Genomic DNA, 288,358 nt, shown 5'->3' on the forward strand with positions numbered 1-288,358 from the left:
TAGTTCAGAGCCAGGACGCCGGCAAAAGCTGTGCAGGAGACTACAAGCACCTGAGAGTGGAGACAGAAGAGTTCGAAGACATTAATGTCTGTTTGGTTTGAGAGAGAAATCTCACATAAAAACATCCAGGTATTGGTTTCATCAGCAGGAATTATGCCAGGTCCTAAGCTAAGTTATTTGTAACTAAAGTTCAACCTGAGGACCAAGCATAAATCTTATGCCCGGTCAGGAGAAGACAGAGTCAAACATAGTCTGATTAATACAGACAGACACACAGCATCTTGTCACAGATACCTTCTACTCTGTGCTTTGAACTCAAACATCAAAGAGATGTTACTAATCAGAAATGTGTGGAAAATTTAATTAATTAATTAATTGAATCAATTAGGGACCAACATGTTGGGACAAAGGGACACATTTTTTTCTACAAATAAATAAATAATGTAGTAATTTAACATTTTGACAAATTTAAAATAACATCAAAATAAGTAAGTGCGAAATACTGTCTATGAAAAACATAGACAGTATTTCGCAAATTGTATGAAGTTTCTCCTCACACAACTCTGAAAACAGCACAACTTCTTAAGGCAGCCTGGAGATACTGTGGTCACTAGTTCAATGGTAAAATGAGTTCAAAACAGACGGTGTGCTCGCTAACATCTGTCCATCGATTTTATCTCAACAATCATTTATGGCCTCTGTTATTTCTCTCCAAGTCGACAGCTTTTTCTTATTAATTCTTTTTTCCCCATCATTATTATTAGTATTATTATTATTGTTTACCTCAATGTGAGATGACGTTTTCATTTTTGCTGCAAATCAGCATGACAGAGGAAGATTATTAAAAATGTATCCTAGCAATGCATGTTGCTAGGCAACATCCATAGTCTCGTAGGCACTGAAATGAACACTCATCGCTTAGACAGGCGTAGTTAAGACAAAGCTAAAGTGTGGCTGCTGCAACTGAAAAAAACATTCTAAAGACTGGTCTTAACAAACTGAGTTAGCAGTTAGGACCAGGCTTAGTAAAGACCAGCTGGTGCAAGCTACTCCAGAATATGTCTCTGATTGATACCTTTCCCAAGAAGAGGACAAAGTCGCCCACAGTGTTGATGGCGGCCACGCGGAGGGCGTTCTCCACCAGGATGACGAACGCGTCACGGGCAGAGGTGCAGAAATTGGTGCTGTTGATGGCTGTTGCAATGTAAGCATTCTGAAATCACGGGACATGGACATGAACACTGTAAATACTTGGGATCTTGCTTCCACTGTGCAGTGTTCTAGATTTTCGTCCTTCACCAACCTGAAATGACTTACTTGATTTAAATATGCGAGACACTTCTCCAGACACCACAAACAGCAGACACAAGCTTTCAGCATGCAGCGAGCGAAGGCATTTTCCTACAAGAAATGAAGAAAATTCACAGGTTCACAAACTTAATTAAAACGTATGTATTAAAAAGCACTGATAATTGACATGTGTAGTGAGGTCTTAATGGAGTTTTTGAGTTTGTAGCATTTTAATATCAACTTTCACAGCTTACTTTTCCTTTGAGCTTGCTGTGGATATACATTAGGATGAGACGAGGGATCTTAACAAGCGTGATGATGAAGGAGCCTTTGGCCAGAGTACCCAGATGGTAGCGGACAGTGCGTGCCATCGAGGAAAGGATGGGAGTAGCTGGCATCTGGGACTTATTCCTTAAGGTGCAGGGAGAAAGACAAAATTGAAATGATACAGCCTTTAAACTAAATTATCAAATAAACGTGACAGCAAAGACATCAAAAATACAGATTTTTCCTCTTGCCCAAAGTACTATTTATCCATCCAGATAGTTTTGGTGTGAACTGCAGAATTTTGGAGATATCAGCCATAGAGTCTGCCTTCTCTCTGATATAATGGAACTAAATGACACTTAGCTTGTGGTGCTCAAAGTACCAAAGAAGCATATTTGAATGACTTAACAACAGTGTCTCTTTTCAGAAATCATGAGCCGGTTACTCAAAATAATCCACAGACCTGTTTGTGAGAAGTTTCATTTAGGAACTACTTCTTTTCTACACTCCCCAACAACTGCGTTAGAGAAGGCAGACATGTCTGTCACCAATACCTCTAAAACTGACACCAAAACATGATGATGAAAAATAAGTATTTTTGATTTTGTCCTTAAGCCTTCCATGTGATAAAATATGAATTGTTTTCTGTTACTAACCTTGTGAAGTAGTAAGTGACGACAGCTCCAGCAATGGTCATCTGCTGGAAGGCAAGAATGAACTCACTGATCCAGATGAGACCCACAGCGTGGTACCACACCAGGTACTGAAGAGGTCCCTGCATTTCATATTCAACCAAACCTGTAGAGTTGTTCTTTATCGGTGTCCCTGTGAGGGAATACGAGCGGGAGTTTGGGTCATATTATGTTACGGATCAGTCATTGCCATTTTTAGGGCTACACTTTGAAAGTCAATGAGTGGAATCATTAGTTGTAGATTCCTCAGCAGATTTCAAGTCAAGCAGACTTTGCTTGCACATTACAAGAACGGGATATAAGAGGACAGAACATGTACTGGTGCATGTGATGAGAGAAGGTGAAGCCTGTGGTGGAGTGGCTGGGAAACAAATTTAGGTTCTTGTTTTTTTTTGCTGCATCCTTGTACACAGAGCAATGCAACAGCACAGCAGGCTGCAAACTTTACAAACAAACCACAAAACTGTGAGGGAAGTCTAACATCAGACAGCAGGTGACAGCACTGTCAGCAGACCAGCAGGAGAGACGCTCAGTGTTTTGTTTTTTACATCAGGACGAGGGCAGTTTTATTTTCTGTACAGGTCACAGATTTTTTATAAAATTTACCACTGAACTATGAGCACTGAACTACTTTTACTTTCTATGGCTGTGTGGAAATCTCATGTTTTCACATCAGAGATGGTGAAGAAAGGCATTAAAAGTCTAACAGGTAAAATATATTCATGTAGGCTGATATAGGAGTTCAGTGAGGTGCTATTATATTGAACACTCAAATCTGATTCTATTGAAAAAAAAAACTCTAAATGGGGTGCTGGCCTAGTAAATTAGTAAATTTACATCAATTATGTTTGCATTTAATGTACATCCCTCTAAATTTCCCTGATTATTATGAGCATCCTACAAAAACAAGATAGATACACTGTGCCTATCTGATTTTCACTTGTAATTAATGTATTACTGCAACAAGTAACTGTTACTGCTGGTCTTCATGAACTCAAAATCTTCTATCATTTAGTTGTTTGTAGTGAAGTTCAATACGATTCCCATTTAACTTTACCAACTGTCTGAGATGCAAAGATATAGCATATTTTATTAATTCACCAATTGTAAATAATAATTACAAATATAATAATTAATAGGGAAGGGAAGAAGGTCAAACAAGAGATTTCAAGAATTTCATTTCACTAATCTAACCAAAAGAAATGCTTTAGGATATCTACTGCAGCTGCTATCATGAATATTATTACCCACATATTTGCCATATTTAATTTCCATATTTACCACAATACACCCACAAACATGTTTTGACTTTTTTGAGCTGGCCCTTTTGTTTTAAGTATTACTTTGCTGGAATTAAAACTCAGCTGTAGAAAAGAGAAGTGGGAGCCGAAGAGAGAAGTTGTTCTTTGACTCCATCCTCCCACATCACGAGACCAGCACAAGATTCCAAATGTAGGAGTTTAGTCATGCCACCAAACTGAGACAAAATGTCACAAGTAACAAACTTAATATTCTGCTTGTTTGAGAATGGTACCACTGATACATCTGATGCTAGCAACTACTCCGTGTCCTGTGCTGACGATAAAAAAATATTCTGATGCACGTACACGCAAACAAATCCATGAATCAAGAAATCTGACCAACATCCACACAAATGAACTACCAGTACTGGATCCTTTGTCCTCACCTGAAGTCCCGAGGAAGAGGAGCACAGCAATCCAGTAGACCCAGAAGAGCATGAGACAGAGGAAGGTCCAGAGAGGCTGCAGAACCAGCAGAGGAAGGTGGATGAACACTTTTCCAGCCACGTGGAACAGGGAGATGGTGAGAGCCACACGCTTCCTCATACAGAACATCACTATCAGGAGAATGACCTGCAGGGTTACACAGACAAGTGAGGCAATAAAATTATTGAAATAAGCTTAGATGGAAGAAAATTACCATACTAAAGATACCATCAGTCACATTTTAAAGTATGTAAAAATATGATGAATATTTTGTTTTGGTCAACATGATTTTCCCACATAAAAAGTAAAACTAATATTTTAAAAAAACTCTGAAAAGGGACACACGGCCCATCCACCACTGCTGCTTGCATTACATTGACCAGTGAAAGAGCAGTGCACAGACACAGAGCAGAGGAAACATCACATAAACTCATCCAAACATGTTGAGCCTCAGTCAGACCCAGACTCAGACGAGGAGTCTGTTGTGCAAGAGAATTGGCACCTAGCAGACATATCACAATGGTAAGCATAGTCAGCATCCTTTGTTTATGTTGTTTTTTAGCTTGGTAGCCTGTAACTTGCTGTGGCCTACACAGCTAATGCAAAATCTTGCTCTCCGTACTGACAAATCCGCTCTGCGCTGGATGCTTCATGTTTCTTTGCCTGCATTACAGCGACTGGCTTTGTACTTGTGCTAAATCCAGCTTGAAACTAAATGTTTGAGTCTGAGGTTTTAGGGAAGTGCACGGTCACACACTTTAGGAGACATAAACATGTGGAAGTGTTCGAGTGGAAGGGATCTTTAACTACTACACTGTGCAATAAAAATTCAACAGTGCAATACATTGTTTACACTGGAATCAATATTACATTTATTCATTTATACTCTGCATTTCAGCCAACCTTTAGTCATATTTTTAACACTCTTGCATAAACCGCATCTCCAGCATCGTTTGTTTACACTGTTGATGTGTGCCCATTGTATATGTTGCATATATTGTAAACACTTTTCTTTATGCATTTCTTATTTTCATTTTTTCTGTATAATGTTGTATACTGTAACATAATGCACATATTTCCCTGTACTTATTTCTATTTTTTCCTCATTTCTATACGCCGATAAACTTCTGTTCTTGAATGGGAGCAACTGTAACACAACCTTTTTCCTCCCAGGGATCAAGTAAGTACATCTGATTCTGATGTAATTTAGATATAAGATATAATCTATCATCAAATGCATACACACATACAGTGGCTGTGCACGCAGACATACCGTGAAAATTGTGGCTCCTATTGAATACACAAGCAGGGCCTTCACATTGTCTGCAGCCACTTCTTTCCCAAATACTGATAAGGTGTTATTATTTAGGGCTTTCCTGTGGTCCACGTACAGCCACCAGAGGACGCCTGTCCCACCTGCAGAAGATCAGAGCAGAAGGAGTTCAAACAAAATCTGAAAGCGTAAACATCCTGTGCTGTTGTCTTGTGTCAGCATAAACACAACACAAGCACATTTTAAAATGTAAATATTAATTAAGTGAGTAGGTTTAAGAGCGCTGGGACATGTGTGTTGCTTGAAAGATACCTATGGAGCCGATGATCACCAGAATTGTTAGAATCCACACCAGCACTCTGGAGATGTAACGAATGACTACCATCATGATCAGGGACAGAACTGAGAGAAAAAACAGAGTACGAGTTTATAAAACATTGCTAACATGGAAAAAGCTGCAGAAAAGTGCAGATTCTACGGTATCTTTTCACTGTGAGGTTTGAACAAATACTGTTTTATTTTAAAAATAAATAAAATACACCGAACTATTTAAAGCAATAAAGCCATCTGCTTGTGTTATAAGTGAAAGATAAAAGCCCTGACGTCCCATGTAGGGAAACTCTGTCCTTAATTTGCCCAAACCAGACAGATCAAATAATTGAGATAAAAGATGTCTAAATCTTTTGTGCTGTACCAACGGGAGAAGTTAGACCTTAAAATTCATGTCTGTGGGCTGAACTTCAGTGGATACAATGGCTGTAACCACTCAGACATTTCCTGTTATTTTAATGACAAAAATAGCTTCCCCTTCCGAAAGTTGCTTTCCTACTGAATCCTCATGAGCAATTATGGCTGGTCTAGTGGGAGCAGCAGAAAGTAGAAAAACATGCCAGAACCACACTCTTTGTCACTGGATAAAAACGATTCATCACTCACTGAAAGTATCCACATGCATGATTGTAATCAAGGTGTAACCATGTGTTATACCTAAAGCCAGCAAACAAAGTCCCATGATGATCTCCTTGCTGGCCATAACCCCTGCAATGACCCGGCGAAGCACCGTGTTGTCACTGACAAATGTGACGAATGCCTGCGCGAATTCAGCGTAGCAGTTGATGTCCACAGGAATACAGCGGTGGAACACTGGGACAGACTTACTGCAAACACACAAAAAGATCATGGGTTTATACATATATATATATATAAAGGTGAGAGGTAGACTTTCTGTGCTCATGATGTGGATTGAACAAACCGGACCTGTAATGTTATCTCTCCACTTCCGAAATAGGGCTGCAACTAACTAACTGCAACTTTAATTTTCAATTAATCTCACTGTTATTTTTACAATTCAGATAGCTTCTTTTGTCCAACCAACAGTTCAACTGTTGGTTGGACAAAAGACACTTCTTTTACTATCATTAATGACAAAGAAAAGCAACGACTCATTAAATTCAAGAAGCTGGAACGAGCAAATGTTTTACATTTATGCTTACAAATGATTAACCGATTATCAAAATAGTTGACAATTAATTTTCTTTCTATCAACTAGACTGGGCTCTGTGTGGCCATTTGCCTTTATTTTTTGTTACTTTCATTACTTTTGCATATTGTTATTTGTGATAATAACAGTGAACATACTTATTCTATTATTATTATTATTATTATTATTATTATTATTATTATTATTATTATTATTATCCTCTTGCATTTGTTTACTACTTGTGTTCTGAATTTCCTCTGTGTGCACTGTGTAAAGCACTTTGGATCAACTGTGTTGTGTGTAAAGTGCTATATAAATAAAGTTGAGTTGCGTTGAGTTGAGTAGACATTAGATGGTTGCAGCTCTATTCCAAAATTGTAAAAAGAAAAAAGAAATAAAAAGAAAACGGATAGTAAAAGTAAAAAGACATCATGTTATGTCATTTTCTGTCGTGCTTTAAGGGGCAGGTCTATTATTTTTTAAGGTGTTTATATCTTTCCGTAGCCGCCCAGTAGTGTTCCTTCTGTATTCAAATTGGCACATTCACATTTTCCTTATGTGCATATGTTTTACCATCAAAATGCTTTTTTCCAAAGTCCTTCTAAAAATATTTCTCTACATGACCTAATGTAGATTTCTGCATGATGATGCTTCTATATATAAACCTGAAAAAGAGGAACCTACGTCACTGCTTTTTGGTTAAGAGGGAGTTTCCATTTGAAAACCCTGGAAAAGAACACAGAGTCGCCCTTTAAACATACTGTACCCACATTAGCTTCACTAAACCCTTGACTGACTGCCCCCTTTTCCAAAAAACAAAAACAAAAAAAACAACAATAATGGTGTTAGTAACAGAGGAAAACTGGTGCTTTAATTTAATCAAAGCCTAAGGGATATGATTGATTACCTTGGTGGAACAGGCAGTTTAGGACATTTTGTGAATCTTTCTGAATGACCTGGGTATCTTGTTGGAGAAATATCATAGGAGCAGAGTTCAGATCCTTTTAACAAAAGAAAACAATAATTAAATTACAAGTTCAGTTTAATTAAAATATCTACAACCTGTGAGCAAGAAATTGTAAGTAATTATAACCCTTTTCATGCCAAACATTTATCACAAAGAAATTAAGATGAGGCTATATGGACAAAATCAAATTTTACAGTATTTTGACAAATACATAAAGATATCTGCACAATGTTGTAGGGATGATTATCGGTGTTTTCACAAAATATTGACACAATGAGATTTTTGATAAACAATCATCAATAATGTGGATTTAATGACTAAGTGGGTAAACGCAAACAATAGAAGAGCGAGATCAGCACTTGACTATAATGCAGACTTTAAAACCATAACAATTTCCAAATTGTGAGACAACATCTAGTCTAGTCTAGTCTCACAATATCAATTAATTATTGCTACATTTCCCAGCCGTAAAACTAATGCATGTAAATATTTGAACATTAATAAACTGGAACTCTCAGTTGATATTCTCAATCTTGTCTCTAACACATTTTGACTCGTGCTGTTTTCTCACCATTATTCAGAGCAAACCGCTTTAAATCATCGTATGTCTTCAGTTCAGCAGCAGGACATTTTGAGACACACAGGGCGATGGACTTGATCCTCCTGTTAATTAAGTCAAGGTTGCAAGGGTCTAGAAAGAAAACATACCTGATGGGAAGAGAAAAAAAATGGAATTTCAGATTAGCTCTTCAATAATATAAAGCGTTGCCACAACTTTCCCTCCAAAATACTAAACTATTTTACCCTTGAACAAAATATCAGTATATTTTTGGTTATTACTATGCCAGCTGGGACTGTTCTGCCTGGGCAGAAAATGAAAGATGGTGACATTTGCTACTGTGGCGCACAGATCCTTCTTTGTAGCAGAAACGCCTTTTATTCAAAGCCTCCATGGGCAATCAGCCCATCAATAAAGCATGACCCATTGTTTCAGTAAAACTGAGCCTACAGGCTGCATGCTGATGGAGAGCTGCAGCCCAAAAGGAGAAATATCGTCAAAGACTTCTCACATAAATTACGTCGAGAGGAGAATTCGGGACAACTCTGTCTGGCCGACAAAAATATGCAACTTAAGATTTTATAGTGAGAAATTAGGAAAATATATGCTCTTCAACTGTGCTTTTCAGACTCTGAGCAGCAGAAAACAGTGCAACCATGAGTCAGAGCAGATCTAAGTTGCTGATATTAATCTACATTAACCCTCTGACTGATGACAATTCATGCAAATTCATGCAAATGTATCAAAGCTACTTGAACAGATCAAGCATCAGACCGTCCTGGACAGAGAAAACGCTGAAAATATTTGTTAACATGTTACAATAGACACTGCACCTGGACCTGGACAGCTCTGCCTTATCAACTCTGTAAGCCACGACAGGAGGTAAATTAACGTGTTTACACATGTAGCTACTTGTTGTTTGTGGCAAATTAGATTAGGATTACATGATGCAATCCCTGCATGTACACAAGTAATGCTGGACGCTGTCCTTCTGTGCCCCCACACTCAACTACAGAGGGCAAAAAAGGTCTCAAAAAGTCTACTGTAATGTACTGAGTCTATGTATCTATGTATAATTAAACTAACTAAATCATGAAAATGGCAAATACTTTGCAGGGATTTGATGCAACATATTTAGTAAAAGAAAAGCATGAATGAGATGTAAATGAACCCGTAAGTCACGTTAGGTCATTTGTAACAAATTAGACTCACTTTTTGTCTTTCATGTCCCGGCCACTGAGCTTTACGCCCTCGATCTTGGTGTTATTCTGACCACAGGTGTTGCCATAACTGTCATATCCTGAGATGAGCCTGGAAGCAGCCCCCGTGGCGATGGGATAGCCACAAATACACAGCTGCAAGGTGACACAGATCAGAGTAGAGGGAGTTAAAAAATCTGCAGGATAACATGAACGACAAAGATTTAATATTTGAATATTAATGTAGCACCATGCACTCATCGTTAACAACTTGTTTTTAAACAAAATCTAGAATCAAAACATGATTTTTAATTTGCCACAATAAAAAATAAAAGATTTTTTGTAATGTGCACTTTGGTTCCAGTTTCATATTAAACCTACAGTGACTAAAATGAATTAAATATAATCCAACAGTCCATGATTATAAACTTGGGTTTTTGTTAAGGCTGTTTTAGAGAGGTGTTAATTGAGCTTTATAGCAATTCTGTATGATGCTCTTTGTTTTCCAGTTGAACTTATTTGTGTTACACTTTTCTCTCAAACTATTTGTCCACCTCATTTATATCAGTGATATATATCACCTCATTTATAAAGTTTAGTCAACACCTCTCTGAATCAGTTTCAACCAAACCTGAATTTATTGCATGGCAGTTATGTACAGGTTACCAACTTTATTTCTATGCTTCATTGATTATTGAGTATAGAGTGAAGCATATAATAGACTATGTCTGGGCAAAATATGATTTATATTATATTGATATAATATTAAGCTGGACAATATATTGATATTATATCAATATTGTGACAGGAGACTAGAAATCATCTTAGATTTTGGACATCATTATATCATGATATGGCATGACTTTTGTCTTTTCCTGGGTTTAAAGGCTGCATTGCAGTAAAAAAAAATTAACTCATCAGACTGTTCCAGCTGTATTTGCCTTTATTCACTTGGTTATTTAAATCCACCTTACTGATGACTATTTATTAAAAAATATCATTGTGTTCATATTTTGAGAAAGCACCAACAGGTTCGGTCAAAAATATAATATTTGATTTTGTCCATATCGCCCAGCCATACAATAAACAGACATGCCAATACTCAAAACTGTCCATTTCTAACATGCAACTCAGTAAAAGTAGAAGTAATGCAATTTAATATAACAGCCTTAAAAATAATGTTCATCCCTCATTAAAGTTATGGTCATGTTTTTGTTGAGAATGAGATTCTGATCATACTGGGAGCATTAGACTGTGATATTGAACTGTATTGCAATACAATATTATCCTAACTCACGGGTTCCCAAACTTTTTTATGTCAAGGACCTCCACAACAGATACACATAAGAACCCCAGTTTAAGAGGATTTTGTCTTAAAGACATCCCCTGAGGATTTTTTATTTATTTATTTTAAGTCTGAAGAAAATAAAGTCTTCATAGTCAATCGATGATTAAACTGGGATCACTATAAATTACAATCCATCAAAATGACCAACACTATTTCTGCCTTTATAGGCTGCCTTAAAAATGTGCTAAAATATTCTGCTCCCTTTACCATGTATTGTACAGGGACAATCAGGGGTCATGTAATTGATAAAAATGGGTTGCAAAAAAAATCAGAAATACCTCTTAACCTTTATAATGCAATACAACAGCTACACAAACCATGAAGCTGAATCGACACCTATCTAAAAAAAAAGTTTCAAAAGATAAAAATAAATCAATATTTTTGCCCTGGTAAATGTAAAACTCATTGCATTTGACTGCAGTGATTTAACTAGACGGACCTGAGAAAATGGCAACACACTGAACTGAAAACTTACCATCCCAATACAAAACAAGGAGAATATGATGAGCCATGGGATGTCGGTGCAGCTGCGATCCTCCAGCGGTTTCCAGTCACGTTTGCCCTTCCAAGGCATAAATAATAAATGAATTAAAAGATAATAACAGATGACACAGATAACTTAATTTGTTTCTGGGACTGCTGCGGGCGGTGCAGTAGCCTCCCCGCTGCTCCAAAACTCAACAGACAGACAAATCACTGTGTTGTTGTTTGTTGTTGTTGCTGTAAAACTGCTTCTGAACAAGAAGTGACGCTGTTGCTTCTCGCGCTGCCCGAAACTCCTCTGGGAATCACTGGTGCAAGTTTTAAAGTAGCCATTACAGCCGTCATGTTTGAGCTAACTTACCTCCGTGCTGCCACAACATCCCATCGTGAACGAGGACTCGACAACTTCAGCAAACTTAACCGAAAACAAAACTTTACGTGCTTTTTCTTTAGTTAAACTTTCCAGCTCATTTCCCTTCTTCTTTCCCTTTCTACCTATGAACCATACAAAAAACACGAATTAACAGCTTTGTTTACGCCTTGTTCATTTCAGTAACGTTAACATACACCCATTTGTGAAACTCCCCTCGTTCAGAGCTTCAGGTAAACGCGGAAGAAGTCAAATTTCTTATGCTGCTTTTAGGGGCTGTCGGAAATATCCAATTTTGTTTAAGACAGACCAGATATCCAGTTGTTATTGTCAGGCTTTAATTTGCATTCTCATTTTCATTTAATTGTTTTGTTTTTACCTGCGTGAAAAATGGCAATGATGCCACAGAAGAAAGCGAGGCTTTGTTGAAAGAACATCTCAGTAAATGGGACTTGGGTCGACAGGAACCCATAACACCTCTTTGGTTGCCTCATAAATGTACAATTAATTCAGTTAATCGCAGTCAACTACAGACAGTCATGTGATTAATCATGATTAAATATTTTAATCGATTAACAGCACCAATGCATATATATAACTTTGTTACTTACTACTACTGTTTTGCTACCCACTTACTGCAAATTTTACCATTGTGGGACTATTAAAAAATTGGTGTATAGTAAAAATCAAAACAGCAAATGCTGTTACAATCAAAGTCAGCACAGTAAGCAACAGGAGTACCAACCACAAGCCAGCCACTCAATAGATAACCTTTGTTATTTCATTAATTAATTAATTAATTTATTTATTTTCTGGTCAAACCACAAGCCACTTGCAACATTCACAAACTACATGGTCGATGGACAAAGACGTTAATTTTGCATCCTGTCATTAAGGCTTACAAAAAATTATTGTGCATATAAAATATAATAAAATGTCAAATTAAACACTGAACAGCCAAAACAGCATTATCTGTGTTACCGTGATTGTTTCCCATGAAAAGTGAGGTCCACTCAGGATATAGAAAGTTATGAGGGTACCCTGAAAGCAGCATCCCGGTTGGCAGACTTGAGCACACACGTGTAGCATTTGGCGCCGTTTACTGGACTATTGAAGTAATGAAACAACTATCAACATAAAACTCATAGTGTGGCCAGGCTTATCTCTCTCTCGTACTGGCAGAAAATTACGTTATAAAGCCAAATATTGACAAAAAGTTTCCAGCGGAAGAGCGGGATGCCAGTTTGCTGTACCACCTTGCGGCTGCCATTTTACCCACAAAGGTGAGTAATGATGAGCTTCAGGTTCACAGACTTTTAAAAAGATTTTTGAAATGGTTAAATGCAAGCTGTTCTTATTTATGAATATACGAACAGTCAGTTTTTCTCTTTGTGAAATCCACACTTTGAGACGGTGTCCCCCCTTGGCCGTTTTTAGCCGTTAAATTAACGTTAGGTTCACACTGACTGGAGTGACTGGACAGTGAGTCTGAGTGGCGCTAACATGAACCACAATTTTTGGATGTTTTATTTCAAGTAAGCTGAAAATGTGCTCAAAATAAGCTAGTTACATAAAGGTAATTTTATATTACCACATGGTCACTTATCTTCATGTTCAACAGCTTTCCACATTGATAAATATGATGTTTTGTCGCCCCCAGCAGTGTGTGTCTTGTCATTACAACACAGTTTTCCATCAAAATGATAATTTATTGATTGATTACAGACACTGTCAGGTAGCCCTGCTGTTGTGGGACTGCAGACACGACTTCATCTTGCTCAGAGACACCTGACTGTGGATGCCTGCTGACAAAGAGATTGTTGCAGCCCCTCCAGCTGAAGGGTCTCCTCACACGCTGTGCAACCTAACCACATGTGGTAGCATGCACATATTTACAAGTCCAAACAAAGACAAAGGTTAGTGATGTGTGACTTTTTTTTTGTTTACAATAAAACAAAGGCACACAATAGGCATAAAGAAACAAGTACCCTTACACAAAACAGTTAAAAGGAAGACAGGGGATCCTTAGGGATGCACCAAAATCTGAATATGTTATTTGGGAAAGCACAAATGATGCAATGGAAACAGATATTTCTTCCATTCAGCATTGCTCAATATTATTTGGAAAAAAGTCAGCTCCATGGTTACCTCAGCATAGTTAAAAAAAAAGGTTTCATCTGCCTTGATCAGTGACTGATTTCCTGCACCATGATTATTCCCTTCAACTGAATGATACTTGAATATTAAATAATTTTGATGCTTTGTAGGCACAACAATTATATTGCCAGTGAAAAAATGGCAGATTTAACAAGACCTCTGCTGTAAACAATACCCACTTCTTGTCTTCTATCAGAATACAGATACAGAGACAGATAATTTTGTTGGTTGAACAGATTTGATGTCTCTTTGCACCTCTACAGAACTCTAAAGAACAGTCCAAAAATGTTTTATTATACTGAGAACAGTGACAATTTTGGTCACTATAATCATGATATGAAATTTTCATACCTAGTTTCAGCTCCAGGATATACTTTTTTTTTTTTTTTAAATGTTGCCATTGGTGACTTCTGACAAGAGTCGTGTTTCAAGTAGGATCTTTTTCAAGCAGTCATCCCTGCTGTTTTTGCAAGAGGTTTCTTTTCCTCGTAGCGAGTAGTTTAGTTTTCTTGACCTGTATGTGTTGTGTTCTGAGTGGGCTGGAATGCCAAAACAGTTTCCTTAAGAAGCTGTGCCTTATGTCTTATTTTCCTTTTGCTCTTATTGCACTATAAATGTTTCTACGGCACTGTGTAGGACACCGGAAGGGAAGGTAAATATTTAACTGTGGCAATCTTATCACTTGCGTTCCTTACTGCTGCAAAATTCCTGCGGCCTTAGAGCTTATACAGTTGGAATCACTGTATTCCAGATGCACATACACGTTTTCCTCATTCCTGATAAAAGCTCTTCTTGTGTCCATATTAAAAGTGAAAATAAGAGTACGGACACAGAGATCTTGCAGGACAGGAAAATATAGTGAAGACCGTACACTGGAATTTCTATGTGACTGTGTGTGAGAGAACAAGGACAGATGTTGGGAGGTTACATTTGGAACCAAAATGCAAAGTAACATGGAGCGGAAACAGAACTGTTCAGACGTCTCTCGCATCAAATGATGAAACATCTCCTGGCCCCTCATCCCCTGACTCTTGGTCTCAAGTATTTCCTGCTGATGCTGCTGTGGCAACGGTGTCCAAGGACAACACATTTTCCTGGATCTCCACTGGAAGAGTCGATGCCAGCGCAGCATATGTTCAGCAGAATTCTGGGTGGGGGGAGGCAGTACGTCACTTCTCTGGCCCTTGCAGGGACTGGTCTGTGCTCAAAAATCATTGCTCATAAACAACAAGACAAGGATAAATATTATGTGTCTCTGGCCTCAGATGCTTTAAAGATTCAAGCTGTTAGAAAATGGCAAGGTTTGGAGGATATGATGCATTCCAAAAGGCAAATAATTTGGAGTGTCGACATTGCACATACTTTTTTTTTTTTTCAAAAATGGATAAGAGGGGTGGTGACAAATGACTCACTTTTCAGTTTCACAATAGTTTCTTTGTGAATCACTGACAGTTGCTCTTTCATTCATGCACAGTATCTCAAGAAAAGCATTGTAGCTTTATAACCACAAATCTGAAATTGAGTTTTGATTTAAAAAGGTCAAAATCAAGGGCAACATCTGCTTGGAAAACTGATTTAAGTAGACAGGATAGTTGCATGTTTGTAGTATCAGCCTGTCAAGCATTTACCATATTTAATGCTTATGTGTATCTGTTGGTATGGTCGTTTGCTTTCCTTCACAACATTTAAGGCGGCAAGGTGGCTAAAGGGTTATGGGGCATTTGCTTGACTCGGATAAGATCCAGCTTTTGTTTCTACTTTGCTCTGCCTTGATCCATATGGAACTGTCTCTTTGAGATGCAGGTAGATCGCCTGAGCAAGACAGCAGACTACAGCTTAACCGACTGCATGGTGAAAAGTAACAGACGTAAACATGTATGTCATGTTTATGTTCTAAATTAGGCCACTTCTTGACTTTTGGTCAGAATGTCTGAGTGTGAGTAGTTGCAGATGGATACAATCCAACCAGCACCCCATGGATTGAAAGCTTAGATGCATCAGTTATCTTTTTATGATTTCATCATAGCCCTCAGAATCTGAATCAGTTTGGACTGTGACGTGCTAAGAGACTGCCACCTCTGCTTATTCAGATGTCAAGCCATTTGTGAATGCTGTGGAAACTGGCAGGACCCAGGGTCACACAACCGCCTCTCTACCATGAAGGCCTGAAAATGGACTACAGGTCACATTCAAGACACAAGACTCAAGGTTACTGTTTACATGAAAAGAGAGAGACGAGATGGGAGTTTCCTGCAGGATTGAAGATCCAGGATGTCTAGAATCAGGCACTGACAGCCAGAGGAGGAAGAAGGAGGAAAGAGTTCCCTTTAAAATTGTGATTGCTTTGCAGTGAGTTTCAATCTCTGCTTGTCCAGGGTGAGGTAACAAGAGATAAGAAGAAAATGAAAAGATACACTGTTTTTCAGAGGTGGGATTTTTTTTTTTGGTCATTTAAGTCTTGTCTTTGTCTTGTTTCTTGTCATGTTTTTGTCTTGTTTTTCAGTGTTGTGAAGATCTTGTTTGTAATTGGCTGTTTATATAAGTATTCTATTTTCTAATAAGCCTGTATGTAGTAGGTATATTGATATCAAGAGTCCTAAACACAGGACAAGGGCTTTTCCAAATACTTCCATCCATCCATTTTCTGTAACTGCGGGGGGGGCTGGAGCCTATCCCAGCTGACATACTTATAAATGGTATATCATATTTACAAGCAGCGGCACAAAAAATGACATTCCAAGTGGTCTTAAAGGAGCAATATGTAAGAATTTTATTTTGAAACATTCACGAATTAACAAATCAAAAGAATATGAAGAACTACAGTTTTGTCATCATGTTAACGATGTGTATGTATTGGGTTGCAGTGATACCTATTGATATTAGCACATTAGCATGCTAACCAGATAGCTTTGGCCTGTTCAGTCTCATAACACCAGTTTTTACTCCAAGAGGCAATAGTGTGTCACTGTAGTGTCTAGTCTGCCGTTAGTACAACAACAACAAGGTGGTTTTCTTGCCAGCCTTGGCTCCTGTCACCCCATGATTGACCCCACCGTAATGCAAGCTCAGGTTTCTGGAGGTGGGTGCTAACTGATGGCCAACCTCCCTCTCACTCCTCTCTTGTTTCACACCTCTCCTGATACTGATGTGTCTTTGTTGACCCCAGAGTTGTCTCCTGGTTGGCTCTGCTATATAAGTCACTTTGATACTGTATTCCCTGTTGTCAAACTAGCTTCCGTTGGTCTTGGAGACTATGTTTATTCCTGGTTTGGCCGTGGTCACTGTGAGGTTGCTGAGCCCAGTTATATGTCCCACACACTCCACCCTGGTTCAGGTGCCCATTCCAGCGCCGCTCCCCACCAGCATTCACTCCTGGGTCCACCTGCCACAGGCCTCACAGTCATCTCCTCTTGGCGGTCCAAAACTCCTGTGTTAGCGGTGTAAAGACCAACAATCCCTCAGAACACGGGTCAGCTAGCAACAGCTAGCTGCATGGCTAACTGAGCTAATGGCAGCTACAGTTAGCAGCGGTTAACAGTTACTCTGGTCCCTTTTTGATTGGTGTATGAATTCAACAGGTGACTAATTCATACATATTGCACCTTTAACAGATAACGATGTTTCTCTCCAGTGGGTGGTACCTTGATTTTGTATTTACAGTATTGTAAGTGCCTATGTGCACTACTGTCATCCCTAATAGGTTTGGTCAAATGCTTTTCAACACAAATAGATCGACTGATGCAGGATGTTTGCTTTCTGGTAAGAACAGTGACATCGAAAATGGTAATGTCCCCTCCGCTGTGACACTGCTGATCTTCAAGGCCTTTTAACCCTGCCTGAGTTCTAATATAAAAACAAAGAACAGATGGTGCAAAGTGAACACCAGTGGCACTTAGTGTTAAAGTCAGTATTTTCCATTTTCATCATAAAAATATAAGGCCCAGATGACAATTTGACTGATTTTACACACCAAGCAACATGTTAAAGTAAACAGACATACATAAACACAACCACCCACACACATACAGTATATAACATGCTCTCCTTTCTCATATGCACACACACACACACACACACACACACACACACACACACACACACACACACACACACACACACACACACACACACACACACACAGATCCTCTCTCAAGAAGATTAGATTATTTTAGCCTGGAGATTGTTATGGTCTGTATCCTCAATAACTTGTACTTCCTGTTCCCACGGTTAACAGTCAGACTAAAACCCATGATCAGCAGCCAAGGCCCCCTTGGTTTCTCCCACGATGACTGCTTCCTACATTTAGACCCACACAAGCAAAGTGAGTTAAAATCCACAGATGATTAAAGATTTTTTTCTTAATTAAGACAACAGTGTCCTCAACTGGCTTTCCAAATGCTCTTCAGTTGCATCATCTACACTGGGATGTCTCATTCAACAATATTGCGAATGCTCAAGTTCCCACCCAGACCTCAAGTGCTGTTATTTAAACCGCCATGACTGTAGGCTTTTGAAAAGGAGTTGTTAACCACAGGGCACAGCAAGTGACAGGAAAGGATTGCAAGGATCTTGGTGTGGTTTGTTGATGTTATTTTTAGATCTTCAGATGAGATTCTGGCATTTTGTTTAGTTTTCTTTTTAGTGTAAATGAAGCCAAGATCCGCTTTTACAACTCCACATAACTGCCAGGCAAGTACAGTAGAAAATGGTTATTTAAAGAAGCCTTTAAAAGGGTGCAAGAAAATCTTTCTCAAAGCAGTCTTTGTGTATGCAAGGACTCAAAATGACTCAGTTATAGGAGAGACAGGATTTCTTTTCTCCACAAGCGTCACCTACATTTTCCTACATGGGCAAACACTGTGTGTTCCTCAATACCCATGATTTAGACTGCCTTATTTTTCCAATAATAAACTATATCAGTGAGGAATGTGATTCTGTTTCCTTTGGGCCCTCACTGCTCCACTTAAGAAGTCGAGAGGTTGAACAGTGGGGGATTATAGGGTGAATCATGAATAGGTCTTTCTTAACCATGTATGTGACCGCTCTAGACATGTGACCCATGATGCTGCATGCCTGTGAGAATGTTCATGCTCATCTGCTGTGATGTGGGACTCAGACAGAGAGTCTGGCCTGTAGTGATGACTCCTAAAGGCAAACAAATACTCACAAACTTGTATACAGGACATAAGTCATTTACACAGATTCCAAAATAGACTGCTTACACATCCACATAAATTACCACAAAAATCCCCCCAGGAATAATATTTCAGTTCATATCTCAGACTGGTTTATGAAGTCAGTCAAAAGTGTGAAGTTTTATACAATAAGTCAATTAATTTTTAGCTATGCTGTAACTTGAGGGAAGGCAATGATGGTCTGTCTGTTGGTCGGTTTGTTGGTTAGTCCACCAGTTTGTGTCAGACTGAAATATCTCAACCACTTTTGGATATTTTCCATTAAATTCTCCCCAGACATTCACAGACTATTGACTTTTCATCTAGCACCACCAGCAGCTCAAAGTTTGCACTTTTTTACACCTTGAAAATATCTCTACACGTACCTGTTGGATTGACACAAAATTTGGTACGGACATTTATGGTTCCTAACTGATGTGTCCTAATAATGACTTTGATGACTTTTGAGTGAATTGTCTCAACGATTGGATGGATATTTGGTTCAGGCAATCATACACCGCTCAGGATGAAATATTACTTTAGTGATCCTTCTAGCTTTCCTCAAGCGCCACCATCAATACCGTATTATTATTATTATTATTATTTTTTTTTTTCAAATATGGTGATTCATAGCCAAATATCTGCCCAGTAGTAATGTAAAATATAATTTATTCAATGACTTAATGGCTTTACCAGCAGCCTTACCTGTACTTATCTGTTGAGTGCTAATTAGCAAACATTAGCAAGCTAACAAGCTGAACTTAGATGGTGAAAATAGTAAACATTGTGCCCGATGAACAGCAACATCTTAGTCAGGGTTTAACATTCTTCTATCTTTTAGTTCAACATTCTCCAAAAATAGCGAACAGTATTTGTTGCCGGTACACAGTACTTGTTGTCAGCTACTAACATGTCAGACCTACTGAAGTATGGGAGTGAATGGAAGCAGGAGTTTAAGTGGCTGGAACATAACACATCTCGGGGCATAATTAACTGGAGTGTGTGCCTGTAATTTCCTTAACAACAACAAAGCAAGACTCTGTTAAATTGCATTAAATTGCCTTTTCTGTTTTGTTTTTATGCAAGTTTAGATTTGGGCCACCAAATTTAGTAGCCTTGTGGCCCATGGGGGTCAGTGCTTACAAATACTATCGTCTATCCGTGTTAGCATTGGCAGTGTGAACATATTATCGTGCTTACATTTACATCAAAGCACTGCTGTGTCTCAGAGAACTAATAGACTCTCAGACTTTTTCAAGCTACATTTTGTTTTAATTCTCCAGTTTTAATGCTTCAGTACACTTGCAGCTGACACAAACGCATATTCAGAGATGTTGCCTAGGGGCATCTGGTCTCACACATGTTGTTGATTGAACATGTGTTTGCACACTGTCACTGATGGAGCAGATTGTGACGTAGACCAGTTGCCCTGTGGCTGTGCCGGCTGGTTGGATTGGCAGAGGGGAGGCTTTGCCTTTTAAATTATAGGGCCTGTGTTGGATGTCCACAGGAGGTAATGAGTGGATAGCCTGAGTCATGCTCTGTGTCGGCCTCTGCACTTCAATCACCAGCCGTATCCACATGGAAGCTACTGTGACCGAGAAGATCTGCATTTTGTTACACTGCACTCGGCATAACCGCAGAGCGCATCATGTGACATGCTGCAGAGGAGTCTTGTTGAACTTGGATCCTTACCCTTGAGTACGAACATCTGTGTCCCCAGAGAGCCAACTTTGATGGCAGTGCACAGTTTCCCACCGAGGCCCCTAAGAAAAGACTCATCCAGAGCCTCACCTCACATCTGGATGACCCTGAGGTTAGAGGCCAGGGTTGCAGGGATAGTTGGAGGGGGCTTCATTCCAGTTCTCTCTTGTGCTTTCATTGTCCCTGTTGCTTTTGTGCATTGCTCTTCTTGTGCAACTGATCCTACTGAAAAAATAGTCTCGATAAATGTGATCGCAGCTTGAATTTGTAAAATTAGGTGACTGTATGGTGCGCTTTGATTGAGGCACTACTGTTAGAATGCTATAAATTTACAGTGTAAATAATGCATTTTTGTGCTAATGGTAAATCAGGAGGTTTTGGGACCCTTCAGGTTTTTTTTTTTTACTGTAGGTAGCTTCTGCAAATGGAAGCCTGTGGAATGTTTTGTTTTCCAACCCCTTTCTGAATCGAACATTAAAGACAAAATTGGCTGATTATCATTTGTCTGAAATGGTCTCAATGACATTAAGTGTAAAATATCCCTGGCTTTGCCTTTTCTTTCTGCTGAGTGCCTCTGACAAATGACTATATTAGGAAATGAATTGCTGGCATATGGGTGTATTAATGTTTTTTCTTCCATTAAGTCTGCTATAAAACAAAGATATCAGGTTGACAGCACTTTTAACAATGTCCCCACTGCCATACAATGTTTTAAAAGTGATTTATATTTTCCAGATATTCTTAAATATTACTATTTTGAACAATGCATTCTCAAAGCATGTGTCTGTAATGATATCATGCTTTGCTTTTTTCATGATTGCCAGTGTGTTTGGTTAAGAATGCTTGTATAGTTACAAGATGACAAATTTTCAAAAAAAAAGCATGCCTCAGAAATAACTGCCAAAACATTAGAGCAATCTCTCTTGGCCCACAGCCAGAGGTCTTACGAGGCAGCCTGTCTGTTACTAATCAAAACCAACTGGTGGGAGCCTTGCCCAGCTTAGCGAAACAGCGAGCGAAAGCAGAATGAAGGAAAAGTCCACTGAGAAGAGGAGAGAGGCAGGTTTTGCGCAAAGAAGCAGGGAGGTAGTTTCTAAAACAGTTGAGGAGAGAAAGTACATTAGAGGAGGCTGGAGTGAATAAATGCGTACAGTGTGTTTGGTGAGTTGTGAGACGGGGGATGGGGCTCCTAGGATGTGACTCAGACTCCCTGTCAAAACCAGCGGGGAGGGGACCTGATGAGAAAAGGGATAGAACGGAGGAGAGCAGGGGTGGAGTGGGGGAAAGAAAACCCAGCCCCTCTTACACCACCCCGACTCTTCAGCATTCAGCGTCAGCAAAAACCTTAATGTGATCAAGATGGAAGTTGTCTTTGGACTTTTCACTGCTCCCCGGCTTTCTGCCTGCCTTTGGGGGCTTCACTGCCTTTCCGACAGTTTTACAGCGGAGGTACTGACCGGAGTCCAGAAAATGGCTTGCAGAGACCTAGACTAGGGACTGCTTACAAAACAAAACATATGTCAAGTCACTTGGAAAGAGATGGATTCATATTTCCCAAGCGCGGACGCAGTGCTTTCGGTGGATGAATGAGAAGGCAACTTGCGGAACATCTGGATAACTGCACTCCAAGCAAATACTGGATCTATAACCTGTTTGTTGGATTGTCACCTGGTGTTTAATTCCTGTATTTGGATTATATTGTGGAAAAACTGTCATCACTGGAGGATTTGCAGAAAGAAAACATTTTAACTCCATCTTAAAATATCTTAAATGTACTGAGGTGTCAGTTCTGCTGTTGGTTTGAGGACAAGCAGAAGGATCAACTGCTTTTGGACACTTTTGCAGCCTCTTGTACTTAACTATTAACCAGGTGCAGGTTCATGCCAGAGGGTGCAGATGGCGGTTCGTACCATCCAGCTCTTCTCCTGAGGAAACAAAAAGGTGAAAAAGTGGAGACAAAAACACCTGTCTCAAATTCTAATATTACTTTTACTGCATAAAAAACTGTTAGACGTGTTAGGTAAGAAGCAACTCTGTCACATAATATGCAAAACGCTCATTTGATTTTAGAACTTTTTTGAAAGATTAGCTCTTGTTACATATGAAAAATGATAAAGAAATTGTATTCAAATTATATTGCAAGTCTCACACAAGCCACTGTATCTCTTTATTCCTAATCTTTTGTCATGATGTTTTCTTAAATACCGGTATAGCAGTTGTGCAGCTTGAATTGAGTAGGCTACATCCTGCTTGTTGAATCCCCAGTTCCTTTACTTCTGTACATTCTGACCTAGAACAACTGGAAAAAAAATAGTAGAGCTTGGTTTGATACATGTGATATGACCCACAGTATGTACAATATTATAATAATGTTTGCTTGTGGCAGTTACAGAATGACAGCCTGAATTTTTTCAGACCAGTTTTGCACAGTTAATGTGTATTGAGAGTTTGCTGTGTAAATTTGACAAGCTGGTTCAGTTACAGTTCACAGTGTAAAGATGTTTAAGAGTAAACAAGGGACATTTATGTTTACCTTTGTGATTATCTTGATGTTTTGGAACCCAGGCAGCTTTGTTGGCTTTATTCCTGCAGGCTTTTTAACACTTGTAGCAAAGACAACTGTTCCAGATCAAATACAATACATTCAATGTATTTGGCATGTTATGTGAAATTTGGCACAGCTATACTTGAAAAGATATCAGTTTTCCATGGTAGATTAACACAACTCAGAATCCTGTCATCTTATACCGATCCAGCTGAGTTTATACTCTCCAGGGAATTGTGAATGCTGTATAATTACGACCCTCTTGAACTTCCACTCAGTGCTCCCTAGCTGTTTACTTTGAAAGTGAAACATTATTTACTACATTGTCATCTGCACATTCAGTTCTTGTAAACACATAACTTGTGAACACTGGCTGTTTCTTATCCCCATTTCTCTTCTTGATTGCAACAGATCTGGTTCTCCATTTTAGCCTGGCATCAAAAGCAACTATATGGGATAGCGCTGGCTGTCCACCATGCCAGTAGCCATACGGAAAAGAAGCTGGGAGGAGCACGTGACTCATGCCTCAGGATTACAGTACAGCTATGACGATCTGGATCTGGTCTGCTGTCATGGAGTGGACAGCGAGGGGCCTTGGATGGGAGCAGGGGCTTCCAAACAAGGTCGACGAACAAGGTGTGCCTCCATGCCAGAGGGCTGCCACCAACTGCCCACAGAGGACCTCGATCAGACACTTGAGGTGGCGGCTTCTGCTGTGAATGATGATACTGAATCAGAAGAGTTGAAGGTAGCGGAAACCAATGTAAAAGATCAGTTGGATTTGCAGGAGGAGTCAGTTCATGGCCCTGTGGGGGTGGATGTTGACATTCCCCAAAGGGCCTCTGAATCAGAACATCTCCAAACCACAGATATTAGGTTTTCTGGAGAATTTCATTGTAACTCAGAGAGCGGACTGTCTATTGCAAATATTTCTTGTGCAACTGACAGCAGCAGTCACAGTGAGAAAACTATCAATGGTGAAGATGAACTTGGCACAGAGAGTAGCCAGAGTCACGACATCTGCAGTGACGATAACGTCTTTAAAAGTCCACATATCTCTCGTGAAGAGCAACAATGCATCTCTATCTCTTCAAACAATGGGCCTCCACTGTCTGAATCTGCTGGTGAACAGCCTGGCAAACTTCCAAATCATCAGGAAACAAAGGAGAGCCATACAGAGGGTTACAGCAGACCTCCTGAAATCTCTGAGGCCACACTGAGCCAGTCCTCTGTGGCTGAACTGGAACCTCAAACCGACCTCCCAGATGTAGAGGAAGAGAAGATTTCCACTTCTGGCCATACTGATGCAAGCATAACCTTACCTGTTGATGTGCTGCACAGTTCAGTTAATATGATGGAGGGTGGTGATGTGGTGTCACAGGCTAACAAAGCTGTGGAAACAGTTGTGACTTTAGTGGTGGAGGAAGTATGTGACAAAGGAGTAACTGAAAGCTGGAGAACAGATTCTACTGACAAGCTGGATGGATTAAATGGCCCAGAAACTTTAAATGAAAATACAGGACTTAAACATCACTCAAGAGGCATTCAAGGAGGAGAGCACGACCATCATGACTGCACTGGGGTATTGGATCAGGCTCGTGGTTGTGAAATATCCTACCAGACAGAGTTGGAACAGCATAATGTTGAAATGACAGCGATGAACGGGCCTCAGGGAGAGGAAAGTGCACAAGCAGAATGTGGCGAGAGGGCAGCAGGAGTCAGGTATGGGCCAATCACATCGTCCGATATTTGTTTCAAAGGTCACTGTTGCTCTTTGACAGAAAAACTGGATGCAGGATATTCAGAAGGAAACCCCATGCAGACAAACACTACTCAGTGTGCAGACCAGCATGTGGAAACGACGACCCTCGTAAGTCAACCAACGGAAAACACAGATGAAAGCTCAGTATCCAATGAGTTGGCTTCTTGTGAAGATCAAACCATAGCTCAGCAGTTGGAAAATAGCTCTTCAAAGCTGGATACTATCCCAGAAGTTAGCCACGTCGAGCCAGATGACACCCCTGCATTGGATCCTCAAAAGAACTCCGATTTCACCCAAAATCCAGATGTTCAGCGCTCCCACATGGGCGATAACCATATAGCTACTGAACAGCACAGAGAAAACCTGCCACCATGCTCTGCAGAGGTCAACAGTGAGCTCTCACCAGAGGGACACCATGGCAACCAAGAGGCCTCTGGTTGTTACTTCAGTGAGTCACCTGCCTGTGAGGTGGCAGATGGTCAGAGGGAACACCACAGACCAGTAGCAGCCTCAGTCTCTAGTATGGCAGAGACAGATGAGGCTGCAAACACGGTTATTGACAGTGACGCACAACTTGCCAGTCCAGTTTTAAATGGAACAAATGAAGCTGGAGATCAGAAAGAGGACAACGTGGTCAAAGTGCGCATGAGAAAGGTAAGGCTATGTTTAATGTAGATGTGGAAGGGATACAGCAGATTATAATTAAACTTTTTGTCTTCACCACCTTGAAATTAAGTTGTTTTTCAAAAATTAACCGACACTTACTGGGCATATACAGCCTCCAAATAATTTTTGTCCCACACTCTGGCAAGCGCCTCGGAAAACAATGACTTCACTCTCACATGCTTACAGATCTGTGAGTGGGGGGATCTGTGAAATGTTTTACTCTTTCTCAACCGCTGATTGCAAAACAAGGTCCTATAAGGGCATGGAGAACATGAACACAGAGGGGGTTGAAAGCTCAAGTAATCTCTGAGGTGAAGGGCTTACACTGCTTTCTCAAGCCAGTACTGTACGTTGTACTATTTACACTCTGTTAGCCAGCATGCTTGTTAGGGACAGTAAAGTGCCAAAAGTGCTGGGCTTGTTGGAACAAAGCAATGTCCTGAGAACTGACACAGTATTTATTCACTATTAGTAGTTGCAGTGTTGGCCTTTTCGGAATGACAACAAGAAATCCATTATTTACAGCACAGGGTGCATTAAGCAGGCACGTTGTTTAGACAAGTACCATATTGTGGAAAGTTAAATTCTTGTGATTCGTTCTTGTTGAAGATGATCACCTGCTTGTAAACAGTGACTCTTACAGAGTTTAATATGAAAATCTTGTGCTGAAGTTGTTTTCAGTGTTGTATCTTTGTACAGTTTTACTATACTGGTTATAAAAATTAGGGTGCATTTGTAAGTGCTGTATAAATGTTTATTGAATAGTTTATAATGTACTATAATGTAGTTGTAAGCAGATATAAGAACATTTTAAGGGTTTATTACTGTACTGTATGTAAACAATTGTAATTCTGTTATGAAAACATAATACTGTTTTTGCAGTTATAGTGGTTGACAATTACATTAATAAATATCTAGTTATAAGTACATTATAGTATGTAATAAACTATTTAACATTTATGTTGCTTATAAATGCTAAAATGGTAAGGGTTTCAAGTGAAGTGTTACAAATTATTTGTTTGCTGACAAGTGCTGTGCATTAGAGATTTTACAGTTGGGTAGAGAGGTCAAAAGGAAGACAGAAATTTGCATTCCTAAGTAAAAAAAATATAATTGCCTCAAAAATGCTTGGCTGTAAATGCAGTAATTTTAGTTCTGTTAATCATTAACCACTGTGATGTTTTTATATTGTATATTAGCTGAAAATAAACAAGATAATCAGTTATTCTTTGAGGTTCTTTGTCCCTTGTGATATGTTATCAGTCAGTGGAAGCATCCAAAGTGGGGTTTAATAGTGGCCTGTTGATCTACATGTGGGATATTTTGTTGACTCATATAATGTGACAGTATGTTGCACTGTTGATGACTTTTGATATTGTTTGGTCATGTTCTGTTGTTGACTGTGTTTTTAACTTTCCACTTTCCAGTTTATTAGGTCAGTGGTTCTCAGATCAGGGTCTGGGGACCAACAGTCAGAGTTGTTTGTAAGGGCTGCCCTGCAGAAGGACGATATATGAAAATATTTTAAGTTTTAATTACTTTTTTGAAAGTTGGCACAACATGGGAAGAAAAAGGGTTGGTTATGTTGATTGACTGTAATTTATAGTGATCCTATTTTGACCACTGATTATTAACATTTTATTATCTTCAAAACTAAAAATTCATAGGATTCCTGAGTCCTCTCAATTAGAGAATCCTTCGTCTAATGTGTACCTACCATTTGGTCCTTGACATGAAAACGTTTTGATACCCATGTATTAGGTATGTCAGCTACAATTAATACAGTCCAATACAACAGTCCTGCAATAAATCCAACCTTCATGAGGGTCATAATGTTTTAGAGAAGTTTTGATTCAACATAACTTTTGAGAATTCAGTTTGTGGGGCTGTTAAATTGGATTGCATTGTCCTGACAGGTGTCTCCATTACTTTGGGTAGGCTAAATAACAGAAATGCCTTCCTGTAAAATGCAACATAAAAACTGAACATTATAATATTAATAGAGGTAGGATGTATTGCAGGGCTGTTTTAGCTTTAACTAGGTGTACCTATTAAACTGGCAACTGAATGTATGTTCGATATAGTAGCTCTGTACATATAATGTGTGATGTCAAGTTGATGCTAGTACAGACCACCAAATCCCACTATGAAAAGCACAATAAAACAGGTCTTTTGTTGAATGTGAAGCCTAAAACCAGTAATGTGCTTGCTTGACACATCATACACTGACACTCTGGTTGTATCCGTGTTCTTTAAAATCCTCTGAGTTGTGTAATCTCAGCGATTGTCATGCATTATCACGGCCTTATTTCAATATTATTCCATGCTTGCATAGAAACTTTGGCGGTCCTCTTAGTCATGACCAGTGTTGACGCCACCCCCTCAGCTGCCAAAAATGAGAGCTCATAGTCCAGTGTAGGGACACGAAAAACCAGTGCTGCATTTATTACCACTGGCTCCAGTTTCAATCTTAGGATGACTTTAAACCTTTGGATTAAATATCCTAAAAATGGCCCCTGGAACTCGAAAAGAGGAGTTTAGCCATAAAAGTGGAAGGCGCCAAAGGCAATCCATCCACCATATGGTGACGGCTTGCCTCCTCTTTGACTGCACCACAGGGTTTTCACCATGGGGTGTATTTACATGCTGTATGAAGCCAGTTTACTGAGAAAATGTGCTTCAGGGAAAGTCATGAAGACAGAAAGGAAATTAGGCAGTAAAAATTAACATTATCATCCCCAAGGGAGGTCACATACTGTATTTAACATGAAGAAAAAGGGAGAAGAGGCTCTTGAATCTCATAAATACAATTACTGCACTGATGTTATTATCTCTGAGTGGACAACAGCAACCTGGAATTATCTCTGACAAGATATTGTACTGACTAATGATTATGTCCCCAGTGAACCATGTTGTTATTGTAGATTCAGTCTGTAAAATGAACCCATCTGGTTTGCATAATGGCTTCAGATTAACCTGATATTGGGCTTTGTTACTGTGTTTATTTGTTTTAGCAACAGGGCTTTATCCTGACCCCAGGGCCAAACTGGCTCAACTGTCGTTTATCTGACAGCAGACGACTTGGCAGCATCATCATCTCAGTCTTCTCTTTGTCTCTTTTTCTGCCTTTCTCTCTTCTTTTTAATTAATCAAATGCTTATATTTTGTCCAGTTTATGAACAAGTATCCACATTTAAGGAGAAATCTGTGATATATTTACTGTAACAAATCATAAAATGACCATGATATATGATCAGAGATTAAGGAACATGCTAAATTGAGATACTCCTTCTCTCTTTCTCCTTCTGTGACAACCCTACTAAAGCCTTGGTGTCCTCTTTTGAAAGTTATATTCTGGCCTGTAATTTGTGTTTCTGTTTGCCTGTTTCACCTAATTAGTGATCAAATTAATGCATTATGTTCACTGAATGAGAAAGTGTCTATTTAAGGGGTTAAGAAGGCATTAATAGTCTTTTAGAAGGACAAGATGTTTATAACGGTTAAGTTGAACAATATGTTAATGGAGTCTGGCAGGCTTTAAGACAGGCAGTCACTAAACTCAACTCAGACTTGAGAGTGTGTATTTTCGGAGTAGTAAGCTTTTGTTTTCAGGATAACAGGTTATCTTTATTTGACAGACAAATGACAGTTGATCAACTTACAGTGTAGGACTCATTGTCACTTGTTGTCAAATTATAAAGTTGCACTCATCTTGCATTTCTGCAGTGTTTCTGCAATCTGCCTAAGTTTCCTTGAGTCTGTGGAGGAGAAGGCAAGGGGCAACAACTCACTTAAATGTATATTTAATATGATTTCAACCTATTTAATATACAGACTGTGGTTCCAACTTGCTGTTTGGACTGCAGTACTCATTTTCGGGTACACAGTTGTTGCATATTGCTCCTTTAAATAGTGAGTGCACTAAGATTGTCAAAAGTATTGATACTTTTTCAGTACCAGGTGTTTAAAATGACACAATATCTGTTAATTTTAGTATAAGAAATATGTATCTATATAAAATAAACCTTACCAGTTTTTCTTGTCTGAAATTTGGCTTGCAGCATAGCAAAAAGCAGATAGTGTTCTGTGACTCTTTCTGTAACAACACTGAATGCAGGTAAAAAAAAAAAGAAGAAAAATATCCTATTTTTTATATCCTATTTTTGTCTAGGACTTTTTTTTTGCTGTCATATTGAAAGAGGTATTGAGTATCCTTTCTTTTTCTACTAGTATTGTAGCAAGGTTTCAAATTTTGTTATCATGACAACTCTAGCATGCACATAAAATAATAATTTGCATAAAAACACAGATTAATAGACAGGTCTGAGAAATGGGTTGCAGACCACGGGGTGCAAGAGGGGGTTTGAAAAAGAGAGCAAGGAAAAGGGAAGGAGGGGTCTAAAGAGTTCAAACAGTGTGGGAACTGTCTCCCATCTCAAAAAACAGGAAGTGGAGAGGAATGTAACAGAAACCTCAAAAGATGGGAAAGAGAGAAAAGAAACCTTCCGAGAACACCCAAACCACCAGAATGCCCCCTAAAAAAGTTTGCCTCTCTGAGGCGCCTGACATTGCGTTGCACTTGTTTTTTACTCTGCCGTTTTGTGGTTGTTATTGCCATCTCGAGCCAGATGCTTTTGTTCATTCAGTGAGGCCTCGTAAAGATGTCATTGTTTTACCACGATACAATGTGTCATTGTGATACTTTGCCAAGGAGAAAGAACGTGGCGATGTGTGCTGCCACGAGCTAGGAATGCCAATGAATGCATCAATGCGAGACACTTTTCCATGAGACACATGGCCCTCGATGTCTTACTTGCTCTCTCAGCAAACCCAATAGGAACTGCTTTTGACAGGCTAATGGGGCACTAACTGGAAAATAAATGTAAGCACGAGTCATAAGACGTTATTAGGGATGGAGGCCAGGCGCAGGGCTAGAGCTGTAGCTTGCTTATCATGATACAGATTCTATCTAGAATCCATAAGCCTGTGGACCTCACACACACATTAGCATTAGTCACAAGTCAACAGCTCATATGAGTCCTGTCATCACAACACACCCATTTTAAACTTAACTAAAACAAGACTGAGCCATGCTAACCACTTCACAGGACGTTTATGATTCATATAAAGTACTTACTTAATCCTACATAACCCAGTAAGATTACTTTCTGATGTGTCACACAAGAACAGACGCAGCGCATGAAAACCAGCCTCACTTTCAACATGTTAACATGCCTCTGTACCTTTGCACAAACATACAATCACAGTGGCTGTGTGTCCCATGAGCTCACCCTCATAAAGCCTTTACCGGGGTCTGTTAGCGGAGATTGTAACAAGGTTTGTTTGGGACTAATGAGCCTGTCGTGTGATGTAATTTCTCTGGGTTCTTCTCGGCAGAGAAGCTCAGACAGAGAGAGCCACACCCGGAGCCAGGATAAAAGACAGAGGCAGAGAGAAATGAAAACATATATGGCATTAAGAACTCCAAAAAGGGATTTTGCATGTTTTTGAACTGCAGACGAGGGCTTATGTCGCATCAAACAAAACAGGATTGAGGGATATCAACCAAGGACAGAGTGGTAGGTGGAGTATGTAGGCTAGATTGTATGTCATTTAGCTTGTCTTACTGGAGACACACCACCTGAGGTCAGTGTGAGACCTGTTATCACAGTGCTAGACTGGATAATTGAACACTAGATTAGAGGACTGAGGGGTAAATACTTTTAAGTCTTGAAGTTTTATGATTAGAAATGGACCAGAGATGATACAAAAGTTTTAAACATTAAATGTTGAGGGTGCAGTAGGAACAACCAGGACTACTTCAGCTGCAGAAAGGAGAAGGATGTAGAGGGACAGAGGGAGAAGGTGTCAGGATATGCATTATCAGCAGCAGTTAAAAGGGAAGAGGAAAGAGAGGTAAGGAGCAGGGAAAGAAGGATGAGTTTGCAAAATGCCAGAATTCTTTTGGCATGAAGGGCTAAGAGCCACTGTGTCAATGGAAGTGGAACACAGCTAAATCAGTTTGACATTCATTGTTTGGAGATGTCACAAATAAGTATTACTTGTCAGTTTTGATATCATTGACGGTTGTGCAAAAATATTTTTATTGGTGTTTTTAATATGGTTACGATATATTATGGATTACGATCACTTGGGTGGCCTTGATGTGGAAGAAAGTAAAGCCAAGAACTATTGGGTGGCTTGAGATGAGCTCATTCTAGTTCCTTCCAAGCCAACTTGTTAGTTAGCACGGTCCAACCATAATGTTCAGCAAGCAAACAACAAGCCGATGAATCTATAAAATGTATGACTTGCCAGTTCTTTTCATTATTACTATGACTTAATATTGGTACTCGATACATTTTAGGTATCAACCAAAATAATCCAGTACCAAGCAATACTGAAACGTCTCCAGTCTCCAAAACATCTCCAAAAATATCTGCATTCAGTCCTTTTTGTACCCAGATCTAGAAAAAAATAACTATTTGTATGGCTTAAAATGCATAAAATGTGGAGGAATAATTTCAGGCATACTTACATTCACATGATGAATGAAAGAGAAAAAAAATAAGTACTCAATTGATATCTATATCACTTGTACTCGTATTGGAACCAGTATTGTAATTTTTCTTTCTATTACTAATTAAATGATACCTATACTAGGAGGAAAAGGTGGTTGCCTTCCTGAAATTGTAGAAGTGAGAAATATAGTAAAGATACCTACAACATAATATGATTTATCTGCTTTATGGGCCATTGGATAACTGCACCATTCAACAGAATAAATAAAGAAATCAGTGAATGAACTTTGAATGCCTTTTGTTCAAATAAATTATCTGAAGTATGTTCAGTTAAGTGAACACTTTAGTCTGCAGGAAAACAATGTTATCATGTTCATGTCAAAAGCATCTCATATCATCTCTATATGTTCCAACCTTACAGTATATTACCACTGTCATTTCCAGTGATCTCCATCTGTTTATCTTCCTCATCCTCATATACCTGAGGAGGGAGAGTAATGGTAAATGGACTGCATTTAATGTGGTGTTTTTTACCCTTTACAATGTGCGTCTCATTTACCTCCTCACACACAGATGTGGACAGAGCTGTCAAGCAAGGCAGCGGGGTTCAGTGTCTTGCACACATAGCGACAGAAGTCATAGTTTCCAGTGAGGGGTCATAAATAATATGCTGTAATAGTTTTTAAGACTACATTTACATGCTATGGTAATATTTTTTTCTCTGATTTGTCTCTGTTCAGCGTGAGCATGCTCGTCTGGACTCAATGGTGTTGCTACTGATGAAACTGGACCAGCTGGACCAGGAAATTGAGAATGCCCTCAGTGCCACCTCTTCTATGGACAGCACCCCGACCCTCCATCGACGACAACTCCTGGTAAACACCTGCATGTTATCTTGCTTGATTTGGCTGCATTTTCCACTGTAATTAAAACAAATATTTATTTAAAAGTGCTGTTGATAACAGGTTTATTTATTTAGTTATTTTTTAATGTGACATACCCAGTGGATTCATTCATTCATTCATTCTTTCTTGCCATCCCTCAACTATAGTAATCTTATCTGTCCCCTAGTGGTCATATGAGGCATAGCAGTGTCTATAGACACTGCTGATGAACTGTGTTGTCTTGATCACCTTTGAAGAAATGCTGGAGGAAAGTGTTGCTCTTTGCACATCAGTGTAATACCTAAATTCAACTTCATCTTTTACCTGTGCAGGAGTTTGATTTGGGATCTGTACCAACAGCAACACAAAATCCTTCACACCAACATGCTCCTGCTGCCTCCTCCTCAGGACCTACACCAGCCCTTGGAGCAAAACCTAAGAGTGGGGTAAGTCAGGAGCACTGTATCATACATCAATACATCAAAATCATAACCAACAGGTCATGATGTGACATGTCTGGAAAGAAACAACTTTTCAGACTGAACAACATAATTGGTTAGAGACCAATTAAGACACCCCACACACACTATCTACCACTATCATGCCTCAAAATCCTGCACTTTTCATTTTTGCACTTTATCAAAACTGAAATTAGTGCATTTATGTGTCTCTGTTTTGAAAGTATGACTGTTATTCTTACAATACTTTCAGTTTTTTGAACTTTCCAGAGGATTTAAAGGAATTATAAACTTCAATGATCTCAAAACATCAATTGTACATAGTTATGGCTGTTTTATCGGTTTCTAATTTTTCTCATGTGCCCACAATTAAACATTTCAAATGATTAGCATTTTTGTTTATTAGTTCTGCTGAACACTTTTTATGTCTCTAATAAAGCGTACTGTTTTTTCTCTAGGGATGTAGTTGTACAAACGTTTAAATAAAAACATCCAAAATAGAGGACACACATACACACTCTTGTAGTGAATCTCCCAATTGTAGGAATGTCCCCCAGCACTTAGGGCTTAGTCAGGCAGACGTTAAAACTCTATAATTAGCTGTTTCCAAAGATCCAGACCGCTTCTCCCCAACAAAGGGGTCAGAAGGGGGGTCTGGGGGTGAAAAGCCAGGGCAAAGGGGAACAAGGGGGGGACACGCTTCAAGTGAGACGTGCGTCTTCAAACCTCTTGCTTGCTCACTTAATGGTTTTGTCAGCCTTGCTTTGGTGTTGCCTTCAGAACGAGGTCAAAGTGAACAAGGCAGGTAACCAGCAGACTGATCCCTCAAGCAAGTTTTTATAGGTAAATAAACTGAAACATAAATAAAGAAGATTTTAACTGCTTTGAAACGCTTTATTGCATGATGTGATGCATAATGGGATAACTCTAAATGCTGAACAGGATGTTTCCTTTGCAAAATGGCCTCTTATCTAGCTAGAACAAAACACTGCTGCAACCTGTGGAAACGTCAGAACTCTGTGACGAAAAGGACGTCTCACAGTCCTGATTTATCTCTTGCAGTGCCTTGTTGATATTGCTTTGTCCTGTTGCACAACATCGCAACTCATTTTGCTTTATTTCACTCACGTGTGACGGTTGATTTAAGGGACATGAAGCAACATAGTCTACTATACGTGATGCATTATGTCTGTGACCAACTGTTTCCACAATCTCCATTCCTGCAGTAACCCAAGGTAACTCACTAAGCTTGGGTAAACAGAGCTTTCACTGTGCCTAATAGGAGGCTTTTTTACAGTGGAGGCCCTGTGGGGTGATTGATTGGGGCCAAAGAGATGATGACTTCATGAAGGGGATTCTCAGTGGTTAATAGTAGTAGGGGTCTATTGAGTCCTTTCAGGCTTAAAGTGTTGTGACGCCCACTTAATCTTTTTAGCCTGACAATACAGATCCTATAAATGATGTAAACACAAGGCAGATGTGAGGAAAAACCAGAGTTGAGGTTAAAGCTTTAATTTAAGCAGACATCATACTTGTGTTTTACAAGATGACAACATACATTATATGATCACACAATAAAACAAGCACAGAATAATTACTGTAATTTGTTATTATATAAAAACACTATTTAGTTCTAAATAACAGGGAAGGTAGTATGTAGAGTCGAAAGCAAATGTCTAACCTTTGTTTATCTTTCATGCAAGTGTAATCTTGTGTTGTAATGGGAAATAATCTCATACTTTATCCTAGTGTTAAAGGTGAAACCTGTAACCTGGAATCTGTAATTTATCATAAAATGACCATGATATGATATAAATCAAACTACAGAGTGTGTATTTTTTAGCAGCAGGCCTTTGTATTCAGAATAACAGGCTTAGCTTTACATTCACCACCACTGACAGTTATAAACAACAGATCAACTTGCAGTGTAGGGCTCATAGTTGTTTGTTATTGCAAAGTTACTTACTCTAACAATTAATCAATTATCAAAATAGTTTAACAGTTTAAATCTTTTTACCACTTGTGCGGCTGGACATATGAGTTGCCAGATTTACATGCCTGACATGGAATTTTACTTGCCCTAGGCTAGCAGGTAATCCTTATTGTTGAGCCTTGTAACATGATAAAAATACTATATAAATTAAAAAAAGGCCAGATAATAAATCATTGACTCTGTGCTACGTAGGTCATTTGCATAGGGTTGTCTTGAACATGTCTTGACATTAAACCCAACAAGAAGCTATTTGCAAGTTTACACAGGAGAGCAAACAACATAAATCTTTTACATACACCAGTGGTGAGTGCAACACAGTTTAAAGGTAACATAACAACACAGAAATTGCTATTGTACACACTCAATGAGATAATGAGGTCAGTGTGTTTTAGGTGAGAGTATTCGTTCTGCGTTGGTTAAAGAGTAACTTAAGAATGAGTCCACTTTTTTGAGGATGTGAATTATGTGTACAAGCACCTTATTACACTTAATTCATCTGCAGTTTTAATTGAGTCTTCCCTTTTCCAATGAAAATCCAGTAATTCTGTCCTTTAGACCAGCAGACACAAACACTAACCAATAGTAACAACATTTTGTAACATAAAATAGGAAACTTAACCAACTACTCCAGCAAGTCCAGCAAGCATGATGGGAAATGAGGGCAGTATTTTAGACTCAAGCCAATCAAATCATGACCTTAAAATCAAAAGACATATTGAATGGTGGATTTGTTGAATTGTGACCCTATTCTAGTCCGACAGCAGCACCGTGACTTATAGGTATTTTTGCGGTGTTTGCAAACACCAGCCTGATTATTCAAGGGGGTTGCCTCTCAAAAAGGTTGAGAACCACTACTTTAAATCCCCAAGTATCAATAAAAAAAGTCTGCAAAAAAGATCTGTTGTAATTTGCAAAGACATAGAGAGATCGAGTGTGTGCAGGTTTTACTGGTATTTGTCTGCTGAAGCCTCACCAAGCCAAACTATCAGTTTAAATGTTTTTGTCCCACCATCTTGTCCATCAGTGAATGTGTGGACTTGCGGGAAATTAAGTCTTTTTTTTTTTTAAAAAAAACACACTCACTGTTTGTGAAAGTGAACCATGAGGAACACAACTGTTATTGGCTGATGTAGATGACTAAATGAGAATTACATATGAGATACATATTACATAATGTATCTACAGTTCTATGACCTGTATCTGGACATTAAAACTGATCGACACATGTCGGTGCAGAAAGTCACAGGGAGAGAAATGTGACTGTCGCACCTTGTGTCTTGTGTCTGGATGATTGCAGAGGAGCGTCTGGTGTGTTTGTGCATGTGTGAGTGTTTTGATACAGGATATGTTTGTGAAGGTTCTGTGAATCGTGAAGGGTTTATCATTGTGCATTTGCATTCCTTCCATCACAGGCTTGATTATGCAAGGGGTAACTGTTCATGTTTTTACTGCCACACCTCTGGGCAATCAGTGTATCACTTTGGTGTGATTGTATTGAGCACATAGCTCGCACTGTTCTGTCTTTTACGTAACAATGATAAATGTGAAGTGGTGGTATGTGGCTGTGTACTCTGTGATGAGTGGGCATTCGCTTTTTGGCATGTACTGTATCGCTCACTCACTGTTGAGGATAAGGCATTGGGTTCAAGTGAATGGCTACTTGCTAGCTTAGCTGGTGGCTATTGTTAGCCTTCAGCAGGTGGCTGTTATTCTTGCATCGAATGTGGGGCTAACATCTAGCGGATGTCGGGCCACAGCAGGTGTTTTTTTTTTTCTCATGATGGAGCTGCTATTCTTTGCCCAGCGTGTTTTTGTTGGCAGGTTTCTATTACTTGCTTAGGGTAGCAGGTGTCTTGCAGTGTTATTTGGCCTACATTGTTGTGTTGCAACAGGTGGGTTTTATTTCCTTTATACATGAAGTATCTATTGATTTGATTGTTTATTATAGTAAGTCTGTGAGTAGTCATTATTTTATTATTGATTAACCTGCTGATTATTATCTTGATTGATATTTTGATCTATGAAATGTCCAAAAATAGAGAAACATTTCTGTCGTAGTTGACTGAAGCTCCTGAGGTACAAAATGTTTACGCTTAGGAATCTGAAGCCTGAATTTTTGCAAGAAAATTAATGAAGTGATGTACTGATTATCGAAATACATGGACATTTTTTCAGCTGGATTATATTCTCCAGCTGAAAGATTTTGTTTTTTTTAAAATTAATTTTACTGTTATTTTTTTCACTATGTAAAAATCATAACAAAGGACAAAAAACAGGGAAAATAGATCTGAGAAGATGTGAGTTAAATGCACAATGTGTAAATTCTCCTGCTGAAAGGATGGCAGAGGTGACTCAGGCAGAAATCATGTTCCTGGAAGAGGTAAAAGTTTTATTAGGTAAAGAGGTAAAGTTTTATTCATGTTACATGTAATCGCATTCACGGACTTCCTTCCTCACTCTCTGACGTATGCAGTGTATTCATGGGTTTTCCCAGAAGCTATAGCAACTACCTAGCAGCAGTTAACAGAAAATGCAAAATGTTACCTTACATAGATTACAGATTTCTCTGCATTTAAAAATTATTGGAAACATTTGGGATAATCTAAGTACACAATTCTGGCTGTGATTGTGTTATTGCAGAAGGCCAAACCCTGTTAAAAGATGCTTCCCACTGCACCTGAAAACTTTGCTCAGGGAAACCCTTAGAGAGAGTCTCTTTGAAGGGAGTAAATATTTCCTTTTTTGGTGCAATTATCTCCAATCCTGCCCAGTACCAGTTTTGGCTGTTTTGTTATTATTTTTTAAAGAATATGTATAGTTGCTTGTCATAACAATATTATCTGCCATTAATTTGTCTTTGTAAGTGTAATCTGTTGTGACAAACTTAAGTTATGCGTGGTGTGAGAGCCATTTGTTACGTGACTCTATTTTTAGAGCTCTGTGGCTGCAGAGGATGTGCCAAGCCACAGAGGCGGGTGGAGGCTGCTGACCCCTGACCACCTTCCTCTGAATGTTACAGTCGGAAACAACATATCAGTCACCCTCAGCGCAGAGTGTTCCCACCAGCGAGAGATACTCAGAATCCCCCAAAGACCTCACCTGCTAAACAAGGCACAGACCATGGCTGTGTGTTAAATTTGGCACAGGAGTGAGTGTTTTACATGCCATACATATGGTGACAGGTAAAGCCCTGCACTATACCAGCTCTCATCCTCTCCATCTTCTTTGGTAAACATTCCATAACAAGGCGACCTTCGACCCTTTGTTTGGATCTGTATTCTGTCTCCACGGCAACAGAGCTACAAACACAACTTCTGACATCTCCTTTGGTGGTTTGGCTGCTATTTTGACAGCGAATTCTGAAAGCAGTAGTGGAGATTCAGGGGATTTTTACTGGCAGATAATTGATTGAGAGATATTTGTATTTTAGAATGACGGAAATACTTTATTCCTTGTCAGTAGGTTATGTATGTACATAGCTCTTTATCTGTCTGTGCTCTGGTGGACAATAGCAGCGCTGTGATTTGCGTGCTAAGGTCACTAGCAGATCTCTGCTCTGTCCTTCCTCCGTGTTCCGCTTTGGCAGCCTCGCTGTCCCCAAACATCCTTTATCCAAACCACACCTTCTCAGTGTCCCTCTCAGATAAAAGACTCAATATTTTGCTACTTTCACTGCCTTTTATTTATCTGTGCACTCACTCCCACTCTCTCCCGTTCCCGTCCTTGGTCAATAGTCAACACCATGTGCAGCAGGCATCATTATGTTTGCCTACATTCCACCCACATATTTGGCTTAAAGACTGTAGTAGGCCATAATGAGTCAGTGAAACCAACCACCATTCAGTCTGACAAGGGGTGCCAGTAGTGGCTCCGGTCATGGCCACGCTCGCCGCTTTGTGTGGTGTCATTGTCCCCAAGGTCACTCCTCTGCTGAGCACAGCTGTAACAAGGAGACAAACACAGACCTGCTGTGGTTAAGAAAAAAAGTTGGGTAAGAAAAAAGAAAAGGCTTGTGTTTGGAACAGGATGTGGAAAATGAACTTCTCCTCAACCCCCAAAAGGAAATCTTGTTTTTCCTGTCGATTCAAGGCTATAGCCATTGCATAAAGCACTCCAAGAACAGAAGAGAGAAGGATATACTGAATAAATTGATTTCTTTTTTTTTGTGTGGTTGGAATAGTATCTTAAGAAAACAAAACCCAAAACAAAGCAGAACAGAAAGCCAAAAACATGCCATCATGACATTTATCAAAATCCTCAACATGTATCAGCCTGACTCGGTGTGCATACTGAACATTTTGTAAAAATGGATTCCAGCTATGCTGTGCTTAATTGTTTCATAGAATGAGTTTTCTGTTTTGGTATCTTCGTGGAAGTCAATCACATAAATCACATAAATCATAATAAAGTGAATGTGTTTACATACCTGGGCTCAATAGCAACTTATGACACCCAAATCACATCTACTTAATCACCAATTTACTTTACAGGGTCCATATGGTTTTGGTATTTTTTTTAAAACTTCAGTGAATCATACTGTTTTCATCCAATTTGAAAACATCCCTCCACTGTGTTTGTTCCTAACAAGAACTAGTTGGTAGTGATACAGGCACGCACAGAGTCAATGAAGCGAGATGCACATCTATTACGTAAAGGAGACAGTAAAAAGAGCAGCGAATAGTTGCAGGATGATGGTACTTGTTGACAGTAAATCTTGAGGATGACTGGAAAATGCAGGCATCTGGAAACACCCCTGCAGCCCGCTGATAATGAAGCGCCATAAATCACAGAATGAACAAACAAACTGAATGCACTCACACACACACACACACACACACACACAGATGCTGAAACATGTACATAGGAATTCATTGTAAAACCAGGTGCAATTTAGGTAACACTTATTTGGGCTTGTGGTCTAGGGCTTTAATTGGGGCATTTGGCTTTGAGCATGTGTTCGCATTTTTGTTGTGATTGTGTTTTCATTCATGTTTGCCTTGAAGTTACATTACCTCAGCCGATATTGAGCAAGTGTCTCCCTCAATTAATCATCTTTACTCTCAGTTTTAATGACTAAAGGCAAACCAGGTCTGTATTTTTCATCCAAAATTGCCACCTGTTTAAAAATAAATACAACCTAGCGCTGTGTCCATCACATATACACACCTACTCTGAAACTGTCATCCATCAGTAAAGTTTCCAGATTGGGTTTTTCTTATCTGGTGAATGATGCTGACTGTAGGAGGATAATAAAATAGAGGGCGAGACAGTGCAACAACAGTGTCAGGCCTTACAGGAGCTGCAGGCAGATGAGGTGTCCACCACCACCTTTCTCCTTTCATCTAAATAATGCAGTCCAGTGGTGCTTCTACAGACGCCAGAGGCACTAGAATTGAAAAGTACGAAGTAAAGGGTTAGCAAAAAAATAGACAAGGAAAACCTCCTGTAAATGATGAGTGTCAACATGTTTCAAAATGAGTACTATTTTACAAACTCCCACTCCACAGCAGAATCTGAGGGAGGTGGATTGTCCAGCTCTGATTAGAGAGCTTTAACATCCTTTTTTGAAATATAAATTTTCATGAAATAGATTAGTACCAAATGGTAAACTCTATGTCACCTTTGGCCTTGCATTGAACCATTTTCAACCCATTAAATCACAATTTTTATAAATGTATCAGTTGATGTCAATTTTAACACCTGTACTGACGTGTTTCATCAAAGTACAGTCATATCATTTAGTTTACAGCTCAAGAAACATGTCTTAGTGTGCAGTACCTTTTTAAAGATGTTTGTCTGTTTTTTTATTTAGAGCTATATATGTTATTTTGGCACATGAAACTACCTTTACACAAAGTGTTTCCAGTTACCCACTAGTCAATTTTCCGCTGTCCAGCTGAATGCAGTGCCCTCTAAAGGAATCAGTGCATTCTTTAGTAAATGTTGCAAAACTGTGACTAGCAAGGTCTCACCCACTGGTCCTTCTGGTAAGTCAGTTAGCCGTGTGTCTGTCTGCCACAGGACTGCTGTGGGGCCACCACCGTCTTCTACAGAGGACAGTCTAATCCCTCTGTGTTGTTAACCCACTCTCCACTCTCTCCCAAAAATGTCAGCGGCTAATCCACAGGCTAGCATTGTTGGTGCAGTTGGGATCATGAGGCTTATCCCTATTAACTCTGGTCTCTAAGCCACAAATTCAACCTGGTGGTGAGCAGGAACAGGTGACACATTTTGTCTGTTAATCAGTGTTAATAATACACGGCTGGAATAATGTGAATAAAACTGTAAACCTCTTGTAAGAATGACCTATAATGCGCAATTGATTTTTAAGTTAATCCTGCGTGTGATATTGTGTTCCTCAATGTGGATTAAACTACGCTGTGTAGAGAGAACAAAAACAGGAGGGAAGGAGTGACATCAATGCCTGTGGTGGAGTAAGACTTTTAGACTCCCTTTTATTCTTTATTAATCTATCCCGAAACAAAGACATTTCAAATAGCGGATGTAGCATTTTTGTGCAACAGCAATAATCCTTGTCTGGTGTGATTTTTTGTAATTGGTCATTCACCATGCAGGTAAAACAGGCACTCAAAATACAAATAAATGTCCAGTGTGTAAGATATATGGGAATCTGTTGGAAGAATATATGGAGGAAATGGGATATAATATTTATTGGTATATTTTCATTAGTGAATAATATTCTGAAAATAAAAATCTAGATGCCACTAAATCCTACATGGTGGTCCTTTAAATCAGGATAAACTATGTTGCTTATATTGTCTCTAATATCATAAAAAAAAGAACTATGCTTGCTTTATTGTCAAGCAGTAAAAATTTTTCTAAAGTGTAATATAGCAAGCATATTTTACCATACATCACATGCATTGGTGTTTAACTATGCAGAAATGATATATTATTCATCATTATTCTGTATTATATGGACCTATGTAGAAGTATATTACTTAAAAGGTAGAATCTGCTACATAGTTTGTAAATGCATGCTTCAATGCTGGCCTCTCAATGAATGAGAGAAAACGCGAGGGGCATAGACTATGAATTAGGAGAGCGAGCATTGGTAGCAAGAACAAAGTGGTGAATCAGAGAATTGAAACGTTATTTTCTGATTGTTTCACAGCTTACCTTCTAAAGCATAAATAAACACATCCACATCCGTCTACACACCACTGTCAAACAGGCCGAAGCTCAGAAATGTCCAGACTAAAGCAAACTATGAGAACATAAAGAAATGCAGGCATCAGGCAGGTTCTCTGCACATACAGACACCGCCACAAACTTCTAGTGGGTCATAAGTGATGTATACACTGTTTTCAGGAAATGCTAGTGATTATGCTTGTAAACCCGAACGTTCGTTTCTAACTGAATCATTAAGTGGTTTGTTTTCTTTACAACAGATTAAACATTTTGCATGATTGAATCCCAACAATGTTTTATTTAGTGTATTGCTAAAGCCATAGAGTCTCATTGATGATTTTGTCTGGGAAAAAGTCTGATGGTATGCATGCATAAATGCAGATACATGTCATGTTTAGTGAAGCTATACCTGGAGGTAGACATTGTTAAGATGAATCGTTTCCATTTAAGCACACCTGAAAGAATGATCTAATGAGTGAAGTTTGGTGATGACCAGTTTGCCTTTTGGGAGGAAGTTAAGAGTTATTGTCTTGTCCAGATTCCAAGGGCCAGTCAACATTTCACAGTTTATTCTCTGGGGGCTCTGCACTAAATCCCACCAGACATTGCCTGAAACTAGAAGCCAGTTGCTTTGGCTGTCGCTTCTGTGTGTGTGTGTGTGTGTGTGTGTGTGTGTGTGTGTGTGTGTGTATATCGGCTTTTTCTCACTGCCTTTCAGTCAACATCACCCCAAACAGAACATATCTCTTGGCTCAAGGTTGAGTGAGAGAACGCTGCCTCAGCTGGCAGTCTGTGTGTGTGTGTGTGTATGTGTGTGTGAGGGAGAGTGTACAGTGGGTCTGGTAAAATCATTAACCTCCTAACACAGCTAAAGACTGAAAGTGCCTCCATTAATGCTCTAGATTTCACCTCAGCTTTTAGCATTGTAGAGGATGTTGATAAATGTTCTTGAGGCGTTTTCAAGTGTCACCAGATTTCATTGGGGGTTGTTTTCTTTTCAAATAGCTGTTAAATCCAACATCTGGGCACTAATATACGTCTTGTGCAGGAAATGTTCCAACGCATCATTACACCGAGCCATCGCATCACTTCCTGTTGACACACTCCAAGTGTGACATATGGAAACTATTAAAATGTGGAAAGGGGATGCAGAGGAGAAAGTATGAAGGTTGTGGTGGGGAGGGGGCTGTCAGACTTTTCCTCTAGGAGAAGCCTAAATGAAATTGTTTCCCACGTTTCCCTGCACACGTGCACTCAGGGGTCGACAGAGCATGCAGAATAAATTCTTGTCTAAGTGCAGGGCAGAAAGAGCACATTCATGCCAGTCAAAAAGCAGAAATGAGCACCAGATAACATCTCAAAAGGCCTTGGATAGGCGTGCGCATGCACTCTCACACACATAATGTCTCTCCTCCCCGCCATCACAGTTACCTTATACGTCTAGTGCCGGAGCCACAAGCTTACCTGACCATAAGCCATGTGCACCAATTTAGCCATTTGCGTTAAGTGGTGGAGAAAAAGGTTTGGGTTAGCCTGAGCCCCCTAATCCTTGGCCAGCACAGACCATGGGTGGTCACACACACACACACACACACTGCAGCTGCAGTGCAGGAGGGGGGCTGGGGATGAGAGGGTGATGGTGGGGTTGAGAGAGGCAGTGTGGACTGCTCGGATTTGTTGTGCAAGAGCCACAAGCTAGTGGCTTGCTTAACGTCTTTGACCAACTCACACAAAAAAGCATGTGCATACAATTTAGGGTCCATTACTGAAAATCAAATAAAATAAGTAAATAAATGAAAATTGTTACCAGGGCTGGATATTAAATCCTGCTTTTTTTTTGGTACCAACTGAAGTGTGTCCGTAGCATTGGGCATTGTACCAAAAGCTGACACCAAATATTTGGTGAGTTCTTTAATTACTCTTTGCTCATTCATGATTTAAAACTCCTCCAACAGTGAATCACTGATGTTTAATTCAAACCCTCAGAACATTAGTTATAGTAAGAGGATAAACATGCTTCAGCTGACTCACAAGGAGCTTCCGGTGCTCTTATGGGCAAGATAATCTTGTCACAGGGGAAACTTGGAAAATAGTTCAAAGTATAACGGAGCACATCGACTCTTTTGACTCTGATGAACAAACATTTGGTGTTGAAATGTGTCTCAGAACATTATTTGAGATGCTAGTGGAGATCATGTTGTGCTGAATTTGGAGAAGATTTCTCTAAAACGAAGAGCAAACAATAAAATGGACAGGTGCTGGATCAGAGCAAAAGTAGGATGAGGGAAAATTGTCAACTTCAGGACTCCATTAAGAGAACAGAGCCATCAGTTTGATCTTGGCTCTTTACAGCATATCTGTGACTTGTTACTGATAGCCAGCATTAACTGAAAACATTTTAAGGGCTATACTCCCTGTGTGACAGTGTTAATACTAAATTATTCTCTTGCAGTAACCATATTAACTGTGTTTTCACCATAATACAGGCCGAGCTAGCTTGGCTAGCTGGTTAGCTTAACAAAAGGCTAATTACTTAAAAAGTCCTTACCAACATTACAGCAGTACAATAAACACACTTAGCATCGACAAGACAGAGCAGCAGCAATGCCGGCAGAAATACAGCAGAGAATGAGCAGAAACACAAGGAAACAGAAATTAATGCAGAATTTCAAAATAAAGGTCTGAACATAAACATCTGAATGTGAAGAATTCTCAGCCTAAAATTATTATGTTGTTCCTTTTGGGGCGGGGTTGTGGGGGATCCCTTTGGTATGGCAACAATGGTAGGGGAAATACTGAATATCAGGCTTGAAGTCTGAGAAAGCCTTGTGCTGGAAAAGTCATTGACAATAAAAATCTGTTTTTTAAGGGAGCTATTTGGTGTGTGGATATATTTGTTTCAACTCTAAAATGATGAGTAAAACATGTGAACATTTCTATTTGATGGAACAGTGAATCCTTAGACAGCATGGAGTCTCAGTGTAAACATCATACACCTTCAGTGGAGACCTGGAACAACATGATAAACAATATACTTGATGCTCCCAAGTGATTGCAACAAGCTTAATTAAAAAATTGGAAAACTGGACATTAAGGGTTTTAAATAAAATGTTTCCAATTTGGAAGTATTGTTTTTATGCAGTTATTGTGCAGCTGTTTGTGTTTAGACCTTGTTAAACATTGAGAAGTTTGACTTTTAAAAAAAAAATGGATTGAAACGGGTTTGTGGAAAAACACTGAACACAAAACCGTCTTAAAAGTAAGTATCAGAAAATCTATTGCACGCTCATTCCTGCTGGTATCAAAACTCTTTCATTGTATGGGTGCAAATAGATGGTTCAATAGCAAACATGTTAGTTTCAACACTTAAAAAAACATCAAACATTGTATTTTCACCCCCCAAAAAAGTTTTTGTAGCGTTTTTGTTGTAAAAGCTACTTTCTTGCTGCAGTAATGACAATAATGACCCCACAGCGGTTAATCATGCAGGAACATATGCTTGCAGGCCACTACACACACTAAAGCAAACACATACCACACCCCCCTGTGCCCCCCACACATCCCACTTCCAGTAAATTAGTGGCAGTAAATGAGGCAGCTGACGCTTGTGTGCTCCGCAGCCTACAGCTCCCCAGTGGACACCTGACACGGCCTGCGCAACCCCACACTGGGACAACCTGTGCTGCAGCATGCTAGGGGGAGCGCAGGCAAACATCGGGAAAATATGTGACCGTGGTGCTATGAAAACACTGGTACTTACTGGCACTCATTCATTCGCATTCTTCTTAGGCTCTGTGGTCTCGCACTGACTTTTATTCAGCTGTAATTGCTATTATGAGGGAAAACATGGCATTGTGTGAGGGTGAGATTTACACTGTGTGCGAGTGACTTCATGGGTCATTGACAGGAACCCGTGGTGTGGTGTTTACACAATAGGAAGGGCGCACACCGGTGAACTGAAATGTCTTGTTAGTGCTAAGCACAGATGCCACACAGACCTCCCATATTGATTCCACTACTCAAGGCCATGCTTGCTGAGAGTCGTTGAGTTATAGCCAGTTAATAACAACAGAGAAAGTAATTGATTTTTCTTCTTTGCACTGTGCCACAAAATATGATAAGAAATCTGTGGCACAAATCTGCACATTATATGATGATACGTGATATATGATGTGTGAAATATTGCAGTGTTTCACGGCAGAATTAAAGGATAAAGCTGGCCTCAACAAATCCTACAAAAAGATTTAACTCCACAATGTGTTTATCTCTCTGTACTGAAAGACTTTGAATTTCCCACTCTGTCTGTGACACTTGTCTGTGACTCAGGGTTCACTCACTCGATGATGGAAGTAGATGAGGAGTGAGCCATCCTGATTCTTTCTCATCTTAGTTGAGAGTGTGTGCAGTGCCCATTGAGAACTAGCCAGAAACTGGTGTTGGGTAAAGGCAAAGTTTATGAGCTGAAGCACAAACAATCATTTTAACTATCCTGAAAGGAGTTTAGTTGGGTGGTGTTGGAGGACATGGTCAAAACTCCAATGGCAGGTGAATGTACAAATTTTACCAGCCACATGCACATTCTGCCAGCATTTGGCTGTTTTCTGGTGCTAATTCTGTGCTCTGCCACAACACATCATGTTTCAAGAAAAATATTTACCATGTGCTTAAGTGCATTTGCTCTTCAACAGAAGAAGTATTGACCTGGGTATACAGTTACATTGGCATGGCTTGTTGAAGGCGTTACTTGATAATTTGATACTAATAAAAAAAAAAAAAAAATGTGTCGTTTCAAGTAAAAAAATTACTTTGGGCATGTACCACCCACTGGAAAAAAACATAAACATTAAATCCTGTTACTTAAAATGTAAATCATTAAAAACAGGTCTAAAGTATATAGTTTTATCTTTTGAAAAGGTTAAATAATCCCCTAAAACAGCTGGACACTAGTTATCAGCAAAAGTTACACAAATACTTGTGCATTTGTCAAGTACTATTTTTTACTGTGGATGAATACACATTTAGTGAGCTAATTAATATTTACAGCAGCAGTACAGTATATGTGGGATTGAGTCAAAAACACCCAGTTGACAGTGTTTTTAATTGCTTTTTGGAATAAATAAATAAATAGACTATATCTTTTTCTACAAAGGCAATATAGTAGGAACAAGTCATTGTTGCTTTGGCCTTTTCATATGATTTGTTGACAAAGAAAAATACTTCCAACATTATAATACTAACTATAAAGCAATTACAGTGAGCTTTCAAATTAAACTACTTATAAAGGTGAAAGTGGACAAAATACACAGTACGCTGGCCAACAGAAACAATTTATATAGAACTGATGAACAAGCAAAAACAAATCAGGTAGTTAGTGTCATCTTGCCTGAATCTCACACAGTTCACAGTGTTTAGCACACAGGGGGATGCAGCAAGGACACTGTTGTGTCTGAAAGAGTGGAGCTAATATTACTGGAGTTCAACAGCTGAAACAGCACTGAGTATAAATCTATCTCTGATTTCACCTCACTGTTGTTATTCTGTTTGTGCTTGTGATTTAGTGACAGAGGAGTGAGTAGGAGTCTTTGGCTGTGGCTTCTCCCTGGTGTCTTTTTCGGTCATTAATCAGAAATAAATTATAAAAACTAATTTGTCCAGAGGGGGAATTTTACCCACTTTGTGTCTGCAACGTGACCCATGGAGTGATTAAATGCTGTTTTTGCCCACACATTGTGCACAAATGCATGTTCACATGCTTATATACACAGACAAAACATACCGGCACACACATAAATAGTGACAGACTTGGAGTGTGTGGATTTCAGATAAAAAAAAATGTATGCACAGACAGCTCACCCACTGGCTTCTCAAACATCTGAGTGAGACAGATTGGGACCAAGACAACACTTTATCCAGCGTTAATCAGCCAACACGTTTGCAAAAACAAACTCATGTATGAGAGCAGGCATTGTATTCGCTCTCACCAGACTGTGTCACGCTTGTGGTGGTTCTTCATAAAATATAAGAGCCCCCTTGATATTTGAGAGCAAAGGGTCTGTGGTCACATTTTTGTTTTTGATGATTCACTCTGTTTGTTTCTCATATCAGAACATGCTAATGTGAACATGTGAATGCTGTAAAAGTCAAAATGATTAATAATGAAACTCTGAAAGAAGTGAAAGTGAAAGACTCTTATATAGAAATTTCCATGAGCTACAGAACTTCATGTTTATCAGACAGTTTAGAGGAGTGGAGTCACAATGGACTGATTTGGGGAAATAAAGGAAAGTCCACAGCAATATATTTACGATAACTGTGAGGGTTTTTACCTTGTTGTCAAAACCATCCTTTTCATAAGATATGTAGAATAGACTTACTGTTAGACACAATGGGGAGAAATGATCGTAGTCATAATGCTCATTAACAGGGGCACACCTTCACCTCAACAAATTAGCTTATGTTTTAACCAAGAAGTTCTGTGAGGCAGTATAATATACCTTGGCAAAGGAGCATGTTTCCCACGCCCATGCTAAGGTGTGATACAGAAAGGATAAGGGAGAAGTTCGGAGACAAGCAGATCTTGTCAGAAAGAAGATATGAGGGGAAGAGAAGTTGGACATATTGTGCAGGGAAAAAGTGAATTATTAAGTTTTCTTAAGCCGATGATCTCCGTCCTCTCTGCATCCCTTTGTTGCACTCCATGGTACAGTGTGCAAGTCAAAAATGTCCACCATGGGGCTTATTGTTGTTGTGTTTTTTAGAGGCTGTGTTACTCCTTGGGCATGTGTGTGACAGCTCTGATGTCAAACACACTGCACCGTGGAATGACAAGAGACTGACTTTCCAAAAAAAAAAAACAGTTGACTGTAATGAGCTCAACCCCACAGTAGGCATCCCATCACAACAAATCGCTTTAATTAGACCTGAGGGTAAAAATTTAAGTTGTAAAATATTTTATATTAATTGGAATATCAGGAGGAGAAGTGGGTATTTCTAAGTTTTGCACACCAAAGACACTGTGGACAGAGTGGATGAATTGTATTGAGAATGTACCTTGTCCTCCTTGTCCGGTCTGATCTGTTCCAGGGGAGCGTGGATTAAAACAGGTCAGGGTGTGGAGGTCAGCCAAGGAACCTGAGGTCAAAAGTCAGAGGCAAGAAAGACCTCTGCATTCCAACTGACTGCTGCCCTACACACACACACACACACACACACACACACACACACATATGCACGCACACCTTTTACCAATGAGTAATTAGTGCTCTATTTTTACCAGAAGCCCTGTGTTGATGCAGTTTTAGTTCCTACCCACCACAAAGCCATAGAAGGAAAAATTACATGTGCAGAATGATGAGAATCTACTATGGCTACAAAACGTGTTGAGATTTTATCTGTAATGTCTATGTGAGGGTTGGATCAACACTGACTGAGAGGAGAGTGTGCTGTGTGCTCTGACTTTAAATGATGTGATATTTGTTCTGAAGTCTCTGGTGGGTTGGTTATCTGTTGTGAACATATATTACGACGTTTGCACATCAGAAAACTATGCAAATGGTGTTTTAGAAACCAGGCTATTGGTATGTCTGTGTATGGCCAATTTGCGTTTCTATGATTGTCTTAAGCCACATTTCCACTCAAAGTACTTTGAACTTTTAGTCCCAGGAATGTCTCTAAAAGGTTCCTTCAGGGTTTCCAACACAGTCTAAAAACCCACAAAGATTTGGCAAATTAGTCTGTCGATGTATGAAAAACAGACATCTGTTTTAGCATATTGTTTTTGCTTGTGACCATGCAACAACAATGTTAGGTGAAAGACAGACATTACAGTACTTGTGTGGCACTGCAACAACAGTAAGCATGGAGGAAATTCAAGTCGGGCTGCTGTTGATCATGATTTACTGCTTTTCAAATGGGGGTCATTGAGTCAGTGCTGAAATAAAGATGAGCAGTAGTAGCAAAGCTGAAGCCGAGTCGAAATGCTAAACTTTGTCTGTAACTCAATGTTGATGTGTCAATAAACAGAAAACAAACTGCAGATTTTTAAAAAAAAATGGTGGCTGAAATAAAATGCTGCTAGTACTAGAAATGCTCAGCGCTGCAAGTTGGGAAATACTACCCCTTGAGCAGGAACTTTTTCCTCCAAAGGTTCCTACTCCTTGGGGAAAGGCAGCTTTATTAATGTGTATGCTTGTAGGTGGGTTATTTGGTATTTTACATCAAGTTTTTCCAGTACTTTTCACACACTGTGAAATGCTTATTTTAAAGGGTACCGCAGAGAATTCTGAATCATAGAAATGTATGTAACCTAAATTATAATAACTATAATCCTTTTTCTCTTCTCTTTCCCAGAGTACCTCTGCCATTCCTGAGAAAGAAAAAGCTGGTGAGTCCTTGCTGTTTATTGATTTGCATGTCTTGAGATTACTCACAGATCATGACACTCAAAATAACATTAGATTGCTTTTTTAGATTTGTTTTCCAGTATTTTGTCATGCGTGTGGAAAAAGTGCTGTCTGCAATTGATCTGGTCTGTGTCTGGTCTGGTGTCATGCGAGATTCTTTGGTACGATGATGGGGAAGGAGGAAGGGTGGGGTTGAGCGGAGGAGGACAGGCTCTGCTTCTATGAGACACTGGATGCGAGTGTAGATAAGATCCTAGACTCATCTACAAAACCATCAAGCCAGTCGCCTTTCAAAGATAAGAGCCAGACTGGATGTCGTGTCTGATGCCCGAAACTTTTGACCTGTATTTATTTACCTTTTTCCCCCATTTCTTTCTTACCTTCCAAGAATAAACAGGCAAATTCCTCAAATATATGAATCCATGGAATTTTGTGACTGGATCTGCGTAGAATTTGTTCAGCCATAGGCCTAAATGTTATGTCATCACTTTGCAATGCTTGCCCTCATCTACTTTGCACACTTTATCATGAATTGATCTTAAGAAGAAACCCAATCTGTAGTGACTGCCCCCTCCATTCTGGCTCCGACCTCTCCGTCAGCAGTCTGCCGGTAATGCACAGGGTCATCAGGAAACTATGGATGGACAGACCTACTTTCAGACAGCCGGCGGGGGAGCAGTGTTCATTAAACACCCCCCTGTGTCGTCAGTCCGCTAGTAAACAATACCAGAGAGGTGGTTCAACGCAGGGATGAGGATTTCATATTACCTCCTGCTGTCTCAGACCCTGCTGGGAGTCCTCACTCACTCTCGCTCTGTCTCTCCCTCTAATTACCGCCACTTGCTGAAAACCTTTCATGGGAAATGTGCAGAAAGCTGTCAGTATGTTTGCTCTTGTGTGTGTGTGTGCGTGTGTGCATACATCAGCACGACTACTTTTTTGGCTGAAGGCCCACTCCAAATATTTTTTACAAGGAGGCTAAAGCTTGCAAAAATGCACAGTGGCAACTTCAAAGGGGTCAAATGTTCTTGGTCATTTTTCTTCATTTAAATCATCCTGGCTTCCTGTAAGCAAGTTATGTAACGTCCATCTCTGGGTTTTTGTGATGGAACCCAGGACTCTGGAGGGGGGTTGGGGGTATGATGGGAGTTGGCGGAGTTTTGGGGGGGACTTGATGGAGCACAAAGCCCAGTGTTCATTGTGACACTTCAAAGCCCCCTCTGTATCTCCACTATTTAAGCCCTGGGAATGACACATTTGTGACAGTGTTACATCACACACCATGCCCTAAAGGCTCCTGCCGCACCACCATGAAAGACAGCTCATTCATGGTTAATTTTACTATCTCTGTGACAACGGAAGCACACCAGTGATCAACAAGAAGTTTCCACAGCCCATGTTCTGTAACGGCGCAGTTGATGACCTTCCTGTGGCGCCCGTCTGTATCTTTAGTGAGTGGCCAGTGTCACGGCTTTCCTGTGCACAAAGAGGATGTGTCCACATGCAGCAGTTACAACTGACAATCTGTTGTTGGGAATTGTTATTTATAGGGCTCCTGTGATACTGCATAGCCTAGTATGAGCTTCATGGGGCCTGCAGAGTGCCAGTGCACTGGAACGATATATAATAGATGATAAGGACAGTCATTCATCAAATTTGCATGACTATCCTTATCATCTGTTGGCCATGATCCAGGAAATGATGCATGCAATGTGATGAGAGATACGATGTGTATGTTATGTTATTGAAATCAAACTCAAAGAACTCTAAATGTGACATAAAAAACCCCCCAAAAGAAATCAGTTTCATGCTGTCTGCACATTTACCTTATATATTACTTTACTCATTATAGCCTGGTAAACAGATGAATATGCATGCTCATTGCTTTGGCAGATACATCTGGCCACTCTCTTATTCAGAGAGATTTCCATCATCCCTGGATCTTATCCAGTATGGGGTGGGTTTGATAGGATGACTGATTCTTCAGTTTGGTGTCTCTTCAGTTGGCCCAGGTACTATAAAATTATGTTGCTAAGCTCTGTCACCTCAGATCCTCTTAGCCAGGTTTACCTTGTGTGAGTGAAGGACAGTTTAAGATGACTAAGGTAAGGCAAGAATTAATATTATAACAAAATATTCTTCTCTCTGGTAGATAAAATACAGGGTTGACTCGTATATGACCCTCAAATATTTTTCATCTGTTTAACCTTGGTTGAGTTACTTTAGTACTAATTTGTGCACTTGTGTTCATGTGTGCTCATTTCATTATCATTTTGTTTGACAGTCACCCTACATATTGTGTGATGGAAAAAGGTTACCTAGTGGTTCCCCTCTACTTGTCTGACTGAGAAGGCAAATGATAGGGTGGTTGATTGATGGTGGCGTTCAGTATTTAGTACGTCTGGATGAATGGGACGAAAGCTGCCACTTTGAAGAGTCACCTTTATAACATAGATGTTTACTATCTTCTTTCTATCTGGGAGTAATCAGCTGTTTCTGGCTTGTAAATATCTTTGAGATTAACATCCAAGTCATAATTCAGGATCCAACGATTTTCTGCTTTGCCACCGGCCGACTCAGACAACTGGATGATTGCATTTACTGGCCCAATATAACTTTTTACTTGCCCCAGGTCATCAGGGCAATCCTTATCGTGGGACCCTGCAAACTACCACCAAGGAAAAAGGTTTCTGAAAGCATCTATATGTATGAACAAAGCAGTTTTTATTTATTCAACTAATGAAAGGACATTTTTAACAGATGTGGTGCCATTTTGGCCAAGCACAGTATTTCTTTAACCTTTACGCAACCAACTTTACAATCATAAATCTGTCTTGAGTTGTCCAATGACATGAATGCTGTCCAGCTAGACAGGGAGTAATTGATATCAGCACATCAACTTTTCACTAGTTCATACTACAGGACTGTACAGGATCCTGATTTTCCAATTGCTGAGTTTTTGGATATCGCTGATGAAAGCACAAAGCAAATCAGCGTTCACTCTGCACTTGCAGAACAATGCTTGATCATAATGTGTGAATTAGTGTGACAGAATAGACAGAACAACACTGGAGCAGCAACCAGTAAAGTCCAAATATAGAGGAAAAAAATGGGCAAAAATAATTATAATGTAGTTGTAGTAGTTATAAAATTATAAAGTAGTTCAAACTGGCTCCGCCTCCAGAAGCTACAGCAGTAATATGCTGCCCACTGATGCTTCAGTCTTAATAACTAATGTCACATGTTTTTCGATGACACAATGTAGATGGAGACCAGACAGACATTCCTCCTCGTAAAAGATCCTGTAATGTGTGAGTCCCTGTTGCTGTTCAGTCATGTAGTATGCAAACCACAATGACTACAAAATTCCTGATTCCAAGACAGAAAGATGTGTTGTGTGAACAATACAGTGATCCGATGATGAAAGACATGTAGTGTGACCAGGGCATTATGTATGCAACAGAAGAATGTGGACCAGCTCTCTCTCTCTCTCTCTCTCCCACCAGTGTTAGAGCTTGTCAACACCACACTTTAGAGATTCCTGGTTCTAAGAATGGTCTATATTTTGTTTCCTTGATTGTAGCTGAGTTTAGAGGCACCATGCTGCGCTTCCTGATCTAAATATAAACCAGTGGCAATATATAAACAGAGCACAATGATGGGCATCCAACCAACAGCAGGGTTAAAGCCTGACCTTTTACCTGGACTCATAGCCTCATAGTTCACAGTGCTTGTTGTAGGTGGAGGAAAGAGGAAGTGGTTTAGCACCCTCAGTGGACTCCTGTATGGGAGGAGCACTCTGACATGGGGGAGTTGGGGGGTTCCTGTGAATAACTTGTCTCATCATTTCTGTCTGTCTGGCTTTTTTTTTGTTCCTTTCTCTCTGCTATCCCCCATTTCCTTTCTAGTCACCGTTCTTCCTTTCTTGGAACTCCAGTGTCAGTCATATTACTGGTATTTCAAGCTGATGTTACTGATAAAAACAGTTGTGTTTTAATTGTTCTTTTATCTCTTCTTCCCTAAGTGTTCATCTCTGGGGATCCCAGTATTTGTCATCACATTATTACACAATTAGAAAAATTCCCTATGTTGGTGCATATCTTCAAAAACAAGTTTAATCTGTAAAGAAATAAGTTTGTTTTAAAGTCACATCTTGAGTTTTGTGCTTAAATCAACACCTTTTGGGTATTTATTTGTTAGCTGAAAGTGAGAGATAAATGAGAAGATCGACATCACTCTCATGTCTGTTTGATAAATATAGAGGTAGAGCCAGCATGTGATCAGCTTAGCATAGCATAGAGACTGGAAGTAAGAAGAAAAAGCCATTCTACCTCCTTACCATTCAGTCTCTGTCATCTTTCATCAAAATGTAACATTAGCCTTTTAAATAAATATTTTTGGACCGGTGGTTTTTCACCATGGCAGCAAATATTAATTTTTGCTTCCATTCCTCATATCTCCCTTAGTTTTTTTCCCCCAGAAGCTCAGACAAGTTTTTTTTTTTTGGTATCGATTTAGATATCAAGAATCATGAAATTTCACAGATACTGGTATTGATTACTGAATTTCTTGTATTATGACATCCCTACAACCAGCACCTCTATATTTTACTAATTAACAGTGTATTAATTTAATCTTAAGCTTAAGCTTTTCCCCCTTGCTTCCTTTATTCTAAGCTCCATAGTTAGAAGACAGACATCAGAGTGGTTTCAATCTTTTCATCTAACTCTGCCAAAAAAGACAAATAAGAGCATTTCCCCAAAGGTAAAATGATTCCTTTAATAAAAGTCGAAATAGAGTTGTAATTGTGTTGTAAGCAATATCTGCTATACAGTGTGCGACTTCATTACTAGGGTAAACAACTAACAAAGTCCTTTCAGCACAGATGGTGTGTGAGAATCCCTGTTCATCCACAGATCTTGTGATTGGGCTTTTTGCCTCCAACAGACCACATTTCCAGCCTGTAAAACGGGCAAATTTCCACACCAGTTCCCACTTAATTCAGAGAACGTCACAGTGAAATCGGTTAGCATTCACGTCTTATACTCTTTATACCCTGCAGCAAGTTGCCCTTTGAAGACATTGCTCTCATCAGAGAAGGTGGTTTGACAGATGTTAATAAAGCTCCCTTAGCCTCGAGCCGAGTCAATAAGAGCTCATGACTGATGTTTCTGTTTCTGTTGCTTGTTCCTGCTCTTTGATTGAGTCTGCTTTATCCCACTTTTTTTTTTGGTGACCCCTCCATACACTAGTACAGGAGTTGCTGTGTTTGTGCAAGGTCACATTCCTGGCCTACCCCCGTCAGTCTACGCCAGCCTCAACACCTCCCCCCCAAACACCTCCCCTCCCATTTGACACACTCTCTCCCTGGCTTCCTGTGTGGAGACTGGTACTGTAACATGTTGAGTTCATTCCATTTATATTTCACACTTCCCACTCAGCTGTGAATACATTTATAGGTGCAGTCTGTTCCCTTTGAAAGCAAAATATTCCAACTTTCTCCTGCTTGATGTCATACATAGATATACTTGATATTCTGTCATTTGAAAAAATATTTAAAAGTTAGTAGCTTTACACGTTGTCATGTTGAATGACAGTAAGTGTCCCTCTATTTCCAAAAATATATTTTCCTAATTTAGAAAACAAACAAACTTATTAATCATCCCCATTGTATCACTGATTTACTTGAGTCAAAGCTCAGAAACCTCTGTCTTCGGGAATCTGTCTCCCTGAACAGGAAACCACTGCATGAAGGGGAATTTATAACAGGAAGTCAGCTCACTGAGCTCCCAGAGTTACAACAACAAAAGTCTCCCCTATACCAAAAAAAGGAACCTTTACAGAGGTTGTGTCATTATTTTTGCTTTATTTTTCAGCAGATTGGTATGTGTTTCGTCACCTGCTGCGCATGAAAATCAGGCGTTACTTTTTATAGAAAATAGGCCATCATGCTTTTTGTTTGCATATGGAACCCGGTCAATGAGTAACTGTATGGGTGGTGAGAAACTAGGTGTATTTAAGTATTTTATGGCAGCAATATATTTTAGACAATTATTTACATATTATGAAAAACTTGTGGATTCTTACATGAATTCAATTTTAATTTTCATCTGCAAGAATTATGATCAGTTCCTTCTATCTGTTTGTTGTGAGCAGGGTACAGATTTAGTGCATAGTAAGATAATGGCCCATGCAGTGGGTGATTCAGTTATTTGGTACAGATCCAGATCCAGGTGCACATCTGGAAATTTTTTTTACAAGGACTTCTGAACATTTGCTCTTTTCTCATGAGCAACTGAAGTGCTTCACTTTTATTGCCACATTAAAGATTAGGGAAAGATAATGGTTGTGGTCAGAGATGAGCACAAATGCATCAAAAAGTATCTTGTTACAAATTACAAGTACTTGCTAATCAAATGTATCAAAATAAAATACAAAGTATAGGCATTTAGTAGCCTTATGGGTCTGACCTTAATCTCTGTACACTAATGGATGGATGTATAAGATGAGCTGGAGCAGGGCTCCATTCATTCTTATTAATAAATTCTTTAGCTAATTGTAGTTTTAACTTGGGGGTAAAAACTATTCTTATTTGGGAATAAAATGACATATTAAATTATGTATGTTGAGTATTTCAAATACACTTACAAGCTCTGAAAGTAATTTGTTACAAATTACATCTTATATTTTCTTCACCACAAAATACAAATGACAAAATCCTCAAAAGTAATTAAACACGTATTTTAAATATGCTTAATTGAGATACTGTCTAATCTCTGGATATGGTGAATTTGCTATGGTTAAGATGGTTTGGCAACAAAAACACAAGGTTAAGGTCCAGAAAAGATTCTGATAATGGGCTTTCCATCCAGCACACAGACTGCTTTACCCTTATTTTCTGCCTCGCCATATGAAGGACACATTATTTATTACAGCAGCACTGACACTGGCACTGAACATAAATCGTGAGATGCAGAATTGTATTATATTATATGGATATAATTGCAAGTGATATGAGGCTGGAGAGCTTTGTAGTCAAACAGTGTTATACAAGGAAACTACTAATGCACCCTGTATATATCCTTCAAAATAAGCACTCCCATCACAAGGGTATTATTTTTCTGTATTTTGTCACAAATACCTTTTATCTGAGAAAATAACACTATCCAAACAAAAAAGAAGAATGTGGTGAGCAAACAAGCCGTGTTTTTCTGTAGAGTTCCCTCCTTACTCTCGTAATTATCACTTCATCTCAGGTTTATTACTGACCTGAACCCATGCTTCATCTTAAATGATCCAGCAGGAACTTTCATCCATAACCGGGGGATTGTAAATCTTCGAGTGTTGATGGGGTGAGATGCCCACACTGTCCCCAGGCTAATGAATCAGTCCTGGCTCAGCAGGCTCTGTCACACCGTGGTCGGGTCATTCCTCTCGTCTGAGTGTCAGCGGGGGAGACCGTCTAGAGACACAGATTGTTTGGATAAACTAAATATGGGATATTTTGTGTTTTGATATGTTGTTGAGGTGTCTGGTTGCCTGATATCTTGCTGTATTTTTAGTTCTTGAATTTACTGGCGCCCACGTACAGGGGTGACAGTATCAGGTGATCAGAATTGAGTTGTGTTAAAGTAGGGCACACAGTAAGGGTGAAGGAGTGTATGTTTGATAGCAGGGTAAGACCTCAAGCAGATGGTCACATCAAAGGGACTTGCACACAATTACAGTCACGTTTAGGGCACGCCCACACGCACATGCTTCAACATACCGACACATTTTTGGCCCATGCTGTAAAGAATAGAGTATGGTGCATTGTTTTTCACAGACGCTGTGATGATAGACTCTCACACACTGTTTATATACACTGTTTGAAGTCTGACCAGAAACACCCCCCGCCCTCATTTTTCACCTCCTCTGTCTCCATTTCTAGGTCAGTATGTTGGCAGGTAACCCTCTCCTCATTCTGTTCAGTGGAGTTTAGATGTAGGTACACACTCCTGGCACGCAGTACACTTGTCTGATAGAGGGGGCATTTGGCAGGACTTTCCTTCCTGAGGTATGAGAACTCCATTGTTTGCACCCCCTCTCCGCTGCTCCTCAGGGCATTTTCCGTCATATCCAGGTTACAGTCTGTCTATTGCCTCCTTATCGCAGGTAGAGAGTCAGAGAGAGGGAAAGTACACTGATATGTTGTTGTGATACGAAGACTGACCCAGATGGCTTGCATTTGTGCACAAACACTCACACGCATGCATGAAGACCATGGTTCAATTCAGATCAGGTCATTTGAGTGGAACAGGTGTGTGTGAGGGAGGATAGTAAAAACGTGATACTTTTATAGGATGTTTGTTTTCCTGTATCCCATCCTAATCCTCATTTACAACATTGTTAAAGAGGTCATTTGGCAATTGCAGAAACTCAGACTGAAGAGTCGTGAAAAAGCAAAAGACGCGGGAACCCAGCCTTATCAGTCTCAGCAAACCTCGGGAGACCATAAAGTCAATTGGCCGTGATGAGCAGAATGCTATCAGCAGGCTGCAATAAGCCAACGCTGGGTACATTACCTTCACTCGCTGGAGCAATCAGCACGATTGGCTGATTTTCTCAAGTGTGAACTTAAGTTGGAATTTAATGGGGGGCAATCTGGAGCAGCACATACTGCTCACTGCTACGCACGCATATCAACTTATACTTTAAGGTAATGAGTCATTTAGCTATTTTTGGCATAGTGGGAGAGTCCAATCCCCCATCTTCCTGAATACAGCCCCTACAGTAAAGTCAAACCTATGTACTATGTGTATTTTTTTTATGTCTTTTTAACCCATCACAATGCCATTAGCCCTGGGTTTCTTTTTCAGTCATTTTTCAAGCAAAAATGTCAAACATTTGCTGTTCCCAGCCTCTAAATGTAAGGATGTGTTGCTTTTCTTTGTCATTTATGACAGTAAATGAATTGCCTTTGGTTTTGGAACTGTTGGACAGAATTAACATATCACTGTACAAAGCTGACATGGTTATATATTTACTCATTCAGCAGACAAAGAGCAACATTAGCATTCATCATGTTTCTGGCTGCCTAATAAATCAAATCTATACTTTTAGCTCTGATGTGGTCCCCACCTACTCCTAAGAAGCATATCTGGCTCTTTAGGTGTCAGATGCTGACTAGCTAGTCCATCATTGGTTTGGTGCTGTGCAGGTAGTGTACAGTGGGTTTCGTCAGAGCTTTTTTGCGTGAGACGGCTTCCTGTCGTGGCTGGAAGTGACAATAATGAGAGCAGTGAGACTGAACTAAACGAGTTAAGTTGCAGGCTGTAAAACCAAAACAATGAGATGAAAGATCCTCAAAAAAAAGCTCTGCAGCACTCAGAGGAACTGCAGAGGTGGTGATCATTATCTGTGGATTTGTTCATGAGTGCCCTTTTCACATTGTTGGAATGTCCATGTGTTCCTGTGTATTTGACTTTATTTTGTAATTCATGCATAAACACATTATGTTCAGTTAGAGTTGGGAGATATGATGTGCGACAGTGGAAATATATCCACTGATAGATATTTGGCAATACCGTTTCCATCATGGCAATTATTTCTCAGTGTCTCTGCTATATATTCAGGACAAGTTATGTAGCAAATTGAGGCTGAACTCTCACATGGTCTCGCAAATCCAGCTGTGGCAAGGTAACACTGGTAATATACCTCAAAACGTTTGAGGTGTTTAAAATGAACTCAAGTGTTGTCTCATGTGAGGCAGTTGTTTTTGTTTGTGTGGAAGCTCCAAATAAAAGAAGAAATTAATTGAAAAAAGGAAAATAATCAAATGTGCAGAAGTATGGTGTAGAACTGTATGGTTATTTTAAACCACATCTTAATTCAATTTGAAAAATTACTGTATTGTGATATGTGCTGTTACTGTGATATAAAATTACATATACCATGAAGATTTTGACCATATTGCCCACACCTTATATTAAATTATATTAAACGTAATAATAATCTTTAACCTAGATGCATTGCAGATTTTAGATTTCAAAGATCATCAGCTATCGATACAAGTATTACACTGTTACTACAGGTACCTTGCTGTTTTTAATTTTTCACCCAGAAAGTACTTGATGACTATGCTTCTTTACACACCCCAGAGAATTTTGCTTGCTTAATAGAAGCTAAGTCAGCATTATCCGATCAGTAGAGTCTAAGTAATGGATTCCATTGTGTCCAACTCAGTAGCTTAAGTTTTGTTACATAAGTTTTACAGTACATGCCAATTTCACAATATATATCAGCATTCACTTGTATTTGTGTATGTTTGTGTGTGTGCACACTGGATACTGTATTCCTACAATAATGAATTTACAGTAAAGTCATGTCATGCGTTGGACCATTTCATATGGCTGAATGGATGAGGAATGTGATTACTGGCTGTGTGGAATAACTGAGAGGTTTCTGTGGTGCAGGACGAAGAAGAAACGGCACATTTTAAAACCCCAGCATTTTTTCACTCAAAACATCTCAACGTGCTTTTGTGAAATCCCTCAAAATGTTTCGTATTGTCCACCGTTTCTGGGAAGCGTTCAGTTGTCCTCCTTCTTCTGAGTGACTCAAACTTTACCCTGGAGCCCTTCACCATCTCACTTCCCGTCCTGATAGTTTTAGCTGTTGTTGGACAAGGACAGGTGGATGTTCATGACAAGCAGGCTGCTTGGCTAATGGGTTACATAACCTGCACTGATGCTCTGCGTCTAGACAGGGTAGGGCAGGTGAGAACAGAGCAGATGAGAGGAGGAAGGTGACAGAGAAGAGAGGAGGAAAAAAGATGTGAGAGATGCTAGTCGTGACTCTAAAGCACTCAGATATTCAGCAAGAGTGCTGGAGCTTGTGTCAGAAAGCACTTACTCACGCTTACACACATATTCGCACATGCACACACACTCACACACACGCACACACACCTCACTGGCAGAATAGAATATGAGAGCATTGCAGCACTGGCTGGATGTGTCCCAGCAGTTACTGCACTAATGCTTGCTGCAGCAGATGGGAGTGTGCAGTCCAGACAGGAACAGAACAGAGTGACAAAGACAGGGAGGCAGACAGCAGACCAGTACAGAGAATAGAACAGAGAAACGAGTCAGATTATGATTGACTACTTAGAGATAGATAACATGCAAACTAAAAAATAGGAGCAGTGGGAAGAGAAGGGATTGACAAGCACAAGAATCGACTCCGTCAGGAGCTGGAACAGGTGTAGGGACAAGGTAGGAGCCGAAGTAGATAGGTTTCGGTGGATGCTAACTGGCATGTCACGCTCCATGAGGCTGCTGCTGCTGCAGAGGTCCTTCAGTGACCACATCAGGTCCTCCACCTCTAAAGCCCTTGACATGCTCAGCAAGACGGCTCGAGAGGGTCGACTAGCAGGTGAGTGACGAAAGCAGGGACTGACACAGCAGGTTTGTTCGTGCATGTATTTGTGCCATTTATAGACATATCTGTTTGCCTGTATTTTTGTGTGTGATCATGTGCAGTGCATATGTTTTCTTCCAGAACATACAGTTGTAATGTATTCAAAGCACATGAAGTTTCAGATTGTATCACAAGGCACAGAGCAGGATGGGAGAACTGCATTGTCATTGTCTCAGAGAGTAGACATGATACGCTGCAGGGCTTCTGTACAGTAAACTGTTTTTCTGACAAACAGATCAATAGACAGCATTTAATTGATGTTCTGCAGATGCTGCAGCAGGGAAACAGGCACTGACTAGACAGATGTTACTTGGCCCTTTTTTAAGATGATCATTGCCAAGTTAGTGTCACATTTGGGTCTGTTTGTGTTAGTATATGTGCATGATTTTGAGATAGCAGTGTTGGCATTTTCCCTCTTATCTGCAAAAGCCACAGTAGCTTGAAACCTGGGTTTTGCCCATGTATAACTAATGAGCTGGTTGTACGTGCACAGGACTGAGTGCATCAGAATAGACTTCCAGCTCCCTGGCTAGCTTGCTTTTAAATAATACAGCCCACCCTCAATCTTGTAAGAACGGCAGCAAAGAAAATGGATTCAGAGAGCTGCTCTTGAGAAATGTTGGCCAATATCATCTGCAGGTTCAGGCTACTTCAAAGTGGTTTTAAGACAGGCACAATCCTCCTTAGGGGTCATGATTGACATGCAGTTTGGGTGCATCGTGTTTGAAACTGCGACACCTTCCAAGTCAGTACAGGTGCTGGTGTGCGTCTTTTCAAAGGAGGTAACACAGTTTTCCCACTGAATCCAGAGGTCAGTGCCCTGTGGCCTAACCTCTCCATTGAAGTCGAGAGCACCGAGTAATAAATATCTACCGACAAACACTGTCCAGGATGTTTCAGGCTGTTGAAACATAGCTCACTGTCTCACATGAAAGAGAGAAGAGTTAAAAAGTGGGTCAGAGAATTATGACAGGATCTGATTACAGCTCTCTTGACATGTCACAAATTTCTCTTCTTTTCATTTTCTCTTATCCTTCAAGATGTAGGCACAATGTTGTGGCTTGAACAGGAAATGCATGTGTAGGGAACCCATTATGAGTGTGTTTGAATTCATGCGTGTGTGTCCCTGGTCATAAAGTGCAGGAACACATTGTACTGTACGAAGAGACTTGTATGTGTTCTCTGTCTGAATGTTTGTATTCTCATACCATTAACTTAATGCAACCTAATCATACAAATCTTTCAGTGTGGAAGTTACCTTAAATTATAAATCATAGCCACATTGTCCTCACTTCATAATAGGGTTGTAACTGTACCCTGAAGTTATGCTTCAGTTCAGCTAGGAAAAAAAACACATGCATAAGAATACATTTCTTTTCATTTATTTTGAACAACCCTCTTGCTGATGACTGAGGTGACATTTTGCCCACTGGCAACTTTGGTATACTATTTTCATTCTAAAACATTTCAAACATTTTTGTTTCTGTACTACACTGTACCAACACAAGAAACACTTTCCCAAAATAAAATGAGTTACATCAGACTATAAACCCAAAAAGCTTTGAATGAAAAGAACAAAGAAGAACAAAACATAAAACTTGCATCAGGAGTTAGTTTAATTAGTTAAACATTCAAAGAAACAAAAAATGTATGTATTGCATAGGGATATTTTCATTAATCTGCAAATTAAATTCACAGTTAATTGCTTAAACTATAAAATGACAAAATAAAAATAAAAATGCTCTTCGCAATTTCCCAGAGCCCAAAGATACTACCTCTTTCGTCCAACCAACAGTCCAAACTCCAAAACTCTTAATTTACTATCGCTAATGACAAAGAAAAGCAGTAAATAGTTGACTGAATTTTCTTTAGGTCAACTTGATAAATCAATTAATTGAACAATCACTGAAGCTTTAGCATTGCAAATCGACTAGAATTTGTTGATGTTTATTTACTATAACACTTAAAGATGAGGGTAGTGTGGTATGTGATCCTAGATGATGCATGTCCATTTGATAATAACAACACATCTGACTGCATGTCAGTTCTGTGCAACATCGCACATTCTGAAATCCAATAGCCTTGTTGACATTTCCCATCCTTGTTGTCTCTGTGATCACGTCACATATTTAAGCATGTTTACAGCTGAAGGGTAAAACATGCTCCTGAGAACACCAAGTTTATCCACTGAAAAACCCTAGCTGTCACTCACGGTCTTTGTGCATGCTGTCTATCGGAGACGTCATCAAAAAGATCACGGCTTTGTCAAACTATTGTCCTCGGGTGCCCCCTTAAATCAACCCCCTTTCAAGACAGAGCTTCTTTAGGGCAGCACAGGTTTATGAATGGAACTTTCAAGGGACTAAGGCTTCGAGCAGACATCTTTTTCTGATCCCTCCCTTCAGGCTAAAGGTATGGAATTCCAACAAGACAGTAACAGATACTGTAGCATTGAGGCTGCACACAAGCATGGCCTTCAGCTCAAGATTAATAGTTCTGAGAAAACGTCTCTCCCACTGTAGTAAACAGCAAAGTCTTTAGACATGTGAGTCATGTAATGCTGCTAGATTCAGTGCTTCACAGCCTTGATGTGTTGATTTGTAGGAGGTGGGTTTAATACAGACACTTTGACTCAGAGGAAGAGAGCAGAGTGGAATGAGTGGCATGCCTCCTGCTCTGTTTTAAAGGATTTTTTTAAAGCTTATGACAGGCCAAAGGGCATCTGGAATCAGTGCAGTTAGCAAAAAAGAAAGAGGGCAATGGAGTAATCTGTGATCGTACCTGCCTCCAAAATATCCCCTTTAGTCCATTCAATTTACGACTTAAGCCAAATCATAAAGTTACTGTCATACAGGTTTAAGGCATTTGAGCTGAGCTATTGGTTTTATTTGTGCAGAAGAAGGCATTAGGTAACTTATGTTTTTAATATTTATTCATGGTAAATCTATTAATGTAGTACATTACTAAATGAATGAAATGAAACATTGCTAAACATGAACAGTATATCATACATGTACAATAACTTACTTATAATATGGAAACTACAACTCCTCATCCCAATTTATTTGGAGGACTTTTTACCCATACTTTAATTAAAACATGGCTTCAAGTTTCATGTATGTCAGGACATAATATTTTATCAAATTATAATAAAGCATTAAATACACTTCTCTATTCATTCCTGTCCGGGTTGTAACTGGCAATAATATTGATATTGACTGATATTTTCTGAGACATTGTACTGTGAAAATCTCATACCATTGCAACCCTATACTCTTTAAGTAATTACTCAGTTCCACGACATATGATGTTTAGGTTTATGCAGAGTTGTGGACAATATTAAACACAGTCGATGCATTAATAGAAAAAGACCAATACAGTTGTACGCTCTGAGCACAGAGTGTACAGTAACTGCTCTCTGAATTATGTCAACACCACTCAGCACAGGAATTATTTTTCTCTTCCATGTCTTTTATGCTGACATGTTCTCTTTTTTTCCCAGCTGACACTTATGTATGTGCTTGCCATCCTGCCCTTGCACTAAAGCACGTTTTCACATGGCCTTTTTATTGTGCAAGTCCCTCAAAATGTCAAGTTTATAGAAAAACCATTTTGTGTCGTTCTCATTTATTATGTAGCGCCACTTCTGTAGGATTATGTTGTGTGATGTAACCATGGGTTGCATTGAGGTGAAGGTTATTTCTGCTCTCCTTTTACACCACTTTTGGCTCGCTGCCTGAGGCCTAATTAGTTTTTTTTATGCCTATCATAATGCTACTGGGCTAATACTGTTGCATAAAAAACAGAAATTTGTCAATCAATCCACTCTCCAAAGTCATGTGAAGGGAGCTAATAGGCCTATTAGATTGGTTAATTTAATCTTGGCTTAGCAAGTTTCAACAAATGTCTCAATATCATGATTTTGGTAACATGTCTAAAGGCTTTTCCACTGCATGGTACGGCTGGGCTCAGCTTTTCCATGGTGCAAAGTACCTTGTACCTGGTACTTTTTTAGGTTCCATGCGAGCTGAGCCAATTGTCGCATTTAGCTTTAGTTACAGAAAATACATTGCACTATACGTTGTCATGCTTATTTGCTTTGGCTTAGATCTAAGGAATGTCAAATGAGTGTGAACATGCAGACAGCCGCCGCATTTATGTAATGCTACACCAATATTCACATTTAGCAAGTTACTGAGTTTGCACTTTTTCTTTAACAGATTTTCATCCTCCAAAAGTAAGAAAAACAACTGTTCGTGCTGTTTGTATTTTTGAAGTATGTATTTTTTTCTTTCTTACCCTTTGAAAACAGTTCACTCTCTGTTCTGTAGTGACCTGTAAGTTCTGTTGGCTTCTTCCAAGAGGAAGCTGATGTTGTTCTGTGGAAGCTGGGGACTTTGAGGTGCAGTGATGCATTGTCTGCCTTCTTTGTTTGTGAAGTTCAGTTTCAGTAATGTTCCTGGTTAGTTTTTCAACTGCACATGTGAAGTTTTCCTTCACTCTCAAAGCTTTCTCAAAGTTTGCTGCTGCCCAAGTAAATCTGATACTAACTACATTCACACACTACAAGTGCAAGTTGATTAAATTCACAGTGACTTTGGATGCACTGGAGATGGATGCACTAATGGCTCCTCAGGACGTCAGCTGCTGAACTGAACTGCTACACTCCTAATTACTTTCACTGTATAAACAAGGAATCTGTGCACACAAGCCTACAGATATGGTGTTTGTGTGTGTGTGTGTGTAGATATTTAGTTAATGTGCAAGCTTCCTGGTGGCGCAGTGGTTTAACATACTTGCCAGGCAGGTGCAGCGTCTCTGCTAGAGCTGCAGCAATTAATCGATTAGTCAATCAAAAGAAAATCAATTGCCAGCTATTTTGATAACCGATTGATTGTTTTAGTCATTTCTCAGCAAAAATGTCAAACATTTACTAGTTTCAGCTTCTTCATGATAATAAATTAAGAGTCTTTTGATTTTGATCTGTTAGTTGGACAAAACAAGCATTTATAAAACTTCACTTTGGGCTTTTTTAACCTTTTATAGAATAAAACTTAATCAATCAATCATGAAAATAATTGACAGATTAATTGATAATGAAAATAATTGTGAGTTGCAGCCCTTGTCTCCACTTCCAGTTTTGCAAAGTACTGCACAAAAAGACACACTGCTTGAGCAATTTGTACAAATGTCAAAGAGGTCAACTGTCATGTAACTTCATAGAGGTCTGTGTGTGTGTGCCTTCACCACCTTAAGCAAAACAAAGAGCACATACTGACTGTGTTTGTGCTAAGTCTTAGTGGAGTCACAATTTAATGCCAAAATGAATACCAAAATTGCACTGCACTACCAAATCTGATTTACCACATCCCTAGCTGCACCGCTCCATTCATCTTGGCAAGCACAGGTGTCCCTTTCAAACCACCAAATGACTACACGAGCACAGGCAGACAAAAACCTGCCTTGTACCAGATGATACTGGCAGTCTGTCAGTGTGTAACCAACTGAATCAAAGTGGTTTGGACAAAAATAACCCACCAACCCAAAAAACACTTAACATTGCCATCCACAGAGCCTTGCGTATCCCCAATACATTGAAAATATAAGTCCGTGCGCTGGTTTGGCCAGGGTTTTCTGACAAATGCCGAAAACATCACTATCAAAACTACACTGCAGCTGAGACAGACATGATGGTCATAATATATTCACTTGAGTACAATAAATAAAGGGTCTCTGTGTGGATTTGTGAAAATATATTTGAGCTACTTGTGCCAGAGTTTAAGTGTGAGTGTGTATTTGTGTCTTTGTGCACCTACTTGTGCATGAATGTGTTATTGTGAAGTGGCAACAGGACCTTTGTATGCGGCTTAAGGGTGGGTCAGTGGGAGGTCCATAGACATGTTCCGGTCTACTCAAGACCTGCCTACTGTTAAACCACACAGATGTCCTGGGTCTATTGTAGCCCTACAGGGCTCTACAGGGACCCAGCAGGGCCATTTCACGCCTCAAGAGCGCCTAAAGAGGAAGTCAGAAAGGGCGCACCACTGTGACTTAAGCAGAAATGTCTTTGAATGAAAACGCAGCAGGCAACCATGTAACAAATTAGCTTCAACAAGATACTTTTACCCCAAAAATTGACTACAGCTATTAAAGTTTAATCAGGGATTTAAATTGAAAACATGATAAACACATATATGAACTGTGTATGTGTTGTCTACATATTTGCAAGACAACAACTACCATCAAACATAGTATAAGACTTGGCTCTCTTTAAACACCCATGGCGGCCTTGCTTTGCTGTTGAGCTTTAGCTCATTATCTTCAGCTGTTGGTTGAGTTGTGGCCTATGCATTTGCAACAATTAAAGTGTTTGTGGTTTTGCTCCAAACATGTGCTTAAAGTCTGGTTAGATCTTGTATGTTCTCATGGCACATTTTGGTCCCTTAAAAAGGGACGTTTCTTTCATCTACATCTCAATTGAGCAAATCCCCATTTATACTGGACAAAAAACCCACTAACAGCCACTAACATCTGGCTTTTGTCTTCAGTGGGAAAGGGAACAATCGACATTTACATTCAGATCAAATGACTCTGCAGTAGTCATGCGTATTTATTCGCTCCAACTCCAGTTAGCAGTAATGGAAACATGACACCAGGGTGGATGCGCTAATTTTCCTTCCCCTTCGGTGGAGGCCATGATGGCTTTTCGCGTCTGATGGTAACTGCTATGGCTCTTTTGCTCAGCAGAGTTTGCACCTGCTTGAAAGTCCCCTGTTATTTTATTATCAAAAAGCTTTTATCATGAAGTAGCAGAATCAGGAAATGTTGGGTTTTCATCGGCAGTAATTTAAGTACAAACAGTGATGCAGGAGACAAACTAAACTTAAAAACACAGAGATTCAGTTAGAAGCTAGAAAAGTACTGAGAGCTGAACACACTTTATATCAACACTTTATAAAATGCCTTTCTCTCTGCTTTTAAGCACACACATGAGTGAGGCTCGGCTCTTCAGAGCAAATCAGAAAAAAACAAACGCAAATTTGTCTACCGGTAATGTAAAAAGGGTGATTCGCCTTTAGTGGGTATAGCCATGATTTAAAAAAAACTCTGTATTTTGGTCCAAAAAGGTACCTCTGAGACCACAACACCCCCAGTAATTGTTAAATGTTTCCTTGATATCTATCAGTTGTTCACAACAGATCTGTTTATGATGTTTTATCATGTGGACATTCCAGTGGCCTAATTTGAGCACCTGAAGTCACTCACTGAGTAGAGCAGTTTGTGATATTCCTTGTAGCAGGCACCAGTTCCCTTGTTGGCACGTCACGTTTCAGTATGCCTTCACATTTAGGTCAAGCTGCTCAATTTGTGTCTATAAATAGCACCCTCCTTATTATTTTATCAAGGCAGATGAACCGCTCCACTGTCTACTTCTGTGCTTCTGTGTGTCCCATCCTGGTCATGAGGATATGAAAAACTAGGCCAAGAACAGTGTTTCCTGTCATCTCTGTTTGTGCCAGATATTTTATGAAAGTCCATGTGTTTCTCATGAGTGAAGCGTGCCACATTTGAACTACTGAAAGAGTCATAAAAACAGGGTTGTGTGTGTGTGTGTGTGTGTGTGTGTGTGTGTGTGTGTGTGTGTGTGTGTGTGTGTGTGTGTGTGTGTGTGTGTGTGTGTGTGTGTGTGTGTGTGTGTGTGGATGGGTGTGTAAATGAGTGTGAATGATTCAGAGCATACCTAAAAGCATGCACAGACTCTTTTACCGTGTTAGCATGCGTATGTGTGCCCTATAAGATTACTGCCAAGCTCGACTAGACATGACTATGGGATATGTGCCAGGGACATACTGTTTTCTATCTCTCTCATCACCTCATCTGTCGTTTCTTATCTCTTTATGTTTTTCTATTTGTTTTGCTTTTTTTTTTTTTTTTTATAATCCAGCACTTGACTTCAAAAACATGTCCGTCAAAACTAAGTTTGTCTTGTGGTTCCCTTAGGATGGAAGATGTTGAAATTATGTTTGCAAATAAAATATAGACTTTATATTAGAAATTAAAAGGCAATATGTGTAACCATCATATCTGTAAATCACTGACATTCATTTTTTGCTCTTGGGAATTGTATTTAGACTAGACAGCACACACTTAAGTGGAGTGGATCTGTGGATCTGTTGACATGCAAGCTGAAATGAAATGATTTCAGCCATAGTGGTTACAGGTCAGTATAATGGAAACCTTTCTTCTTGTCTATGTTGGCTTAAAGTGAATGTTATTTCTTGACCTTGGGAATAGTAGTTAGACATAGTCTCAACTCAAGGTACATTTTTTTTGAGTTTGTATCTTTTGTACATTATAGTCAAAATGTGGTATACTATCTATCTAATATACAGTTTAAATGTTTCAGTTTTTACTTTCGAGTTCCCACCATACAGAATCTGTGCTATATTCTTATTAAGTTGACTAATGATAACACAGGAGGGTCGCAATAGATGTCAAGAAGTCACTTTATTTACAGAAGACAAGACAGTGTCACAATCATGCAGATGTCTCTTAAATAACAATCATAGGGGATCCACTTTAAAGGAAAAATTCATGTGGATGTTCAGTCAATATTGATGCTATATGTAATTAATTAAAGCAAGTAATTCCTCAGTAGGTGCAGTATTGACCTTTATTGAGAAATATACCTATATTGAGTTCTTCTGCTGCAATATCTGTTGTTCTACTTCAGGCAGTTTCATCTTGGATATCTAGTCTCCACATCTCGGTAGTCAGGGACATGCTCGATGAGCATTTTTGCTACCCAGCGGCATGTTTTGGCCAGTGAAGTAATAGCTATATGCTAGGATGTTGGCAACATGGGCGTGGAAGTCAGAAGCTTACTCACAATTCATCCTGATACATGCAGGTACTGCTGCACAGCTCCATAAACAGGAAAACTGCTTTCATTGATCACTATAGAATGTGCTGAAGAATTTATTGCTTCAATTGACTACATTTTCCACCAACACTGATTGGCTAACCTAATGAAAAGTGCAGAATTTTCACTTTAAGGTAATTGGCATGTTACCTGGCTAAGCAATCAGCTACATAAAAACAAATGAGCATCCATCTAAGGAAATGTGAGCTCTGTTTTGCATGTCAAATATGCACTCTAATCAGAAGTTGACACAACATACAGTCAAACAATTATGGCAGTCTACATCATAATAAAGCCTAAATTAAGTGAGTACAACATTTATAAAAGAGATTCTGTGGGATCAAACTGTAGACTGTAGATGTTAGACAAGGAGCTGTTTATTAAAGAGTGATTATCTTAGTCCAAATACAAAAATTACTGTAATACCATTGGATTGTATTCTTCACTCAGGCCATTGGTGTGTTAAGTTTTACACACACTTATGAAGAAGCGTTTTTGTTTCACCCTCAAACCTGCCTGTGCTTCAGCAAACATTTTCAACCCAACTGCTATGCTATGTTTTGTTTCACTTTGTTGCACCAAAATGTAAAGAGTCAAACAGCTATTAACTTAATTTCTGCGACTGCAGTTTGACTCAAACAGTGTCCGTGAGATGATGTATTGATGGCTCAAGTCTGTTTCATCCTTCACAAAGATGTAATTAAATGTGATTTCTCCATTAACCACAGCCTTTATCAACATAATGAACAAGCCTATATGACTCTTTGATGAATGCAAGGTTTTGAAGGTCTTCAAATTTCTTCAGTGCAATAAATTATAACCTCATTATTTTTGTGCCTGTGTATTTTCATTTAGAAACCGCAGTAAGGATATAGACTGTATATCATTTCTGCTCCAGTGGGTTCATGTTAGTGGACTATATTGTCCTCTCCCAGTTTATTAGCTTTGGCCAGGTCATTCTGACTGATTGTCCTGCTGTTGTATAGGTGAGTGAGAGTAGTTTGACTCGACATGTCGGTGTGTGAGGCTGAACACTTTTGAGATATTTATGATTGAATTAGAGTCCTTCAACGCTGTTCCTGTTCAGTGATTTAAAGCCCCCTTGTTTCTGCCCCTGTACACTCACAAGGCCGCTTGTTTCGAAGACTCTGGAATGTTTTGCTAAACCCAGTGACTCCAGCAAGCTCACGCCAAACTTGTTTACTTTGCTTGTTCTACCGCGCTGACTCTCCTCCAGTCTTTTCTCACTTTCTCCTTTTAACACATGAACTCACTCAATGCCTCTTTTGACTTTCTCATTATAAAGCCCCTGCCTGTTTTATTGATCCAGCAATCTGTGATTTGCTATGTCGTAAGTGAAAGTCTGAACCTTGAAGAGATGTTTGATCGAGGGAGCAGCTCTGGAGCTTGCAGCCGTGTTAACCATCTTTCAGCATGAGATTCTTGCCTCGTTGCGAATAATGATCTTTTCTTTTGATTAATAATTATTTTGATGTTGTTTTTACTTTATTGGCCACAGAGGTAACAATGTTGAGACCCATAAAAGACAGAGAAAAAGAAAGTAGCACACAGCATATGTCCAGCCTCAGTCTGCTGATTCGTGAGCAGAATCCTAATCAGCCTATTCTTTGATTTCTGTTTCTTTTCGCCCTAATCATCACTCAAGTAGGACGTCTAGCACTTCTCAGTAAGACCACAAGTAGACCACTTGATGCTCGCTCTTGACTTCTCATTGTCCTGTTCACTGCCCATGCTTTATTCCTTCAGCTGGAAGGTGATGTGATTGTTCAGCATAAATCTTTGGGAAACACTCATCTACCTCACAGACTCAAACTTCCAGATATAACTGAGCTGAAACAACGAGCCCGCTATTTCAAGTGTCCATTGACATTGTGCAGAGATGAGGAGCAGATCCTTGTAGAGCCGCCACTCACAGAGCTCCTGATTTGGAAAAGCTTGGGATTCCCAAAGTGGTGTGGACAAATATTTGCACACATTGTGGAATTCACTCCTACCTTGGCACTCGAGAATGTCTGATTTCACACCACAGACTTTCAGGCCGATCCACTCCCACACCTCTCCTCCCTCCATCAGCAGAAATGGTGTGAGTGCTGTGTGAGCAGTGATGCTTTGTTGGCAGAGACAGAGCTTTATTTATTACCTTGAGTCACTATGTGCAATGCACTTTTCCAGCTTTAATCAATACTACTGGGCTGATTGGTGCTACTGTTTTAGAAGACAATCATGTACTGTCAATGAGAGAGACAAGGATGGGAATAGCTGATGATGGGGTGGAGTGCAGACAGAATGAGAATGTGTCAAGAGGTTCAATTGACCCTGCTTGATTTAGAAACGTCTGCACACAATAAAGCCCATTCCACAATAAAAGGATATACAAGCACAATTGTGTCTTTAATCCATAAAGGACAGGAATTTCATCATCAGCACATTGTCAGTGGTGCCAGCAAAGACAAATGATGACTTGATGGTGTGTAACTATTTGTGGTTTGACGATTGCATGGGACTAAATTAACTATAGTTGCTATACTATAAAGGGAGGGAGGCCACCCCTGAAAAAAGCACATTGCAATTACACTGGGCAGATAACGGGTGTGCATTCATGTTTATCAGAACCTTACATGAAAATGCTCCAAACAAAAACCTGTGTGATGAATATACACTTGGAATTTCAGGATGATGATTCACTTCCTATGAGTATGTCTGTGCATCTGTTGGCACCTCCTCCAGGCACATCCATCCATCCTCACCTGTGTGGTATGAGAGAAGATGGGATGTTGAGGTCAGATTATGACATATGAATAACAATGAACAGATGTAAATATCCATATGGACTACACAGAAGCTGCATAGAAAGATATTTCTACATATCATATGCATAAGCTAGCAGATTCTAGTAGCTGGTCGGTGGCTTTGGCCGTGTTTACACCTGGCATTACCATGCATCGTGTGTGATCCAGTCACAAATGAAAGAATCCATCAAGGACACACTGAGATCCGATCACTCAGACTTAGTGTTATATTGATATATCGATAAATATCGACTCTGAATATTTGAAATCTTTTTTCACAGTATCAGTACTCTGGTACGAGGGAACCAGCTGCACTGAACTTACTGTCTCTTCTTACGGACAGCACGTTGACACACACCACTGCAGTGTCCACATCATCCCACCTCTTCTAGCTTTCTGACGGCCCTGTGTTCTTGTCACTTGTCTGACTTGCTAAGTGTTGTCATGTCTTCTTATATTTAGCTTTTAATAAAAATCTTAAATTATATCTTCAATGTTTAGTCAATTTTTTCCAGTGGTATCAAAAATGATATTGACTATCAGTATTTTTCGAGGTATTGCATCAAAATTAGACGTTCCAGTATGTGACAGTACTATTCAGACCACATTCGGACATGGTCTGGGCTAAACTGAAGGATCACTTACACAACTAAAATGATCTAAATAAGTGGAAGAATACTGTATAGGCTACTCATTCACACAGCAGCAGCGTTATTAAGTGCAAAACAACAAGGAGAAGCCACATCGAAGGAGTAAAGTGAAATCTAATGAATGGAGTACACATCAGCTTCAACTCTGGATGGTGTAAGGTTTCCTGGTAGATTGACTTTAGTCATGCTTTTGTAGAATAATTGGCCCAGCCCTCAGAAACACTCTGTTCTGGCAGCGTCTGTCATTTTTCCACCTTAAATTCTTGTTTCATTTGTGGTCTGATACACATTTTGTCTTTGGAAATGGATATGATTTACATATTTATAGAGCAGGGAGAAGTGAGATCCCATCCTAAATGGCTACCACGCTTGTAAAGGTGCATTCAAATGCCAGACATGAACTGCTCTCCACTAATGATCAGAGCATCCAAGACCCATGTTAAAGTCAGGTGTAAAGAGGCTCTTCAAAACCCCAGACTTTTAGTACCAGTCGGGCTCATGATGCAGACTCTAACTAAGACTTGTGATGTGAGACAAGAGGAAGATGATGGCATGACGACTCGTCACTGGTCATTAGCTGTAAAACAGCCACATTCCACAAGAATCTGTTCCAGATGGGTACTTACAACAAGTTTTAGTGCCCCATTAAAACGGTCTCATCTCTGGTGACTTAACTACCTCTTGGGGTGCCTGATCTCATGGTATGTTGTTTGTTTACTCTCCAGCGGGCCTTCATTTCCTGTGAGTCTGCTGCTTTTTGCAGCTCTAGCAGGTCTCAGTGGGTTAGCCATATTTAATTTACTCAGTGAAGCCACAGGGGATTTTGAGCTAATCCTGATGCTCTTGTTGGTATTTTTGACCCTTCAAATTCCATTGATTGGCGCTATAATTTTGGAGCAGTGAATCACATTGGAGTCATCTGATTTGGCTATTTATCAGAAATAGACTGATAATTGATGGGAATACAACAAGCTCATTTGTCAAAATATGAGAATCACAGGAATAAAAGAAGGATGGCTAATGATATTGGCAGAACAGTGTGTTCCTTGCAGTGAAATTAAATTACTTAGAAATTATATTAGGTCAGGATGTTGTCCCAGTGTCTTCAGCAACACACTGACCCATTTTCTCACGTGTCACGGCACGAGACACCCTGTGATCATCATCATCCAACAAAACTTTAAGCATCCAACTGCCCTTTCTGCTAAATTTAAGTGAGATTGTATCATTTAATGGGACCATGTGCACACATAAGTTTCCCCCAAGCACAGACACGTGAAATGCCAGACAGCAGTCTTTACTTTATGGATAATCAACCATTTGCACAGCTGATTCCAAATATTTATGGAGATTTTTATCTTATCTTCAGAATAGATGTTTTTCTTTCCGAAGGAGGTCAGAAGACTGCACGAGTCACAGATGCTATGGAAAAATAAATCTTACGTAGACATTTTGGCATTGTTGTCTGCATTAATTGAAGGATCACATTTTCTAATAAAGAGAGGTTAAAAAGTAAAGGCATATGTAGCACAATATCTTAAAACTCTTAACAAAAACAAATGAACACAATTGAGATAAAGGAAAGGAATAGGAATCAATACTGCTGGGAATCCTGACAATGTCCTCACACTAATCCTTAGCCAGCGAATACACAAGTTGCCACATCAGTGAAATGCTTCTATGTATTTGTGCAGTCAAGCACATAGTTGCATGCCTAGACCTCTCCTCACATATTGTTCCCTGCACTGTACTAGTACTTTAGTTTGAATTTTTAGTGTGCTTCCCAGTAACAAGACTAATTCTACTTTACACTAAAATTAGCATGTCTAAGCATGTTTCTAAACACGGGTAAACTCACTAAACATATGAGATTTACTCCTTTACAATTGCCAGTAGACAAGTTTGCCTTTCTGGTTTTGTTTCATTTTCTGATTTGTTCAAATGGACTGGGAAACAGGGTTAGTAGTAGTAGTAGTAGGGTTTAACTTGGATCAACTTGAATAAATCATGAATTTCTCTGCATTTGAACTTTGAAACATTTGGCATAATGTAAGAACTCAACTCAACAAAATACACATATTATCTTAACGCTGTGATCATTAGGAACATAAATAGAATTTGTGTCTGAGAAGACAAAGAGTCGCAGTAGTTACTGAATGGTGGTGCTTTTAATTGCCTCTGCAAAAAAGGGGGCAAAAATAAGCATGTTCACTCATGTGTCTGGGTTCAATTACTGATGATCAGAACTAGAGCTGATAAATACTCATGACAACTACAGAGAGTTATTTCAGAATTGACTTGTTATGTAACCCGGATGTAAATGCTGATTGTACCTTTTTTCCACTGAAGACAAAAGCCAGATGTTAGTGGATGTAAGTGGGGCCTGCAGCATGCCAATGGCTCAGTGAGGCTGTACTTAAACACAGTAGTGCTTTGAGCTAGATGCCAATATCATGATACTATGTAGGTATACTGATGTTCTCTGTCTTTACTTTTATGGCTGTAGCACTAAACAAAAACCTTGAGCAAAGGCAGATGGGAATGTCATTAGTTTTACACTTATTTGGTCATAAATATAAGACACTACGCGAAATTCTGATCTGATGGTGTCACTAGAAGAAAAGTCAGGGGGTCCACAAAGTTAGTGAAGTTCACCCTCTGGTTACCGTGACTATACATACCAAATTTTATGGCGACCCATCTAATTGTAGTTGTTAACTCTGGACTGACCAACCGACTGGCAAACCATGCCACCATCCTAGCTAAAAATGTCATGATAAAAATTGTCTCTGCAAATGGATATGGAGCTGAGGGTAGAGCGAGATATGAGGAGTGAGTGAATGTGCCAAAGAATTTGTGAAGAGAATTGATTACAGATGGATTTCTAGAATCCAGAATGGCAATCGGCAATCAGACCCCCTCCATCTCATATCTGACCTGGTTCTTGACTCTGTATTTTCTCTGCATTGGAAAGTGACTGGTATTTTATTTATGAGGAGGTTGACAGCCGCTCTGGGTCCTCGGGCAAAGACATTTTCCTTTTTCCATCTCCTCATTCTTTCCGTTCTGCATTTGTCATTGTGTTAGGGAGGACTTCAGGATTCCTGACAGTTGAGACCTTATTAGAGTCAAAAAAAAAAAAAAAAAAAAAAATCTGCGCCTACGAGGACCATTTCCAAAGTGACCTCTTTAACCTCGACTGCCCTACAGGCATTTGGTAGATCTGATAGAGACTGTTGTAAATGTTACGGCTTCTGATTGTTTTCTCAAAATTCAGTCGTGGTACCTGGAAACAACCAATGCTGGCAATTAGGTGAGGCTGTTACCGAAATGTCATTCTGAGAATGGTCTGATCGTCACTAAGTGAGAATTTGGTCAGAGGTCTGGAGCACCCACAAAAATGCATTAACTGTTCTTGCAAGCTTCTGAGGAAGAAGTTATGGATGCCTTCGGGCACCTGCTGGTCCTTTTAGAAGCCTTTTCTAAGAATCTCAAAGGAAAAGTTTGTGTCAGGGCAACATTGTGATTCATCACACGTTGTATTGTGGACTATTCAAGTTAATCCAATTCCGTATGCACACAGATCTATTACAAATCTATTTCTGTAGCAACTTTTGAGGTACTTAAGATGTTTATTTCCTACTTGAGTCATGAGATGAGTTGCTGTTCCCTGCTCATCCCAACAGAGACCTCCAAGGAGTTCCAGCATAATCTCTCTTTAGACCAAGATGCCCACTTAATGTCCATTTCTTCCTCTGATCAAGAAGTGTTGTAGGTGACCTTTCACCTTGTAGTCACGCAGGGATCGTAACCTCTTTGCCACCATGAATGGGTGAACACAAGGCTACTGGCTGAGTGTTGTCACCCTGTGTGTCCAGGCCAACCTCCACTTTAACTCCTTACAGCTGGTAATAATACAAGCACTGGGGCGCTGAGCATTAGCATGTTAGGTGACACTTTGACAACTTAATGTCTTTTGTGTGTGTGTGTGTGGTTCAGGTCAGGGTCAGTGTGCATAACGTCCGTCCACCAATTCTTGGACTAAATGCCCTGGCCGGTCACAAAACTGCCATCTACTCCCTCGAACACAATATTTGTAATTCGCTGGTTGTCAAACAAAGCAGCAGGTCCGTAATCTTCTGAACTAGGCATTCTGGGAATGTTATAAAAATGAGGGTTTGTTTGATTTTGCCTGAGGTGACGGCAGACCTTCAGCCTTTTATTTAACAGATATTCCTGTGTGTGCGTCAGTCCCTTTCTCACATAGCTTTCATTTGAAGCATAATGAATGGTAAACATGTTAGGGGGGGGGGTTCTCTTTGCCTGTCTTTCTGCAGGGTCAATATAGCTGTCATGTGAACCACTTGAGTGGCTCTTACTGATATGCACGCACTGAAACGTGAGCTAGAAAAGCCTGGCTGTCTAAAGCCTCATGAGCATGACAGTTTTGAGGATCGAGTTCACAACCTGCGGGTGAATAAAGCCAGAACACAGTAACCCAGCAGCCCTTTTTTCTTTATTTGCTTGTCCTGTGCTTGTCTCATTACCTTAAAGCCATTAACACTTGAAAGTGTGGAGGCCAAGGGGGATTTTGTCTTGTTTTTTATGGTTTTAAGACCTGAAACATTTTTTGTTCAGACAGTGATGTGTTTTGATCTCTCTGTGGCCATAACATCATGGCACAAGTATTGGAGGGACTCTGTCGTCTGACAACACAGGGATCGTTGTTTGTAAAAAATTATAGTTGTTTGTGACTTGCTCATGTGCGTCATGTGATTTGACCTTGAATGTGAACGCTAACATTTTTGCTATTTAAATGAAGGCGTGATGGCTTTTTTTCCTTTCAGCCTTCACAGAATTAGCTACTTTTACTTCAGGTTCAAAATTTTTTGACAACTAAGGAAAGCTGAATTCTAATCCAGAATCTTGAGTGGCTTGAGTGTATCCCATCATGTACTGGACATGCTAAAAAGCTACTTTTGACTTCTAAAAAGTTCTAAAATTTAAACCAATTTTTAGCCAAGTCAGTTGTTGGGTCAGTAGGTCATTTGTTTGGTTAGTGGGTTGGTCCACCACTTTTGTCCAGACTGAAATATGTCAACAACAATTGGATGGATTGCCATTAAATTTTGTTTTTAAGTCATGATCCCCTCATTTTTATAGCATTACCATGACTTTTACATTTTTGCTTTTTCCTAAAATGCCTTGACAGCTTTTGGATGGAGCTGGTACAGAAATTCATGGTTTCCAGATGATTAATCCTGATGACTTGACTAATGACTTGATCTCTTGACTTGAACACTGTGATGAGGTTGATATTTCATGGTTTTGATTGAAAACTTGACTTCTGGATGCATTGTCATTAAATTTGGTACAGACAGGATAAGTTCTGTGATCTTGGTGTGATTTTCACTCATCGTCAAATACTCGTCCACCTCAGTAGAGCTGCAACGATTAGTCAATTACATGATTAGTTAATTGAAAGAAAATTTTCATAATTGATTAATCATTTCTGTTATTTTATCAATCAAAAATGTCAAACATTTCTTGGTTCTAGCTTGTTAAATGTAAGGATTTACTGCTCATCTTTGTCATTCATGATAGTAAATGAAGAGTCTTGGGGTTTGGACTGTTGGCTGGACAAAAGAATTAATTTGAAGACATGACTTTGGACTCTGGGAAATAAAATGTGATCAGTATTTTATAGCAAAAGTTGTAGCATCCATCTTTTAAGTTTCCTGTCCATTCTTATTTCTTCAGAAAGATGGGGGGGGGGGTGACTGGGTAAACAGAGAGGGGTCAGAATGAGAGCTAAAGCCCAATCTGTTGGGCATATGGAGGTCCTGTTGCTGCTGCCAACCTCCAGCTGGACAGTATTAGTCCCCCTCGTTACTCAGAAGTTGAGCTATCATCCCCCGGGGACTGATGAGGAGCAGAGGGACGAGGGGGGAGTCACAGGTCTCACTGCAGCTCCTGTTCATCACCCAGAGTTCCCACCCTCAAACACATCAGTGCTGTCCATTAGCTCCTAAAGTAAATAAACTAACTGTCTCTATGTGTAGGACAGAGGGTGAAAGAGTGGGTGAATGAGGGTTCAGGGCATCAGGGCTAATCACATAAAGTTTTAAAGGGTATGAAAGTGACCAGCGAGAATGATATTAAGCATTTAATAAGGACATATTATGTTATTATTGATTAATTATTGATGATTAAGAAGGAAACACAAATCTGAAGGTCCTGTATCAAAAAACAGAATCGATTCACAAGACTATGATAAATAGGTAGTTGGTCATTTTATTTGGCCTCTGAAGTGCTTGACCCTGAGTGTCCCAGTTATCATATTTGCAGAAGAAATGTGTCACAATCCATTCATAACAAGCTTCTGTCCACAGCATACCTACAGGGGTGCTGCCTTCTCCTTACACAGCTAAATACATACACTAACTTCCTTCTGTTTATTTGTATTTGGCTTAATACACCAGATTCCTCAGATTCCTGTGCAGTGGATTTGGGTCAGCTATGCATAAAGACAAATATTTAGATTTTACAACTGAAATAAGTCCCTTCATAATCATATCAAAAACCTTCCTTGTTGGCCACTGCTTACAGAAGACTACCTTTAAAAATATGTCAAGCATGTAAATAAACTCATGTACATACGTAGGTTTGCTCAGGCACATGCACAAAAGACTATTTCAAGCCTTTATTAATTCCGGCATGTGCGAGGCATTTCTCTCACAAGTCTCTTGTCCATCTCTAGTTTAGTAGGTCAAGGTTGTCACATGAGGAATTATCCACTGACTGATGGCTGCCTTCCTGCTGTAATTTGTCAGCCCAGAGCTAAAGGGAAGAAAATTACATGCACACAAACCAACATGAAAGACGAAAAAATACTTTAGTCTCAAGTGTTTTGTACCTGGAGAAGGAGAAACCAGTAATCATTGAAGTACACTAGTATTTGATATTTTTGTCTGTTTGCAAATTTCAGTGACATTAGTATTTCTCTTATTTTGTGGCGCTTATAACATAGTCAAGTGTGTCTTAGGCCAACACACATGCAGTAAATGCTGACTGTGAGATTAGTTTGGACGCAAGAGACACACCTACAGTATCTTTGTCAAATAAATGGAGTAGTCATTAGTAAAGACGTCAACATAAGCCACAGTTATCACATGTATCCTGTTTGGTTCAGCAACGGTTTCCTTGTCCAGATAAAGAAAACATAGGCTTTATGTTTTCACGGACAGGTTTTAAAGCAAAATCCTGTAACTATTCTACTTTAAAATAACAGCTTCCGAATAATTTTTGATGCTTCAGTGACTTGTAATACGATGAATGGTGCGTTGGTCATTCCCACTTCTTGTATGCCTGTTCTTGCATTGTGTTTTGTGGTTAGCCCTCTGATGTCCTCCGGCTGCTCTGCCTCAACTCTCTGTGAGTTCTCTGATGGACAGTGAAGTAACTGCAAACTGTTCCTAAATGTAGCTGCTGTTAGCTGGGTATTTTGTATAGCTGTACTGCTAGGACTTGGGGCTCATAATACCGGTTCTGTCGGTGTTTACACTGCTAGTACAGGAGCTTTTGACCATCAAGAGGAGGTTTTCAGACACAAAGCAGGGGAGAACGTTACTGTGCCAGAATTGGAGCCACGTGAGCCGGCAACGTGACCGGACTCAGCAGTGTAAGGACAACACGGCAGTGGCAAAGAGAACCAGGCAGACGTTAACAGAGGAAGCTAAGAAGAAAAAGAGAGACGCCCCTGGACAAAGTAATGAGCAATGTGATCACAATTAGGGTTCCCCCCTTGCCAACCCTATGTGTGGTGAGTTTAATGTGGTGCTGAACTGAAAAAAGGAATGAATAGTCAACTCATTGTATTAAACAGCCAAAAAATGTAGAGTTGGTTAAAGCTTTATTCATAACAAATGTACACGTGCAGCTGTTCATACTTATGACAGCAGTGTGTAGCTGAACTGCACTCACAAAATCATGAAAAAACATTTACATAAGGTTGTAAAGTGACAAGATTGATCTTGACTCATGTAGTGTCAAAACATGACAAAAGTTACAGTCATCAGTTTTGTCAAGTTTTTCTTCAATGAAGACAAGATGGGAAATTGATTTTAGGCACTCCTCATATTTTTGGTTTAGGTATAGGATTTGTCACGGTCTGTCCTTTATCTTTCTGTCTTTATCCTCTCTTTGATCCGCAGTGGCACTCTCTCTCTCATCTTATCTTCTGAAAAATGACAGTTGGGAACTGGAAGAAATCACTGAAATTCAAACCTGCTCAGTGCACTTTTGCAAAGGAGTGTCTGGATCAGCGATAATCTTCCAGCTGAACCTGGTTTGTGTTTGTCATGACAGCCTAGATGCCTGTGCGGTTTGTCACGTGGCTCGCCAGAGGTCGGGGTTCAAAGAGGGTCACGGGTCAGGGCACGGAAGACTAAAGCATGAACTTCCTGCGTTACTCACTGGCTGATTCTGCATGGAGAGAGAGAATAGACATATGGTACTTTGGAATTTGGTCTTCGCTCCACTTGTCCAGGACTCCATGACAAAAGTCAAAAACAGGAAAGAAAATAGAGGAGGGAAGAGAGTTCTGCACTTTCTATTGTCAAAGGTGTTATTGGACACCTCAATGTGGACGTGCACATGCAGGGCACACAGGCATATATTTAAAAGATAATAACATACCACTCACAAAAAACAGGAATGCAGCCCTGAACACACTCACATATGCACTAATTTAATTCACCCTGATCGTTAGCACATCCAACATCCATCCACTCCCACCTTGTCCCTCATTCATGTACACTTAACCCCTCCACAATATCGCTGCAGGGCTCATCATCTCAATACAACTTAAATCTTACACCCAAGGCCCCATGATTCATTGCTGCTGAAAGGTAGCTGACATACGTTTGGCATCCGTGCCCACTCCTCCAGCTGTATGCCAACTCCGCCTTCACCCAGAACAATTCATCATGATGAACACACTTTACATTCTTATGGGCTGCTGTCATTACATTTTTTTTTCCAAGAATAACTATTTTAAACCCGTCATCGCTCTAATAAAGGCAGAATGGCACACTACAGCCCATTCGGATACACATGTGGTAGCCGTCAAAGTAGGGAAGATGTCGTTGACAAAGCAATCTTCATTAGGCAAGGTTCATTTAGAAGCTGTTCTGAAGCCTTCATCAGCAGAGTTGTCATTTTTTCTCAGCACTTTGAGGATTTCTTATCCATACTTGTTTAGAAAAGGGGGAAAGATGTCTTGTGGATTTAGTTGCATTTAGTGATGAGGTTGTAGATTTCTAGCAACTGAATACCGCTCATCTCACCCTCCCCTTCCTTAGGGCTTTTCACAATGCAACTTTTTAGCCCAGGGCTGTCTAAGAGTTGAGCCTGGGATAAACTTCACCACTTTCTCCAATGAAGAGGACCAGTGCTCTCTGTAGATATAAATGGCTCATTGTAAGGTAATGTAAACACAACAATTCTTATTTTCAGGTGATTATACTCAAATAAAAATGTACTTATCAATACTATATTCGATTCCTGCTATATATCTTAGTCTTACACACTAGACTTTTAAATTAGACCACTTGCTATTTGAGCAATTGCAAAAGTTCATTTTGACTCTCCAAGGCAAGAGGGAGCCCTAATAAGGAACATAAAAGCTTAGGGCATGAAGGTTTGGCAAGCAGAACAACTAAAACCGTTTTTTTTTTTTTTTTTTTTTTTTTTAAACAAGAAGCAGTACTTTGGTCAAACACGATGAATAAAACATGATCTTAATTTTTTATGTAGTTGATGAAGCAACTTGTTCAGTTTGGAAAACCAGGCACTTTGGATAACACAAGTATTACAGACAGTAATTATTATACCTCACTTGGTTTGGAATAGGAATTTCCAGGCATTACAGAGGCGCAGCTCAAAACGTTGTGTGTTCGTTTCACAGCCATATGGTTGGCATCATTAACCACTCCCCAAGTATTCACATGGTTTCCCAAGCAGACCTCCACCTCTTGTAATTCTCAGAAAATGTGGTCACACACACAGTAACTCTTTATGTGTCGAAATGCGATTTCTCCAGTGTTTGAGCCTGTAGAAGTAAATCAAAGCAGCCTATTTCATTCACTTTCGGCCAGTAACATCTGCATATTACCATTAAATGTTGTTTTTAGAGTTGCAGCAGTGAGATTGATGGCAATAATCAACCAGCGTTTGCAGAAAAACCACAGCAGTTTTAAGGCGTTTTAAGTTGGAATAGAGGTTTCCACTTTCCTGGCATGTTACCTGTAAGACTGAATGATAAATGTCAGTTTCTATTGTTTGTTTTGTGTCCTCTTGATTTTTGCTTTCTCCTATTTTTCTCTGCAATCTCATCTCATCAACTTTATTGGACTTGTCACTCTCACACTTGCAACCTATTTTACTAAGGTTTTTTCTTTTTCTTCTTCTTTTTATCCCCTGAATGTAACTTTAATGACATTTTTTCTCTTAATACCTCTTGTGTCTTTCATCACAACCTTGCCCTCTGGTTCTGCTCTTCCTCTGCCATCCCTCTCACAGCCTAAAGCAAACCGTCACTAATCTGCTTTCCCCATGCATGACTAATAAGAAAAATATGAGCAATAATCTGGGGTCTGTGTGTCTGTGTGCGCATGTGTTTGTGCTCTTTTCTGGGATTCTTTATCTTGATCACGACATTAAAGACAGCTGCTCATCAGTGGATTTCCTTTGTGAAAAAATTTCTTCATGATACTGGTGGCTTTGCTTCATAATACCTGTGACAAATTTACTGAACTTAGAACATAAAGAACAAACAGAACAGCAAATTTAATATACAGAATTAATATGATAAACTACAGTATGTCTGCCGCCAGAAATTTGATGTACACAGATGGTGGCAAGAGAGTTCTCGAGTTACTGTTTGATTATTGATGTTAAAATGTTGAACAATGGTTTCTGTATGCAATGTCCCTGTTGTGAAATTAAGACCACTAAAATACCACCAAGTGTCTAAAAGTCCTTGCACACATGTGTATTTACCCCTGTGTGTGTTTTTGTGTTTAAGTGTGTGTGTGTGTGTGTGTGTGTGTGTGTGTGTGTGTGTCAACTTACACAATGTTTGCTTTAGCATTTACACATTAGTGTTGGCCAATAATTCTCTCTGCTATTGTCCGAAATCCAAGGTTGAGAGCAGAAGCCACATATGGTAGTGCTTTACAGGGAAACTCCTCTAAGATGTGAGACGTGCTCAAAGATTTACAGTGAACGGTGTAAAATAAATGTACCTTTTACAACAGATACTTGCCACTAGTAGTTCTACTGACTCCCATTGTTAGAGTTTATAAAAGTATGGCAATAGTTTGCATTTAAATGTGAACACAACAGAAGAGCTCAGAGTTGAAATGTAACTGGAGCAGAGTTTTTAGGGTGTTATTTAAAATGCATCCATTGAAAACTTTGGCTGAATCAGATCTGTAAGGAACCTGAGGACGGTCAAACCTGATCTGAGTAGAGATCAGTCTTACACCAAGCTCACACTGATGCCTCGATAGATAGCAACAACTTGGCAGACTGATCCCCAGTAGATGTCAGGGTAATTGAGCACAATCCAAAGTGAATTCAACCCTAACAGACACAAGTAGTACACTGGCAGCAGCATGGCATGCCACCAATTAATGGGCAGTCACAGTCAGAAAGAACACGTGTAATTTTTTCTTCACAGTTCACACATTCTGTCTCACCTCAAAAAACACATTTTCTATTTTAAATATGATGACACACCACATGATCAGAGCTGATAGCGAGTCCCCTTGGCTCCCTTCCGTGTTAGACATATTTGGGCCTTTTGGCTGCACTGCAGCACACCGTACCACACCGAATTGCATTTCCATTATCGCTTTCAGTACGCCTAGCTGGACTGGAAATATTTCCTTATTTCCTGTTCGTGCTGCTTTGCAATAAAAGAATTTAAATAACGAAACAACAGGGGACTTTCATTGTGAAGAATTTAAGGAAACCGTGTGTTTATCCCAGAGAAGCACACGAATGGTTTTTCCAACACTTTACGGCCGCTCAACTTGAGCCGCCTCAAGCTCGTCTTCAGCTAAAACACTCACCTTCAAGTGCATAGACCTGTTGTAATGGAAATGCAAGCGCCTACTGTGCTGGGTTGACAGGCCGAGTCAAACTGAGTCAAACCAGGCCAGCTGTGTGTATGGAAAAGGGCTAATTGACACACAGACCCAAGACCTGCTACAATGGAGTAGCACCCAAAGTGATTAGACTGAATATTGTTTGGGCTTGTTCTGACTCAGGTCCTGGTTTGCTACGTGTTGAAAAATTTCTGTAATAAATATCATTGTATCCACTCAGTCTACATCTGCACGAGTCTTTCTGTGATTTTTTTATTTGTACTACACGGACTTAAATGCAATGTAATTTCTGCCATTGCTGTATCTTGGTTCTCTTGGCCATTATCCAGGATACCCTAAAACTTGATCCAGTTTATTTTGTTTAAAATCACGACGTCCTGTTCAGACCTTTTTATCCAGCCTTATGTGTGCATGTGTTTGCATGTGAGTGAACATACTGTACAGTACATACAAAACCACACACAAGACTCTAATCACTTAAAAGCTCATTATTCCTGCACGATACAAATCTGCAGCAACCCTACTTTAATGGTTTATTTTTCCTGCTTTAGTTGTTTTTGCACATGTGCCATAATCTAAATTACTGCTGTGGTGGACAAGTACAACCTCAGTGATAAATGGATGATCCAACCTAAAATGTTTTGTTTTTTCGAACCCCACCACCTGGTTGAAAAGTACATGGTAGTACAACACTGATCCATTGTTTGTATAAGTGTGTGTGTCAGCCTCCTGCCTCTATTGTGATCGTGGTCAGTCCATCAAAGCCCGGAGAGGGTGTCGGCGAGGCATTTGGTTCGCTTGTCTGCTTCACACTTCCTTTGTTTGTGTGTGTGTTTGTGTGTGTGCTGGTCCAAGCCTCTGTCTCCCTCCACTTCCTCCTCACCATTGTGTGTATGGAAGCATATGCTCTCTTTCTTTCTGTCTCTCTCTCTCTAATCAGTGTCTTATTGGGCTGATCCCCTCGACCATGGATGAGCTATTTCTGGAGATTCCTGTTATGAAAAGATTATTCCCCTCCCTCGTCTGTCTCACTCACCCTCTCTGTCTCTCTCTCTCTCTCACACACACACACACACACACACACACACACACACACACACACACACACACACACACACACACACACATGCAGCAGTTAAACTCATTATCTCAAACTGCATCAGTAAAAGGCAGAGGGCACACAGTTATCATTGGAGGCATTCAGATTCAGGTTTCAAGGACAGTGGCAGTACCTTGCTTCTAAATAAAACCAGGCATGACACGATTCTCCAAATCCACGATTCAATTTGACTTTCAATTTTAAGGTCCTGTTTGACTTTCCCATTTAAACATATCTTTCTAGTAGTGATGAATATACCAGTGTTGTAAAGATCAATTGATAATTGGTTTTATGCCCTCATTTACATTTTAAATTCCTCTTTAAAAAGTTGAGATGTAGATGTACCAGTCAGTACATTTATATCTCCGTGCCACCAACAGCCAAGTCCGCCTTAAGGGAATTTCCTCAATCTTGGCACAAACATCCAATTGGACTCAAGGATGAGCTGATTAGAATTTTGGGGTCAAAGGTCAAGGTCGCTTTGACCTCACAAAATGTTTTTTGGCCATAAGTCAGGATCTACTCCAGCTAATTATGCCCAAATTACACATACATTTCTAAAAGGATAAAATGATGAGATGATGACATTTTATATCCAAAAGGTCAAAGGTCAACTTTAGTGTGACATCATAATATTCAGCTCTCTGTCAGTCCTCTGCACTCCTCTGTAAAAAGAGGCTCTAAGTGAAGGCAGCATGTTTATTACTTATTATTCTGGAACCATACATGTATTGTAACACCTTTCATTTTTTCCAAAAATGACCTGTAATACCTTTTATTAAACTCCTTCAAAGTCTTCATTACATACATTATATGAGTCTTGAGAGACATGGATATAAACTGCAACTTGACTGGCTGGCAGAAGCAAACAACCACAAGGTAGTAAGTCCAGTTTTCACCACAAGGCGGGAGAGGAGAGACCAAAAAATAACAATAACACTACAAGAATCGCAGATTTTACCTTTGATTACACTTACTGAAACTGAAAGTTCATTTTCATCCTTTTTTTTTGATGAAACAGCCTTAATTTAGCGTCAGCATAAGCAAACAACACCATCTGTGAGAAGATTGGTTGTTTCTGTACAGTTATTCTTAATGTCTGGCATTGGGATTAATCCTCCCTGAAATCAGATGAAATGGGCCTGTATTGTGTCATTTTCCAAGGCAAACTTGTGAGTTGTACGTTAGCCAATTAAAAGGAAGAATAAGGAGATTTTTATTTAGATTTGTTTTTTAACGTTATATTTTGTGGTTGTTGCAGACGAAACGCTACCAGCTCGGTCCACACGGGCTTCCAAAATCAACACAACATGAAAGTTCTTTGTAGTAGCTATAATATAGCAACTCTAAATAAAATAGTGAACTGATGAAGGAACTCCATAATAAATACATACATTTCCCTTTCTTGCCTCTTTTTGATTACTTTATGACCTACTCACTGGTTGAATAGCTTATCTGAAATTATCAACCAGAATAAAAAAAAAAATCAGTTAAGACACTTCACCTAACATGTTCATCTCTATTTAAGGATGGCTGCTATGACCTCTACAGACCCATAATTTAGTTATCTCTTCTGTGAGTCTTTGTTGACACGGCCTTGGGTGTTTGTGTGTGTGTGTGTGTGTTGGACTGACACATCCGTCCGCTGACCCTCACCTGGCCCCAATGTTTGGGGTTAGGAATGGCATAAGAAGGGAGTGTAAACCCCAAGGCAAACCCAGAGGAGGGCTCTTTTTATCTTTTTTTTCTTTTTCTCACTTTTGTTTTGTTATTCTGTCTTTTTTTTGTCTCTTTATTTCTATCTATCTCTGTTTCATTAGTCTTTTTTTAAAATCTTTTATTCTTTTTCATGCACACATTTTCTATTATTTTCCTCTCCCAGCCCCTCCCTTTGAGTCTCAGGGTCAGAGGTGACACTGTAAACTTTACAACCTACAACAGTAGCTTCACCCAACAACCCAGAAGCAACAGGTTGATCAGGCAGGCACGGCCATTTTTATGCAAATCAAATATCTGTGGTTTATTTAGTTTTTTACACCTGGACTTTTTTGTTTCAGACTGGATGTGATAATGTCGAGCAACTACAGACATGAGTAAAATTTACTGTGACTCACAAGATAATCCTCTGTGACTTCCCTCATGATATGCCTTCAAGGTAAAAGTGTTTATTTGCATTCCCTTTCTAAGGAAAAGTTGCATTTAATGCCGGCTTAATCCCGCGTGTCTGCCTGCTGTAAAACTGCTGCATCTCCTCATTTCCTCTCTTTTGTCCAAAGCTCTCATTATACTGCTGTGTATTTGATCTGTATCTGAATCATAAGCCAAACAAGCGCCTGACTCTGACGAGCTTTGATGAATGAAAATTGTAGACGCTCTAAAGAGACACACTCATTTGCCCCAGAGCGACTGGCAGCAGCGGCCGTCTGCCTGTCTGATCTCTCACACTTTACCACACACATTCATCAACAATCGCTGGCGTTTTTGTGTTTTTATCGCTACAAAACAACTTGAGAGGACATACCCCCACAGGCTCCGCACGGGGCTGTTGACCCGTCTCAGCCGAGGGTAGCTTTGAGTTGGGGTTTTGGGTGCAGCCTCTGGGTGGTCGGGGGTTTTGTGGATCGGGGATTTGGCCTTGTTTGGTAATCTCTCTTCATCTCTCCTTCCTCTCTCTGCTTTCTCTCCTTTTCTCCCTCTTTCTCACACACTCACTAACAGACCATAATTATCTTTCTCCCTCCCTTCAGGTTACAGATTTGGGATAAAAATCACAAGAGGTTTTGCTCGGTTTATGAGCTCATAAGATCATTGACGTATTATTTGATATTTATGCACTCACATTTGCGCTGATCAGCTGACATAATGCTTACGCTGTAGCAGGATATGCTCATGGGGAGAAAATTACTTTGTGACTACTGGCCAAAACATATCAGTGGCATCAAGCTGAGTGTGTCATGAGATTCAAAGTATTTTCTGGAATATTTCTTGATCTAAATCAGAAAATTTTAAGGAGCTGCATGAGGTTTATGTATAGGTGCCTATGTTAACTGTTGGGTTTTGTTGACATTGGTGTTACTTCTGTTTGGTTTCCCACAGACTCAAAATGCTGTATGTGTAGACATAATAACAATTGCAAAATCAGACATTTTCTTCTCTTCAAATATGGAACAGACATAATACAGAAATTACCATATAACGTTGTTGTTAGGGGTGTAACGATCCATTGATCTAGATCGATATAGTGAGAACACTTATCCATATCATCTTTAAGAAACGCCTTTATTTTGAAATTCCTATGAAACCTCTATGACTGTGAACCTTGACAGTTACTACTGAGCTTAATTGTGTGCTTTTGTTTAATGTTCTTATTGTTACTGAAGTTTGGAGTCAATTAAACAACAAAGAGCTGTATGAACATGGGTTTACACCAGTCTTGTTTAGTCCGGTTGCTAAATGAACTCTAGTGCAGTTCATTTCTGGTGCAAACGCCATTTTAACCCATCACAGAAGCCTACTATTTTATGTGTCGTTTCATTGACCAAAAAGCATTTTCTCCTCCTGTTCTGGTGACTGGTGATCTAATAATGCATTTGCTACCAAAATGTGGACTGGCCCCCTGCCAGTCCACATTTTGGTAGCAAAACCTTGACTCAAGACACGTTGAAAAATGTCTGCATTATTAAGTTATTTATTACCGGCTTATTTGCTGATATGCACTCCAGTGCAACAATATCCAGGTGGAACTTTTCTTTATACCTGGTGACTGTATGACCAATATTTGAAGGACATTTCCACCACATTACTTTTGCCTACCATTTCTGGACCGTTGGTTTGATTAGGGAATGGGACATTTTGGTGTGAATCCGCCCTAACTAGCTGTCAAACTTTTGGAATAAACTGTTATTTAACTCCTATGACAGAAATCCAAATTAGGGAGGTGTATTGGTGTATTAAGTACTGTCAACACCAATTACAGTTGTAAAGCATCTGAAAATCCATTGTTTTTTACCAGGTTTTACAGTAATGAGTTATTTTCTGTGGCAGACTTCTGACTCATGTCATCAGTTCAAAATCATGTTTACAACCTATCATCATGAGATTAGGATAAGTCACAAAGTATCAAGATGACAAAACAATGTTACGTATGTTTTTTGTTTTTAAAAATGCCCCAGGGCTTTCCAGGACCTTTACACAGAACATAAAACACTGATGCATTATGCAGCTTTACTTGAAAAAAGGGTTTTTGTAGGATAACATGTTTATATTTAAGGCTTAGGTATTTTAAAAAGTAGCACTTTGTATACGGAAAATGTCAGTTGATTCCCACCCTGTCTCATGAGTTCCTATGATGTATAAACTCAAGCTTTTGCTCACTTTATGAGCTGGCAGCATCTCTTTTTGGTAAATCACTTGTGACTCCTCCGTCAGCTGGGACCAGTGTGGCAGCCAACAGCAGACTGCTCAGTTAGCCAGGATTTTCTGCATCATCCTTTCCCCCCTGGCGGTCCAAGCTTTGGATTACATGTATTTCCGTGCCACATGGTGACTCGTCTGGCTTTCCCTTTTTGTACCATCTCAGCGCCTGCGTGTCACCATGGCAATAACACAGAGCTGACTGGTGCCAAATGCTGACGTCGTCGAGGAGTTCTTGGAAAACTGTGGAAGAAAAGTCCCGGAGGATGTGAGGAGAGGGAAAAAGGTGGACAGGTTGTTTTGAAATAATTATAAATGAGTAATGTGTGACATTTCCCTACACTGGCACACAAATTATTGTGAATCTGAGAACTATCAGCAAAGCACCAACAATTTTGGAAATTATACAGTTGCCAAAAGCACTACTTTAGGTAGACACAGAAATCACATTGTTATGTAAATTAGTCCAGTGAGCATTTTTCCATTGAAAAGATGCTTAAAAAACGACTATGGTCACTTGTGAAAAGAGATTCAGAATAGCTTCAGAAGTGAACTTCCTTATCAATGACTATTTGAAGAGACTGATTGAACATTGACATTTAAACCATATTTCACCAATATTTACAACAGTGATTTTTTTTATTCGGTTATTATTTGCACCTTGTAGAGGTGCAAATAATAACCTCCTGTAACTTTGGAGCTTCATCTACATCCAGATTTCTCAGTTGAAAGGCAAAAAAAATTGCACCACAGGACTAGTAACATCAGTCTTTTGGATAAAATTGCTGTGTTTAACCCACTCATCCACTACATCTCTCTGTTTAAGAAACCAACTTTGACACTCTATAATACACCCTGGTCCAAACTACGCCTACATACTTTTGCATGTGCACTAGGCTTGGCAAGATCCACCATTTTGTTATTTTACATTCAAGACTTGTAACCCAGTGAGCATTGTTTAGCTGAAAAGTCACTTAAAAAGCGACTGTGTTCACCAGCGAAATTATGTTAAGACCATGTTTCACCTACCAGTGAAATATGACTTTGGAGAAATGCCTTCAAACTAATCAACATTCTTCTCTATCAACCTAAACTGAACAAATTATCAGAATGATTTTTAAAACTGTTTTGTGCCACATTGATATAACCACATTTTTACTACGTGAAAAAATAGGAAAAGACATTTTTGTTGCTCACTGGGAGCCTTGCATCCTGTCAAGTATCAAGAAATCCACATTTAGATCATATTGTTACAATAATTAGCTACTAATTATAGTACTTATACTGACTTTGTTTAGATGTTTTTAAAGTCTGTTCAATGTAGTGCTATCGGGGTATTTACATCATTAAGACTTCCTCAAATCTGCCCTTTATTTATCACTAAATGTCTTGTTATTGTAGAGTCAAGTACGTGCGCCATGGACAGGGGCAGGACCGAATGGGCATTACCATACCTGCAACAGCTCTCTTTTCACTGAGCTTTTCAGACTAATCTCCCGTCACAAAAGAGCGTCGCTCAGTTGTCTGCGGTATTTTCTAATGATATGCAAACTGGGTACCAACCTTTGGTGTATTAGAGGAGGTGGTAGAGGCTCAGACGAGGCAGGATCCGAAATGAATACAGGGGAATCCTGGGGAGCTCAGTTAATCACTTTCGATTTCGTATGGGTAGCATTTGAACAGCACATTTTTAAGTATAAGTTCGTTACTTAAATTTATAATTAATAAATAAAGGATAATAAAGAATTTAGTGGATGAGAAGGCAATAAATGATTTTTTTGAAAGGAGCCACTTTGGTGTCATAATTGATGCGCTACTATTGAGACAGATCTAACCGTTATAAACTTCTCTCCACATTATGATCTGCCGGGGTTGTTCCCAGTGGATCTGTGCGTCTCCAGCTCCTTATCAGGTGGGGAGCAGCAGAGTGGAGCGGGGTGGGTGGGGGTGGAGCCACGGCAGAGTTGCCCATTCCTAAAGCTTGAATCACTCCTCACTCCATTCACATTCCTGCTGGGGACCGCAGCTTCATTCAGGGACTCACGGCGTTTGGAAAAGGATTTAAAGATTGTGGGATTCTGATTAATCGCAGCCAAATCAAATTATAACCATGGATTTACTGTCCTGCGCGACCGTCAGAGGACATTTGCAGCCGACTGTGTAGTTTTGAGTTGTGTACGCTGGATTTATCATGCGGGCTTCGTCTTAACAGTGGAGTCGACCTGACTGGACAGTCGTAGCCTGCCGCCGGGGCGCAGCCTGGAGTTTGGTTTTATGCTGAGGCTGGTCGCGAACGAGACATTAAAACATGATATTAACACGTAAGTCAGTTTAATGATCATTATATTACGTCTTTTTTTTTTTTTTTTTTTTTTTTTTTTTTTACTATTACTTGAGTTATATTCAAATGTGTCCACACATTCAAGCGGTTTAATGTTTATCCAGGGGACATATAGCTTGAGTGTAAGTATAATTAGTAGTTTATAATGTGCTTATTTTTTAAGTATTATTAGTATTGAAGACCCTAAATGTTTGGTTGAAGTTTATCAGCAAGTAAAACAGGCTTGAAGTCGTATTTAAGGCGCAACGCTGCGGGCTGTCAGATAAGAAATCTCTCCGCTTTGCGCATAATTCCGTGTCTCCAGTGTCCTCACTCCTGGTTAAAACTCACTGGTTTGGCTCATCTACAAGTTTTAGCAAATTATATATGACAATGTTGAGTCTTATTCTCTAACTCGATACAAATCTTTGCTCAAAACCTCCTCTTTTACGCACACAGTGAAGGCAAGCCACATGAATAGCACACACTCTGTTTGAATTGGATGAAAGTTTGATCCGTGTTGTGGAAACAGGGTCGTGAACTGGAATGTTGAGCCTATAAGTCGCATTTAGTGTCCTTTAAGATTATCACAAGGTATAGTACCAGTCTGCGACATTTCTGCCATCCCAGTACCTCCAGTTTGTTTAAGTGCCTGCGCCTTTTGCCTGACTGCCGACCTTTTGCCAACGAGGGGGGATCTGAGGGGATGTGTTGTTGTGGCTGTATAAAATCCCATGTTCAGTTCTGTGCTGGCAGGCTCGATTTGATTTGTAGGCTCTGTCCCTTTGTCTCTGTTTTAACGGTTTGTTCCAGCACATGGCTCCTTATCAGCTGCCTCTGGTCTGGAACAGATATGAGCACAGCGAAGTGCAGTTGAGCCATATAACCATTAAGAACGTGCTTAGAGACTCTCACAGACATCATGATGCAAGCTGGATGAACATTACCTACACTAACTACCAATATGGAGACAGTATGACATTTCCACACACGTGACAACAGAGAAGTAGTTAAATGACAGAAATACTAGGAACTACATTTTTTGTTTCCACTCTTTGTTCTTCAGCATGTTTCTTCAGTTTTTCTGTCAGGACATGGTTTAGCAATTGGTTGTTGTGTTGGGTGAAGAGCAAATAAAGGAAACACACTTCATCTGCACTCTTTGTCAAACAGGAAGTGAGCTGGGGCCTTATCTGAAAGATTTACATCCAGTTGGCACTCTGGTTCTTCATGTCCTGTAAGGATACGCATATGTTCATTTTTTGCTCTTACCTTCCCTCTGCTGCAGCTACTCTGGCTAAATAAATATTATTAGGAGGAGGTCCAGGCAGGTAGACTGTCATCTGGCTGTGGAAAGCTTATGTGCCTGGTCACCTGATCCACGGCTAGGGCTGTCCATGTGAGCATAAATCTTTCATCAGGGAGCACAGGGGCCTTTGGGGTTAGCTCTGTGATGATCCATGTGGGCCAGCTGTGGGTTTTCCTGCTTATGTGTCAATGCATTCGTGCCTGCACCGGCTGGTGGTAGATAACTGGAATGGACCGTGGTAGTAACCTCATTATTCTTTCGTGTGTGTGTCAACAGGGCATAGCTTGAAGCCGGCCAGATGGTAATATTCCTGGCATCATCTCACTTAGCTAACAGCCAGACCCTCTCAGGGAAACACCAGCTGTCTCGACCGTGGAATTGCAAAACCTAATAGCCATCAGGAAGAAAATCTGTTATCGCCCATCTTTGCATTCCAGTACTGGAGGGATTTTGCATTAGTCACGTCAAAAAAAGCTGTTGTCTCCAGTTGTCCTGATACTATCATACTGATTCAAGCTGTTAAGGACATTGGGATCATTTGTGAAATTGTTGAACAAAGTGTTGGATCATCAATCAGTTAAGTGTTACATTTAACAAGGTTCCGCTAGGGTTCGTGTGACGTAAATTTCATCATCACACGTTACGGTACAATTACTTAAAATGAAAAACAATGATCCCAATCTCTGCTTTTAGCGTAGTGTTTTTCATGCATTCCTCTACAACGGGTAATGTTCAAAAGACAAACACTAGTATTATTAGATCTTGGTACAAGCATGTTGCATGCTTATGTTCTCAATGATAAGAGATTTAATCTTTCAGTATCAAATTTGGTATTGAATAACTGGGCATTTTTCAGTACACAATAATGTAGAAGCAATTTGGTCAGTGCCATGCAAAATGTTGAAGTTATATACCCAGCCCTGTCAGAGGGTGTGGGTGTAGACTCTGTGCTGACATCAGTGTATCCCCAATTTGTTTTCACCACACAGACGTATAGAAGATAGAAGATACATGATACATGATCTGTGCATGTGTGAAATGCATTCTTCAGAAAGTATCATAAGCTCTGTAGTGTAAGCAGCTCAGAAATCCTCAGAAACACGTTCTTCAAGTTCATGAACAAATCAGGACTTTGTCTTTGTCACCATTAAGGTGAAGGACAAACATCAGCAGCATCCATGCTCCTGGCTTTGCTTGCTGTAGATTACTGCTGAGCCACGGAGTCTGGCGTGGTTTATCACACCTGTCTAGACCCACTTTGCAGCTCCTTCAGAGTGACCCACTCAGACCTGGACTTGATAAGAACCCTTTGCACTGCCTTTTGGGTTGTTTTACAGTCGGCACTTTGAGACCCGGCGATGATCGGGGTAAGCCAGATAAGCCACCTCAATTCACAACAGTTGTTAGTCAAGCATTCTTCACTATCTTGCCAACTTCAAAGAGCCAGCCCCAGTGATAACTGTATTCAGACTCTTGACCTCCAGTTTGCCATGTATGTAGCAGAGCCTTTGAGGTGGGGAGCAGCATCCTTTGTTTGCTAGCTGCTGACAAACTCCCACTGGAGCTGGAGCATTCAGACTCAGCCAACCCAGATCCCGCTGCCTCCTGCGATGGAGGGAAACTTTGGTCGGCAATTGTGAGAATTTCCTGCCACAGGAAAGGAGAGAAGAGAAGGGCCGAGCAGAGTTGAAGTAAGCAAAGAGCAGAGGAGATGAGGGTGAGAGCAGGGAGAAGGAAAGCAAAGAAAAGACTATGGTGGATAATTTTAGAATTCGATGCTGCTGGGCAGTGAGTGGGTGAAGCTTAACCCTGACTGGCTGCTCACCAGTCCACCTTTGGCCAGTTCCCAAAGGAAAAGCCTCTCGTGATCCATATGAAATCTCTATTAGCATCGGCTTTGCTCTTATTAGTCATGTTATCTTCTGATAATCGCTCTCATCTCTCTTTCCCACTGAGAGGGAGTATGTCTCACTGTGATGTGTGGCTATCGTTTTCATTCCAGCTGAGAAAATTTGTCTGCATTTCTCTCCACAAAGTGATACATTCAGTTTAAAATTAGTCTAAATTATCAAAGAACACACAATTTAGCCTATGTAACCCAAATAACCATCTGTCTCTCTGTCCTGCCTGACGGACATGTTTCAGACATCCTGTGTGGGCCCCTCAGCAACACCAGAAGTTCTGGTCTGGTTTGTACACAGATTCTCATATTAACCTTTCCAGATGTTTGTTTGTCTATTTGTCCATCTGTCAGTGACAGCAATAAGATTACAAAACAGGAGATGGATGTGGTTTAGCAGGTTACCTTTTGCAGTCAGCGGCATGCTGTTGATACCTTATGTTGCTCTTATAGCTTGTAGCCTCCAGTCTCTGGGGTCAAAATAACAAAAGGCTGACACAGTTCTTGTGGACTATTATGTGTTTTACAGTAATTACAATTACTGGCACTAAGTTATTACATTAAATAAAAATGTACATCTGAACATGAAATGGTTCATGAATGTGCTGCTCCAGAAACTGCACTGTGCATACAAGAATGTGTGGTCAACTATAGCGTAATTAGTTTGTCACAACATGGAATATTTTCTAGAGCTGCAATGATTAGTTCATTATTCAACCAGTCTATTCCGATTGTTCAATTTGACTTGTTTTTTCAGAAAAAAAAATAATAATTCTCTGACCTCAGCTTCCCAAATGTGATTTTTTTCTGGTTTGTTTAATTCTCTATGATAATAGATTGAATATCTTTGGGTCGTGGACAAAGACAAATGACATTTGAGGACATCACCTCTCACACTTGGAAACACTGATCAACATTTTTCACAATTTTCTGGAATAAATGACTAATTGATTAATCAAGAAAATTATCAACAGATTACTCGATAATGAAAATAATCGCAAGTTGCAGCTTTAGTATTGTCACTACTATAGTTGGTATTGAATCTTTGGGGGTGGCCTAACTCCTTTCACAGTTGTAATTCCTTGTTCTTCAGCCAACTTGGCTCATGTAGACCAGATATCATCGTCATTATCAAGATAGTTTTTTATCTGATAAACTTGGTGATTGAAGATATTGAAGTGCTAAGTGCTCGCTGTAAGACATATTTGTCCAGTGTGGCTCTTTAACCATGAGGACCTTCGGTAAGTACACACAATCACCGGAGCCAGTGTTTGTCTTGGCTGCCTCTCCGCCTATTATCTGGCCAGGAACAAACGAAGGCAGGGCCTTACAGCCGGGTGGTCGGTGGCCACTGCAGCGCCGCTTGGCTCTCTTCCTGTGAGGGAAGCAGGAAGAGGAAGTGAGGTAGTTCCCTGGCGAGGCTAAGGAATTGGGGTGGACAGTGAGGGAAGAGAAAAACTAAAATACACCCATGGATCTCGACAGAAATGTAAAGGATTGGGTGGGGTGTTACACAATGACATTTTTATGACCAGAGATATTCTTATAGACCTCTTTTATGGCTTTGTTGATCGAGATTTTTTTTAAAGTTCTAGATTCATAAGAACCTATGTGTGCATGGCTCTATTGTTAGGTTGTTTGTGCCAGATGCCCCATGCCCCTGTCCACTTCCTGCGGCCAAACAAAAGATAGAAAAATATTCTTGCTTCACCCTATGAATGAATGGAGACACAATGTGCTGTACTGACAAATATTATTCAGTTGTACCCATCTGCCTCGTGAATGCTGTCATTATTTTGTTTCCTAGGCACAGCAAGCCCACATTATATCACTGTAAAGTAGATTTGACACACATTCTAGTCCAGTGGGGTGTGTCACTGGATAGCTCCCCTCCAAAGGCACTTAATGGATCCCATAGCCTTCTTTTTTGGGGTTTGGGGGTGGAAAGCTAACCATGTGTTTGTATGTCTAATTTGCATCTCAATAGCTTTACTGTCTTTTGAGTGGTTTGTCTTTAAACATGAGGTTGGTCTTTGCAAACACACAAGCTTGCATGTGCACACACTGACACACACATAGATACACAAGCAAACACAAGAATCTCTAACCCTACGCAGTGCTTGCTCTCAAGAATGTTGGTATAATTATTCTCTGGTTTCTACGTTCCTCTTGGTTCACTACGCTCCAAAAATACTATGCTCAACACACCCTCCGGAGCACATCGTTTCTGAGGCATTCCATCTCACATCTGTAGGGAAAAACAGAGCTCATAATAGAGTTTAAACATCGTTGTTAATGCGTTATTTGACACTTGGGTGCATGCTGGTGTCACAGCGGTTTGCTTTAGGAGGGCTGGCCCCTGCAGTGGCAGAGGGGAGACCCTGTCTTGGTCGTGTCACACCTTGTTGTTAGTGGGTTTGTCTGCCGTCTTGGCTTGTTGTTGGTATGTAAATGCTCGTATATGGTTGAGCCCAGACCCTTTGGAGCAGCAGTCTTCTTCTGACCTCAGTGTCTGTCTGACAGTACTTTATGGTTACCTTTCTTTTGTCCTTGTCGAGTCAATTCCCAGCTGTTAATGTCTCACTTGTTTAACATTATTTATTGCACATTTATTTCTTTATTAACTCCATAAGTCTCCACTAAAGTACTGAAAAGTCTTTAGTCTCTTTTCAGGCGCAGTCTGTTCTCCTTTTATGCTCCTGCTCTTGAGCTTCTGTTAAAAACAGAACAGTTACTTGGTGTAATGTAGCCTTGAAATGAGGTGGAACTGCCAGACTGGTGTTTCAAAGATAAAATAAACTACTCTGAATCTCTTCACTGGTGGTTACTATTAGCTCAGTCACGCTCAGCCAAACATAGCACCCCTATTAAAAGCATAAAGGGCATTACTACGTCTTAATGCAAGGATTGTAGAATTTGAAATATAAACTTTTAATCCTCCTGCCTGAATTTTAGACTTGATGCACAGGTTTTGCATTGGTAACAGGATTGGAAAGTATTTCAGTTGAATGTTTCCCATCTGCTGTGTATGTTGTCACTTTCATCCATGGTTTACCAATGACTTTTCCTGCCTTTGTTCTACAGGTTTTTCTTTACAAGTCTTTCTCAAGGTTGTGCTACGTTTGTACTTGCTGTCACTCCACTAAAGAGGACATTGTAAACTTAGCTCCTCAAGGCCTGGAGACATGTCTCTGTCTGTCTTCTTCCTACAAATTGCTCACTGTGGGGGTGATGGAGCAGTCGAGGAGGCTGGGGTGTTTGTAGCCATTTGGCACGTCAACTAAGGGACTTTCGCAGATAATTGGGAGACGTCACCACGGCTCCTCTGACACAGTGGACCTCAACATCCAGTCAGTAGTTAGCATATCAAGCCCAAATGTCACACCTTGTGTTTAAATGGTCTTATGGACGGGTTTCTCTGGCAGTGTTGGAGAAGCATTGAACATATTCAACTGTAGCACTGGCATTAATGAACATTTGAGAAACATATCTGATATGTATGTAAAACATTCTCTTTTACATGAATATATATATATTGTTTTACAATATTAAAAATGTTATAAAATGTCATATTTATATCTAGGGGCACAGTCATCAAACTGGAAAAGGCTCCATGCTGGCGTTTTCTGTCTGAGATATCTCTGTGAACTATGAAAACTACTGCCTTACCTGGATAAGGAGCTTAAGTGGTGCACACTTTGGGTGTGAGGGCCGTTCATGCAGTGTGAGCGTGAGATAGCTAACAAGGTCAAGGGGTTTGCATCTGATCAGCTGCTGGTATGTTAAAGTGCTCAAAGTCAGAGTTTTTTGTCTGGCTGTGATAATTTAACAGAATTTCCCTTTTTCAAATTCTGTTTCATTTACACTTGACCACAAAGACCGTGTGCTTGTTGTATTCTCAAGGATGTTTTTAGTAAATCACCCATGTTATCACAGGCTATTTGGAGTGATTCTCTATGTGTGCTTAGATTACATTTTCTGTTTAGGTGGTTTAAGTGTCCCCCCACAACACCTAACGTGCCTTTGTATTCTTCCACTTTATCTCTGCAGAGATTGAAGCCAAAGAGGCCTGTACCTGGCTCCGAGCAGCAGGGTTCCCGCAGTATGCCCAGCTTTACGAAGGTAAGGACACCTGTGAGACACCGCCCATACTCCCACCCCAAGTGGCAATAATGGAGATAGGAAGGACAAAAAGACTGTATTGTCATTGCTGTTGACAGGGTGTCCTGGGGTCAAATTATTACATTTTACGCTTTAAAATGTCATAGGATTTTGACAGGTCTGACAGGTTGACAAGTTGCAGTTTTCAGTCTCACTTTTAAATGTGGAATGTATATTGATCATGCTGTAACAACTATAAAATTGAACCCAGAACCAATAATCACTAGTGCAACCTGTGCAGCCCGGTCAGAACAGCATTTGGATCTACACCCACACTAAAGCAGAGGTGCTCTGGACGTTACAGCAGCTAAACATCAGTCATATACAATCATGTCTTAAACTGTGTTTCTAATGGTCTTAAAAGGTCTTCTGCCTTAAACTTGCAGAAACCCTGCATAAGAAAACCTCAGGTATTGTGGGAATCATGGCAAAATCAGATGGATTTTCCAATTTACATTTGTACTTCACTTATTTGAACATCTGCAGACTAAAAAAAAGCTAAACTAAAAATTAGTCTAGCTGATCTATGAATGTTAGTGAGCTAATGAAACACTTTTTCTTGGATTTGGATTAAACTGAGCTCAAACATTATCATAAATCATGTAAATAAAATAGTAGAAGTCATTCTACCAAACTGTGAGCATGCACCCACTCATGATGTTTAACTCATATAGAAGACCAATGTATAAATTGTAAAGCACACAAAACACCAACATGCCCTTTTGCATGCGTACACACCACACACAGCATAACATTACTGAGGCGTGTGCTTCTTCTCAGTAGCAGTACTTTGCTGTGCTTTTGCAATTAAATCCACACAAACCAAACTGCTATATTCCAAACATTAACCATATAGTAACTTATATAATCATTCATTGAGGACCAAAGGTCTTTCTAACCTTGTTAATATAAACACAAAACATGTTTTCTGGACCCTCCAAAGTTATTCATACAATGACAAATGGTTGAGAAAGACTGCTTTGCCTGACTCTTGAGTTTTAAATACACACTCCCAAAAATACATCAAACATTCTTTAAGCTCCATGTAGTTACTCCAGCTATACTATGGCATGCCGTGGGTCCTCCAGTTGGCCTTATGTAACTACAGGACGATGACAGCAGGACCAAGCTACCGTTGTCAACAGGTCATTGCTTGTTGCCACTTAACCGTGAAAAGGTTTCCTATTTGAATGGAAAGCTCATTGTGTTGCTGCACAGGTGATGAGGCTGTTTTTATACATACATGAACAGAAACACAAAATCAATCAGTGTGCAGGTTTAACATCCTCACTGGTTTGTCACTCACAGCCGCCTCCACACGAGTAGGAATTTGTGCCGATGCATGACACATTTTTCCTTCCCTTGTGTCTGTTGGACAATCTCTATTGTCTGTGCTGTCAAGACTATTGCCCCACTAAAGATAAGCAGGGTGATAGGCCTGTCGTAGTACAGTGGGCTAAAGGTGCCTTGAATAGCATTTTCTTATCATCAGAGCCCCCTAGGGGTTAAGAGGCAAGATTCCCATTTTGGGTTGGGTCAACACATTCCAGATCTTCAAATCTACCCATCCATCCCCATACCAGACTACATATTCTGTATGATTTAAGGCACACTTTATCTGCGACTCGGTCGATAAGTGATCCTGTTAATGAGGTAGAAAGAACGAGAAGGAGAAAAGGAAGTGGGACCTCTGAGCAGCAGTGGAGTACCTATTGTCATTCTTCAATCAATCCCCTGTTTTCTCCCTCTGTGCTCCACATCCCCCCTGCCTGCCAGCTCTGAAAGCTGCAGCTGTGTTTGTTTGGTCGGCTAAGACGCTGCTTCCTCTTTTAGCTTTTCATCGGGGCTGTATGGGGGGGAGAAGGTGGGACGGAAGGCCCTGGTGGGTGTTTCAGTGGGTGGGTGGGTGTTTTTTAAGGCTAGGGGTTGTATCTTTAGTTTTGATCCGATCTGCAGCACCAAGATACCCACACTAATCTGACTTTCTGTTTTTAGATGCCCAGTTTCCCATTGACATCTCCTCAGTCACCAGAGACCATGACTTCCTTGATCGGGACGCTATTGAAGCTCTCTGCAGGTGAGATTACAAGTCTTACCAAACATTTTCTGCTTTCTTTCTTTTGAAGTTATGCATCATTATTCTCATTCTTCTGTTCTGTACTATCTCTTGTCCCCCGTCCTCAAATGAAACCATGAGGGCATGACTTCAAACGAAGATATGCTTTGGAAAGTTGCCGATGAGATGAAAGAATGACACGATAAGCACCTTGGAGCCATGCACTATACCTTTCCCTTCTCTCCATTTAGTTTACTATGCCCATACCAACTCCCCTCATTATTTTCTTCTTCCTCTGGGGCTGATCGTGTTTACCTCAGTCATTAGAGACTTTTGTATTGTCCTGGCAAGCACATACCTCACTGCAGCATTGCTACAGTCACGCAACGCTCTTTACATTCAGTTGCTCTTTTCATGTGGTAAGAGACATAGGATGCTCTGCCTCATTTGCTACCCACAACTGGGGGGAATTAATGGTCTTAAAGCTTCAATAAGTTTCAGAAATCTTAGCTTTAGGGCTGCAATTATTTTCATTTTCTGATTATTTTAATGTTTTGATCAATTAATCATTTAGTCTGAGAGGTTTTCAAGGGGGACTCTATAACTTATTACATTACCTATTACCTATAGGTTTTTCATTTACAATCACAAACATCAAGACTCTAAAAAATAGCAATTTCTTACATTTAAGAAGCTGGAACCAGCAATTTTCTGAAATTCTTGCTTGGAAAAATGACTGAAACCTTTTATCAATTACCAAAGTTGCTGCTGATTAAATTTCTTTTGATCGACTCATCGTTGTTTGTGTATATAAAAAAGGGCTAGGGGCCATTAAGTATCATTGGAGAGGATTTGGTTTGCATGCTAGTTCTTGTCCCCACCATATTAATTAACATATGAGGAGGAGGTTAATGGCTCTTTAATGGAGTCGACTCCTTCATCGAATTCTGACTCTAAGTAATAAACCACAGCAGGTGTCCGTCCATACATCTGGAAGCTATCATCTCAATGTCTCCTCTCCTGGCAGCCTTTCACCCCCCTCCCCTCCCTACAGCCGCCCCAACTATCCCTCAGTTCCCATCCCTTCATCTCTCCATTGTTACATGATCTGCTCTAAGAGCTCTCCAGAGGGTGGACCCCACCACCACCACCACCCTCGCTCCCCTTCTCCAGGTGGCTGGGGGGATAAGCTTTCTGCCCCCCCCCCCTCCCCAAGTTGTCGTCGCCACTCCAGCAGATTTCATTCTCCTCGCTCTCTCCTTTTCTGTCTCCTGCTCTCATTCTCTTCCCGCTCATATGGGGATTATCCTTCAGCAGCTCATTAGCCAGCCTGGGTGCACTCAGAGTTCCTCCTCTGTCTGTCTCCTCTTCTTCATCTGTTTGTCATCCTGTTTCATCCTTTCTTCCATCATACATCCTGTAAACCCATTTTTACATCAAAATTAGCATATATATACAGTTTTTTTTAAACATGCCATTGTTAGTAGATGCCTTTTTGTTTTGGTTTTCTGATGTGCAGGAAAACTGAGTCTCAGCTCAAATCTGTGCAGGAGAGAAGAGAGAAAGATATTTTAAAAAGTACTTTTTTTTAGCTTCTAACTGAATCTCTGTGGCTTGAAGTTTAGTTTCTCTCCTGAATTGCTATTTGTACTCTCTGCTTTATTTTACTATTTCATGTTCGCTTTCAGCTGGATAGGAGTTGTTTTAAGTTACTGTTGATGAAAAGAAATAAAATGTTTATTCACCATGCAGATTCTCAACTAAAGACAAGAATTTTTAAGTTAAACGCACTCCTTCAAGCAGGTGCAAACTTGGTTGGCTGGCACACCGAGTCAAGTCATATAGCACATGTGATGAAAAAGGGGCAAAAGAGTCTCAGAAGTAACCGACAGAAGTGACAAACGTTTACTGCCTCCACCGAGAGAAAGTTCAAAAATTAGCACATCCACCCTGGTGTCATGTTTCCATCACTGCGGATCAGAGCTACAGCCAATAAACTGAATGATTGAATGTCAATTGTACCCTTTCCCATTGAAAACAAAATCCAGATGTTAGTGGGTGTTAGCAGCGTTTTTTTGTACATTGTAAAAGTGGGCTTAGTGATGAGAGATTTGTGTTTTAGGGAATATCGGGAGAATAGAATGTAACCAATTTTGCATGTGTGTTTGTTCACAGGAGACTGAACACCCTCAACAAGTGTGCTCTAATGAGACTGGAGATATCACCACAAAGAAAGAGAGTAAGTACACAAGCACACACACATTAACTCCACTCCTGACTGCAAAAAGCCCCTTTGCACGTCTCCTGCAACCACAATTGCGTTTGCTCGCCTCAACCATCAGTTCAGTGGTGGCCACAGGGCGCGCAGAGCTGTGTTTTCTCTCATCTTGTTTAATGAGAAGGCACCTGTTGGGTTTATTTCTATATCAAGTGGGCTGTGAGGACCCTAAGGGGAAGGAGGATAGCCTTAATGTCTAAATGAAGGGGTTGCATTCAGCAGGACTGCCCCCTACTCAAGGCGTGTTCCCCTCCTTTTTCTCAAATACTTCCTCATACTTCTGGCTCTCCAAAAAAAGTATGCTGTTTTTGTGGCATTCTTAGATTTTAAGAGAAATGTAACTCACTCCAACACCACAGTCTTAGATTTCACTTTCAAGGAAACAGACCTCGTGGAAAGTATTTTTCCACTTCCAAGAAAGGAAGGATAATTCTGTGAATATCCCAGTTTCAGACCCGGTGTGTTTCATGTAACTACAAAGTTCAGACTAACATTCTTGTTGACAAAAATGCTTCTTTTCTCACAAATTAACCTTAATTCCATAATGGCCTTAAGTGCTACATAGTAACATCCTTGTTCTGTGTGGTGGTATTCATTAGGTTGACCCTTTCTGTGGCACCTTTCATTTCAGGAGTCAACAGAGAAGAGAAGAGTCAAAGAGGTTATTTGCCATCGTTGTTGGACGACAACCCCCCTTTAGACAGCTTAGGAATGCATTGATCTCCTCGTGTCTTAACATTCCCTCTCATTTAAATCTCCACCTACCAGTTTCTCCTTCTTTCTGGTTTGTTCTATCTGTTTAATTGTAATTTATAAATAGTTTTCATTCTGCAGACTCCTTGTGATGTTCAGAGCAGAGTCACTGTTGCAGCGCATGCTTTGGTGGCTTGATGGTTTGACGATAAGATATGAATGTTGATAAATGGTCTGTGAACACTGTCGTTATCTTACAGTCCAATCAACTTAACTTGAGAAAAACTCCACGATGGAATTTAAAAATGTCACGAAAATCTCTATTGTCCTTTTCAAATCACTGACTTAAATAAAAGCCATGTACGTTGCGGGGATAGCTCACACTCTTTGTTCATTTCTGTTTGACATTACATCATGTTTCCACTGCAGAACATATGATTAATGATGCCTGTATGTGGAGCCCATGCGAGCAGTGAAACAGGAACACTGGCACTCAACTAGTGGAACATGGATTATTGGATTTGATCTTTTTTCTACTGGAACTTTTTATTCAAAATGCTAATTTCCTGGCAACTTTGTGAAGGTTGCTCTAATTGTCGCTTAAAAAAATCTCAAATCAACTGCTGTCTAAACTTCAAACAAGGCTAAACAACACATCAGTTGTATCATATGGTAATTTAAGAGCTGAGAGATGGGACACACAAAATAGAAACAACGTTAGACAATTATATTGTTGCTTTCTACACTTTTTATTTTGACAGATACAAGAAAGTGTTTGTGTTTTGGTGAGTTCAGATTATAGATACAGCTTTAGAAAAATAAAGAGAGGGAGGTTTTAAATTGTGGCATGTGGTTTGGTTTTTTGAGCTTTGGTCCCCCACTTTGATTAGAAATTGTAAAGAATTCTCCTTTGAAATCTTCTAGTTTAGCATGTGTGCGTGTTTGTGTGTGTTAGTGTTTGAAATAGGGCTGATATCTCTGTCAGAGGTAAAGAATATAGATTGTGACAGTAGCAGTGTATCTAAGAGTGACTGTCTCTGTACAGACAGAGAGGGACAAAGACTGTAGGGGGGGAATGACCCCAGTCTGGCCGGCTGCACTGGGAGCTATGGGGGTCATAATGGAATTTCCTGCACTCCTTCCAGGCCCTGAGATAGATTAACCAAACTGGGGGAGGTGTGTGCATTTTGTAAAGGTGCATAATGCTATATGTGACTCAGTAAATTGCTGACTGTAAATATCTTTGTTTCATCTTGAGTCATAAGCTTCTGCACAAGACCTCAGTTTAAGATAACGTTAGGTAAAACAGATGTCTTGTCAGGTGATATCGGCATGTGAAACATCTTCTTGGAGAAATCCTCATTCAGTGTTCTTATGTAAAGGTTCTTGTGATATGAAACATTTGACAGCCATTGTATATCAGTATATTTCATGTGCTTACTTATATACGTTATTAATTAGTTATCTTTAGTATGTTAAGGAATTTTTTTCTGTGAGTGGTGCCACTGGAAACTTTCAAGACATGTAGCTACATACTCAAAATGTTTGATTTCACATATTTATCATGCTTGAATTGGTGGACAGAGTCGATTTTCTTTGAAAAACGTACAAAAAATAACAATGAATAAGTTGAACATTCATTTGACATGCTAAGTATTAGTTTTTACACCGCAAGGAAGTTTAAGCATCCAGTAGCTTACTGAGTACAGACAATACAAACCAGTGCAAACCAAACAGATGAAGTAGTTACAACAAAGGCAATAAGAAGACGATGATAAGTAGCAACAATCAGATAATATGACGTGGTACGCTAATGACAAGCAGACGAAAAGATAACCACTGTAACAACTTAATGAGAACTAGACATGAAGAAGGCAATGTGCAAGTGCAACAATTATAAAGTAAATTCCATAACTCCAGAAAGTTTCCTGGACCAAGGTGAGGAATGTTGGAGAAGAAATGGAAAACGTAGCAGTGCATAATGTCTAACTGTCCCTTCTCTCTTTTTTCCTCCTCTTTTTGCTCTTTCCTCCTCCCTCTCCCTTATCCCCTCCTTACCCCCATCCAGAGCGAAGACTCCGATGAGGACGAGCCTTGTGCCATCAGTGGCCGCTGGACCTTCCAGAGGGACAGCAAGCGCTGGTCCCGTATGGACGAGCTGGAGGTTTTTTCTTCACTGTCCACAGATGCTGCTCTGCCACAGTTCCAAAAGGATCAAGTATCCCAGAAAGGCAAACTCGCTCTGCGTGAGGGCAACAGTTCGGAGAGTGTGCTGACCGACCTTAGTGAACAGCCTGAAGTGGGCTCCATCCACAGCAGCGGGAGTGGAGGAAGAGGAGAAGAGAAGAACCACAGCGCCACCCTGACAAGCGAAGCTGTGCCTGCTGGTGCCACTCGTGCCAGCTCTGTAGCTAGCATGTGTTCGTCTTCAGGCACAGGCGGGTCAGGATGCGCCAATGAGGACTCCCTGTCTGATGGGATGCCTCCATCGCCCCTGGAGACGCTTGGACAGTTCACCTTTGATTTGAAAACGGGGATGGGAGGACTGGGAGGAAGTCTGGACAGAAGCGGAGGCAGTGGTAAAAGCACACGCTCGAGAGCAAAGAGTTTCCTCAAGAGGATGGAGAGTCTGCGGCTGCGCAGTGGCACCACCTCCAAAAGAAAGAAGAAGGGGAGCACCAGCGGTGGGAAGATAGAGATCAGCGGCCCCGTCATCAAGGAAGGTCTGGATGATGACAAGCTGCGGAGGCTCAACTGTGTGGACATCTCCAGCATTAACCTCAACCAGAATCTCAACCACCTCCGCAATCCCACTCAGACTATGACACTTAACAGGAACCGCTCTGTGTCCTACTCCACTCAGACCAGCAATGGCAGCACTGGGAGCACTGGGAGTAGCCAGTCCGAAGCCAGCAGTGGAAGTGCAGTGAGCACACCGAGCCCAGTGACTCGGGCTCGCAGCCACAGCACGGCAGCAGGCTCCAGTAAGAGAGGAGGGATGTACCTGGAGGGGTTTGATCCGTTCAGCATCCCCCAACAGGCTTCAGACCGACAGCCGACGCCCCCGCCCAAATCTGCCCCACCCATCCCCTGCCCAGCCAGCAACGGGATGACAGTCGACGAGCAGAACCGCAGAAACAACTTCAGCGTTCAAGACAACAGCAGACGAGCAGCAGAAGAAGAAGAAGAAGAGGAGGAAGAGGACGGCATGATCTTCTTCTACTTACCAGAGGGTCACAAGCCTGGAACTTTCCCCAAAGCCCTGCAGGACGGGAGTTCACGCAATAACAACGGGAATGATAACGGGAACTCAGTGATCCTAAGGGGGCGCCAGAGCAGACGCCAGCGCCGCGGCTCCTCAGGCTCTGTGGACAGCCGGCTGAGTTTTTATGACAACGTCCCCTACACCGAGAGGGAGGAGGAGGAAGAGGGGGATGAACGCAAACTGGAGCAAGTGCTTCAACACGTCAGCGGCCTGCAGCGCTTTGTTAATGCCTGGTCAGAGGCTGTGGCTGGAGAAGAGGAGGAGGAAGAAGAGGATGAAGAGGAGGAAGGAGACTCAGACTCAGCACTGGACTCTGCCTCGCCGTGCCCATCATCTCCCCTGCAGAACCGGCTGGAGGAGACAGAGAATGGGAGTGACCAAGACAGCACGGGAAACCCTCTGGGCGAAGGAGAAGACGGGATGAGAGAGAGGAGGGATTCTGGTGTTGGAGCATCTCTGACCAGAACCAGCAGGTCAGTAAGAAACATTTAAATGATCTAAATGTCGTCTTACTAATGCAGTATAATCATAAAGGGTTGGGTCGCCAAATTAAAAAAAAACAAAAAAAACTCTCACCTATGTTTCATGGTATCTAGCCGTTAGCTGTTAATTTTGGCATTATATTTTGATTTAGTTTTAGTCATAGTCTTTTTATTAAAATACCATTTAGTTTTAGTCATATTTTAGTCATCCAAATTATTTTAGTCTAGTTTTAGTTAATTAAATATCACATGATAAGATTGTAGCCTAAAACCACCACCACAACTATACCACGGCTATAGTGTGAAATGCATATGTGTAATATTAAGTTAACTCTGGGTTCAACTGTCCTGTACTTCTCTAATTAGTACAAGACAGCGGGTGTTTCCTTCAGCTTATTTTGTATTACAAGTGTAGCAAAAACACACCAGCTGGGGTTAGGCCGGCTATTTTTTGTGATGCTGTGTCAAAACGAATTTCTCGGCGCCCCTGTAGCTCAGTTGGTAGGATGTGCACACCATGTGTTGAGGCTATCAATCCTCTGCAGCGGTTGCTGGTTCGATTCCCGCCTGCGGCACATTTGATGCATGTCATCCTTTCTCTCTCTCCCCCTTTCCTGTTATATCTTCAGCTGTCCTATCTAAAAAAAAAAAGGCAAAAAAAAGTCTGCTTAATGTTACTTTGCATGAATTTCGGGGTCTGCAATTTTTGCTTCATGTTTGTTATGTTTTTACTGGTGATTGTCGCTCCACACAATTTACAGAGGGTCTTGTTTTCCTTAACATCAAATGTAAAATATACCCTCATGATTTTTTACAAGACGTATACTACTTGACTTGCTGGTTACATCAATACTGACCATCTGGGTGCGTCTGACCTCCTTACCACACAAGAAGATTGGTTCAGATTGGATCACCTATCCCGCCATAACACTTTCATCTCATTTGTATTTGTTTACAAGTGTTAAAAGATTTTGTCATATTTTTTGTCATCATAGATGAGTTTTTTTTATGTTGGTATCATCTCATTTTTGTTAGTGAAAAAATGTTACCGAAGAAAAATATGACAAAAACTATTAGTCAGTGAAAATAAACGCTGGTGCTGACAGAGAAAGAAAACTGTAATTCAACTTGCTGCTCCCAAACCTGCTTTTAGTCTTCTGTTAAACTCCTGCCAAACATTACCTTAGTGCATGAAAAAGCTCAAGGACAACAAAACAATAGAAAGACAAACACTGAGGTAGCAACAAAAAAGAAAGTGACAGCAGAGGATAAACAGGGGGACACGCTGAGACTTCTCTCCTTACGTAATGTTGTTGAATACACTGACAGGAATGCTGCTTGGTCTCCATGGGGACTGTTGCCTTTCCTTCAGGAATCCACGGGCAGAATTACATTTGGGGGGTGTGGGGTTTTTAAGTCTATTAGACAGCCTCTTGATTGATGTGTACATAAATCCCAGTAATCCTAAACTGATCACTTGGTACATAAAGCTACAGATACTGTGTGTGTGTGTCTGTGTTAAGTTAATGTGTACACAAAAGCATTACTCAAATCCCAAGACTGTAACTGCTGCTTTTTAATCAAAATTCTTCTTCTCACATCTCAATTTGTGCTCCCTCCCTTCTTCTGTTTCCCTGTTGTACTCCAGGCCGCAGAAACTCCGCTGGCCGAGCTTCCAGAACTCCCATCGGCCCAGCTTGGCCTCGGCCCAGCTCCAGATTAGCTGCCAGTCTGTGCTACAGATGAATCTGCTCCAGAAGCTCTCGCTGCTGCAGCTCACCGCTCTGCTGGAGAAACACACCCCAACAAACAAACATGGCTTCAGCTGGTGAGTGCGGTGGAGGAGTATATGTAGCTTGTTTTTATGTGAAATGCTTTCTGCATCTGGCTAATTGTTCCTCGTAAGCAGTGCCCCTGAATTTATCCATTCAGCCGTCCAACTTCTGCCCGTCTCCCAATCCCCTCCATCTGCAGGTTGTTGTATAGCCTGGTGACGGCTGTCCAGAGAGGTTGGGTTTCACATTCTTTTCCCAGGCCCGTAATTGCTGGGAAGGGGCGTACATTGTCTTTTTCTCAACAGGGCAATCATGGCGGTTCACACGCATGGTGTTACAAGAGCTGCAGGCTGGAAAGATAGGTCCTCAACAATTATCCCTCCAACACACTACCTTCTCCACCACTTCTAGACTTGTGTGCTGCTCATGATTATCCAAAGGCAACTAATATCCTCCTTGTCCTCCTTTACCAATTTTTGCCCGTCTTCTTTTTTCAGGGCTGTTAGCATTTAAGGAAACTGATGAAGAAAAATTTAAATCTTGGCTCTCACGCATATGTTTAATTAAAGTAGAACACGATCTTCAACATTGTAGTGTTGAGGGCAGAACATTGAGTGAGACCAAAGACTTGTGACTACAGACAGAAGTTGTTGAATCTGAGCCATATTAGTGCATTTTTAAATTAATTTATCTTATCAACAATTGGATTTTAAGAATCTTTTTCTATTTTGTAGCATCTGATGTGGAAAACAAATTAAAAGTGAGAAATCACATAATTTTCTTGTGTTTTTCCACTTCTGAGTCTCCTTTATCCGTGGCCTTCCTTGGACAGGAATAGAAAGCGTTATGACCCTGGCTTGTCTTATGACAGGCTGAAAGACAGAGGCCACTTGTTGGCCGCTGGAGGCCCACACATATTCAGAATTCCGGGCCAGGATCATAATATGCTCCTTTTCCATTTTTCCCAAACTGCGGTTCGGAGAAGCGCTCCGAGTCTTGTGAACGCCTGCTCGTACAAAGACACGCTTGTCCTGAGTCACGCACAGTGTCTCTCCGCTAAACACACTCACACCCATGCAGATAGACACACAGCCATAAATCTGTGGGCGCATTCTTGTGAAACGGTCGGAGTTGCATGTTTCAACTCCGGGGTTTGTGGTTATAGACTCACTTGCTCCCAAGTGCGTGCGCGCGCGCACACACACACACACACACACACACACACACACACACACACACACAGTAAAAAATAGTGAGACAGACGCTTGTGCGGATGTATAAAGCAGTCGGATCCTCCCCTTTGGACACCCCGGCATACACCCCCCACCACCACCCCCACCCAATACGCTGTTTATCCTCCCCTCTCATAAACCTGGAGACAGGCTTCTGCAGCCGCTTGGTTCCCTCCTTTCACACACATAAAACACACACACACACACACACACACACACACACACGCACACACACTTTGGTGACCAAGCTGATTTTTTACCAATTAGAAAACCAATTGAAACCATGGAATCCATTTTGTGAGTCAGAATTTTGAATAAGTTGGTGTTTTTTTTCTTTTTCTTCCTCTTATTGCAACCTGCGTTGTTGATGATTATAGTCCTACTAAGAATGAAGACTTGACATTGTTGATCTTTTACAAATAAAATGCAGAATTAATATCAAAATCCATGTCAGTATGTTTTAGATATTGATGAGTTTTCTTCTCTTTTGTGTGTGTGTGTTGCAGGGCTGTGCCAAAGTTTATGAAACGGATCAAGGTGCGCGACTACAAAGACAGGAATGTGTTCGGTGTGCCACTACAGGTCATCGTCCAGCGGACAGGCCAGCCCCTCCCTCAAGGGATTCAGCAGGCCATGCGCTATTTACGCAACCAGTGCCTCGACCAGGTAACATAAAGTACACAAACAAACACTTATATATGGATAAATGTGTACATAAGCCTGTGCATTTACTGTAATTGCAGTGTACATATAATCCCAACATTCTTGCCTGTGTGTAATTTAGTTCTCAGTGCTGCTTAAAGTTTCCACAGCAAAGAGAAAAACCTTCTTTAAGGTGCTGAAGTTACATAATATCGTAACTTTAGGACATCTGCAATCAGTCAAGTATTCATCCCTGATTTTTTTCTCTTGATGTTACATAAGATGGAGCAGTGAATCGGAAAAACCCTGATACCCACTTTCACTGTGTGTGTGTGTGTGTTCGTGTGTGTGTTCGTGTGTGTGTATACAGTTTCTGTCTGTCCCCCTTTTTTCTCCCCTCTGTTACACATTCTCTGAAGCGGGGAGGCCTGCAGAGAGTCAAAGTGTGCAGCTGTTAGGTCACCTGTGTCCGTCTGTTTAATCCAGAGACATTATGAAAGATTTATCTCAGAGTGTGTGTGTACATTCACAAAGGAGAGAAAGAGGGAGAAAATGGCTATTAATGGAGGACAAAGCAGAAAACAGAGTGATGGTGTTCTTCTGAAGCAGGACAAGGCGCCTCTGTTTGGAAGTGGCGAAAGCTCATGGAAAATATTCAGAGTGGACAAGCGAGCAGCCTTTTTCTTTTCCTCCCCAACATCACCATTTCATACGGCCATAAAAGGCCACTGATGAGGTCCTACACAACATTCAGTACAAGAATGCCCACTGGGTGTCACGCAGCTTTTTGTAAATACAGTCAACAGGGTCTGTTGTGATGTAACCATATTGACTATAAGCTCTGGATTTACAAGAATATTATTTTCTATGATAACAGCCTGCAGCTTTAAAAGACTTTTTTTTTCTACGTGCTTTAGGGACTTTAATCACTTTTGATACGCCTTAATGATAGGATCAAACATTGCAGTCATGGTAATGCTGAGACTAATAAGGGAATTACAGTTCAAAGCTGACTTATCAGCTTTCCATGTATTTACGCATGATGTAACCCTTTCTCTCTTTTTCCTTCACTCTTGTTACCAGGTGGGTCTTTTCAGGAAATCGGGAGTTAAATCTCGTATCCAAGCTCTCCGTCAGATGAACGAGGCGAGCGGCGCAGACGGGGGAGGAGTCAACTACGAGGGCCAGTCGGCGTATGACGTGGCAGACATGCTGAAGCAGTACTTCAGAGATTTGCCAGAACCGCTGCTCACCAGCAAACTCTCTGAGACCTTTCTCCAGATTTATCAGTGTAAGAGTACACACATGAATACTCAACAGAAATATAAATGCAACACCTTTGCTTTGCTCTCATTTATCACGATTTGAAATGAAAGATTTAAGATTTCTTTCATGCACACAAAAGGTTTACTTCTCTCAACTTTTGTTCATAAATTTGTTAAAGTCTATGTTAGTGAGCACTTCTCCTTTACCAAAAATGTGATATATGTATGTATGAGCGTAATAAATGTATTTTTTTCAAGTTAAAACTAAGATTTGTGAACAAAATGAAAGAAATAAACCTATTGTTTGCATAGAAATAGTTTTTTTTACTTCACCTCATAAAAAAAAAATGAAAACAAGTCTATATCAGTGAAAAACAAGTATTTCATTGATATTTTCATTGAGTCAATGTAAGCAAAACCTGTTGAGACATCTGCGCGCAATCACACATGCCTTTATTCCACATACACAGCCACACATCTGTAAGAGGATTGCATCAGGCAGTATTGTTTTAGAGCTGTAGATGCTTGCCTGACATGGAGCAAGAAATTGTGAAACCATAAAAAAGAAAACAAACAAGACAAGCGCAGGAAATACCCGCGGAGTGACGTGATATATGATACAGTGTTGGTTCATTCTTCTCTGAGCTCAAGTTCTGCTCATGTATGATTGTAATAGCTGCATTAGGAACTGTTTATACAAGGTGAAACAGAACCAGTCCTGTGAATGAAGTATGAAGCATGAAGCATGTAGTATACACACGCTTATATAACACACTTAGCTCAATGCAGATCCCACCATAGCTCATTCCTGGCAGCCAAAAGGAATCTATCCGGCAGACACAAAAAAAGATGACATAACACAGACTAACAGTGGTTATTAGTTGTCTTTTTCTGCCTGTGATATTAAATACAAGCCCTGGCATCCTCCCTTCTCTCCAGACATGCCTAAAGAGCTCCGTCTACAGGCGGTGCGCGCCGCTGTGCTGCTGCTGCCTGACGAGAACCGCGAAGCACTGCGGACGCTGCTGTGTCTGCTGAGCGACGTGACGGCCAGCGTGTCCGAGAACCAGATGACTCCCACCAACCTGGCGGTTTGTCTGGCCCCATCCCTCTTCCACCTCAACACTCTGCGGCGTAAGGAGAGCTCCTCGCCAAGGTGAGCGCCCGCCGTGAAATGATCGGCTTTATTTTGATCACAGTGACTGACACAGTTTTGTATTAGTGGCTTATGTAACATCAACGTGCTGTACATTCTGAAAACAGGAAAGGGTCGCTCTATAGGAACAAAAGAGCAGGATACTGTAGCTGGAGGAGGAGAAAAAGGAAGAGAGCAAAGCTTGAGACAGGAGGAAGGGAGAGAGACAGAGGAAATAGAAAGGTTACATAAACATATTTATCTACTGTAATTAGAAACACAGATTTGGCAGAAGAGGGTTCATCAGGTGCACACAGGTCATTCTTTCTTTCACTTCCTCTTCCCTCTGTCTGGATGATGGATGCAGGAGAACAGAGACCCTGCAAAGTCTGAAAATATCTTAAATTCACATTTACTAATAAAAGGTCTTAAGGCTGTCAGTTCTGGTTGGAGAGGTCCTAAATATTTATTTATTTAATGCTGCAAGCATAGTCTAAAATTTTCGGGCTGCAACTAATGACTGCTGTCATCATCAGTCCATCTGTTGATTGTCTTGTTTTGCTACAATCCAAAGGTATTCAATTTGCTGTCATAGATGAACAAAGAAACCAAAAAATATTCACATCTGAGACACTGAAATCAGAGAATTTAAATTTTTTTCTAAAAAATGACTCAAAATCATTGGTCGATTATCAAAATAACTGATAAAATTAATACATTTGGATAAATATTCTTTAACTCAACTAGTTAATATAATGTTTCCTCTCATAATTTTGAACTGACAATATATGTATTTTCATAGATGAGTACATCTGTTTTCACACTGACTGTTTAGTTTTATTGCAAAATTGGACTAAAAAGTTTGGATCAGTAAGATTTGTCTCAGCTGTTCATGAATGCACCAAAAAGATGGTATATTGTTGTGCCTTAAAAACAAGGATGTCAAATACCAGAGTTTGGGTTGGTAAAGCGTCCTGAGCACAGATACAGCCATCACTCTACGTTTCTAGTGGGTCATAAACAATGATTGAAAGGGATTATGTTTAAATGAGTCTACACATTGTTTGAATTTCAGTTTCAAAAACGGCTGTATAAAAAAGTCTTGCATTTAACTTGCTGATGCATACAGACACCCTGCGGATATTGTTTCAAATCCTGTGTCCTCTTGTCTTTCCCCTCTTCATCGGTCACAGGGTGATAAACAGGAAGCAAACGCTGGGGAAGCCGGACCAGAGAGACCTGAATGAGAACCTGGCTGCCACTCACGGCCTGGCACACATGATCCAGGAGTGCAGGAAACTCTTCCGGGTCAGTAGTTAAAGCACACTGGAGCTGAATGTGGACCCCTCACTTTTAAAGTTAAAAGTTGGCTTAAGAGGTCACAGTTGTTTACTGATTGACATCTGTGATGGAATCTGCCTGATAAAGTTGAGTTTGCCGACAGAAAGAATGTCACCCTGGCTCACTGTACCATGTCAAACATTTTGTGTCTCTGTCTTTGTCCTGTAAACAAACATAGTCGTAGTTACATAACTCGTTGATCCACGTCATGCTGTCATTGACTTAAGAAATGTTATGATTACATAAAGTAAATGTGTCAAACGTTGAACTTAACTTCAAGTCTTTGTACGTTTAAACTCAAACATTTATGAAAGAAGTTGAAAAACAGTTTATTCCCACAAAACCCATTAATCCACCTCATCTGGTGTGGTTCTGTGTGTCCACTCAAATGGATAAACAGGAAATAATCAGCAAACTACACTGTTACTAATCCAATTTCAATCCCATTCAGCTTCAAACGTTGCTGTACCCAGCCTCTGACATGCTACAGTAAATGCTAAAAGGCTGCACACTGTGGGTCATTACTGTCCAAAGTTTAATTAGATTGTGGGAGCGCTTCCTGGCTTCCTGTCATGTTCACATCACACAACAAGCAAACTCAATTACCGCCCAAATTATTTTCTTTTAATTAGATCTCTGTTTTCTCGTGGAGGCTCATAAAAGGAATATGACCCATGAAATAACCAACTGTGATTTGACTCCATTTCAAAGAGCCTCTGATTATCTAATGAAAATCTTATTTTAGACAGTGATGTTGTTAATCTTTAATTAAATCTGAAAGATAGCAGGAGGTGAAAATAGGATGAGGTATGTTTCCATTAATAATTGTTTTGTGTCCTTACATAAGGTATGCTTAATAGAGTTTCCATTAATTAAGGGGATTAATGTAGTCGGAGTGGAAATGCCTGATAAAAACGCACCATTAAGGAGACACTCAGTGTCGCTCGCTCTTATCAGAGGACATTTAAAACTAAAAGATCTGCTCCAGACATATGAAGAAACTTAAAACTTGTTCTTTGGTATGGTTTATTTTCTAACAAGCTCAGTTAACTGGATGAAAACCAGTCAACTAACAACTTAGAAATTCTTAGAATTACATATATTTCTCCAACATTGGAAAATCCAGAATATAGGAATTTGCAAAATGTATTTTTGAGTGGAGGGAGACTTTTTCAGTTTACTCTCTCAGTAGGGTTTTTTCATAAAATTGGAACCAAAACCAAATCTAATTTGTCAAATCAAACATATTTAACTATTGTAAACCCTTAGCTCATAATAATAATGATAATGATGATTATGTAATAATGATACATTTATTTACATAGCACCTTTCATACATAAAGTACAGTTTAAAGTGCTTTGCAAAAAATAAAAAAATAAAATATTGGTCTTATGGCCTGCAGCAACGCAACAGAAACGTAAGGGTGGAGCCTAATTGTCCTCCCTCTGTCATTCGCCACAGATCCCAGAGGAAATGAATCGCTGCAGGAACTCATATGTGGAGCAAGCGATGCTGCCACGACGCTTGGAGGACCTCGCAGGTGAAGAGGCCGGGCAGGGAGGCTACAGGGTTTACCTACAGGACAGCCTGGACGCCCTCCTCAAAGAGGCCAAAGACAAGTTCAAAGGTTATGACAGCTGTTCCACACCCGAGCACGCCGAGCTGGCCTGTAGGAAGGTAAGAGCACTTGTTTATTTGTCGTTTTTTCCTCACATCATCTGTTCGGTCCATATGGCTGCTGCTTTCAGAGTGGTTGTGGCAGAGGGTGAATACAGTGATAAATATGCCTCAGAGTGAAAGTAATGAAATTTGTGAAATGTTAATTAATGAGAGAAACAGCAGATCATCAGTCAATCTGTCTTCAGGGTGTAAACAAGCCATCATTTATGAAGCACACGCTGTCATTTCAACTATCTGTGTCTTCTCCTTTCCCTCTTCATGTCGCCTCTCCAAACTCTCTCCTGCTTCTCTAAATATGTCATGGAAAACCAGCACTTAGGGTTTCCTGTATAGAAACACATCCGTGTGAAACTGGCCTGGCCCTTGGCTTCTCGTTCCCATCCCAGTACTGGACCGTGTCCCAGAATGACATCAGCTTGACATAGACACATACACAACCTCACCATTATCCCAGGCCTACATTTCCTGTGTCTCGTGTGCGAGGGCGCCTGCATGAGGTTATCTTTTCTGCAGTTTGAGAGTCACAAGGCGCATTGAGCGTGTTCTTTATCATCTGATGGCAGAAAGAAGCAGCTGACATGGCTAAGGGGCAGTGGGAGGTTTTGAAACACAGCCTGACTGTTAGTGCGTTAAATTATCACTGGATTACAACTAATTTCTGTAAATATAAGATTAGATATCCCAAAGGAAGCATCCAAACACTTGCATAAGACACTTGAAAGTTTATATATCACCATATTTAACCCTTATTACCCACTTAAGAAGATTTATATCAAGGACTAAACAAAATATGTATCGTGTCGTATCAACATCTCAATATTTGTCATCCACTTGAGCCAAGAGAACTGAGAGAATTTGTCATTATGCACTTATACAGAGAGACATACTAAAACTTAACTATGAACTATCCCATCCAGCCAAGGATATTTATTGCAGGTCATTCCCAATTTCTCTCTGCCCTCATTTCCTGTCTTTTCTCTGCTTTTTCGTATCAAATGAAGACATAAAATGCGCCAAAATATGAATAATTTATGAGACAGGTGTGTAAGGTAATCGGTAAGGACAATACCAGAAACTCAAGACACAATAATAAAATGATAAATTCCACAGTATGATAAAATTTGTTTTCCCTTTTAACTCATGTTTCCTTCTTTAATAAAGTAACATAATAGAAGCCAGCCATGACCTAAACGTGCAAAAAAAATGAATGCTTGCATTGTGTATGTATGGCAAAATGTAGACAAAAAAATAATAATAAAATAATTAACCATGGTAGATATTGTCACAGTCTGATATGGTTTCAAGACATCACAGTATTGGGATTTGATATATCGTAACAACCTTGGTAACTGGGTCTTTCTCCACCTGTTTCTCCAGATGCATGATGGTTTTCCACTGCGGCTGTGGAAGGTGACTGTGGAGGTGCCGGCAAGTCCCGAGGAGGTCCTGATGCGAGTGCTGCGGGAGCAGGGCCACTGGGACGAGGACCTCCTCGAGAGCCGCATGGTGGAGACCCTGGACGAGAGGACGGAGGTCTACCAGTATGTCCGGAACACCATGGCTCCGCATCCCACCAGAGACCACCTGGTGCTCAGGTAAACATGCCCATTCTCCTCCTCTTCCTCTCCGTCTGTCTCAACTCTCTTTGTCATCATCTTATTTTATGTTCAGCTGTGATTTAATTGTTTTTGTTGTGATTGTCAAGCAGAATAGCAATAACAATAGAGAGCAGGATGGTTGGGCAGACACAGGACAAAACCAGAGAAAAAGTCTAGTGTAGGTCTATAAATTCAAGTGACAAATACAAAGTCCATAAACAAGCAAAACAGTCCAGTCCAAACAGGGAAAATATTCAAGATAGGTCTAGGATGGTTGGCACAGGGATGAAGACAAACTGGCAATAAACGGAGTGAAACACACGGACCTAATAATCTAATAAATTAATAAAATTCAGGTGACAGAGAAAACAGGTGGGGAAAAAGGACAAAGACCGACAGTTAAGTCAACAAAGACACAGGAGGGAATAAAACAGGGAATAACTAAACCGAACTCTTCCATCTCTCTACCAGAACATGGGTAACAGACCTGCCAAAGGGAGCGTGTGCACTGGTGTGTACGTCTGTGGAGCATGAAAGCGCACCGGTTGTAGGCGTCCGGGCCAACGTCCTCACCTCACGTTATTACATCGAGCCCTGCGGATCCAACAAGTCCAGACTCACACATATTTCTAGGATCGACTGCAGGTGAGTGAATGCCTGACAGGAGCAAAGACAAACTTTGTGGTCATTCATTGTCTTTTATTTGATGGCACAACGAGCTAACACCAAATCTCTTTCGTTCTGTTTTCTTCAGGGGTCGTTTCCCAGAGTGGTACAATAAACAGTACGGACACTTGTGCGCTGCGGAGGTGGCGCGGATACGTGACTCATTCACAGTGCCCATGGACAAATGAGAAAGCAGTGTGCAATTTGGGCGACTCAACAGCTCCAGACTTTTGGACCATAATTTGGATCTTTCAGAGAACCCAAAATGACTCATTCCACCCATTCCAGCAGAGAGGTAGATGGGGTCCAAGCCGCTTTATACTCACGTTTAAAGGAAAAATCCTGGATTGAAGGACTTTTTTTTCTGACTTTTGTCACAACAGACTGATGCTATCATGTATAACTGTTCTGTTGGGACTCTCGGTGTGCTGCCAAGAGGACTCATGTCAACATTTATCTGGGCCAAAGGACATGACGTAACTTTATCCAAAGGGTGCTATTGCTTCTGAGAAGCAAAGGGGGTGTATGTGTGTGTGTGTGTGTTCGCATGAGTGTACAAAGCAACAAAACGGTTAATTAATACATAATATTCCTTGCACTGGTTTCCAGTGGCAGCATAATGTGTACATACAGTATTCTGTTCACAGTAATGGTTTGTGTCTGTCTTGTGTTACCTCTTTCAATTTTTTTTCTGTTACAGCAAAGCACAGGAGGAATAGTATAATATAATAGACAATATTATGGTCAGTTGATTGATGAATCCATGGGTGAAGAAAGATGTGAATGTGTTGCTAATATGCAGACTGAGTAGAGACAATAAACAGGATATGGTGAGATGACAGGTGGTTGATAGAACAGAAGGTTTTAGTGTTTGTTAGTAGAGGAAAGCAGATACAGACGAGAATCGGTGGCTGGTTCACCAAAAAGAAACGGAACGATCGAAGAAAGGGCCTCATTCACTGACATACAAATAGATGTCTTCTCATTCCCTAAAGAAGTAAAATTCAGTGAGCCTCGACTACCGTGAACTTGATTGAAGTCTGGAAGATAGACAGGCAAATTAGTCATTCTGCTGGCATAATTCAGCCTTCTTAAGTCCTGCCCTGTTTTGCTCTTTGCTCCAATGACAGTTGAGCAAGCTTGATACCGTACGCAGTACTCATGATGTCCACCCTTCTTTGGTCATTCTTACCCTGACCCTACCCCACACTCCTCAAGCCTAATACTGTCCATAACCTACCCAACCCAAATGATCCAAACTTTAAAGGTAATGAATACTAGTGACTCAGAATCAGAGTAGGATGGGTCATATGTTGGGTCAAATGCTATGTGCCAGCCTCATCTATGTTGAAAAGACAACCAAATTTTGAAAATGCTTAAAAGATGTTGCTGTGGGACCTGTAAAAGCAACATATATCATTTATAGTCACATCTTGAGTTGGCTAGTGTTAGCAAAATTGCTAATAGCAGCTATCAGATGTAACTAGCTACCTGATGATAGTTGTAGATTAGAAAGCCATTTTGCTCACGGCTTTCTTAAAGCAGCTATCAGATGTAACTAGCTGGCTAACAATTTCTTTAGATTAACTAGCTAGCTTTAGTTTAGCTAGGTAGTTAGAACTGAGCAAAGAGCAAAAAGAGGTAGGACTCAGAAAGGATCAACAACTTTGAGGAACAGTACTCGCTTATTAAGGAGCAGTTTTTGACTGAGGCTCAGTGTTAGAGACCACACCAACAAAACTAAAAGTTAAGACCAACAGATCTACTGTATTGGACCAAATCTGGAAAAAGCTAAAAGAAGTCGCCTCCCCACATTGATTTTTTCCTCACTATTAAAAAAGTTAGAAGTAATGTTGTTAAGAGCACAGTCAGTTCACTTTTTTTTTTTAATTTGTAGGCCGGATATCACTTGTATACATAAAGAAATAAGAAAATATTGATTTTACATGATTTTGATGTACATGAGAAACAGAAAAAAAACCTCTTGCTAGTCCTATAAAAGATGAGAAGTAACAGAAAAAAGGTCCTTTTATAAAGGTGGAGATTTTACAGGTTTTACTGTAAAGAAGAGGGCAGATTGAATGTTTGTGTGATTTCAAAAGGAAGGAAAACTATCTTTGTGTAAGCTTCTTTCTCTGTGCTGTTGTGTGTGTCGGTGTTTTTTAAAAAAAAAAAGATGCAAGAGATTTAGGTTCTCATAACAAAGTTGACCTTCATCATTACGTAACACTCACGCTTCAATCTGAGGACTCGTGTTTGTCATGTTGAGTTGTAGGATTAATTCACTAAGCCATTGTTCATATCATAAATGTTTGTTCCTTTAACTGTGTCTCTGCCAAATAACGCATGACAATGACAGTTAATTTAAAACAAATATATTTATACCTCAGATATATGTTTGTTTTGTATCATACCATTTTATTTTATTTTATTGTAAATGTTAAGCTTTGTGTTACAGAAATGAAAAAAATGTTTTATCTTTTTTATTAATATTATTTCTGTACAGGTTAATCAAAGTGCACTATTAAATGTATTAAAATAAAACGATGTGTCTTGAGAGTTATGTAATAGCGAGTACACAGGGAGACTTTTCAGGCCAAAAAATTTGTGGCTTTGTTCGTTAAATCCCTCATAATCTGCTCAGTCGTTTGTTTACACTACAGTTTATTACACCTTCTCAGATCCAGACTGGATTTCCCTCCTCACATCCACCTCTCTGTGCCTCCATTCCACACCAGTAAACCCACGACTGTGCCAGAGAGGCGTGAGCTGTGTGCTGCGAGGGGTATCAACAGGCTTGGTAGATGATGATCTCACTCATTGTCTTGTTTCTTACATAATACTTTCATTAAGCAGAAGACAATGGAGTCCGTTGTACCACAGCTGGCCTGGTCTAAACCCCGCAGACTCAAGGAGGGGGTGGGGGAGGGGGCAGTCAGGCGTCAAAGATATGGGGCGTCCAAGGGTCAGACCAGGGGCTAATGTACCCCTTTATGTTTTTAATTGCCTGACAAAAGTATCCGTCTGTAGGAGAAAAAAACGTCTTTCCGTGATGTCATGGTCTGTTCTTGTTTTGCTCACACTTATCCAAACATCGGAGTTATGATGATCTATAGAGTTGGACTGTGTATTTATAAAGCTCCAGAGCAGGTACTTTCCACATGTGTGAGTGTGACAGCAGAAACAAGTGTTAACTTGAAAGCCTGTGGCCAAGATAAGGCATTTACATTTTGTGCTGCTGGCAAACTCGCTTCCTCAAGTGCAGCACTGCTGCTAGAGATTAACCAGACTCACTCATGTAAGCATGGATGTGTGCATGTTCTTGCCTCTGAATTTGTTCTTTACATTCAACAGTCTTGTATTGAATCACTTACAGGACTCATACAAGTTGTTCTTAAGGTTAGGAATGTGTTTGAATTTAAATATACTCCTTGAAAAAGGCTTGATTGAACAATCCCGTCTTCATATTTGTCATTCATAGTTGGATAAGTCCCCTGTTGATCCCCTCTGGATCAAAACATACAGTCAGTCATACAGACTGAACAGCTGGTAAGATAAACACAGTGACAATATGCATTGACTTCTGTGGGCATAGAGGAATTTGCAGTTGTATTTATAGTAACAAAATAGATGTGATTAGAAATGCTTTTAGAGTCCAGAAATATTAGGTTTGTATACCTTGAAAGTGCTTGAAAAACCCCTGCAGGCAAATTGTCTCTCTCTTTCTCTATTTCTCTTTTCCTGTTTGCGTGTGTGCGGTCTAAATGCTGGTATGTTTTGCATGTACATGTATACCTTTTTTTTTGTTCTGGGAACCCAAACACCTCTGTGAGATTATGCAGGGCCAGATAAGGCTGACCCAGAGTCAGCAGCAGGGCTGCATTCCTGCCCCGTTGTTTGAGAATCAGGCACAGAACGTTTCCCACATTGATAAAAGAATACAAACGTGCGAGTGCATGCTTGCACGTGTGCATTTCTTCCTCCAGTTTGTCAGACATTTATCAAAAATCCTGTTCTCTAAGCTACAGAGAAGTTGATATACTACATTTTCAATGTTATACAATACATTAATGCCCCTTCATCTGAGGTTTACAAGCATGCATGGGAGGATGAGTTGGGTCAACAATTCTCCAGTGATATCTGGGATGAAAGCTTACAATATATTCATTCCCGCTCTACAGGCCTCATGTGCTGCACAGGTTACACTATTCAAAATCTAAATGGAATAAAGTATTCCCTCATGTTTCCCTTCTCTGCAACAAATCTGTGTTTCAAGAAGCCACTTGAACTTTGTCCCTCAAATAGAAAGTCTTTGAAATGAAATATTCAGAACCTTCTCCAATATACTGAAAGTATCTCTGAACCCAGATTCAACAGCGATAATACTGGAATATCTGAGGCATTTAGTAAATTGACTGCTTCTCAAGAGCACTTTGTCTCCTAACTGCAGCAAAATATAAAAATAAAAATGAAAAATCCTTAGACTTTAATTCTGGAATAAAGCCGAAGGTCTTCCAGTGAAGCTGTAGATCACAGAACTAAATTAAACATAACACCGAGAGAATTAGGTTTATCAAATTGATCTAATTAGGAAGTATCTTAAACGACAAACTCCCGTAATATTTTCTTTTTTTTCTTGATCTTTTCTTGAAGAGCACACATTAAACATATAAAAATATGGTTAGACAGGTATACCCCCCCTTTTTTGTTTTTCCTTTCTCTTTACATCATGTTTGTGAAATAGTCTAAAGATTAAAGTAGTTTATTGCTGTGTATAAATGTCAAGATTTTCTCACAAACACTTCCAGTAAAAATATTTGAAACAACTGTTTCAGTTTGCAGCAGAACAGCATGAAGGGTTCTGCTGGATACAAACAAGATCTGGTTTTTGAATTCTTTAATCTGTTTTGTCTTTAGAACCGGGGTCTGCCTCCTGAACCACAGAATATTGGCATCACTCGTCTGATGACAGCAGGGCTCGACCGACTGTAAGGCTGAAGGACAATCATTTAATGAATTTATACAAGGAATCAGTTTATCCGCACCAGACTGCTGGCACCAGCAGCGGTATTCTGCTTACTGCAGAGTGCATCATATCGTGCAGCTGAAACCGTTTGCTGGGGTCACATATTTCCATGTGCACAGGATTGCTCTGATGGATTACTCATGGTACTGTTGTGGCAACAGAGATGGTATGTCATCATGATAACACTGTGTTTGAAGAGTCAACATGGAAAAGAAGGACAGAACATTTAGTCAGATAGTCGCAGTGTTTCTGCAGTTGACCTCATATTATTCTTCATCATATCTCCATATTCCACAAATTCCAAAGACTGGAAGTAAAGTTTTTAAACGGAGGAAAACAGATCTATCTCTCCAAAAAGTTAGACTGATGTAGCCTACTTAAGAATCTACAGAATGTGACTGCAAAAATACACCTACACACACTGTCCCATACACACAGTCTAGTTGTTTTAATTACCTAATCACTGGTGTCGCAGATGTAGTGAGGTCAAATCCAAATCCACATTATTTGTGTTCATGTTTGTCTGCAATCATCGGTCAGCATGAGCAGTTTTAGTGAACCAGGTAACATGGCAGTAAAATGGCTCACAGACAAAAGAACTGGAAATTCTCTCAAATGAACAAATTCATTTTTTGAGGTAATGCGTGTATTTTTTTTTTTTCCCCAAATGATGGCAGATTAACACTGTGACCGTCCCTCTCTGCCTTTTGTTCAAGATGTTTATCAACTGTCCTTCAGATATTTTGTTCTTGAACTCATGTTTAACTCAAGAAATGAAAACCATAGAAAACATACAGCTGATGCTTTGTTGAAATGTTTGTGGGCAAACATAAAGGGTTACTCACAACTAATGTCTGTTTTACAACTCGACACTGCCCTCTAGTGGTTGTTCAGGACTGGCACGCTCACCTACAGTGTAGATTTCTCTGCAGAAAGTTAATGGAACTTGGGATCTTAGTGTCATTTTGTATCTATACAGCACATCGGGTGTGTGCTTTTGGCTCATGGACCAACAGCGAGTTTCAGTTTTGGCTCTTGAAGGGAAAAAGTCTGTCCAGGCCTGGTTTAGATATTTCAAACAGTTCATGTTCAGCAGTGAGCACAAGTTAAACCTGCCTGTTGGACGTCCTTGAGCAGCTCTAATCCTCCATCTTACAATCCAGAACAGGGTAAATATGAATATTGTAAAATAAAAATAAAACTGTGTAAGTCAATTTGAATTAAATCAGTTTAAAACAGTGTTTAAGTTTAGATCTAGTTATGGGCCTCTTAATGTTTACTTATTTTTTCTGGTAAATATTTTATCAAGTCGCCCAACCATATTGTGCACTGTGCAGACTGGAGTTGTTCTTAAAGTAAATTTCACCTCACCTCGTCTCAACCGTGGCTTCTCTGTACCAGTGGGATAAACAAACACACAAAGGAGAGGACAGAGAAGCTACGTGGCAAAACATGGTAGAGGACTGTTTATATAATTTTGGTCATTTTATTTTGCTGTGTAAATCATGGAACACCTTTTAACACTTCGGTGTTATAAGGTTAATGGAGAAGCAGCACCATGAAGAGCCTGTCAGTGCTGCAGGCTAAATTACTATGACTGAGCCTTATTACCGGACATTTTGACTGACAAGTCTTTACTTCATCCTTTTTAAATACATTTTACCAGATAAAACCAGAAATTACCAGCTGTCGGAAATCCCACAATCTTTCATTTATTACACTACAGACCCAAAGCTGCTTGCTAAAAATATCTTCACAAAAAGCCTCTGGTTTTCTTTAGTTTTATTTCTACAATGATCTGAAAACTGAAAAGACTGTAGCTAACTCACCCAACTTCGCAAACTTTATTCTTACCTTGAACTCCGTCAGTCTGCACCGTCCTCTGTCGAGGAGTTTGATTAATGTCCAATAGTCGCTCCATAAAATGGCGGCTCTTGCAGTGAGTGACGGGCACCTCACATTTGAAAGAGGCCATGTGACTCCACTCACTTTGCAGAGTAAATTCAACCATAAAATGTTTGTTGTTTGGTTGTATGACAGAAGATCAGCTGGGATTACATAAATACATGTTGTTAAGGAAAAAAAATGCAGTTTCTTGTATTTTAAACAAATGCCAATTTGTGTTACATTTACATCCTCCCATAATCATTTTTTTTCAGTGTGTTAGGTGTTTGTCACTTTCTACTTGTAGCCTACTCCACCACATTTCATGGGAAAATTTTATTTTTAAGTAGGTCTAAATGTAGGCAATAGTGTTATTTACAAATTAAAAATCTTGTATGCACAACACTGTAAGAACTTATAAATGATCATGTTTCATCATAAACTAAACTAAGTGCAGCTAAAATGATCAGTTCATTATTTAATCAGAAAGTTTTGGATCTGCTTTTGCCCTTTTATTTCACAGCCTAATAATAGAAAGTGATTGTGAATATCTTTTTTCTTTTTCTAAGGCATTATAATACCAATGTTTTACACACGAATGGTCTGTCTTGTTCATTAGTTTTCTTTGGCTTGTTTCTAAATGTTTTCAGTGGACATCTTTTAGCAAAGAGAACGGTGAAGGATCTGCTTCCTCTGTGTGGCACTGCTTTTTTCAACATTCAGACATGTGCAGATCACTCCAACTCTGCATTGGATCTGATGATAAACTGGGTGGGGGGTTGGGGAGTTAGTCTAAGTATCGTGGACTTAAAATAAACAAGTTATTTTTACTTTAAAAATTGCAACTTATTATTATTTTTTTTTTTTTTGAGGAAATGAGTTTACCCAACTTATTAGATTTTACAGTGCAGAAGCTTGCAAGAGATGGTATCTAACCCAGAGTCTCAACCCCACCTAATTCCAACCTGTCCTGTGGCCACCAGCTGATTGCGTCATACCCATCCTTCAGTTCAGTACCTCAAACCCTACATCCACTCTCCCTTTTCCTACCCTCCTGTACATCTCTCATCCTACACCCCCCATCCCTCTCTTTTCATCCCACGTCCCTTCACTCTCATCCCACATCTCCATCCCTCAAACCTTAACCCCTTTCTTCCTTCTCTCCATCCTGCATCCCCCCACTACATCTTTAATAATAAATAAATTGTTCAAATGCATATCTTTGTTGGTGTGGTCTTTGTTAGTGAAAGTGGCAATTGTGGTAAAAAATATTCAGAAATGTTCATTTATGGACAAAACTCTTTATACAAAGTGGGTCCCCAGAAAAAAGAAGTTTGGGAAACAGATATAAATGGATGAATAGCGCTCCAGGCAAGGGAAAAAAAATATGTATTTTTGATTTGGGGGTGAACTGTCCCTTTAAAACTAATTTAAACACATTTCAATCAAAAAGCCACATGCCATGAACTCGCCACAAATGAAGGTTCTCAAGCTAAAAAACCACAATCTAATCATAAGAACATACAAGTGACAAAGACCCAGAAAATATGCTGGCAATTTATGTGACCTCTGAGTGCTCTCCCACTTTTTTCAGTTCCAACTTTTCTGCTTTTGGTAAAGAATTGGTCTCAGAGATGTTTGCATTGTTTGTTTTTCTATTTATAACACATAGATTCACAGCTGTATTATCACTAAACACACCCATTTTAATGCTTACATTTTTCACAGTTCTGTCTACTTCTGTAAATTATGTAATGGACTTCTACAAGAAGCATTTTGTAAATTATTACTTTTTCCAGCAGCACTTCTGTTTCTTATTGGAGTAAAGAAACACTCTGACCAGCAGAGGGCAGCGTCCCTCCACAACAAAGCTGCATTAGGTTCACGCCCCACTTGGCCTCATACGACCTCAACTACCTTATACAACATCTGTCCAAGGTTGTCCAAACAATTACAGCACCACACGCATGAATAAAGAGATGAATGAGAATTTAGGGGCGAAATGGGGGTAAATTCAGTTTAGCCACCCCTTTGAAATGAGGCTGAGAGTTTATTTATCTATTCCCAGATCAACTATAAATCAATAAGCGTTTGCCACTACGCCCCTGAGCATCAGCACTGACAGAAACACGTTGAACATTACAACAAATAAAACTAAGCGATAATCCAGAGAGGGGAAAGGTCTTTGCTTATGTCCAGACATCTGCATTTTTCTTCAGATGGTTTGGCAGTGCTTGGAGTTGAATATATTTTGGGTCTCAGAAATTTGATAATTCTGATAATTGTGATATTATTGAGAGAGCCACCCCTCACTCACGTTGTCTGTTATTATTTAATGACTATTCCTCTGTGGAACAAACTACACATGATGTCTTGGTAGCTGCTCTCACAGCTGCTAAAAGTAGCTTTTCGCTGGAAACCACCACATGCACTGTTGGCGAAGGAGTGGCTCTCTTCTTACCAAGAACTCTCTGCCAAAGCACAACATTTGCTGGTCAAAGCCACACTAGAAAACTAGTGTTTGGAGGAAATTAGAATAATTATTTAATCCTTTTGTGTCTGAATGGTATTTTGGTTTATGATGGACAGGGGATTAATGGGTAGGGGTGCAGCTGGGATGAATGAGTTGGTTGTAGTGGTAATTTTGGTAATGTTTGCTGTTTGTGTGTCTGTTTTGGTATTTTGATCCATGAACAGTGGTTCATCATGTCAGTGGTTAGAGGGTGGGGATGGAGCTTGTTGATGGGAGAAAATCCAGGGAAAAGAAACTGCTATGTTACATTTAGCCTAATTATGACTTAACAAGACTATAACAAGATTATAACAAAGCAAATAAATTCTACCTCTAAAGGCTCTAACCAAATGTCCATGAATAGTCATCAGATCGATGGAACGTTTTCAGAAGAAAGTTTGATTCTGGACGACTTTTATTTTTTTTTTTCTGCTGGCCGATGTTTGTGTCACTAGAATGCCACAACAGCACAGGTTACACATTTACTAATACTGTGTGAAATTATATTTTTTATTCTGTATTTATCACTCTCTCCCTTTTCTACCTGTACCACTTTGAGCTGCTGTAATGTGAATTTACCCAATATGAGATCAATTATCTTGGGGACAGGAAGGCTAACCTGTTTGATAGTTAGGCTGTTTAGACAAGTGCTAAATCTGTTTTCTTTTTGTTTGTGTAGTGAATGAATGTTTAATTCAACTCACATTTAGCTTAAATAAATAATACTTCTTCATAAAGGGAAATAAAATGTACCCTGAACCTGTTGGTGGATCATGTTTCCAACAGCTTCAGGACACCATTGTGTTCTTATGAGGTCATTTGCTTTAGCAATTTAATTTTTTTCATATGACATGTTGCTAATTTTAGCTCCTGCGTTGTAAAAAGCTGTGCAGTGGTTACAGGTCATCAGTAGTCCAGACTGCATGAGATGACAGGTGATGACAGGCTGCAACAGACAAAGCAACATGTCACAGCAGCAGATCTGCAGGAAGCATCTCTAGTGTCTAAGATATACTGGTTTTTACAGGTGGACTGAGTCTACGGATTGTGGAAAACGAATGAAGATAATGTTAAAGATAAGTTAGACTGATAGTTTGCTGTTTTTTTATTGTTTTGTGTTTATTTGTGTGTTTTTCTTTTCTTTTCTATGTTTAATAGGTTCATCACATCAGGATAAGGGGGTGCAGTTGGAGTGGTTGGAGTATTGTTGAGTCTGTGTTGGTTGGAGAAAAACAAAGTAAATGGAGGACAAATAAATTGTCTTGCTTGCTTCTCCTTGTTGCATCTCTTTCTTTATAGAAACAATAAAGCAACTGGTCACAAAAAAGTGGTGTCTACTAAGTAAAACCCAGAATAGGTCTTTTTATATTTGTGCATGTTTGAATGTTATTCATATGGACAAAGTGGATTTACATCATATAGTGTTAATAATTGACTAATTGACAGTTTGGATCCTGTGTGAGTATGCAAATTTATATACAGGTAAACAGTGAAAATAGCTTTCGGACAGTGAGGGATCGACCTCAATTTCTCTATGTGTAATGCAGGGTTTAGGTCTCTTATCAGGGCAAATAAAATATGAAAGTTAATGTACTGTTAGACATGTGATATAAAGTGACAATAAAATAGGTTAGACACAGCCAGGGAGGACAGAAGAAATTACATAAAATTGAAACTAGAAAGTGTTACAAAATCTTATTACACAACCAGTTACGAAGGAGTTTTATTGATTAAGTTTGCTGACATCTTTCAAAAAGCCCAACTTTCTGATTAAACAAAGCGTTATATCATAGTCTATGTAACTGGTACATTTTATTGTTGACAATGGGAGCCTTGGGGAGTCAAAAACCAGCAGTTCAAATGAGCGCAGTAATCTGGCACACTCACCAACTTCACTACGTCTCTTCCGTAGTTATGAAACTTTCGAACGCACGTTTTGTAACCGAGACGTTCTGACCAATCACGACACGAGTTCGCTAACACGTGACGGTGTTTTTTTATGTAACAAACGGGTGTCTATGTGAAAGTCTGTTGACTATATTGTGTAGGACCGCGGCAGCTATAGAAATGTATAGACACGTTAACAGACGAAAACCTAAATCCACATAACATTTTCTTGTTTTTTGACGCTACAATGGCGCTCCAGCAGCAACTGGAGGACGCGGCGAACGAGAGAGGCGTCTTCTTCATTGGTGCTGACTCGGATAATGTCTCAGAAGAAGAGGAGGACCACCATCAACTTATACTACAGAAAGCTAACGCTTTAGCTTCGGAAAACTGCCTCAAAGAAGCCATCGACTGGATTTCAGTGGCTATGCGCTACGGCCCTGTACGCCCTGAGCAATTAAGCACTTTCGTGGACTGTATCCTCCGTAACTTTAAGAGGAAAGCAGCTGGAGCACCGGACACACGGAGCCAGGGCGCAGGGGACAGCTCTGGCAGCGATATATTCGACTGTCCCAACTGCCATTGCTTTTTAGGTGAACCTGTGACCATAGGCTGTGGACATTCGTATTGCAAAAGGTGTTTACAACGACGGCTGCTCTCCAAGTGTAAGCTGTGCAGTGAAGTCGTCACCGCTGGGGCGAAAGCGAATGTAATTTTGTGCGGACTCTTAGACAAATGGTTCCCCGAGGAGATGAAAAAGTCAAAAACGCTATGTGAAGTAGACGACCTGTGTAGAAGAAAACGCTACCAAGAAGCCGTGTCGCTAGCTACGGATGTTATTCAGCGTGGTAAGTGGTGCCAAGAGTCGTGTCTAGAAGGGAACCGTTGATTTGCAGAACTCTCGCGAGATTTGAACGCAATATTAATATAAAGTATACTTTGTATAAATTATCAATGTTTTTTAATGTGATAGCACAATGGTTAAAATGTGGTTTGGTTTAGGGACAGAAATAACCATGTACAGAAAGAGCGAAATCATGATTTAGGGTTAGATGATAAGTCTCGCGAGATCTTTCGCCGGTCTGGGGTTCCCTTTTAGACATGAACATTTATAATTTAACCTTACATCCATGGACAGAGGAGGGTGTGCGCACGCTCATTGAGGATGACAGAAATATTATTTGCTATTGAGCCGTTATTAAACGAACCCCATGCAAAAATGATATACTATCATTGTGTCCTATTAGTGTTTGTTGTCAGTGGATCCCCCGGGGCTTAAGTAGTGTAAGTTCTACTGACCAACATTTTCAAAAACCGTTACTAGTAACCCCATGTGTTGTACTGCTGCCGATCTCCTCCCATTGCCTGCTGTATCCTGCTTACGAAATTGTACAATCTGCGCATGCGCGCTTTTTTGCAAGTTGCATAAGGCAGGTCATGACACATATTGGGGCAGGTTTTGTAACTTATAGGGGAGGGCATTTATATTTTGTAAGTGTTATGGCTGGTCCGGAGCCACGGTTTCATAAATGTGTTAAACTGGAATGAAGGTCAAATTTGTGGGTCAATTTAGGAAGCAACTAGGGGCAGGCTGGTGGTCCAGATAAACACTCAGACAGTGAGTTAGCTTTTGTAACAAATTATAAAGTTATGCAATGAGAGAAACTAGGCTATGTCTGTGGCAGATGATTTATAGATAACAAACCAGTGAGTGTGCTGGTTTGTGGCTGCTGGTGCTGCCACAAACCAGCATAATCACTTGTAAAAGCTTGCATAAGTGAAGTGAATGAGACTTTGACCAGTAACATAATTCTGTTGTGCCCTGGAGTAAAGAACTAAGCTCCAAACTGTTCTCCTGAAGATGATCATGAGCAAGAAACTGCCTGCAAGTTCCATTAGCAGTTCTTGGATAAAAATGGGTGTGAATTGTTGTGGTTATCATGGCCTGTCTGCTGGTGGGATTTCATGGAATTAATTACCAAAAAATTTAGACATAAAGATATGATGCTTTGAGGGTATGGAACAGCCTTGCAAGAGAAATAGTAAGGTTATTCATCCTAAATTACCTCGAAATTTTCAGGTGACTTTGCTACTTTAATGCCATTGCAGTTAGGGAGTTATAACCTTTAAATTCCTTATTCATTCATGGTTGTTATACTGCAGAGATTGGGATAACCTATGTGCAGCCGTTTAAATTGACATCTGATCTCCCACACCCTTACAAATGGCCTGGTGATCTGACATTAGGGTTATAAAATTCTCGCAGCATTCTCCTGGCTTATGGGGCCTTACGAAAACATCCATGGTATTTGGGCCAAATGATAAAAAACCCATGTAATCTTGCTGTAAGACTATATACCCTGAACTCTGTTATGCAAACATTGCCTGTATGACATCTAGGGACTGACTAAACCTAAACTACAGCATTGTAAGTGCTGAGGGGTATTGAAACCGATGGAATGCATCACCGCACTTGGAGTTATTCGTCTTCATATTTATATTTTTTGATATATTTATATATCTATTTTTTCTTTTGCTACTTGAACATTTGGTGAAGTACAGATTGGCTGCTGAAAGGCTGTTAAGGGCTATAAAAGGCTGTAAAACAAAACATCCCTTTGCAAAACATGGATGCACAACCTGCTGTGTTCCTGCATTGTGTAACTTTGATAAAAAGATGATGAAAAAGACATGCACATCCCTATAGTGCCCGAGTAGAGACAGAGAGGTCTGCACACCTATCAGCTCCCATTTAAAGGATATTTATTTGCACAAAGTGTTAAGCTCCATCCCTCTCAGACTGTTTCTGATACATACAGGGAGTCACCTTCTTAAATACCTGTAATTCATCATATATCAACCACCCAGCATAACCAATAAGGTGGAGCAAACCCTCCAGAATTCTTTGTACATATTACACATAGGCACCAAACACTTAAAAAATAAAGCACTTTTCAAAAATATAGATATGTAAATTGATTACAGATTGACACTAAATTACATTACAGTCACTGTCAAGTGTCCTTTAAAGGTGAAAATGCCCCCCAAATAATCTAAATGGGGAGAAGCAGCAATCAATGTAAAGGCGAAATGAGGATAACTGGTGTGATACCTTCTGACAAGATTGTCACTTGACACTGAGTCAAGGACGCAGACTGGTTTCAATGGGACAGGCCACCTGCCTTTGACAGTGCTGGCCCTCAGTGCTGCAGACCACGTGAGAGACAGGACAGAAACTCCCTGATACTCAGATGTTATGATGTCTAGACAAACTACCCAGGGTCTTGTTCCCATTAGCATCTGCCGTACATCAGAAAAATGAACAAAATCTCACGTGAGAGGTAGTACATGACTTGGATTGATAGTGTGCCAAGTGCTGAAAAATCGCTTCACCGTCAGTGAAGAAAATTAAGCTTAGTGAACTTTTGATGGAATGCAGATACTCACAGAATCCATTAGTCAGTAATGCATGCAGGACAAACTGTTTTCAGAAGGTTGAGACTCTCAACAAAATGGAGTAATTAGATGAATGTGTAAAACCTGATTTTAACACATACCACATCAACAGCAATAAAATATCCAAATAATTCAGCCACACCTAAAACATTTAGAGTACATGCCAGGGTTTGTATCTCTTGTATTCCCTTTACCAACTTACTTTTGGGAAGAGAATAACAAATCCATCTATCTTTTGCAGGCTTTTATAACTTAATTTTCTTTTGCATTGTTTGCAGAGAATTCAGTGACACAATTAGTATATATCCTAGGTTTGTTGTGTTCATGTAATACATTACTTGCAGGAAATTACAGATTTTAAAACTTTCTGCTGAGGTAAATACTACCTACTCATGCTTGTAGGAAAGGCCATAAGTTGTCCATTAAATATATAAACAAATTGATGTCATCTGTATGATAAGATTGCTGTTACTTGTGCTGTGTTTCATGACAGTAAGATAATCCACATGTGAATGATATCTGTAAAAAACAAAAATGCTATGTTTTCCAGCATAGCAAAGATAATGACTTTTCTTTCTGTTTCCTTATGTCTCCCGCAGATCCAGAGAGGACAGCAGTGGTGCGACTGTCTCGAGCAGAGGCATACACTGCTCTCAAACAATATCATCTGGCTCTAGAGGACACAGAATTTTGTCAGGGGTCCAAGTGTTCAGCTGAAGTAGGTCATTCACTCATACTACAGTAGTTTGTCATCCTGTGCTACAGAAACTAAAGTTTGTCTTGAAAATCTCCTCTGTTTAGCAACAAGATCACTATTATTATGACTTCATGATGAGAGGATAATCAATGTGAGCTATGATTACACCAGATTTAATGTCAGGCACTTTGTAGGTGCTGTAAGGATGATGGTATTGCCAGGTTGTGTGTGCATGCTCACACGCCTGCCTTTACTCTCTAGAGTCTGGCACTTGTTCAGTTGGGTATATTGGTCAGCTGGCCATTACTAAGAAAAAGTATATTTTAAGACTGCCAGACAGGGAGCACCTCATTAGTTTAATCTTTGGAATAGTCCACAGTTAACTGTAGGTTTGTTTACAGATGCCACATATATCATGTTTATTCAATCATTTGTGTTGTCATAGAAGAAGATTGTTTTAAACTTAATTTCTTGGCAGCTGAATTAACTGAATCATAGCCAATGAATAGTTTCTTTGATGTGACTGTGTGTTTGTTTACATGACATATTTTTTAATACCCTCCTGCTATTTTCAATATTGTATGAAAGGCCTTTTCTTTGGTTGAATAAGTTATAAAAGTGTATCATGACTGAGGAAGGTTTCTAGACCACATTTGAGAATGCAGTGATTAAGGTCAAAGTCATTAATGACTGTTACATCAGTAACAGGAGTCCAAATGTCTGGGTTGAAGCCAAAGATATTCGTTATTTGTGGTGCAAAGAATATCATGGGGAAGCATGTGCATAACCGGTAATATTACATTTATTTATTGAATAACATAGAAATAATGTATCGTAATTAGAAAAAAGCAGATTCTCTCATTTGTCTTTAGAAGTGTGTGTTCTGTCTGGATATTTTAAAACAATTCAGCATGATTTCGAATCTTTTTTTTTTTTTCTTAAGATGCATGTACAATTACAGACATGCTTGTACAGAAATGTGATTTCGTTCTTTCTGCCCTTTCAGGCTCTGTTTAGGAAAGCTGTTGTGCTGCATGAAATGGGCCAAGTTGATGAGTCTCTGCAAGTCTTCCTCCAATGCCTGGCTGTGGACGAGGACTTTCCTTGTGCTAAGAGACAAGTGGAAAAGGTGAGAGAATTTAAGAGAAAGCGGTTATGATTAGTCTGCTGGCAGTGTAGGAACACAAGAAGACAAAACATCAGACTCTGTTGTCATCCTGAAGTCTGGCAGTCAGCTGAGTTTAGGTCAGTAGGTGGTTATGTAAGTTTGTTGGAGGAGCGAGCGAACTGATGCTTCAAAGAGTCTAGGTACATGAGTGTCCCAAGTCTTTGACTGGATGGCCGTGAATGCTTTGATCTTCATTGCACAGAGGCATTTGTTCTGTTTTTACAGCTTGCATCTGCTGTTATACCACATTAACTTAATGGAACCTGCTTCTTTTCATGGCATGTATCTTAAAGCCACTTAAGCTTTATGACTAAATAAACATTTTAACTGGAGACAAGGTGGAGTTGCTGAGTTTAATGGGCATCCTCATGACAGTACCACTTGTACTGCTGCGTTCAAAATAGGATTTACATCATGCGTTGTCCTCTCTGCATAGAAAATGTGTCTGTATGTGCTGACAGAGATTACTTACAGTGGAGACTGTTTTACAGGCAGTGGATGCAAAATGCATTGTTTCATTTTCGGATAACCTCTCAAGAGCATTTGTCACTAAGTAAAATATGTGGTAACATGTTGTAAAGAAAAAAAAAAATTTTTTTACCACTTTCTCATCCACAAAGATGGCCCGTTCTCTGTATTAGGGTCATGTGTCACGGAATTACATAACTTGTTAGGGAGTCAGGTCTTGTGACTCTTGTCTGTAATGACATTAGTACCACTTAATAGACAGATCACAGCGTTGAAGTTACATAAGATGCACAGAGTTACTTCATGTATATAGTACTACATACGTTTTCACAATAACATGAAAGTTTATTGTTATTTTGCATTGAAACAGTGTTACTCTCAGCTGCTGATAGTGCTCAAGTTTGTGTAATCATTGCTGAATCATCATTGTATGAGGAAGGATACATAATCACATTAGTCATTTCTAGTTTCCACTTGGTATAAAGTGTGTGAAATTGATTGGACTTGTTTTGTAGGGTTGCTGGTCATATTGACATCATGTCGGAATTCTTAATCTTTCTGATCCTGAGAGGGACGTGACTCAGACTAGATATCAATCTGCCACAGAAGCCGGACGGCATGCATCAATAGATTGTCAAATTAAGTTTGTGCAACCTGTATTCACACTTACAGTCTCAAAGGCTGTTCCAATACCCATATAATGAAAATGAATGCAACTGAAAATGACAGCCTCCAACCTTCTTGCCCTCACTGAGAGATGAAAAGTCTGCAACACTGAAAAGCTCTACAAAAATGATAAAAAACCTGTATCTGTCTAGGGCATCAGCAATAACTATACTACTCTTACATGAGATTTCTGTTAGCAGGATTCTGGGAAATAATGCTGATCTGTACATCAGAGACCAAAGTTCAATCCCACCAGCTTAAACTTAACTGGGAAGATGGGATGTTCTCTGCTACTCGGTCGCCGAGTTCAAAATTAGGTCATTCTGATGTCTGTTCTGAAAATACCACAAGGCAGGTGTCTGAAAGTTTGCTCTTTTCCCCTCACCTCAATATGTATATTATCATAACCAAGTTTGCTCTTGGTCTAAAGGAATTTTATTTACAGTATAGAGCAGTTAATTTTTTTGTCAATGACCTGCTTTGTGCAGAGAGTAAAGAATTCTGCACTGTATGTTTCAAGCCTTGAAAACATTTCATTTAAAATTCAACTTAAAAATACCAACCTTTTTTTCATTGGAAAAGACTTTTCATACATAATTTTGGCTTCTTAAATGTGATGACTTCTAAGACCTTATACACAGGCTGATATTGCTTCAACTAACAGAACTGTAGCCATGTCTGTCAAATCCTTCAAGACACACTCCTAGAGGAAAAATTCAAATGAATGAACAACTTATCTACATTTATCAGTGTCATGAACACTTCTTCTTATCTTGTGTTAGTCAAGGTTAACTTTATGCAATGAAGAACAATATTTTAAAATCAGATTAATGCCAACACCTGGTGGTTAGATTGAACTTTATTTGACATCATCTAGAAGACAAGATTCTACAACTATGAGTACTCAAGTAATATATGTAGAGTTGGAATGATTAGTCCATTAATTGACTAGTTGATGAATAAAATAAGTTGCTAGCTGTTTTGAAAATCATTTAATAATTTCAGCCATTTGTAAAGGAAAAATGTTAAACATTTGGTTCCAGCTTCTTAAATGTCCAGATTTGCTGCTTTTGTTTGTCATTTATGATTTATTAGTCTTTGAGTTTTGAACTGTTTGTTTGTTTGTTTGGACAAAAGAAGCAGTTTGTGGTTAGACATTTTTCATATTTTTTAATATTTTATAGAGTAAACAATGAATAAATAATCAGCAGATTTATCAATAATGAAGAATAATAGTATATGGATACCAGCATCCACATTGATTACCCTCATATTCGTTTAGATTAGTTTCCTTACTCATAATTACTCATAATTCTAATTGTCTTTGGTGATATTGACCTCATATGGAAATCATGCTTTTTACAGATCCTGTGTGACCTGCTGTCCCCGGCTGATGAGAACGTCAAGGTCGGCCTGAGGGAAACGACACAAAATACATCGCCTCACTTACGCAGTAAAACTCTTGTGGCCGATTCCCAAACTACACCACAGAGCCCAGTCCAAAGACAACACCCGGTCCGCGCTGCCTCAGCACACCACCATCTGGACATCCAGGAGGTACTGGCACACTGGAAAACTGTTACGACATAGTTTATCAGTGAATTGATCCAATGCTTCTTTTGCCAGAAGGAACCACCACCATCCTCTTACCCTTCTGTCGTCTGTCATTATTCAGAAACGCTGGGAAAGCCTGGAGCGGCCCGGTCTGAGCCGAGCTCACTCACTACGAATGCATGGCTCAAGTTGTGGCGAGGAGGGGCTGAAGAGAGTTTGCTCTGCTCCTCAGCTGGGCGACCAAGAGAAGGGCAGCCTGCTGAAGAGGAAGCTGTCAGTGTCGGACACAGAGCCCTGTGTTGTGCACAGTGGAAGTAGCAAGCATAAAAAACAAGGTCAACAGCCAATCCTACCATTGTGTTGTTTTCATTTGTTTCCCCATTGTATTATATTTTAATAAAGAAGAACTTAAAACATATGATAGTAATAATGGTGCATAAAATTAAGCTTAAATGGACAACTTTGACTAAGAAATGTTCTGCTGTGAAATCCCCCACCCTAATATAATTAATAAGCAAACCTTTTTATGTTCCAACAACATATACACAACAGAGATGTTTAATTAAATTTTTTTCTTCTCCCTGGTTGACTCCAGGTATGGGGAAAGGCTCCAAACAAGAGGCTGCCAAAGCTAAAACCCTCAGAAGTGTCCCAGAGGACCTGGTGGACCCCATTGACTTGGAGTGCTCTCTCTGTATGAGGTAAGAGGGCCATGTGCACACCATGAAGTTTATATGCCACCTCGCGTTGTTCACTTGTAAACGAGTGATCATTCAGAGTAAATGTTGCATCTCTGTGATCAATCCAGGTTGTTCTATAAGCCTGTAACGACACCATGTGGCCACACCTTCTGTAAAAACTGTCTGGAACGCTGCTTGGATCACACACCCCAGTGTCCTCTCTGCAAAGAAAGCCTGAAAGAGGTGAGATACTAGTCTTGACATGAATTGTCTTTAATTATGTGTTCCTTGCTTCCTGTTTAATCATTACCTCATGTCCTGCTGTCTCTAGTATCTAGCATGTAGGAAGTACATGGTGATGACTGTCCTGGACACCCTGATCAAACAGTATTTAAGTGAAGAGTATGCAGAGAGGACTAAAAGTCATCTGGAGGAGACCAGAGAGCTCTCTGAGTAAGTGGCCCTGTCTCTGGTCTGGTTGACTCTAATATTATTCATCAGATGTTTGTTTGCAGTGGCTTCAAAGAGGCTCAGAGGGTCTAAAATGTTGTTCTCCTTCTGTGCAGCCTGACGAAGAATGTGCCTATCTTTGTGTGTACCATGGCTTACCCCACCGTGCCTTGCCCCTTACATGTCTTTGAGCCACGTTACCGCCTCATGATTCGCCGCTGCATGGAAACGGGCACACGACAGTTTGGGATGTGCATTAATGATCCCCAGAAAGGGTAAGCATGCAGGCACCAACACATACAAAAATATGGATATGTATGAATTACAATATCAGAGGATTTAAAACTACTTCTTCATATTCCTCTATACACTCTGGTGTAAACTGTTAAATGTGTCTTTCCTGGATCGTCTGATCACAGAAGGATCACTGGGTCTTGAACTGCCAGAATTCAGTTGTCTTAACAAATGATTGTGCCCATTCCTGCAGGTTTGTAGATTATGGCTGCATGCTGACCATCAGGAGCGTCCATTTCCTTCCTGACGGACGATCAGTCGTGGATACTATTGGAGGAAAACGTTTCCGGGTCCTGTCCCGAGGAATGAAGGATGGTTACAGTACTGCTGACATTGAACACTTGGAGGATATCAGGGTAAGAACAATGGTGCCTCACATTGAATAATGTTCTCAGTATCTAATGCTTTTGTAACAATACTTCTCCCCAAAACCTATGTTTTAAACATAAAATCACCATTTTAGGTGCGGTGTCAGTTTTAGTATTATTCATCACAAATTCTTTTCAGAGGAACGTATTGAAAAATTAGTGATTGGTTAACTGATTCTGCTCTATCAGGTGGAGGACCGTGATGAGCTAGAGAGGCTACAAGAGCTGCATGATGCAGTGTATGAGCAGGCCCGCGTCTGGTTCCAGAACCTCAAGATCCGCTTCCACAACCAGATCCTGCAGCACTTTGGACCGATGCCGGAACGAGAAGCTGATATTCAGGTAAACATCCAGCACTTTATCCATCTGTACCTCCATCTCTAGAGACTGGCTCAATCCTGCCCAGAATAGTTTATGTAACAATACTGAACCCATATTTTTAAAGAGTATAAACATCACTATATCATAATTGCTGCGCTAGGCTGTAACAGTCTAGTCCAGTCAGAGCCAGAGTATTAGACCAAATATTTGATCTTTTTTAATATATAGTTTGTATAGTTTTGTTTTGTCCTTTATTTACTGTCTTAAAGTCTCAAAAGTCAACTTGACAACCCAGTGAATGGACCAATGTGTCTTTTTCTCTTCAAAAAACAAAACAACAACAACAACAAAAATTGAAGCATTTGCATCAAGTTGGACGTTCATGGGAACACTAGATGCTTCAAAGCATTAGGGCCAGCTGATATATTGGTGGGTCAAAATGAATGATTAGCATTTGCCTTATTTGTAAAACTGTATTCAGTGAACAATGCATAAATATTTGCTCAGTCAAACCTCTTTTGGGTCGTTGGGTCCCCAGAACAGAAACTAATCTTTATTGTCTGATTGTCAGATGAATGTGTGAAAATACTCTGCAGCAGTGAGTTTTCAGCACATCACAGCTCAACAGACGGTGGTGCAGAATCTGTCATTTGTTTAACTGCCTGCCTGCCTCCAGTACATGTGGTCGTCACATCTTATTAATAACCAGATGTACACATAAGCTGAGGAACACCATTTGATATAATAATATCATTGTTATCTGAACCTGCATCAGCTGAGCTTTACAAAAGCAGTAATTTCCTTGCAAATACTGCAGATTTTGTAAAGCTGTCATTAGTTTGTCTGACACTGCGAATTGTTTGTTTAAAACTGGTTCGTCTCATGACACATTTGCCTTTTGGGGGAACCCACATTACCATGGATTCACCTGCCTCAGAGGTCTTAATACCGGAACACAGCTGGTGTGTGTGCTCAGCTCCAGCTCGCAGCCTGCAGCGCTGAGAGGGATTACTGCTCGGCTCTTAGGACAACCACGGGGCGGAGTCTATTGACAATATAGGCTAAAGAGCTTTATGGGTGCTTCATACTTAATCCCTGTGGCCCTGTTGCGTCAGAAGAGTGTCATGAAGAGAATCCCCAACTCTGCCACGTGCACACACACACACACTCACACTAAAACACCAAAGCATTGACTGTGATCGTTGTTGGTGTTATGTAATTTCAGGCACTGCATTCACTCAGCAAATCTTTTTCACATATTGTAAATCAGTCTCTCAAAGAAACAAAAAATTTTCTTTCAGTAACTCTGACGCAACATGCATTCCTCTGGCAGATTACCGTAAAAGGTCATTTGTGTTTAGACTCATTCCAGGATTGTAGATTATGTACGTAATACTAGTACGCTATCAGTACAAAAATGAGTACTTCACCTGATAATTAGCCGTCCTTGAGTATAACACACATATTAGAACTCTGAAGGAGCCACAGAAATGTTTTTTAAATCTGTTAAATCTACTTACAGTTATTGTCTGCAGATTAGTTTGGATGAATGAACAGGTAAATTGATTTCATGACAGCACTATGAACAGTCAGGCTTCTTTCTGCTCTGTTAAATTGACTATATGAACAAGAATCTAGCAACACAAAAACTAAATTTACATAGGAAAAACAATTACAATAGGAGCTACATCAGTAGTGATTGTTAGACTTCTGGACTTTTCTTTCACTCAATTTGTTGTCCTTTGTACTGATGCCTTGACTTTGCCGTGTGATAGCTGATGCCACATGATAGGCACATTTCAGATTTAGTTTCAAATGTTTGCAAATTTGTTTTGGGAGAAAGGAAAAAAAACAGAATATTTCACACATTTTGATAACTGTCCATCAAGGACTCTTCAATTACTGTCATAAATGACAAAGAAAGGCAGCAAATCCCTACATTTAAGAAGCTGGAACCAGTAAATATTTGACATTTTTCTTCGTGAAAAATGATGTTAATGATGTTAAAAGCAGAGCTCTTACACTATTCCTCATCTCTTTTAGGCCACTCCTAATGGTCCAGCTTGCTGCTGGTGGCTCCTGGCTGTCCTGCCCATTGACCCACGCTACCAGCTGTCTGTCCTCTCCATGACCAGCCTCAAAGAACGCCTGGAGAAGATCCAGCACATCCTCACATATCTGCAGAGCATCCCCAACAACTAGAGCTTCCTCTTCTCATCACCACAAACATCCCTTTGGGCTTAAAAATATTACTCAACCTTGAAATAACATCTCGCCAACTTTTGGTTCTGTCGCCATCTTACTCCTTCAACAGCCTATGTTAAGCCTTCACAAGATCAGAGCAAAGCTGAAAAATCCTTGAATTGTGGATCACTGAAACCAGAGATGTGGCCAAACCACCTCAGGGATACTTCCAATGACACACATTATCAGTTTGTGAAAAAAAATTAAAAAAGACAAATGTGACAGCAGCTTGTTCATACTGCAGCTCATTTTTTAAGGAATTCCCTTAATGATCTTGTGGAAATAAGAAGAGCAGGCACTGTTCCACTAAGCTGACATTTTGTTGAGGCTGTTGAACAACGACAGACAGTTCTAAACCTAACATTCACCTTTGAGTTACGTTCTTTAAAGGCATACTATGCAGGATTTTCTTAAAAATAATACTTATCAATCACTTGCGATCCACTAGAAGTGTGTGGTGGTGTCTGCGGAGACCCTGCCCTCTGCCTGTATTTTTCTCATTATTTTGCTGTGTTCAGGACGCTTTACCAACCCAGAGTGTTGGTACTTTATGACCTGGGAATGAGACTCAGTAATCAACTATCTCTCTGGTGTGTTTACAAACAGCAACTGACAAATCCTGCATATTCTACCTTTAAGGGTAGTGCTGATGGAGCTGAGGTGAAGATGTTTGTTTTGTTTCTGCTCTGGTGAGGCCAGTTAAGAGGAGAGTTTCCTTGCTGTAAGTTTTCTGTTAATATGGAGGTGGGTTGAGGTGATTCTGTGGAACAAAATCCTAAATGCTGAAAGTCCAAAAATTAATAGCAAGAAGTGGTTTAGAGAAACCACTCAGAAGAGATCTGTGCAAAAAACCAAGTGCAACTAATGGCGTGGGTGTCTGATGAAAGTATTAATCAATCTCTTCCGGGCATCGCATTTTCTTTTCACTCTTTTAGCCCACATGTTTTCCATGCACAACTTAACTGCCTCTAAGTAGTGGCAAATGGACATTTCCATTGAAAGAATGAGATGTTTCTTCCCATCATTTTCCACTTGAGTTTCTTCCAAGTTTTAATGCAGAGATTGGCTATTTTATCTCTCTTAAGTACCAGCCCAGATGAACACACGTAGCCCTGAATCTCATCTTCATTCGAAGCTTTTTAAACTCTACTCTTTCTCTCATAGCTAACCCTGAGTCCTGCTATCTTCCAGTCTTTTCGTTTTGTCGTGGAGATCCCTCTGGCGTGTGAGGATTTTGCAAAGAAGTGTTACTTGTCTCTCCTCTAAACCAAAAGATTCAGCTGCCCATTGAATTAACTTAAAACTGAATTAATTTATAAAGTAGAAAATATATTTGTACATTCTGACCATGTGTTTGTATGAGAAATTCTAAGGGGTCTTGCAATATTAGGATAAATCAAAACACAAAAAAACAGCATGTATACACAGGCAATTCTACATTCAAAGCTGCTCTCTGTCTGCGTGGAGGAGAGAGGACGGTACCTGCAGTGCTTCAGTTCGGACTGCATTTGCCTTACACCATTTAGCATTGTGATTTAATGACATAGTGGTTTGGCTTGGTTACCATTCCTTTCTGCCATTGTATGAAGTATGTTTTAATTGTATTTTTTTTTTCTCATTTAGTGTATAATATGTATAAAAATTCTTAAAGGAAAACCCAAGTCAAGGCTGTTCTATGTAAATCATCTGTAAAAAGGCTTTTTGGACAGATCTTGCTTTTTGCTCAGATGTTTTAAGTTATCAGTTTGAATAATAAATGCACTTCTTTTTTCATCTTCAGCCTGAGTGTCTGTTGTTTGACAAGTTTAATGGAAGCAGCATACTGAAGCTTTTACCTCACTTTAATGTCCCACAGTAATTCACTCCAATTCAAATAGTCAAGTATATAATAATACACTGAATATTTAAGCAGTGTCGAAGTTGGAAGAAAAATAACCATCTTTGGGTATTATTAAGAGTTTTAACACTTAACTCAGGACTGTATGGGTGTAGTTTATATCAGAGTTGATTGTAGTGATCTCTATAAACGGATATCTGCATATAAGTGCAGAATCTCTAAGCAAGGGACAAGATTTCAAAATCAGAAGCGTTCTGGTTTCTAGTTGTCCATTTGTAATCTGAGTTTGAGCAGGCTTTGGTTACATGCAGGTAAACAGTCCATGTGGAGAGTAAAAGTTGGAATGGATGGATGCAATCCCAGGACCCATTGGCTATAGTCTTATGAGACTTAAGCTTTATTTAAGCATTTTAAAATATATATGTGTATGCGGTCATATGTAAATATCTGTTTTTAGAAATAACTCCACTCCTGTATCTCAAGTTGCTCGTCAAACCATAAACATAGATCAGTGCATGGAAAAGAAAGTCTGCCTGGATATCCGCTGGCTACACCAAAAGCCACTGCCATGGCTGAAGCACCAGAGACTAAATTGTCCTTAGACAATTGCCAATGAGCTCTAAGATTGGATTTCCAGTAATCAAACACAGCACTTACAGATAGCTAAATTCTTATTGGGGCTTGGCAGTAGGCCTAAGTGACAACACCTTTTCCCAAAAAGGCCACACCCACTTAAAATAATCAGAGAACTAAACCTCAGATGTGAAACAACTAAACTTGTTCCAGCTTTGGCCGAGAATAGTGTGACTCCATCACTCAGGGTAAGATTTAACTGAGGAAGGATTTAATGGCCTTAAACCCATTCATATGCAAGATAAGTTTAGATATAGACCACCACAGTCCCCCATGAACCTGAAGCAGGGTTTCCATGGGCCCTTAAAAAGTCTTAAAAAGTCAAAAATCCAATAATTTGAATTTTAGGCCTCAATTATGTTAAATACAGGTCTTAAATATAGATTGGATTATGAGTCAACGTTAGCCTACATTTGTGAACTGCAGTCTCCATTTTCGTTTCTATGTTACATTAATTTCATCTTACGTGTAAGTGTAAGTGCAAGTTCAGTGAGATCTGGCTCAACAAAAGTGCATTTAGTGCTCAGTTGAAACCTGTTGAAAATTATACATTTGAAGCAGTTGCTATTAGAACCAGTTGGATTTACGCCAACATTAAGAGCAGAGCTTGCACTCAACTTTGAATAAATTCATTTACTTTGCAAGCAATTCTGGGACTGGTTTTCCTTTATCTCTGTCATACTTATTTTTTGCCATTATGAACGTGCACTAGGTCATAAATTGCATTCATGAAGGTCTTCAATTTAACTTTTTGAAACTTGCATAAACTGAAGTTAAAATCTAAGGGGGGTAAAAATCAGTGGGTAGAGAATGAATCTATACTTGTCTTAACCACAAGGGGGCGTCAGTGCAACATTATTGTTATATAGTTCAGTGTTTCATAACTCACCCATTACCCTCTGGACTTACTCAACTTTTATTATGAAAATATGTTATGAAAATACAGACATTTTTGACTCTAGTATGTATTTACAATCAGTCGTTTCAAGTACATATTGACAGAAAAAGCAAGAAGGAGACGGTGTTCATCATGAGTTGTTGCACAGCTCATGAGTCCAGTGTTGTGTGCTCCATCTTCCTCCATCAGAGGTCATCGCGCAGAAAGCATCATAACAAACTCTGCAGAGGGAGACAGAGACAGCAGCAGATCCACTGATAAGGACACTATAATATCATAAACGGACAGCATGAGATGCAGCCACATCATTATCAGCCCACATGAAATTGTACTGCAGAGTAACACAGCTCATTGTGTGACGTAATGACAAAATGTTGCCATTATCACCAAGTTCATGAAAATTTGAAGCAGCAAAGGGGTGATAAAAGTCAAAAAGTAAAAAAGGGAGGACAGACACAGGAGTATTTTGGTTGACAGTTTAAACGTGTTTCCTTTTTCATGTTGATATGAAGCAAAGAATAGGTCTGTTTTCTGGCCAAGTATTAAAGGGATAGTTCAGATTTTTTTGAAGAGGGGTTTTGTATGAGGTACTTATCAATAGTCAGTATATTATTTATGGTAGATGGTGGTCAGCACCCCCTAGTTTGGAGAAGCAGTGAGGAATACTGGTATGGAAGCTAAGCAGTGTACTGGTAACAAACCCACTTAAAAAGAATTCAATATCAGTTCAAGTGTACACTACATTTAGAATATTTTGACCGCTTTACTTTGCCATCAGACGGCCTTTTCTGATGGGACAGTGAAGTTGCATAAACCAAATATCTTTCTCTACAAATCAACCAAACTCCACAGTCAAAACTGGTAATTTTACAGAATGCAGGAGTTGCTGGTCTACTGCTGCCTTATTTTTTTTGTTATTGTGTCACTTTGGTGAATCCAAACTATTCTCTTAAACACAAAAATCACACAATAACACAAACAAACTAATCAATCAAGGCAGTGGTAGACCAGCAACACTCATGTTCTGTGAGGTAAAATGAGTAATTTCACCTACTGAGTTTGGTTGGGTTGGAGAGAGCGATATTTGGCTTATATGATCGTCGTTTCATGTCAGAAAAGACTGTATGACACCATAGTTAGGTTGTGAAAATACTCCAATATGGTGTTCACTTAAACTGATATAGATTTTTTTAGGTGGGCCTTTAAAATGTATTTTGCTGCTGACCCTGTCCACAGCAGTGCATTGCTTAGCTTCAATATTGGTACTTCTGTCTTCTTCTCCAAGCTGGGGGTGTGCTGACCACAATGTTCTGTAGGTAACAGACTGACGATGTATAAGTACCTCATACAACCCATCTTAAAATCATCCGAACTATACCTTTAACCCCTGTCAGATTTTAAATTCTTAACAACTCCAATAGACCGACTGCCAGTTTCCAAGCTCTGATCATCTTTTTTTTTATAATAAACAGTCTGATCACCCCTTGTTTCAGCTGGTTGTGTCCATTATTGTAGATTCACTTGCCAATCAACACAGCTATTGATGTGTTGTGTCAATGAAACGTAGCTCAAGACAGCTTCAGGCAGGTTTCACAAAATCCATCCAATCAATCATGTCCCATTGACTTCCTGAAGCACTCTGCTCTGAAAGACGTCTGATTGTAGGTGAGAATCTATCGACTGACTGAGTACTAAAGCTTAATTCCAGATTAACCCACTAACATTATCTCCTGAGATACTCCTCCAACCATTTTCTATAAAAAGAAGTAAACCGAGCGGAACAGCAGCTCAATCCTGGTCGTCCCGACAGTCGAGTTTGACCTGACACCTGGATATTAAGAGCGATCTTCTCATCGCTGCTGCACATGCTTGTTTTCTGCCCATGTGCCTGATCTGGACAGATACACTCAAACGTTGCCCCAGGGGCTAATTGATGATAATGAGGAGCACCTGCTTATTGATCCCCTGTGAGACTGACACGCCTATTCATATGTTCTCAATAATTGTAATTGATTGGATTGCTGACACAAGACAAACAGGATCACACCTCTAAGTCCTCTCTGTGCTGCAGCCTGTAATCGCACCAAGACGCATGTGGTGTTGATGACGCCTGCACATGTGCACATCAACACGTAAGTGTGTGTTTCTCTGTGTGTGTGATTGTGTGCCACTCTATTGTTTATTTGCTTCCAAGGTAACACATGGTAATGACATTTTCTGCAAAGTCCTTGAGCCATCCAACTGTGTGTTCTTTGTGTAACATGTGACAGGTGTCCAGGCATGTGTATTGATTGAGTTAATGCACTACTGATTAGATTGGATTGGCCCTTCCAGCCAACCCACCTTGACTTAACCATCGCTCCTTTCCCATCTGACCCTTTTCCTGCCTCCTGTCTTACTCATTTTCTCCTTCTGTCCCCTTCATCCTCAACCCATTCCACCTAGATTCACTGACCCCTCTGCTTTGTCCCCTCTAGTTCACTCCTCCCTCTTCCCTCCCATTGGATGTTACTGTACTAACATTATTAAATACAATTTTAATTATTAAATTCATATCCTTTCAGCCAGAGGTATGGACTCAAGTCACACAACTTGGACAGGACTCAAACTTGACTTTAGACCCAAAATTGCCAAAATCAAAAAAAGACCTGCAGTTTGACTCAGACTTTAACACCAGTGACTCATACTTTATTTGGACTTGAGCCTTTTTAATTTAAAAATATTTGGTATCTTCCCCCCAAGCCCAAAGACATGTTGTATAATAAGTGTGCCACAAATCAATTGATTTTCCTTCATTTCCTGAATCAACTAAAATTAACATTATTCATTCTTAGCAAGTCGACACTGAAGTCCTCAGATCCACTTTGTTTTGAATCAGTCTGACAGCATCCAATCAAGCAGGAAGAACCAAGAAGAACAAACTTTAAGTTACTGAGTGCAGGTTGGAGAAAATAATACTAAGGATCATTTTATTTTTGCACAAAAACTATGAGCTGGTCAACAAAAATGAATAGTGCTAAGCACAATGTGTGGATTGAAAATTATAGCCAGATATGCAACAATGTCTAACTTGACCTTTTAGTTGCACAAAAGGTAAGTCAAGACAAATATTAACATAGTTTAACGCAAACACAGCTGCATGACTGCTCGCCAGCCTTGGATACTGCAGCTGCGTGAGAGATTCCCTGTTCGATTCCCAGTCTAGATGACTCTTGGCTTTTCAGGGTGGGCTCTAACCAAACTAAGGCGTTACAATAGTTAGCAAGCTAATACTAGCTAATGTTAATTAATGTTAATAGCCAAGTAACTTTGTAAATCAATGAAGTTGGAAACTCACTGTGACATTGGGACTTATTTAGGACTTAAAACTAAAAGTTTAGGTTTAGGTTTTTTCCATACATTTAGCTTACTGTTTCAACTACTCTATACATGAATTATTTTATCAGTTTATCCATTTTTTATGGAAAACCCATTCTCGTAATTTGATGGGGAAAAAAAAGTCATAATAATGAGACAGTTGCACCCCATGTAGGTAATCCTCAGCAGCAGCCATGGGTTTGATTTCAGCTTGTGGCCCTTTGTTGCATGTCTTACCCCTGGTCTCTGTCCCATTTCCTGTCTGCATAAAGCTGTCCTATCAAATATAGACTAAAGAAGAAATTACAATGGCTTACAGGATCTTATTTTTTCATCACACTGGTATACTAACTATTTCAACTTCTCTTCTTGCTGACTGGGTGGCTGCCTCCTGGTTGTTTTAAATTTAATTATGATCAGCATCGCACCAATTTCTAATCCTACTTATTGGCTTATTTGTCTCCTTAACACAAGTATGTGGATTTTTTTTTTAATGAAATCACATCTTTTAATTGAGTTAGTTTAATTCAGTTGATAATTCGTTGGTCTTGCCATGTGCCCCTCTGGCAACTACAAGTACCCTTGGTTGAGAATCCCTCGTGTACACCGGCCACCCTCCTGCCTCAGTGTTTTGTCATTGTTTTTTCTTTTTTTCAAAAATTGTTTTCATGCCCTCTAACACCTTGCCGGGAGTCCACTCCTCCCTCACATCCCCCCACCCCAAGTCCCCAACCGCTCACCGTCAAAGTCAATGTTGCCGTCTTTGTTGAGGTCAATGTCGGCGAGGATCTCCTCCAGCTCTCCTTTCTTCAGCTTCTCCCCCAGGAGGGTCTTCATGCCCTCCTTCAGCTCATCCAACGTGATCTTTCCATCGCCGTCACAGTCAAACTTCAACGTGTGCAGTTGATGGCGATCAAGGAGGTGGGGACATGAACATGCAGTGAAGGAGGAGAGACAAATAAAGAGATCACAGGTGAAGCTGATGCAAAGAAAGACCAACATTGCATGTTTCTGGGCTAACAAGGAGGGAAAAGAGACTGAATACAGTATGATGTAAATGATGTTAGATGAGGAGAAATAAGGACAAAAAGAGAAAATTGTCAAAAGGCATATAAATAGACAAAGAAGTTCAAAGATCATGCCTTGCAAAAAAAAAAGATTAAAATGTAGGAGTCACATCTGCAGCACTGTGTATAGTTAGAACATGGCTGCGTGAGGTCCCTGCACTGAAAACAGCTTGAGTCTGCAGATGGGGCAATGCTGACTCATGAGGTGTTAGTACTAAAGTGAGAAAGACTTTTGAAGTGACTATGAGTTGAAAATTTATGCTCATTTGTTCAGAGAGCAGACTATGCTCTGAAGTTGCGGAAGTTTGTATTCAGAAGTTGCAGAGTTGAGAGCTAATCCACTCAGAACGTATACATTTCTGGCTTTTGACAGCATTACTCAGACTTGGTCGATGACGCACAAGTGATGAAGAGACTCCAGATACAATGGCATAAATAGAGGTTGTAGATAAAAACTTTCATACATCTGATACACTTTTAAACCTTTTATGCAGGGGAATGATGTTTTTTGGTGTTTTGCCTACAGGCTTTGATAAAATCTTGATCTAAGAGCCCCAGTGGTTCAGGAAGAGATGGTGGAGATAGAAAATGTTGTCACTAAGCTCACTGTGGCACCAGTGCAGTTCAAGATCCACCAGTGGTGGATTATTTATTTGACAAAGTTTGCTTTATTAGCTCCAAACAGCAGCTACAATTTAAGGCGTACAATGATATGCCATGTGATGTTTCCATGTAAAAACATTTTACATACTATGACTGGTAATTCACAAACTTTGTCATTTAAGAATGGGGTACTTATCAATATAGTCAGTGTACTATCTACTGAGTCCACATGGAAAATAAGTCATTTTAAATCACAGAACACAGGAGTTGCTGGTCTACAACTGCCATTTAAGTACTGTAATTACAAACAAATTTGAGGTACCTGTACTTTACTTCGGTATATACTTTTCATGCTACATTATACTTCTACTACACTGTATTTGAAAGGAAAACAGCGTACTTTTTACTTCACAAAATGTATTCGACAGCTTTACTTACTAGTTACTTTACAAAATAAGATTTTTACTCACAGAAGTCCAGCTGAAACAGTTATACAGAAAATTTGATCATCATTTAAGTCTTTATTCATGCAAGACCATTTCATAGTCCCAACTTCTCAAACAGACTATTGGCTGGACAAAACAAACCTTATGAAACTATTTTTTTGAAATTTTTTTTTTGAATTTTTACAAACTAAACAACAGATTAATTCATGATGAAAGTAATCATTAGTTGTAGTCCAGTATAATATAGCTCGAATTGAGCCCCTTCTCAACCAGCTTCAACAGTGCATGGAGTATTTCTATTCTATTTCCATTTGTACCTTTACTGAAGTAATAGATCTGAATACTTTCTCCATCACTGTCGATAAATACCTCATACAACCCCACTTCAAAAACTATGACTTTAATGCCATAAGTAATGTTGCTGTGGCAGCTAATATCCCAAACCCCCTATTGCTTTCCATAGAACCCAAAAAGTAGCCAAACTAAATGCCTGAGGCTAGATTTAAAATATAGAAATATAATCCCATTAGCACATTGTAAACTCCAATATGTTGACAGTTCATTATTAAGAGCATAATTTATCAATGTTGTTTGTTTGGCAGTAACCATTAAAAACCTATCATGCTGTAATGTGTTAAATGGATGAACCCAGGTGTGTGAAGCTGTGCTTATAAATAACACGATCAGCTCATTTGTTTTGCTTGGTCAGAGACTAGAGACGGCACACCAGGGCCTGGCTTTGGGGGACAATCAATTTAGCACTTGTGTACCTGCCTGTGTATTGACACCAAAGAGAGCAACTCAATAGATATTTCCTCCAGACCAACGAGGCACCACGAAATTTCAAATAAAACAGGCGTGTCTAATGAGCGCAAATTAACAGGTTAGACAAATATAGAATATAAATCATGACTCTCTGGATGGCAGGAACCAGGCTTCATAACAACATCATCAATACGAATATTTTCCTTCCTCTTTAACATTTTTCTTTTCTTCCTGCATTCAGCTCCTCTTCTTCCCTCGGACTTGTTTACAAGCAGGAGCCGTGCACTCTGGGCTCTCTCTGAGGAAAGGTCCTGTTGCACACTTCAAAGTACTGTCATTGTACAAGGGCCCTTTCACTTGCTTGCTTGAAGTCAGACGTCTTTAGAGTTTCTAGCTGGGGACCTCTTACCTGTTTGAAGGCACAGCGGAGCTCCTTCATCCCGACCATATGAGCCGTCTCAGCCAGCATCCTCGGTCCCATTAGCTCGCAGAAATCATCAAAGTCTACATGCCCGCCCCCTGCAGAAGGACACAACACACACTTAGATGACAAACAAAGTAAATGCACGCACTGTCGATGAAGTAACTGTTGATGTCACATAGATGTAGTGGAGAAAAAGTTACAATATTTCCCTCTGAAATAGAAATACTGAAAGTACAAATACCAATGCAAGTACTCTACCTCAATTTTGTATTTGTATATGTACTGCACCTAGTCTTTCCTGACTTAAAAACCAAGCTGGTCAGTAAAAAGTTTATGAATCTCTTCAGTGCATGGATACCATTATAATAAAGTGAGCTATGTTCTCATTATGCTTCCATCCCCTCTCTTAGAAGCAGCTTTGTTTTGTTTGATCCCCATGGTAATTATCGAAACAGACTGATACAATAGGGGGGGTGGTCATGTTATTAGTTGAACAAAAGATGGACTCATTTGATAGTGTAGACCAATACGCCTGTTTTCATTATCTGGGCCTTACTGGATATGAAAGACTACTTCAATAAAGCCATGTGGTCATTTTGTGGTTCAAAAAATTTAATCAGTGCTCACGTTCTGCGGACTGCGAGGAGGAAAACTAAACTGTGGCAAACTCTGCTTGCATGGAAAGCACTTTTAATGCTGCTGAATCATGAAACTAATGGCTCAAACTGTCATGCAGCCTGGTGGTTACAACAGCTGCTGAAGGGGCCTGAAAATAAAGACCATTAATTCTGTGATTTCTGAGTTAGCAAACAACGTTCATCCTTGCCTCAAGGTGCAGTATATTTTTCGGCTGCCTGGCTCTACCCTTGTGGAGCAGCAGCAGTCTGTGGGGGTTTCCTGACACCGCCTTGAAGAATTTCTGTGCCTTAAGTGGGTCAGTCTGTAATCATGGAGTAGAAACATTCTCCCAAAAGTCTTAGGAGATTATTATTATTTTTTAATTGATAGCGCAACGCTAGTTATACAAAAAAAAGAGTGAATTTCATGGTATTAATGGCTCTGTAGGGATTACTCTAGAGAGATTAAGCTAGGAGTTTCTGAAGCCCATTTTACCTTATGGGTTAAATTAAGGCATCACTGAACAGATGAATAATTCATGTTACATGGTATGAAATATAGTATAAAATATAAAATGTAGTAACCACCCCAAACCCCTGATGTTCTGAATAGTTCTCCTGTAGCTTCCCTTGTACAGTTTTTTTTTCTGCACAGTTTGCAGCATCACATATTGTTTATCTTCTTATGCCAGCTTTACATTTAAGTTCTACTGTGTAAAGCTTAAATCTGAGACACTGTTTTTGTGGCTGCAAGATTACAAGAGGTAGTAGAGCTGCAGTGAAATATGAGTCATTTTCAGCCCGTCCTTGCCAGAAAACAGGTATCCAGCAGTTTCATGAAGGAACTACTTTCTTTCTACCACAGGAAAAAAAAGGCGTTTTTCACAGGAGCCATTTTGACATGAAATAGTGGTGTAAACACAGGTGTAATAAATTACACTAATCAAGGTTCTGTTCCATTCAGGTCAAACACAGTCAGGCCGCTGCTATTGTGCATGTTGGCTCGCTGCAAAGGTTCTGCTACGTTAAATGGAAGGACCTTAAGTTGCATCATTGGTAACACCTGTGTTTATTTCATATCAATATTGCTGCTCTACATAAGGTCTGTAGTTCCTACGTGAAACTGCTCACAACAAGGTCTGTAGTTTATCTTGATTAGGTCATAATTATTAGAAAGAGATTCCTTTCAAATATATGTGTTTTGCATTTTTAGCACAACAAGATGAGTGCCATCTAATTCCATAATATTTGAGAGAAAGCAGACGTCTTGGCCGATATCTTCAAAATTAGAGAACTCACAACAAATTAATCTATTTTTTTCTAAAATTTTGGAGGGGCTTTTTATGCCAGCTGACAGGAAAGTGGGAGAGAGAGAGTGGGAGAAAGACACACTGCAAAAGGGCAGCAGGCAGGAGTTGAACCTGCAGCTCCCACACATGGGGCGCACGCTCAGCAAACCAAACAATCAGAGAACCCCACCTCAAAACAATCTACATGGATAAATATACTTGTAAAGTTGTTACAGGAACATAGTTGCGCTACAACCTTTGCAACATGTAACGTCAGAATAACTGAAAACACCTGTGAGGGTGTTCAGAGGCGTTAAGGTCCTTTTGCTGCCGCTGCTCTCCCCAAGTCATGTGGTTTTGGGAGTCACTGGCAATTGACCTATTCTGTCATGTACGATGTGCAGAACATTATTTACACATTATTTTTAAGGCTCTTTAGGATCAAACTATAGTTGTTTGTGCTTTGCAATGATGCACATCAGTTTGGGACATTTATGAGATGTTTATGCAGGTTAATGCAGCAGTGACTCATTCAGTCCTTGCTGTTGTCATTCTAACATCTAATCAGTCAAATATTTACACCTGGGACTCCAGGTGAGTCTAATTAACTAGCTGGTATCACAGAAGCCAGCTGCACTCTGGTCCCTGAGGATCACAGCACAGAAACACTGCTGTATCCAGTCATGGCCAAACATTTACTGTGGACCCAAAGTCCAATATTTTGCTCATTAGTATTGTAGTCCTGAGGGCTCAACATTATGGTACGCGCGTGCTGTGTAAATTTAATTTAGCCTATTTCTCAAAGCAGGCACATAGATGTATTGTATTTATCGTCTCCAAGACAATACATATTAAAATGTCATTAACAACCATGTGCAGTACACATGTGGTTAAAAGCTTGGTTCTGCCCTTTACAAGAAAATGACTTGTCTCTAATAGTCTCTTCTCATGTTTAATTTTATTTCTTTAAATTTTGATTCATCTGTATCTGGGGTTTTTCCTTTCACAACAATATAACAGAGGTGAAATACTTTTTGTGGTACTAACAGCACCGAAAAATGACAAAATGTTCAGCAGCAACATCCTTTCCAAAAACAGCGTCCCCATTACTCTGGATTATCCACAGAGCATCCTGGCAGCAGTTGACATTACAGACTATTTCTTCAGTAGAAAACAGAGTAAATGAAACCAAAACTATGCCAGGGAGATATTATGCTTATTATTAAAGGATGCTTTAAAAAGTAACCTAAAGTCCAACAGGCATTACTTTAAGTCATCATTTTGTATACAGTAATAATCCTGCTTGTTTTGGAATAACTGGAAAAATTAGTTCCTGACTGGGAAAATTCACATGAACGCCTCTCAAGTTGGTACAATTCAGGAAGATTGTCTTTTGACACCATATATGCAGAAACATGACAGGCAAGAGTAAATGTCTGGTTGACAACTTTGTTTTGTATCAGTTTTATATCATGATGTTTATATAATATCAGTCATAAGTTATTTATTGGCATTAAACCTTATGTCATGTAATGCAATATTTTTAAGGGAATGTACTAATGCAGCATCCGTGTTGTTTGCACGTAATGACTTAAACGCTCACCAATGTTGGAAGAATGGTTTCCCAACACTGGAACTGGGACCATCCAAGGAGCACATGAATGCAGCAGATGCAATTTTTGTACAGCATTGAAAAATGACGAGACATTCAGCAGCATCCCTTTCCAACAACGTCCCGTTAGTCTGGATTATCCACAGAGCCTCTTGTCAGCAGTTGACATAAGGACTACTTCATCAGTAGAAAACAGAGTCAATAAAACCAAATGTCTGCAAGGCTTATTATCATAAGAAATAAGTGATAAAAATATTTTGGCAAAGTGATGCTTTATAAATAATGTATAAGGCAAATAAATAATAATGTCTTTTGAATGTGTTGTTAATAGTTTTTATTATTGAAGGGGGGTATTTATAGAAATATCATAAATGCAGTGTGGTGTCGGTGTTTGACTGACAGCAGTTGACAGGCTGAGCTCGGGGTTCTGAACACCAGCAGGTGATTGAGACAAAGACTAAACTAAGTTGCCCTGTAGCTTTCACATAACGGGCAGTGAGTGTTTATTAAGCAGTGGGATTGAAGAGTTAAGCACTACAGCAGCGTCTAAATGGACCAACGTGACATTTGCAGGTAAGTTTACATGCTGCTTAATGTGCTGCAGCTGAGAAGCTAATTAACTGTCGAGCCTGCGAACTGACATTAGCAGTGCACTTTTCCCCAGGGAGAGTGTTTGCTTGGTTTCACGCTCAACAGGGTGCAGGACAAGACGTGTGTTCATGTTTATGGGACGAGAAGGAGACTTTAGAAGAAAAGCTGATGTGGTTGTTGTTCAAGGTTTGTGGCTCTTGTGCTGTGTAGCAGGCTGCCATCTGAAATACATCTTTGAGTTATTATTGTTAGATTTGTTGACTTATCATCTTACATTTTTTTCTGTTTTCTATTTATCGCAGTTTGGTTTAGTTTAGGCACTAAAGTAGGGCTGAAAAATGATTAGAAATATTATAAAATTAGCAACATGGCCCAGTGAACTGTGCGACTGTGACATGAATGCAGATGATCTACAAATCTTGTTCTCCAGAACATTTGTTTGGTACGGACACCAACAAAAGTCACATCATCATGATTTTAATAGTTTTCATCAAAGATTCCTGGGTGAAAATCTTTTAACCACATGTTAAATCTCCCATGGGTAGGGCTGCACAATTAATTACAGTATTATCAAAAATGCAATATAGCCAAGTGCAATATCCAAATTGCAGAACCAAATTTTGTTTTGTCAAAGGAAAAAATAGTGTTAGAAAACAGCATTATATTGAAATACTGTATAGATGACCTGACCTTAAAATCCTGTTCTCCAGATGAATGAAATCATGTTTGTTTGGTACAGATCCCAACAGATATCACATCATCATGATTTTAACAAGTTTTCTCCAGTAAAAATGAAAATTGTGAAGCAGAAATGATCCTTCCCAAAAACCATATTGCATATCGCAATTTCATTTTTTACAAATATAAAACCTCCATGGATCAAAAATTCATAGCGGATGGAAAATGCTTTTTGGACTGGAGGATTTTTTTTTGTTGGCGAGTGGCCACTGGGGAAAAATCAGAAGGAAAGCTGAGTGACACGCATTCATTTGCATAATAATAATAATATTAATTTCCGTAGTGCTTGTGTCGTTGCAGTGGGGGACAGATCACCTTAAGCTATGTGAAAGGTAGAAAAATCTATAGTCAAATGATTGCAAACTCACTACAGCGACATCATATATTTGAAGTAAAAAAGTTTAAAAAATCTGCAAAGGGAGAGAGAAGATCAAACAAACTATTTACATTTTTACAAGCTATCTATAGGAACACCCTCATCCAGAGACGTGAAGAGAAACAGTGAGAGAAAAGCTCAAACGAGCTATTTACATATCAGAGAAGAATCCCAAAAAATATTCTATACTGTGTACGTGTTATAGAGAATTTCAGAGAGCGAGCATCAGTGTAACCATAGAGACTCACTGCAACTGAACTCCCACTGCAGTGGAGAGTGGTGTCCGCCGCCCCACACACGCCACACTGACTTCCTGTGCACGAGGACAGGGAGAAACCTCAACGCTGTGGACTTTGTCTAAGCAGCACGGGAATGAATAACAATGAATTACAATATATTTGACTGGCAAAACGTCATCAAGCCCCAGTTACCAAGGCCACGAAGACTCACAGTTTCATATAAATAGGAATAGGGAAAATAGGAAATAGGGAAATGATGAAAAGCTGCTGTGTAGCAGGTTGTAAAACAAATAAACTTACAAATCCATCATGATTTCTGGTTCCTCATCCCTCCCGGAAAGGAAAGGATCCCGAAAAAGAGATCAGTAAGAATGTATGAGCCTCCAGAGGATAGTAAATCTTTATTTTGGCAGCAGTGTTAATTCAGTTTTGTTGACAATAAATATCAGTCACCTAATTTATGCTGAATAAGACAATAGAAACAACAGTTTCAACAACCACGGCTTTCACACTGAGATCTGAAGCACATCATATGCATGAATATTCACTGTCAGAGTGGTAAACAGCTAAATGATGCTGGTGACAGATTTTAACACAGTGATCCTGTAATATTGCTGCAGTGAGGGTTTGCCTTTTCTCCAGCTTTGAGTATTTACACTGAACCAAGCACTGCCGGCTGCCCCAGCGTGTCTTTTTAAAGTGAACTGGCATCGTGGAATCAATAGAGGCGTGACAGAACACAACACATCACACATATAGCCGATAACCTCATGGATTTCTAACATGAAGCTTTTTATGTGTTCCTGGGTAAATGGACCGTCACTTCTTCTGCAACATACAAGTTCAAAAGATCATCTTGTGTGATGATCTGTGGGGAGGGGTGTCTCTCCATCTGTGTGTTTACAGATACATTTAGTGAAAATGGGGATTAATAGTAGGATTACAATTTTAAAATAAAGAATGATGTACTACCATGAACAGTGCGCACACTGTTGCCAATTCATGATCATGGAAAAACGCTTCACTGGCTGGAAATTTTGCAATTATTTGTCCTGTTAATTTAAATTCTACTTAAGTACAGTACTTCAGTAAATGTACTTAGTTACATTCCCCCACTGGAGATGATACAAATTGAATGTGTGGTGTTGGTCTTTTACAAACTCAAGGAGAATTTATGTACGGAAAGAAATTTTAAGCCACAAGATGGCAATTTTCAAATTTTAAATGTAATACCATAATTTTATTTATTTATTCTTAAATATTGTTTTTTATTATCTTTCAGCATAACAAATTGGAGCAAAAATATTATTATTACAAAGGATTTGCACTAATTGAAGTACCTCAACTGAGTCAGTTGGCTATAAAAATGTTCATTCAACTTAGCAAATACAAATAAAGGCCTTTTTCATATATTTAAATACACTGATGTGATATGTTAATATTTTCAATATAACCCTTCCTGGGGCGACCCTATAGCTCAGTTTGTAGGTCATGCTCGCTGTGTATTGAGGTTGTTAGTCCTCTGCAGCGGCTGCTGGTTCGATTCCCGCCTGCAGCCCATTTGCTGCATGTCATCCTCTCTCTCTCTACCCCTTTCCTGTCATATATTCAGCTGTCCTATAACAATAAAGGCAAAAAGCCCAAAAAATAATCTTAAAAAAAATACATAGCCCCTCCTGGAGAAAAAATCACCAGCCGCACAAATGCACACTTCTCAAATGGTGTACACACACACACACACAAAACACGTCTGCATGCTCCAAGTCCTTTGTGTCCATTGAAGGTTTATGTAAAGTCTTGGCAGAGACTCACAGGTTTGTTCAGATTTTCTGGCTGTGCTCTAACAGCAGGTAGGTGTTACAGCCACTGGTTCACCAAGCTTATAGAAGAAATCAATTCAATGATGATTCACCGTAAACTTTAAGCACTAACCACACACAGATCTATACTTGATCATTCAGAGAAGACAGCAAAAACAAACACACCTTCATTAAGAGCAGAGAGAGGAAAGTTAGCTCTCAACTAAACACACACTTCTTCATGCAGACTCACACTCATACACCTCTGGACCTGCCGTGTGAGGGCCATTAATCAGTCTGCTAAAATGTCTCGAATGTCCCCAACTTCAAAGACAAACATCAGTTCCTTGCGGACTCATAGGAGAGAATGTGCACGTATACCAAGCACACGTGTTTGTGCAACACACACAGACACATTATTCACACTATCATGCTTACTTGCCTCACAAAGACCCATCAATCATGCGCACATGCTTTAACCACTGAGGAGGAAATGAACCATATGCTTACATACACATAAGCAGACAGGTAAATACGCACATTTCATCTTGATTTGCTGGATGATCTCGATGAGCTCCATCTCTGTAGGCATGTAGCCCATGGTCCTCATGCAGTCTGCGATGTCTTTGTAATGGATGAAGCCATCCGCGTCGTAGTCGAATTCCTTAAAGGCCTCCTGCAGCTCTGACAGACAGACAAACAAATTACAGCAATGGCAACAAACCATAAAGTAGGGTAAAATATGTTTGTCCCAAGAGTCAAACACACACAGGTACACAGACAGTGTGCACAGATGCTGATAGTTAGACTTTGAACAAAGTTTGTTAACACTTTATTTGAAAGCATGTGCATAAGACTGTCATTACAGTGCCATAGCAATGTGATAACAACTGTTATGGACATGAAAGAGTCTTTATTAAAGTTTGACTGTTAATTAATTGTGTCATTAAGTGTCATTTGGTCAGTTTTGTCATTTTTACTGCAAAGTTGACATTGTTTGAGATGTTTATTTTGTCATGACAACCTGACATTATCGAACTTAAAGAAACTGGTTGGCATTGACATTGGTCATCATGAGACGATTACAAGTGTGTCATAAATATTTTCCTTGATCGCAAGTAAGGTGGTAGATTTTGGACCTGTTATAGATGTCATTAAATGTTATAAGGCCAGTTTAAGGACAGGGAATACAGTACCGAGGTGGTTCTCTTGCTGGCTTTTGCACCTGGCACCCCAGGGCTGAGTCAGCTAACTAGGCGGCTAGCTCTACAGCTAACTGAGCTAACAAGCTAAGGTCAGCTACAGCTAACAATAAACAGCCTGCTTTAGCAGTAAACCAGCTAACTGCTGTCTGTCCATCAGCTAACTCTGTGAGCTAAATCACCTTGGTACTGTACTCGGTCATCAAACTGGCCTTATGACATTTAATGACATATTTATGACAAGTCCAAATGATACCACTTTACCTGAAGTCCAGGAAATTATTAATGGAACATTTGCTAAAGGTCATTAAGTTTCATCACAGTGTCACACACTGTGATAAAACTTAACGAAATCTTTATGACATAATTCCCTTCAAGTAAAGTGCTTCAATAATGTCACATTGACCAGTTGTGTTGTCTTGGTTAATGTCAAGTTGTCAAAGACAACTCAAACAATGTCAACTTTGCATTAAAAATTACATAATTGGCCCAATGACACTTAAAAGAATAGTTCACCACAAATGAAAATTCAGTCGTTGTCTACTCACCCTCATACTGACTTAGTTTTCTAGTCCACAAAATGCTGCTGGATTTTCACAGGAAAACAGCTTTTCTCCCAAACAATGGAAGACAATGGTGACCAGTTTCAAATGGAAAAAACCCCCAAAAGAAAATAAATAAATAAATAAAAAAAAAATAATAAAAGCTTCCATACTGCTCATCTGATGTAATCCATCCATCCTAAAGCAGCAGCATGCCAAGTTGACTTGAAAGAAGACCCTTAGCATGGAGCCATGTTCATGTGTGCACACCATCTGAATTGTGTGTGTGTAGTGTTACAGAATGCATGTGCAAGTGAATGGCATGTTGGGGCTTTTGGAGACTTGGATTACACCAGACAATGAATATGGAGGCATTTTATGTTTGTATGTTTTTTCAGTTTGAAAATTGGTCACCACTCCCTCCCTGGGAGATTCTGCAACGCTGTTTTAAACCTAAACCTGACCTTCAGTGAGCATGAGGGTGAGTAGATAATGACTGAATTTTCAGTTTTGTTGAACTATCCCTTTAAGGACAAAAGTCATAAAAAATTCACAAAGACTCCATGTTTATAACAGGTGTGGTGACATGGTTATGACAGTGTTTTTCACACCTCTTCATATAAAGTGTTTCACAAAGTTTTAACTTCTCTGTAAGTTGTTGATTCCAGCTCTCAATATGAATGACTTATTTTGTTTTAATTGATTTTGCAGCGCTGAGTCACTGACAAATATTTCAAGGCAGTCTGTGAAACCTTCAGTCTCTTGCATGAATCACTAAGAGGAGTGCGCTTAACAGGAGAAAATATCAGTGCGACTGATAAAGCTGCGCAGTTGACTAGTGAATTTATCATGTCTATCATAATTACACCAACAAACATCTTACCATCTAACTCCTCAGGCATCAGCTCTCTCTCCTGTGGAGCAGAGAAGAAGTAGAGGGGAAAAAAAACAGTGGAAATAATTAGAAGACAGCATTGGAGGACAGGACGCAAAATCGGGGTGGCTTTAAAACGGCAAATTCTCCTGAGAAACACCCCAGTGATAATCTGTTTTTGACTACCAAATTAGAATAACATGCATATCATGTCAACACTGCTGCATGCTGACAGTGAACTCTAATGGGATTTCACCCAGCGACATGTCTTTCTAATTTGCAAAATGACACAATACAACACACTCAACTGCATGCACACACACACACACACACGCGCGCGCACATACACACACATGCACACATACGCACCCTACATCTGTAGCATCTTGAGGGAGACGCAGCATAAGAGCAGTCCATGTGCACACAAACACACACCCACACACGACCATGTGACAGTGAGTTGCACAAACATTGCACTGAAACACAGATGCATGTTAAGTAAGACCCAGATACACAGAGGTATACGCTCACTGACACAGACACAAGACATATGATTTGCATACAGCCTTGTGCGTGTGACACATTCAGTATTCTCTGCCTTGTTCTGACATTTGCTCTGGGAGATTTCTCCCTATCTTTCTCTCTCTTTTTCCCTCTTTCTCCTCCTTTTTCATGAGTTTTCAGAGAAGTTGAGGCAAAGCTAGGAGCTAGGAACAAATCTTCCACATAGAGAGTCATTAGAAATAATGAAGTTATGTATGCTTAGGGCTTAAAATAGCAATATGCTAATATATTCTGTTGGTTGCAGACAGACAATTTGAATTGAAAAAAATATATAAATTTGTCATCAGTTGCAATACAGTACAAATGCATATCCTCAGGCAAGAAATATACAAAATTTTAGCTTAAAAAGGACGAGCTTTTGGAGCTTCGTACGGATTGTTGGCCTTAAAGAGATAGTTGAGATTACTTGAAGTGGGGTTGTATGAGGTACTTGTTCACAGTCTGTGAGTTACCCACAGTAGGTGGTAATTAACATGCCCCAGTTTAGAGAAGCATAAGGAGTGATGTTGGAAGAAGCTAAACAATGTCCATCTTTTTACAGGGTCAGCAACAAAATGTATTTTAGCCACTTAAAAAGGTCCACCTAAAATATCTATATCAGACTAAGTGTATGCTATATTTAGAATATTTCCACTGCTTTCACCAGTGTCAGACAGCGTGCTCTGACCAAACACCACAGTTATATGAGCTAAATATCGCTCTCTCCAAACCGGTCAAACTTCATTGGCAAAATCAATAATTTTACCTCACAGATCACAGGAGTTGCTGGACCACAGCCACCCCAATCTGTTAGTTTGTTTGTGTTACTGTGCGGCTTCAGTATTTTATAAGGTGGAGAGACTGATATTTGGCTTATATAATGGCATTTTTTCATCAGAAAAGGCTGTCTGACAACAGAGTGAAGCAGTGAAAATATTCTAAATGTATTCTAATGTAATTTTTGGGTGGCTAAGTTATGTCTTGCTGCTGACCCAGTCTATAGCAATACATTGCTTAACTTCCTGCAGTGGTGCTCCTGATGCTTCTCCAAACTGGGCGCATGCCGACCGTCATCTACTGCAGGTAATGCAGTCACTGTCAGTCAGTACCTCATACAACCGCATTCAAAAAAAAAATCCAAACTATCCCTTTAAACGTGCTCATGTTTTAACAAAACACATCACATGCATAAATCCTTTGAAACACTGTCCTAATTAGCATACTTGAAAACATGCATTGACTTGAATTTACATATGTAAAGATACAACATTAAAAGATCATGAAACAAAATTAATCTTCCTTTTAAAAGCACTGAGACGTGAGTCTTCAGCAAGATGCTAGAAATCACTCTCCTACCAACATCATCTTGACTCCAGGGCTGGCAAACAATGTGCAACTCAACACAGGAACTTCATCACATCCACAGGGGAGGCAGGAAACATGCAAACTCAGTCATCTTCATATAGAGCAAATGAGCCTGACATATGGAGATATCGCTTAGCACAAAGACGGTACAAGCCTGAGGATATCTATAAGTTCAAAGAGACAAGACTGACACACAAGCTTGTAAAAGCTCTCGTTATTGTGAGCACAAATGTGCGGAGATTTGCTGTGGGCTCCTTTTTCCATGCTTTCATGCAGTAAGGAAAAATACTGTAGTTCACTACAACTCAGAAGCTGAGATGAAGTAGAGGTAGAAGTAACAAATAATATATATCCATGTACAGCACTGGCATTATACTATGATATTTCTATTATGTCAGAATTTCCTGTTATCTCACTGTATTTTGGGGGTTGGGTGGATTTGCCTCATCTGATTGCAATAGCTACAACTTTTCAAAATGTTTTACATGGAAAAAAATAAAATAAGACAGAGATATTATATGGAGGAGACAGACAACACTGAATGTACATAAAAATATGAAAGCATAGATGCAGGTTGAGCATTAGCATTATTGTAGCATAACTGTTTTAAAATGTGAAGTTAATGAATCAGAACTATATTAGGAAGTAACCAGTTTTTTTGTGTTTGTCTGGTTAGTTTGGCAAGGTCAATGAAACATCTCTCTCTTACTCTCTTAAAAAGGTCTCTATTTGTAGAAATCTTGTCGCTAATGTTGTCAGACACCTAGAAAAACAATCTGTGCCTGTTAGTGGCAAAAACAAGCACCTGTGGGGAACATAATTTGACAGTGGTCTGTTACCCAGTGGGATTATGTTGTAGCGTAGTTTCCATTTATGCTGGCTGTAGCACTCTCCCTCAATACTGGACTAATTTCAAAAATTGTCGTTAGACCTTAGACACACACAAAAAAAATGGGGTCCAGGTTGAAAAATACAGAAGTTATCATTTTAAGATAGTTTGAATGCATCAGCTTCACATTCTGAAAGAATAAGTGCTTTACCTTTAATCCTTAAGTCTATTTAATGCTAATGCTCACTTTACATCCATGCTTTTACATTTTTATGTAGGACCTGTGCTCAAGTGTCTTCATTTCTATTACTTTATTTTATTAAGAGAAGGATTTTTCAACCTTCAGCTGTTCTTTTTTACTGCTGAAAAAGTGAGAGATAAAAAGGCAAATCAGAGAAGCAGTGGAACTAAAATGCAAAGAGAAGTGCAATATTTTCATCTTAATACATGTTGGCACTCAGGGTGGCTAATACATAAATCATACAAGGTCATCCTGCTCAAGTGCACAATAGCTTCAGGAGAAGGAGAGACTCCCATGGTTTATTTGGAAGCTGCTCTGCATGGCAGACGTTCAAATGATTATTCACTGTATGATATTGCCAACAGAAATGAAACACAAATGCACTGCCAGGACGCAATTGCATCAAGAGTTATCTCACTATACGTGTGCTCTGCCTCAGATACTAAAACACTTATGATTTATATAAACCTCTTAAGTTTTAACATGGTTTTTGATGCTGCGGCAGTTGCCAAGAGTTCAGAGCCGCTGTTTACCGTGCGCAGGATCGGCCTACAAGGGCACATTTAGATAGCAAGGTCAACACATTAATTGGATTTTTTTTTTCTTCATCCAGAAAGGATTAGACAGCATGCCACGCAGACTCTCAATTCATCTGTCAGAGCGAGCCCATTAACAGTTAATTTCATTCTGTCTGCCTTCACATGGCCCATTGAGCAGCCTACTGCTTTGTAGGCATGGGCACATATGATAGATACGTGGATACTTCACAGAAACACATAGATATGATCCTCAGATAGAAAAGACACATTGTCCAGCTATAGTATGTACATATATTGCTCACTGATGGGTACAGTCCATTTCGCTCCACTTCCATCTGTCTTCCGTGAATGTGGCTCTGACATGTAAATGCATCAATTGTTTTTCTTTAGCTATTTGTCTCTGCCGGCCCTTTCTTCAGCTGGATTTAATGAGGGCTGACAGTGAACCTTGCTAAGGGGGTTATTAATACTTGTGTTGAGGCAGGGATTAGGACTGCTGCAGGATGGATGGTCTCCCTTCCTCAGTGTCACAGCAGCAACCAAAACGCCGTGTCCTCTGTCCTGTGGATACGCCGATGCAGACGAGCCGCTTTACCTGGCTACTAGTAAATTCAAACCAGGGACTGTCATGGTAAAACAAGGCAGATCGGTCATGGCAGGTGAGGCAGTAACTCAGGGACAGATGTTGAAGTGAAGTCCACAGTAGCCCAAGGTCATTGTGAAACGGTTTTCAATTCCCATAAATTGCTTTAAAACAATGAAATGGTCCCATTAGTTATTAGGAAATCTTGTTATGAAACATCATTAAAACGTTCATAGTCACACAACTCCCCTCGGCAAAGAGTTCTCTGTTATCTTTTATGGTAAATCCCTTTCCTGTGATGAAGGCATTTATGGAAAAGCCTCTGGCTCTGCTTTGTAATAAGGTCTCACCAGGTTCTATACAGTTTAAATAGATACTTTATGAGTTTTATCCTATAAAACAAAGCTAATAGCAATGCTACTATTACCATTAAAAATTATATCCCAAATAGTCCCAGAAAGTACACTATATAAGAACTAAAAATAGGAGTAACACACATTGATGTTGACATGCTTTCTGATATTTGAATGTCTGTGAATGTGCATGACAGGTGCAGGAAATTGACAAGTGATAAATTAAATATTTTTTAAAGCTGTGATTAAACAAAAAAAGTAGATCTTATTAACAACATATTTATTGTTGCTGTTGGATAGAGGGACAGAGAGAGTTTTATGTGCTAAATTAGGGCTAACCCTCCTGTGGACGTCAACAATGGTCGTTCATCATGAAAAATGTCATTAGAGCTCCACAGGGTGTACGACATCTTGTACAAAAGATGTCTATTGGGCATATCTTTGCTTAGTGGGTAGGGACCACAACAAAATGAAAGAGGAATAGGGGCACAAATGAAGGCAAATTGCAAAAAAAAAAAAAATCTTTAGAAATATATTGCTTTTATAGAATAAATACTTAAAACATGTATGCTTAGACAAAACTCGGTCACGACGGTCACACACATTATGATGTCGGAAGAAAAGCAGAGACTTTACACATATACACATGTATATTTATATTTATATATATGTATGTATAAATATCCAGTGTATATTATACAAATAGTCCTCATCAAATCTACCAATTAGTCTACATGGCAGTCAGGGGAACATTTACTTTCCTTGGAGTAATTAGTTTTTTTCCTGGGATTTGATGAGCCATAATGGGCAACACTGTGAAATCACATTTATAAACAACTCATTTGCAACAGCAAATGTGTTCTGAGGAAACATAATATATTGAGGAAATGTTAATTAATGTAGGTCTAACTGTAAAATGTTCACCGACAAGATATTTCATTTGAGCCAAAATATCTAATCTTGCAGTACGGTATCTGCTTGTAATGACTAGAACATTTTTAATCTTTTTTAATGATTATGTTTAGGCACTCACAGCACTTGGTAAAGGTTAGGGAAAGGTCTCAGATTAATGCAAAGTCAACAGTGACTTCAGACACAACGTGTGTATTAATATTGTACTGAAACAACAAACTTTCCTTTACGTCTGGAGTTCAATAAACACGCTCTTATTTTTGGTGAACTGAACTGAATGTGTCTGTTTGCAACTAAGGAACATGAGCGTCATTAATTCCCACAAGAATTTAACAACGCTCATGCACTGTGTTTTATGGCACCTTTTATGGCTTTTAAAAGTAATCTGTCTGTGATTCTACATTAGTATACAGTGATGCGTTTAGTTTTGGAAGTGGGCAGTGGCGATGTTTGGGGGCTGGTGATGAATGGGTAGGAGGTTTATTAAATAAGAATAGCTCACAGCAGCTCATTAAAAAAAAACAAGAGCAATAAAAAAGGGGCGAACCATTTCACTTTTTGGAACTGGGAACAAAATTCAAAAATAGTTGTTCATTTTAATTCCCTTTCTATTTGAATTATTGACGCAAAAAGTGTTGCCTCTGAACATAATCCGGACATATTTGTTTGTTTCCACAACATAATTGGGAAAACAATTTAATACTATGTAAGTGTAATTTCTAGAAGACGGGGTTGTAAAGGAGTTCTGTGTCAGATCAAGGAGAGCACGGAAATTCTTCATTTATACTTCACAATCACAGGCTCATTTATCAGCTGTTTGGTTATCAGCTGACTTGTAACATCCAATCATTTTCATGCAGGTGCACAGCATGATAGTTATAACCTCATATGTCTACCTTTGTGCTGCGGGTGTTACAGTGGTGTCTGACAGATGTGAGAAGGGGAAAAAAAACCTTTAAAGATAACACAGTATAGCTGACTAGCTGTTACACCACACCTGATGTCATATAGACTTTTTTTAAGAGAAGAATTTGAAAATATAAGTGGCTGTGGGGGAATAAAACCAATCATCTGTTGATCTTTACAAATCAAAACTGCCAGCCAGTGAGCAGCTCCACTGGAACAGTTCGGGTTAAGGGCCTTGCTTAAGGGCACCTCAGTGGTGGTGATTAGCGAGGCAAAAGCGTTTCTTTTTCACTTTCCTCTTCCAGATTTATCCTTCCGGTCTGGGATATTGAACCTTCTGGTCACAAGCTTGCTTCTCTAACCTTTAGGCCACCACTGGCCAAAGGGGGGTAATTCTCAAACACTTGTTTTAACTGTCACTTCCTTAATGGAAATGTCTCTGGATGGACCACATGTTTAACCACGTATATTCCTAGTATAATGACATCTCAGGACATGATGTTGGTGCTCAGTGTTTGAAATAAATGATTGTGACCCCGTGCATGTGACGTTTAAACTTCTCAGTTTTAGTAGATCATAGAATAAGTCCTTGCAGTTACTGTCCATTTCTCACCAATTATGTTAATGGGTTTTTGCCATTCAGGGTTCTGTCCTTGACAGAACAGAGTTTTTTAGTCAGTCTCATTAACATCCTGGATCCGATCCACATCCATTTCCTTCATATATAGACACAACATGTAGCCAAAATCTTCCTCTCTGTCTTCTTTAAAAGATGTGACCGCCTTTAGTTTCTGTGAAGAACAACGCTGATCCTCTTGAATTAACCATTTGGCCATAAAAAAATACTATATCTTAAGAAGTTGGACATGTACTATAAATGGTGCACTCCATATATCAACTGATGTTTTTCACAGAAATGGGGAAGGTGCCATTGAGCTGGATCATTTTCTGGCTCATTTCCAGCTGTCAGTTGCCCAAATATTCAGTGATGCCCCACAGCAATCTGGGATCAGGGTATCAGACATGAACAGAGCCAAAGTTTAACTTGAACCAACCAGGCCGTTCATGGAAACCGGCCCAGCGTCCAGACTCCAGGCAGTAAATCATCTGTGAAGTGGAATTATTGGAGTGACTTCTTTGAGAGCATGTTTTTTTTTTTTTTGTAGGTTTAGAGGATGACGTAACACAGAATGAATGGAGGTGGTTAATGATATTGACTTTCCACAGTCCTCCGACTGATTCTATATCAGCAATTAATGGTTAGCAAACAGCGTGTTCATTTTCAGACGGTCATCGTTCACCGTAAGCAGCTACAACCAGTGTTTATATTTTCAATCAATAGTTACCACTTAGAAACAGCTGAACAAATGGATCCATTTTCCAACTCCATTCTGTGTAACTTTAGAGTAAGTGTTGTGTTGTTTCTTTCAGCAGTGACTCAGCTTGTAAACCTCCACTTTATCGACCTTTCTTTGCCACTCTCTCCGCCAACTATCTCTCCATCAGCCTCATGGACACCCAAATGTACAAAAGTAAATGAATAATCATATCTATAAATACAGACAACATGTAATTATGACGCTCTGACATATCAAAAGGTTTTAAACCCCTGTTCATTTTTATGAAACATTACATAATCCTGTTTCTTTTCACAGTAACATGGTCTGTTGTTGGTAATTTCTATTTCATTCCAGCATTTATTATCTTGACAGTTTCTGTTATTGACTGTTACCTTGGTCTGAATTAAAGGACAGCGAGTTACATAACTGGCTCTTCTCTTGATTGCCACACAAAGATGTTGTGGTGAAAAGTAACATTTTAAAATAAAACAGTTATTTGAAAGAACGACATTGGGATGTTCCTAACAACAAATCGAGGTAATTGAAAATTGAAATTTAGACTAGTCAACTAGCTTAAAAGTAAGAAAAACACTCAGGGATGGTAAACAATATCATATTGTTTTGCAGAGTGTCGCTAACGTTTGCACCAGCAGCCTGCTATGCTTGCAGGCTAACATCCACATACCTGTGCTGAATGTGATTACATCTGTCTGGCCAACTGGTTACATTCCAGTTTGTCCTGACAGCCTACAAAAACCTAATTTGATTTTTTTTTTTTTTTAGATCAAAATACTACAGAACCCACAGGTTTAGATGTCACTTTGCCCCTGATATAAAGAGTCATAATAGATATTGTTCATGGCAGCCATTGATATGAAATAGTAGGGTAAAAACTAGGGGTAGGAATCTCTGGGTACCTGTAGATTTGATTACGATTCAGAGCGCTAGGATTCAATGATAAAACAATTCTTGATGCATCTGATGACTGAATTAATATAAAAGGGGGCACAATTTTAAGTTTCTTGCTCCAGTTTCCCTGAAATACAATATGAAACATAACCAGCAATTAAATAGTCTGCAGTCTTTTTATTTTTAAAGAAGTTAACTGCATTAATTAATTAAGCAATTTGAAAGAATCCTACAGTCGCCTGCCTGAATGACAATAAAAAAAATGAGGGGGGAGGCAGAGTGTTTTGCTGTGTGAGGTGTTATTCATGTTATGTCTCCAGCAGTGGAGAGCAGCCTCTCTGCTGCACTGTGAGCTCTGAGGAAAGACCTTGCTGTCCAACATGCAGAGCAGGTACTGGGTTTTTGTGGTGAAACAGACTGAGCAGAGGCTTATTTTCTTCATCACAGAGTTGGTCGAAGTTGTTAAATGCCGTGGTGTGTGTCGCTCAGCCGCTGTCGTTTGTTACAGCGGATAGCTGCTCCGCTCCATGAACGTCTTAACGTCTCTGGGTGATGATAAAAAGTTTTCATGTTCATCTCACAAATTTAAATATTCGGACGCTAAATCAAAATATGCAACTGCTGCCTTTTCAGAAGATGAAGTACGTCTCTGTCGGGGTGCTGAGTTCCACACTTTTCACTCTGTCAACTTCATGTTAACTGACATTTAGAAAATAAATTTTGGACTTCTATGACTTGATTCAGAATCGTCTGCATTTTCCCCACCCCTCGTAAAAACAGGTGTTACCAATGATAGTCATTAAAGTCCCATTCAGTTAAGTCAGCCATCATGTGCAATAACAGCAGCAGCCTGACTCATAGCTGCTTGACTTTAATGACTGACTGACTGTAGGAACAGAACCTTATTTAGTATCATTGGTAACATGTGTTTGCTATTTCACATCAGAATGGCTGCTGTAAAAATCGCGACTTCTAGTGAGCTTTGTCACTTGAATATAAGACATTTTGTGGCAGTCGCTGAAACAACCGATGCAGTTGTCTTTCATGGGAGTGCAGTCTCACAGGAACAGGTAGATGAGTCAGGAAGGTCAGTCAGTCAGATGAGTCAGGAAATGATGCTGAGAGCATTGGGTGTTAGGGGTGTGTTGAACTTACAGCCAGTGATGTCATCAGCTTAATTCACACAACTGAGCATCATCAACTAATCAGCTGCCACACCTGCTATTTATTAGCTGCTGTTCTCTGACACCTGCTCCTGACGATGGCTTACATAGAACTGGAAGCTTGAAACTGTGACTCTGTCTTTTTTTGGAGTAACCAACAAGTGTGTCAAGGCTGTGACAAGGCTGAGTGGTACAGTGCTGTTGAACTGACCTGTCCAAAGAGCTTGTTGAGGTACGAGATGTAGGCGGCGGCCACCGCTGAGCTGTTGCTGAGGCTCCTTTTACCACGCCGCTGACCATCTTCGTTACCAGAGCCCTTCCCCTGGGCCGAGGGCGACTTTGAGCTGTGAAGTGTGCATTTGCGTGCCAAGTGTTGAGAGCTGTCATCATCAAAGCCAAGGCCTGTGTACCCCCCCCCCCTCCTAACTTATATAAATAAACACACTTAAGTGCCTTTTGGGTGATTACTCCATTGAGCCCTGGAATAATTGTGGGGGAATGATTGAAAAACATCACCGGTTCAATCAGCTGACATCAGTGGTTATGCCACTCACATGAAACATGAAGGAAGTGCACTCTTAGAAATAAAGGTACTAAGTAGAGCCATGAAGGGTTCTTTGGCTTGTCCCCAGAGGAGAACCTTTTCTGGTTCCTGGTTGTACACCTTTTATAAAGGGTCCACTTGGAGCCCTTTCAGAGAGTTCTACCTAGACCCGGACAAAAAGGGTAGTACCTCTCTGGGAGTTCTATCCAGAACCATTCCACCAATAACCCAACTGAAAACCTTTTTTATTCATTGTTTTTTATCAAGAACACACCCATGGGGGTACTTTTGAGAAGCATACCATATTCTGAGGGTTTGATCTAGAACCCACTAAGGGGTGTCCTACCAAGAACCATTTTATAGCCCAAAGGTTTTATCTAGAACACACTGAATGGGTTCTACAGAGAACCTTATTACATACTGAGGGTTTTATCTGAAATCCACCAGGGGGGTTCTACCAAGAAACCTTACCTTTTATGTTCCAAGGGTTTTTTCTATGACACACTAAAGAGGTGTTATCTAGAAACCACCAAGGGAGTTCTACTGTGAATCTTTTTTATTCCATGGGTTCTATGAAAAATACACCTGGGGAGTTCTACTGAGAACCTTTTCATGTCTCAAGGGTTTTATCTGAAATCTGCCAAGGGAATTCTACCAAGAACAGGGTTTTTTTCAAGGACACACAGAAGGGGTTCTACAGAGAACCATATCATATTCCAAAGATTTTAGGTAGAACCCACCCAGGGGGTTCCCCAGTTCTGGGTAGAACCCACCCAGGGGGTTCTACCCAGAACCTTTTGATATTTTGAGGGTTTTGTCCAGAACATACCTACTGAGAACTGGTTTTTAAAAAAATGACTTAATGGAAGAGTTCTTCAAGGATTTCCACAATCTCATGAAGAACTCTTTCTTCTAAGAACGTTGGCTTTCAATGAAAGGGTTTCTTAGTGGAACTGTTAGTCTTACCAAGAACTTTTGACAAACACTTTTTCTATTATGAACCATTAGCTCTTCAGGAACAAATGCTTCTTGGTAGAACCTCAGCCCTCCAGGAAGAACTCTTTTGGAACCATTATTTCTACGAGTGCCTGTCTTAGCAGGACAACTTTGAAATTCTGAAAGGCTGTTTTGCAGCCGACGTACCAATCGATGGCACTAATTGGGTGCACAAATCTACACAACCCACTCCCCCTCATGCTAATCAATGTTGATTAGAAACAGAGAATGATAATAACCAGAATTTCTTGGAGAGGCTGAGCTGAAGGGCCTTGCTTTTGAATCTCGTTGCTGGCGATCTGCCAGCTGCTCCACCCCTCCCTCCTCGTGGAGACATGCTGGAAAAGAAAGAAGCCTTAATCAATTCAAAGTGCACTTAATGTCTCTGTAATTAATATTAATACTTTTCAAAAAGATTCTCATAACCAAAGATAAGAATCAACAATGCTGAACTGTGTGGCTTGACATGGACGGATCCTCCTGTTGAGGAAGTCAAGATAGATTCAGACTGCTGATGGACGGCAGCAGCAATGGGAGACAATTGTTTGAATTTTGCAAGTTTCAGCGACTTTGGAAAAATGTAAAAATCTTTCCAAAGAAGGCTACACCAACTCTTGTTTCTCTCCATCTTTCTCTTCACTGTCCATCACTTGCTACTCTATAACAGTGGGGACCCCCAGGAGTCATTTAAGGGGTTCCACACTTGCAGTTCTCGGGATCACAAATTAATTATTTAGTTTTTTCAAGATAATGAAATGAATTAACCCATTATCACAAGGAAACGAACGTTTTTATCCTGCGATAACTGAATAATTCAGCATCCTCTCAGCATCTGTACTTGCCATTTTTTCTGGGGACCACTTTGAGAACCCCTTTAAGAAGCCCTGAGGGTCCCCAAAACCCCACTTGAGAACCACGGTTGTAAAATAGTGAGTGATCAAGTGAAAGATAGATGGGGTATTTTTTCTGGGAGTTTCTGGGAGATTTCAGATGAGATTTGTTGTCCTGAAGTAAATAAATATTTTGGCCTGTTATCACAAGAAAACAAGCTTTGTTATCTTGAGATAACATTCTAATTAACCCCGTAATCATGAGAACACGAGCTATGTTTTACTGAGATAATGTAATAATTAACCTGCAAGAAAACAAGCTTTATTGTAAGCACAGCCATTCAGTACATGGCCTAGGTAAATAAATAATATAATGACAAGATGTATAACTATTTTGGTTATGGGTTTCATACACTTTCTGTAATAAAACATCTAAAAGTAAAAATCTGGGACCCTGGGAGAAAAGCTTAAAGTGGGTCCAAGGTCTTATTTGATGTAAAAAAGTTTGATAACCTCTTCTCCATAAGAAATACATGTAGCAGTATCTTAACACGGACAGGTTTAAAGCTCACAGCCTCACCTCTTCACTTCAGCATGTAGTAAATTGGTAATTTGACTTTACAACTGTGTTTATTCTCTATTAATCTTGTCCACCACTTTCAGTTAGCTCTCACTGACCTGCCAGCAGAGGAGGGTCTACTGTCTGGTCCTCCCTTTGCACTTTTCAAAGACATCCTGGATGGAAGAAAAAGATAAATGTGGACAGGGATGTGAGCATGGGGGAAATACAAGAAATCTCAGAGAAGAACAGTCAGAATCCAAAAGGCTAAATATGCATTTTGGACAAAAGCCATTCATATTCAATGTTATTAAAGCTGCATAAATAATTTATCACCTCATAAAGTTGTTATACAGTAGCAAATGTGTTAGCAAACATTTTCCTGTTAACACATTTAGTAGACAAGGAGCATCATTAGCATTCATTTGTAGTCATCTTCCTGGCAACCGGTCCAGTATTCACTCTCCTTTTGGCTGTGCTTTGCTCTCCATCAACTCCTGAGGGAACTGTCAGGCTTTTTAGTTTGCTAAATCCTCCGCTGTGTTCACCAGCAAGTCACTAACTTTGTTAATCTGCCATTCAGTGCTGGGTTTATCAGAGCTTCTTTGCTAAAAACAGTAAGAGCAGCAATACCGGCTGTGAAAGGAACTGAGGTTGATGAACTAAAACAGTAAATGTGTGGGCTGTAAAACCAAAACAATTGGCTTAAAGATGCTAAAACACGACACAGATTTTACAATACCGTCATTATTGTGCAAAATGTTGTGGCATATTAAAATTAATGTGCCTTACTCTGGCTGTAATATCCCAGAAGAGGGCAACGCACATAATTGTAGAACTTTATTTGCATCTACTAACTACTATTGTCCTTACAGACTCCTTAAGATGTGGAGGGTAACATTACAAGCAAAGCACGCTAATTTCTGTCTTAGCTGCAAGAACTTACAAAAAACTCATGTGCTTCCATCATGTGAGGAAGTGAAGACTAAATTAGGTCCAGGACAAAGTAAGCTGTGGGTAGATGGAAACTTGAGAGCTGTTTCTGTGGCTGGTCTTATGTTGCTTCTCTGTTTATTTTGCAGCCTGGTGTTCTGTTGGGGGTTGTAGCTACTAGCATCTATTGCACTCCCACAGACTGTGGTGATGTTGGACTAATGTTGTAATACTGAGGGACAGTCTCAGCCTCGTCTGAAGCCAGTTAAATAACCAGAATAGTAGGTTGATGTGGAGAGGGTTCAGCATTAAAGGGATAGTTCACCCAAAAATTATTATCTACTCACACTCATGCCGTTTGATGGTTGGGCTTAGTTTTTTAATCCTCAAATCACTGCTGGAGTTTCACAGGAAAACAGTGTTGCAGAATCTCGGCATGAGTGTGAGTAAATATTGACTAAATTTTCATTTTTGGGTGAAGTGTCTCTTTGTTTTTTTTTCACTTGCCCAAAAAATCTGCTTGTCCAAAGACAATATTTACTTGCCCCCATAAAACAGTTTTCTTTATGAGCTGCCAGCAGATAACAACAAAGACTAATGTTAATTGTCATGTTTAATCTAAGGTTGCGAGAAATCATGCAAAATGACCATTCCAGTTTCTCCAGAGTCCAAGGTGATGTTTTGAATTGTCTTGTTTTTTCAGTCTAAAATCCAAAGATATTTACTTTGACATTATAATCAAGGTAGAAATACAACACATATATATCAATATTTGAGAGTCTGAAAGCCGCAACTTCTGCCAATTTGCACAAAACATTACTTTAAAGATGAATTGGTTATAAAAATATTTAAAATATTAAAAATAGTTGAATTCTTTTTTTAAACACATGCTTGATCGGACAAGTGAGTTGCTAGATTTATAATCCTGAAGTGGCATTTCTCTGTGGTTTTGTTGCTACAGAGCGCCCTCTCTGCTGTGTGATCCATGCCAGCGTGTGTCTATAGTGTCACATAGCCAGACCTCCAGATCCCCACAGTGCTACTGTGTCTGATGCTGCTGTATGTAAATGTACTGATGGACATGCCTCATGGTACACTGACTATTGTGCTTGTATTTATTTACTTTGGGCTTTCTGCCAAATAAATACTGTTGAGATAGCATTTGTCTGACTATGAGAATGAATTATGTTACATATACTAATTAACCTACATTATCAGGCAGGCTGTTCCTCCCAAAACACAGGGGCATATATCTCATTTTCATTCCTATTTCGAGCCAATAAACCTTTTTTTTTAAATTTAATCTTCTTTCATAAGACATGTTCCCTTACATTGCCAACAGAATGAAAATAAACTGAACCATATGTTGAGTGTAGTATGCCTTATTATTTTTGTAATACACTCATATATACAGTAAGTGTAAAAAAACAAAACAATTTAACAACTTGCCTCTAGTTTGCAGAGAGTATGGCACATAGACCCATAGGTTCTACATCTTATAAGATATGTGACGGAAGAGGAATCACCCCAATCCAATTTACACAGAGATTAATTTGGACAAGAGGACACGCAATCAAACAATAAATGATGTCCGTGTAAATGATACACAAAGAGAGAAGGTGGGTGGAAAGCTCAAGATGGCTGAAATGAATGGATCAAAGGATCAGAGAAGAATGGTGTGAAAAACTGGAAAGATGAGAGCATGAGATATATGGGGAAGAGAAAGATGAAGAAAAAGGAACTGAATGACAATCACATGTGTTGGATTTTCAGAGGAGGAGCAGGAGAGACTTATGGCTGTCTGTTTGAGCAGCAGATTAATGTTCTGTCATGGATCTCTGCAGTTCTGGCTATCAGCGTCTGATGATGAACGACCGTACTTGGCAGTGATGCGCTATAAACATAACGCCTCTCTCCGCCTTCTCACATACCGCGAAGATGGTGCAAAGACAGATACCCAAAGGTCTGCTCCAGCAGCCGCTACTCTGGGGCCGTGTAGACCACGAGGGCCGTAATGAGAAGAGACACAAAGACCAGCCAGTCTTCTAAATTACGCCTGCCCGTTTAATGTGCCTCCGCCGAACGAGCCGCGTTCCCAACTCCCACTGGGTTGAACAAAACGTGCCATGACTGAGGATTTATTGCCTGTCTGTCACGCTTCCATGCAATCAGTGTGCATGTGAAACATGGTGATTGCAACACACTCAGAGCATGTTAAGCTGTACGGGTAGGAAACAGGGGTATTTTCATCTCAACACATGATTACAGCCAAGACACTCCTTTAAAATTATTTATAGGATCTTAATATACTGTACTTTACAGTACAGCAATGGTTTATTTATATAGATATACAGCTGATGAGATACTCTGCTTTGCATTCAAGATAAGTTCATGTTTACAACACACACTCACACACACACAGACTTGTGTTACTATATTTGTGAGGACCCATCATTAATCTAATACATTCTCTAGCCCCTTACCTCTAACCCTACCCATCACAAGTGTCTAACTCTACGCCGTACGGGAACCCAAATCTAATTGTAACCATAAACCTAAAACCAAGTCTTACAAGCAGAGAAAGAGAAAGGACCAGCATAGAAGCTGAGTAATGTGCTGCTGTGGACAGGAACAGCAGCAAAACATTTTAGCCACTTTAAAAAATGCTCACCTGAAAAACAATCAATCTAAAAAAATCAATATCAGAATATTAACAGAATGTTTTCACCGCTTTACCTTGCTGTCAGACAGCCTTTTCCAGGAGGAAACTAAAGTTATATAAGCCATATATCTCTCTCTCTCTTGCTCAATCAGACTCCATTGGCAAAATCAGTAATTTTGAACAAACAGAACACAGGAGATTCTGTGTTCTACCGCTGCCTCGATTTGTTAGTTAGTGTTGTTGTGTGACTTGGGTGAATCCAAACTAACCTTTTAAAACACTAAAGTCAAAAACAAACTAACTGATTGAGGAAGGTGCAGGCAAATAACTCCTGTGTTCTGTGAGGTAAAATAGCTGATTTCGCCTATGGAGACTGGCTAAGTGAGAGAGAGTGATATTTTCCTTATGGCTTCCTTATGTAGCTTCCTGACAGAAAAAGTTCTCTCATGGCAAAATAAAGGGGTGAATATATTCCAAATATAGCATACACTGATATTGACTTTTTTTTTAGATTTAAAGCTACTCCATATTTGGTTGATTTCTGAGGTCCTTGCAGACAAAAACAGGAGCGTTTCCACTTAAATAAACACAAAATATAACTTTAAAAGTAAAATGATCGAAACAAAAATCTCCTCCTGCTTCTTTGTAAGTGTTTAATGTGCTACTCACTGTAACTTTGGATCAGAAAATGTAAACACGGGCTCGTTCACCTGATTTCAGGGAGAATCCGATCCAGTGGCATTTACATCTACTACACGGAAACAGCCGATCTTCTGCCAGATGGTCTTGTTAACTCATGTACATCACATAGAGGCATCAGGAATAAATTGAAACTATTTCATAACCACTTAAAAACTCCTTGCAATAGCTTGAAGTGGCTAAAATACATTTTGCTGCTGACCTTTCTTCTGTGGTGGTACTCTTCTTCTTCAAACTGAGGGTTTGTTGAGCAACATCTACTGTAGGTAATACACTGATTATTCTTCACCATACGTCATACAACCCCACTTCAAATAATCAGAACTATCCCTTTAATCCTCAAACAGCCCTTTAAACTTGTAGCATCCATCAGATCCAGCAGACTTGTAGCACAAAGCTGGTTGGACCCCACAAGTATAGCAGGCTCCTGGTTTTCGAACCTCATAAATATAGTAGAATAAGCCCACACACATACACACAGTTGTCTCTCCCACTTCCTAAACATCCACATTGCACATGTGGGTAAAGCAAGATATCTGGGTTTTCTATAGCGTTGGTCTCACATTGTTTGCCAGAAGAATTGCTCTCGTCTTCAGTGAGCACAAACTCCCATCAGAGTAAACAAACACACCCACGTAAACACACACACATGCGCGTTTCACTACACAAGCCATTGAGCAGCAGCACTGTGTGTGTCTGCAGCTTTCCTCCCTAAGTGGCCAATTGCTGTCAATCACCGAACCGACACAAGCAATTTTAGATCCTAATCACGCTAATTGAAGTAATGAAATGGAGGGCCAGGTGGACCGGGCTAAAACAAACACAACTAACACAGCTGATGATGGAGAGCGTGCCTCACCAGAGAGCTGCAGTGTAGGAGTGGCAGGAGCTGAATGGGCCTGGCTGGAGTGTTAGGGGTTAAACACTGAATGGATGTGCTTAATATATTTCACAAGAGCCACTGGACTGAAGGGCACTGATATCCACGGTATATATCCCCCAAACAAGGTCCACATACAATACAAACAGGCAGAAAATAGACAGCACTCAGAGCGGTCATTTCCCCACCAAGGCTGCACGATCCTTTAACTCTGTTATTCTGATTAGAGAAAATATTTTTCTGCATCTGGATGAGAATCTTCATCAAAACACACAGCAACACACATCATGCTGATTGCTGATGGTCATGATTTTTGGAGGACACATGAATCCTGTTTGGGAGTATTAAAGCTAGGAGGATGGAATGTGCAAAATTTCAAGTGAGTCACACTCATTAAGACTGTTATGGCCTTTCATTGCCTCCGCAAGGGAGATTATGTTTTCGTTTTGTTTGTTGGCTTGTTTGCTTGTTTGTCATCAGGATTACAGAAAAACCACTTGCCTGATTTTCATAAACCTTGTGGGAAGGGTGTAGCATGGGTCAAGACAGAACCCATTAAATTTTAGAGCAGATCCAAATCACACGGCAGATACACAAATTATTTTTCACTTTCTTGTACATTGCGAGACAAAGCATTTAGACTCCTGAGTCCTCCTCTAGTGTTCATCATGTGCCCATATTGTTTAAATAGTTGCACATTTTGCTCACTGAAGGATATAACACATGATCAGTGGTAAAACTGCTTTGTCCTGGTTGTTCCATTGTTTCCTATGGAGGAGAAAGCGCAAGCAGGACAGCTACCCTTGGCATGGTGCAACACTTGGATTTGCCCTCAAGCACTGTACTTCATGCAAGTTCATTTTGATTGAACTTTGACCTTGTTTGCTGCTGAGCTTTCAAAGTGCAACCAAGGAGATTATGGCTGTGTGTGACGATGTAGCCAGAAGCGACTACAGATGTATGGAAGCAACATAGGCAGAGGAGGGAGAGACTGATGATCGAGTCAGCATGGGAAGGGAACCCCAGTCCCACAAAAGATCTTGCGAGGGTGATCATTTTAACAATTATACAACATGCACATTGAAGAAAGAAAGCATAGAAGTCTTGTGAAAAATTTGCAAATCATGGGTTCCCTTCCAGACAAGACCAAAGAAAAGTGTATCAGAGTTCCCCAGACTCTTGATATTTTGAAGAAACTACAATTTTTCTTGTGTCTCTTGTGCAGGCAATATCAAAGAATGTGGCAACAAGATTACAGGATAAAAAGTGTTATCTCAAAAACAAGTGTTGATCCAAATCTGGTGAAGACTGGAGTACCTTTATAGAAGGACAGAGGACAGTCTTTCTAGGTGGAAGTGAGTCTTTCTTATACTGATACTTACATGTTGCTGGTCTGAGATCTGTACGGATCAGCCCCCATGCTTTGGATCCGTGGACTAAATGAAACCATCAGATTGTGAAAAACTGTTTTACTGTCCCTGTTACTTTTTAAAGTAATAAAAATGTTTTTGCCTGCAGCACAACTCTATGTGGCAACAGAGTCTTTAAAAGGAGGAAGAGTGATTGACCTAAAAGCTGTCACATCGCCTCTATCGAATGAAATTCTGACCATGACTCAGGGCGTTTTCAGAGGTCCAACTGGGAAACTGGGCAGGCTTGCCATCATACAAATAGATCATAAGATTGTGATGTTTATTGTTATAATGTGGCGATATCTGCTTCTGCATACAGCTCTGCTCAGCTCACTGGTGCAGATCTGTGTCTGTGTGTGATACAGTGTCTCTGTGTTGATTGGCTGTTACTTATGACGTGTAAACCAATCAGATAGTGTTGTGGGCGAGACATTGAGAGACTAGTGTTGTAGTGTATTATACTGTACAGTGTATGATTATCTATTATATGTACTATTGTATAGTAGAGCACATCTGAACCGTGAGTTTTGTGATCTGTTGCACCCGTACTGATTGGATTGTCTAGTTAATGTCAATGAGATCAGGAATTAGATGGGCTTGTGTTACCAGACAATGTTGACATCTTTCCCTCTACTGATCGTCTAGGGTTTTTTAAATGCATGGTAGTTGCTTCAACCAAATCTATGCTCTTTACATTTTTTTAAGGACACACTTTACTAGACACAATGTTCCCCTCCCATTCTCCTCAGTAGTGTGACTCTGGCAATGGAGTTTCTTTTAAACTCTCTAATTTTCTTCACCCAATTTTAACCTTAAAAGCTGGGAGATTGTCTCTATTGACCAAAGCGTTTGGAAACTGACTGAGTCTAGGAGTAACAAAGAAACTGTTGATTATTAGAAATGGCCTCATAGTAATTGAGGATTCCATCAATTTAACATTGCACACTTTTTACATTGTTAGACTCACAATGAAGTTAGAAAAAAGGCTTGAAATCAATGCAGCAGAACCAGAGATACTATCTTTTATTGCACACATTCTTCTTCCTGGTGCCTCAATTTCCCACAATGTAACTGAACTGCAGATGGTTCAGTCAGAGATTTCGGTGTATTTATGCTGCAATCCAAAAAAAAGGACCTCGAACACTGAATTGTGCAACGGAACAGTCATTCAAGTTCAACTGCAAGATCCACCTTATCAGCCCGAGTTTGCTGACATGAACACACCTGAGGTCACAGCAATATGGTGGCACATACAGTGAACACCTTTTCATCAGTTGTTATTATATGTAGTGTTTGTGTTGTGAAACATGCTTTGACAACTTTGCAGTTGCCATTTCCATTCTGTGAGCCTGTGCTAGGCTACTAGCGTGCTCCCCCCACCTCTTCAAATGTGAAAATTTGGCACGTGATGCCCAGTCAGTGTTGATGGTAAATGTAGTCACTGCAGTCAGAAACTGAATTCTCCTGCTTCGAATCCTGCATCCAGTGAAGAACTACAGGCTTCTTGGTCAATAGCACACAGATCAATTTATTGCTTCAACTGACTACATTTGCCATCAACACTGACTGGATATCCATATGAAAGTGATACATTTTCTCTCCGTATGGCAGGACTCTGAACTTCACAAGCATGCCTGGCAGCTCAATCAACAGAATAGCATAAACATCAGTTTTCTGTGGGAGTGTATGTTTCCCTGAGCAGATGCACTAGGGTGCATTTAGAGTGGAAGTTGGGAATCCCAACATGAAACTACTGACTTCTGTCTTGCAGTGGATTGCAGCATTATCCAGTAGCAGCTAATGTAGCCTCAAGCTACTAGCCTAAAGCAGAGATGGGGAGCAGGTTGCAGAGGTCTTGTAAACTCTCTATTTTCTAACTTCCCATCCTCAGATTTCACTTTCAAGCTTGTAGTGTTCGTCCCCAGCTGCTGGCGACTCAAGTAACATCACTTAAGGACATTTATCAGATTTTGCTTAGCTCCCTCTGGAGCCACAAAACACTTAATACAATTATTTTCACTTATGCAGAAGTCCTCTTCAAGTAAACAGACTTTGATGTGTAAAATTGGTGGATTCCCCTTTAAGCATTTTATGTTTTTCCACATCTGTTCACAGAAAATTGTCAAAATCAAAACACTTATTCCTGGGCACATGGCCTAAATTTAAACTGGCTGTCAATGACATTTGCTGAATGGTTTTTGAGATACTCTTCCAATTAACAGGCAAACAGTAAATGGGAACAAAAATTAACCTCCCTGGCAGATGTAAAAAAAAGCCCACAACATTCAAAGCCACAGATAGAAAAACACACAGCTCTGCTCAAATTGGCTGTGAGTTCAGGTGAGGCTTCACTCGTCTTTGTACTCTCCCTCTGTTTTCTTTTTTTTCTTATTTGTATTATCTTCCCATTCGCCTGCTGTCCAGTCAGAAGACAATCAATCCCAGAGGGCCGAGCAGCCTGTGTCTGATCCATAAACAACCAATAGTAATGCAATCGGGTCTGGCACTCCATCTTATCTTCACCTATCTTAACACCTCTCCACCACTTCCTCTACCTCACACAACCCCACCGCCCCCACAGCCCCCCCCCCAGCACTGATTTCATGTCACGGCTCTGAAATGAGACTGTCTCCTTCAGTATTGGTGCAGATAGGAGGAGGGGAGGGAGAGTGAGAATAAGATATTTTTCTCATTCACAGACATCATTTCCTGTCGATTCATTTAGAACAATCTCCTTATTACTGCTTTGTATTAATCTTGTCTAATTACAACCTCTTCCTTCTCCTTGTCCAGCCTGATAATCACACACTGGAGCTGGTCTAAATAAGTCTGTTGATGTGATTGTAGCAGCAACAGGGGCACAAATATTGAACCAAAACAAGCGGAAACAGTGGGCTGACCATCTGTCAGGCTCGTACAGCAAAATGTACTCGAGATCCAGATAATCAAATAGTATAAAGCAGAGAAGGGAAGTCTGTCAGTCTCATCAGAGAGCGAATGGCTACATTAAACATGATCATACAAGCTGATTCTTTTTTTTTTTTTAATTATTAAACATTGCAGGGTAAAAACAAGCTGACACCAATAATCATTTAAACACCACAATACACTTTTATACAAGCTTACCTTCTTCTTCTGTGTTTATTGTTCTGTTTAATCTGATTGTCCTCTCTGTTTGTCTTGGCTGATGATGATGTGAATGAGGTGTATCTCTATTGTATGAGCCGTACCTAACCTGAGGATTATATAATAGAGGGTGATTATCCGGCTAAATGTGTCAGGATTAGAGATGTAGCTGTCTGCCTCTGTCCTCAAGAACAAAAAGGGCAGTGATATTGTCTTACTGCAGTACGTCAGGGAAGCACATGAGCCAGTCTGTGAATCCAGATGAATTTATATTTCATTTCAATCTATTTTGGATTTAATGACTTTAGATTTAAGATGCAAAGTCCGTAAACCTCATTACTGTGATCGACCAAACTGTGGTACCATCATTACAGGTGCATGTTTATTTCAAACTAATGCCAGTATTTAAATATTCCTACAGTTTGAGTGACCCCATGTCAAAATAAACCACTTCAACTTGAGTGTGGACACATCAGGACAGGATAATGCAGCTTTTATGTTGAATTCACATGGTTTCAGGCAGATGGTAGTGTTATAATACTCAGTGGGTACATGACCAAAACTGGATGTTTTTGTAGAAGGTGAAGGATGAAAGGGTGGGTGCACTCTGGATGATGTAGTGGAGGGTTAGGGGTAGAATGGAGGATGACTGAGCATAGCTGAGCAGGGAATGAAAGCAGAGCGGCAGGTGAGACAAGAGCTTGAAGCACTAAGCAGTGTGGAGAGCTGAGAGTCATGCAGGCTGGCAGGAACGCAGGTGAAGATCCTGAAGCACAGGAAAAAAAATATCTAAACTGCAGGAAAACAAGCGATAACCTGAGTATGCACAACACTACGATGGCCTAGAGAGCTCAATACCAAACAAGCTGAAACAATGATCTCACAGCAAGTGGGTGAGAGACCAGGGCTGAAGTACTGCTGGAGTGATGAGCTGATGAGTGTCAGGTGTGCAGACAATCGGGCTGGCGTGCAGGTGATTGGACACGCTGGCTGCCACGTCCACAGCGCACGCACAGACGCAGACAGGGGAAGACGGGAGACGCAGGAGGACGAGAAGGAAATCCAGGAAAACAGGGAGACAACTGGGGTCACGACTGATCATGACAGCTAGACGGCAAACATAGTGCACAAGAGTAAAATACGGTGAAGCCAGCAGCGTTGCCATCAAAAGTTAAAATATTGTAATGGAATTTACAACTGGATGTTATGTAGCTCCTTCACACAAGAAGAAAACTATGTCTACCGCTGAAATTTTGCTAACTACTAGAGGAATGACCTTAAATATTAGACACCATACTAATTTATTCCTTTCTTTGTAAACAGTACATCACCGTAGCAAAACTTAGTCATTCAGATTTGCCTTGCTGCCATTCCAATGGTCTTTGTTTTTTCTGTGCCGTCCGACCGTGTGTTGTTTGTCTGCTGTCTACAGGCTTGCTGAATCCATGTGAGTGCACCATTATATGTCCCAGTCAGAAATTAAGCTTCAGGCATGAGCACACTGAGATAAGTAATTGAGAAAGAAACAAAAGGGGAAACATTTATGCATGTCTGACTTGACAATGAGCACAGATGCGAGGGGCAAAAGAATATTAAAGAATATTACATTATACTAATGTGAAGTGATAACAGACCAGCCATGCTCTGATCCACAATATGACTTTGTTGTGTATTATTTAAAACAAAATTCAACAGCACATTTATCTTTAGTTTATGGCTCGTGTTTTGAGCTCACTGAATTTTGATACACTTGTTCTGATTAAATTACGCACTTATAGACCCTTTTAAACCCGACGTCATTGAAAAGCTGCGCCCGCATTTCGGCAACAGAAGTAGCGGTTTCCCCCAGTCATCCAGACGAGTTGTCAAGCTACAAAGGTTGAACTAAACATTTTACCAGCACCAGAATCACCAGCATGTCTGTTTAGTTTATGATACTTCTGAATCAATATTCCAGTGGTTGATATAAGTTGTTCAAAATTCCGCAGGATCATGACCATTTCAGAGCAACCGGTGGCGTCTACACCTGCAAGCTATTAAATGTGTTGACTGGACTGAGAGCGTGATCAAAACGGCTCGTGTTTGCAGCGGCCCATTGACAAGCTGTTGTGATCCGTCGTACTTCCATTGCCAAAATGCGTGCACAGCTTTCTCGTTGTTTGCAAACTGTAAAAGGGTCTTTAAAGAGCCGAAGTGAAACAGTAGCTGTTGGACATGTAATGAGACATGCAACTGAGATTGCAACTACAAATTTGACAAATTACTTTAGATATCGGCATTTGATGGATATGGACAAAACCAGGGTACAAGTATTTTTTTCTTCTCACAAAGTAAATGTATATAGTAAATGTCAGTAGAGAGCTGGAAGTCCTGTTCCAGGGGCTTTCTGTAACAGTTTCACTCAAAATCCAATTGACATGTGAATAACTAAAAGCCTTGGAGCCTTACTCAGTATTGCTTACTTAATGTCTAGATGTGGATGATAGTATTTTAAGGAAAGATAAAATCTTGTGGCTTATTCAGTGTTTCTGTTTTTAGCTGCTTTTAAGGAACACTGTTCCCAAAAACCCCAGACTTCTGCCAATTAAACATCACGGCTGGATGAGAGAGGTGAGTCAGGGTCATGGTTGTTAATCAAATTACTGTAGATAAGACTGAACCTTGACTGAACCATGCTCACCAAATTATCATTGTTTAACTTTGTTGAATCTGCATTTGTACTGGAATATGGACAGTAAACATCAGGTATGTTTCATTTTTTCAGAAAGACAGATGGAAGAAATGCTCCATGACAGATTACACTGAGTTACAGAAGCTACTGGAGCCCTGACCACACGTCAGGACTGTTGCTCGCTGTAGTTGTACTGCAGGTAAGTCAGTCCTTTTGCCTTCTTTTGCTGGAGAAATGCCATATCAGGACAGAAACAAAGACTATCAGTCAGAGGAAGATCTCTCCTCATAAATAAAATCAATATGACATATAAAACAGTATCTCTGTTTAGAATAGTGTGTGGAAGCCTGTGCATCTACAGTAACAGACATGCGTTTATCAAAAAGAAACCAAAGATGTCAGTTTGGTGAAAATGTATATAAAAATATGCATTTGACAATCAGAAAGTTTGTACATGATGTACATTAATGTCACAGCTATTAAAGCTTGGCATGTTTGGATGTTGATTGCACATTAATTGAAGTGTCAGATGAAAGCAGATGAAAAAATGTATACTGTATATACGGCAATAAGAGTGAAAAAGCCCATCAAAAGAGGGGAGAAGTCAAGGTTCAAGAAGTTAATTAACTAACGGCTGAAAAAAACTTCCATTTAAGCTTGAAGTGACAAGTGTGCATACTGACGCCCGGGATGTTAAAATGTTGCCAGTAGGCCTATAATGACAGTGGATTCCCTTTTTTCAAGTTTAAGCTAAAGACGCTTTGTACAGCTGTCTCTGGTGTGTGTGTGTGTGTGTGTGTGCGTGTGTGTGTGTGTGTGTGTGTGTGTGTGTGTGTGTGTGTGTGTGTGCTGTACAGAGCTTGAGTGACAATCCTGTCCACTTTGTTCTGTTCATCCTTTCATCAGACAGCGTTTCTTTCACTGATTGACTGCTGTTAGTTAAAGCCACCGGACACCCAAATCCACAGCAGCCTTCTATGTAATTTAGAGTCTCATATACATAATAGTGGGCCTCTAAAAATATTAGAAATTATTTTTAATCTAAATATTTATCATATATAAATACTTGAAATATTGTCATTTTTATGCACTTTCCAGATATTGGGTTTGAATTGGACATTTATCACAACAATTCTGCAGTTAATTCCTTGAAACAATCATTAAAAATCCATGTCAGTTGTACCACTGAAACAGGTGCAACAAAACATCTCTGTTCACACTTAATCTGCCTCTTCAAGTCTGAGTTTAACTCTACAACGGGCGGCTAAAGCAGTTACAGAGTCCCAACCTCCTTTGACAAAAGGAGTAACTTTACCTCGCAGAAATCATCATCAATGTAAGCTGTATTTAGAAAATGTTTCCTGCTTTACTTAACCATCAGACAGCAAGTAAGGCTGGTTCACATCTGAACTAAGTTTTAAACCACTGCAGTCGTGCAAAAACACAAACAAACTAACCATTCAAAGCAACAGTAGACCGGCAACTCCTGTGTTCTTTGAGGTAAAATTAATGTTTTTGTCAAAGAAATCCGGTACTGCTGAGGGAGATGTAAATCAAAATGTGAACTGCTATGATTACACAGTCTAGAGAAATGGGTTGATTTGCAAATTGATCTTGACACTCAATGTTGATATCAAATATGCATTTTCACTATTTAAAGCCAAATTTCTAGAGGCTTTAAGTCAGGCAAATTATGTAGAGGGATTTCATATCAGTCCCTCCAGGATTTCACAGGTCTTTTTGAGGATTGTTGCGACCTACAATGCCTGATATCATAAGAGATTTCTTAAATGTTGTGATGCATGTTATTATTTTTTGCAATGACATTGCAGGAGCAAGTGGAAATTGCAAAACATAGCTGTTTTTGGTATAATTCATGAATAATCAAAGGCAACTATTTCCAGGGAGAATAAAACTGCACTCTGTACTGCATGTACCAAAAAGGCTCTTACAAAAAATATGTTTCATTTGTAACTGTAGAATTGCACCTGGTGGGTATTCTCCAAAGAAGAAAAAAAGGATTTGGAGCTCAAACTCAGTTAAAACAGCAAACATTAAATTATTAAATATGAAAGTGCATATAACTTTGATAAATGTCAATAACAATGACAAACTCTGTGTTCATTTCAGTACTCACGACAACACGAGAAATAAAAATACCAAAAAAAGAAGAAAAGATTGAGTCTGTTCATTGAGATTTAAGTGTATGATGTTTGCACGGGGGACTGCTATGATTGGTGGAACTCACGAGAAGCTACGGTGATCAGTGGAATTTGAATAAAAGTTGTGATTTGTGATTGCAACATTGCAACAGCCTGGAGGGATTGTCATATCCCAGCGACCATTTTCTATGGAGTGTTGCTCTGTTCACTGACTAGTGACTCATACCAAACACGCCCCTTCTTCTTGCCTTAAGTTTAAAAAAAAAAAACTAAAAAAAAAATGACATAAAGGACACATCTTCAGTCCCTGTGAGCATCAGAGAGGTGTAACTGTCCATACAAACTCTGTTGTTTCTCTCCTTGGCATTTTGCTTTGCTCTGCAGTGGTCACTGTCTGAACTTTGTCTCACTCCACTGGACAAACCTGCTGCATAACCTACGACGTCTTGTAAATGCCACACCACGCTTTAAAATGCATAAAAAAAGGCAAAATGGCTAAAACTTCTCTACCTTGTCATTTTGGTGAAAAAAATATGCTGTAATTTTCCAGATGCATGAGCTTTTGGGTCTACTGAAGCAACTTTACATAGGTAGATGACGTTGAGTCCAGCAAGAAGAGCAAAAAACTTTCTTGTGCTCATGAGAAAACAAAAACTGCAGGTGAGGCGTAATCTAATTTTTATGCTTTCTCTCCGCCCCCCCCCCCTCTCTTCTCCTGTTCTTTGACCAGCGAGGCAATGCTGCAGTGGGAAACTGTTGAGGAACCTATTCCCCTGTGCGATCAGACACTCGCCACGCTCAAATATGCTTAGTGTGTCCCGCCAAAGCCCTTATTTAGCGCTTTGCTTTCTTTTGAATCAGGAGAACTTATTTCACCCCTTACCTTCACAGAAAAAGACAAGGGAGTGCAATAATGTTGTCGAATTTCATGCATCAGTCAGCTCCCAATGGAGTGTGGACCTTTGAATTGTTTACTTAAGTGGAAATCAACTTTTGTACTTGGCTTGGCTTGGATTGGGCTTGGTGCAGTTTGGAGCAACATGTGGCCAAATCTTGGAGATGCTGATACGACCATATTCTGAGCAGGTGCTGTGATAGAAGGGGAATACTTCCAAACCTGACTCAGAAAAAAATACATTGATTTATACCGCTTTGTTTTGCTAGTTACATTTTGATGAAAGCGCACTAATACAACTTGCCGACCTTGATATTGGAGACCTGGGTTTGCATCCTGAGTCCAGCCTGTGGTTAGCCTTAGGCAACAAAAACACAACGGCTGTCCCCTAAAAGCCAAAGACTTGAATAATCATTTGGAGACCCTTGATTGATTAAGATTCTTCCAGTGAGGAGTCATTTTGCTCAGTCAGTGTGCATCACAATAACTGGATAAAACCTACAAAAATGTGCAAGGATAAGATTTCAATGAGGAATTATAAATAAGGCAACTCATAAACATATTTTAGCTAGCACACTCATTTAAAAAAAATCCTGATGGTAATAACTTGTGCTGGTGGTAAACTGATGAGAGTTCAGCTCTGTACGCAGAGCAATGCAACAGCATGACAGGCTGTACACTTTACAAACTGAGTCTCTAAATCACCACAAACCTCAAAACTAACTTTGAGGGAAGTGAAGAAGTGTGATAGAAATGGAGCGCAGGTGAAGCGCTGTCAGCCAGTTCACCCCGGCACATGATGGAGTGTGCCGAGCAAGTGATGCTTGTTTGCTTGAGCCATTTACAGGCTCAGATTATTTGTTTGTTTTGAGTTTGAATGAAGCTGATGTTAAAATTACAGTTTTGCAAAGATAGTCTGGTTAGTTTGGTAAGAACAATGAAAAAGAGCAAGCTGATGTATCTTATTCTTTGAAAAAAGTTCTCTTACTATAGTGGTCCTTTCCATAATGTTGTCAGACACTTAGAGCCTGCAGTTGCAAAAACAAATGGTAGACATATGTAAACATGCATTGACATGGCGAAATTGCAAAGAAAGATTAGATTGCAGCCCATTTTGAAGCAGCTGTAGTGCTCTCCCTCAATGCTGAACCAATTTCAAAAACTGTTTGAAACCCCATTAGTCACTTAGACACAAAAACATGAGAAATAGGGTCCAGGATGAAAAATACAAAAGTTACCATTTGACATATGCATAAACATTTTAATCATGTCTCGGTCACTACTTAAAAGTAAAAGAAATCTGCCATATTGGAACAAGTATTAGATGAGCCTGATTATAAGACATAGAAGTAAAACGTGACATACATCCAGTGCGTAAGCATTGCGTAAATACCACATTTGTGAAGGCTGTCTATGAGTCACATATGCACAGGCTCTCCTGGCACCTGGAAGCAGTCAAATAGATTTTCTCAGACATTTTCAGACCCTTTTTGTCTTTTTGAGCTCCCCATCATGTGTGACAGCAGCAGCTCTTGGCTGCCTGACAGCTGCTTTGGTCCATGGTGTATTTCCGCAGTGAACGTTGGAAGACGCTTCCAACTCATTTTCACTCGTCATGAATTTATTTCCTCTGTGGCAGTGAAGCATGTTACATGAGCTGTCAGACACTGTAGGTTTAATTCAAGCATCAATCGTCAAGATTGAGAAATGAAGGCAACATGGAAGTGACAAAAGCTGCAGTTCCTTGAATGACCACTAGCACATATTAACATGCCAAAATTGCTTACAGCCTGGTACAGAAAACAGTTTTGATTTCCATAGGGACTCCCTTCATGACAACTGTATCAGGGTGAGTTTTTTATATAATTCACCTGTTTAAATTATATTCTATAGACTCTTCAAAATCCAATGAGTGGCATCATGGAGACTATGTCCACATGTTACACAATCAATGGTTGAACTGGACAAACAGGACACTTTTAGGACTGACTAACTCTAAGGGTGGGTTTACACCAGCCTTGTTTAGTCCACTTGAACTGGTGCAATTTGGGTTTGTGTGAATGCTGCACTTGAACCCTGGTGTGGACCAAGAAACTGCTCTCTGGTCCACCTCAAACAGATGGTCTAGAACCGCCATCAAGTGAACAGTTCATTTCTGGTATGAACACCTGTCTGTTGGTGAACTAGCAGTATCTTTGCTACCAAAATGTTGGCAGGCAGGGGACAATTATTAAATTGCCAAATCAGGTGTGAACACAACCTTAAGGACACATTATAAATGTTCTCAACACCCTCTGTAGGAGGCCACTCATTCTTTGAAATAAATGCAAATGTGATTTCCAGAAAAAGAAGAAAATCAGCAGTAAAATGGTATTTTTAGAGTGCAATCTTGACCACATCATTTTGAAGCACATGCACATGCTCGCCATCCATAGATGCTAAAGGGAAAAAAAAGGTTGATCATGTTGAATCACACTGAACATTTTGCTGATTCACGTATGAACATTTTGTCAGAAACTTAAAGGTGCTGCAAGTGATTCTGTAGAAGGATAGCTGATTGTTTAATTGCATTCCAAGGTCATCAGATACTGAGGAGAGGGAGACGTAATGGTTCTTAGCACAAAATAGATTCACACAGAACAACAAGATAACTGTTAGATTCTAAATATTGCACAAGAACTAAAACACAATGACAGAAGAGTTATTCTGCAATCCACAACACCCAGAAAGAAGAAGCAAAGTGATAAAGAATTTACAAAACACATGCACATTAAGAACTTGTCCTAGCGTTTCAGTCACCACCATGGCTAGTTAGTCACAACAGATACTGACCCACCAACCCAAAGCGTCATTATTTGACGACTTGAAAATTAGACTTAACAATCAAATATCTTTCACCAGAATCATTTACAGCACCTTCAATAACTATGTTCTCTCATAATGTTGCTATAAAATCTTGTGCTTCCTTTACAATGTGGCATATGAACATAATTTCTGAGGATGGCTGATTATTCACCTTACGCAATAGTTAATGATATTTGGACCTTATCCATGTTTGTGTAGAATAAAGGTAAACATTATTAACTTTATGTTGAACCATTAAAAATAACTGTATGTGCTGTTTGTATGTGAGCGAGAGGCAGGAGATGAGGGTCTGTTGAAGGGGTCTGATGGTTAATGATGTGTTCACTTATTGGTGACTGATATTGTCATATTGGGAACTAATTGCCTGCACAGTTGCCTCATTAAGCACAGCATGTCGTCCTGCCACGGGGCACTGGCTGCACACCTCGCTACAATCACTGCTTTTTCAATACGTTCCCCGTTTCCCTCTTTCATCTCCTGCTCTGTGCTCATTCTCCCGACATGTACCACATTTACACTCCTCTTATTGTGCGATACTGGGGGGCACTTTTCTCCAAATTATGAAAAGATGTGGGCATCTGACGGTTTTAAGTTCATGGATTTCACCCAATCCACCTTTTTATTAATCAGATCTGTCAATTCCTCCCTATAAGTGTGGCATTTTCATTTCATGTCTCCTCTGGGTGTTATCTCTCCATCTCTGATTCAGGCTGTTTTATTTTTTTTCACATTCTCTCTGTTCATCTGTCTATTTTCTGCTCTTTAACATTTGAATTTCTCTTTCATTTCATCTCTTTCTCTCTGTCTTATTCTCTGCAGTCACCTTCACACTCCTGATGTGGAGCAGTTGGCTCGTCTCTCCCCTTCCCTCTCCATCCATTCACCCCTCCATTTCACACATGCCCACTGCCCTGCCTCTGGGCCACACTTCCCTCCACCGCCCCTCTCCGCCGCATCTCAGCCTCTCCCCCCTCTTTTATTTATGGGAATATGCTGATGGGGCAAACCCAGGTAAAGATAGAATACTTCCAGTAACACAGGGTGAGAAAGTGGAATTGAAATAAGAAAAGCAACGAGAAGGCGGAAAAGTGAAAGTGTACACACAATTAATCACAAAGCTGTCATTTGTCCTAAAAAGCAAAGGCCATTCATCAAAGGGAGCAAAGGAAAAATAAAGGAAAGGGTGAACAAAGGAAAGGGAGGAGAGGGAAAAATATGTATGACAGGATCTACGCAGGATGTAATTAGGTCAGTGGCAAATAATATGGCGCTGTGTTAGCACTGGAGTTGGAACAGCTGGATGGTTGGAGATAACGTCAGCAGGAGAGTGATTCACCCTCATGAAAGATAAAAACAATAATACAACCTCAAACTTCAGGAGTAACTGACTCACTATACGTCAAATCCAGTCGCTTGTTTCTAAAAGAAGCATGTGGTATAAGTTACCATGAAAACATGGAATTGAGACCAAAGCCAGAGGTGTAATTATACTCAGTGCAGGCAGTAGGGCCCGTGGAGTGGACCCTGCATCCTTGTGTTGGGTGGAGAACAAGCCATTGTGAGTGATTAAGATTGCCACCTCAGAAGAAGAAGAACATATGTTAAATTAGAAATTTACTATTTACCTTGTGAGGCAACACAAAGTGGTGCAGTCAGTCACAGTTACACACATGGTTTTAGGTGTGACGGCAGCAAGAATCGTCCATGGAATCGACTCGTCTTGAACAAACAACGTTGGCTCCCAAAGAGGTTAACATAGATACTGTGATAGCATCTGTTATGTCAGAGTTGGAGAGTATTTCTTCATTCAAAGAAGAGCAAAGAACGACACTGAAGGCTGCTCTTAAGGGAAAAGATGTTTTTGCTCTTTTCCTAACCGGCTTCAGCAAGAGTCTAATCTGATTGGTTGAAGTTAGCAGATCACTCACCAAGTGTTTTCTGAAAGTGCTTGCCCTTTTCCAAACAGTTTTTAAGGACGAATTCCCAAAACATCTGGTCTGTCAGATTAATTCGCTATATATGCCCTCAAAAAGGTAAACCCATCTCTGTCGCGGTTTTGATTTCATTAATAAATAGTCTAACAAAATTATACGCTTATTCTATATAAACTATAAATAAACTATAGAAAACACTTAAAGAATCATTTATTTTCCTCAGAATGTTTGTCTGATACAGATTAAATGATTATTGAATAATATGTATGTTGACGTTGTCCAATGTCAAGTGTCTATTTCATGGTGTGACCAGCTGATATGATACAAAACAAGCAAAAAAAAAAAAAAAAAAAAAGCAGTATTCCTGCATTCATGTGGTGTTGGGATAATAGGAATTAGTTTCCAACTGGGAAAATTTACATGAACACTCCTCAGATCATAATAACAACTTGGAAAAGTCTGACCCGAGTTGTTGTCTGTTGATGTTTGAGTCCCGCACGAGGTTGCAGCCTCCTGCCCCACCCCGAATAGCATCATATTTTTTTCACATATGACTTTAAAGCTCAACACACATGAATTCTCAGGAAATGGGACCATCTGAGGAGCACATGAATGCACTAAAAGAGAAGACGAGTAACTGGCATGCACTGGGGCCACTAACCAAAACATCACCGAAATGTTAAAGGGACTCGTGCATTTTCTCCGAGAACACACACAAACCGAAAAAGGGCAAGAGAGAGAAGTATAAAATAAACAAAGAATGAAATAACATATTTAACCTGAGGGAATCTCATTCTGTCAATCTGTCATTTGTTTTGACAGGGGTCATTCTTTCTTTTGCATTGCTGGCTAGGCTTGTCACAAAACATTGAAATGAAATGAAATGAAAACCTGGCTAGTGACATTGTGTATGAATTTAGATTTAAAATACACACACACACATACACACACACACGTCTTTTCTTTTTGCATGCATTCCTGCTTGTCAGAGTTAAAGACAAATCACAGGTAGGGTTAATGGGATCTGTCTGTGCCCTCGAGAGAGAGAGAAAGAGAGAAGACGACTGATAAAAAGAGGGAAAGGTGAAAGTGGAAGGTGATGTTGGTGGTGGATGATAGCAGCGATGGGTGGAGCTGAGACAGAAAGACAGAGGGACATGCTGGTCTCTTGTGTGAGACCAGGAGCCATGCGGGGCTGAAGTTGGGGACGTGGTGCGTGGTGAGAAGATTAATGCACCTTGACAGAACAGCACTCTCTGCCAACACGACCAATGATTCCCCCCGAAGCAGAGCGATGTGGAGCACAAGCAGCACCTGTGTCACCAACTGCCACCCTGGGGGAACATCAGCAGCTACTCACCTGTTAAAAAATGCACTTGCCAGCATCGCACTAACTATTAACTTCATTAAATTTCTTTTGATTGACGTCAATTTATGACTGCCTCTTAGCGATTTTTCTTCTTAATTCAAATGTCACTAAAGTCAGATACTCAAGGAACATTAGTGTCAATTGCACCTTGCTCTTATCATGAAAGACAGCTACTAGTCACTGACTTTTGAAATAAGGAATGTGACATTTTTCCTCTTATAAATGAAAAGCTGGATCCATAAGTTATCAAATTTACCTTTTTCTAATTCACTTCACTCAGAACTTTTGTTGATAGTCTTATTTGTTGTTGCCAAGATTATTGTGGCTAATGTTAGCAAACGTTAGATAAATATTGTAACCGAGATTACAAAGTAAGTTTAATGTGGCAACGCCTGCGAGCTAGTTCAGGCAGACAACTCGAGCTGCATTGCCAATCGCGTGACATACCTCACTCTAGATAGTACATACCAAATACACCCTTCCAGTGTGGTGGTCTATTTAATCTACTGGACCTCCCATTTCCCCCTCTGCCTGCATGCACTGCTGCCCTGCACAGTGTTGCCACCTGCTCTTTTTACCCCACCTCCACCGTCACTCCCCTTATGCCCCGAGTTGTCTGACTGAAGTGAGTTTATGCCTCTTGTGCTACTTTACACCATATTTTAGTCAGACACAGATGAACATTTTAATGGTTTTATCACAAAAGTAAAATGTCAAGTCTGGTTGAGACCAAAGATTTGCAACAAGACCAGTTGAAACGTAATTGCAACTACTTGCAATGCGCTGGTCTGCATAGATGTGACATCTTAAAATATGAATGAGTACAGTAATAGTGAGCTACGTGCTGCTGTTCAGGGTTGCCAGGTCTGCAGATTTCCTGTGAAATTGGGCTACAGGTGACGTGCCTTATTTTCTAAAACCAACCACTGAAGAATTGACAAACTGAGTCACAGACGATGTCATCAGGTGGTTTTCTTCAAACTGAGGTTGGCCAGTTCACACGACTGCAACTTTTCCCTGGCACATTTTAAAGTGGTTATGTCATAAATCTTTGGTCTGAACTTGGCTTAAGACATAAACAGAGTGTTGCCTGAGAGCCAGCATTGCTAGGAGTCATGCTGATTGGACCACATCAGAGCTTAGTGTACAGCCTATTCTAAATGTTGATATTTTTTACCCTTGTGCACAAGCACACAAAGTGATAGTTATATATTGTCTGTGCTTTAAGTTGCCTGTCCCTTTACACTGAACATTGAATATTTGGGAAAACACATTGTGTTTATTTGTATTCCACTTGGAAAGGGGAAGCTAGTTTTTTTTTACGCTTGTCCATAATGTTACTTCAACACCTGCTGAGTCATAGTCCATCCAAATGTATTGGAAATTTTAGCAGAGTTCCCAGAAAGCCTGCAAAAGAAAAAACATATTCCTGCATGTTTCCATCCACTACTGTGATGCAGAGTGAAGCATTAAGATGAACAGTTGGTGGCACTTATTCTCCAGTCAGTCCCATTAAACTACTGCAGAGGAAGAGAGCACAATGAAATAATGTTATTTAAATAGTTCCAGGCAAACTTCAAACGATGAAAAACAGTGTGTAAAAAGCATGACGGAAATATGTGTTTGTGTTTGTTTCACGTATTGATTTCAGAATCTGTGTAATCTCTTTTCACTTCACACAGATATGTTTTCATTTGCCACTAATTTTTGTCTCACCAGTGAAGCGGAAACTTCAATTACATTTCTGCTTCGTGATTTCTGTGTTGTTTCCATTTCAAAACTAATTGTCCCTTTCTGAATCAATACAGGACACAATTGGTCAAGGGTCAAGGTCAAGTTTATTTATATGGCACATTTAAAACAACCGAGGTTTGCCAAAGTGCTGTACAATCTAGAAAGCACTAAAGTATTAAAATGCAACTATAGAAACAGAAAAGTACAATATTAAAGCACACAGTACACAAAAAATATTAAAATGTAACAATAGAAAACAAAATTAAGTGCACAATAAGCACAAAATTCAATAAAACAGGCCATAAATAGGCAATATTCGGCTCAACATGAGTCAAAAGCCAACGAGAAGAGATGAGTCTTCAGCAACGACTTAAATATCTCAAGAGTCTGGGCAAATCTAATGTACAATGGTAAACTGTTCCACAATTTAGGGGCCGCCGCCGCGAAGGCTCGGTCGCCTTTGGTTTTGAGCCTAGATACCAGGACATCTAAAAGCAACTCATTTGATGACCTCAGTGCTCCAGCTGATGTGTGAACATGGATGAGTTCAGCTACATACTGAGGGGCCAGACCATTCAATGTCTTAAAAACAAACATCAAAATCTTAAAATCAATCCTGAAGCGAACAGGAAGCCAATGCAGAGGCCAGAACCGGTGTGATGTGGTCACGTTTTTTCGTGACCATTTTGCACGAGCTGCAGATGCTGCAGAGAACATCTGTCGCTGCAGAGAACATTTGTCTAAGCCCACATACAGAGAGTTGCAGTAATCGAGCCTAGACGTAATGAAGGCATGGATAACTCTCTCCAAGTCTTTGGGTGAGAAATAGGGCTTTACTTTGGCAAGCAGCCGAAGCTGAAAGAATGTACCTTTGACTACAGAGCCAATTTGCCTGTCAAATTTAAAAGCACTATCAAAAGTGACACCGAGGCTTTTAATAAAAGAACGTTTTTTGGAAGCCAGGGGGCCCAGAGCACCAACAGAGTCATTTAGATTCAGGAAATTTAGGTCCATCCAAGTTTTTAAGTCATTAAGAGAAGCTAGCAGAGGCTGCAGAGAGTCCTTACATTTTAATTTTAAAGGAAGGTACACTTGGACATCGTCTGCAAAGCAATGAAAAGAAACATGTTTATGGTGAATGGAATCTAGGGGTAGCATATATAAAGAAAACAATAAAGGGCCCAAAATGGAGCCCTGGGGGACCCCAAAGGTGAGAGGGGCCACATTTGAGGAGAATTCACACAGATGGACAGAGAAACCCCTGTTGGTTAGGTACGACTGGAGCAACTTGAGGGCAGCACCTTTAATGTCTACACAGTGATCATGCTGTGATAAGAGGGTCTTATAATCAACAGTATCAAAGGCAGCCGTCAAATGGTCACCAGGATAGCAACACATCCTGAGTCCACAGTTAGGACAAGATCATTAAACACTCTTAAAAGAGCAGTTTCAGTACTGTGACCAGACCTGGAACTGGACTGAAACTTCTCATAAATATCATTTTGTGCTAAAAAATAATTGCAACTGTTCACTAACACTCATATTTTAATTCATCCCTACCTTAATGTATACACTGTATACCTCCAGGAATACCCTCAGCCCATGAAAAGAAAGAGGCTGTCCAACAATGGACTACGAGTCGGTCAGTCCTGTCAGTGGGAGTGAGTACAAGAGTATTTTCTGTTGTCCATGGTGGAGCAGGGCAAGGGCAGAGGATGCAGACTTGAGCTATTTTGACAGACCAAACATTTTGCTCATGTCTCTGAGCTGATGTTTCAGTCCTTAATGATCATGCAACTGTGCTTCACTCTGACTCTTTGTTTTCCTTCACGTTCGTGTTGAGAGTAGCAGAAGACTTTGAAACTGAAGCATGAAAAATCACAAACTGGTGCATAAAAATTCACTACCATGCACCACTATGTCCCTGATTTTACCACACAGAAACGTGCTGTAAACCACCCTGCCAAATCTGAAAGATTAAAAAAAAATGGTAAGTATATAAAATTAGGTCTCAAAATCAGTGCTTAAACAATGAGGGGGATCTCAGAGTGTGTCCACTCTGCTCTCAGATTCAAACACCACTACGACCTAAAACATGGATGTTCCCTCAAGCAGCTTTAGTGGATTTGTTCAGACATGTTTGAGCCACCAGAGCCAGAGGACAGTGACCTTTTAACTCATTGGAGAAGCAAGTTGTTTATCTCAAAGCTGCAACAGGATGGTGTTTTTCTTTTACCAGAGGAATGAAGGTGAGGGAGGAGTGTGTGTGTGTGTGTGTGTGTGTGTGTGTGTGTGTGTGTGTGTGTGTGTATGTTTGTGTGTGTTGGCTGGACCAGGGTGGCGTCGCCGGGTCTTCTGCTCGCTGCCACAGCCACTGTTTCCTCAGCGAGACCAAGCAGGGTAACAGCTTCACCATTCCAGGTGCGCTCAAGTTTTGTTAGTTAAAAGTCTTTTTGGTGTAGGTGATAAACTCAGAAATTTAACCATACAGGGGGAGATGCACAACGCCATCTTGGCCTTTCCAGCGACTTCCAAAATTTTCTTCCATGGTTGTTTTCACTTGTCCTAATCATCCATTCACCCACAAAACCCCACATTTTTAGCAACTATTTTCTAACATGTACAATGAGTTAATTGCCTGTGAGGCTGTTAAAACTGCACCACTGGATAACTTTTTTAAGCACAAATTTGACTTAAGTATAGAAGTCAAGCCAAAGATAGGCTACTGCTTTCTTATCTGAAATGAGTTTTAATTTCAGTTCAATATTTAGCATTCAGGCTCTTACAGCACACACTCCGCATTGCATTATGTAAAAGAACTCAGAAATTCAAGATATGTCTGCACATACTTTCAAGGACGAGTGTAGGATAGGGTGAGCAGTTCCTTTGATCTTTATCAGGAAATTTATGCAATTTCCCATCTTGTGTGGTGCCAAATGTTGAAAAATTCAGCATGCAGTGCTGGTACAGTATGTAAATAGAGGTTTACTCCATCTCAGAGCTAATGGCTGCCTGAGAGGCTGGGGAGGCTGTGGTTGTACACTTAATGGAAAACCTGCACCGCTTTGTGCTGTAGTAATGGGAGGAGATTATCTTGCCATGCAGAAGGACTGGATGAATGCTCCTCCACAAATTGGTCGTCCCCTGTCCCTCTTTCCTACCAATCTCTTCCGCTCTCTCATACTCGATGTTTATTATTTATATTATGCCCATGAGCAACGTGAATGCTTTAATCATGCTGGCATGGAGGTTGAGGGGTGTATAGCAGCTGGATGGATTTTTGGTTTTGTCATGCATTTTATTTTTCTTTGATATGTTTATGTTATTTTGCTTCGGGGTGGGTTTTGTGATTTTACTGCAAACAATGCAGTTTCATCCATTCTTCTTTCATCAGACTTCACTCTTCTGGTTTGAATCTCACGTCCTTTTCTTTCTTCAGACGCTGCTGACCATTATTTACTTTTGTCAGCTCATGGGCAGTGCCACTCTGTTACATATCCATCTGACAAGCTACCTAATGTTTACCCCAGAAAGATCAATACCGCAGCGCCATTGTCCAGACTTCATTCTTCAAGAACAACTGATTGCGCTTCTTCCTCAGAACTGTCCTGGAACGTTAAACCAGAAAAATCCATGTGGTTTGGTGTCACTGTGGATGGAAAACAGTGTCAATTAAAGCCTCTGCCTGTCGAAATGTACTTATTACCTCACTCACCGCATTGTCAGTCTATGGTTATGATGTTGTCACCTTTCCTTTCAGATAAAATCAAGAGGGTGAGTCATTTGATGTCACTTCTGAGTCATGCGTGAGTTACTTCTCAACTTATTATTTGGACAAAACATGGAAATGACACAGTATTTTTAGATCCCTATTTGGCAACATATTTTTCTTCCTTATATTGTGCTTAATGCATAGCATTTTGCCTTTTGCTCTATCTACTGTCTCAGTCACTGATTAAAGGGGTTTGTTAACCTGCATTAACAAAAATATTCAGATATACTATATATACATTTTTGAGAGGAATCCAGGACTATTCTTTTTAGCAGATAGTAGTTAAAATGAAAACTGTCAAAAGTGAGCTGTGCTCCTGGATGGACCTATTTCTGTGGGCAAAACACAATGAAACAAACAAACAAACCCACTCAAAAATCTGTATGGCTATAATACATACAGGGCAGTAGCCAGGATATTATAAACACACCAACAAGCCTCTACATTTTCCCCAATTATTTAGATTTGTCATATATTTTTGTATTGACATAGCTGTCCAGTTATATTTGCTTCTGTTTTATTGTAAAGGAGAAATATGTAAGAATATTAATTTAAGCAGAATATGAAGAAATAAAAGTTTTTGAGATATTTATTTACCAAATTTAGCACGCTAACCAACTAGCTGAAGCCCATCCTGCCTTGCAACACCACTTTGTAAGAAACAATTGTGAGCCACTGTAGCGTCCAGTTCGTCCTCGGTGCAACAACGCCATGGTGGTTTTCTGACCGGGTTTGGCTCCTGTCACTCCAGGGCTGACCTTGCCATAAGTAAGTCACATTGGTACTGTACTCAGCAGACTTGCATCTGTCGGTCAGTTAGCAGCCCTTTTCGACTGTGACAGAGACCAGTTTGATAACGGGTATGACAGCAACATTGTCAAGATGATTTAATAGCGACTCTGACCAGGACTCTGATTCCAGGGATGATAGACAAGACATCACATGGACTGCAAGCATGAAGCATTTGAAGAACAAGTCTGTTTTTGTGTGTGTGTTTTTTTTTTTTGAAGAGCAAGTTTGTAACATAACGACTTAATTAGAAAGAATACATCATCCATCGTGTTGATGAGACTCGAGTATTTGTTTTTGTTAAGTTGGAAGTTATTTATTCATCTGTTTTAAACAAGATTTGCATGACATTATACGGTGTTGAAATAAATTAACAAAATGTTGAGTCCCCATACTGGTTATTTGGAAGCATTCACAATCATGCTGCATGTGCCACTACCATTTAACAAGCGGCTCACTTCACGCCCCATAACTATATCTTCAAATAATTAAGTTATTTTCATAAACATGTTACGACTTATTGACTACTGGCTTTAACTAACAGCTACTAGTCGCCTAGGTAAATCTTTGGTCGGGGGCAGCCATACTAGTTAGTACCAATGGACACAGGTCTTTTGCCAATTTATTTCCAAACAAAAGGGTCCATATTCAGATTAAAAGCCCTCCCCACACTGCCAGGAATAAAAGTCTGTTGGAGAAATACTTAGATTTGTGTGCAATCTAAAAATATTGGCATCAGCTGAACAAATACCCACCATAACTGCTTAATGTAAATGCTCCAAACCCCTGAATTTGCAGAAAGAATATATGACCTTGTCCTCAATGATACGAGCCTGGGAAGATACCACTACGGGTAATTGAGGATTTCTTTCTCTTATTTTGTAATGTCGATTAACCAATCCTGAAAAAGTTCATCAGAATTCTGTTGTACTGTAAATCACCCATGACCTAAACATCTTGAGACTACAATAAGAGCCCTCCTGCTGGAGTACAGTGTGTCTCTCGGGCGCCCCGCCACATGGAGAGCGTCTGAGAGTCTTGGTGGTCAGCAGGTCAGCTCTGAGAGCTCTGCAGCTGTCGGATAACGGCTGCTGGGGGGTGGAGTGAGCGCTTACCTTATGCACAGTTGCACACGTGTGCTTTTTCATTTTTCACCACAGGGTTGAGCAGCTCTGCACAAACCGACACCATGAGGACCATGAGAGGTACAGGAGAAACAGAGGTATTAGTACTTCAGCAGCACTTCTGCATTCATTTTAAGCCACTTAAAGCATTAAGCCCATGTCTAAAGCACCTATTTATGGGCAAATAGTTTGGCATCGGTAGACTGAGCTTTCATTTATCTCATCTCAACTCATTTAGCCCTCATGTTCTTTTTGCAAATTAATGAATATACAGTGTAATGGTCTGTTAGCGCAATATTGATGAGATGATGCTGATAGTAATGAGATGAGATGCCTAAAGTAAATCAAAGTGTTTACAAATGGACAAGCACGTGCATCCACATGCATTTACCTCGCGTCTTCTTCCAGCTGACCATTAATTTAATCAACCAGGGCTGTTGATGTCATTCATCTGTTACTTTTCAGCCGTGGAAAATTGCATACTTATCAATCAGTGCTCTGATGCCTTTCCAACTAGTAATACGTCATTGAGCTCTCCTGCTGTATGTGACAAAAGGGAAAGTGCTTTTAGCTCATTTTCCCAAGGGTGTTTTTTTTTTCTTTTTTTTTAAATGTCCATTTTATAATCCTTTGAAGTTTATTTCAGCTTTGTTCTCCACTTTTTCTGTTTTTCTTTCAACATTTCCTCCTCTTAACCCTGCTGTTTTTTAAGTTTACAGTATTTTCTCATTGTTTGACATCCCACAGACCTCATTTTTCCTTCAGATACTTTTTCCTCTCCTCAGACCTCATAAAGCCTCATATGTTGAAAGCTATTTGAGTGGCAACTAGGACTATGTATCACTTAAAATGTTAGAATATCAATACCATCACTGTTAAAGCGATACAGATACCAATAGAGTTCTCCATTTGAGACCTTTTTTAATCCCTCTGCAGCAGTGATAGCTGTGACTGGAGGCATCATATTTTCGGGTTGTCTGTCATCTGCGGTGATTTCTTCAGAGTTTTTTCCAACATCCATTTCGATGAAAGAATGAACTGGTAAGAATTTGAAGGTCAAATGTTGCTCTGACCTCACATAACACGCTTTTGGCCATTACTCAAGAATTCATACGCTAATTATGTCTGAATTTCGCACAAATGTCTAGTCGGATACAAAGATGAAGTGATCACATTTTATATCCAAAAGGTAAAAAGTCAACCTCATTGTGACATCATAATGTTCAGCTCTCTGTCAGCCCTCTGTACTCCTCTGTTAATTAGTCTTTAAGTGAAGACAGCATGTTTCTGACTGGGAATTATTCACTGCAATCACCCATGTCAATATTTTGACAACTTACATCTCGCCAAAAAGTTTTAGGCAGGTGTGAAGAAATGCTGTTGAAGTGACAATGCTTTCAAAAACAGAAAATGCAATTGTTTATTTTTTTTTTTTATCAATTTAGAAAAAACAAAACATCTTGGAGAACTAAGCACAGATCTTCTGAGGATGTAGGCTGCCTCAGATCCTGAGAAGATAGTTCCAACATTGGCTGTATGTTTGGGGTCATTCTCCTGCTGCAGAATAAATTTGGGGTCAATCAGACGCCTCCCTGATAATACTGCATGATGAATAAGTATCTGCCTGTAGGTAATGGTAGGACACCATTAATCCTGACCAAAGCCCAAACTCCATTTGCAGAAATGCAGCCCCAAACTTGCAAGAACCTCCACCATGCTTCACTGTTGCCTTCAGACACTTGTTATTGTACTGCTCTCCAGCCCTTCAGTGAATAAACTGCCTTCTGCTACAGTCAAATATTTAAATTTTTGACTCATCAGTCCAGAGCACCTGCTGCCATTTTTCTGCACCCCAGTTCCTGTTTTTGTGCATAGTTGAGTCACTCGGCCTTGTTTCCATGTCGGCGTTTTTGGCCACAATTCCTCCATGAAGACCACTTCTGACCAGACTTCTCTGGACAGTAGATGGGTGTACCAGGGTCCCATTGGTTTCTGCTGGTTCTGAGCTGATGGCACTGCTGGACATCTTCAGATTTGGAAGGGAAGTAAGCATAATGTCTCTTTCATCTGCTGCACTAAGTTTCCTTGGCCAACCATCTTGAAACCTCAGTCTGCTTTGAAATCTTTTCCTGGGAGAGACCTTGCTGATGCAGTATAACTACCTTGTGTCTTGTTGCTGAGCTCAGTCTTGTCATGATGTCTTATCTGTGACATGAAACTCTTCCACAACCTCACTTTGGTAGCAGAGTTTGGCTGCTCCTCACCCAGTTTTAAGCCTCCTTCACAGCTGTTTCTGTTTCAGTTAATGACTGTGTTTCAACCGACATATGAAATTGATGATCATTGGCACCTGTTTGGTATAATTGGTTATTCATACACCTGACTATGATCCTACAAAATCCCTGACTCTGTGTAAATGTACGGTAATTTGAGTTTTTACTTCATTCGATACCCATCATGTGCATGGAGGTATTTCTGAAATAATCATTATGCAATTTTATGCATTCATTTTTTATCAGATGCCACAGGCGCATATTACAGCCATATTTTGGAACGTTTTGATGGCATCTTGGCATGCTGAGCTGCCAACTCTTCCAAATACAATGGGCTTGACTTCACCACCACAGACTATATGGGTGGCCCAATTCCATGATGAATTAAATCCAAGAACATTTATGTAATGGGCTTCAAGCAAAACTACACAAATAGTCAGTTTTTGTGAATCGGTATAAAATAAATAAACTGCAGGTATTGATTGACTGGAGATGTTTTGATAGTACTTGGTACTGGGTTATTTCGGTCGACACCTTAAAGGTATCAAATACTGACACACAGCAGTGGTAACTTTTACCTTTGACACAAACATTTGATCAAAGTGACAAATTACAGAAATGTTACTACACCAAGATATATATGGTGTATGGACTATTCATGAACTGTGGCTATATTTATTTGTTTGCCAAAAAATAATTCATAGACTAAGCCTTGTCTCGATCTCACACAGAAGACTTTATGTTAAGACTGGTCAAACCACCACTGCTGGGATATCACTAAATTGCCTGTGCACTGACTGATTTATTTGTTAACACTGTGATTGGATGTAAAACTTCCCGCTTCAACCAATAAGTTGACTCATTTCGAATTTGGGAATTTTTGTTGCTGTTACCAGCTGTCACCCGTCCCTACTCCTTCACACGTACTCCAAGAAAGTGAATGTGAGAGACAGGAAAAGAAGCTGTGGGAGGTGATGTCAGCCAAATCTTCTGTTGCTGATGCAGAGTTAACTTTATGAGAGACTTAAGGAACAGGGCATGTGGTGACAAATTGTTGTCCCTAAGTTACATTTTTGCTCTTAGTAATGTGTGTGTATACACACATATATATATACACACATAGTTGCATTACATCAGTGTTGGGTATTGCTCCATCAGTTGGGTGAGAGAACTAGGGATGTGAGACAGAGTGATGGAAATGCATGTCTTTCAGATCATTTTGAGGGGTGCCTGTGGTTTGCTTGGTCCACATTTTACAGTAAGTGTGTCATTCAGTGTGGGACTCACACTGGTCTGGCCCTAGTCTTGGCTCAGGCAGGTCCACATCTAATGGTTCCTGAATCAAACCAATGTCAGGATGACACATCGATTCAATCAGGGCTTTTGTTTTCAGGATAATGGTCTTACCTTTACATGACAGACAACTGATGGTTATAAACTACTGATCAACTTACTTCGCTTGCTGTTGCTTGTTGTTGTAAATTTAAGATATTGTGTGTGTCTTGTAGCCCTGCAGTGGTCCTGCAGTCAAGCAAGACTAAGGAGGGGATGGGTGGAAAAAACAACACACTTCAATCATAGAGTGCATATTAAACAGGACTTCAACTGATTTAATATACCATCTATGGCTCCAACTCGCTACTTGAACTGCAGTACTCATTACTGTAAGTACACTTGCTAAATATTGCTCCTTTAACAAGACTCTTACACAGCTGACAGTCAACATAAAACAGTAAAATATAGCACAGATACCTGAATGTAAAAACAGTGAAGCAGGAGAGAAACAAAACTAAACTAAACCACAGGGACTCAATTAGAAGTTACAAAATGAAAAGCTGAACACAGACTTTTAATAACATCTTTCTCTCTCCTCTCCTGCACACTGACTTGAGTCTCACAAAACACACGCTTTTTTGAGGCTGAGAGACAGATTAGAAAACGTTTTTAACCAGTAACATGTTGCATACAGTGGTACGCTTCCAATGTTGTTAACACGAAAAATGAACCGCTTCAAAATTCACCTAACAGCGGTCCTAGACCACCCCTTTGAGGCGGACCAGACAGTGGCTGTTTGGTCCAGATCAGAGTTCCAGTCTGGCGTTCACACCAACTAAAATGAACATACCAAGGGAATAAATGCTCCAGGGTTTGGTACAACTGGACACTGCCTTGTGGTGCCGTGGACTTGGTCTGAACCCTTCAAAGTCTTGGGCTTGTCTTTGTCTTGGTTCTTGCCCGAACTGTTCTTTGTTATCTGCTTTCATTTTGCATGTTGTTCTGTTGTCTCACATGTCATGCTTTCGAGTAAAACTATCCAACATTTTATCAAACTGGATGTCTATCACTGTCCACATCGCCCAGGCCTTAGACTCTGTTTAGGTGGTCTTAAATACAACACTGGATGTCACTTATCTTCATCAGTTTTCAGTCATTTAGACCCCAGACAGATTTAAGTTCCCATTATGCCTTGAATAAACAAACTGTTATTAACTGTCATAAAATCTAAATGACAGATATTCATTTGGGAGCACCGTGCTGTGTTTAAAGGTACTGTCAACACCCATCATGTATTTAACCATAGAAAGCCCAGACTGTGCAGGATCCCCAATTAGAAAATTAGGCATAAACACTCCACATTTGTCCTATAATCTTTCACAAACATGCATCCATTCCTCCTCCTTCTCTTTCATCCTTTCATTCTTGTGGTCCACCAGTAATTTACTGCAGTGTCACCCTGCACAGGTCCACCGTTATTGATGTTTTGTTGTCTTTGCTTCATTTTATTACTGTGGCAGGTGTCAGACGATGCTATGAGGGCAGCCACAGTTGGACGCATGCAGACGAAACACGAGCACACACAAGCACATACACTGACACACATATGCTTGGCTGATATTGGCTGGAGTCATAGCCAACACAAAGTAATCTGGCAGTGTGATTGTATGGCTGGCAGAGTATTTTGTTCAGCTCAGTCAACACGTAGAATTTAATTTCCTCTCTCTGTCCTTCAGTTTTTTTTCTCATCCCAGGGCAATATTTCCTTTTGTATGCGTTTAATGTTTTGAGACCTATTTTCCTCCCCATCTATACAGCATATATATCCTCCTGTCTGTGTGTTTGTTTTTGATGGCGTCTCTTTGCGTTTGTCTGTGTGTCTGTATGATGTCTCCTCATCTGTCTCTCCGTCTTGCTCTCTCTCATCTTGTCTGAGACTTTCTCTCTCTTTGCAGCCCCTCTCATACACACCTCACCCATCACCAACACCATGCAAACACACACATACACACACACTTGCGCCTCTTCTTCCCGGGTTTCCTTCAATCTTCCCAATGCTGAGAAAGTGAATGACAGCACTATATGCACGGTCTGCAAACGACTGACGGGGATTTTGACCAGATACGTCACAAGTGAAGGGGAAGGGAAAGAGGGAGGGACAGAGGAGAGGAGAGGAGAGGAGAGAAGGAGAGCAAACGAACAGAGACAGGGAGGGAGAGGGAGTACAGAGGGATATATTGACTCAAAGCTGGTCTGCATGCTCCTCAGTGTGTGAGAAACAGAGGACGTGAGAGCAGGCAAGATGGAGTGCTGGCACAGATGAAGACTGTCCCTGGGTTCGTACTTGTGGCTATATTTGTGCATGTGTGTGTGTGTGCGCACATGTGCTCGCATGTGTGTGTCTCTGTATGTGAGACGGGTGAGAGCGACTGAGTTTGTGAGCAACATGCTGCAAGTGATCATCCGTATGTGAATTTGGGTGTTGTTACATAAGAACGGTGAGAGTGACTGAATGAGTGTGGTTATTGAAGATGGGACGAGGCAGTTTGGGGTCTTTATCTGATCTTAACGCACATCTGTGTGTCTCTGTGTGTGTGTGAGAGAGACAGAGAGTGTCTGTTTAAGTGCTGTAACTTAGTATAGTGAGGAAGGAAGGATGTGCTTGAGGAAATGCAAGTTTACAACTGAGTTCAGTCATGTTCTGTCTGTCTGTGCAGATGAATGGTGTGTTGGCATGAATAACAAAAGCTTCAGTGTCCGTGTGTGTTAGATGGAGAGAGTCAATATGTGTTATGATGCATGAGATGTGAGTAATAGCTACATATTGTGATGTAAACAGTCAAATAAAATCTTCAGTATTTTAACTTCCACTGAGACGTCCCCTCGGTACCTGCTCCGTTTCTGATTTTTGGGTTGCCTCTACTGACACAATTCCAAAGTAATGGCTGATTCAAATCTATTGACAATATTAATGATGTTGTTGATGATATTATTTTGTGTAGCAGAGCCATTTGTTGAATAAGGAAACTTTAACTTCTTAAAATGATGCATTTGTATCTTATTTATTATTAATGATTAATCAATTGTCAGCGTTTTCAAGTACCAGTCAAGGAAAATGCATAAAATTTGCAACCCTAGGCAATAAAAAGACTGTATCTGACAAAATGCTGGAGGACATACAAGATCATTTAAACCAAAAGAGTTGATTGTTGAGTTATCAAATACCGACGCTTTAAGGCTGGTGGTTCAGGTCAAGTTATCTTCCCAAGTTGCTTGTAGCAGCTTTAAAATCTGAACGTATCCAGAAATGTCTGTGTTGCAAAAGCAAATCTACAGGAATTTATTATCTAGACTTGACACAATTATTTCATCAGCTGAATGACACCTGCAGCAATTTTGATGAGCGATTGAAGTCAATGTCAATCATTCTCTGTTCCAGCTTCCTTAAAAATGTATATTTGTAGCTTGTCTCTGTTTTATGTTATTGTAAATAGAGTATAAAATTCTGCTTTCATGACAGCCCTATTTTATATGGTACACGGACTGTTCATGAACTATGGCCAAACATTCATCGTTTGCCAAAAGGTCATTCACAGACTAAGAAATCTAGAGTATGTAATCCTACATGTTCATCAGTTATCAGTCAGTCAGAGCTCAGACAAGTAACTATTATAAAACTTAAATAGCAGAAATCCAAATTAATTTATTTGGGACTTGGGTGTGTTGTGGTGTGTAAAAAGCACTGTCAACACATGACGGCACAGGATGAAATCATTTTTCAAGCAAAATGCCAATCATTCTGTGTTTCCAGCTCCTCAGATGTGAAGAATCTGCTGCACGACTCTGTTTTATATGATTGTAAATAGAATATTTTTGAGGCTGTTTGTCAGACAAAATGAGCATTTCCTAGATATCAGTTTGAACTCTTTTTGAACTCAGTAATCACTAGTTTCTGATGTTTTGTTAACGATAAATCAGCTGTGTGAAAAAACATTCATTTATTTATTTAAAGGGGAAACTGGAGCCTGCACACTAGATAATGCTTCCATGAACATTTATTTCTATACCACCAGGGCTTGCACTGTAACCTTACATGGCAGCATAGGAAAAAATGTTAATGGGAGCATTATCCACATTACAGACTTATTTTTTCCTTTTTTGACATGTATTTCTGTCCACCTAGTACTTATAATTGCATGCTTTTGTAAACTTTTTGCATTTATTTATCTATTCTCATTGACAGTGCACATTGATCAACATTTCTGTATATGTGTCAGTTTTAGTCAAAAGGCTCATTTTCAACTGTTGTCCCTCTGCCTGATGTTAAACTGACCATTAAATCAACTTAGTTGTCATTAGTTGTAGTGACTTTAGCGTCGACCTAAGACAAATAACAGGGTTCCAATGAGGCTGTTTATTTGTGTTTACATAACAGATGTCTCAGTCAGAAACTGAAAGAATAAAGTTGTTCAATTTGGGGGAAAGAATAGACAAAGTGATGAACATAGTCAAAATACACAGACATAAAAGGACAGAGGCTGCAGGCTGACAGCGACATGATGGACATATGCAATATAGGGGTAATAAAAAGTGACGCATCCTCGAATGCCTGATAGCGACTTTAGCGTGGTGATTTAGCTGTGTTGTATACTGAAGGTATGTATGAATGAAGTGGGTCTCCTGTTGTGTCTGCTTGCTGCATGTTTTAGGTTGTTTTCTAGTCCTTTTCATCTGTAATAGTTTAAAGTTTTTAATCTGGGACAGTGCCAGTAAACAAAAGGAAACTTTGTGACGTCCCGGTTTGAAGTTTTTTCTTGTGATCACCAAAATCAAACCAGTTCTTGAAATAATAATGGCACAGTGGCGCCGTGGGAGTGCGCAAAGAGAAAACACGTCTTCAGTCTCTGCTAATCACTGTAAGGAAAATAGGAAATGATAGCATTTGGCTTAACGACGTTTGAGTTTGGTAACAGTTATTACGCTTCATTTAGTGACAAATATGCTAAGGACTGAGAAAGGCTTCAAATAGTATTATGTAAATATTGCTCAGGGGAGTTGCAGATGAGAGAGAGAGGAGTGAAAGAGGGAGATAAGGCAAGGATTAGAGTGAAGTGCAGATACACAAGTGACATCACTTGTTCATACTTTACAGCACTACATTTGAATATTAATTCAGAGCACAGACTTGGTGTGCTAACACAATGTGTGAGTCACACTTGAAGTGCCAAAGGTTCTGGCAAATTCTATTTTGGATTTTGAGAAGTCAAGTTTGCATCAGCGGATGAAAATAGACACATATTTTCGGTTTCCTTCAGGATGTTTTTAGATGTGTTGTAAATTTCCGACGTTGTCCTGCCTTGAACAGAGCTGACCCCTGCTATGGAAGGGCCATTCCACCAAATCAGAGCCATTTGCATGTTGTAACTTTTCAAAAATAAACAAAGTTTTTAGGACAGCATTAGCAAATACAAGAAATGTAGACACTCAGATCAACATTCTCAGCCACACTTACAATATAAACAAAAATAGAGAAAACAAAGTGAAGAGTATTAATTTTTGGTCATCTCGACCCAAATGACGCTACTTCTTGTTGATCATATGACTTATAGAATTCCCCATATTTTTAGAGGGGGGTGTGTCAGGATGACAGGACTGAGTGAAAACACTGGGACTCAACTAACGTGTGTTTTGACCAACATATGTATTTCTGATGAGGAACTATATTTAAATGTCTAAATTGTAAATGGCATCACACAATAATGCAAAAAACAAAACATCCTGTGAAAAGCAACTGTCCAAACATAGATTGGCAACCTTAACCAGTGCACCACAGGCATATCAAGCTTTGCCTTTCTCTATATGTTGAAGTATGGACAGGGCTTGAGGGTGGTGTCTGTTTTGTTGTGTTTCATAAACATAAAACACAAAAGCAAACGTGAGAAATACATTAAAATTTGTCTTTATCTGCTCTAAAGTAAGCTGCAAATGATACTATGTCTGGCTAACTAGCTGTGCAATAACTTTACTCGTTCGATTATACTGCATTTGCCAAACTCATACTTTTTTTTTGTCAGGGGTTAAATTGTGATTTGCTGTGTGGAGGGTTTGAGGAAGAGGATATGGACTGGTGAATAATTAAAGCTGGCTCCTGCCTCGCTGTTTTAGGACTAAGCCAGGTTAGCTTAGCTCTCATCCTGGCTCTCTACCTGGGTTGATAACAGTCCGGCTGGTCTGGCCAGGTGACCGTCTCAAGATCCGCTGCACTAATCTAGGCTTCCTTGACTTTAATGACAATATTTCTGTTGTCTATCGTATATGTGTCTTATTTCACAGTCTGCCAAGCTGCTGAGAAGCTAGTTTTAGCCTCACTCTTTTAGTATTAATGTTAGTGTTATATCATGTGCACAACCATTAAGTAACTTTACATATTTAATACTTTAATACACTTTCACACTGTTCTCGACTTAAAATGTGTCAGATGAAAACATTATTTCTCAGCTGAATCAAGGGGTGCAAGCCTAGACAATAGCTTACATTAGCTAGTTACACTCTGCCAGTGAGAATCATCATTTTAGCTGCCAAAATCCACAGTCGTCAGCGAGAAATGGGAGTCTGCTTTTGTTTATCTCTCTGTGGCATCAAAGATGACCTCACGTGTCAACAATTACTCCCAGTTTCGATGTTAAATCTGCCTCAGTTATCTGCATATGTGCAGTACAAGAACGGAAAGCTTGACAGGCGTAGCAAAAGTAACTAAGGAGGGTGGGGCTTAGTGAGGGATCAGTTAGGACAAAGGGCAGTGCACTTTGCTAGATAATACATTGTACTGTACAGATACGTTTTAAGGCACCAATTTAGTGGAATGGCCCACAAACTCACAGAGAGGGGAAAGTTGGAAGCTCTGAGGAGACGGAGAATAAGGATATGTGTTGTTTTGTCTTTCTCTTCTAGTTCTGAGCCTCCCGTTCCTTCCCTCTGCTATGATCCCGACTTTTATTCTCTGTGTCTTTCCTCATTCGTTTCTTTCTCTTTCCGTCTCACACCCTCATTGTCATCCTACAGTCCCGTTCCACAGTCCACATGAGTGTCTCCAAACCCCCGCCGCCCCCTTCCACCTCCCACCTGGCCATCCCCCCCTCCTCCACCTCCACCCCTTCCTCGTCCGCCTCCTCCCCGTCGGCGACACCCCACTCCACAACACTGCCCCCTCCCTCGCCGGTCAAGATCTCTATGCAGGAGCACTTTGCCATCAACGTGTGCCCAGGCCCCATCCTCCCCATCCCACAGATCTCAGACTTCTTCCCACGTTTCCACGACTACCCCTGCACGCCTCCGCCCCCGAGGGAGAAGAAGATCCTCAAAGAGGAGACGTTCAACGGGGAGATGGGTGGAGGATACAAGGATGGGGAAAGGAGGGAGAGTCACGATGGAGACAGGGAGGAGCCGCTGGACTCTGATGATGATGACAGTGAGTTCTGAGGGGGGTGAACAGAGTTTGGTAACACTTTATTTGAAGGGGTGTGCACAAGACTATCATTGCACTATCATAACCATGCCATGGCACCTGTTATGAACACAAAGGAGTCTTTATAACTGTTGTCATAAAGTGTCATCTGAATATGTCATTGTTGATGCAAAGTTGACATTGTTGGACATGTCTTTGTCATGACAATTTGAAATTAAGCAAGCCAGTAATGTCTTTGTTATGACAACTTGACATTAACCAAGAAAAAAATGGATCTGCTATGACAGCTTGACACTACCAAGACAGCCTGTCAGTGTCTTTGTTATGACAACTTGGAACTAATCAAACAAACTTTTTCTTTAGGAAAACTTGACATTAACCAAGAGAACATAAGCTGTCAATGTCTTTGTTATGACAACTTTACATTAATAAATCCAATGATATCATTGTATGACAACTTGACATTAACCAAGGCAACTTAACTTGTCAGTGTCATTGTTATGACAACCTGGATTCAATCAAGAGAAAAATGTCTTTGTTATGACAACATGACATTAATCAAGACAAAAATGCCTCTGTAATAAAAAGATGACATTAATAAAGCCAGTGATCAGTCACTGTATGACAACTTTGTATTGACCAAGACAAAAATGTCTCTGTTATGACAGTTTGACATTAATCAAGACAAAATTGTCTTTGTTATGACAACCTGACATTAACCAAGACATTGTAACCTGTCAATATCTTTGTCATGTCAGCTTGACATTATCAAACTTACAGAAGTCATATGTGATTAGTTTTGACACTGACCGTCATGAGACCATTAAGTGTCTTGGCTTCAAGTAAAGTGGTACCATTTGGACTTGTCATAAAGATGTCATTAAATGTTATAAGACCAGTTGGATGACAGAGCACAGTGCCAGGGTCACTTAGTTTAGAGAGTTAACTGATAGACAGAGAGCAATTAGCTAGTTGACTTGTTGCTAAAGTAGGCTAACCAGTGTTTGCTGTTATCTGTGGAGCTAGTAGCCTAATTAGCTGACTCAGCCCGGCTAGAAAACCAGCTCGGTACTGGATTCTCTGTCCTCAAACTGGCCACTGCTGGTGTTTCGCTGCCCAAAGTTCTGCAGATGAAAAGCTGTGTGTTTTTGGGGTGTGTGTGTTTGTTTATTCATCTGCACATTATAAGGCAATACTGCAAAAAAAAAACAAAAAACAACACATCCAATTTTAAAACTTTAGAGTCATCTTTTTTTTTTTTTAATTCAAAATGAGTTTTTGCATTTTGCTCAGAAGCACAACATATGCTTTCGGAGTAAATGTGGAGTCAAGCATTTTTCCAGAAGTGTTTGTCACTCCCACTCTATGTGACACAGCAGCTCCAATGATTTATTAGACAATGTCGCAGTGGCGGACTCAGCCTGCAAGTTTCTGCTCATTCGCGAACAGTAATCAAACAAGACAGATCAATTCATATTAGGCAGCATCATGTTTTTAAGAGGCCATCTGCTACAAATATGACTCAGAGCTTTGAGTGTGTGTGTGTGTGTGTGTTAGACTGAGAGTGTGAGTGTGTGTGTGTGTACCTTTACTGGCAGTAATTGCAGTGGTTTGTGTTGCTTTCAGCCTACCTGGGAACGCTGGAGTTCAGCCTGCTCTTTGATCAGGAGAACAACTGTCTTCATTGTACGATTCACAAGGCAAAGGTACACACACTTTAATATCTTTGTCATATAAACAGGCCTCTGTCTGTGCGTCTGTCTGTCTTTGTGTCTGTCTGTGTGGTTGCATAATCTTCCTTTAAGGCCCAATGAAGGCAATTTTCTTGTAATGCTTTTATGTTTGCATAAGACGTCATGCTGCTTTCTCCAAACCTTTTTAAAGTAATGTGTCCGCCACACACCCTCAGCAGCAGCTTGTCAATTGAAGACAAAAACATCTCATAATCTCGCACTACGAAATATTAGATAATGTTGCTCTGCTGCTGTGTCAGACACATTTGGCATAGCCATCGTACAAGGACACGAACCTTGTATTACATATTGTGTACTGTCACATGATGTTAATTATGTAAATCTGCTGTTGAATGGTTCCCTTGAGGACAACACAAAGGAGTGTAGGGGGGTAGAAAATAGTGGCATGGAAAGGAACACCCAGAGGCGCTACTGAGATGTAACTACAGTAGCAGAGATCTGTCATATTCACTGTCGTTTCTGACCCTGTCAGTTGTGTGAAGTGTTTGAGGGCATGATGACGTCACCTTTAACACTACAGCGTGCGTGTGTGTATGTGTGTGTGTATTCATGTATGTGTCTCCTTGTGTCCACAGGGACTGAAAGCCATGGACTCCAATGGGCTGGCCGATCCATACGTCAAGCTTCATCTTCTCCCCGGGGCTAGCAAGGTCACTGCTCCAACCTTACCTCAGTGGCAATTAACGTAACATGCTACCACACTGGGCTGTCCCAGACACTCACACTCCATCAGGAAAGTCACACTTCACACAGAAACTGCTGGAAAATGATGATAATATATTGAAAAGGCTGAAAATAGGAAGCAATTCATACATTATTCAAGCAAAGGAAACAAAAACTATTATTTACTTTATGTGAATAATGGTCTCTCATGTCAGTTCTTATTCATCAGACCATGAAAAGGTCAAAATGCTCTTGGAAAAAAAAATTGAATAATGGCTTCAGGGCTAATTTAGTGTGTCATTTTAAGCCGCTGAGCAGGGCAGATTTTGGTTGGTTACTACTTAATGTGGCTCGTCCAATGCACTGCTTTATCAAGCACAAACACGTTCTGGTCTGCTGCACAGCTCTTGTCTTGTTTTCAGCTCAAGCAGCGGGGAAGATAAGGCTCGCCACAACTGCAACCCCCCAGCTCCGATAGAATGCAACCTGTTGTCGGCCATTTTGGCTCAAGGTTGACACGAAACGAGGTTATGATAAGTGTGGGGAGGACGCAGAGTCCAGATAGGTTGAATGAGGCAACTGTCTGAGGTCCAAGGTGCTAACAATAACAACGTCTGGGGGATCTTTTTGTCCTCCAGCCTTCCTCTGTCTATCTTCTCTCCCATTGTTATCGCTCTCCTTTCCCCACTTTCCAACCCTATCTCTGTCTCTATCTCACTATCTGCCTGTGACCCTCTTTGACCTTGAAATACCAACAGTGTGCGGAAAGAAGGGAGACAACTGAGAGGGAGGAAAGGGGGAAAACTGAGAGAGAGAGAGAGAGAGAGAGGGAGTGGGAGGGGGAGACAGATGAGGGGAGGACAGCAGCAGGTGGTTGTCATGGAAACAGAGAGGATTGTTACACGGCTCACGTCAACAGGCGAGTGTTGACGGGGGGAGAGGGGTGGTAGAGGTGGCGGTGGGGGGCAGCAGAGAAAGCGTCAATGAGTAGGTAAGTACCCATGAACCGCCATTCGTTAAATACCCGCCAGACGGGGCCACGTCACTCGGAACAATTGGGAATGTGCACATCTAGATGTGAGGGTGACTGACACACACTCACACACCTACTCCTGACCACATTCAGGCTCAGCATGCGCGTGTTGTGATGAATAATCCAGAACACAAAAGGTTTCAGTTTCAGCAAAGAATAGAGTTTTCAAAATATTGAGAGCAGAGGCACACAAGGAGGTCTAACTCATCTTTCCTCAGTCTCACATCCTCCAGCACATGCTCTTTAAAGGGGAGCTGTTGTGCTCAGTTCAAGCTCTGTATTTTCATTCTGGGGTTCCACTAGAGTAGTTCTGCATGATTTACTTTTCAAAAACATCCTTTTTTATCTTATACAGGCCCTTAATGCAGCTCCACTTCACCCTCTATCTGAAACAAGCTGTTGCAGCTCCTGTCTCTTTAAGCCCCCCCCATTCCCCCACTTTCTTCTCAGTAGGCTTCCAAGAAGCTTCCAAGATACATACTGAAAACATAAATGTATTATAGAAACCTACAAGGCATTGCTGCTTAGACTTGCCTCCAATTTTTTCCACTCCCAGTATTGCAGCACAAGATTCCCCTGCAGCCCAAAAAGCATTTTTCCCATAGACCACTATTATAAAATAGACGTCTTTAAAACTGTTGGCAGGATACCTTTAACTGCAAGCAAGGTTAGTTTTGACTTTTTCTATCACAAATTTTTGGTTCAAGGAGGTTTTATGATTGTTAAACTTGACTAGAGCTCAAAAAGGTGATTTTAAAATCTGTGCTGTCATCATAATACAAAGTCTATGGGCCAAGTCTGCTGTGTCCCACTGATTACTGTAAACAATACACAACTTGATTCACAGTTTATGGTGAAACTGGATTATATTTCACAAGAAAATATTTTTTGGTCTTCCCCGTGATGTCCTCCGGCTGCTCTGCCTCAGAGAGCTACTTTAGCCACTAGTTAGCTAGTTAGCTCAGAGATAGGTCTGGCTATGCAAGACTACAACACCCAGTGCTTCTGAGCACCGTTTTAGCATGGAAAATAGTGATGTGGGGCGCTGAATGTAATTAAGTCTTCATCAGACCACAAATGAAATATGAATTAGGTTGGAAAAACGATACAGGCAGCAGAGTGGAATGTTTATTGGAAATAGTTTTCTTGAGAATATATTCTGTTTTTCTCTCTGATGTCCTCTGGCTGCTCTGCCTCAACTTTGGGTGATTTATGGAGTTTGGACAAATGGACAAAGGTTTACTTGTTGTTAGCAGTTAGCTCCTTTAGCAGCTAAGTTCTAGTTAGCTCCATGCAACAGATGCTGTCTGGGCTGGAGTTAGTTGCATTAGCAACAAGTAAAGATATTTGTCCATCAGAGACTCTGAAAATTCACAGAGAGCTGAAGAGCTGGAGGACATCACATGGAAAACCAGAAAATATGAAATTCATTCACAACTGAAAAACCACTGTCTGTGAGACATACTGAACATGAAAGTAATCCTGATCAGAGCGGCCCAGTTAAGACAATGTGAATGGGTGGGCGAGCTGTTCATGCTATGCTGTACCTGGAGTGGATAATCATTTTAAAGAAATACACAATATGCAAATGTCAGCTGGTCATGTCAAGATGTCGAAGTAAACAGAGTGTTTATCTGATTATTTGACATTTTGGCTTTGTTTAATATGAACATCTAACATTGCAACATTGTATGACAGTAAATAAGGAAAAGCATAGTAGGTCCCCTTTAACCAGTGTACAGTCAAGCATGCTGTCTTGTGATGTCAAGCACTCACTGTAACACATGCGGCGCATGACCTTGCATCTATGCAGACACATGCTAAGGCTTTAGTCACAGTCACACAGAGATGCTCTCTGCATCCGTCCCTCCTTCCCTATCATTCCCTCTCTCATTCTCACACACAAACATGTGTGGACACAGTGGTTGCCAGTGCCTCTGTCATGGTCAGCAGTATTTTCTTCTGTCCAATCCCAATCGAGGTGCATGGAAAATTCTCTCACAGCCAGACCTCTTCAGTCCACAGCTCTGGGAAGCAAGACAGAGAGGCAGTGTAAAATACGTAAAAAAGATCAGCGCAGACAGATGGAGAAAAAAGAGGGAGAGCGTGATGGACAGATGGAGGACTAGAGATAAAACATTTAGAAACAGATGCAAAAGCACCAGTGTAGAGGGAAAATGGAGGCAGGGAGTGACAGAGGGCAGCAAGAGGGAACCGGTGTTTTAAGTGTTTGTAGAGGTAGCATGTGCTCAGAAGAAAAGCAACCCAATTCAGTCAATAAGAGGTGATGACTATTTGTGAAATAGTTGTGCTGTTGAGTTATGCTGGCACACATACAGCTGTGAAACACCACTGAGAGTCGTGACTCTGCCCGTGCCCAGCTCCTCCTGCACATTAATGAATCAAACAAACGACAAGAATCGAAAACACTTGTTCCCTTCATGGAGCAAGCTCTGGAGGGCTGACTGTCGTAGATAAGCCAAAAGTTTCCAGCAGAAAATGGAGAATAAAAAGGGGACAGCGATGGGAGGAAAAGGAGGAAGAGGGGTGGCGGTGAGGAGGCACAGGCAGAACAATGGGATGTGGGGACAAAAACAGACCAAGAGAAAGAAGATGGAAGGGAGGATTCAGCATCTGGCCCTGAGGCGTTAGCAAGAGGCTGACTGTGGCAGAAAGGAAAAGGCAGATAGAGGAAGAGAGAGAGATGAGATGAGGAGCTTCAGACATGAGCAGGAGTATTTGGAGAGAATAGCCAACACACTTTCTCTACCAGCTGGACAGAGTTTATGTATATACAAAAAAATACAATCAGAATACTAATGTAATACAAATGAAGGTCCTGTCTAGAATTTTATTGATGCCAGCACTGCTTATCAATACCAATACTCATCGATATTCATATTGATTCCTCTTTCCATAATTTAATGCAAAAAATAAAGACATTACATGGAAAGATATGAATAGATTCAACAGTCTCTTAACTGGGTAACTGGGATTAAGGGCTGTGGGAGATGACCACAGCTAAAATGAGAATAGCTGGCCTGGTCTGTCGACCTTAAGCGTGCCTGTGTCGAAATTGTTGCTACGTTGGTGCTAACCCCCTCTTGCAGCATTCAAAACATATGAACTTGGCTTGAATCTTGAAGAGTTGTAGCATGTATTCACCAACTTATTTTGCTGTGTGAGCAGGGGGGGGAAATGCAGCGGCTGAGAAGTTGAAACAGCATCAAAACTTGGAGAAATGTGACACATTCTCTCCCTGTTGTGTCCTTCCTCACTTTATTTTGTGTACCCAGCTTTGATGTCTGGTCTGAGCTGCAGTTTCTGCTTCAAAATAGTGATACCAAGAAGCTTGCTTTGGTTTGTGTCCATTTGTTTGACAGGAAAATAGTGCAGCTATAGTCATGAAGGGTAAAGACTGACTGTGGTGAGTGCCGCAAGAAAGTCGGTTAATCAGAGGGATAAAATGTTATTTCCAGATCGTTTCACGGTGGTTATGTCCTAAGCACAAATAAAGGCCCCCCCACGCTGTTGCACAACCCTGTGGCTAATTGCCACAGCAGCAAATTCTGTCTGAATATGGCCTTTAGAGCACATAACAGCACTGTTTGTCCAGGAGCTTATCCATTTTTCATTGCTGACCATTCAAGAATTGGTATCAATTTAGCACCAACTGTTACTTGTAACTGATGCATTACAATGTACGCAGCATTTAGATGCAGAATGAGACATTTCTAACTGCTTTACATACTGTATACAAGAAGTCATGATAGTCCATGTTTTTCTTATTGCAAACAATCCCATGAAAAGACCAACATCATCAATGTGTTTAAGTCCTTCCCCTTATGCTTTTAGTCTTCTCCACACCAATCTGTGACACTCACCTCGGTGCCAAATTATTCTTACTGATGATGTAAATCTTTGAAAAAATGGGTCACACAGACATACTTTCCTAAAAACATAAATAACTCCCCTTAGTTTTCATCAAATGTTGCTGAAATAGGATGAGATTGTGCATTTGTTGGGGACTGTTTTCAGATTAACAGGTTTGGTGGTCTGGTGAGTATTTATGGCATCAGGGCAGTCAGGACAGGACAGGACAGGACTGAAAATACACTACAGTGCTGTTTTCATAGTAATGAAGTATGTGTCATTGATGCATTTTTTAAAAGATTTTACACTTGAAAGTCAGTTTAATCGTCACCAGCCTGTAAGAGCAGTTGTTTAATGTCTTCTGCGGCTCTGAAGAGAGCACCCTAAAAAATAACCCTGATGATGTCACCTGGACTTCAAGCTGACAAATGCTTAACTGAAAGCCTGTTTCACAAACTTGCGGACTGGAGTATGAAAGATGTGGGCATTTACCAGGCAGAGGGAGTCTAACAAAAGATTGTAAATTATTGAGTTGCATTGTGGAAAATGTAGGATCCAGTATTTTTGGGGCTTGACTCATAGTATGGCCTAAATGCCATGATATCCTGGCCTCCACAGCTTTGATTTCTTTTTAAAATCTCTCTTGTGAGTCCCTCAGCTTTCCATTCTAGTTTTTTAGCTGTCATCATTTCCCAGCTCATGTGCAGAGCCAGGGATTGGGATACTCACTACTACTGTCCTCGAAATCCCTGTGCACAGACTTGCCACACTGTCCTCCAGCTCCAGCAACAGCACATTCGCTCAAAACCCACAGAAACAAGTGCCTTCCATGGATGCCTGTGTGTCTCAGACCTGTCCTGCACAAGAATTCTGTTCTGCTCTCAGCATATGAACTCCTGCCATGCTCTTGTCGGACTCCTTCAACCACTGCGTCTTCCTCATCGACCAAGGACCCACATCGCCTCCCTCTGCTAGCACTTAGTAAGACAGTCATTCTTATGGTTGAGAACCAACATTTGTGGACCATTTCCTCTGGCCATTTCCTTCTTCAGTCCAAATTACCTAAAGCCAAAGAGAGAGCTCAACATTGTCTCTGACCAGGAATGTCAGTTTATCTCTGTGGTGTCCCCAAATGTCACCATCAGCATTTCCAACTCCAGCAACAGCATATTCACCTGAAACCCATGGAAACAAGTGCCTTGAGTGGATGCCTCTTTTGCTGTGTGTCTCAGATCTGTCCTGTCTAATTACCCAGTGATTCTTCTGTATCTGAGTTTCCAGATGTCTTGGGAGACCCTTTTGAATCTGGATTTGAAAGAGGTCTTCAGTAAAGCTCAGGCCACTTCTCTGCTTCCCCATTGTCCCATGACTATGCCAGTAACCTCTTCCTGCGCATATCTCCACTCAAGAGTCCGCTTCATTAACTCTCCACCCCTGAAACTCAAGTCATGGAGAAATAGATCAGTTACCAACTCGCCACCCAACTGGGTTACACCTGCAGTCTAGTAGGCAGATGGAGCTTATGAACCAGGAGATGAAGATTGTTCTGTGGTGTATCTCCTCCCACAACCCTGCCTCCTGGTCCAGAACACAGAACATTCTCCACAGTTCTGGTCACATGGGCGGGAGACAGTCCTGAAGAGCACCCTTTGGTTCTGGTCTGGGACATTTTGGACATGGTTCTGATTGATGAGTTTCTCTGCCATCACCCAGTCCAGCCTGAAAGACCATCCAGAGCTGTCCCTAGAGAAGAACTTCTGTCTGAATGGCCCTGTTTCCACCATACCCAGTCACTTGACCCCCCCCCCCCCCCCCCGCATACCTATATGCCTGTTCTCACTTCATCATCATCAGTCTAGTAGCATATATACCTCCTGACCTACCTCCATTCATTCCCTGCCAAACCATGTATTGTGCTTCTGTCTTAGTGTTGTAGCCATTCTTTCTGCCTGCTTGAGTTTTGCTTGTTATGACACTCCTGTCTGACACCTGGTCACTAGCCTGTTTGCCTCTTTTCCCCTGCCTGCCTGGCTTTGACTTTTGCCTTTTCAACCAAGAGTAAACTTGAACATTTTATTTTACCGGCCTGGTCTTATAGTCTGGTCTTTTGGGTTCAAATATGTTTTACTGACTCTTTACAGGAGGTGCAATACTAATTCAGTAGAGGGTCACTTTAATAGTTTTTGGACAAGCATGGAGATCTATGGCACAGTCTTTTAGTAGGCTTCAACTACAAAGATTATATTTTTATATTCAATCACTTTATTGTTGGTTTTGGTCTTTCAATGGGATTTGTTTATATTGACAAAAAATATAGAAGATTACCAGTCTTAACATACTATATTTTCTATATTTACTGCAGTGTAACTAGCAACTATAGCAGTCAAATAAATTCCACAACTTTTCTTAAGTAAATATTTTCCACCACTGATATCCACTTCTGCAGCTCAGAACAGCCAATTAGTTCTGCCTTTGGCTCTACAAGGTCTTATTAACCCACATTTTATGACGAGAGGAGTTGTGTGCATGAACGTATGTATCTAGGGAGCCAGTGAAATGCATTTTATTGGGATGCAAGCCCAATTTCTAGAAATATTTAAACATTAATATATATACATATATATGTTTATATAAATATATATATTATATATATATAAAAAAGGAAATATAGTAATATAATATAAATAAAAACAAGATGAAGACATCCTAAAGGCAGAAGTGAGGCACCAAGTGGCTGCAAACTTTATTTATGGATGATGATGCTATTAAGGGCTCATGGGCATTTTCTCTCTTGGAAAGCTTTAATTTTTCATGCTGACTGTGTTGTGCAATTTAATTGGCTTCTGTGTTGTGTTGTGTTTGAGACACAGCGCTTGTTTTGGAAGTCTGGCTGGTGCTAATGCACTGTCTTATCATGTTGGGGAGGAGACAGATGGACAGGTGAAGCGAGGGAAGCCTCGCGTCCTCTCACTCTCCTCTATAAAGTAGGCAACAGATGTCTGCGATTTCCTGAGGGACAGAGATAAATGATGTTTCCCCCCTCTCTATTTCTCTCTGTCTCTCCTTCTTTCTTGATCTTTTAGTGTCACTCGTTTTACTTCCTTTTCATGATCTTTTATTCTCTTTCTCTTATTCTGATCTGACGAGTTTGCTCCCTCACCCTTAAACCATTCCTTTTTCCTCTTTCCTCCTTTGATGCTTCCCTTTCCATGAATTTCTTTTCATATTTCTTCTTCTTTATCTCCCCAGGCAAACAAACTACGCACAAAAACCCTGAAGAATACACTGAACCCAGTGTGGAATGAAACGCTGGTGTATCATGGCATCACAGCAGCCGACATGACCACCAAAACACTCAGGTAGGTGCTCAGCTCTGAATTTCTGCCTGACCAGAAATTAGCACTATGCCCCAGACAACCAAATGACCAGTTTATTATGTGGAGGATGAAGATCTATGTGTCCAATCCTCCAGTGAACTATAAGCAGCCGGCTATGCTTCCCCCATGGGCTTTTCCAGGTAATACATTATTGCAAGCAGGCGCCGCCTGCCAACTGTTCCACTTGCTGTTGCTGCGGTAACTGCCCAGGTGCTAGCTGCGTGGTAAGGCTCCGCCCCCTCCTTCCCACAGTACTCTCCATATGGATTGATTGAGGTCAAGCGTAGCCATCTTGGCCCAAAAACTCTGACGCACTTGTGTCATCCTGCATGTGTATGTTGATTCAGAGACGGAGTTTTGCGTTTGTTTTGTTTGTGAACGCGTGCGCTGCGCACAATCAGTGTCAGTTTGCTCAGCGGATTCATAATAGGGTTGGATTGTATTGTTTATCCTGAGGAAACACAAGCACAGACACACTCAGATGTATGCACGCATACACACACTCACGCAGAGAGAAGTGCATGTACACACACACATGAATCTCATCTGCACAGCACACACAAATACAGACAGTCAGGTGTGTGCTTATCCTCTTGTGTGTATGTCAAGGGCAATCACTGGCAGGAAAGAACATGCATGGCCCCTCCTCTCTCATACACACACACGCAGACACACATGCAAACAACACACGTCCTTGAGCTTCTACAAACACACACATTTGGAAATAACATTTACTCACCCTGCCCAAACCCACACACACACACACAAAACGGTCCAGCTTGAGGAGAGACCCTCCAAACTAGAGGAAACCCACCTGACCTCTGTTCAAGGACATCGCCCACAGACACAAACCAGCATGGGGGCTCTATGAAGCCAAAACGAGGAGGAGGAGTGTGACCAGTGTCAAGCAAGAGATGAGGAGAGGGAGAGAAACAGAGAGGTGACTGCCAAGATCAACAAAGAGAGCAGGAGGGAGAGCGTGAATGATGTCAAGTGACAGATAAGGCAGTGTGGAAGAGGAAACTAGGGAGGCCAAGATTGAGGAAGATGACAGAATAGAGGGATGGAGAGACTCCAAGGGTCAATTGAAAGAGGGAGTGAGTAGTGAAATGGATAAAGTGATGAATGAGGAAATTCACTTAGCTGAGAAAAAAGGGGCGAGTGATGGGGAGGAGTTTACTCAAACGCAAGCCGAAAAAACGAAAGAATGAGGACAGTGAGAAATACGTGATACAGCACAAGAGAGGGAGTGAATGAAACACTGTCTGACAGAGAGGAAAGAGGGTAAAGCAAGCAACAGACAGAGAGAGACAGAGATAGGAAGAAAATCTGCTCAAACTCTCTCTGGATGTGTTCAGGCGCCAGCACGATACCTCAGCCAATAGACAGACTTTGTTCTCATTACTCCACAGAAAGCGGCGAACAGTCAGAGAATGGAGAAACAGAGAGGGATCCCCGGAGAGATGTTTACTCACTTGGTTGTGCCCTGCTACATCCCGCTCTGCAGGTCCCAGCAGGGTGCAGAGGAAGTGGATGCTGCACTCTTTGATCCCTGCGCTCTGTGCACTGCTGAGCAGGAGGACTCTGTCCAGACTCAGCCCCTCTGTAGACCTGCCTGAAGGCCTGGACAGTGCAAAGTTTAGAGTCAAATTGGGCCACACTGCAGTCAGAGGCAAAGCCAAATGAGCTTACAGGAGGAGTTTCAAGTGAGAACAAGGATTATTTCTAAGTATTATTTTCATTCAGGTATTGTAAGCATATTTTAAGCTGTCATCTTTTAAATTTCATTCCTGGTTAACATTTTTTACTTTGGTAGTGCAGCTATAAGAATCGTGTCGTTACTTTAGAATGAGCCATTTATATACACAGAGCCTCTTTCACAAAGGCCACCATGTTGCACCACCATGTTTCTAACAGACAAACCAAATGAGTTACATATTTAAAAATAGAGAGTTAGATGAGGTATCTGTAACCTGCAGATTCACACCAAAAAGCGTCACCCGCAAGCTAGATACACCCTGGTCCTGTAATACTAAAGCAAACACTCCTTATGCAGCTACTTTGTCAGAAATACAACAGAGGAGCAACTGGTATTATCTATTTATAGTGCAGCCAAACAAACTGCCCTCCTCAACAGGAAAACAGGTTGTCTGTACAAGCTGTTCATCACAACCCATATTTAAAGTTACTGCTGGGCTCTCCAATGGCCTCTCATGGCCATAATCATTATAACAGGTGCAAAGGAGGAAGTCAGGTGACATTGTATAAATAGGTGGATGGATGAGTCAAACAAACAGGAGACCACGGCTGAAGTCCCATGTGAAACCAAAAGTCAGTGTAGAGTTATTTAAACTTCTGTCACTGGACATACATATCATACTTATTTTAACACTAACCACAATCTTTTCATAAACCTAGTTTAGTCTCAGTCCCTGGCTCTTTCAGTCCACAAGTTGAAGTGTTCTTGGGCAAGGAACTGAACCACAAATTTCGTGAATGTGTGAGCATACGGTTGAATGTGACTTGTTGTAGTTGTGAAAGACCTTTGTAGCTGTAAAAGACCTTCAAGTAGTTGATAGACTAGAAAAGTCCTATATGTCCTAAAGGCAACTCCATTTACCATTTAGTTTAGTATGCCTGAACCTAAAGGAAAAGTTTAAAGCCACATGAGTTACATAATGTACTTCAAGTTTGATACGCCTGTTGCTGGTAATGTCCACCTTTCATGTATGTTGTTTTGGAAATTATTGACAATCAGCTTGTTCTGTTGTTTAGATATCAAGACATGTTGCAACAAACAACTTTGAATAAAGAAATCATTCAAGAATAACTGCAGCCACAATTAGATTTCATGCTGCACATGGGACAAGTAGTTTCACATAGCAGGACAGTAAAGTTGTAGTTAGATTTCAGAGTTGGAGGTGTGCAGCCTGTCGCCTGCACCTCTTCATCTAACATTAGTGAAAACTTTCAGTGTGGGGCAGCGGCAGTAAGCCGTGCTCGGTTTGCATTAGCGATAACTTAATGGAGCTCTGACAGGGTGTAGGACAGGTCTTCTCAAAGTCTGGACCAAGGTCAAAATCTGATCCAAACTGCAAGTCAATCCAGACCCAACCCATAACATATATTATAGATACAATATATGATGAAGTGAAATGTTTACTCTACTTTGAAATAAAATTCTATCGATCAATACGTTGTTAGTGATTGCCATTGAATATACAATGTAGCAGCTTCTGCTAGTGAACCTGGAGATAATTCATAATTATCCTGTCCCCTGTTGATTTTGGTTTTAACATAGCTTCAATTATTTTCTTATTGCTGACAATATAATCATGCTTTTTATTATCTGCTGGAAAGAATATTGTGTGTTGTTGCTGTCGAGTTGACCACAATAACATTACATTGGAGAATTTGCTATCAGAATATGTCTGAATCAGATATAAATGGACTAATTGTCTCAGCTGTGTCTGCTTCAGTTTTTTTGCTGACCTGTCATGTGACATTAATTAATTGCTTATTGAATTTATGTTGCGTAAAAGTTTTAAGTGAGTTGATTAAACATTATTTTGTTAATGCTGGACCTTTGACCTTGAATAAGAGTCAGATACAGACCTTTGAGTAATAAGTTTGATAACCCCTGGTGTAAAGAGAATGAACAGTAAACAGCTGTTATCAATTAAATAAAATAGCGCTGGATTATTTGCATACATTGTTCCCTGAAAATCCCCTGTGCAAAGGTAGGCAATCTATTGTGGGAAAGGCAGACTCTCCCACTACCAGTAAAAAAAAATATATAGATAGGTAATTTAAAAAATGAGGCTGAATGTCATGAAAATGTTTGAGCAGTTTCTCACTGTTTGGTACTTTAGCCCATATCAAAGGCGGTAATAAAAGCTGGAGTGCAGCCAGAAACTTTTGAATCATTAAAAATTTCTTTGGTGTCAAGTCCATTCTCCTTTGTACTGGAGGATGAATGCTGTAAAAAGAGTTATGCAGTCTGTAAAGTGGACCGAGAGGACTGGTTTTGTGCAATTATTTATTTATTTAGCCACCCATTCACTCATTTTCAGTTACAATGATTATATAAAGCCATTATGCCAAAGTAAAATGCACTTAAATAGAGACGGACGGCTAAATAGAAGCTGGTTATGAAATGGCTCGGAGAAAAAAAGTCTCTCAAAGTTGTAACCACATTAATTTTTTTTTAATATTCTGTATTCACCAAGCCTATTCCCCAGTGTGCAGACTTTATCTGTAAGGGCCACTGGAGGTCTATTTTGTTATTAAGAATGAACCAGCTGAGTAAACTAATAACTAATGTCCTCAATCCAAAGTTCATGGTTGGCCTCACACCGGCTAATCCTTCAATTGTTGCAGCAAGGCTGCCTGAGGTGCTCAGATCTTGAGTGAAAAGTCAAACAAACTGAAATACACTGCAAAAATATCCATCTAGACAAATTATTTAGTCTGTTAGTGAGTCCTATCATAACTCTAAGTCTAGTGACAGTCTGCATGTTTCAAGACTGATTTCGTTAGTTGTTACTAATTTCTAAAAAATAGCTGAAACACGAGAAACTACACTGCGAACATTTAGATTTATTGGTCTCCTTTGATGTCTGAATATCAGACAGAGATAGAGTTACTCTGAAGATTGTTTTATTGCAAAGTCCACATTTCTCTATCAGTTGCTCCACTCTGTCTCTGCCTTTGGGCGAATTTCAGATGATTTAGAAAGCTGTGACAGTCATAATGTGGTGCCTTAGTCCTTCCCCTCATTTAAATGACACAACACCTTTTGGTGCATTTTAACGCACAATACAAAATGAGGGGAATTGTATGAATTCAAGACTTTGGGGTGAATTTAATCTTTGAGAATTTTATCACTAAAAACTGTTATCAGGCTGCCAGTTCACAGAGGAGAGACAGAGCGTGTGGAGGTGTTGTGACGAGAGGTGGGTATCAAGCGATCCAGTGTGTGTATGTGTGTGTGTGTGTGTGTCTCTGTGTGCACATGTGTGTGTATTAAAGGACTACCAACATGATGTCAGTGCCAGGTCTAGTCTCTCTCTCGATTTCTTCCCTCTATCTCTCTGTCCCTCTGTCGGGCTGCGTAATAGACTCACACTGTTCTCGGCTGTGGGGAGATAGGGACAAATGTAGGACTTGATTTGGTATTGGATGGAGGGAGAGGCTGAGATTGGCTACTGGATGCCTCAGGTGAGGTGTAGTACTGATGTGTTCAGGGGGAAAAAAATCTTTGATTAGGTGGTAGATGACAGGGTGCGAATGATATTTTTGGGTGGGGCTGCTTTCTTTCTTTCTTTTTTTTTTTGCCCTTCTAGGCTTTACAGATGGCAGTGTCTCCGTTCATGATATTTCCAGACTGAAATATCTCAACAGTCATTGAACGAACTGCCATGAAATTAATTAATGACTTTGGTGATGCTCTTACTTTTTCTCATGTGTCACCATGAGGCTGACGTTTTTGTTTTGAGTGAAATATGTCAGCAATAAGATGTTCTGTGCTTTGTCTCGTAGTGACGCTTCACATTGCTGCTTTAAATAATCGCCATGGTCACAGAACATATGACATATACTGTTTTGAACTGCCAGTGGGAAGAATGAACATCTGTCCATTCTTGATTAAAAGGTCTGACTCATTATTTCTCCGACTTTATCTCTAGTTTCATCTCTCCTCGGTGTGTGTGTGTGAGAGAGAGACAGACTCCAATTACAGTGCTTATCAAAATGCACAGATTTGATTGGTTGAGTAGCATCATGTGAGATGATTCACAATGCATGCAATTGCTCTGTTTCCTGTGCTGTAAAGGTTAGAAAACCTGTGCCAGTTAAAATAGAAATGTTCTGGAATAATTCTCTATAATTTATCGTTTATAGTTCCCAGTCTGGTGGGATGTCATGTGGGTCTGGACCTGGATCATGGTCTGTCTCATAGTGACGTTGCACGTAGTGCCATTATATGGTCAACATTTTCATGATTTGATCAACACTTTTGTTCATGAATAATACCTGAAAAGCCATCACTGTTCATCAGCCTCAGCTGTGCTTTGTGTTTAGTGCTAATCAGTAAATGTTAGCATGCTAACATGGCTAACTGAGATAGAGCACATGGTAAACATTATACCTGCCTAACTTTAGCATATTATCATTGTTACTGTGTGCATGTTAGCATGCTGGCATTAGCATTTAGCTGAAAGCACTGGTGTGTCTTCATAAAGCCTCACAAAGCTGCAAGCATGATGGTCAACTGACTGATATTATAGGCCCAATATTCTATATGCTATATTGGTCTCTGTCAGTATTTGTGCATATTTTGTCTGATATATACTGATATGCAAAAAAGTGTTTGATAGCCACATTTGAGGGATCATTGTGAGGAATGTGTGTTTATATTCTATATATATTCTGCATAAAGAATATCAGTCAACATATGGATATCAGAATTTTTTTTACTCCATGATGTCAGTATCAGCAACAACCCCAAAAATTCAGTATTGGTCAGGCAGTACACTTAAGGCCTATATCGGACAGGACTGGTATCACCTGGAGACTTCATGTGATTTAAAAATTACACGCCCACTTCTGTCTTTCATGCGATGCATTCACATGGGTTAAGCAAAGTCTGTATTTTACACAGATTTATGGACATTATCTTCCAGATATGATGAAAATCCTCTGTGTAACATGCACATAATAACTGTTGAGCCTGTTGAAAGATAGTAAAACGTTCCTTATCTCATGTTGCCATGCATGTCATCCGTCTCACCATTTTTTAAATTTTTCACTCTTGTGATGGATTTGAGCTTGCTCTTTCTGAAAATGGGTCTCCATGCTGTGTAGCAAGATGAGCCTCCTGAATGTGCAACCAAAATGCTGTCAAAGCTTTCATTTATAATTGCCATCCTTTTTTCAACCACGGAAGAGGCAGAAAGAGGTGTGGAGAAAATAAAAAACTTTGCCAAACAACAACAACCCAACAAAAAGGACCCCAAATCACTGAGAATCGCATGAGAATTATGTTATCACATGACCTCTGTGTTTGGTGAAATATGGTGGGTAATTTGCTGTGAAGTTTTTACTTTACAAATTATTGGCACAACAGATTTGCAAAGGATTAAGAACGCAAACAACATCCACAATCATTATGCATTACACATAGGGGTCCCCAGGTAATACCAGTCTCATGCAAACAGAGCTTTAGTCTTGTCGTATTCAAGTTGTATTCAACAGAAAGCTTCTTTGAGTCTTTTAAATTATTGTCTGATATCAATGTTAAATTTGCATTTCTAATAATCTAATAAACAGGCATTCCTGTGCAAAAACAATCATCAAAGAGTATGATTTTATGTAGTCATGGTTAAAAGTTATTTTCATAGTATCTTCAATATTTTTTCTGGCATATAACATACTGATACATTCACACTGACTTGGAACAGCTTTGGAATATGAAGCAATGCCCAATCTTTAATCACACAAATCCTTATAACATGGAAATAAGAGCAATATGGCTTGAAATGGGATTCTTTTTTAAAATAAGTATATACTGTATATATATATATAGTTTAAATTGCAAATGAGCACTGTACTACATAGCAATGATCTAAGACAACATTTCCCAAACTTTGGGTCACCACTTGGCAGAGGTATATACATACATATGTGAATTCATTATCTTAGTTAAAATAAAAGAAAAGCGTTCCTTTTTACCATGTTGGTCTGCTCAGTTCAGACGCTGTGTAAAAATACCACAGCAAAGAACATCCTTATTGTCATCACAGTCAGTTTTTTGCTGATATTATTCTTTCTAATTCAAGACCATTAGAAGAGATACTTTAACAAGTACAGGCCCGGAGCTAGAGTGCTAAAACCCCCGGGTAATCTGATATAACTCACAAGGCAGATTTTGTCGGTGAATAAACAAAATTTTGGCACCTCAGGTTGAACAGATTCCACCAGCATCTGTCTGGTTTTTAGAGAAATTCTAAAGCTGGAAAATTGTGGGAGAGAGGGAAACGGATGGAGCAATTCACACAGAATAAGCCAAAAAAGTTTGGGCGGAACTGGTGTCACATTTCACGGCAACCCTCGTCTCATCAACGACACTCCACATGTATGACAGAGCAAAGGCACATAAATCATCTGACAGCCGTGGTCATGAGTCAGAGTTATTCTGAAGCTTCTGCTAGAGATACTCATCAGTTATGACTAAAAGGCTGGAACCAGCATGTCAAACGTCCAAATGTCAAGAGGAACGGGGAAGAGAACAGGAAGAGAGGAGAACATGTGTGTGTGTGTGTGTGTGTGTGTGTGTGTGTGTGTGTGTGTGTGTGCATGTGTGCATAGAGAGTGAAGAGCGAGGGAGAAATCAAGAGCAGCAACAGTCCATCTGGGAACATTTGAGCACAGAGGGAATATTGTAGCAGGTGATGGGCTGTGAAGAGAGTATTGTAGCTGATGGAATATTCACCCTCCATCAAACATCACCATCAGTTTAAATAAGTGCACCCAGTGGAAGAATTCATTGCACAGGACTGTAGCAATAATATAGAAGACGATACTGATTCAGTTGTCTCATTCTACATTTAAAGTCCAACTGAAGAGAGACGCAGAAAGAATTTACATCGTCTAATCTAGATGGAAGTAATCAAGTCATCTTTACAGTGCTGACATCGTGCTCAGTATCACTGTATGTATGCAAAAGATTTAACTCTGTAACCTCCAAGAAATATGACCAGGAGATCCTGTAGACTTTCTTACATACATGTTGGTTTTCTGAAAATCACCAAAACCACATGCTTGGCCATGCTGTGCCACTCCAATTATAAACAATAATGTGCATTAATGCTATTATTTCCCAGCATCCGTCATGATCAATTTCATAGTGTTTTGAGACTGACATCCTACTGACTTTGGTCATCCATTGATTTTTCCTCTCGAGCCATCATGATGTTGACATTTTTGGATTTAAATGTCAATAATAATTGAATGGATCGCCATAAAATTGGTGCAGATATCCATGGTGAAGAAGGAGATAAATTTTAATCACTTTGGTGATCCTCTGACTTTTCAACTTGGACCATCAGTTATTTGGCAAGGTTTTTTTTTAATTTGGTATGTTTGCTGCATTTCCTTCCAGTCAAACAGGTGGCAGCATTTAAAACATTAGCTGGAACACAAAAAATCAAACGGCACCTGCTAAAGGAAAAAGAGCAAGGATGCAAGGATTGATGAATGTGATGAATGAGCAAGTGGTTCCTAGTGGTAAGTTTTGGATTCATTGTGTGTAACCTTGTCTAAATGTAATGGGTGATGGGATGATGTGGAGTGGGGCACCGGAAAGTTTCTCTTATTTTCAAATGCCGATGTTGACAGGTAGGAGTTATGTCATGTTTGCAATGTTGCAATGTGAAACTAAAGCTGATCATATCAAATGTAAACAATATTACAAAATTGTGAACCTTTGTTCAGACTTTCTGGAGTAAAAAGTCATGTTGTTCTTTGAGTCTCAAATTTTCAAACTCAACACATTTTAAGCACAAAAGTCAGTTCAAATAATATATGCAACACATAATGTATGCAAATGTATTGATGGCAGTCCTTTTAATCAGTTTCACCTGTATTTGATGTATAATCAGTGTTCTTTCAATTAAAGGAAATGCAGGAGGAAAACTGATTACCTGCTTTCTACTTTAAATCTCTTTCCTCGTACATGTTTCAATTAGACCCACAACAAATTAGTGTCTGATGGAGTAACAGCCAAGAGGGATATTGATTGAAATCCTTTGGAAACCCTCGGTCTCTTCGGCAGTCACACAGCTTATCATCATTCATGAGGCTGCTCATGTGAAACCACCGAGAACCTGTCTTGTGTTGCAGATGGAGCAGCTGATTGACTGTTCAGATGCACTTTGGATATATTTGGCACAGACAGTCTATGCTCGCTTCACAATAATGAGCCGTGCAAAGCAGCAGCAAGTTTCACGTGTAACTTTTCTCTGACTCACCTGCTTCTCTTCTCTCCTCCCCACCCCTGCATCCACATGCGTTGTCTGCATGTGCAGGCTGTGCGTGTGTGACATGGACAGACTTGGAAGAAATGAATTCATCGGAGAGGTGAGAGTGGCTCTGAAGAAACTGAGAGAGGGCGAGAGCAAACGCTACAATATGGGCCTGGAAAGAATTGCACAGGTGCGTGTATTATGTGTGACCGTGCACAGACTGTTCGCATAAATATCAAATAGGCTTCTGTGGACATATATATCAAAATGTGTTCTATTTCCATTGTGCATGTTTGCCCGGGGGCTATCAGGCATCAATTTGAAATGCTGCATTATGAAGTGTAATAGATATTCTCCTGGAGGCTCTGTAGGCTATAACCATGATGTCTTTCTCTCTCTCTCTCTCTCTCTCTCTCTCTCTCTCTCTCTCTCTCTCTCTCATTTCAGAATAAAGAAACTAACAATCAAACAGTGGAGCAGGGAGCGCTGGTGGGAGAGGAGGAGGTAAAACTATAGCTTTATCATCATTGCCAATCTTATTGTTACCATTTTCAGCCAAAACATGACTCACTCTAATTTCCTGTCAGTCTTCCATATCCAATTTTCTCTTCAGCAATTCTAATCTATCCTGTATTTTAAACACCTCTAAAGAAAAAAGAATGTTTAATTAGGTATTTTAATTGGTAAATATGTTGGAGGTATTAAGTCTAATACCATTTGTACACCAAAATTAGCAGGTACATGTAGTTGTTTTTTTTGTTTTTTTTTCAATGCGTCTAAACCCGCTTAAAATAGTTGATTGACACTTTTCCCATTGCCAGTAGATGAGTTTGCCTTTCTGCTTATTTTCTTCCTGATGTGTGCTGGAAAGTCAAGACTCAACTTGTGTGTGCAGGAAAGAAAGAGATTTTTACACTGTCACTTCTAACTGCATCCCTGTGGTTTGAAGTTTTGCTTCTGTCCTGTGTTGCTGTTTTTACTTTCAAGCTTCTGCCTTATTTTACTGATTCATGTTTGCTTTCACTTGCGAGGAGTTATGTTAATTTACTGCTGATGAAAACCCAGCGTTTCCTGATTTTGCCACTGCATTGTAGATAAAAGGGGACATTTATTGTGAAAAAATTACAGGAAATAAAATGTTCAGCTGCCATCTTAAAGACAAGTGCATCGTGAGTTAAACACACACGTTCAAGCAGGTACAAACTCTGTTGTGCTGAGTCAAACCAAGTTAAGTCAAGCAGCACATGTTTATTAAAAAGGAGCAAAACAGTCAGAATTACTGACAGTGACAGAAATGAGTGTTTCCACCCGGTTGTGATGTTTCCATCACTTCCAGTCAGAGCTCGAGCTGATGAATACCCATGACTACTACAGAGTCATTTGACCCAGGACTGAATGCCAATTGTACCCTTTACCACTGCAGACAAAAGCCAGATGTTAGTGGGTGTTAGTGGGGTTTTTGTCCAGTGTAGAAGGACCTAAATAGACCATTTTCATCATGATTACATCACGGTATTAGCTGGAGGAAAAACAAAGGAAAAACTAGAGGCAAACACAAATTACCTCAGGGTGGTAGACCACATAACCAAGCGAAAATGTCATCTTGCTGTGTTGTTGGGTGGCATAATCAAAGTTGTAATGGCTCAAAAGTAAAGTGATATCGCACGCCCATTTCTGCTGCCAGTCAAACAAACCGAAGACAACTATGGTTAAACATGATGAGACCAAAAACTGTGATGTGTGTGAGCCATGGCAAAATTAGTCTTGCATAGCGAGACTTTTCTCCAGCACTGGAGAAAGGTCTGGCTTGTTTATATTTCTCTAAACCAATCACAGTTGTCTTGGGTGGAGACAAGCCCAGCAATGCAACGACAGTGTCCCTGTAAAAGACTGACTTTGTTAGATTTGAAAATAGTCTGGCTCTACAGGCTGTTTCCCTCTCATTCGTCCTGGCTCAGTGGGTGTGGACTGAGCCGCTGAGTGTGTCGTGGAGCAGCAGTTGTCACTCATGCAGAACATTAAATTAGCAAGATAAAAGGACAAAAATCCCCTAAAAACACCAACCAGTGATGGATGCAGCCAATCCGATATATTCATCCAAATGTCCAACCCAAAATGGAAATTGTGCAAAGATCCCTTGAGTGTGTGTGTTGGCCAAACTGCTGCCATTGATTAATATGAAGTCTTTCAAGTTACGCTCGTGGCCCATGAGAGTGAGTGACCGATCATTCTCAGAAGAGCTTGTGAGCCATAATGTTTACCAACAGAAGATTAATTTTGCAAATATTAAACTCATCCATAAATGCCTACATAATCAGGCCCCTGAGGTGCTCACTGACCTTGTGGTTCCACTCAGAGCATCAGGTTCAGTAACACGTGGAACATCCAACAGGAATTATAAGGTGTCCCTAAAACTGCTTTTTCTGTCTGGGGAATTAATGTGGATTTTTTTTATTTATTGTATAGAAGTCAAACTAGATCCTGATCAAGATCACTCAAGCAACTCAAACTGAAAAGTCATGTTGTCATGAATAATTTGGTGCTTCTTATTTTATGGTGCTTTGCTGTATTATAGTTTGTGTCTTGTATTGTTCTTTAAATTGTCTTGTTCTAGTATCTTAAAGGCAAATTAGTTTAGGCTATAAGTGCTGAGGTGTGTGGCATTGGTCTATGTCACATATGGTACTTGTCCCTCTACAAATAAACATTAAATAAATAAAAAAGGTGTTTGTAGACGACTGTGAATTGAAACTACTCACTGGACTAGCAACATGCTGTAAAACACACCAGTATCATTTCTTCTCTGGTGGTCTTTGTCTCATTTCTCTTCGTGATTTTAGAGACAGAGGCTAATAGCTTTTGGTCTCTGATTAGACTCAGTTTATGGTTCAGCCTGGAGATTAAAAGGAGCGGTGTCATTTTGCCAGGCTCAGATAACGTCTGTAATTACAAGCTTTAATTTGAATACTCCTTCTGCCCATACAGACACGCCCATCTATATCCTAAGCAGTGAAAATGTTCTCATCTAATCTATTTTCTCACGTTATTTTTCGTGGTTATTGTCGCTTTGAGTGAAAAATGTTTTGGAGAAACTTTGTTGACCCCGGTCCAGGATTCCCCACTGTGTATTATTCACCGATGAGGCAAACGTCAGGCTGCAAACAGGTGCTCTGTCTGACACCGTTGTTTTTCTGTGTCCCCAGCGTGGCCGCATCCTGGTGTCACTGTGCTATAACACAGAGAAGAGCTGCCTGCTGGTGGGGATCATACGCTGTGCCCATCTGGCTGCCATGGACTCCAACGGCTACTCTGACCCCTTCGTCAAAATGTAAGTCATGTCAGATATTCATGAGCAAACCTGGTATCCCACAAATTATGCTCACATGCAGCAATTCTACATCAGCAATTCGTACTCGATGGCAGTGTTCTTTGCCAATGTTATCAATAGATTCATGTACACAAATTGTTTTTATTTTTCATGACAGTAAGCATGACTTCCAAATCAATGGGTGTTTGATGATGGATGTGGGTGGAGAGGTGGGTAAGACTCAGAAGACTGGTGTTCACTTTCCATATGAGATCAATAGTCAGTATTTATTGTTTTAAGGAAGTAATTATTTTAAACCAAACAATGTTCTCCCAAACCTGACCAAATAGTTTTAGTGCCTAAACCTATCCAAGGCCTTTATTTTGAAAGTGTAGCAGAGATAGGGTTGCAACTGTTATTAGCTAACTATTATTTTCATTATTGATTAATCTGTCAATTATTTTCTCGATTAGGTTAATAAAATGTGAGAAAATGGTTTAAAAAGTTGATCACTGTTTCTTAAATCCTAATTTGAACTAAATAAACTAAATATTCATATTTTAGAAGCTGAAATGAGACTTTGAAACGTATTATTTATTTAAAAATGACTCAAAGTGATTCACTTATCACTTATCAAAGCAGATGAAAATTAATTTAATGGTAGTTATTAATTAATTAATCCAGTGGTTCCAAAAGTGGGGGTCATGTTTGATAACAGTTGTGGAGGATGGGAACTTAATTAATTGATTAATCATTGCAGCTCTAAAACAACATATATTGCCAAGTTTGAATGTTTGATTGTGTGTAACGGAAAAAAAAAATACAAAATTTGTGTCCATGTTTGTATGTGAATCTAATAGCTTAAATTTAGTGACTGTAAAATAGTCTATACTACAGACTAGGCAGTATAAAATCAGGGGAAATGGCTCATATGGTGGGTTCAACCAGAGTTACAGGAAAATTACAGTTTATTTGAACCTGGCACATTTCCTGTAAATGTGGCTATTGTAACTTTATGGATCCTGACAACTTTGCACTCACCTCCTCCGTTGTAGAGATTTGGGGAAATGAGGACACTGTTCTTAGCTGGTTCTATTGTTCTGCTGTTTTACCACCACCCACTACTACTTTTATTTTTTTAAACTGTGAGCAGCTCCTCCACTTCCTTTGTGAATTGCATTATGGGACAATAATGTACATTAATGGCAAACTCAAGAATCAAGCTTTTTTTGTCCGTGCACTGACTGGAATATACACAAAAGCAAAATATGTAACATGTCCGTAATCAAATCTCTGAAAACCAGGCTTATTTTGTTTGCCCACATCTAGAGAACTGACTCATGAAGTACTCGTTTGGTTCTATATACTTAAGAGATTATAGATGTTAGACGAAACTGACACGGGCAGAAAAAAGTCACAACTGCAAATCTGTCTGCTGCAGCACCATGGATTTGTCAATAAGCAGCACAAATACTGTAGGCTGCTGATAATTCAGAGTCATGGTCGGGGCCATAGATTTCACAAACCTCAATCAGATAAAGGATCAATGAGTCAGCCAGTCAAGACGAGCATGTACAACTAAAAAAGCCCTCGGCTACTAGGAGATGGAGCAAAGGGATGGCAGGTTAACAAGGGGGGTGTATTTTGGTCATTTCGCTAACAAGGGGGATGCTCTTCCCTCTCATGCACCCTCAAATCTGCTGCTGTTTATATTGCTTACTTGTGGAGCATGATTGTTCATTGCTGTTTGCTGCACGTTCTATTTAACAACGAGGACAACAACAACTTCCATGATCCCATGCTAGGTAACGGCACCATCGAACACTGTCTTGAATGCAAATACTCAAAATCTGCTTGGAATTAGTGTCCAGTATGGACACAGCTGGGGCCGGAGGTTCATAGAACTGGAGTTACTGTGTGTAACCTTTGCTACGTGTCACACACACTTCGCCCTTTAACCATCTTGACAGGATTGAGGGGGTGAAGCCAGATGCCCTGCTCTGACACCAGCATGGCACAACACCCACACACCCAGGAAATGCTAAGAAGTGTGGGCAAATGCATGTAAAGCCATGTCTCATATGCTTAAAACTCAGAAGAAGAAGTGAGTTAATGGAGGAGATAAACATGATCAGTGATTGTTGTTCATTTGTAAAAGGGGAGATGGCCCTAACCCTACAGTAAGAACGATATCTGTAGAAATATTATAGGAATACTAGACAGCAGAGTGTCTTTATGAGTCATTCACTCTTTCACAGGATGCAATATTGTATTGAATTGGATATTTATAGTATATAGTTTACAGAATATTATAGATCCAAGATGAAAATCACAGAAGTCTGGTACTGAGAGAAAAATGGCAAATCTGCCTGCTACTTCAGCACCAGGGACAGCGCCATGGATTTACAGATACTTCAAAGCCATGGTAGCAGCCATAGATTCTAACTTGTACAAACCTCAGTCAGATAAAGGATCAGTGAGTCAGACAGACTAGACCCCTCTGCCCCTGCTCTCTCTCTGATACTGGGGGATGGAGTGGTGGAGATGGCAGGTTAACAAGGGGGATTGCATCCTCCCCTTAAATCCTTACTGCTGGAGGATAAGCTGTGTGTAATGCCAGTTGGCACCTTCAGATGTCATGAAGTTAAAATGTCACTGTTGTTCAGCAAAGACACAGTCCAGCAATTTACAATTACAATTAGCAGTTAATCAACAACAATTTTGATCATTGATTAAGCGTTTTAGTCATTTATCAAGCAAAAAAAAGCCAGACATTCACCTTCTCCAATGTGAGGATTTGCAGCTTTTCTCTGTTTTATGTTATTATAAATTGAGCATCTTATGCCTTTGGACTTTTCACAAAACAAGTAGAAATTGTGACATGCATACATATTATAGACTAAGCAAATAATCACTAAATGAATCAATAATTAAACAATTGCTAGTTGTGGCCTTAGACTTATTTTGCCACTTGCACTGTCACTCATACTGACTGAGCACTTCTCTCAGCAAATGCAGGTCATTTCAGGGTGTGAAACAGAGAAGAAGAAAGGCAAACTATCCAACACTGCACACCTGAGCCAACCTGCCTGTGAGGCATGGATGGTGACAGATAAAAACCCACACACCTCAGACTCTGATCTGCCTGCTGCTCTTAAATATCAACAGAGCAGGGAGCGAAAGAGCTCCCACACAGGACAACAGATCCGGAAACCAACGCCACCTCCAGCAGTGGGAGGCTGCAAGGTAGAAGGAGCAGCAGGTTGCTGAAATTGCTTCTGAAAGAAGTCTCTTTTACTTTCCTCGGTTGATTAAAATACATTTTGGAATACAGTTATTTAAGGTTCAATAACAGATAAGCTGCTTTTGGCTTGTTTTTGACCTCTTTGACCAAGATGATGTTTGTTTATGGCCTGAGGATGATGGTAAACGATGCAGAAAAAGAGATGGATTAGCCTGAATATCCTCCTGATGCTTGGTAGATTTGAATCGGGAACATGCTTCTGCTGGTGGCAGATAAGTGAATGTGCACCGGTGTCATTCAAAGACTTCTGTTCAGCTGTTCTTTATACTTTACACTTGCATTTATTTTATATGTATTTTTTTCTTTTCTATTCTTAACCAATCTCCTGAAAGGAAATTTTTATCATCTGGTTAGCGTATTTGACATTCACTTGACACGGGAGGTGTTCTCTCTGGCTTCTCTGCAAGCCTCTGCATCTAATACCCTTCTCTAAATCCATAGAGGAATGTACATGCATCAACACATAAGTCCAGCTTTACATGAGGAGCTTGCTGACCTTAATGCACACTGACTGGAGGGACTGTCTGTGCAAGAAAAATGAGAGCATCAGTTGTCTCAGCAAATGCCAAAAATTGGCATTTGTTTACGTTGACATGACAAAGCCCTCCAGTGTGGGGATTTTGTGTCGTCTGTTGGGATCGAAGGAAGAAGCAATGTGATGTTATCGAGGCACAAAGTCTGCAGAGGGTTTCACACCAGTGATGACTTCATTTTTTGTTTCCTATCGACAGTCAACGTTGTTTCTCTTTAACCATGATCATTCCATAACCTTAATCAGGTGGTGATTATTGTAACCATGACAGTGAGGGCCATTTTAACCAAAAAAACATGATGAGCATGAGCGCTAGCCTATATGAGTGCAGGCATTAGTTATTTTAATATTTTATCTAAATGTAACCAAGTTCTTTATGTGCGAACACCTAACCTAACCATTTCAATTTCAAATCAAGTTTACAGTCTGAAAACATAAGCTAGTTCATGTTCACTTCTTCCTTTTTTTCAAAATTCAATTTTAAATAGCGCCACTTTCTAACAGGGATGCTGGAGTCTATACTGTATGATGACATCATAGGCTATTAAATGGTGCGTGATTTTCATGTGTTTTGTTTAAATGTCCAGGATCTGTGGTTAAAGATAATTACAGATAAAACTTGAGAACATTTTACACCAAAGCAGATAGCAAACGTGTGTGTGAAATTTACTGTTGTAATTTCCATGTGGGAAAAGACATGGGAGACTGTAGAGTCTGTAGTGTGGCCCAGATCATACTGTTCATGCTGCATGATCAAACAAAGTTTTTATATCACATTGACACTTCTGTCTATATTTATACTCTCTCTCTCTCTCTCTCTCTCTCTCTCTCTCTCTCTTACTGTTGTGAGTCTGCATCACACCATTTCTAGCAGGTGACATGTTAGTGCTGTTATCCCTCTCAGGAATGGATGACGCTCACATTAACGTTCATTAGTTACAAATGGATTCCTTCAGTTCTCTGTTTGCCAAAAACACGTTAAATGAACGGCACTCTTAGTGCATTCAACACTGTATGTCAGATCAGGAAACACTTCTGCATGTTGTTCTAGAGGGCAAGGACCACTGACATAGATTAGAAATGGACAACACAGCAGCTCCCCAAAGTCAAGCCAAAACATCTCGCTCTCATCCCGTTGTTAATAGGTAGGACGTGGACCAAACTAAAACATCGAAGTACACATTGAATAAAGTTTTCTCAAAGATGGTTTCTGTCATTTTAGGTAGTTCTTATCACACTGATGTTTGTTCAAGTGCTTTGGTCAGTTAGTTGATCCTATAAAGTGGGTTTCACATCTTGATTGACAGCTTAGCTCTGCTTGCAATTGAGTCGGCTGGCTGTGAGGGCGGGATCTCCAAAGCGTGACTCCAACCCTGATCACTACCACACAGGCTCCAAATGACCCAATATGGCAGCGCTCGTGTCTGAGATGTTTTGGTTTCGGTGTTGCACAGTGAGATGATGTGGAGACGTGGCATCCATCTTTATTTATGATGATGGCGTGGACCAGTAACATATTTGGTAGTTTAATTCAGAGGACTTTTTGTCAATGGAAGGTGGGAAGCAATTTTTTTTTCAATACTGAGCAGTTTTGGTCTGAATGAGAGAGACGGTGACAATTGAAAAGCATTTTTATCTGATGGTCTATAAGTGGAAACTACTCAACCACAGTTTTGGGATTGTAAAGGTCTTCTGTGTATCTGTAGAGAGATGAGAGACACAAAAAAACAGAAAGGAAACTCTCATCTTAGAAAAAAGAAAACTCTTACTCCTGCTCAGACACGCACAGACTGGTGGATGTTTTTCTTCTTTCTCTCTGAGGTATTGATTTGTTCCTCTACTTGAAAACGGGTGCCTTGTTGTGTATCGCCCCATTTTGATGCACAATGTTCTGTTCTGTTGAGTCCAATAGAAAAGTATCTATCTCTTCCTCTTCTGTCTGTCACTCTTTTCTCCTTACCTTCAATGTTGTATTTTGCTCCTTTTTCTCGTGTCTCCCTGCTCTTGTTCTTTACACTGGCTGTCTTTAGATTACATGAACTGTTTAAGCCAGTGTTCTGATCTGATCCTTTTTTCTGGCACTTAAGTTGTTTGGATTTTTCATTTGTCTGGCTGCCAGAGTTTCCTTTTGTTGTCTTTTGTATCCACCACAAAGAGATTTCTTTACCTCAGTACCTCAGTTAATCTGTAGAGTATACAAAGCTCTTTCAGTTCACCCTTTTGTGATTTTAGACATAATTAATGCCGTGAAGCTGCAGTGAAGTTAACTTTAAACAAAAAAGGAGGTGAATGTATTGCTGGCATAGGTAAATTGCGTCTCTGGAGTATAAAGGGCAATTAAGTCGACATAGTAAGGAATTAATTTGCTTAGCTAGCTTTCTGACATACTTCACTGTCAGAGGACTGATGTCCTGCAGCTGCAACACCAGCAGTCCTCTTGGGGAATCTGTAACTAAAACTGATCTTGATGCAAGTCTCTCTGTATCCATACTGTGTGTGTGTGTGTGTGTGTGTGTGTGTGTGTGTGTGTGTGTGTGTGTGTGTGTGTGTGTGTGTGTGTGTTGTCCGGAGGGCTTTTCCAATTGGTCTTTTCTCTCCGTGACTCTCAATCAGCCTTTAGAAGCCATTCAAGTGACACAAGGTCAGAATTATCTCAGAACTAATTTGTCTTCCATTTAAAAGGACAAATTAGCATTTAAAGACTAAATGAGTTTACATCCTTCAGAAGGACCCCCTCCCCTTCTCTTCACACATTACAAAAAAATCTATTAAAAAGTATTCTGTCAGAGAAAAGACATGTGAAGGCAGAAAAAGTGCAAAACATGTCAGATATTTTCTGCTGACCAAGCACACTGCCATCCGTTACAGTTTTGTTCTCGCTCTCGTTTTCCCTCTGAATGTTCGTGTGAAGTGCAAATCATGACTCCTCTCTGCAGCAGGCTTATATTTAGCTCCTCTTTCCAATTGTCACTCATTTTTTTTATATCACATTGTTTTTGCATATTGTGTTCTAACTTTGGTTCTTATTTTTAACACTGGCGCCCTCTCCCACTTCTCTCTCTGTCATATTTTTGTTTTTTCGTTCCCTCATTCACAGCGGGGACGCTCTCGTTCTTCTGTTTGTCTCACCGTAACCTAAACATGCTGTCAGGATGGTTGGTATCAAATTTTCATGACCCTGGCAGTTAAAGAGTTGTAAAGCTGTGATGTGATGTGATTAAGTCATGTGGGTCCAATGACATAGAGGGCAAAGACAGACAAGGTACTCATTAAATATGTAGAATTTTTAATATTTCAGCTTTGTTCATCCCTGTCCTGTTACAGGACCTATTGATTTGATTTAATTTCATTTGTAGATTAATAGCAGTGAAAAGCAAAAGTACTCTGCACTCTTGCAGTTGGTTATGTAAACTGTAATCATTCCTCCTGTATGTACTGGCCTCCCCCCTTCTTTTGAAAATCATGAAGCTGTCACCCTCAATAGATTATTTCTAAATAAATTATATCAATGAAAGTATTTAACAGAAGCCAACTGTAGTGGTGACCGGGTCCGTCAACATGTGTGTGTCTTTGGAAAACACTGCATCACAGGTTAGTTAATGATGTTACTGAGTAAATGACGTTTGTCCCTGTGACCCTGTAGATCGAAACAAATCAGGAAAGAGTCTTGATGATGGTATAAATAAAGTTTTTACTGTGAAAAAATATGGCCCTACTATAAGACACCTAAGAGTCTGTACACTCACCAGGAGCAGAAGGTATTTTAATGTTAATTCACATAAACTGAACCTTGTAGACAGTGGACTTGGGACTAAAACCAACCTGTTTCCTACTTCTCTCTGCTCTTAATAAAAGGTGGCTTGATAAACATAAACTGCAATCAGGTCAAGGTTTTTTTTGCAAACCTGCAACCACCTCACCCATCACGAGAGCCTATGTGTTAACAACAACCCACAATCGACACACAAATCACCATCTTTATGTATCATAATAGTACCGTTGTCACAAACATATCGTGCACAGTGCTCTCCAAAGTGCCGAAAGAAAGAAAGAAAGAAAGAAAGAAAGAAAGAAAGAAAGAAAGAAAGAAAGAAAGAAAGAAGAGCACCCTGCATTCCAGCCAACCAGCTCACAGTGTTTGCTCTGTACAAAGAGTCATCCTGAAGTTCAACCAAAGCTACAGTAACCAAATCGAGTTGTTATCTTCTAGACATTTGGTAGCATAAAGAGGGTTTCATACTAAAAAGACATGTTATCTGGTTTTCTAAAAACAGAATTAAAAAATAGAGTCTATACTATATAGAAAAATCCTCATGAATACAAACATTTACAAAAAAACAGAGTTAAGTTAGAAGACTTAGGATGAAATGAACCACATGTATATTACACCAGTGAGCTGCTGACTTTAGTATGGTGTGATAAATCAGTTGCAGGGTGACGACACAGTCATTAACACCTGCATTACATATCTAACACATAGCAGATATAATTTGCCCTGCAAAAGTACTAAATTTATGAATCTAATAAACTCGAAATTTTGTTGAGATGTTTTGAAACTGTTGTGGTTTTGATACATTAGATTCGAGTGTGCAATGCTTTAGTGTTCCTGTTGGTTTGTCCACCCCTTAAATATCATTCCTAAGTTGTCCTTACTTGGCCTCATTTCTTCATGTGAGAAAAATAAAACACTATTATGGAACAGTATTTATTATCATCTTTATAGAAAAGAACAGCTGTCGATCCCTTTTACCAGACAGTGTAGATTTTTTTTTGCACATGGCTAAAATAGTAAATGTGCACAGCACAGAAATGTAAGATTAGTTAGTTTACTGTATTTTTTTGTGAACAACCTACTTTTTAAGGAAACCGCGAACAAAAACCGAAGGGATAATCCTCCCTATCTCTGTGGACCAGCCTTCCATGGTGTGAATTATTCTTCACATTGAATTTTCTACGGTAATTCCAGCATAGTTTGGTTGCTGCTGTACAAAATATTTTTTTATTTATGCTATCATTATTGTGAATGTTGTTGTCAAATGATGTTTTGTTATTCTGGAAATTGGAATCCCCCCTCTGAAATGCCTCAGAGCTGTATGTAAAATGTGATTTGGCACAGCTCAGACTGAGATGTCCCCTGGGCTTTCACCTCACCCTCTCGTGAGCTGCTGGTCAAATAGAGGCTTTGTCTGGTTGCCTCTCTCAATTGATTCCTTTCTTTCTTCTCGTTTCCTTTCTTCTGAAGGCCGTTAGACTATGAGAGCCAGGTATTTTGGAGAGGGATAAATGTTGATTACCTTATGGAGAAAATGACCTTTTAAAGTAATAAACACCTAACAGAGCCTGTGACTGTGGTGACACACTGTTGTTTGGTAATATGTCAGACTGAACGGCTTGAACTGGAACAACGCTGTAATCTCGAGTGTAATAAACCAAATAATGCTGTGAACCTGTGTAATGGGTACACAGGAGGTGGTAGTACTAGCACATACCAAAGAAGAACTTCAGATGTTGTCTCTGTCCTCCCAGAGGGCATTTCACCAGTGAGACAGCTTTTGGGACACTCAAATGGTCTGTTCAGAGAAAACACACCTTTAAAGATTAAAGGAAACAGAAACCGAAGTTTTGTTTGTGTTCATTCAACCAAAATTTATCAACTTCAACCCATATGCATCAACAGTCTGTGGCAAATTGCCCAATCATATTGAAACATTTTACACTCACCTGTTGTGTCTTTGCGCCGTCTTTGATGAATTGGAGTCTTTCCATTATGCCATTGTGCTAAAATTTGCCTTCTGTTGTCTGAAAATGCAGAAAAGGCTCAGAAATGCCAGGATTTAAAATTGCAGTGGAATCAATCCATTCCAATGGATTCAGAGAGATCAGAGGACCTGCAAGAGGAGGCAAAATTATTCTGCTAAAATGTTCTGCATAAATTTAAACTCTGGTGAAGTTTATCACATGAATTTGCACCTTGACAGAGCTGACCTTTGAGGGAACCAGAGATACCAAAATAAAGGAATCCGTTGTAGCTCAGTTTTTCCACAGTGGTTTGCAGACAGTTATGAGAGAGGAGTCAAAGGTACAGTCACATCTTTTGAATAGACCAAAACTTTTGTCCCTTTTGTGACTGAGCTTAGCTAATAAGCTAACAGCTCTGCTAACTGACCTTTAGCAAGCTTGTTAGCTCAGAGAGCTTTGTTCCCTTTTTATTAAAGGTTTGAGTGAATGTCACTTTGTGGTGTGACTGCTGTATAATAACATCCAGGGCCTTTTATAAAACCAAACTTTAAGATCCAACAATTTTGCATGCTCTGAAGTTGCTCCAGCTGACAAATCGAGACACCTCTCTGACCTATATACTGATTCTTCAGCTACTGTTTCCAAACCACTCACCGCAGGATCATCAGCGAATTTGAATAATTTAGATAATTTATGGTAAGTTGTACATTTGTAACTCTTCAGCAACTAAATGAGGAGATTGCTTAATACAGTATATACACTGCAGAACAGTTATCCCCAACCATTTTAGATTGTGACCCCGTAAAACAAAGTGATACTTCACAGGTTATTTAGTCCTAATGTAAACATGAGTTGTGAGCAGTTCATTCAAAAAAGGAGTTTTTGACAAGAGGAAAACAGCTAAATTGGAGACACGCAGTATATGTGTATACATTTGCTGTAACCATTTAGATTTATGTTGTGGATCTCGACTGGTCAAGCCCCCTTGGTTTTGAAGCTGGCAGGTTGCTGCAGGAAACCAAATAACTGAAGATCTGGACACTGATATTGAGGCTCCTTCGATCAACACAGAACCAAGAAAATGTCACTAAGTTATGTGTCTTTGCAACTAAAAGCCATGTGTCCTTTAGTTGCCAACAGGAAGTAGGACAACTGAAGCCACAGTTGTTTCTGATAACTGCAATTTCTTCCCAATGATTTCATATCATGAAAAATGACATTTTCAGCTCTGACAACCTACAGTGGCTCAAGTTTTTATGCCAACACCTTGCTTTCTGTCAGTTCCACCTCCTCCGCCTCCTGTTCCTTCCCCTCCTCCATCCCTCCATCCTTCACTCGCTCTGATTCCGGCTCCGCAGTGACAACCCCGAGCCCATCTCATGCATCAGCTGTCAAGCCAGGATTCATCACTAGCAGGGGGGGGAGGGGGGGGGGGGGGGCTGGAAGAGTGAGATATCTTACCGCCTGAACATCTTGACTTGGAATTTATGCTGATGATGACTCCCATTGCCCTCTAGCGATCCTTCTGTTGCCTCTTCGCTGGAGCGTATAGTCCTCCAACACTGGCGTGATTATGATCTTGCTGTGGTCTACTGTCTCTCTCTTTCTCTTTCGCTCTCTCACTGTCCCCGCCTTTGTTCAAAAGACTTCTGGGTCACAATTATCTCTGAAAGAGATTTTGCAGACTTTCTGTCTCCCTTTGTTCCCGCAATTCAGCAAAGTTTACTGTCACGACAGGGCAGAAGATTAAAAGTAAAAGTAATGGATTGATTACTGTGATCTCAGAAATAATGGCTGTCCTGGGCTTGTTGGGGAAGGTAAAATGGTAAAATTAAGGTTTTTTATTGTACAAAACCTTTTAGTTACTGTTTGTCCTGCACTGCTCACTTATCACTCCATTTCTTTAAGGAATATGGACTACAGTTAGAGCTGAATCAGAGAAATAGTTATGAGGTTATGAGAAGAATTTCATCCACCTTCTTTGTGAAATTTAGATGAGAAGGTTGATACCATTCTCATTATATAACTAAATATATAGAACCAGTCACAATGTTTGTCTGCATTAACTTCAGGGTAGAAAACCCCTGCTTCAACAATTCAGTGGTAACAAACTTGTTGAATGTTTTCTTTTTTCATTATAGTATTTCAAAGTTTATACATCTAATTTTTCTAAAAATACATTTTATGTTTTTTCACCGATGTTAAGTTTGAGACCTAATTTACTTGTTGGACCACAGACTGAAGAAAATGACAGCTCATGTTTATACAAAACTAGCAGTCAGTCTGACCGGTGGTGAGTTGAGTAGATTTAGCTTAGCAAAGTAACACAGAACATAAAATAAGCAGCACAGCAGGAGCGTCAGATAGGTCGCCGTCATATTAAACTATATATCTTTAGTTATGGCTGAAAATTACAACAGAAATAAACTAATTTGCTGATTTTACTTACAGCATTTCTGTGATTCAAATCAAAGTTGTCTACCCTGAAATGACTACTGTTGCTACTGTGATCTCACAGTGTTTCGATCTATAGCAAAAGCCAGCTGTCAGTTAGCTTAGCTTAGCATAATGAGTGAAAAAAGAGCAAAACTACTAGCCTGGTCCTGTTCAAAGGTAACACAATCTGCCAATCAGCACCTGAATTCCAAAACAACACATTAAAAAAGGCTATCTGTTTCCCATGTGTCTTTATACTAAGCTAACCAGCTGCTAGCTGTAGTTTTTTCTCATCTAAAGCCGGTATTACACTTTCAATGCCCATGAATGTACAAGTGTCTTTATAGGATGTTAATTTCCTCATCAATTTTTTGTTAGCACAACAGTCCAACTGGATTCAAGTTTTCAAAGTGGGACATGGGCCTCCCCTCAGGGGTGTCAAACGGTTATCAAAAGTAACAATGATCTAGGATTTTCTAAACATCTCTTGGTATTTGGCTCATTCAGTGAAAATGTTGGATGTTTACGGGATCAAGTAGCCGCTATATGATCCCATAGACACTCAGACATTGAATTAATCTATTAATCTGTTTTTCTAAGGTTTGTCAAAGCAGAGTCCCACAGTCTCAAACGTCAAAAACCACATTGAAAGAACTACTGCACTTCAATTTTTTTCTTGGTCAGACAATGAAGCTTATTTCCCAAAATGTCAAAGTATTTCTTTAAGTTCCTGCTATGTGTTATCTTGAAGTTGGTACGACCTAAAGAGTCCTGATGAATTCATGTCCTCTTCGGCATTTGCTCTCGTTCTTCTCTCTTTCCCAGCATCTTGCAGCCAGATATGGGGAAGAAATCAAAGTACAAGACTTCAGTGAAGAAAAAGACTCTCAACCCTGAATTCAATGAGGTACAACATGTCTCCTGCTCTGTAAGCAATAACACTACACTTGCCAACTTCTCTGATTTCTTTACTGAGTTGGAAATCATGTTCTGTAGAGTATCTTACGTTTGGATGAGCATGGCAGAAATAACTTTGAATCTAACATTTCCTTCTCGGCATCAATCTGCATGCTTCTACTGAAAACACACTAAATTACACATTCAGTCTCTTTCAACTCTCGTATTTATGAATCATTGATACAAATATGCTCTTGTGTGAACCACCTGCACAGGAGTTTTCATATGATGTCGCCCTGGACCAGCTGGCAAAGAAAACCCTGGAGATCTCTGTGTGGGACTATGACTTGGGAATGAGCAACGACTTCATAGGTAAGAGAGAAAAAAAAAACGAAACTGAGGTGTGGAGACAAAAGCAGCAGTAGATTGCTGTTTAAATTAAAGTGGTGCAATTGCAGAAAACATAAAAACCAGGCCGAGCGTGGGTGGAGAGAGGCGTAAAAAAAAAAAAAAAAAAAAAAGCGGAGAGATGAGGGGTAATTATGAGGCTTGAGGAGAGCGATTGAGTGAGTTTGATTGGGAAAGGAAACGGAGAGGCTTTAGAAAAATCTAAAAGGAAGACGTTGGCTCTGGAGCCCCATCCGTCGTGGACTTGGCACATCAGATCGCTGCTCCTCCGTCAGGCTGCTAAACAGCTTTGGCATGGCCTAGTGTGTATATCATGGCAATGGGAGCTTAGGGAGTGATGGCGAAGTAGTGGGGAGGCACAGTGAGAATGGATTACCACCCTGCGAGCTTGAAGGCCTTCAGATCAAAGCGTTTTACTCTTTCTAATGTGCGTGTGTGTGTGTGCACGTGTGTGTGTGTGTGTGTGCCAGGCAGCGGGTGGGTGGGAGACACCCTGTGTTTAGATAAGCCCAGTGAGTTATTAGCCCTGCTGGGAGAAAAGGCCATCGGTCTAACATACAGCCCCAGATAACAGCCATTCCTCTGACCATTATCATTACAGGGCATTACAGTGGCCTGCCAGTTATGTTAATTGGCTGGGAGAAAAATGACACTGAGACCAAGAGGAATGGAGAAAACGAGTTGATAAAGAGGCCGAGTGAACACAGTCCCAGTGCACCATTGTAAGAGTTGGAGAAATAACAAGCAGCTAATAGGCTTAGCAGGAGATATAGAAGATGTCACACAGTAAAAGGTAAGATTTAAGAGATACATGGAGGAGAAAACTTAACAGTGAGAGAAAAATGTGTGGGCGAAAATACACAGGAAAACACCAGCGATAAATCAAGTAGATGACTTGTTGGAAAGATCGATACACAAGGAGAGATGGGAAATTTAATTTTCACCTCCGATTTTGAGTTGTGAATGCTGACATTGAGTTGTACGTTTACGATGTCTGTCACCATCCAGGAAAGCTGTAAAACTTTACAAAAAACATAGAGCCTGTTCAGACCTGGTATTAACATGTGTCTCAAGTGACCACTTGTGCGCGTGTCACCTGTCTGCCTGCTCTTTTCACCAGGAAAGTAACAACTTAAGGTATTGCATTTAATGCCGAAATTTCAAGAAAGCATGAATGAATAAGAATTCACTGTAGCAGTTTAACTTCCCTTCTCTGTATGGAAATAAACACATTTGCAAAATGTGCTGTTGTTGTTAATTGGTGGCCCAACAGCAGTGGCCATTAACACTCTGGGACAAACGTATACAGCGTTTTTCTACAAAGACAGACATAACTCAATGTCTCAATTTGCCGAATTTCTAAGAGGGCCCAAATACTTAAGAAAGTTTATTACGTTTCTCCTCACGCAAAAACTCTCAAAATAGCACAATTTTTACGGGAGTCTGGGCATACTGCAGTTACTAGTATGTTCCCAATATTGCTAAGAGAGCTCAGACACATAATTAGTATTTCAGTGAACAAAATGATGGACTCACAGGGCATCAGTTTAGTAGGCGGTCCTTCATTGTGGCCCTGGACATAATGCATACACACTGCTAAAAGAATGTGATCACATGCAACCCAGACCACCTCTGAATGTGGACTGAGTGTCTGGCTCTCTGGGTGCAGTACCACCTGTAATTAGAGCTGTACACTTGTGATCGTGTCACCCAGGAGGCATTTTAATACCAGGTCTGAACAGGACCATAATGCAACAGCTTGAGAAACAGTAGATCCAATAGACTTCTTTACAGCAGCCATATTGTAGCATGAACTGCTGTTACCAATGATACTAATTAATGCTCCTTCCATTTCAGTCAGACAGAGCCAGGGTGCTGCTATAGTGCATGCTAGCTCACTGGAAAAGCTCTGCTAAACTAAATGGAACAGGACCTTAATTAGTATCATTAGTAACACCTGTGTTTATCTACAATATGGCTGCCAGAAAAGGTCCCAAATAAGTGTCAATTTTAATACCTTAATAAGCAGATCAGGTATCTGTCTGAGCCATATTACAGTAAAAACCATTTCTTCATGAATGTCATTATAAATTCAGCTATAAATTATGTACATCCATTTAGTCACAGTGGGTCAGTGTTTCTAGTGTCATACAGCAATCCCTGGCCTCATGTTGCTTTACATATAATATTTCCAATAAGTGTAGAGCGGTACTCTGAAGACAAGCTGAATTAGAGTTCAAGTTTTCTCGGGCAAGTCAAAGTCAAGTCAAGTCTTAAGCCAAACCAAGTCTTAAGTCCAAGTCATATCTATCTCTCTTAAGTCTTTTCAAAGTAAGTTTAAGTCTCAGGTCCTTGAGGGCAGGTCGCAAGTCTTAATGAGAATATTGCAAATCTTTGAGGTCTGTTGATGCTCATCGTTAAAAATGACACCTCAGAGGAACAGTTTGCGTTTAAAGCTGCAAATATGGTTTGACGCTACCTCAGTGCACAGGCCTAATAATTAAAATTTTGAGGTTTTGAGGTTATTTAAATTTTGAGGCTATTTCAAGGCATATCTGTGGCTGTTTTTTATTCAAAACAAAGCGAGTGTTCAGGGCAGTTACATCTCACAGGTGAGGTCTTGAAGGGGAAATATGGAGTATATTTACTGCACAAAATCATAAAATGATGGTCAACAGAGATTAAAGAAGTGTGCTTAGTTGAACTACTGGCTTCTCTGACAACAGCGCTACAGCCAGTATGTTCTCCTTTGAAATTTCCATTCCAGTGCAGAATGTCTGTTTATGTTTTGGTCTGTGTAATTCTGCCTACTGCCAGTTTCACATTTATTCATTTTACATCAAGCTAAATGTTTGCAGATTAAGTGTCTACTTATGAGTTGTAAGAAATCAACAATAATCTTTTATAAGGGGTAGATAAACAGAGAGAGACAACTGTCACCAATATTTTGTATTTGGGCAGCATCCATTTTGAATTCTAGTTGTCATTGTTACATATTTCACCTTTAAGGGCTTTGTATGCTCCAAACAAACAGCTTCGTACAACGTGTCATCTGCATACACCTGCATATGCAAAGCCTGCCATCAAAGAATGCAATGATTCATGCAAATGTGGATGATGGCACACTTTTGCTCTTCAAAGGCATTCATGTTACACTTGCTTACTGGTGTTGTACACACAAAAAGTGATGGAAATAGCTGTGTGAAAATTTCAGGGAAAAGGTAAAACCCTGCATGCATTCTCAGCTACACACCCCTGGCCAGTTTCTGTGCAGAGTGGGGATGCTTGTCGGACTGTTTCAGACACAGTTAGATGATCCAACAAGCCCTTTGTTTGAATCATATTAAAGCCTTCAAGTCTACGGGTCTGCTAGTGTGGGACTCTGACTTTGTATTTAACCCAGGGGTGGTGCATTATGTTCTGCAGCACACAGAGTGTTGGGTTCTTGCTGCATATGCCTCTCGCTGGATCATCTCATCAGTTTTTGGATAATCTGGCAAAATTGTGACCTAAAAAGTAGTTTATTAACTTACCTCTTTTCTCACACCTAATTGTAAAATCAGCATCATCGATTTAAGTAGATACACTTTAGATACAGTTTTTTCCTCTTTTTCCTCTGACACAGCTGCAACTGTGACTTGACTTCCTGCAGATTTTCAAATGACTTTTGCCTGACTGTTGATGAATTCCTGTTATAATGTTACACTGGAAATATGTACAACGAATAGTGCTCAAATATTGACATTTAGATGGACTAAATTATGTCCAGCAACAAAAATCTACTCAGATGTTGGGTCTGTATTCTGATATCAATGTAAGTTAGTATCTTTCAGCCCAAAGAGGCTCACAAGGCAGAGTATCAATTTCCATATACATTGGTGTGAAATCAAATATACAAATTACAGGAAAACATGAATAGTATATTCTGTATGCCTTCATGCTTCATGCATTAAATAAACTGATCTCATATTGTGCTCACAGCACAGACAGTCACGAAGCTCGCTGAGACAGATGTGCAGCGGGGTAATTTGTTTTAAGGGTAAAAATAAGCAGACAGCGAACAGGGTGAAACCTGTGCGAGTGCTGATGCACATCTGCTCGCCAGCCTGCGTGTCAGCCTCGCCCTCATCTGTGTCACCTCCTCTGGCTCTGGTTCCTCATCCTTCTTCTGTCCCCCTACGCATGTCAGGATGGCTGACCGTTTGTTTGTCAGTAGCGACCCGCAGGCTTAGAGAACACTCCATTGATCTCTGCTCGAAGGAGGTGGGAGTGTTGGACGGGCGGAGGTGGAGGTGACAAAGTGTTGAGCCTGATTATGCTATTGAAACTCTGTCAACAGGTTCTGACCTGCTCTTCGAGTTACTTGTGTCTGCCCGTGAAAGGAAATTAAGGAGGATACACGGTAGGCTGCTCGTCTCCACCCAGCAGCAGCATCTCAGGCGGTGTTGAACGCCGAGCTCAGATGAGACGCAGATCAACAATCGAGCCTTGTTTGCTCGCGGCTATCATTTTCCTAGGCGCTGTTAGAAGGCAGCATTGCCAAAATACCGTGTTTAAAACTTCACGCTCCATTAACTGCGCAATCACGGCCAAGGGAATGGCTTTGTAATAACCTCGGCGTGACAACTGCCTGCATCTCTCTGCCTTACAGTCTGCCTCTCCACCAACGCCTCCATCACCTCGGCTCACTTTCACCTGAGTCATTTCCTGCTCCTCTGCATATTTATTCCCCCCATGGTCTTTCAATAAATCTTTCCTTATCTAAATCTCTCTGTTGTGATTCCCCAGCTACATGTCTGTTTCTCTTCCTCTCTGCCTGGAGGAATTTGTCTCAAATATCTGTCTGTCTCCTTTGCTCCCATGTCTGTCTGCCAGTCAAATAACTATAATCTTTATTGGCATGAATGTTGATTTACACTATTGCCAATTACTTTAAATATTAGATTTTAACACGAAAATGAAATGTCTGACAGTCTGTGACCCTTTTTTTGTTATATTCTGATGCCACTAGTAGAAAGTAACTAATTACATTTACTTAAGTACTGCATGTTAGCACAGTTTTGAGAAAGTTGTACTTAACTTGATTATTTAAATTTTATTCCACCTTGTACATCTACTTGATTGCATTTCTGAAGGATGTATTCCACTACATTTATTATCTGCAGTTTTAAGTTACTTAAAATATACAATAAGCTTATAAATGAAAATGCATTGTTAAAAATGAAACAAGTGGTTCTCAACCTTTTAGGCCTGTGAAAATGTTGAGTCTAGTCGGGGCCCTTGTCACTTTTTAGATGTATGAGATGCTATCAGTCCCACCAAAAAGACATTTATCACTAACTTATCATATAGTGTCATACAAAGTATCTTTAATAACAATGTATCAGATGACAATGTGAAAACAATGTGACGATGTGAAAGAGGTCATGATGAATATAAAGAGAATTATCATTTCTGCAGCTCCCTTTAGCTTTAGGCTGTAGTCATCATCATTTTGTAGGAAAAGTGTCAGTTCTTTCATCCATTTGAAATGGGAGGTAGTTCATTTAGGCTGCAGCAGTGGGGACTGCAAGGACTGCTGGAAAAAAACAAAAAAAAACAGCAGCCTGCAGTGAAAAGTTGAAATGGTGTCAACTTGTAACCCGTTAAAATGTAACCCTCACGCTGCGGTGGCGATCAGACTGCTCCACAGTCAGCCTGAAATAGGCGGAGCTCATGGAGCGAACAATGATACTCTCCCAGCTGTGTCCTCACTTGGTTTATTTTGTGTACCCAGCTTTGAAGTCTGCATCTGGCTGCAGTTTATGCGGCAAAATAGCAACACCGAGAAGTTTCCTTTGGTTTGTGTCCATTCGTTTATTAGAGAGTGATGGAGAGCGCAGCAGTGGTCGGGCAAGCTAGACAGTGAATATGAGAGGGAGTGTTGGTAGTTAGAGCTTGTGTATCAAAGAAAAAAATCTTACTTTTTGGACTATTTCACAGCAGTTATGTTCTAAATACAGATAAACACACTCACCCCGCCACCACCACTGGAAAACCCTGCATTTATTGCTGCAACGCCATTGACCATATATGAATAGTGGATGAAGCTTCCAGGTCTGAAAAGTGAAGCCAATGCAGGAGGACCTTATTAAACCTGCATTCTTTCTAACAGCCAGCAGGGCTTGACCCCACTGGTTGCAATAAAAAAGTCAGATTGTATGTACTGTATGTACTCTTATGGCAAAATGAGCCTTCGCCACACTTGGTTTATGACCTGAGTAAACAGCTTAGTGATGAGTGTATGGTCTCAGTCACTAGTTTAAAGTTTTCCTCAATGCAGCATGATGTTCATTTTGTGAATTCTGGTCCTATTCAAAATAAAATAGATGTTGAATCAAGATCCTGTTACTCCATTGCCCATTTCTCATTTAAAGTGTTTTCAGAAACACATTAGTGTGCTGTTTAATTATAATATGAGAAACTGTGGTCAGCCAAACTGCCATTATTTACTACTGAAGGGATGAGCCAAACCCAAGCACTGCCCAAGTCGCAGTGCGTCACCCACCAGCTCCACGTTCCTGTCAGTACGGCACATATTGGTTGCAAAACAAAAACAAGATGGCAACCTTCATAATGCCTAAATTGAGACTTCAAAGTGGTAACACCTGATTTGGTGTGAATGCAACCTTACAGAGCTTAATAGTGAGTTTGAGCACATTGCTTAGCTGTCCAAACCACAATGTTTTTGTCTAAAAACCCACCATACACTTCCTGCTCAGCACCAAACTACACACAGATAGTTAGGGGCTAACTGGTGAAGTTAGTGGGGCATTTAGCAGCTAAACAGTCAAAAGTTTGTAGAAATCCAGAAGAGAGTTAATTGACAGTGAATATTTGACTTCATTAGGTGGCCAGAAACACAATTCAATAAATGAGGATGTCACTTCATAACTGACAGATTTGCAAACAGGCTGCTAACTAGTTCAATGTCAGTGTTTAAATTGCTCCTAAACTTCCAGATTCAGCCTTAGCTGGCCTTTGTCTTCATCCATAGTCAGGTGACCTTCACTGTCAAGGTAAAAAAAATGAAGGTGTGATTAGCGTTGTGTTTAGTTAGGTTTACGCAACAAAACTACTTGGTTAGGCGTAGGAAAAGATCGTGGTTTGGGTTTGTGTTTGTGTTGTGTTAATCACATGATGTAAGTGAAGTAAGTGAAGTTTTTTTTTTTTTTTTTTAATGGGAAGGATTGGTGTATCACCTGCACACAAAATTGGACTTTGGCACATGCACATGCAGTGATTATATTTGTATGCAAATTGAAGAGACTGGGCTGATCCACTATTTCACAAAAAGAGCAAAGACTAGAGAAGAAGAGAAAAGTAAGAAAAAAAATGTCTATCAGAACCTGTTTTGTTCTTCTCTCCTCTCCCATTAATCATCCCTTGACCCCTCAGATTTATCCTGTTACCCTCTGAAGGGGGCCAACCCCTGGTTTGGGAACCACTTAGCTAAACTTCTGAACCGTATATAAAGAATTTGAAACTAGCTCCACCCCGACAAGCTATAGCAGTAAGACGCTAAATGTGCATTGATGCATTAGTAATAGCAATTAAATGATGTAACATATGCTAATACATTAGTCACAGGGGCCATTTATCTGCAGAAGATTTACTTGTAATGGAGTATTTTTACATTGTTGTATGAGTATTTTTTTTACTTAAGTAAAGGATGTGAGAGCTACTCCCACTGCTGGTTGTTTTTTCCCCAGTTTCTCTCTGCCTTCATGCACATTTCCCATCACTTCCTGATGCTCCCTCTCTGTTTCTGCCTGTGTGTTTGCAGGTGGAGTGGAGCTGGGCATCAATGCGAGCGGACAGAGACTCAAACACTGGTTCGAGTGTCTCAAAAACAAAGGGAAGAAAGTGGAGTACTGGCATACGCTCACACAGCAAGGAGCCCCGAGCAGCGACAAACCGGACTAGATTACACAAGACATTCATGCATACAAACACACACACACCTACACACACACACTTTGTCTCACTGAAAGATGGCTGATAAGAGACCAAGTAAAGCAGTAATAAGAGCAAAGGATAAAAACATGCAATAATAATATTGAAAATTAAATCCGTCATATAACGCCAATAATTACAGCACCAAGTATTAGTATATGATATTCATACTAATATTAGTGATGGTAACGATGTGTATCCGAATACATTTTTTAAAATGTATTTTTTTCTAAAGGTGACCCATTAAAGTGTTGACGTAATGAAACAATACTCACAAAAAATGTGCTTTAGACCTTACTGTATTGTGGAAGTCGCTCATATTCTGTCAATTTACGCCTAACGAAGAAATTTGAGATTAATGTACTCAAAATTCATTCAGTGAAAGGGGCCAAACGTACTGTATGTGCACCCTAGTGACTCATAATGTGGTATATAGTTACAGGAGAGGGGGTGATTCTGTTCTGAGAAGTCTCTGTCGTCGTGGTTGTTGATCTGATGCAAAACAACACACCGTATTATAAAGCACAAAATGATCCATATGGTGGATTTGTACCTTTACCGTTTCAGTGTTTTTATGTCTTTCATTGTCTTTCGGTGACAGTGGCTTTCTCTACACCTTCGTTTCAGACATTAACGTGTCAGTATATATGTGTGTGTGTTTGTGTGTGTGTGCATGAGGGCTATGAGAATATGAGTGCCTACATTTTCTGTCTGTGCAGTGTGTGTCCGTCTGCATTCACGCCATGCCCCATTCACAGTGTCTCCGTCCAACTTCAGAAGCACAGAGGTGTGAAGAAATAATAACAAAGGACAAGAAAGACACATACACGAGAGAGAAGTCCTCTGCAAGCACCACGGGCCTCAGTGGTGTGAGTGTTCCTGGCTGGAGGACACTGACAAGCTGTCAATCATGTGTGCCAGACCTTTGCCGTCCCTTTTCTCCAATTGCCAGACAGTCATAGAGCAACTTTGAGAATGGAAAATATCTTGATACGTAACCTCTGACCACTCTTTTGGACTTTTCTGATGAAAGGCTGAAGTCGTGTCAGTAGAACGGATATTGCTTTTGGAGGTACCATTTGTACTTTGACTTCACTGCAGTATTATGAACTACATTTCAACGGGATCCAAGTCGGTTTACCAGAGTGGCTCCAGTTCTGCTCCAGATGATGCAACACTTTCTCCCTGCAGGGCAATATCACAGCAGTAATATTTTAATTTGAAAAACCAGGCATTTGATTGGTCCTGTTATCTGATTTATGAGAATAAGGCTGCCCAAAGCTCGAAAATCTTCCCTAATCCATACACCCTCAGACACTGAGGGGATCAAGAAGAATAATTACTTTTTTTTTTTTTTTTTTTTTGGAAAAATTGACCATCAGTGGGAGTCATTGCTGTGATCGATGTTGCATTCATCCCATGTAGTGGCATACATTTCATCTTTTGGACAGGAGACAAGACTCCTGGGACTACTGTGTCCATGGCTGTGGCACAGGATTGCCTGCTGAGACAAACTATGTGCAGTCTGTATAAATGCAGACATAGACTGGGTGGCACCAACAAAGATTAATTTAAACTATTAGTTATAATTAGGGTTTAGGGAAACTAGGTTTAAAGTAAGTAAATCCAGATTTAAGCAGCAATTAAAAATTTAAATTTAAGCAGCAGAGCCCTGTTCCACAATTGACTCTTCCTCAGTCCTTTGGAACCTTGTTCAACTTTCTCCTGTTTCCTGTTTCCTATACTTAGGGCTGTGCTAGGATTGTCTATGTTGAAAAGTAAATCAGATTTTGATAAAAGATGTTGCTGGGGGTCAATCACTAATGTATATAGTTGTTACCTAGCCACATCTGATAGCTAATGTTACCAAAACACTAGCTAACTAGATAGTGAATCTACATCAATCATTAGCTCACTAGTTACATCTGATAGCTAATATTAGCAAAACACAAGCTAACTAGCTAGCCAATCTACATCCATTGTTTTAGTTATCTATTGCTTTGCAACATTTAACATTAGCAAACTGAAGATGCTTTTCAACATAGATGAGATTAGCACATAGCAGTACAGGAAAAAAGACAGTTAACAGAAGTTCCACTGGGTACCAAGAAAAAAAGTTTGGGAAATTAGGGGGGTTCATTAAAAACTAAGCTCTGTTTAGTAAATCCAAGTATAGCAAAGAAAACTGATTTTACACTTATCGATTTAGAGATGCTTGCTTACCATTTATTAAAATGAATAAAAAATACACTTGCATGCTGCTGGGACCTAGTAATTATAAATGAGAGGGGAAGACTGTTGGCTGCTCTGTATTTCTTAACAAAACATTATATTGTTTGCTAGCTGGGTATAAAGTTAGTTTGCCAAGTTAGCCTACTCACATCCAGCTTGACAGAGAGGCTGTACTTTCTCCGCCTTTGGGAAAAACTTGTTGGCTGAACTAATGGATCAATACAGCCAAATAATATATAATAAAAAATATAATTATAAAACAGATAATAGCATAGTCAGGAAAAAAGAGACTGGCAGCAACTGACAGTCTATTTTACAGATCAACTTGAAAGAAAGAAGAGATGCATCATAAAACTCATCTGGGTTGAGACTGTCCCTTAAATTTTTTTCGAGGAACTTAGTTACTTAGCTCAATTGATCTAAAAAAAAAAAAAGGCAGCCATTTTTTTTCCAAGTTAAACTTGTTTGAAGTTAATACTGGATCACATTTTAAATTGAAGTATTAAGTTGTGGTGCAACTTGGTTTAGAGTAAAAGCTAAATTGAAGTTTAAAGAGAGGTTTTCATTTAATCTCTTAATTTTAAGATAGTTTTAAAGTTTGGTGCAACAGTTAAACCAGGATTTAATCAGGTAGTGCATGCACCCCATGCACTGAGGCTGTCGGTCCTCTGCAGCGGCTGCCGGTTCAGCCCTTTGCTGCATGTCTTTCTCCCCCCTCTCCTGTCTGGTCTTCAGCTGGCCTTGTCAAATAAAGGCAGCAAGACAGGAAAAAAAAACTGTTGTTGGTGCAACCCAGCCATACAGAATAGTATTTCACCTCAGGAGGTAAAATCAGATTACATCCTGCATAGAAACACATTTTGCAGCAAGGCAGCAGATAATCACAGACCAGGATCCAAGATATTGGAAATCTACGCTACTTAACCTACACCTGTTTTCTGTGTCTCTGTGTGCATCTCTGCTTATTGATGGTGTATCTGGGCTAGACTCTCACTGAATTGTCTAAATGCCTGCCAGGATATCAAATGTACTCCCCAGGTTCATCTATCACTACAGCTCTGGCCATACACTGGTTCACAAAAGCACACCCACAGTCGGTCAGTGGCCTCCGGGAGTTTTCTAACTGTTGAATCGATCCGGCTGCTCATATTCTTGGTGTCCTTCAACAACCTTGTGTCTCATCGTTGACTGCAAAAAATGGATCCTTCGGTGGTGAATTAGGTTTCCGATAAAAAGGGCTTGGCCATTATCAAAGCTTGGAGGTAAACTCTGTAGTTACAGTAAGCTCAAACACACTTTCAGTTAGACCGTAAACGACTTTCATAAGAGGGTTGGACAAGGATGGCGGGGTTTTATTCTGTACTTTTTCTATGCACATCAAAACACCCAGCACGTCAGCAGTGAGATAATCAAACCAAAACAACAACAACAACATTATCATGTTATCCAAGCATCAAAGATGCATTTCTGGGAATACTCAGCACTTTGATTGGGGCTAGGCCGGGTGACAGTGATCTAATAGAGTTCACATTTCTGGCTGGATGGTGGCTTTTTCCTGTCTCTGGCTCTGTCGGTTTTGTTTACAGTCACCAAATTTTTCTGACTCTTGTCTATTGACCCCGCTTTGCTTATGTAATCATTTTATCTGCAATACAGCTGCATGTTTAGCAATCACTATCAGCTTGTATAATAGAGTGCAACCTTAGCTGATCATTCTGAATGCTGATGTGTTTACAGTCTATGCCATCCATTCAGTCTCTAACCATCAGTGTGTGTTTGTTTGTGAATACGATGATTCAGGGTATTTTTTGCTCAGTTGCTTTGCTTTACCAAGCGAGCTATTGATTTACAAGACAAAAAACAAAACCTTTACTCTGTCACAGATTTTGACACTCGTCTTCCTTAAATTGATATCAGTGGTAATGATTCAGGAGGGCAGGGGCGAATGAGATGGGAAGTCACTACTGCAGTCCCTGTGCGTTCACTGTCAATGTCAATCACACAGTGTGGCTGCCATCCTGTGGTGGGTTTGTGTAACTACTTCGGAAAAATAAAATGAAGTTGTTTCAGTGGTCGTCTGTCTTCCTTTAAATGCTCCACATTTTGTGTAAATTCTTCAAAAACAGGCAGACAGGCAGCACATTTGTTATGTTAATATGTGTTTATTTGTCTTCATCTTTGAGAACAATACACATACAGGCTTGTATATATGTTTTTGTGATGTTCACTGCCCACTTTATTATCTACTTGAAGCAATACTGATACTGAAAAAGCAATTGAATTATCAGAAAAAGCACTTAAGAATCAGACAGCCTTTCTTTACCATATCTTTATTTCTTTCCTGCCCTTTGCCTCTGTTACCACCCATTCTTGAGAATTTGGACAAATTGTCTTCTACCAAAAAAAAGAAAGAAAAAAGAAACGTTATTCATACCAAAACCCTAATTGAAATTTTCTGATGTTTTCTTTTCTTTTCTTTTTTTTTTTTTAAGAAATAAAGAAATATATAGAGAAATATATTCATGACATGTTTTGGTTTGCTTTAACTTGCTCTGTGCCAGAAAACACCCTTGTTCCAGACAGAATGCACAAATTCAAACAATTTAAAGATGTATTAAAAACCTTCAAAATCTAAAACTAAGAATACCCACTGACAATGTAAGTAAAAGCAAAAATCTAAAACCCCTCAAAATACAATTTTGTATCAGTTCCCAAGAATGAGTGCTATATTTCTGCTGTCTGTCTGCTGTCTGTCCCTCTACTTTTTCTCTCTCACGGGTCGGTCACTCTGCCAATAAAGAGCGGCACGTTGGCCTGATCACTCCAGAGCAGCATGACGAAAGGTCGCAGGGCAGCAAAGGATGGGAAGGAGCGAGAGAATGACACACTGGTCGCAGCCCCGGCCACAACCCCCTCTTCGGTCAGCGCGAGGAAGGCTCTGTGTCTGGCATCGTCCAGAACCAACCTCTCTTCAGAGAGGCCACACAGGTTGGCATCCTCGAAGAGTAATGACAGTCCTGGCCGAGAGTAAATTGAGAGAAAAGTGAGTGAAGATGATGGTGGGAAGTAAGTGGATAAGGAAGATACAGGGAGATCAAAGAGCAGATGGGTAGACATTTCACAAATGGGACTTAATTAAGTAATTCACAAGCTGTGTGGTACTCATTTTCTGGTATGAATGAGCTAAATTTCAGTCTGACAGTCAGAAAAGAACTTTAAAGATGAACCAACCTAACTTCTTGATGAGTATGTTCAAATTTGGCTGAACATCCAGCTTGATTTGGGGCAGGGTGACCTCGACATTCTGAGCAGCGGTTGTTTTCATTTGTTCTATCATTTGGCGCACAGCGGTGTCCGTCATCTTTTCCTCCAACTGCTGCAGGTCAGTCACTCTGCTGGAGCGAGGCAGCAGGATGTAAAGACTGCTGTCACCTGTGAGAGCAAACCTCGCCACCTGTTGGCAAAGCAAAAAAAAGCCAAATGTTAACTGTACAACAGGGTTTTCAAAGTCAAACACAAAGGGCCACCCAGATAGAATTAAGACTTTGTCTACTCTGTAATGTCAAAAATAAAAAAAAAATATTGGTAGTGCAACATGAAAAAATTTGTTTGTGGATTTTATTACACTGCTTTGTTAAAAACTCTATTCTGATTGGTCAGTTACATCATTCTAAGGACTGTTATTTCTGCAAAGCTGACTAGTGCTATGGATGCAGTTCTGATCATAGACACTGGAGGAGCAATAAAGTCATTATTAAATTAATATTTTGTTTGAAATTTTGATTGATTACAGCATTCCATGTCCGTTATTTCTTTATAGCTGAATGTATAACCAGCCATTGCTATTGACACAGTTCCGATCATAGACTCTGGAGGAACAATAAAATCATTTTTAAATCAACAAAATCCTTTTTAAAATCAACACATTGTGTCAATTTATTGATTTATTTTGGTAAGTATCCATGTAATAAGCAGGATAATGTACGGTGAGCAGGTCATTGTGAAATAAACCGTTTCAGGGTGACTCAAGTCTTGTACCACCCTGTCGGGATTATTTCACAATAATGATCTGCCCACTGTACATTATCACTTGTCTTATTTGGATTTGGAGGATAATCATGTTCCAAGTTTTGGAACTGCAGCCCCCATAGTAACAGTGCAAAATGTACTTTGTTGTCCACTGGCTAAATTGCTAGTGACTGTTCAGATTTTACCAGCCATTCACTATCATTGTTTACTTATTTATTTATTTTTGGCTGGTGACTCTAAGGAGTACACATTTGACAAAATTTGCAGCTGGAACTTATGCTGGTTTTAAAGTCCCTTAATTGCCCTTCACCTCACCTCAACTCTGAACATTTTCACATCTTTAACTTGCTGTCAGACAGCCTTTTCTGACAGAAAGCCAATGTTCAATTAGCCAAATATCGCTCTCTTCAACCAGACACAATTGGCAAAATCAGTCATTTTACCTTGCAGAAGACAGGAGTTGCTGATAAACTGCAGCACTGATCTGTAAGTTTGTTTGTGTTATATGACTTTGCTGTTTTATAAGGTTATGATGGACCAGCAACTGTTTTCTGCAGGGTAAAATTACCAGTGTGTGGGTTCTGGTTGAGCAAGACTTGAAATTTGGCTTATGTAGCAGTATTTTTTAAATCGGAAAAGCCTATTTTATAGCAAGTTAAAGCAGAGAAAATATTAAGTATTACATACACTGATACTGATTTTTGAGGTTGGTCTTTTTTTAAATGGCTAAAATACATTTAGCTCTCTCTCTTGCTCTCCCCACAGTTTGAAAATCTCTGCTGTGTATATGTAAATATTTGGGTTAAAGATAGCTGTTTGTTACCTGCGCCTTTAGTTCAACAATGTGCGCCATAGGCAGCCAGTATTTGTGATGATAGAGGAGCGGCACCGTCACCATGTCACCGTTCAGCTTTGTGAAAAATCCTTTCAGGTGCTTCTCATCAAACTTGACCTTCCACTCACCTGATGCACACAAACACACATTTCATCAGTTTCCACTGTTTTCACATGCACAGACACACACTTGTGCACACACACTTTACTGACCACTGAAGGAGACAGCGTCAAGCAGCATCAGCTGTGTACTGGGTGATACAGCGTCAACCAAATGTTTGATTTTATTGTTGGTCTTATTTGCCACCCAGCTGTTGATCATCTGGGTGTTTTCCTCACTGGTTTCCAGCAGCTTGATGGGCTCAGCGTCATAGAACTGGATGGACTGGTTGGTAAAGGACTTAGTCAGATTCATTTCTGAGGAAACGAACAGAGAAATCATGAGACACAGATCCTTTTATTTTGCTCGTTATGCACTCAGAATCTCTGCATCTATCTCTTTGAGCTTCCAACAGTGATTGTTATACGTGGGTTATAGTAGATCTGAGAAGCCATCTGCAAGGAGCCGGCCAGCTTCTCTCTCAGCTTCTTCATCTGGAGGTGAACACAGTGGAACTCATGAGGCACACAGACAGCCCTCTCGATGGCTTTCCGAGTGTCACCCCTGGCACCTGTAGGTAACAGAATGAAGAAAAGACATCATATAGAAGGAGGTGTGCTGTAATACAGAGTGATATAGAAAGCTGCAAGGCATGTCTGACATTTAATATAAGTAGAGGAAAACCCATGTGACATTTAAAAGTGAAGTATGTAACTTCCAAGGCATATAAGTTTATATCTGTTTATGTGAGCACAGGCAACAGATGGATAATGTTGTGTGTTTGACCAAGAAACACCATGAAAAATCCCATGAAAAGACCAAAATCAGTAATGCATAAGTTTGTTCCTCAGTACTTTCCAAATTCCTCTGCCTGTCTGCCCATTTGTTTCTGCTGAAGGCAATAAATACATACATAGATAGATTGATAGTTTGATTATTTGAAAAAAGATCAAAATCAGTTTAAGTGTACGTTACATGTAGAATATTTTCACCACTTTACCTTTCCATAAGACAGTGTTTTCTGATGGAAAACTGAAAGTATACATGCCAAATATCACTCTCTCCAAACCAACCAGACTCTATTAACAAAATCAGAACTTTTATTTCACAGAACACAGCAGTAGCTGGTCCACCACTGCTTTGATCTGTTAGTTTGTTTGTCATTGTGTGACTTTTGTGTTGATAAAAGTTAGTTTGGATTCTCTGAAGTCACACAATAACACAAATAAACAAACCAATCAAAGCAATGGTACAACAGAAACGGCTTTGTTCTGTGCCTCCATTTGGGCATAAATATTCAGGGCGTACTGTTTGGATGGTTCAGACATGAACACACATCACCACAAATCTGCACCCAAAGACTGATGGAGTTTTAAGTAGTTATAATAACAACAGAAATAAAAAAAAAATGAAGCTGAAGCCACTGGTGCTTCCTGGATGATGACCTGCACAATGGCACCATCTGAGGTGTATCAGGCACAAATGCTATGTATAATGATACTGTTTTAGCTATAATTCTAATGTATCTCACCTCATACACGGCCACATAGTTTAGAAATTAATGTTACACAACAGCATTTGCACTGCAATTCATTTCAAGGATAAAACATGAGATGCTTTTGCTAATAAGAAAGTTGGAGAGGTTATGATGAGCGTTGTAACCAGACATCTCCTTCATTAAAAGCATAATAATTGATGAGTCTAATGTGTGAAGAAGTCCATATACTGCAGCAGCCTGGTAAAGACGGTAAAGACTGAACTCTGGTGTGATTCTTCAGAGGCTGTGGATTTATCAACATATAATTGCTGCTGTTCTGACTCATAAAGCAAACTGTTACTGAAAGGAACAGTACAACGTTTTCACTCACTACTGTTTACAAGTTCTCCCAGTTGTGCTCCAGCATCATCTGTTCATCAAGGACCACACACAGATCTGTCACACGCTGTTTTTCGTTGCTGTTGCAGTCCCGCACTGTGGACACTGGTGCACCCCCACTAATCTCAGTCATTTTGTTCTGGAATTGGGCCTGGTATTAAAAATGATCTCTCTCTAACATCACGTGTCTCCTAGCAGAAGTGTTTGTCACATCTGGAGAGACCATGCATGCCCTTTGCCTGTATTTTCTTGGGGCGTTTCTGGGTGTTAATGTTCGGGCAGTGGTGTGTAGCCCCCAGCCAAGTTACATCGCTGTCTCTGTTTCTCTCCTGCACTGTGAGAGAGCTTTAGATCTGTGCGTCTTGTTTGATCGGGCGCAGGGCTGAGCTACACACACACAGGCAGAGCAGATTGAGGACACAGTGGACAGGATAAAGCATTTGCTTTGGCTGCATTCAAACAAAATCTGGCAAGGTGGCATCTTCCTGCAGGGTCGTACAGCGGTTTGGGCGTGTTTATGTGTTCGTAAGAAAGTAACCGCTATGAAACAATCAGAAAATAATGTTTTATTTCTGCGATTCACTACTTACTACTGTTTTCACTAATGCTGCTCTCTCTCCTCATGTATTTTTGCTCACTCGCTGTGCAAGAGAGGATGAGCCAACTTTGTACCAACCAATCCTATTCATTTAAGGACTTTGAGGATAAATTATCTTTAAAGCCACTATAAGGAACCGTCATATTTTGTTCATTTTGGAGGCCCCTATAGACAGAAGCAGTAGTGTTTCCATCGCCACATATATAACTAAAACAAAATTATCCTAAAATTATGCAAAGAAAAATATATCTTGCTTCTTTTAAACTGGCTAGTATACTACTCAATTCAACTGTGCCTGGGAAAGACTAACATAGGCTCTTCCAATCTACATGCTGACCCAGTGACAGGCATGAAGAAAAACAACATAGAAATAGACAATCTTCTTACCGATGGTCTTTTTTTCTTATGTAGATCATAAGGAAGTATGAATATTATTGAAACTGTGTAATAACAAATAAAAACTCATTGCAATATGTTTAAGTTATCTTTAAAGATAATTAATAATAGTTAAACTGTAAAAAAAAAAAAAAAAATTGCTTCATACCTAACAACAAATGGGACAGTACCCTACTGATACTGATAGGAGAGAAGAGCAGGTTGCTTGAGGGCTCTGATGTTCTGAGGTAAGAGTACAGCTTCATGGAAAACTCTGCCATGGATTCCTGCAACAAGGGTTCCCCTGTGCGACTGTTCTCGTCCTGGCAGGGTTCCCATGGCGTTGCGAAGGCATCGCAGGAGTACGGAGCAACAGTAGGAACAGCTGAAAGAAAGTTAAGCAGACTGTAAAATATAACAATATCTCAACATGGTTTGGAAATAAGATTTTTGTAGTTTACTGTTTTATTTAATTTACAGCTAAATTTGTTTGGCAAAAGACTTATTATTCTAATATATATATATATATATATATATATATATATATATATATATATATGTAAATATATTATAATTAATGATTCCACATTGCACTGACTGTGTACCATAGTAGTACCTGGAAAAGTTTGCCAAACCTACCATCCACAATAACAATCACAGTGCTCAGCTTCTCCCCTTCAGCAGATTCACAATTGTAAGTTCCAGCATCTTCCATGACGATGTCTCTGATTATGATGGTCTGATCGCTGTCACCTGGATAAAGCAGTTCCACTCTCTCTTCATCACCTGCTGAATCGTCTCCAAGATTCAGCCATGTCCTCCTGCCAACTCCCATCTCTCTGAACCAAAGTGCATTGGCCCCGTCTTGGCTGGAAGGTGGAAAATGGCACGGGAGGTGAACAGTGGAGCCTTCGGTTACCTTAACAGTGTAGATATTTGATGCTGTACAGAGAGACACAAACATTTCAAACTCTTTCAAATTCAAGCTTTTTGTTGACTACTAAATATCCATTTTTAATTTATCTAAACTCAAAATGTTCTGCTGTGTGAACAAATTTTTAAAAAATGTATTTATGTATAAAAACAGAGGAGTGTTTCTCTGTGTTTCTCACCAGCGACTGTAATGTTGTACGCCCTTATTATCTCCATGTTGGGCTCCTTTACCAAACACATGTACTCGCCCTCGTGGGCGGCAGTCACAGGGGAGAGAGACAGATACAAGCCATCCTTTTTAATTGTAGTGGAGGCTGGCCACTGAGGACTTATATCTTTACCTGTGTTTGAAAAATAAAAAGAAAATCAAAATGAAAAAACCTGTAACTGTGTAGCCTACTGGCACAATACAGTGAGAGGGAAATTTAACAAGACCATTGAATTTCCAGGTGATGGTTGCTGCAGTGAATTCAGTCTGAATTGAGAGACAGGGCAGCTCCAGAGTGGAACCAGGTATCACCCGGAGACGTTCGCATGACGAAAGCTGAACAGAAACACAGTGTTAAACAAGATGACATGAAGTTTGGTCAACTAATTCATGGTAATGGAACATAATGGTAAACATTCTGCCCGGGCTATGAAGAGCTAATTCTGGTTTGCTAGGTTTACCTCAAAAATGAGCTGCAGCAAGACACAAAGTATGGCCTGTAGTCTCATCTAAAGTAGAGCAAAGGAAGTACAATGAGATTAGCAGGTTTATGGAGCTGTTTTGCAATTGAGGATTTCAAAATGAATCTGGCACCAAGCCGGGAAAAAAGATCAATATGTGGCGCAGTCTGTGAAACATGTTAAAACATTTTAAACTGTCTAACTACAGCTTCAATTTTTCAATAAGTAAACTGTTATCAGAGATTAAACATAAAAGACATTTTAAAACAACAGAAGATTAAGTATAGTTTAATGCATAATATACTGTAAATAATATTGCTTCAGTATGGTCATAGATTAACAAAAAATCAGAAAAACATCAAATAACTCACATCTCTTCAGTCTCCAGATGTATCCAGATCAGTTACCTGTTTCTTTTTTAACCAGTAATGTTTCTGCCACCTCCAGCCGTCTGCTCCTCTAAACTGCAACCAACAACGACTAATCTGTGATTGTTGGTTTAGACATGTTTGTTTGCTTACTGCAGCTCTTCTGACTTGCTGGAAATCACATGATTTCACATATTGGCAGCAGACATCAAGTGGGATTATTTTGCCTTAATTGCATTTATTTTTGCATTGCGACGATATAATTTATTGTTTATGATATTACTGTCCATCATCACTGAGTCTTGACAAGTGAGACATAGTTGCAGATATTTGGGAGTGGATGTGCAGTTTCACTTTGGCTCATTTCCAATTTGCATAAAATGTTTTTGCCTGAAGTGTTTTCCATAATTTGATTTTTTCAAAGGCTGCACGAAGTACTAGGACATCATGGAAGGCAAACACAAGTTGAGTTTGTGCTAACTGGCATAAAACAGTCTATTTATCAGTCAAGTACCAAAGTAACGTAGGCAAAAGGCCAATAAGTGTTTTAATGGAATCATTAAATTAATTATCACATTGTTAAGGTTTTTATTTGATATTTTAGTTGGTTATTGGCTCTGTCATGATCCCTAGCTAGGAGTACTTTACCCAATTTGATATACCAATGTACTTTTTAGAGAGGTGACATCACTTTAATTGAGTACTTTCTCTTTGTGCAACTCTTTTAGCCTGCCTACATTTCAGCATTTTGATGCAAATTCAAATAATTTTTTAAGTGTTAAATTTGAAATAGATAAGATAAGATAAGATAAGATAAGATAAGATAAGATAAGATAGAGTACTAAATATAAAGTGTATAATAAGTAAATGCAAAAAACTGTGCCAAATAGAATAATAATAAAAGTAAGACAAGTAAAATAAGTTAACTAAAATACATTAAAATTGACAATTATCAGTGGCAGTGACCTTGAAAGTAACATTGGCAGTGATACTGAAAACTAAGTACAAGTAATATTGCCCATGAAATTGAAAGTAATATTGCAATGTTGACCATAACATTACATATTATAATTAACATAATATTGCATGTGATACTGACAATGATAATGAACATAATATTGAGCAGTGATATTGTGCTTGATGTTGATAAATTTATTACTGCAAATAATATTGATATCATTGTTTTCAGTGTTGTTTTCAGGAAATTAATAAATAAGGAAAATAATTAGTACAGTCCAATATTAAATTGTTAAAAAAAATAAATAAAATAAACTAAAATAATCCCACTTCACATTGCTACAACAGTAGAACCCTGCTTTAACATGAATACTTCAGTAATTTAATTTAATAACATCATAATGTAGAAATGGGACATGGGAAATTTTCCAGCATTGATTATTACTTGAATATTTTGAGTGTGCCTACGTTTTGCCGATTATAAACTTACATACATTTCCTATCACTGTATTATATTGTGTATTTTTACCATGTGGATGTAGCCTGTTAGCAAAGATGTTGATCCATCTCTGGTATTAGTATTTTTATCCTATTTTTAATTTCCCTGATAAAACTTGTGTACTTTAACGTAAGTAAAATTATGAATTATGTATGAATTTCACTTGTAATAAAGTATTTTGGAGCCCATTTCCCCGGCCACTGATCTTATGTAAGTTACTGGGTCGATCGATAAAGCTACATTCGATTAAGTGGACTCACTCCTCAGGAGATTTGTTTGGGCGTAATCAGTCGTGAGCAATCGAGAGCCGGGTGCTAAAAAAAAAAAAAAAAAAGAAAAGAAAAGAAAAGAAAACGAAGAGGCTCCAAACTTTAACAGACGTTTCGCACTCGTAATCAAAATAAAGCTTGGTCAGAAGACTTTACACAGACTTGTTACGGATTGTACAAGTATGTGACCCGTGTTTTAACGACGTGGAGTCGAGGTCGTCCTCCCTGAAGAAAAGATCAGCTTAAGAAAGTAAGTTTTTCTCCTGGTCATCTGATCGACTAGCGGAAAGAGCACAAACAATGGCAGAGAACAACAACACAGCAGTCAGCCGCTGACTCAACTTTGGTCACTTATGCTCACACATGTAGGCTAAATCGAGGCCACTTCGTAACTTTATGGTTGTATCCATCGTTTCAGCTTCACTCGGAGTGGTTAAGTTTGTCGAGCTAGATGATATGGACTGTTTCTTGTGCGTATAAGCGTGTGTGCGTACTTTAAATTTTTAAAGAGAAATACTCACGCTGACCGAGGCAAAAAGTGACACCACAAATGTCGAGAAAAGTCCAATAACGCTTTAAGTATTGCGCCGGTATACTTACATAAGAAGACAGACGCGTACAGTGATTGTTACCAGTAAGATATATCATAAAATGTGTTTCATAGCTGCTCGCGAGTACATGTACATTGATTTTTACTCTGAACCCACAGTGAACTTCAAGCTACAGGACCTCGGGGTGTAAGAGGCGATCGCCATGGCAACGCAGTTCAGTATCGACGATGCCTTTGTGTTGGAGGGAGATGAAGAGGCAGCTGTGTCCGAGGGAGAGACGGAGGGATGGAAGGGCAGAGACAAGGACAGAGAAGGAGGAGAGATGACATTCGGCCCTCTGACTTTCTCCAAACCTCAGACTCATCCCTCGCCTGCTGCCACCGGCTCCCTCGAACACAGTAACCTAAAGTATCAGGTATGCGTACACCCACCTACTGTGTGTGGAAATGTATTTTGTCAACGTGAAACTGCAACTCTTTCATCATCTGCTGGCTCTCTAGAATCTGGAAAATGAAGACGCCTTGGGCAGCAATGGCAATTCCTCTTTCAATAACTTTTTCAAAATCAGGTGAGTCCCATAAGGCAGGACAGTTGGTGTTTTGACTTTTGCCCGCATGTTGCTTGACCGTGTCTGTTTCTGTCCTCTCTCCGCAGTGACCCTGCGACTCTGTCGTACTGCAGCTCCCAGTGGTCCTTCAGTACCTTGAGTTCTGTCACACAGCTTTCTGCGCACTGCTGCGGGTACGTTCAAACAGCTCAAAACACACATACGCTCAGGTAATCACAGCAGAACAACATCGAAGACAGTTACTTAAAAAAAAAGTGTGTTGCTCAGGTGGGTTTCCCATCCGCTGGTGAAGAAAAACAGAAGAGTTGTCCTTGCTTCATTCCTTCTCCTCATCACTGGAGTTGGTAAGTCTTAAGCACAGTTGTATGAAATATTTAACCATATTGTTTTGCTTTGATATAGTCTTACCACAAAAAAAACAAAACAATTTTATTTCTGTCCCCTGCTCCTTTTTTTCTCACATTTGTCCTAGGTTTCTCCCCATCATTATTCTAGTCATGGGTATAGTGTATGACAATAATGGCTTTTAAAATTAGTTCCTTGAAATGTACAGTAAATGGTTCAATAATTAAAATTTTTATGTGTTTTTTCTTTTGATAAAGTGGATAAAATGACATTGAAATGACTAAAATGTCAAATGAATATTTAAACAGCACAGAAACTGTTTTAAATGACATTAGGGAATTGTTCATGTGCTCCATGATTTTGACATAGACATACTGCTTCCAATAGTTTTGCAAGTTTACACCTGATAGTTTGTTCAGTGTTGTGTCATTCAGTGACATGCTTGGCACGATGAACTTTGTCCCCTTGTCGATCCTCTTCCTATGACAGGTTGTTGCCACAGTTATCTAAATTAATGAAGTAAAGAAGTGTTTTTAATACTTTATATACACTAATGCACATTTGTTTGTTTGTTTTTAGCTCTTATTTTCACTGGTGTTGTCATACAGCTGAATCCAAATGCAGGTAAGGACAAGAAACCATGCAGTTAAATGTTTTGATTTCTGTGTTTCAAAAGAAAGGGTCTGCTTAAAATATCAGAAAAGTAAATAAGCAAACATTTCTTAAAATAAATGACCAAATCAGAGACAGTTCCACATTTTACATCAAAATACTAACTTGTAAACACAAAAACACATGAACAAATTGAAAAAGATACTACCAATTTCACAATTGCAAAACATTTTAAGTAATGAAACTAATTTACAAGTGACAAAAAACTTTCATTTTTCAATGCGCATTTAAATGTTTCAATTCAGAACGGGAGGAGACCACAAATGCTTGGCGGCTCTGTTTGTAATCTTGTCTTTTTATTGTTGCTGTGATACAGTTACAGACAAACACTGCACTGAATTGGTGGTGAAGAAGCGGCAGTCTCTCAAGGCCAAAGTCCTTTTCAGAATAAAGAGCTGTGTTTCTCAACCCAGTACTTCCTTTCTTTCTGTCCTGCTGGTCTTCTAGCTCTACTTTTACAACTGTCATAAAGGAATAGAGCTTGAAAACGTGTGGGGTGGTTGTAGACAAGGATCTTGATCTTTTATGATCCAGAAGATGGCTAAAGTTGGGTAATAAAACACCTTCCTCAAACCCATGGAGTGTCATTGCACATAATACAGCAGCAGCATGCTATACACAAATGATTTATTTGACAATTGTTAGTGAAATCTTGGACAGTCAAATTTTAGTTTGCGACAAAGTCGAGAAATAATTATTGTCTTGGCTTTCAACTTTTCTACTGCAAAGTACTGTACAAGATGAAAGTAAAAAAGGGATAAAATACTGTACAAGGATATCTGTGTGAACTGGTAGTAGGTAGGAATTGTAATGTAAATGCCTTCAGTTTTATGTTATGTCATTCTGACTGGAAGAATCAAAATGATAGAAGTAACTCTTTGGATCTACACAACATGGCGACCAGTGTATTGTTTCTAAGTCTCTGTTAATGTTTTGGCATTTTGCGAAATACCCTTATGTGCGTTTATGGACATGTATGTGGGTTCTGTCCCTTTTGGTTACCATGGTGACGAGTCCTTATATAATATAGAGTTGGTTGTTTGATAAAAGTGACAGTGATGATACCAGGACCTCTCTGAAAAGTTCAGAGATTTTCAACTAGACGTGATTGGTCGTATGCTGCCTCACATTCTCAATGGAAAAATGATGCTATTGCTCAGAAGAAAATGCTCTAGGGACAGGAGCCCTCACTCCCTGCAAATGGGCTAATTTCCCAAGCGGTTGAACTTTTCCTTTAATGTGTGCTTTGATTAGCGTTGGTGACCGTGTCTCAAGTGTGGGTCGTAACGAATGAAACTGTCCTTACAGGTGTTTCCAGTGCGATTTTCTTTGTACCTGGATTTCTTCTCTTTATCCCTGGAGGTAAATTTAACCATTTAGTTCCTATAACATTTTTTATTGTGACCTTGGCTTGAAAATGCCTGCCTTTTTTTTAATATTAACATTATTTCCCGTATTTCCTCCAGTGTACCATGTGATATACATCAGCTGTGCTGTCCGTGGAAGAAGAGGCTTCAAATTGTTCTACCTACCTTACTTTGAAAAATGACATTTTATGAGACACCACATTTTCACTACATTTCTTTGTTTTCAATCTTAAAATGAATTGTATTTGTCACTCGTAACTACAAATGTATTGTCACATGGTTGTTTTTTCTTGTCATTGTAATGACCACTACTAATTCAACCACTCAGTGCCTCGACTATGTTTCCACTACATGAACTGAAATGGCTGTATTTGTACACGAAAAAGAAGGAGATTGGTCTTGCCTGTGTTTTCTATGTCGTGTGAATAATGACTGTGAAATTACAATAAAACTTTTGTATATTTTAATTACAGATGTGACAGCGGTTCCACATTGCTTGAGACTATAGACAGTAGTCTACAGACTGCGGTGGGGTCAAACCTGCAGCTCAGCCTGCTGGGTAGTTCAAGTGAGGAAGAATCTATGAGCTTTGTGTTAAAGAAGTCAGAAGTTCAACCACGGCAAACCTGCTGTTATGGCTTTAATGCGCACTTCATGGTTGCTTGCCTCGCTTATATAATCTTGTCCTATTTATAAGCTTAACCATGGTCGTTTGCCTAACATAAATTAAGTGCCCTCACCCATTTTTGATCGTTTTTGGTATAATTTGGGTTTGACTAAGCAAGAGTTTGTGTATATAGCTCGCTAGTGTTTCATGGTTACATTCTGTATGTGTTATTAATAAATCAGTGGCCATTTTTGCAAGAGATTAAACTCAAGTACTGTAATTCAAATGCACCCCCCCCAGCCAGTGAGAAACAAATATGCACCCAGACTGTTGTATGAAGCTGTTTATTGCCATCTCCTGGATTTCTAAACACTTATTTCCTTTCCATTCACAGTAAATATACTAATTACAAGTAAATATTGCATATGGAATATTTACATTGTAAGTTAAAAGTAGCAACATTGAATAAACAGAGCCCCATATCAGATACAAAAAGACACATCAAAATTCAGCAAAATACAAATATTAAATAACAGTCATTAAAGGATCCTTGCTCTATCCAAACTGCATACATGTAGGTTTAATTAAGTATAAATCCTACAGTGACAATAAATGATACCAGTAAAAAACTCAGATTCCAACATTTGTGGGCGTACCTGATTTCTAGAAACATGGCATCTAAAAAGATCAATATCATCCTAAATTTTAACGATTTAAAACCCTCTACAGCAAGCGACAATCAACAGGGCCTCAAGAATCATGCAGCAGGGATGCATACATATACAGTATAAATGGACACAATCGTCAGGTCAAATTAGTGACAAGTTAGAGAGTCCTTTTTGCAACTTTTTCAGTGAAAAAAAAGAAAAATTAAGAAGTGTTTACATGGAGTTTGCTCATTTTATTGGTTTTCACACTGTTATGATAATGATTATGTTAAGATTTTAAAGTGGTTATTAATACTAAATTACAAGGTTGACAATAACAGATGGTGGTTAACAATCATCTGCTATATTCATCGGTTGTACAAGCAGTTGGCCCTTGTGATTTTTACTGGAAGCAATTGTGAAACTCAAAAAGCTGCATTGGACAACAAATGCTGTAATAGTGGTTATCAGAAAAAGCTGAATTACCATAATCAAACTGTCATGTTAGTTTACTAACCAAGAATTTGCAAAGAGACTAGCTACCAAATTATTTATTTTTCCTTCATTACACAAAGAAATACAGCTTCATCAGCAAAAGCTCAACATTAAGTCACAATAGAAAGAACTCAGCATCAACAAGAGTTCAATTAAAACGAGTAAAAGACATTAGAGTTAGCCCAACAGTAACTTAACAGTTACTTTGAGTGTTGCATTAGTAACAACTTAAACAAATCGATGAATGAACATGATTCATTCTGATGCAATAAAACAGGACGTGATGTGAATTAATGTTTACTTGGTCACAGATCTGACAAAATGATGGATGGAACAGTGACAGCAGGGGTTTCTATAGAAAACACAATGTTCAACTGAAACCATCTGACAGTGGAAGAATGATGTAACTGTGTGACATAACCATATAGAAACATGTGGTTGAGTATACAACGGTATAATACTGTATATATAATAGGATGCATAATGTGGAACATGAAAGTAATTACCACGATAGCGGCTCCATCAAATGCTGAATGATCCAACCTGAAGCATGAATTTATCCGACTCACTTGATGAATGAATAGATAATAATAGAGACTGTAGCTGTTCCTGTTGTGGAAAATGAATGACACAATACAAACCCCTCTCATTAAAAACAAATTAGTTATATCTGTTGTTATTCAGACTTTTCAAAAACAACCATTCAGATTTTCTGCATATATTTCAGCTTCTTCCCCAGAGCTGTGAAATCTATCAGTCCCCCCTTGCACACATACCACCCCCCTGCAGACAAATATACAAATAAACGGACAAGCTCTCTCCCACTCTGCAGATTCAGACACACTCAGACCTCCTGACTCATGCAGGCACACACTCACCCACCGCGCCTAAAGACTGGGACTCGCACTGTTATTATTACTTGTATTGTGTGTTTTTTATCTTAACTATGTGCCGAGAACTACCAAACAAAATGTCATTATGTGTAAGAATAAGGACAATAAAGACACTTGACTTGCTCTAAGACAGTATCTGTTATTTACTCACTCCTTTCATTCATATTCTTAAAACATTATTGATAATGTCTCTAAGACTCATAGTAAATAGGCAAGCACTATCCAGTTTTTCATACGTTGAAACTGGGATAGTTTGTCTAATGCGCTGGAGTGTACTTAGTAATTAAACAAATATTAAGTTTCAACAGAGAATTAGCACAACATTTTGAATGGGGGGCATTTTATTTTGGAGACTAAAATAAAAAGCTTATTGGGAGAGCTCAAAGAAATGAGTCACTCTGTTCCTTCTAACTGATTTATTATGTGCCTTCTATTCTAACTTTGTGAAAGATGTTCATTCTCTCACAGCAGCGCAGCTATACACACACACATCTCTGTATAAACCATCAAATTGTTTAATTGTGTTTGTACATTCCTGTTTATATTGTCATTTGGTTTTCATCTGTCAAATTCATAATGAACCGTAAACTTGTCCATGTTCTAAAAAGGAAATATCTATGGTACACCCACACAGCAGTATTCAGTTACTTCTCCTTCTCTCTCATTGTTTAGATGTGAATTGACTTACATCTCCTACACTCTACTGTTCTTTATACACTGGTTAGGGCAAAACAACCTTTATTATTCTTGAGCAATGCAACTATGTTTTTTCTGGATAACAGTTCTTCATTTGTAGTTTTCACACAGTGATCTTCAGTCCTGCTGTAAGGATACTATAATTCAATCAAGAACTGCTTGACTGCTCAAGTGCCAGGGAGGCACTTATCAACCCAGTATTTCCAACCAGCAGAACCCCACAATCCTTTTGTGGTCAGTTTTGACTCTGCTCTTTATTGATTTAGATATGCAGTTCTGGCCTGTTTCAATCAAAAGAGCCATATTGGGACCAATTAAACTGACACTACAAAACCACCAGCTCTCATTTTTGCATGGTGTGTGGAAAATGACTGTGGGAGCTAAGAGATACAGGTCCAACACAATATCAGGAATAAATTGGCCTATTTAACCTGCTGGCATCATCCCACAGCCAAAATCAATCTCAGGTTTAAAGTACCAAACTGGTGGTGATTAAAAAAACACATATTAACCACAGTGTGACACTGTGGATTTAGGTTGACATAAAAAAAAAGAAACAATGCACATGTACAAGCATTGCAAAGCTGTTGCTAGGTCTAAAGTTTTCTTAGACACTTTATTCACAATTAAATGTAATTCTTCAATGCTGTGAGCAAACCTATTTGCCCATTTACCACCTTACACAACTGTAGGCTATAGCATGTGCTTTAATACTGTATGTGGTGTGATGCACAGTGCAGTATGCAAATACTTGAGCTAACAGAAAACAGAACAAAGAGTCATTAAAGTAATAGTACAGATGTATTTGCAGTAAAAAAAAGAAGTAAAAGTACTCATTGGGCAACAGAATAACTTCTGTCAGTGCTTTGACATTGTTCATTATAATAATGGATCATGTTGCATCAATCTGAAAGTAGCATTTTAATGTTGCAGCTGAGATGAAGCTCATTTTAATTTATACGCTGTTGGGTAGATTAACCTCGTCATGTACTCTACTTTACAAGCACATCACATACTTTGAAAAGAAAACCCTCATTTGCAAAGTAACAAGTGACTACATGTATAAAAAGTTCACTATTTATAATGTGATAGCATTAAATGGTAATAAAAATGTACATAAAATGGTACAAGTCCCTAAAAATTGTACTAAAGTAAAGCAATTGTTGCTGACACAAAAAACATGATGATACTGCTTGCAATGTGATTAATATAAAAAGTCATAGCTAACAGCAAAATGTCAGTGTCCATTAATGTAAATTTGAAGGTAAGAATCCTTACCTTGTCACCTTTAGTAAAAAAAATTCAAGCCATACATCTATTAAATTTTACACTCTTGGAAACAAAAAGAAATTTAAACTATAACAGCTTGCAATATGTATTATGTCCTCTAGCTTTAAAATTGTATTTTTTTATTTTTGACCAATAAATTTCATATGCCGTGAATTAAGACTTGATTCACTGTGGAAATTCTCATGAATTGGTAGGCAGGTGAATATTTTATATTTTCTGACCAGCTTCTGTTATAACACTTACGCAGTCTACCTGTGGAGGGCGCACTGAGGCCTCACGAAACCCCTGCCTGGCTTCGGCAAACATCGTCATTTGTCGTGAACCAAGACTCGGTCAAGGATGGAGGAAGAGGCACGCAAGCTTCTCGAAGAAGGAATAATAAAGAAATTGGTCAGTCCTGGTAAAGGGGAGCTCTCGACGTTTCCCAATGGAACCAAGGTAAAACCACAGAGTCACCGGCTGGAAGACCCGAGTCCAGTCCGCTGAATTAGTTAAAGAAATGCGACGGACCACGTTAGCTAGTGCTATCAGCAGCTACATCTCGGCTAACACATTATACTCTATAAAGTAGATTAATGCCACACTAAACGCATCGAGACTGAATACCAGCACTTCTGGTAAGCTTTGTAGATTCGTTCCCTTTATGGTTATTGGACATTAGATTTGATAAAGGCTGTTTTTAGCCGGATTAGCCACATTTTTCCTCTATTTTTTTTTTCATCTGATGGAAAGACAGTGGGCGGGACAGGATGGCATGTGTTTATGAAAGCGGATTGGTCGGCATGTCACGTCAGTCAATTTTCCCTAGCTGTGATTGGTCAGAATGTGATCGAGTGTAGACGCTCGCTAGCCTTGTCAGATGAGTGCAGATTATTCTTTTGTTTCTAGTAAACAAATCGGCTGCACTGATCTCTTGTCCTTAAAAGGGTGATGTGATAATATTTATTTTAAACTGACAGTTCTGTTCAGTGTTTAATGTTGTCAGTGTTCATCCTACCATTTTTTAAATTGCATTGATTTCACTGTCCCTGTTAACCTGCCTCATCCAAGTACCTTTTTCAAACGTGTATGTATGAATGTATGTATGTATACGTGTACACATTTTCATGATCAATCAATCAATCGTGTAGGCTTAAAAATTTGAAATGACATCTTCGAATTGCTTATTTCATCCAAACAACAATCTGAAATCCAGATACTCTTCATTGACTATAATTAATAACAAAAACAAGCAGAAAACCCATACATGTGAGAAGCTGGAACAAGCAATGTTTGACATTTTTACATAAAAAATGACTGAAATGATTAAAGGTCGACTGTGTAAGATTTATTGGGATATATTGGCAGGATATGGCTAAAATAGAATACATTATTTATAGCTATGTTTTCATTAGTTATGATCACCTGAAAGTAATGATGACTGAGATTTTGGCATCTTAGAATGAGCCGTTTTTATCTATAGTGGGTGAAGGTCCACCTGCACCACCGTGTTTCTACAGTAGCTCAGAAAGGACAAACCAACACTGGCTCTAGATACAGCCTTTTGCATTTTTGCGTAAGGTTTGCGGCCACAGTACATTCTCCTACATGCTTGGAAGAGGGTGAAGAGTTTGCAGTCTGCTAGCTCACCACTAGATGTCACTAAATTACACAATGGTCTGTTAATCAATTATCAGAATAGCTGGCAATTAATTTTCTTTTGATCAACCAATGGTTGCAGCAATAGTCTTTATCACTTTATCACTGTTTTTATCCTTTTACTTGTTGTCTGTCACTGCTGGTCTCTGAGAGTTACCAAACATAATTTGATGTTTGCCTACACTGACAAAGTGTCTTATCTCTGTTGTACCAGGTGGTCTTCCATTACCGCACCAGCCTGTGTGATGGCACAGTCTTGGATGACTCTAGGACCATGGGAGGCCGCAGCAAACCCATGGAGCTCATCTTGGGCAAGAAGTTTAAACTAGCTGCATGGGAGAGGGTGGTCATAACCATGAGACAAGGAGAAATCTCAGAATTTACCTGTGACACTAAGGTTAGTGAGATTGGATGCACTATTAAAAGGTAACAAGCTTGTTCTCTCTGTGCATTGACCATTTCTGTTCACCCCTCAGCACACAGCACTGTACCCACTCGTGTCTCAGTCCCTGAGAAACATTAGTGCTGGTAAGGACCCCCTGGAAGGCCAGAGACACTGCTGCGGCATCGCCCAGATCCACTCCCACCACTCTCTAGGGCACAAAGACCTTGATCAGCTTCAGGCCAGTCCTCAGCCTCTTGTCTTCACCATTGAGCTGCTGGAGGTGAGCACGCAGGGGAGAGCCCAGACTTTCATATTAATGGTTGGGTGAGAAATTAACTTTTCAGAATGTGAACATCTGCCAGTCATTGTAAGATAAATGTTCAAGGTCACCAGCCATGCTGTAGTTAATCATTATTTTGTGTCTTCTTTGTGAAATCTGCCAGCAACTTTCATATTTTACCAGCATTTGGCTAAGGCTAATATCCCACT

General features: G+C 39.9%; 8 protein-coding genes across 11 annotated transcripts in view; 5 read left to right on the forward strand and 3 right to left on the reverse strand.

Annotated features, from left to right (window-relative positions):
- Positions 1–11,889, reverse strand: part of LOC146329948 (choline transporter-like protein 1) — a 14,250-nt gene extending 2,361 nt beyond the window's left edge. The window contains exons 1-14 of the mRNA XM_084715334.1: positions 11,647–11,889; positions 11,278–11,364; positions 9,468–9,610; positions 8,268–8,404; positions 7,637–7,730; positions 6,237–6,406; positions 5,562–5,651; positions 5,250–5,392; positions 3,937–4,123; positions 2,214–2,382; positions 1,545–1,701; positions 1,318–1,401; positions 1,076–1,213; positions 1–50 (exon numbers count right to left, since the gene is read on the reverse strand). The exon at positions 1–50 is cut by the window's left edge and continues 187 nt beyond it. Of these exons, the coding sequence (XP_084571460.1) occupies positions 1–50; positions 1,076–1,213; positions 1,318–1,401; positions 1,545–1,701; positions 2,214–2,382; positions 3,937–4,123; positions 5,250–5,392; positions 5,562–5,651; positions 6,237–6,406; positions 7,637–7,730; positions 8,268–8,404; positions 9,468–9,610; positions 11,278–11,364; positions 11,647–11,670 (1,673 nt within the window). The 5' untranslated portion in view covers positions 11,671–11,889. The remainder of the gene's footprint in view (positions 51–1,075; positions 1,214–1,317; positions 1,402–1,544; positions 1,702–2,213; positions 2,383–3,936; positions 4,124–5,249; positions 5,393–5,561; positions 5,652–6,236; positions 6,407–7,636; positions 7,731–8,267; positions 8,405–9,467; positions 9,611–11,277; positions 11,365–11,646) is intronic.
- A 10,063-nt stretch (positions 11,890–21,952) lies between these two features.
- On the forward strand, positions 21,953–123,518 carry dlc1 (DLC1 Rho GTPase activating protein). 3 transcript variants are annotated; one of them, XM_084715337.1, is made up of 18 exons: positions 21,953–22,631; positions 23,647–25,651; positions 32,925–33,059; positions 33,401–33,514; positions 51,021–51,054; positions 102,181–102,252; positions 104,287–104,368; positions 106,523–106,586; positions 109,387–111,056; positions 112,714–112,893; positions 114,579–114,738; positions 115,798–116,005; positions 116,919–117,135; positions 118,308–118,422; positions 119,918–120,133; positions 121,514–121,731; positions 122,206–122,379; positions 122,489–123,518. In XM_084715337.1, exons 2-18 carry the CDS (start codon positions 23,711–23,713, stop codon positions 122,586–122,588), a joined length of 5,700 nt encoding a protein of 1,899 aa, XP_084571463.1. In that variant the 5' UTR covers positions 21,953–22,631; positions 23,647–23,710; the 3' UTR covers positions 122,589–123,518. The 3 variants fall into 3 exon arrangements, with proteins under 3 accessions (XP_084571463.1, XP_084571461.1, XP_084571462.1); XM_084715335.1 differs by lacking the exons at positions 21,953–22,631; positions 23,647–25,651; positions 32,925–33,059; positions 33,401–33,514; positions 51,021–51,054 and adding an exon at positions 62,437–62,488; XM_084715336.1 differs by lacking the exons at positions 21,953–22,631; positions 23,647–25,651; positions 32,925–33,059; positions 33,401–33,514; positions 51,021–51,054 and adding an exon at positions 94,584–94,922.
- A 10,288-nt stretch (positions 123,519–133,806) lies between these two features.
- Positions 133,807–146,824, forward strand: lonrf1 (LON peptidase N-terminal domain and ring finger 1). Its single transcript, XM_084715338.1, has 12 exons — positions 133,807–134,557; positions 137,765–137,883; positions 138,869–138,991; positions 141,530–141,721; positions 141,840–142,053; positions 142,314–142,419; positions 142,527–142,641; positions 142,730–142,851; positions 142,965–143,123; positions 143,336–143,498; positions 143,700–143,852; positions 145,875–146,824. The coding sequence occupies exons 1-12, from the start codon at positions 133,957–133,959 to the stop codon at positions 146,031–146,033; spliced, it is 2,226 nt and encodes a 741-aa protein (XP_084571464.1). The 5' UTR covers positions 133,807–133,956; the 3' UTR covers positions 146,034–146,824.
- Positions 146,825–149,236: 2,412 nt separating this feature from the next.
- cabp4 (calcium binding protein 4) lies at positions 149,237–188,382 on the reverse strand. Its single transcript, XM_084712981.1, has 9 exons — positions 188,309–188,382; positions 178,716–178,772; positions 177,447–177,545; positions 175,879–176,011; positions 165,994–166,024; positions 163,907–164,050; positions 156,091–156,200; positions 153,541–153,688; positions 149,237–149,664 (listed from the first exon to the last, which is right to left on the reverse strand). The coding sequence occupies exons 2-9, from the start codon at positions 178,769–178,771 to the stop codon at positions 149,636–149,638; spliced, it is 750 nt and encodes a 249-aa protein (XP_084569107.1). The 5' UTR covers position 178,772; positions 188,309–188,382; the 3' UTR covers positions 149,237–149,635.
- Positions 188,383–191,070: 2,688 nt separating this feature from the next.
- doc2g (double C2-like domains, gamma) lies at positions 191,071–266,078 on the forward strand. Of its 2 annotated transcripts, none has more exons than XM_084713002.1 (11): positions 191,071–191,178; positions 218,234–218,639; positions 220,263–220,342; positions 220,966–221,040; positions 229,209–229,318; positions 239,422–239,548; positions 239,806–239,862; positions 242,562–242,686; positions 255,502–255,583; positions 255,849–255,945; positions 263,807–266,078. In XM_084713002.1, the coding sequence occupies exons 2-11, from the start codon at positions 218,252–218,254 to the stop codon at positions 263,944–263,946; spliced, it is 1,281 nt and encodes a 426-aa protein (XP_084569128.1). In that variant the 5' UTR covers positions 191,071–191,178; positions 218,234–218,251; the 3' UTR covers positions 263,947–266,078. The 2 variants fall into 2 exon arrangements, with proteins under 2 accessions (XP_084569128.1, XP_084569119.1); XM_084712993.1 differs by lacking the exon at positions 191,071–191,178 and adding an exon at positions 213,380–213,507.
- Positions 266,079–268,724: 2,646 nt separating this feature from the next.
- On the reverse strand, positions 268,725–276,143 carry serping1 (serpin peptidase inhibitor, clade G (C1 inhibitor), member 1). Its single transcript, XM_084715339.1, has 11 exons — positions 275,994–276,143; positions 275,623–275,670; positions 275,389–275,497; positions 275,133–275,294; positions 274,660–274,962; positions 274,190–274,405; positions 271,599–271,742; positions 271,285–271,488; positions 271,061–271,200; positions 269,440–269,662; positions 268,725–269,225 (listed from the first exon to the last, which is right to left on the reverse strand). Exons 2-11 carry the CDS (start codon positions 275,668–275,670, stop codon positions 268,981–268,983), a joined length of 1,794 nt encoding a protein of 597 aa, XP_084571465.1. The 5' UTR covers positions 275,994–276,143; the 3' UTR covers positions 268,725–268,980.
- A 1,607-nt stretch (positions 276,144–277,750) lies between these two features.
- On the forward strand, positions 277,751–281,685 carry tmem134 (transmembrane protein 134). Its single transcript, XM_084715341.1, has 8 exons — positions 277,751–277,965; positions 278,425–278,681; positions 278,767–278,834; positions 278,921–279,007; positions 279,102–279,178; positions 279,759–279,803; positions 281,160–281,213; positions 281,318–281,685. Exons 2-8 carry the CDS (start codon positions 278,469–278,471, stop codon positions 281,398–281,400), a joined length of 627 nt encoding a protein of 208 aa, XP_084571467.1. The 5' UTR covers positions 277,751–277,965; positions 278,425–278,468; the 3' UTR covers positions 281,401–281,685.
- Positions 281,686–286,126: 4,441 nt separating this feature from the next.
- Positions 286,127–288,358, forward strand: part of aip (aryl hydrocarbon receptor interacting protein) — a 6,016-nt gene continuing 3,784 nt past the window's right edge. The window contains exons 1-3 of the mRNA XM_084715342.1: positions 286,127–286,284; positions 287,699–287,881; positions 287,961–288,149. Of these exons, the coding sequence (XP_084571468.1) occupies positions 286,186–286,284; positions 287,699–287,881; positions 287,961–288,149 (471 nt within the window). The 5' untranslated portion in view covers positions 286,127–286,185. The remainder of the gene's footprint in view (positions 286,285–287,698; positions 287,882–287,960; positions 288,150–288,358) is intronic.

The sequence above is a fragment of the Lutjanus erythropterus genome, chromosome 3 (assembly GCF_056507025.1).
Source record: "Lutjanus erythropterus isolate fLutEry1 chromosome 3, fLutEry1.hap2, whole genome shotgun sequence".
NCBI classification, from domain to species: domain Eukaryota; kingdom Metazoa; phylum Chordata; class Actinopteri; order Lutjaniformes; family Lutjanidae; genus Lutjanus; species Lutjanus erythropterus.

What these genes read in the sequence shown, in the direction of transcription:
- dlc1 (XM_084715337.1), top strand. Translation starts at nt 23,711, where the DNA reads ATGCCAGTAGCCATACGGAAAAGAAGCTGGGAGGAGCACGTGACTCAT. An exon ending in TATCACCACAAAGAAAGAGA is followed by an intron (nt 106,587 to 109,386) that starts GTAAGTACACAA and finishes ACCCCCATCCAG; the next exon opens with AGCGAAGACTCCGATGAGGA. An exon ending in AGAGACCACCTGGTGCTCAG is followed by an intron (nt 121,732 to 122,205) that starts GTAAACATGCCC and finishes TCTCTCTACCAG; the next exon opens with AACATGGGTAACAGACCTGC.
- lonrf1 (XM_084715338.1), top strand. Translation starts at nt 133,957, where the DNA reads ATGGCGCTCCAGCAGCAACTGGAGGACGCGGCGAACGAGAGAGGCGTC. An exon ending in TACGGATGTTATTCAGCGTG is followed by an intron (nt 134,558 to 137,764) that starts GTAAGTGGTGCC and finishes TGTCTCCCGCAG; the next exon opens with ATCCAGAGAGGACAGCAGTG. An exon ending in AACGAGAAGCTGATATTCAG is followed by an intron (nt 143,853 to 145,874) that starts GTAAACATCCAG and finishes CATCTCTTTTAG; the next exon opens with GCCACTCCTAATGGTCCAGC.
- doc2g (XM_084713002.1), top strand. Translation starts at nt 218,252, where the DNA reads ATGAGTGTCTCCAAACCCCCGCCGCCCCCTTCCACCTCCCACCTGGCC. An exon ending in GCCTGGAAAGAATTGCACAG is followed by an intron (nt 239,549 to 239,805) that starts GTGCGTGTATTA and finishes CTCTCATTTCAG; the next exon opens with AATAAAGAAACTAACAATCA. An exon ending in AATGAGCAACGACTTCATAG is followed by an intron (nt 255,946 to 263,806) that starts GTAAGAGAGAAA and finishes GTGTGTTTGCAG; the next exon opens with GTGGAGTGGAGCTGGGCATC.
- cabp4 (XM_084712981.1), bottom strand. Translation starts at nt 178,771, where the DNA reads ATGTCTTTGAAAAGTGCAAAGGGAGGACCAGACAGTAGACCCTCCTCT. An exon ending in GATGCCTGAGGAGTTAGATG is followed by an intron (nt 164,051 to 165,993) that starts GTAAGATGTTTG and finishes TCTGTCTGTCAG; the next exon opens with AGCTGCAGGAGGCCTTTAAG. An exon ending in CGGCAACATTGACTTTGACG is followed by an intron (nt 149,665 to 153,540) that starts GTGAGCGGTTGG and finishes CTCCCTCTGCAG; the next exon opens with AGTTTGTTATGATGCTTTCT.
- serping1 (XM_084715339.1), bottom strand. Translation starts at nt 275,670, where the DNA reads ATGAGACTACAGGCCATACTTTGTGTCTTGCTGCAGCTCATTTTTGAG. An exon ending in GTACAACATTACAGTCGCTG is followed by an intron (nt 274,963 to 275,132) that starts GTGAGAAACACA and finishes CTCTCTGTACAG; the next exon opens with CATCAAATATCTACACTGTT. An exon ending in TGACGCTGTCTCCTTCAGTG is followed by an intron (nt 271,201 to 271,284) that starts GTCAGTAAAGTG and finishes TGTGTGCATCAG; the next exon opens with GTGAGTGGAAGGTCAAGTTT.
- tmem134 (XM_084715341.1), top strand. Translation starts at nt 278,469, where the DNA reads ATGGCAACGCAGTTCAGTATCGACGATGCCTTTGTGTTGGAGGGAGAT. An exon ending in CTTTCTGCGCACTGCTGCGG is followed by an intron (nt 279,008 to 279,101) that starts GTACGTTCAAAC and finishes TGTGTTGCTCAG; the next exon opens with GTGGGTTTCCCATCCGCTGG. An exon ending in TCTCCTCATCACTGGAGTTG is followed by an intron (nt 279,179 to 279,758) that starts GTAAGTCTTAAG and finishes GTTTGTTTTTAG; the next exon opens with CTCTTATTTTCACTGGTGTT.